Source organism: Oreochromis aureus, linkage group 7, assembly GCF_013358895.1.
Source record: "Oreochromis aureus strain Israel breed Guangdong linkage group 7, ZZ_aureus, whole genome shotgun sequence".
NCBI classification, from domain to species: domain Eukaryota; kingdom Metazoa; phylum Chordata; class Actinopteri; order Cichliformes; family Cichlidae; genus Oreochromis; species Oreochromis aureus.
This window is the reverse complement of record NC_052948.1, coordinates 40,969,605-41,214,553: the sequence shown is the minus strand read 5'-3', so window position 1 is coordinate 41,214,553 and position 244,949 is coordinate 40,969,605. Positions and strand designations below refer to the sequence as shown.

The 244,949-nt window shown below is 39.3% G+C and overlaps 1 protein-coding gene across 2 annotated transcripts; it reads left to right on the top strand.

Annotated features, from left to right (window-relative positions):
* Window positions 1-44,264: 44,264 nt before the first annotated feature.
* si:dkey-112m2.1 (transmembrane protein 132C) lies at window positions 44,265-213,987 on the top strand. Of its 2 annotated transcripts, none has more exons than XM_039614229.1 (10): window positions 44,265-44,666; window positions 45,118-45,309; window positions 98,082-99,003; window positions 141,534-141,677; window positions 178,276-178,321; window positions 193,565-193,708; window positions 199,445-199,653; window positions 203,978-204,287; window positions 210,870-211,061; window positions 211,703-213,987. In XM_039614229.1, the coding sequence occupies exons 2-10, from the start codon at window positions 45,261-45,263 to the stop codon at window positions 212,783-212,785; spliced, it is 3,099 nt and encodes a 1,032-aa protein (XP_039470163.1). In that variant the 5' UTR covers window positions 44,265-44,666; window positions 45,118-45,260; the 3' UTR covers window positions 212,786-213,987. The 2 variants fall into 2 exon arrangements, with proteins under 2 accessions (XP_039470163.1, XP_039470162.1); XM_039614228.1 differs by having other exon boundaries at window positions 178,276-178,465.
* Window positions 213,988-244,949: the final 30,962 nt, after the last annotated feature.

Below are 244,949 nucleotides of genomic sequence, written 5' to 3'. Positions count from 1 at the left end.
AAACTGCAGAAAACAAAAACACATCTAAATGTCCAACATTTAAAATAGGTAGGGCAGGGTCTAAATTAGATGTGTGCATCTTCCTATGTGATCATGATTGTGTTGGTTCATCCAAAGCACTGAAGTCAAGCTTGCACTAGCTAACTGGTTGTTCAGTTCGTGTTTTACATCCACAGTCTCATCCTGCAGCTGGTTAGCTATTTGCTGACTAGTATAGAATCATAACTGTGCAAATGTACAATGTGGTAACCCTAAACACACTAAAGCTGGCTTCAGGCTGTTACTGTCTATAGCAGAAAGCCAAACACTTAAACTTAAATTGCATTAGTCAGAGTGAGGAATGAAGTGGGATTTGGTTCTGGTCAGGTCTTCATTATAGCCAAATGTTTCCATTTAGTCTGTGTAATAGCTCCACGGCAGACCCGACCCGATTTTCATGCTTTTCCGCATACGTTATTATTACGTTTGCTGTTTTCATAATTGGCTGCAACTTTGCAGCTCCCAGCCAACCAACAACAACAAGAACGCTGCAGGACCTAGTTCAGCCTTTAAGCCAGCGAGGCATGATTGCGGAGAGTCCGCCTACCCTGCAGCGGCACCGCAGACCATGCCCTGCCACACACCCCCAGTAGTAAGGGTAAAAAAATGTAAAAAGAAATAAATAAATCAATAAAAATGTCTTTTTCACATGATTATATGCAAAAAAAATAAAGCAATAATCAATAATGTCTACTGTCACATAAAGGGCATTTGAAGAATGTATCCACACACAAATCAAGCATTGGTGGTAGAGGGAGGAAATCCGCAAATAAGTTTATCTTTAAGTAGCGATCTGGATGAAATGTCAGCATAGAATGTATGTTCATGTTTTTCCCGACTTTCAATGTTAACCATAGCATATGTGAGAGAAGTAGACATAGTAGCCTGTCTTTTAGGCTTAACACAAGGCAGCCAGTACCACTCATGCCATTGTTTGCTTATAATTCTTGTTTCTTTTTCTCCAAAAGACAGCAGTATTGTGCAGGAATCAATGTATAGTGTGTCAAATCAATACAAAAATTAAAAAAAAATGTTGCAGTCTTATGTGAGTGCGAGTGGTTGTGTCTCTCTGTGTTAGCCCTGCTACAGACTGGCGATCTGTCCAGGGTGTACCCCGCCTCTCACCCTATGGTAGCTGGAATAGGCTCCAGTCCCCCCACGACCCTGATGAGGATAAGTCAAAGAGAATGGATGGATGGATTGTAGTCTTAACCCAACATAATTTGTAATTTGTTATTTATTTAACTTAAATACAATTTGCATGTGCTGGTGTCAGCATCATAAAATACTCCCTTTCCGTTTAACAGTGCCTGGAATGTAAATGTAAGCTATGCTTTCTTTGAAGAATGATGCAATACTTTGATGGTTTTGGCCTGGTTGGCTATTAACTGTTATTTGCCTCTGACTGTGTGAAAAGAACCAAAGCCTTTACATTTTGCAACATTAGATGGTGCTGTAAGCAAAATGCAGATTGAAGCAATCAATTTCCAACACATTTATCTTTTACAGTGAAACAGTAAATAAAGACAAATGCACAAACAATGGGTCCAGGAGGGGCAATGTTGCAACATCCATTTTATAAGTGAATGTAATGGAGCTCTTGGGAGGTGTGATATTAACTCAGCACACTAAAAATAACAATAGTATTAAACAGAAGCTGTACTTATTGTATATATGCTGGTTTGATTAACGTTATGGTCCTATTAAATGCCATATCATTAGACTATGATATAGGATTATGATGGTAAAAATGCTGTATACATCAGCATCTGTGAAAGAGTGCACTGGGAGAAAAGACATAGAGCCTAGGACAGTGGTTATTAGAAAGTAATTTGTTGCATTGATTAGAGTTGTCTCAAAATCACAGTGGAGTTTGCTCTGAGAAGGCAAACTAGCTGCTGACCTATACCTCTTACTTGATAATTTACTTAGACCTCTGTAACAATGGTTGAAAAGTGCCCACTCCTTGTAATTCAGCTGTGGATGGCTGAAGCCTGGAAATCAGATATACCATACTCAATGTGTTTCACTGAAATGTCAGCATGTTCTGATGAGGAAAATGATGAAGTGGCAGGTTATGAGTACCTCAGAGAAATGATTTTAATTACTTGTGTTTGTGCTTGTCTGGTTTATTAGATCTTATCGGAGCACCTCTTAACAATAAAAGTTGTTTTTTCCTTAGAAGTGGTTTTAAGCATTTCAGTCAGGTACACTCCTATCTGGTGGTGTTAGACACATCACACAAACAACTTTGTCTTTATGGTCTCAGACTTTTGCTGTTTGTGTGATCTCTTTACCTTGCATGGCAAAGGCACTCTAAACATCTTTAAAGAGTTTTCTTTTTTTCCTCGTAGTCACGCAGTGTATCGCTCTCTGAACTCAGTAGGTAACATTGTATCTTTGAATGTTGAAAGGCAAGCACAAGTTTGAGCCTTAGGCACTCCTCCTTAAGAAAACAGTCCAACACTTGCTACTTCATGTGCTTCTCAACACAGATGGCAATGAGATTCCTGACAGTACTATCAAAGCTAAAGTAGACACCAAAGGTTGTGCACAGTGCTTCAGTGTTTCACACAGCGGTGTGGCCTGAATAGATCAGAAGTCTTAACGTTGAGTTAAACCATGTGCACTGTTGTTTTTTATGTGCTTTAAATGATAAAGTGTAACAGACGCTGTATACATGCTCTGCGATTACTACTAAACATCGTGTCTGTTCCATTATTTCACTATTCGCTGAAACAATTTGAAATGCACTGGTTCAGCAGACTGCTTTTTTATATATATATATATATAAAAATGTAATTACAAGTTAGTATAACTTTTCTTAATTCAGTTATGATTGTGGTCATGGAACCATTCACAGTTTTGGGGAATAAGGGCTAGATAAAACATGAAGAATATCTTTGACCTTTATGAAACTGCAGAACACTGTGATGGAAAGTCGCCATGCTGTTGCTGAAGCAATTAGCGAAAAGGTTGTTCCTAGTATTGCACTGCAGAGCTAGTGGGATTACTTACTCTCATGCGATTCAGATTGCTGTTAAAGGTTCACAATGATTCACTGCCTCGAACAAGTAGTGCCTGTGCCTATGGGTAGATTAAACTTCATACACCTTATTATTTAGGAAACCAAGTGAAAGCTCTGCAATTATACGCTTGCCTCCATATGTTTATTTTTATCAATGCGCAACACACATTTTGCCAAGAAGTTTGCAATGTACCTTCAGGCACTGAAAGAAAACAAATCTGACCTCTTGACCTTCCCTCTGAAAGTGATGGGCTCAGGATGAAGATTCTCACTTACTGGCTCAACTGTTTTAAGTAATAAGAACAGATTTGTTTCAATAGCTCTAATAAGTTAAATAAAACCACAATAAAAAGCTGATTAATCTGCACTAATTCAAGAAATATTAGTTCGGGTCCTGCCATAGCTCCTGGGTTTAGCAGGTGACCCATTTGCCAAAGTCTACTGGAGGCGCTGGGTTTGAATCTTCACCAGACCCCTTTCTGCATGTAGTTCCCACCAATTCTCTCTCTGCCTTCCTGTCTACTCTCTCTACTATCCTGTCAATAAAAGCTTAAAAAAGGGAGACATTAGTTGTATTCAGGACCGGAACAATCTGAAACGCTGTTCCGGCACCTTCAGTTAATGAGCAATTAAATCTGATAGGCAGGTTAATGCATATTACTGTCAAATTATTTAATTTTTTATGTGCTGTGGCCTGGCATTACTTCCAGTGACGGCATGAAGGTATTTGCACTTGCTCACTAATAAGAAAATAATTGCATCCTACCGCTCGCTTACACCTTCAACACATCCCTTTTTTTCCTTCCTTTTCCTGTGATGCTTTCATAAATCAGACGCAAATAAAGTTTTGGTTGTGCTACTCAGCGTCTAGCTAGCGCTACAGAAGAGGAGTGAGCATGAATGGAATAACCTTTTTAGAAAATGCAGTTTTTCAAACAGCTCAACAAATTTCACCAAACACACAACCAATTTCTGCACAGATTGTCCCAAAATGTGCCTGCCAGCTAAATGTACAGTCACTGTACCTATTTCCCATAGAGAGAAAGTTAATGTGCAGCACTCAGAGATGGAGAAGCGTGAGAAAGAGAAGACAGGAAAGGAAGATGAAAGACCATTTTCAAATGTAAGGACTCCTTAGCAAGAGAAATTTTATAAACTGGAAATGTAAATCTTAGATGTATTGTAATGGTCAAATTAAAAGCTTTTAAATCAGATACAGGATCTATACATGATTGATGAGTTATGTTTTTGTGAAAAATCTTACAAAAATAAATTGAAGTACGCCTATAACTATTCTGTTGTATGTTATATGAAAATACTATTCTAGGCAGTTTGATGCTGATTAGATTCACTCATCGAATTTCACCTTTATATTAGCTTTATAGTGTCTAGGGGTTGGAAGTCAGCCATATGGCTCATAAAACATCTGCTTACATCTTGTTGAATTACAGCAATGAATATGGGAGTAGCAGCACAAGTCAGCTGATGAGAGCCAATATATAAAGAAATCTTTACTAGAACTCACAGTACAAGATATTATGTGACTTATTTCTGAGTGATTCTTTTCCTCAAACTGCACTGCTGCACCTGATCTTATGGTTCCCACCCTGCCAAATCCCATTTTAACCCTTGTTGTATTCATCAAGGTGTAATGAGCCAATGATCTCCACTCAGAATACATATTTAATTGAAACATTAGCAATACTTTTATGCTGATAATGGCATAATTACAGAGGCAATGAAACACATTTACATGTATAAAATTGCTTTAGCACAAGTGCCACTGACACGCTCTTACTTTTTCTGATTACCCTTCGGTGATTGTTTGATTTTGAAGCGAGGTCATTTTATGAACCCTTGAACTTTTTGTACACCTGCATATAATCCTGATCAAGTTCTCTCTATTCTAACAATCTGTTCACATTTTAATCACTGTTTGAGTTTTGCAATGGCAATGCAGCACTAGTCTATGCCTGTGGTTTTTAGTTAAAGAATTTTTGTATTTATAATCACTGATTGGTTGCGATAATATTTCATTACTATGGAGAAGACGCTGGGGAAGGGCATTATAGAACCAACTGCTATCTTTGTTGAATGTTTCAGCACCACAGGAAGCTACAAAAAGAGAATATGGATTGAATATGTAAGCACCATAGAGATACACAGTTTTAAGCACTCATCTCATTTACATTATTATCTGCATAATAGACAATCATTCACTACATGCTGGTTTGTTTGCTTGTAACCACAATGTGTAGTATAACGCAACAGGAGTTTTATTCATCCAGAACAAAGCATTAAAGTTTAATTTAAAGCAGTGGTAGTTTACATGGCATTTAAAATTTACAAGTCATTCTTAATTACTTTTTTGAATGACACACAGCATTTTGGCTAACAACCTTCATTCTCACAAGACTGATACAATGAATTTTTGCACAGGCTAGTTTCTTTATCACAACCCACACACAGCCCCAGCAGCCATCAGTCAGCGAGAGCCACTTTCTGCTGGATTAAGTAAACATTATTTTCTTTTCGTTCTTTTTTAAAATATGACCATCTTTCCAGCAGCATCAAATCACATTGGCTTATTTGCTATTTGTAGATTCTAAAGTGGTTAATAGGAGAATTCGATTTCCCTGTTAGTGAAATTATACATTTACTGTATGATAAAATGTCAGTTGCATAGCTTACAAGCCCCTATCAGGGACAGTTTGTGTGCAACTGCTACAAAAGTGACTTTAAAATAACATTTCTAACAAAATGAATAATACTTTATCGTTTGGGTGTGAAAGAAGATTCATATTCATTTAAAAAAAAAGCTTTCCTAATTTGAAAAGGTCCACATGAGGCAAGGGTTGATGTCACCTTTCAGTAGATGGCAGTGTGAACCAAATTTTACATGGGAGGGTTTTGCTTCCTTAGATTTACAAATTTAAGACTGTACAGGTTGAAACTTACGTGATTTAAATGATTTGACAGCATTTCTATTTGTCTGGTATTTTCCATCAAGAGAGAGGTTGTTTAGTGTGCAACTTTCTGTACAATTTTGCTGGACAAACACACTAGAGAAAAGTCTACTGCAACCACCAGTGATTGCTGTAAATGTTATAGATAAGAACTTTGGACTCCTGCTGTGAGCTACAGTGTGAATCTTGCCATCCCAGAATAGATTTTCCTTTATGTTGTAAATATTTACCACAATCCAAGACGAGATATAGTGGAGCAAACTGAAAGAAAATAATAACAAAACACATTTTTAAAAAACTAAATGGATCTCAGTGTTTATTAGTATGCACTATGGTACTATGGCTAATATGGCCCCCCCTCCATTGATCATCAATAGGTGCACTTGCAATGAGAGCCCCCTCATTTCCATTAGAAAGCAGAAAGGCAGAAAGGAATGTAAAAAGAAAAGGTAGAAATAAATTAGTTTGGGCAAATAAATGTCTCCATGACATAATACATGAATAAATTGATACATGTAGTATATACTTAGAAGTAGTAAATCAGTAAATAGAATGCAACATTAACTTAGGACTCTGAAAAAAAGGTTTTAAAAAATGGGATGGCAGATTGGTTAACAGTGCCATTCAGTCCCATCCTACATCCTGCACGTACTCCCTGTGCCTGCGTTGGTTCTTTACAGGTACTCTGGCTTCTGCACACAGTCTGAAGAAATGTATGTTTGGTTGATGGTGGTGATCCTAAATTGGTGTGAATGGTTATCTGTCCCCCTCTGATAGACTGGCAACCTGTCCAGGGTGTACCCTGCCTTTCACCCTGTGAAAGCTGGAATAGGTTCCAGCCCTGAACAGGATAATCAGTTAAGAAAATGGATGGATGGATAAATAAATACAGAAGTAATTGGAAAACTGGCATTTTCAGATAGCTCAGACTGATTCCCACCAGATTAACAATATAGGGCAACTCCAGTCACAACAGCAGCACAGTTGTAGATTTGAGCATAGGGTGTTAATTTGGAAAAAGTGTGGATATGTTTTGTGCCTAAGCCGTTAAGACATCATTCAGAACGTGCGAGAAAAAAAGTGCGCTTTGAGGAAAAAGAAAACGAAAGGTTACAGCAAACAAATAGTTTTTGTGATAAAACTGTTGGGTTCAAATTTTATTCATGGAGAAATGTTCCAGCATAAAAGTCATGACAAAAGATTAAATATTCCAGTTAAAAACACTAATCTGATATGTTGTCAAATTACAAATGAGGTGGTTTTTGTTAGTCTGATGTTTGACAGCTCGGTGCAACCTTTGCCAGTTTTTTGTTTTATTTTCACAATGATGGGGCCTTGCTTTAAATAATGGAGTATTAAATCCCCCGGGGACAGCGCAAAACCCTGCATGGCTGATTACATCCTGCTTTGATTTAAATGCACTCATCCCTCACAAACATCCTCGGAGTCTACCCGTTCTGCCCGGAAATTAGTGAGCCAGTCAAAATGATTAATAAATGGCTGGTAAATAAATCTAATTTTGTCACTGTATAGGCGACACATCACACTGAGGTTTCCGTATTAGGGGTGCTTTACAAAAATGTGCATAATGAGTCACCAAAAAAAAAGATATCCAACCTGAATTCTTACTCTGCTGAGATAAAAAAAAATACAAGAGGAGGACAAAGAAAAACAAACACCTTTCTTACTTAAAAGATTTCTTGTGAAAAAAGACTTGCAAATAAATACAGCACTTCAGCTCTGTAAAAGTGCTTGACTTTTAAATCTAAGATAAATTATATATTAAATGCAAATACACACGATAACACCTCATACGCCCTAGACAGCAGACAGATTTCAGCTACCGTTATGCAAAACAGACTTCTAATGCGTTTTTTATTGCTTCCTGACATTCAGTACAGGACCTTTAGAACTGACATTGTAAATACTTACTGTCGAAAACCAGGGCAATACTCACTGCTTTGTGCTTATAAAAGCCAACTGCTCTATCGCTGAGCATTGTCTAGCAAAGTAATAGACAGAGGGCCCCCTCAGGCATGTGACCAGGAATAGCTGCTGTCCTGATTGTCCTCTCAGCTGGTGACCGTGAATGAGAGGCTTCATGTGTTCAATGTTCATCAGTGTTCCTATTTATTTACTTACACGAATACGCAACGAGCTATGACACAGGAGAAAGCTGAATTGATTAACACGATTACAGGATGAAAACAAAATTGGCTCGGATAATGCAACATCTAACGGAGATCATTCATGCACGCAAATGGCTTGGGCAGCAGCCGGGTTTAAAATTAGTTTAATATCCCACTGAAAGAGCGTTACACTTTGAAATATTAATCTACTTTTGGGAAAAAGTATGATTATGTCGTATTACGTCTAGTTGAAGAAGAAAGCCCTTGATTTAGGGTGCATAAGTACCATTGATTTTAAATGGAAGATTTCGCTTTTCCTATTTCTTCTTCTTCAAGTGTTTTACATTAGACCAGTGTTAATAGGGGAGATATTCTCACACTTTTGGATTTTTTTTTTGTAGACATTGGTTTTCGGTTGATGTTTTGAAAGCATTTTAATATATTGAATGGTTTTCTGTGTCATTCTCCGTGTGTCTGTAAAAAATAGGCTGAATGACCAATTCTTTAAAATTCATTTACCATCGATGTTTCAGAGTGCACATGGAGGAAATTCTCAAGCATAACGAGACTCAGGAGGCAGAAACAAGATTACTAATAATCTCTGTCTGAGAAGCTGAGTTTTGATGTATTACTCCACAACATGACTTTAATGAAGGCAGGTGGTGCAATCAGAACAATGGTTAGTGTAATTGCATTTTACATATTGCATCAATATGTCTGAATTTAAAGTATTCTCGAGGATTGTAAAAAATTGTCAAAAATCACATATTTTTATCTCACATCTTACAGAAGATCATGTCACTTCTCTCTTTTGGCTCCTCTTATGAATGGCAAACACACTATCGGGATAGTATCACCATAGTGTTTCATTCATCTATGTCTCGTTTCTCAAAGATGGATAATATACCTGATGCTTTCTGTCCAATGTATACTGAACTTATAGCAATGATAGCATTTAAAAATTCTTCAGATAAATGGATAAATAGCAAACTATTTTGGTAGCAAACTGGTAATAGATGCTGTGATCTATTGAAATATATAACAACACATATGGAAATAAAGTATTTCAGGTAAAACAGAAGTTGTACATTTGTAACAAGCTTGAAAGTCAATATTAAGCATGACCATCTTTCGTTTCCAGCACAGCCTGAACTCTTTCAAGCAAGTTTTCTTCTTCAAACAGTTTTAGACTTCCTGACCTCCTCCATACACATGAAGAGAATTTAAACCAAACATTTAGATGAATTACTCCATAAACCTGTTGGCACTGATTTTCAATTTGTGTAATTTGTTATACTTCAGCCTTTTCTCCCTGTTTCCTTTTCCTTAACTATGGCTACTTGTCAGCCACTCTTTCATTGAGACCATTTCTAATGAGGCTTTGGCAAACAGCAGATGGATCAACTGAAGAACCAGATGCATCTCTTCGGTCTTGTCTCAGGTCATTGCTTGATGTTTTCCTCTTTCTTAATCACATGAGGTTCAGATGCTTTTCTTTTGCTGTAGATAGTGTTTTTGAGGCCTCCTGCTTTTCTTTTGTCCTCCACTTGTCCAGTTTTGATATGTTTTTAGAGGACACACTGCACACCCTGCTAAGATATGCTGAGTTTTTGGATAATAGGTCTTTAAGAATCACCTTGTTGGTGCAAAAATGCTGTGTTTGTCAAACTGTGTTATCTTTGGCATCTTTTGTAGATTCAGATAAAGAAATGGGAGCAGATGATGTAGTAGTAAAAAAAAGTGTCCAAAGGCTGTTTTTTTTTTACACTTGAGTGATTCAACAGATCAACGTTAAGTGGCTTAACAAACAAAAAAACAAACAAAAATTCCTCTGAACATAGCCAGGCATGAGGAATAGACTACTACCTTTGTACAATACCGTAGTTAAAAGAATGAAATCAGTAGATGCGAACAGCGTTTCAGATGGTTAAATAGTGTATCCAATTTTTGTCACTCAGCTTATGGTACTATGAATTACCTGAGTCCATCCCCACACTGCTCAGGTTACCGACTGGAATTGTTGGAAATCGCTGACATAAAAGGACGAACTGGCTAAATAATCAGTTTCACACTAACAGCATTCAGAATGTGCAAACGTACAAGTCCTCAGTGTCCTGAAGCCAGCTCCTGGCAATCATAAACTCTTTTTGTCACTGTTGTTTTTTTTCTTGAATATTCAGCATTTCCACATGAGCCCTGTCACCCACACCAAGAGCGTATTTATTTTGCATCACATGCCCCTCTATGTGACATGGACTGAATAAAAACAGAAAAAAAACTTTAGAGACTCTCAAAAGCTCAATTTTTGGGTTTTTTTGTCTGATCTCATAGTGTGCACAGCATACTTAGATGAGGAATGACATTAAGGTGTCCTACCAGACTTCCTTGTCCTCAATTCTGCTAGTTAAAGAATATATAGTCCTAATTACTACAGATATGTTCTGGGAGTTAACAAAGAAGACCGTGCTCCCAAAGGCTTCTGGCAATTTTGGGTGCTTGACTCCTTCAAATTGAAAAGATGCATATACAGCCTCTGGATCATGGATATCTTTAGAGATTTCAATCAGTATGCTGCTGCTTTAGTGTAATTTGGAATCTAGGGAACTCGATCCAGGTACTTCAGCCGTAATGACAGGCATACCCTCTAGCTGACATCAATTCTGTAGATTTCTGATTGGCAACCAAAGTTTGACACATCTCCCTACTTAACAGTTATCCAGTGTAAGCTTAAGTCTAGAGGGAAGATTGACAGGAGGCTGAAGCGGATCCTTTGGCGCTATCTTATTTTACTACAGCTGAACCAGGCCTATCGATTGAGACATTTAATATTCCATGTATACCGCTGAGCAGCCTAGCCCCTTAAAGATGTTTTTATTGTCTTTTCTGCCATTCATGTAATAAAATCTGACTGTTGCTGTTTAAAGAAACATGATGCGCTTGTGATCAAAGCGAACCTCAGACTAGATCACAAGCAAACAGAGCAATATTCCATGAAGATTAATTTTTAGTGTGTCTGTTTTGCATTATCTGGTTCTTTCCCTTCATCCTTGTTTTTGCTATGGATTGAGGAGAGGACAAAATAAAGGCGACTGCTGCAATTTCATCCCTATTGGCCCAATGGCAAATTGGCCCTTTATCAAACAGGGACCTCATCTATCAAGCCAAAGATGGGTATTGAAATTGTTCTACTGGCTACAAATCAGGCCAACGGATCGCCCTTTATCTCAGACAAGGCCGTCATCACTCTGTAGTGGCTGGAAGGGGAGGAACCAGGCCACTTAAGAGTCTATCCTGCCTTCCTTTGCTGATGGATGTGGCCTACTTGACCTCTCCGTGACCAGGAGCAGCTGGACAAGGGCCAAACCTGTGATTAACCTGCATCACGATCGGGCTGCATGTTTTTTCTACTTTCACACTAAAACCCTGAGTTATTTTCTTGTTTTTCCTCGTCCTGACATGCTGTTGCTATCTATTTTTTCACCTTTCTTTTTCTTTATTACTGTTGGCTTGAGTTTTTCTACCCTTCTAATCTTGACACTATGTCTTTGTCTCTCTCTCTCCCCCCATCTCTACTTTGCACACAGTTCCTTTTCCTTTTCACTGTTTTGCTCAGTCTTCTCTCTCACTGCCAACATTCATTTTCTGTAGCCAATCAATGCAAATTGAGAAAGACCATAATGAAGGACAAGACAAATGGGTGCTGTGTTCTTAGCTGTGCCTCCCTAGTTTTAAATATTGTTCTGCTTGATATGATTGATGGAAGTCTGTACTCAGGTAATACCTCACTCTTGCCAGATTGCACACAAGCAGCTATCCATAATGGTTAGATATCTAAACTGCCCGGCTGGCATAATCCAACTTTGTGTTTCTGTCAATATGAATAACATAGATTTTACTGTATATCTCTACCTTTATATTGAAACTGATGAAATGGTTCCCTCTTCACTACTGATTCAAATTGACATCAACATCAATTTACCAATAGGTCAAAAGTTATGACAGCATTTCCAGCTGACATCTTTTGATAGCAGAAGTGCATACCATAATGATGCAGAGTGATCAGCCTGACTTGTGATCTATCATTCCCTGACATGCATGCTTGGCATCCGGTATCTTTGCTCATCTTTCCTAATCAATTTCATGACTTATGGGTTTAACTGAAAGCCCATCTACAACCAGATCCCCTTCTTAATTATGTTTTAACTGCTCTGCTTTCACTTGATTCGATTCAATCACAGTGCAATTAACCCCATCTGTTTTTATTCATACTCCGTCATAGACAGCGGTATTATCTTTACGTGCAGAGTCATTAACATAAAGCTGCTTTGTGTCATCGGGCTGATTGGAGACATTACCTGGGACATAGGACCAGCCTATACACATCATGGCACCAAGATGTGTATGTATGATTAACAGTAAGTTACTCTTTGTCATTATTACTTTTAAAGATGACTTTGGTTTACCTGATTATCGTGGGGTTTTTTTGCAGCACTTGATTCTTTTTTTGAAGAATTCTGAAATCTCAGAAATGAAAGTGGTTAGTATATTCTGATGTAATTATTCAACTCTAGCGATCCAGAATAGGATCATAAAGACAGCAGTTTACAATGATTTGTGACATGCAGCACACGTTGTTCACACTGTCCGATATTAGAGTAGTAATAGTCTCTTTAAACATTACAATGCACCCAGACTTGGTTGAAGAAAACCTGGTTGAAAAATCAGATTTCACAATGGCCCCACAACTCACAGGTCCCAAAGATCTGCTGCCAAAGTTGGTGGATTTAATGTTGTGGCTAGTTGTTATAGCCAAGCAGTCCAACTGATCCAATCCCTTGCCACTTCTTCTTGTTCCCCTCGGGGTAGTCCCAGAAAAGAGCAGAGCAGAGAACTTGGAGGCCATCGCCAGATCCTCCTGTTTCAGCAAAACCATGCCCATCACAGGTTACCTCGTGCACCACCTTTTTGACTTGCTGCCCTCTGGTCAGCGCCTCAGGTCAGTCAGGTCCCAAACCTCCAGACTCACAAACAGCTTCTTCCCCTGGGCCATTCAGGCTGTTAACGAACACTATCCCCCCCACACCCCACCCCTACACACTCACTCACACACAGACTCTACACACAGTCCTTTTGCACTGCTTCCAAACACTTTGCGCTACAATTTGTGCCATTCTCTTGTATTCCTGATCTCTTTACTATTTATATATTTTTTTACTCCTGCACAGTTGGCGTGGAGCACCCATAATTTCACTGTACATCTACAATGACAATAAAGGGCTATTCTATTCTATTCTATTCTATTCTATTCTATTCTATTCTATTCTATAATCTCTCCAGTGTAATCCAACCATGAGAGTTCACTAGGTGAGACACATTCTAGTTTCCTGCCTCAAGATGATGCTATTAAAGCCAACTCCGTTTGTTCCCATCAGTGTAGAAGAGCAGCATCTACTCTGAGCTCCCTTCTAATATCCGAGTTCCTCACTTCATCACTTAGCCCACCTATGGCAGTGGAGAGAGATAATTCTGGTCCTTATAAGAAATCTCATTCTTCCACTAGGCCTGAATGGTAAATTAAGAGTTTTTTGTGACTCAGCTCCATGGTGAAGACATATGTGTACCATTACAGACAGATGGGCTAGTTAATTGGGGTTATGGCCAAAAGGTACAAAAAAAAAGAGAAAAATTCTGGTTTTGGCCAAGAATAGATGACACAAAGGTTGGTAATCAGGGAATACTTTTTTTAAAATCAAGAATAAAAAAAAAGATAAAAGAGTCAAATTTACTAAAAACCTCCTCTCCTCTGTTATGGAGCAGTTGTACCTGTATAACTAAGAGCTCCTGGTAAGTTCTCTCCTGGTCCCAGGTTGAGAAGATGGACTGCCCCCCAGAGGTTGGGGCCATTTTTACTGCCAAAACTTCAAAAGACAAATCCAAATTATGACAAAGCAGAGCCAGCTACCATCCTGATACCCCTTCTATGACTCATTTATGACTCATTGTCACTAGCACTAAGCCACTGCCACCCTAAGCACTTTGAAATAAATGCAAAGTATTTTTGGCCAACATTACTTTTATGTGTGCCTCGCATGTGCGTAGCAGACTGCGTAATCCCACGCCTTGCCCTTGGTGCAGGGCAAGAAAATTGAGCACTATGAAATGCTAATCAAATTTAGGGAAAACCATTTCTGAATTCTGAGAGACTTATCCCATCCCATCCCCTTGACTCAGTATGTGTGAGGTGTTATCAGTCCCTTGGGGGAAGCAGGGGAACCTCGGCCTGCACAGTGTTAAGGAAAGGGAAAAAAACTGAAGTCTTCCGGGAGAAGAACACCCACACACATAATGGACACCTGCAGAAAGTAAAACAGGTCAGGACTCCAGTGGTCTGATAAGGCAGAGGACTCATGAATTAAAGAGTGGTGGGGGGAAATATGACATTTTTCTTTTCCATTCTGTCTATCAGGACTACACTCGCTTGCCAGTGAAATTACCTGGAGAGAAGCTGGTCCGATAATGGACTGGCAGAGGAGAGATTCACTATAGTAATTTCTCTCTCCTTGTAAAGGCAGATTGGCATTGAAATTTCAAAACACTTTCACTGTCTTTTGGGAAATCCGAGAGGCAGAGCGGTCACATTATCATAATAGATCATTTGTATCTGCTTAAATACCTATTTTTCTATTGTGTAATAGGAGCTGGTCTTCCACAAATCATATTGGGTGAATATTAGATTTACAAGACTCATTGTGCATAATTACAAGAACCAGTGTTCATCATTTCCAGAAGTTATATATTGTTCAAGTTATATATTAAGGTTTCATATTTTACAGCATTTTATAATCTGACCTTTGCTTTGACTTCACATTAGTTTGAGTTAACTTAGTCATGCAGACAAAGGTTTGCGTATTGTTGTTTTTTTGGGGGGGTAAATTGGAACCTTTGTTCTCTTTGTACGTCTCTTTGCAGATGATTAATATAGAAGTGGTAATGGAAGAGAAGGGCAGAGATGCAATGGCTCTTCTTTCTCTAATGATTGGTTTAAGTGACTGCTGTAATGGGCTGGGATGTCAGGGCCAGTGATTTACAGAATGTCGTGCCAGTGACGCTGCATGAAGGGGCAAACCAGAGATTTCAGCCTCTATGTTCATATATAATGCACTTTTTTTTCAGTCCTGGAAAGCCAAGTGTGGTTCTACATGCTGAATGCTGAATAAAGAGGAGAGGAGTGGCTGTGTGCCAAGCTAACCTTTCGCTGACTGCGTGGGTGATGCCATGGAGGTGCGTACTGGCAAAATGATGAATGGGGCTCACAGAGAGAAAAGCTGGATGCAGTTTCTTACCATAAGCCTTGAAGTTGAAACTTTATGAAGAACCTGCCTATAGTGGTATGCCGAACAGGAACTCTGGACTCTAGATTTATCAGATGCCTTTGGAGCAATATTCATGAAACAGTATTATTTCTCATTTTGAAAAAAAAGGTTATTTTGTCCTCTATGGGGTCTTTTAGTGGGCAAACAAAGTGAAGGGGAGCCTGAGGGGAGGAAAGGTGGGTAAATAGCTTCACTAATGGAGTCCTAATCTGCAGAGGCAATCTGCAGAGAGCTGCCCCCGGCTGTGCCAGTTGGGATGATGAGAGGTGAGGTGACAGCGTGGCAGTTATTATTAGTGGTATCATTGATCAGACGGCCGCACCGGCAGAGTTGGAGAAAGATGATGGATTCGGTGGCTCCAGCCCAGCTAAGACACGAAGGCTGTCAGGAGCCGGTCAGGGAGGGGCTCAACGCATCCATGAAGGGATAAAGTGAATGTGGGGTGTTTATGGTGTTGTTCTGCACGTTCATGTAAATCAGGTGGGGTCTTGGCCATAGTTCAGAGGGGGGTTGGCTCTTTTTGACAGAAGTCATCTATCTCAGGCAAGGACATGTTCCAGATGAAAGAGTTTGTGTTGTTAAGTTGGAAGTCTTACTACAAGGATTGTGAAGGGAAAAAAAACACTGATTACTATCTTTCCATTTCTCTGTGTGAAAGGCTTGTGTACTCTAATCCAAATAACTTTTTTCCTGACCTATCTTTGCCCTCTGTTGTTCATGATGAACAACTGTTGTGTAACTATATAGTAACTTGTGTAACTATAGGAAAAATTCCCATTATTGCCAAAGACATGGTATTTAACCTCTGAAGAGTTTGAGGAATTTTCACAGAAAGCTAACGACAGAAAGACCAACTAACTTTTCCATTCATGCTGATCACACTGCTAAAAGCAAAACCTACTGTCTGTTATGAAGATTATTAGAGCGTGGGATATAGTTATACATTTTTGCTATTGTTGTATGTTTACCAGTTTCTGCCTGGCACCAAGTCATCATGTCAGAAAAGCAGCTATTCAGCTTCAGACATTGTTGTTTCTGCTATCTTGCAGCATAATTCATGATGTCTTATTAGAGGTTTTTTAGAGAGCTTTTTCTGAAAGTCTTTTGATGCCCGAAGGTATGACGGCAGGTGATTCTCTTTGAAAGACTCAAATGCAATCCTCCCCAACTGAGACCAAAGACAGTGGGAAGAGAAGCAAAACAGAAAATGACAAAAGGTAATGATATTGATTGTTCTGCGTTTACATTCATATGCCTACATTTGGCAGTCATATTCAGTGGTTTCGTTTACTGAGTAATAACACAGCCTTTGAAAGAGATGTTATGGGGTCAAAGTGAATACACAATTTCATTTACATGCCTTTTCTTTGCTCCATTGTAATGTTATGTCTTTTTCATGTCTCAAATTCAGTCTTCTGCTCCATCTTGGGCACTTACAAATAATATAGCTGCAATGGTGAACTGACAAGTGGAATTCAGAGCCATAGATTCAGACTGTTGCCTCAGCTCAAGTGTAATAAACACATTGCTTCTTGGAGCTTTGGCATCTGTTTGAGTTTCATTTGAAACTGCTATTCTGCAAGGAAAGAAAAAAAAATGTGTAATGTAAGTGCACGGCTATTTGAATGATTACAACTGACAACTGAGTATGAAAGCGGTAAGCGACACACATAAACTCATTGCACTGCATCTATACTTGCTCTTAGGCTGCCTCAGGCCTGTCTGTTTATTAGACATCAGTCTGGAAAAAACCCATCCACATTTCCTCTGTTATTAGATTTTTCTGAATGATTTTTGATTGCTGACTGTAGTCTTGTATCTAACTATTAGGTGTGGAAAACTGAACAACAGCTGATGCGTTTAGAAACTTAATTTTTTCTCTTTTTCAGTAAATTGTACCACTATTCAAACATGCAAACAAACAGCAAGAAAGTAAAGTATTTGGTTTAGATGTTTCACAAAGTGTTTTGATGTAAAATATAAAGCGAAAACAGATGATTTATCCACATCTAGAGTTCTTTAAAGGGAAAATTCAATGAAAGCAGATATTCAATCAATCAATATAGTTTTTTTGTGCCAACTGGGGCAGCTGGTTATACTAGTGAGGGCGTCACACAATTAGCAAATGCAAATAAAAGGGCACATTGATGATGATGGATCAGTGATCAACATTAAAAAAACACACATGGGTGAGGAAATATTCTGAATGATAAATAATATGATGTACTAGAATATTTGCAATTTAATAAAACGGTTACTAAAAAAATAACTTTAAAAAAAAAAAAAAAAAAAAAAAAAAAAAAAGCAGATTTTCAACTATTTCAATTTTTTGACCAATGACCAAAACTTCTGAAGGGATAAGCTCATGCCTGCTTTGGTCAGATAGAGGGCAGAGTTGCTCTGGAGCTGACACTGGGCCAACTCAACCAACTCAAAATTCCCTATTGAGATGCGACACATCAGAGTCAGTCCTATTCATTTTGCTGGCTAAAGCCCAATAACTATAGGTCACTATGATGTGATTACTTTGTAATGTATTTTGTCACCACAGAGAGCAGGAGTAAAGAGAATGGAGCAGATCTTTGTTTTCTCTTTCTCTGCTGATCCCTCCAGTGATTTTTGTTGCACCAATCAGTCAAAGCAGGCTGAATCCAGCCTTGAAACACTGTCCTACTCTGATCACACTCTCTGAAACAGGGATGTCAAACTCAAACAGCCCAATTTGATCTTAAGTAGTTCTGAAACTACATGATAAATGTGTAAAATTACAAAAAGTTGTGATTGTTCAATGCACAGGCTGTCTGTAAGTATAAAACATCTAAGTTTTTGTTCATTTACTATAACATTTAATATAAACAGAGTGTCCTGTAATTACAAAAAAATAAGTTTTTGACCCATTAACAGCTGAAAAACAGGATCTTTCCTTTCATTTAACAGTTTATTTGTTACTTTGATGTAGAATGAAAAACAATAGGGGTTGACTGAGAACCTTCACAGACAATAGGGGTTGGTAGTTTTTATCATCAGGAAAACATGTCAAACTTATGAAAATACAGTTTAAAGTTCAAAATCTTCTCACTCCTTCACCTAAAGTTGTCCAATTTTGGTGGATTTGAGCCTTCACCGGCTTGATCGTGGCCCCTGGGCCTTATGTTTGAAACCTCTGCTCTAAACTGTCTCTGCTTCATGTTCAGTCATGCTGCGTTCCTTCTTCGGGATGCTTTAGTTATAAATTGCTTCCGCAAGAAGAGATACAGTGGAGACGGGACTAGAAATCACTTCCTAACCTACCCTATAAACTAGACATTTTGATAGTAATAACTATGATCTTTGTATTTCCTTTGTGTCGATTGAACATTTTGGAGTTGCCTTCACTCCTTTAGACCAGCATAATGGCAGATTGTCATATAATGCAAACCGATGGTGCGCATGACTACTGAGAATAGGAGCCAAATTGTTTTCGAAAAAGGAAGAAATTTCATTTTACAGTTCTTTAACACCTCTGTGCCCTCAATTAATCCTTTGTACCTCTTTCTCCTGCCAGATCTCCTAAAGCTGCTCCTTGTCACTCATGTTCTTCCCTGTCTTCCATTAAGACAGCTGGAAGTGTTCTGCATACTTGACTTAGCATTTGCTAAAGGCTTAAGTTGTAATCCCATCTCTGGGTCCGGTTTACATCATATATTCATAAAGTTTCTTTAGTAAAAAATGTGTACAGTTATGCAAATATTATGATTTAAACATAGATGCCCTGCTGGGTGGAAGGAGCAATGCCTTTTGTAGCCTTTACTCTGGCTTGAACCCATGTGGTGCTCTAATGATTGCTGCAGGGAAATTGTTCAGTCCGTCTTGATGCCTTTCTGCAGATGCTGCCCTTCTGTAGTGAACTCTGTTATTGTGATGCACATTTGAATATTTCCAAAATATGTTATGCCTTTACTCATTTTACTGTAAAGTCCAAAGCTCCTTGTAAGATGTTAGTGAGCCGGAGGCATTTGCAAACCCCACCACAGCGAGGCATTTATCTTTCCTTCACTCTGGCTGACTGAATGTGATGGCAAATCACATGTTTATATGTCATTATACTATCATAAACCCTCTAACATTACTTGATTACATGCTAGAGAGGCATTTCTGGGCAACACATATTTTCACTGGAACAATTTTTTGGCATCTAAAAAGTTTATAATTTTACTTTGCTGTTTAATTGCCACATGATTGCCTTAAACGGTGTACCTGTTATGCATTTTTGTTGATGGGGGTTGTTTTCTTTTGCAAGTTTATGTATTAAGGATAAATTCTGGATTTTGCAACTAAACATTTCTAATCTTCAGCATGTTGTGATCTTCTTCAACCAAGATATGAAGAGTATGCAAAAAATACACAGAGAAAAACTCAGCTAGGTTATTAGGTTGTGCTCTTGTTGTAGCCTCAACTGAAGGATGCATAACATTTACATATTGCTGTCTAGAATATACTCATACTTATTTATACAACAGCCAATTTTAAGTCAGTCACCCAAGGATGTTGTACAAATCACAATTAAAGGTCAACGCATGCGTACAAGTAGCAAAAAACATTGAGTAAAAGCATTCCTTTATTCAGTCAGGGATGGCCAGATGAATTTGTATGTATGCAGATTAAAAACCAGGCAAACAAACAAGCACGCACACACACACACCCAACACCACAAAACCAACAAAAAAAGAAAGAGATGTATACTGACACAAGAGCCAGAAGGAGAAACTGGAAAAACCACACGCAAATTTAGAACTTATGAATAACCTCGTACTCAGCCACAGAGTTGTCATACATTAAAAAATGTCTTTCAGGACCAAGTCTGGCAGAACAGATTCATGCAGCTAGTTTTAAGAGCACGTTTAGGATTAATTTTGTGGAAGAGTATATTTTAAACCAAACAATAGTCTGACCAAGTAATTTTTGGTCCTTTAAACCAGCCAATGTTTCCACCTGAAAGGTATCCCATGGTTTCCTGCTATGATGCTAACTGTGTGGCACAAACAAAAAAACAGGACTGCACAGGTGCCACTCACCCCGTTGGTGATACAACAAAATAAAGAGCAAGAAAGCAAGAGACACTGGCAGTTTTTTTCCCTCAGGATAAGGATTAAGAAAAAGCATCTGATTTCTGGGGTTTTTCTGTATTATTGTAGGGTCTTTACCTTACAATATAAATAAAATAAGTTTGACTTGAACTGAACCTAATAAAGCTTCAAGCAAAATGAAAAAGCAAGTGAAAATAAATTAAGTGACACCCACCACAGGCTTTTTCCTGACTTTCCCCATTCAACATCCCTTTAAAGAGAGAACCATTATTTATTGGTATCTAATAATACCCTCACTTTATCTCTGAGACATCAATGACATCTGTAAAAACAGCACTATTTGAAGCCCTGTGATTACAAAACATAATCAAAATGTCTTTAGTTTTTAGTCTTTGCCAATTTTGTCAAATGTATGAGCATAAATGGGTGTTTATATCATCCATATGATTGTTATTCCCATTTTAAACATTTCTAAACAATAAAAGCTACAACTCTTTCCCAGAAAATAGTTGGTGCAATAGGACATAAGTCATAATATGACTAACCTTCATCTTTGTTTCACTGTAATGAACGGCTGTATTAAGAATCTAATATTGTGTTTGAAAATATCTTCTTAAGCACACAGATAGATGAATCCATAAGTTAGTCCACGTAATAATAATTGAATGTAGGCAGTGAAAGGCCGAGTATTATCAGTGAAGATAATTGTATTGGATGGTGAATAAACTGATTAAAGCTTGCTTTTGTGCTTGTGTCAGTCTAAAGCAGCAGACCTGTTTCATCTTTTCCCACCAAGAGCCTCTGTTTACAATTCAGCATGATGCTCCTTGTAATGACTCTTAATTGCCCCGAATCCTCCAGAGCTAAATGAATCATAAAATACTTATGTGACTGTGTCACCACTGTGCCGACTAAACAATAGGCTAGGCTGGCCTGCATTCATGTCATGGTGACATAGTAAATAACCTGTTAGCTAATGAGCCGATGGTGCTTGTGGACTGCTGATCTGTGCATACATACCAAGTTTTCGATTATTTTACTTATAAAAATTTGACATGCTAGACTAATTTTATTTTTTCCTTTCTAATATATCCATTTTCTTCTCTTCATCCAATTTAGGGTTGCAGGGTATACCGTGGGCAAGTCGCAGGGCTAACACATAAAAACAGACAACCATTTATACTTATGGGCAAATTAGAAGCCAATTAACCTAACCCCATGCATGTCCTTGTACTGTGAGAGAAAGACAGAGTACCTGAAGAGAACATGCAAACTCCACACAGAGAGGACTTGTGGAGAACATCTTGATGATGTTTGTTATAGTGTCTTGTTGCATGCTCAATCATCCAAGTAAGGACATCCCAAAAAGTTGATCCTGTTCATCTGGACGCAGTGTTTTTACTGGGAGAAATGTTTCATCACTCATTTTCATCACTCATTCAAGTGACTTCAGTCTCAGCTGCAGGTTTCCCCAACCTTTTAAACAGTGCATTTGCATAATGATTGAAGCTAGTACCACTGGCAAACAATGAGCTGTGAGGTCAGTTTCTTCATCATTCTCCCAGTCAAAACGCTACGTCCAGAGGAACAGGGTCAACTTTTTGGGGTGTTTGTTATAGTCGTCAAGTGCAACAGCCAGTGTGTATACATATGTATCTATCTATCTATCTATCTATCTATCTATCTATCTATCTATCTATCTATCTATCTATCTACATCTATATCTGTCTATATCTATATATATGTATATATATATATATATATATATATATACATACATACACACACACACATATGTATATATATATGATTTTTATTTGTTTTTCGGACCATAAGGTGCACCGGATTATAAGGCGCATTAAGCGAAACAAAACAATCAGATAAGTCAAACTTTACTCAACTCATTCTTCTTGCTTCCTCCACTTCTGTACCAGTGATTCATTAATGTTTAATGCTCTCGCAGCTGCTCTATTCCCATGTTGTTACAGTATATTAATGACTAACCTCTTATTGTGGATGGATTATCTCAGTTGTTCTCGTGACTTAAGTTTGATCCGTTTACAGCATCCTGCGTTGCAACTGATTTGTTGTTAACCATCGGGAACCCTCCTGTTAACGAGTGGAAAAAAGCTAGCATTCATCCTCCAGCTTCACTGTTTATGTTATGCTAACATAGCTGTGTCGCTAGCGATCACGTAGCACATCATTATATACCTGCTACTCCAACTTCAGTAACCCTACAAAAGTTACTGCTGTTTAGTTTTCAGTCTTCATTTATGTTGGAAGTGATAGCAGAGCTGTACGTTTGAATTTTTTCAGAAATCTCTCAGTCAGAACATGCTATATCACAGGGGTGGGCAATTCCAGGCCCCGAGGGCCGGTGTCCCTGCAGGTTTTAGATCTCACCTTGGGTCAACACACCTGAATCACATGATTAGTTCGTTACCAGGCCTCTGGAGAACATCAGGACATGTTGAGGAGATAATTTAGCCATTTAAATCAGCTGTGTTGGTTCAAGGACACATGTAAAACCTGCAGGGACACCGGCCCTCGGTGCCCACCCCTGCTATATCATGTTTAGGTGGAAACTAGAGAGCTAACTTAGCCAACTCCATTAAATTTAATAAATTCTGTTTAAGTGAATACCTGGATGTTAAACTTAATTTTTACACCTGGTAAAGCAGCAACGCTGATTATTTTATTAAAGAAGAATATAGACAGGTTTTAACTCTCAGTGATGCCAGTGTTCGTTTGACTTTGGGACCTGAAGTGGGCGGAGTTTTGGACCCAGATTGCTCCTCGAGGCTCCTGAGTAGCTGTAATGCTCCGACAATCCATCAAGCAGTGTGGCTTCATAGCTTACCAAACACTAAAACATTTTTTGACAGATTTCTGAGCGCCGTGTAGCACATAAAATCGGTTCGAGGTCAGTAAGCACAACCAGGATTCATACGTAAGGCACACTGTCAATTTTTGATAAAATTAAAAGATTTTAAGTGTGCCTTATAGTGCAGAAAATATGGTGTGTGTATATATATATGTAAGAAATAGACTTATAACCTAATACTGCAATACCAAATCCATGTCCATCCTTCTTTTTGCCATGCCAGAAGACTCTCTCTCTCTCTCTCTTTTCGCTCTCATATATATACATATATATATATATATATATATATATATATATATATATATATATATATATATATATATAAAAAAAAAACACCCAGCACGCCCCTGCGGGCGGGTTTATCCTTCAAGCTCGGGTCCTCTACCAGAGGCCTGGGAGCTTGAGGGTCCCATGCAGTATCTTAGCTGTTCCCAGGACTGCGCTCTTCTGGACAGAGATCTCCGATGTTGTTCCCGGGATCTGCTGGAGCCACTCGCCTAGCTTGGGAGTCACCGCACCTAGTGCTCCGATTACCACGGGACCACCGTTACCTTCACCCTCCACATCCTCTCGAGCTCTTCTCTGAGCCCTTGGTATTTCTCCAGCTTCTCGTGTTCCTTCTTCCTGATATTGCTGTCATTCGGAACCGCTACATCGATCACTACAGCCGTCTTCTTCTGTTTGTCTACCACCACTATGTCCGGTTGGTTAGCCACCACCATTTTGTCCGTCTGCATCTGGAAGTCCCACAGGATCTTAGCTCGGTCATTCTCCATCACCCTTGGGGGCATCTCCCATTTTGACCTCGGGACTTCCAGGTTATACTCGGCACAGATGTTCCTGTACACTATGCCGGCCACTTGGTTATGGCGTTCCATGTATGCCTTGCCTGCTAGCATCTTGCACCCTGCTGTTATGTGCTGGATTGTCTCTGGGGCATCTTTACACAGCCTGCACCTGGGGTCTTGCCTGGTGTGATAGACCCCAGCCTCTATGGATCTTGTGCTCAGAGCTTGTTCTTGTGCTGCCATGATTAGTGCCTCTGTGCTGTCTTTCAGTCCAGCTTTGTCCAGCCACTGGTAGGATTTCTGGATATCAGCCACCTCCTCTATCTGCCGGTGGTACATACCGTGCAGGGGCCTGTCCTTCCATGATGGTTCCTCGCCTTCCTCCTCTTTCTTGGGTTTCTGCTGCCTGAGGTATTCACTGAGCACGCTGTCAGTTGGGGCCATCTTCCCAATGTATTCTTGGATGTTTCTTGTCTCATCCTGGACTGTGGTGCTGACACTCACCAGTCCCCGGCCCCTTCCTTCCGCTTAGCGTACAGCCTCAGGGTGCTGGACTTGGGGTGAAACCCTCCATGCATGGTAAGGAGCTTTCTTGTCTTTATGTCAGTGGCTTCTATCTCCTCCTTTGGCCAGCCTATTACCCCAGCAGGGTACCTGATCACGGGCAGGGCGAGGTGTTGATGGCCCGGATCTTGTTCTTACCGCTCAGCTGACTCCTCAGGACTTGCCTGACCCTCTGCAGGTACTTGGTGGTTGCAGCTTTCCTAGCGGTCTCTTCATGGTTTATATATATATATATATATATATATATATATATATATATATATATATATATATATATATATATATATATATATATATATATATATATATATATATATATATATTATTGGGGTAAACCTCAGTGATTGTACATGGTCATTGGCTGACAGATAGTGCACTCCTGGCGATTGTGATTAGCCGGGGGCTTTATTACCCTCTGTAAAACATTCCAGACTTTAATGTGCAATAGAGCTCTTTCTTTATACTGCTGCAGTGCACCCTGTTTTTCTCATTATAAACATGCTGCTCCTGCACTTGAACACCTTTTCAACTTTCTCGTGAATAGCCACACCACCTCCTTGGGTTTAACAGGGTTTAAGTACTTTCATATGTCACTTTGACACAAGCAGGGACTGCAGAGTAAACACTCTGTCAGGCATTTCTTCCACAGTTAGACATTTCATCTGATACAGTTTGATGTCATGATTAGTGAGGTGGACAGCAGGCATTGTATTAGCTTGTCTAGACATTGTGACACAAATCTAGACGACACAATTTTTTCCCAATAACATCTTCTTTTTAGAGTATTTGTTGCTCAGAACACATTTTGTGGCTTAAGGTTGATGCAACTGTCATCATGATGAGACAGCATAAAAAAAATTACATTTTTAGATCTGGTTGTTCTTTTGCTCCAAAGCACGTTTAGTAGACTAGCTTCAGAAACCATTAACATGGATCACATGTGACTGGATTGCAGTAACATGTGACCACATATAATAAAAAGCACCAAAAGTAGAAAATGTGACCCAGCTGCATTAACTACTATGTGATCAAGGACATAATGTGGCAACAATGAAACACTGTAAATGTGTCTCTGTTGTTATCTAAGAAGAAAATTAGAATGCCCACTGAGGGACAAATGTCCCCAAAAAGTCTTTGAATTAAATGATTATACATATAAGAGAAAAAATGCCTGCACAACTTGATTGATTGCATTGTCACCATTAACTTTCACTAGAGTTACAGACATATTAGGGGAGAATTTGAAGAGCTTAGCGTTATGCGGCTGTCCTTTGATCAAATCAGTGCAAACAATGGGGATGCATAATGATGCCAAGTTCAAAGAAAACACTCTGATTATGTGATGGAGTGATGGAGTCTTACACCCCACTTAATGACTTAAAGTGCTGTATTTAGATGAAGTGAAGTTCAAAAGAGTTTTAGCCAGTATTGACTGATATTAAATTTTGTCTCTAGTTGTCAGTTTATCTAGCCAAAATTAATTTGCAAGATACCAATTCAAGCAGTTATGCTTAAACAATGAAAGTTTGGCAAAACAGAATGCCAGAGTTACCAACATGGTGATTAAAATGCCATGAATAGATTCGGAAAATCTATGGAAAATGATCCATCTGCTCTCTTGATTTCCCTTGACCTCTTTATAACATTTAATACTTATTTTATTAAATAAGTATTAATAAAAAGAATTAGGCTAACTGGTAGGAGTAACATGATTTCTACACTACATAATATCACAAAAAATTCAATGAGTGGATAGAACACAAGGGACAAGGCTGAAAATCAGCATCGGAAATCTGTGATCTCAAGTCTGTATTAAAAAGATGCATGATTGAAATCACTGCATGGGCTCAGGAACACTTCCAAAACACCGCCTGTGAACACAGTACACTGTGGCGTCCCCAAATGGAGCTTAAGTCTCCAACATACAAAGAAGAAGCCATATGGAAACATGATCTGGGAATGCTGCTATCTTCGAATACGGAAGAAAGAGCAAAATAGATAACTGCCCTCTGGTTAGATAAACAGAAATTTGAAATTCTTTTTGAAAACTATCGATGCTGCATCATCCATACTATAGAGAAGAAGGACGTGCAGCTGGAAATGGAACTAGAATGGGTAATGTGTACATCTGGAAAGGCACCATCAGTGCTGAAAGTTTTTTGAGAGCAACAAATTCTCCCATCCAGACAATTTATTTGTCATAGAAGGCCTTGCATACTTTAGCAGCTATAGTGTCTTTAGATGCAAAACATTTAAGTACTATTTATGAAAGGGTGGATGCTACCCAGGAGTAAAAGTAAGCTAATATTTTTTCTTAAAATTGTTTATTTAATCAGTTTCACACACATTTGAGATGTTATATTGTGAATAAAATATGGGTCTGTAAGATTTACAAATCACTGCTTTCTGACATTATTTAACTTTCACACGGCATCCCAACTTTTTTTTAATTAGGTTTGTACTTAATACAACTTGGAACTTGTTTTGTAAATGATGGTCTTCATATAGTCAAATAGGAGGATAAGGTAAAAAAAAAAAAAAAAAAAAAGCAAGTTCCAGGGGCCTTAAACACCCACCATATAAATGTGAAGATTTGCCTTGATCGTTGTCTTCAAAGGTAAAAGTGTTATTCTCAGAGAGAATATAATTGTGTGGTATAGTTCAAAACACAAACAAAGCGACAGGCAGGTGAAACAAACTTTCATGAAAGTTACTGAAGAAGAAAGGCAAAAGATGCCTCAGGGTTCAGGCAGGAAAAGGATAATGAAGAACAATCCAGATCATGCTAAAAGAACAAACTCAGGAATAAAGACAGGGAAGGATGTTAGCAAGCAGACACCCTGACAACTAACAAAGGGAGGGATGGGATATAAATACACATAGATGCAGATAAGGAGGGATGAGCAAACAATCCAAAAATGAAGGGAAAAACACGACAGGAAGCAAAAGCATTAGAGACACAGAAAGTGATTACCAAAATAAAACACAATGATAAATGGAGTGGTACTTATATAGCACCTTTCTACTCAACTGAGCACTCAAAGTGCTTTCTGCAGCAGTCACTTTTTCTATGCCTAAGTGCTTTCTAACATTCACATACATGCTCACATTGGGGGGAAACTTGGGATTCATTATCTTACCCAGGGATACTTTGGATTGCAGCTGGAGGATTTGGGAATTGAACCATTTTACCACCTGAGCCAGAGCCTCCCCAGAAAGCACCAATACCAGATAGAGACATAAGATGAACACTGTTGGTGCTTTTCATTATGTTAAGCTTTTGTCTCCTCCTATGACCTGCAAAGTTTGCCCACTCTGCAATCATGGACAGTCTTCCAAAGTGCATCTAATATATAGGAGGACATAGTGGCACAAAGTAGCCAAAACCTTTTGGATGAATAAGAGTGATCAAAATCACTCAGTTTAATATCACGTTTCTTTGCATATAAATGCCAAACTTTCATACTCACTGTTTTCACAGGCCTCACGTTGCACTGCAAATGTAATACAATCACATTTATGTAAAGGAGATGCAACCATCACTTTGTATTTTATAAATCTAACACTTCATAATTGCATCATTTAATTGGCTGGTTGTGGCTGGGGTTGATATTATCAATATTATTAGCATTATCTTTGGAGCTCTTTGCAGACTCCTCACTTCACAGATATCACTGATGCTTTGAGATGGGTGTCTGTGATCCTCTGTGCAGTTTTAATCACTTGCTGCACAGCCTTCAGGTCATACCAGTTGGTGACATTTCCCGTTACGATGCTTTCTATTGCTTCTTTGTGAAAGTTAACTTCAGATGAAGAACTTGACTTCTGTTTAGCCCTTTCGAGTTTCTTTCAGAGGTACAGACATATAGCAGCCTCCTTCACCATGGTGAAGATGTGCTATGGCCATAGCAGGTTCTTTGTAATGTCTCAAAAACACTAAGGGATGGTTTTGCAGACATCAAGTCAAATCCTAGACTAAAATACCCATCTAAAAGTTTTCTCAATCATGCTTTGAAATTGTCCTAGACTACGCATAGTCCTGAATGAAATTAGCAATTTTCTGAAGGAAGATTAGTGCTTCTATAGGATTAAATTGAAGCTTAAACTAAACCTCCAGGGAGGCAGGTTTAACCTCAGATTAATGTTTGTCAAAGAAAACATATGGATTACTTGGACTGCATTAATTAAGATCAACAAGAATTTGATGAAAGGAGTTTTCAAGATCATTTTCAAATGCATAAAGGAAGTACAGCGGAAATTATTTCACTTTCATCTGTGACCCAAAGAGGACAGCCTGTACAGATTTGTCACCAGGTGCCTCTAAATTTAAGGTGTTTTGTGGTGGCACCAATGACTGATTGGTATGTGAAGTCATTCACAGTGTATGCAGTGCTACAAAAAGGACAAGCCATAGACTTCCTTGAGGCTAGCTAGAAATTAAAATGAATGTCCATGAACATGAGAGTTTCCCAGAAGTCATAGCCTCATAGAATTAAAAACAAACAAACAAAAAACAACAACAACAACAAAAAAAAACCATATGCACCCTTCAGTTATAGTTTTCCACTGTTAAAAGGTAAAGTGGACATTGTAATAGAGTACTGCTCAGTGACAGTGGGTGTGCTCAGACCAACATGCTTGCACCCCATGACAGTTGAGTAACGGCACTATAACCAGGCTCATGCACGCACTTCATTGCACTGACCTCCCCCCTCCATCCTTGGTTTAAAACAGCCTGATCCAGTCCAGATGTAGAATTAATTACCACAGAGAAACAGAAAAACCCCCCAGAAATCCAGCATCAGTAATGAAAACGTTTTTGAAATGAGAGGTGCATCTCTCGCCTTCATTTCCAGTTCTACTAGCAGTATCTGTATTTTTTCATTTCCTGCTCCTCCCTAAATTACCTTTATTTAAGTTCATGAAATTCAATAGCTGGGCTTTCGATGGATAGTAAATGACCAGCACTAACCTTGCTACCCTTGCCCCTGAGGATTTGAAGTTTAAACTGTTTTGCAACCCTTTAGTTTCCTCCATGTGATTTGTCACCTGGAAAATAGAATAATTCATACAAATTTCAAAGAAATGTAGATTAAATGAGAAGATGGGAACACACATAAACAACAGAAAATTTAAGAGGAAAAAAATGTGTGCAAACTATCTAGATGGACATCATCTGGTGTTGTCCAAAGGTTGCTGACAAACCAGTATTCCTGTCAGTAACTCATCCAAGTGGCCTTCATTTGCAGGTCCCCCACCAATCTGTAATGTCTCTATTGAGCCTTCAGCAGCAGATATCTTTAGATTAATGTTTATATTCTTCCCCAACAGCTGTGTAGCATAAGTATTATAATGTGAACATGTTTGTTTCACAGAAGAATAAGGAGATACTTGAAGTTGTTTAGCTGTTTGTTCTCAGTGAAGTCCTTACAAATAGACATCCTGGCTTTCATTTTCTTTGTTTCTACAGCTGATGTATGCAGTTTATCTTCCATAGACTGTGCAGTTTTGTTTTTTCAAATAGAATTCTTCACATTATGGTACAATTTTAGGCTTTTCTAAATTCATTCATTGTTTTATAAGAAACCTTGTTCCACTTCATTCAGATTAGCATAGGTGGTTTTAGTTAAGTCTTATTAAAATTCAGTACTCTACAGTCCAGAGCGGTGTAGCTTGAAGAAACTTAAACATGGCTAGACATTCTTTACTTTTGCTGGCTGGAAAAAAAACCCCCAAAACCTAAAATAATGGTATCACACTTGTGAGATATTTGCTGCTGCCTGTCTTAGCCAGGTCTCCCTTGAAAAGAGGTTTTTAATCTCTGTGGGATCTTCCTGGTTAAATAAAGGTTAAATAAAAATAATGGTGGTTACCAACTGTCTTTCTATACACAAGCTCTTTGCTTCAGGTTATGTGTGAGCTTACAAGAAGGGGGACTTGACTTTGACTCTTCTTTTGCACACAAGGGAACAGCAGAGCATCGTTCACTCGAATCGGGACATAATCAGATGATTGGGTGATAAAGATCAAAAACAGTCAAATGCAACACTGTTGCTGCAAATAAAGGATTAATGCTCAAAACGATTAATCTTGTGAGTTTAGGATCATCAGAAGCACGCTGAGTGGAAAACATATTATCTCGAGTTATATTTGCTTTACTGCTCAGTGCTGCTGTTTAACATGAGAGCGACATGTTAGAGTTTGACATTAAAGTCTTCATCGGGAGAAAACAGAGTCCAAGAACACACTAAATCTATTCTCATGCTGTTGCACCAGTAGCAGGTAACTGAAATTGATTTTATTGATAGTTAATCTGGGTGATAAATATCCTCCAAATGTACAAATGTGCTAACCCATTAATATTGCTTCATATTACACCACTCAGGAGTCAGTAGTCAGCAACTGTCTGTTTGATAAAGCTATTTTTATTTTAGCCTGGAATTAACAGTTTTTGATTAGGACCTGTTCCTGGCTTACTTCAAGTCCGCTCTGGAAAATTGCCCCAAAATTTTCATCTATTCCCTCTCAGCTCCACTGATGGCCTATCTACTACTTTGTAAAATAATAAAGTAAACTCCCTAGTTGTGTTTTTATGTTGTGCAGTAGGCTGTAGATACAGCTAACATAAGTTCAAACCGGGATGCAAATGCAGGTAAACAAACTTGGTGAATGAATCTAAAGTTTAGCTTTATTTACTGAATAAAAGGAAGGGGAAAAAAGCTAATAACCACAGTCACATAGGACATACTCACAGACCAGATGATCCTAAAATTAAAAAAAAGACAAGGATTAAATGTACTCACAGGGCTAATTCGGAAATGAGACACAGGTAGAAACAATTAAGGCATAGCAGACAATCAGGGAAGAAAGAAAAATAACAAAGGTAAGACCACAACGAAACATATAAGAAAAATAACAATCATCATCAGACCAAAAGGCATATAGCTAACAGTGAAAAATGAAAACAGACACAGAGGAACAAAGAAGAGCAGGAGGAAATGGAGATGCTAGTAGCAGAGAGAGGTTCAACAAACCCAACAGATAACAAGGACCTAGACCACAAAGGTCCTAGACTACTAGACCACAAAATAGCTACTTTGTGGTCTAGTATAGTCTAGACAGAAATGTTAACGTTTAACACTAATCCAAAATCAATAATCTAATCTAATCTAATCTAATCTAATCTAATCTAATCTGATAATCTATTTAAGACACTGCATGAATTTTAATCATAGCTGGCCTTGGAATCAAAGTATCCATTGTAAACATTGTTATTAATTATCACTGAAGCAGAAAAAGTATTTGATTACATTTAGAAAAGAGCGTTTGTGATTTGCACTCGAGGTTACAGGCAAAGTGTGTTACAGTTAGCCTCCTAAATGACTCTGAGTGGATAACTGAGGCCTTTATTACCGAAGGTAAATGGGCTGCAGGGCAATCTGTTGCTGTCGGTCCCATTTAGCCAAGCACTGCAATGGGGAGCTCATGTTTGGCGGCGCTACAAAACGTGAGATTACATAGGTGCTCAAGGGGCTTTAGGCACCTTGGCAAATACAGGGCTATTCTCCATATCACAAAGCTGAAAAGGTAAAGCTCCTCACTCTCAGATAAACCTTTTTTTTAAAAAAGCACCAACATTAGAAATGCTCTTTCTGATATATTTCCAGACATGTCTGGTATTTTCCTCCTATTTTCACATGCTGCATGATGAGAAAATAGTGTGTATTCCTTCTTTCAGTGGGACAGGCTCTTTCATGATAGTGTCAGGTTGTGGAAACACATTGTATATTCCCTGTAGCTCTTCACTTCTGTGCTTGTAGTAATAATTTCAGTGTATCTGACTTGTCTCGCATGCAAATCGAATACCAATGATCATCTCCTCCTGCCTGATGTTATAAAATATAAAGTTTTTTCTGACTACAAATGACTTTGTGACAATGACTCATCAAGTACTTTCTAATTGAAGTGTAAGTCTCTGTCTCAAGGTGTATGAAAATAGTGTGAAGGCATAATTTTTTACTGTCTGGAAGATTATAAGTTAATTCAAAGGTTGCGGGTGCTGTGTGCTCAAAAGTAATGCCCTTCCCACTGCAGTTAATGAAGCCAGGTTTTCTTTAGATGATTTCTTTTTAGATGATTTTTTTGTGTAAGTGACTGAAAGTGTATGCTGTTTATTATTATTTGCAAGTGAATTCTGTGTGATTTTGTGGAGTCTGTGGGTACACAGTGGCACGTTTCTCATAAATTCTTACACTTCCCATCCATCTTTCCAAGAGCAATCACTAAAAGTTAATGAAGCAACATTCACCTGAGAGCTTCCCATCAAATACAGCTTCACTTCAGATGTAAAATAGTTTATACAGCCAGAGGAGCATCAACATAAATTATACACTTTTAGCTCCGCTCGCCTACATCTTTTTCTTGTTTTTTTGTTGTTGTTTTTTTGTTGTTGTGTTAATCGATATGACAGTGTTTTACTCTTAGTTTCATTTACCCTCCACCGAAACCTGAACCTTATGAATGATTTTGCTAATTAGCATTCACGACAAATGGTCTGAACGACAGCAATTCAGGGTTCTTACAGTTTAGTGGTGTGACATGTCACACATTAAGTCTGAACCATGTAGTATGAAAAGGTTTCCTTTTGGGACTTAAATAAAGAGCAGAAGAAAACAAGACTGGAGAAAAAATTTAATTATTTTATATTTAGTATTTTGTAATATTGTATGTACTGGTTTCTTGTAGTTACAGCAATCTGGCAATAAAAAACCAGTTTGGAAAAAGAAGAACAGGAAAAAATGGGCCATTTGCTATAATTCTCCCTTTTTATTAACACCATTTTCTTAAATTAAAAATCAATTATGCACAAACTACACTCAAAGGTAGGTAGCAGTGCCCATAGAAGAAAAGCAGTGTGTCATGTTAGGTTTTTGCTCTTTTTTGTTTCTTAAGGACATGATTTTAAGATACCGTTTGTCTGCTGTAGACAGATTTTTTTAGGCCTACCGCTTTTTCTTTTGTCCTTCAATTATCCAGTTTTTTAGTTTATTTTAGTTTATCAGTTATCTTTGGCATTTTTCATAGATTCAGATAAATTGGAAGTAGACATTTTTGCAACAGGCTGCTTGTAACAAATCGCTTAAAGATACCATTTTAAATTTGTTCTTTGGTAAACTGCATGTTATGTGTAGACATAACAGACATTCAACAATACAACTTTTACTCTGAAAATGCTGAAGTCAAGGGCTGGACTGAAAATGAGTTGAAAAACAGTCAATGAAATGTCCAATAAAAAAGCTTTGAAGGACCTTGTGAAAGCTAACAATTGATTTACACAGCTTTAAAAAACTACAACAAAATCTGGCTGCTTGGAAACAAAGTATAAAAAAATGAGGGGTGGCTCAAGACTTTTACACAACAGTGTAGTTTTCTCTCGAATGCTCTGCTGTTACTCCACAGTACCTGGAGCTTTCCGTGTACGCTTGATATTAAACAGCATGTATATTTGAACAGTGAATAAACTGCAAAACAATGAATAACATTAAAAGGAGATATACATTTTAAAAATTAAGCAAACCGCAGCAGCGAGCCTCTCTCGCCAAAGGTCTCCAGTTATCAGGAGTTATAGCCACAGGCTAAAAATCTGAAAAGTCAACAAGAGCAAATCTGAGAAATCATAATGCTTGTATCTTCGTAATTTATATATTTATTAGTTTATTTAAGGTTTACTGACTCATCAAATTTTTATAAATATTCATCGATGTCAGAAAATGTGCTTTTTCTAAATTCATTAACAGATCCTCAGTGCAGACCGACATACGTCATGTTTATACTGTTTTTATCTGGAATGTAGCCCACTGCAGTGTCGCACAGAGCTAGCAAATCCAAATTAATCACCACAGTCATCTCTAATCTCGTTATTGCACTGTACACTCTGGTTTCTGCTGGAGTATAGATTCCTAGCTTTTTAGTAGGAGGCTCTTTTCTATATTATCCAGTTACAATCTTGCAACCAGTTGAAAGAGAGAGAAAAAAGGCTATTCGCTTCCCGTATTCAAAACAAAACTCAGATATAATGCAGATAACTGATAAGACTCTCTCATATATAATAATAAATTCATCCTCCTGTGAAAACCTGTCTGTCAGTACTTTATGGTAGCCAGCACAGCACCAGATGGGATCAACCTATTAACTGCACTCATAACAAGGTGAGTATAAAGTGAGGTATTTTCTTTTTATGCAGGGCTGGTAATGATAAGGCAGTTTTAATAATATTATATTTGAAATTTATCACTACTTGTATCAGTGCACATTAGATCTGATGGCTGTATTGCTGGTCATGAACTTTCCAAGTAGATCTCACCATATCAAATTGGCCAGTCACTCAGTATTAGCAGCTCTACAGAATATAATGGCAGCTAATGACAGTTCAGCCTTGATATGAGCTCTTTCCCTGACCGCCTGTTGTTAGTAATGGCAGAGGGAGTGGTGTAGTGGGCAAGTAAAGACCATGGCAGGTTAGACATCAATCTCCTCTTGTGGGGGAAAGGTCTCTCTTTGAGACTGATAAATGTTAATTACTCAATCCTGACATCAGTCAGAAAGCGCAGCCCAGGCAGCAAATTAAGGAGCTGGTGATGGAGAAAGGGGAATTACTTGTGAGTATGAGGCATTTTTTTCCGTATTAGTTTGTATTTTAAGTATTTATTTTTGTTATTACCTTTTTATAAATCTAATTAAAATCATATTCTGGGTCCAAAGGAACTGAATTAAAATGCTGGACGAGTGCAGTAAAATATTCACTTTGGTCTACTATCTATTTGGTTTATTATCTGACCAGATTTAACAACTCGTCTTTACCTCACAAAGTCCTGTCTGAGTTTTTAAAGGCCAGTCTTTAAAAAGCACTTTGCATTAGTTTCAGCAACCAAACTTAAGCCTTATTTTAACTGCCCACTCTGAACAATGCATGCTCATGTGGATGCTTGTGTGACTATAGGTCGAGCTGTGCGACTGACAGATTTAAATTACTGGTCACTTTGTTAGGTGACGCTTATCCAGCTGCTCATTAACACAAAGATCTAATAAGCCAATTACATGGCAGCAGCTCTTTGCATTTAGGGACGTAGACATGGTGAAGATGACCTGCTAAAGTTCAAACTGAACATCAATATGTTGAAGAAAGGTGATTTAAGTGACTCTGAATGTGGCTGGTCTGAGTGTTTCAGAAACTCCTGATCTGCAGTAACTTCCCCACTCAACCATCTCTAGGGTTTACAGAGAACAGACTAAAAAAGAGAAAATGCCCAGTGAGTCACAGTTCTCTGAGCAAAAACATTTTATTGATCCTAGAGGTCAGAGGAGAATGGCCAGACTGCTTCATGAAGCTAGGAAGGCAACATTAACTCAAACTTGTTACAACCAAGGTATACAGAAGAGCATCTCTGAATGCGCAACATTCTGAAGCTTGAAGCAGATGGGCTACAGCAATCAAGAACAGGAAACTCAGGCTACAATTCATATGGATTCTGGCCAGTAGATGAAAAATGTTACCTGGTCTGATGGATCTTAAATTTCTGCTGCAACATTCAGATGGTTGGGTCTAATTTTGGTGTACACAACATGAAAGCATGGATCCATCCTGCCCTGTATCACAATTAAGGACTGTGGTAGAGATGAAAAGGTGTGGAAAATATTTTCTTGGCATACTTTGGGCTCCTCAGCACCAAATCAAACATCGTTTCAGTGCCACAGCCAACCTGAGTATTGTTGCTGACCTTTTCGATATTTGCCCATGGCTGCTTCCAGCAGGATAATGCACCATGTCACAAAGCTCAAACTGGTTTTTTGAACATGACAGTGACTGCACTGTATTTAAATAAGTCAACGGATCTTATTAGAGCACCTTCGGGATGTGCTGGAACAAGAGATTCTCATCATGGATGTGCAACTGACAGATCTGCAGCAACTGTGTGATGTTATCATGTCAATATGGACCAAAATCTCTGAGGAATATTTCTGGTACCTTGCTGAATTTAAACTCCAGAGGTACATGTAATAAAGTGTCTTCTAATTGTGTATTCAATTACAAAAATTGTGCCCCAGGATTGCAAAAACAAGAGAAATACATTTATCAAGATAAAACATTTATTTCTTTTCATAATGGTGCTCTCATTTTTTATGTGTGTTATAAATCCAAGGCTCCCCTTTAAATTTATACACCTCTTTAAAAGGTAAAACTGACAGAGTGGCTATAGCAGGTTTTCAGCTAGAGCTTTTGAAACAAGAGTGTCAAAGGAACAACAAATATGAAAAGTATTAGGGCAGGAAGTTTGGCAAATGCGTGATGTTTTAGAAGTTGTGCTACTGTGTTAGTATAGTCATGATATTAAAACTGACAGAAATAGAAGATGTGAGGAATAAAAGCGAAAGAAAAGAAATTTTCACCAACATTAAAATATAAAAATAATAAAATCCATAGAGCTGTACTGTCAGCACTTGAACACACTGACTGTCAAGCAGTCTAAATTGAAAACAAACAACAAGAACTGGTTGACATCTACATCTACTACTTTCCATGGGTAGCCAGATCTTAATAAATCCATGCATATTGTCAGAGAGCAAGTGATAGATGTATCCTTTAAGGTTTTGAACAATGGTGGAGCTCTGTGACACAAACCACGCTTCTGAGAAATACATACAAAATCATCAAAAATGACCTTTCAGCATCCCAATAAATGATCATAAAACAAATTAATCAGGAGTAACTGTGATTTGAGGTTTATGCACCGGAATCACTTAAGTCAAAGGCATAAAAAAATGAATGAAGCAAGTATTAACCGGGGGAATTAAATAAGTATTTATTTGGTGCAGGGGCATATCGTCCATCCATTTGTCCTCATTAATCAATATAGCAGCTAACAGCCTTGCTCTGAGTCTGCCCAGTAGAAGTGGCAAGGATGTGATACAGCTAATCAATACTTCAGTGATTTTGCCTCGAAGAGAACACATGCTCTGTGAGTGAACCAGCTGATGAGTCCTCAAGAAATTCTAACACTAATCACAGGAAAAACTAGAACCGCTACAGGAGAAATCTTTTCTTCAAATTAACACACAACTTGATGCAGGCTCGACATTTTTGTGCATGTGAGCAAGAAAAAAAGAGACACAATTAGAGAGGAGTAGACAGTCACAAGGATAGACCACAATTAGAGCTTACTGTATGTATAGCAAAAATAGCATCAGGACTAAACTGATGTTAATGATATTGAGATAAGTGTGTGCTAATCAAGGTTTCTTTGCCAGTGTTTGTGCACATCGACCACATCTGTGCAAGCTGTTTAAATTGGTATCCTGTTATATGAAAACAGTGAATAAGGAAGGGTGCGTCTCTTATATTTTCTTTTATATGATGTTTTGCAGCCTGTGTTAATTCTCTTCTCCCATGGCAACACGCTACAGTCAAAAGGAGGTTCAGGCACCGATGCGGTTTAAATGTTGTCATCATTTGTTAAAAGTCTGTTCGTGGGAAGTTTCATCCTTGCTTAGGCCACTTTCTCTTTTTAGAGTTAGCGCTTTACTGTGCTCTGTGCACAAATACTTTTTGAAAAGAAAAGGCTTCATCGTGTCCGTGTAGGTTCTCAGTCATCCAGGTCATGTTAAGGAGCTTGGGAAGAATGGACAACTCCCACTAGGGATTAAATACCTGGGACTCGCCATCACTTGGTTTTAAAACTGAAGAATCTTCTTCAGGAAACTTAAAGAAGTCCAGCTGATTTCTTTCCAAGCTCCTTACACTAAAGGCTTCATCCTTTTTCTGAACAGACAAATGTGGGTGACTTTCACTTGGAGTATATCCAAATATTGTTTGCTTCAAGATGAGCAATGAAGCTGGAAATATTGGATGCACTTACAAAACTGTGCAAGCAGAAACCTGACGGAGGAGTCAAGATAGATTTCTAATCAGGCCATCAGTAGGAAAGACTCAGCAATCAAAGAATTATGGTTTGTAATTGAGAAATTTGCTTATTTGTATTCGTGCAACCTCACAATGACACCACACATAGCTAAAAAAAACACAAACAAAACACTGCTGTATGTGTCCCCACATTCAAATTATTCTTTTTTATTTTAGATATTTTTTTTCCCACTAAACAACTGAATGAGGCGCTCCTACAGAGATCACTGTGAACCAGGCTATTTATTTCTTCAGTTCTGTATACTGAAACAATACAGTAATTTGCAGGTATTGATCTCACCTAGCTTTACAAGACAGTGAGCAATCATTTTGCCTTTGAAACCTTTGGCTTTCAGGAGCACTCTGTTATTGTCAAAGTTCAAGCTGGCAGGAAGTTTCCAACATGCCGTTAACTTCCAGCTAAAAGACTGCTGGATTGCTTGGCAGTAACACTTTTTCTGAGAATGAGTCTGAAAAAATTTGACCCCATCCATTCGCACCATCGCATTATTTCATCAGGTTGGAGGTATTTTCCAACCTAGCACAGATTTAGGGGGAAAAAAATCCCTGTACTAGAAGTGGAAAGCATTGTGATGAGATAAATCAGCTTGACAATATGTTTCCTTCACTAATGGTTTTCCTCTAACTCTTTCTCTTTCTCAATGAGTTACACTGACACTCTGTCTCTGAACTCTTCGGTCCTTCATTTGCATCGAAGAATGCCTAAAAGGTGCATCTCAATGTGAAGGAAGACGTGTTTCGCAGCGGCATCTGATCTTTTATTCATAATGCATCGCCGTCATTGTGCGTCTGTCTTTCCACTCTCATTCATCAGCACATTATGATATTGTTTTGTTTGTGTTGCCCCTGCTGCGAGAAGGGCATAAAACAATTTTCTTTTTAAATCCCTAATCAGGTCAGCCTCTGGTAATGACCCTAAATTGTGTGTGCGTGTTTATGTATGTGCATGTATGAGAGAGATATTGGGGGGGATATTTAATCATATCACTGCTTACTGACTCACTCCTTTTGTCTCTCCTTTACTCTTTAAGTAGGAGGGTTCAGGTTTTACTGCATTATGAAGAAAATACATGAACTGCTGTATCTTTTGTTGTAAAACCTTAACAATGGAGCTGGGCTCACAGCTAACCAGCTCAATTTAACATTTATAGAGAAGGTGCAGTGCGATTAATACTCCACTCAGCCTTTACACTCACCGTTTAGGATTCTTTCGGCATCGCCACTTATGCTGCTCTGTTATGATGTATGGGTCACTAACAGAAGAGATGCTTTTCTTCATTCCACTGCTGCATAAGAAGCCAGATAGACTTACCTGAGAACGGAACTGAACCGCACCAAAGAAATACCACATTAGGTGTTTACCAATGGATCTCAGCTCACAGGAGCTTTAGTTGTAATGCCAGCAGTATAGCCAAACAGATCGAACACGGCGTATTATCCAAGGCTGGCAGAATGCTGTCAAATACATGACTGCATGCAAATTCGCACTGCAAGGTCTGTGCACTTTAACGGTGCCCATGCCAGACAGACGACCCTGTAAAAAAGAGATGAGACTCTGAGTCGTGTTTATCAGAGTTGACTTGAAAACTTGTAAGGACTGTTGTAAACCAGACACAAGCATCTTAAGTGTCTTGTAAAAATGATAATTTAAGACATTACATTACAATCTACAATCTACATTACATTACAATCCACAAACTTGTGGAGGGGGTCTTCCCCCCACCCCAGCAGCAAAACAAAGCTCTGCACAGTGTGGCTCCTGCACTTGCCTCCAAAATGTTGAGAATATCTGCAATTCTTTATGATTGTAAGCACAAAAAGAATCATTTATTCAATTATTTAATTTATAAAAGCCGATAAAATGCCACTCATACATACTCAGGCACGAGTGTTTCGTTTTTGCTTCATAACTGGATCTTTTTTAGGCAAGAAAAAAAATCTACATTAATATGAATTATGAACTCATACAATGACTCACTCCTTTGCAAAGGTAATTATCCCGCCAGACGCAAATGCTCTTCTCCTCTGATGCAGTGTGCATGCAGTCAGGTTGATAAGCATGGAGGAGCCTGAAGAGAAAAGGAGGTTGTTATATTAGGACATTATATGGATATTATTACTTGAGAAAAGTAAGAATTACAGAATGCTTACTGCTGACTTATGTGATATTCCATTACATTGTGAATTGCCACCTTCTGCTGTATTTTGTGTGTTCCATGAATTGACACATTCCCATAATATATTGATATGCACAAATTGCATAAATTTGTGCACATCAATATGTGATAGCAAAGTCTTACTGAGATTACCTCCATATATTTTATGCACAAATCGCATAAAAATTTGATGCACAAATTGTATAAAATTTTTATGCACCAATTTTAGGCACAAATTGGTGCATAAAAATGAGCCATAATGCAGTAACTGAAGGATATGATGCTTGAAATATCCACGAGGAGCCCCTCTGGATGCCAGTTTTATGCATCCATGCCAATGTTCCATTAAAACCTACACAAATGTGTACTGCTGACAGGACATAAAAAGTTCCTGAACTTAGTGGATAAGGTAGCATGGCAATCATACAGAGGTCATACATATATGTCTGGACAAAAGTGTTGAGCCACGCCTCTTAATTTTAATAACCACAGGGACTCAGCCACCAAGCAGCTTCGCCAAGCACTGAGGTGCATAGCAATGCTCCTGGTCTCCCAATGTTCTTCTTTTTTTCTCATCTCTTTCAGCTGCACCCTCCCACCCCCACCAGCCACAGTAGATGGCAGTGATCTCTTCCTGTTTAAAGGGAATTCTTCCTTTCCACTATTGCCACCTACTTGCTCACAAGGCAATCATCTGTTTATCTCAGATATTGCAGGGCCTTCACCTTGCAACATAAAGCACAGTGAAGGAACTGTTATTGCCTCGAGGTGAAGTATAAAAGGTAAAGTGTGAAGTATATAAATAAAACTGAGTTGAACTGAATGCTTAGAGTTCGTCCTTCTGGTCATGCCTGTTGCATGAGACAAACATCACAATTTTTGCTGCTCCTTAGAAGAAAGGGAAAAAAGAAAGAGAAATGCTAAGAAAGTCAACCCATTCAGTGAACCTCTCACCATTTTGCAAGCTGAGCTGATGCCTTGAAGCATGCAGCTGTAGCAACCAGTCCCAGAACAAAATCAGGAGACGCTCAGAGCAAACAAGTGTCATCTCATGGGACTCATGCTCACCAGGAGGAAAACAGCAGTCAAGCTTTCTCCTGGAGGCTGTGTGTCTGAGCAGGATCATGCCCAAACTCTTCTCTTGCCTTACACTGGCATCAGATAATCTGTTTTAAGTGTATTTTTGCCTCTTTGATCATTTCTTTATTAAACACTCACTGTGCAAACTGTTAGGTGAAACCGATGACTTTAGTTCTGTAAAATCCACAGTAGTTCAATTCTTCAATTCATGAACACCTTTGATATTTAGATAATATTTCTGATGCGTGTGAGTCGCACAGTTGCTCAAACCAGACGTTTAACATGTGATATGTTCTCATCAGGTGAACTTGCAATACAAGTGCAATAAACTTCTCACAAGCAGCCATAAATGATTAGTTTAGGTCACAGCCATGATGTTTCAGAATATGTCTGCGACCGTAAAGTGAACAAGAGAGACAGAGCTTTGTGAAGAGAAGCATAAGCAAAGAGGAAGGAAGTTAGACAGAGAGGCTTATGTAAGAAACAATTCAAGGATACTTCTTTTTAGCTGGTGACTTTGTTTTGATTGCTGCGGTTCTAACATGAATATTGGCAAACACCTTCCGCCACTTAGCGATCTGTAAAGCATTAATTTAACATCATTCAGGCATCCTTTTTTTTCTTTTTAGAGTAATAACATATTACAGGACACATAGTGGCTTCTGTAAATAGCGTGCAGGAAATGATAATTATATGTTTGGATTTGCCGCTTGAGTGAAGATGTGACACGCCAAGATCCTGAAAGCAGCTGAAGCCGTACATCGTCGTGGAAGTCAGTATAAAAAACCAGCAACAATAAAATGTGCCGTTCATATTTTATGTTAACCTCGAATCAGCTGTGTGTTATGGGAAGATCTCCTCTGGCGCTGTGCTTTGTGGGGAAAATGCATAATTTGTTTCTCTTTTGATATCTTATTCTACTTGAATGCTGCTATAGGAGCAGGGAGCAAGAAGCAGGAAAGGGGCTAAAGGAGGGAACTTTTCTCCTTCAAACCCACAGGGTCCCTCCATTGCTCTGCTGATGGTCTGTAATCGGTGTTTGGCACTGATGTGAAGAGGCTGGAGCTGCAGGGTCACCCTTTTGATACTTTTCAACGTGACTCTGGTTTGTGTGCCCCATAATGGCCTGTTCCCTTTTCTCTTAAAGAATAGTCAATGTGAACACTGACAGCTTGGCCACTGGGCTTTCACCCAGCAGGGAACGCTGACTTTAAAATCTTCACTAGCTAACCTTTTTACATACTAACGAGAGTACTGTGGCGAGATTTTGGGATAAACATTATTTTTCTTTATTGATCGGCTCTATCCACTGAAAAAGGCAGAATAGAAAAATACATTTAAATGCGCCACCTTCTAAATGTCACTGATTTCTTTAACCCAGAGCTCAAGCTCTGATAACAGTAGTATTTATGGTGTCGTTGTGCCATGTTAGGTTGGCCATCATGTTCAGCCTGCAGCTGATCTAAGAAACACTCATAATTATGCAGCACTCTCAAGGTCTGAGTCATGAAGCTGAGCCAGGGCAGCTGCTCGCAGTCAGAGGTGTCCCATAGAGGGCACTGTTGGTTCTCATGAACGACCTGTGGCACAACAGGTTGCAGTGCTCCACTCTCTCTTCGCCAAGTGTACATTCGCTGTCCAGCCAACTTGACAGGCAGGAGCGGAGAAATGTAAAATGATGCGGTCTGTTTTGCCATAATTAACCAGCTGAACCTGATTTTTTATTCTTAATAAAATGCTTTAAATCTAAACGCGTGCCTCAGATTTCTTTTCCTGCAAGGCAGTGCACATGACATTGAGCTTTTCATGTAAAAATCGGTTTATTCCAAACAGTGTTAAATAATTCTTATCTCCATTCCCTACTGGGACAACTGTAATTAGTGTCTATTCCGCCATGAGTCACGTGTATATGTTCATTTTCGCCCCCGAACCAACAGCGTAATTACCCTGCATCGTGAGGTGCCAAGCTCCTTTCTAATGTGCCAACTTTATTTATTATGATTACTATTATCTTTATTTCCAACGATGTGGGACAGAAAGCGCAGTCGTCTCGTGATCTGAGCTTTAGAAAACTGATGGGACTATACTTGCTGACGTGACGCCCGCAAACCCTCTAATTTGCCAATTCAGCCAGGAGTGCGCGTCCCATTCCACCTCCCTCCACCTCCACCCCCTCAGTTTCTGCACCAACACTCTCCGGTCCACAACTACAGGCTACAGAGCGGCAACAGGATCCGCTTCACCACCGCCTCTCTCCCGCGCTCGCTCTCATCTGTGCACGCGTCTCCGCCGTGCGGAAAGTTGCAGGACTATTTGTGAGATAATACAAGTCCTGTACGACACTTAGCCCTCCGCGTGAACTACAAAGGCGATCTGGACCGTTGTAAATCCACCACTATGTGAAATACAACAAGAAGAAAACAGAATGTCTTACAAAGTGTTTGGAATTTTTTTTCGAGGATTGTTTTTTTTGCTGACCTCGTTGATTTAGGGGAAAAAAAATTATATATATACAAATTGCAGCCTGATAAGGAAAAGCCGCTCTAATTTCAAACCACATGCCAACATTGGATGAGACCGCGGCGCCCGGATCTTGTGCAATAAGAGAAATGGTAAGAAGCCAAAGAGAAACACCGCATCACTTTCACACACTTGTTCTTATTTCCTTTGAATGACGTTTGCGTTGCTTTATTCGTTGCCTCCCACTCGACAGTTGTTGAAAAAAACATGTTTATTTTCTAGAAAGATAGTGAGACTCTAAGCTGTTAAAATTATGGCACAAATTCAGCAGAGGTCTGCCAAATATTGAGCATCCTTTGGGTGCTGGGTGTGATTTGTGACAGACGGTTTGTTTTCACACGTCCCAAAGCACCTGTTTTGTCCTGTGGGTGAAAAAAAAACCTTACGCTGAAAGAAAAAAGAAGTTGATTAATATAAATTCTCCATTTTGGGAGTGAAAACGAAAAATGCGGACTTTACTTCCCTGCTGTTTGCCCTCTGTCGAATCAAACATGCTCTGTGTTTCACTGGGGTGACGCTCTGTGTTCATGTCTGTGGTGGCAGGTGGTTTCGGACGGAATACAACAGTTTTGCTTTAAATGGAGAACTGCTCAGAGGGGATAAATTGTGTGCAAAGTTGTGCTGCTTTCTGCTGAGGGAGCTATCCATCCGGCTTCCACCGAATTACCACGAGTCCGAGGAGAGACATGGGGCCGCTCCGGTGGATGGGACTCACCGCTCTTCTCCTGTGCACAGGTACGACCCCCATGACAAACCACAGTGAGCACTTGTGTTCATACATCTGAACAAGATTCATGGGAATGAAAGTTAATGGTCATGAAATAAGAGACACTATAAATACATCAACCTTTGCTGAGTGATTTCATTCACCTAATGAAATGCAAATGATGTCCTTTCAGCCAACAGGACATATATAATTTATGAGACATATAATTAGCTGTAAGCTGTTGTGGCAGAATACAAAATGACGTGTAATATTAACATGAATGAACAATGACAGTTGCCTAGAGAGTGTGTGGGTTTGGTTGTTGGAGCAGGATGCAGTGTGTGAGCGTGGCACTGCAGAGCACCAGGAATAACAACAGGCTGCAGACACAACCCAGCAAAGCAGAAGGGATGCATCTTTTCATTAAGTTTGAGCTGATCTGCTCTTGGAAAAAATAATAGATGAGGGTGAATGTGTACTTGTGAGCGTGTGCCATTGTGTTTAGGATGCCTGAGTGTATGCATTTTACTGTGAGATGAAGCTTTCTGTGACTTTAAAAATTGCACAGGCTTGTGGAGAAATTCGATTTAAAATGCCAATCCAGGGAAAATCAGTTTAATCCAGAGTGTTTAAATGCTATTTGAAGCTCTATGTTGAACATCCTCTCTTACTTTGGTATAGGTAGAAATCATCTGTAGCCTCAAACACAAAACACTTACTCTGCTCTGAGTATTTACATGTAAATTTATGTGCAGAGTTTTGAACGCAGACAGCTTAAAGTTGGATTCATTAAAACACAAATTTAAAAATAATACACTATTAATTTAACCTCATTATCCAAAGCATTTATTTGCATAAATGACTATATGCAGGTAAATTAGGTTACGTTTACCTTTTAATAGTATGTAATGCTTAAAGAGTCACTTTAAGTTGTTGGACATAGCTAGGTTTTAGTAAAAGTTAAAGTAGGCTACAGTATTGGAGACAAAGTAGGCAAGGGTGAGATGGTCTGGACATGTGCAGAGGAGGGATAGTGGACATATTAGTGAAGAAGGCAGGTGGAAGAGAGGAAGACCACAGAGAGGAATGCACTGAAGGAGGACAAAGGGTTGATGTGACAGGGGAGGATGCAAGGGATGGAGTGAGATGGAGGAAGATAATCTACTGTGGCGACCCCTGAAGGCAGCAGCTGAAAGTAGACAGTAGGTTAAAACATGTTACTGAGTCTTCCTGGTTTTTTGTCACCTTCAGAACGAGTCAAATCTTTCTGTTTCCAGTTTTAATCCAAGGCAAATCACATCTTTCCTGGAATACAAAAGACATGAGCAGAAGCATTTATATTCTTTTAGGAGAAGAAATATAACTTAGAAGTGCAAATAGTGATAAATATTCATAATGTTACCTAAACTCTTGCTGTAAATATCTCTCAGATCTACTGTATCAAAGCTGCTTTTTTGCTGAACCTACCAGAGCTGTGCGTTTTGTGATGCTGGTTAAACAGTGAATTTGCTTTAACAAATCTCTGTGATCACGTAACGGCTTTCCTCATTTGCTCTAATGGACTCCTTTCTAGTGATGATGCCACACCTGTGAATACCTGAGTAGCAAAAAAAAAGTTTTTTGTTTTACTGAAAATTGTTTTGGGGAAAAAAAACATTTCTTGAGGGAAGTGATTCTCCTCACAAGCTGAAAGCCACTACAAAATATGAAGGTATCCAAAGATTGATCCATTTCTCATCAGTTTGGTCAGCCTCTTCAGGTGAAAGTGGAAAGGAAGAAGAAAAAACAGATCCTGTCCTGTCAGTCAGCCTCCTGCTGTTCACAGTCTCTGAGGATATTATGTCTCCAGCCACCTGATTGCTTTCACCCAGAGGTTGTCTCTGTGAGACGAGCACACTGACAGGCACATACTGTAGAGCATACCTACACACACGCACATACTGTCAGAGTAGCCATCAGGACATTTGGAAATATCTACAGCCTGGCATGCAGTAGGATGTGGTGCTGGCACTTTTTGCAGATTGGAGCTCTTTGTCAAACAGAAAAAAGTATCGGGGTGAAAAATTACCTTTACAGGGATGTTTTCTTCCCCTTCAATTTGTCATATGGCACTCTACCATTTAAATTGCCTTATTTGCACAATGTACAGTTTTTATTATCACTTACTCATCATAGCACTAAAAAGATACCTAAGTGCCTGGCATAAAGGGCACTATACTAAACGTGGGAGGATTCTCACTTGAAGTTTGCCTGCTCTTTGTATGTGTGTGGGCCTGGCCAGAGTCGACGGGGAAATTGGACAGTTGAAAAGTTACAAAACCAAAACTCATTCAGCATTAATTTAATAATAGCTCACTTGTGCTCTCACTTAAACACACACACACACACACACACACACACACACACACACACACACACACATACTTGCCTTTTATATCTTAGCGAGGACATCTATTTGACATAATGCTTTCCCTAGCTGCTTACCCTAACCCTAACCATCAGAAATGAATGCCTAACCCTAACCCTCCACATTTTGAGCCTCAAAAATGCCTTCGAACTTGTGAGGCCTGGAACTTGGGCCACATAAGGGGCTGTTGGTTCCCTCAAGTATTGTAACAGTCGAGATTTTGGTCCTCACAAAGATGTATAAACATGAGCACACACACAATATTGTCTTGAAACAATAACAGTAGAGTTGATTTACTCATATAACAGTACATAATGCCAGTGTAAACACAGTTTATTCACGTCTATTCCAGTCTATCATCAAACAATAATGTTAAAATTATATGATTCTGTAAAGATCATCATCTTTGAAAATGTCACATGCTTTCTTTCAGCATTATTTGTCCATGGCAACAAACAGAACAGTCAAAACACAACAGTCAACTTAGTCATAAGGATTAGAAATGTTTGGTTAAGGTAGGGACAGATAGCGCTTCCAGCTAATAAAAATAGAAGTGTTTCTTGCATCTCTGAGATGATACAGGGAAGCTTAGTCTGAATTGTTCAGAATTTAAAAAAATGACATAGAAATAGTTCACAAATTTAAGTGCAACAGTTCTCAATGTAAATAGAGCCTGTGGGGGGCTCTATAGTAGATAATGTTATTAAAATATTTGAGAAAAAATGTAGAAATCTCTGTGCACAAGGGACAAGGCTAAAAACCAATATTGAGTGGCCGTGATCTCTGGGCTCCGAAATCACTGAGTTGTCTCAAGATGTCTTTTAGTTTGTTGCTATGGGAATGCAAGTTAAATTATTACCGTACAAGAAAAAAATATGCAAAAAAAATCTTGGAATACCGCTAATGTTTCCTGACCTTTTTTATTTTTATGAGATTAATTAAGATGCACTTTCTGATTTCTTTCTGGAAATCGTGCACGACACGTTCTTTGAGCTGAAGAGGAGAACAATCATTGGCTTGTTCAACAATAATATGACGCTACGGGGGTGTATTAGTGGGTAACTTAGGGTCCATTAATGCTGAATGATATATAGATGTTTGTCCTTTTCAGGGGCGGTTTTGAAGACTTTATCAAGGGGACGAGTGCTAAATACCATAAATATAATCCACTGAAAACATTTAATCCATTGTGGAATGAAAAATTTGACAAAGAAAGCTAAAATTTTATAACGAGTAACAACAGGAAGCATTGGGTTCATTGGTTCTGCGGTTTTCAAGCAGAGCTGTGTTGGGACAAGTGCATCAGATTTAAAATGTATGTATCATATATTTTTCAAATAAAACACACACAAAAATGTTTTCAACACTTGATGTCTTTACCTGCTTTTATTTATATTTTACTCAGTATCCCAACTATTTGGAAAAAGTTGTTGTACATAAATATTACACTCACTCTTCTCTTTGTTAGGTACAGTTTGCCCTTTCTTTCAAAACCACCTTAATTCTTTATGGCATAGATTCAACAAGGTTGCTGAAAACATCCTTCAGACATTTTGGCACATATTGATGTGATAGCATCACACAGTTGCTGCAGATTTGTTTGCTTAACATCCATGATGACAATCTCCTGTTCCACCAAATCCCAATGGTGCTCTTTTGAGATCTGATTGTGCCCAGAAAATATCCCCCACACCACCACCGACCTGAAGCACTGATAAAAAGCACGATGGATAACTGCTTTCATGCTGTTTACACCAAACTACTACTCTCTGAATATTGCAGGAGAAATCGATGCTCATTAGACCAGGCAACATTTTTCCATCTTATATTGTTGAATTTGGTAAGTCCATAGCCTGAATTTCCTGTTATTAGCTGACAGAAGTGGCACCTGGTGTGGTTTTCTGTTGCTGTAGCCCATCTGCTTCAAGTTTTGCCGTGTTGTGCACTGAGAGATACTCTTCCGCAAACGTTGGTTGTAATGACTGGTTATTTAAGATACCGTATCCTTCCTATTGGCTTGAAGCAGACAGCGAAACAAGCAGAGAAGACTTCTCTGACCTCTGGCATCAATGAGGCATCTTTGCCTCAAAAACTGGAGCTTTTTCTTTTTGGATGATCTTCTGTAAATCCTGGAGATGGTTGTGTGGGGAAAATCCCAGGAAATAATCAGTTTCTGAAATATTCAGACCGGGCCATCTGGTGGCAATAACCATGCCACACCTTCTTCCACATTCTGATGCTCAGTTTGAACTTAAGCAGGTCCTCAAGGCAATGTTTACATGGCTGAAGTTGCTTTGAGTTGCAGCCATGTGATTGGCTAATTAGAAATTGGGGTTAACGAGATCCACTTTGATAAACAGGTGTTCCTAACAAAGTTCTGGTGACTTCATGTTCCTTTTTTTGCCTTCTAGTTTGGCAACAGGCCGGAACCCCTATAAAAGCTTAAAAATGGTTCTTGGGCAAACATAACCTCTGTACTCCTATAAAAGGTTATAAAAAGCGGAAGGTTTATGTTTGAAAGGTGATCCTCAGTATGTAAAGTTCAAAAGCCCCATTAAGAAACTCTGCATGTGCCCCCAGAGGCAAGAGATTATCTCCACATACTGTAGCTCAGTGAGTTTCGATGCTGTTGTCACAATATATTCCATCAGGAATTTTAGTCAGTTCAGCTTCATTGACAGTTGTTGTGATAGCATAATTAGAGTTTGGTGAAGTTCAAGCATCAGTTGCTGTTGCCTGCTACGTCAAATTTCACGGATGCGTTTTCGTTACCCTGATAAATTTTTATCTTCACGTCAGAGGTGATGCTTTTACAGCGCTCATGCCGACTTGCTCAGTCAATGTCTGTAGATTCTTTTTTCCTGTAACTTTTTCACGATTTTGAAATCGCAAATTAAAGCTCGTACTGACATCAGCTGATTTAAGCAAACAGTGTCTTCGCCACTTTTAGATGCCAAAGTGTATTTGACAGGGATTAAAGTCATTCTATGGGGTGTTTTTAGAAACAGGCCAAAAGCTGAGTTAAAACTGATTATCTCATGCCACTGTGAAAGAAAGTGAGAGCGGAAGAGCCCAAAGTGACCCTGCACACACATTAAGGCTGTGAAATCTAAACTGGCAACTACCTCCAGGATAGTAAAGTCTCATGGGATATTACTTGTTGGCTCTTAACATCTCCTGGATTAATTCTGGGAGGGAGTTGGCAGGGATGTGTGGTTCTGGGCAGTGATTTTACTTAAAGAAACAGCAGAGGCCTGTGGAATTAGCTGACTTTGTCGAAAAGTCTTATATAAAATAACCTCTCGTCTTTTCTTCTCCGTTTTCCCCTGTTTTCCCTCTAATGGGTTCTAAGTGCTATAATGGCGATAACCATAAAACAAAAACGTAGGTACTTTTTACTGAAGGGTTTGACCAGGAAGGAAAATATTGAGCGAGTCTTATTGAGGATCTTTCCTGGGGCAAAGTCAACATTTACCACACTGAAAAAAGACATACTGCATTGTTTCTAAAGCTATAAGTCAAAGGAGAAACACAGTTATTAATAATTTGATAAATCCATTGTAAAAAAAACCAAAAAAAGTACAGTGAATGAAATGTTGCATTGTAAGTTGATGGATGAAGCTTGGGTTATCCTGCGTGGCACTGTAGTTACACGAGGCTCCAGAGAGGAGCAGCAGGAAATGTTACACCAGGGAGCCATATGTCATTTTGTATGGATCATAACACAGAGACAAAAGTCATAAAATGAAAAGAGATGTAGAGTTATGTTGAGAACAAATTGTAAGACAAACCATCCAAATTTGTATGCTTCAAAAAGCTTCTGTGCACCATCGTCTCGAATAAAGCAAATTGAATTTTATACGAATCCTTCAGAGAGCAGCAGAAAGGAATGCTACAGGAGGGAGCCATAAGTCATGATATAAGTTTTATATGGATTACAGCACAGGGACGCTAGTCACAAGATGAGAAGTATTGTAAAGGCTTGTTGCATATTTTTATCATGAAAAGATGGACTTTTGTTTTGTGTTTTTTTTTTTTTTTTTTTTTAGCTCTAAACAGAACCGGTGCAGTAAAAAGGAAAAACACAATCAGTTTCTGACCACTCTTTGCTAAGGTATGCTTATGCACAATCTTTTTAAGGTACTTAGCAGGTAGGCTGTTCCCGACATCGTAGAGGACTTGTCACAGTTCGTCTGTGGATTTAGGCTGTCGCTCAGTTGCTTCCATGTCCTCATGTAAACCCAGACAGACTCAGTGATGTTGAGATCAGGGCTCTGTGGGGGCCACACCATCTGTTCCAGGACTTCTTGTTCTTCCTGCCGCTGAAAAATATTTTTTTATGACTTAGGCTGTATAATTGGGGTTGTTTTTCTGGTGTTGCAGAATGGGTGGGACCAAGTAAACATGTAAATGTGCGCCAGTCCTACTCTAATGGGAAAGTAGTAAATTATGATATAAGTGATTAACCATACTATAACACTTAAGCTGCATTGCTTTTGCTTTGCTTTCATCGACGTACATTTTGGGTCACGATGTTCAGATAAATGCAAGTCCTAAACTTCCTTTAGCTTTGTTTTAACCTCTGCCAGTTCTCAGGGAAACTTTTGAGTTTTTAAACTTAGTTTTTTTGTGTTTTTTTCCCTTTGTGTTTTCAGCCTGTCACATTGCACCATGGCACAATATACAAATATTTTTTCGAGGAAAATTATTCAAAAATATCACAAATGACAAGTCTGAATTCAGTTTGTGCTCTGTTTACTTTACCTTCGCTCACTGACTGGTTAGTTTTGGGTGCCAAAACTTCTTGGTTAGGTTTAGGAAAAGATGCACATTGAACAGTCACTCTTAAAGTACAGATATCCAGGAATACCTTGTGTATGTCCCTGCAGCAACTATGACAGATTGGCAGTATCTGATGCTCTAGAATAGGCTGACATTTTGTAAGAAACACAACTGAATATTCACTTGCAGTGATTTTTCCAGAATAGAAGGTCCTACGAGGGTTCACAGGGACATCCAAAGTGCAGGACTGAACAATCATCAGAGTCAAAACTTCAAATTCTGAAGTCTTGTGGTTTGGTTTAGGCAGCGAGCCAGGTCCTGGATTTGAATCCACCTGCTGGCCGGTGTCTTTCTGTGTGAGATTTTAAAGTTCTTCCTCTGCCTGTGTGGGCTCTCTTTAGGTCTCTGGATTCCTCCCACGGTCCAAAGAAATGCTTGTTAGGTCAACTGGTGATTCTAAATTGGCCGTAGGTGTGAATGTGTCTCCGTGATAGCCCTCTGACTGGCTGGTGACTTGTTTAGGGTGTACCCCACCTTTTGCCCTAAGACAGCTGAGAAAGGCTCCAGCCTAGAAGAAAATAGATGGTTCCTTTGCTTATGATAGTTTAAAAAATGTATTATGGTATCATAATAAAGTATGTACTGTTCTATCCAAAACCATAGTTACATTTTTCAATGTTAGAGCAAATCTCCCAAATCTAAAAAAGTGCATGTGGAAACATAATCATAAAAAAACACATCTACTCTTTAACTGTTAAAAGATTGTGTGGATCAAACAATGTTTCTATCCATTACAGGCAAATTATTGTTTACCATGTTCCCCAACATTTCCACACATTATTTTTATAGCTTATTTAGGCTGTTTTGATGGCCATCTCCTGACAGTTAAAACCATAGACACTTTAATGTTCTGTTTATCGAAATTCTTGTTTTTCCTTGTTTTCCTTACATCTTACATGCTAATTCACTTATTTCTATCAAAGTATATGCCTACTGTAGCCTAAATCCCTTGGCTTTTTTGAACTTTTCCTCCTCCTCCTCCTCCTCATAACACTCCTCTATAGAACTATCCTCACTTACTGGCTCCATCGCAGTGCTGCCTGAAAATGATTTCCTCCTTTTCATCACTGGAGTCTGTGTCTGAAGAGCATGTGGGGATTACTCTCATCCTTTCTTTTGTCGTATAATGTGCTAACAGTGATGGCCTGCAGGAAAATATATGGCGCTGTCATCGTTTGCACAGAGTACCTGGGCATGGTGTTAACATGTCTTTGACTTTTTATTGCTGAATAACACGTGCTGACCAAGAAGAAGAAGAAGAACGTGTTCAAACCAGAGTTTCATGAATTTAATTGCATTGCTTTAACCTTTATGGCTGGACTCAAACACAGGAGCTTATTGCTGTGAGGCGGCAGTGCTAAACACCGCCATACCTCCCCAGTTTACGTGTCCTGGTTTGTGCACTCTAGGTGACAGAATTTGACTCACCTGAGCTCTAATATTCTCTCATAGAAACTTACTAAAACTTGTCCCCAAACGTATTAAAAACAAAACTTCAGGGTTTAATGCAATGCTTGTATTTTTTCTTAGTTTTGAATTGAAGATATGTGTTACATAGACTGTAAGGTAAATATTAATCAGAACATAGATTAAATTACAACCTGTGAAAAAACCATTTTGACAGTTTTGACACCATCTATTAGGCAATGAATGACTTTTCATTTAGGGAGTTTTAGTAACTTTATGTTTAGGTTGTTCTTGTCCAACAGATTTACAGTTTTTGTCCATGTGGCACATGCTGTTTTGACACATATAGTAACTATAGCTGCTGCTTAAGAAAAGAAAGTTATAACACCATCAGGCTAAGGATGCTGTAATTGAAATTGATATTGACTTTTTTTTTCTTTACTTAGCTAAAGGCATTAGCTAATATCATTAGCTGTGCATGTTAAGTGATTGACAAGAATTGGCTTTGCTGTTGCATGGTGACTTTACAGTACAGTGACTTTCCATCACATTTCTCTGTGCTGAGAATTAAATCTACAGGAATATTGGTGACTCTTGTTTTTCCAGACTTGTGTCCACTGTAATTGCTCATTTAGTTGTACTTTCTTATTAGAACTTGTACAGTAATGACAGAGAATTGTGTTGTTCTCTTGACCTGGTGCTCAGTCTTGCCTGACTCTATCCTGCAACAACAGCAGAAATAGCAGAAAAGGTGTTTTCTTAAATAATATATTTTTGGAATTAGAAATAGGATTTGACAAAACAGATTTTTAAGGTTACATTGTAGGTGCTTTATAAGTTTTATAAATCATTTAGCTTAATTATTTGCAGATGGTAAATGGTAAACTATATTTTAGAATCTACTAATTAGAACTAACACATTACTTAATATTACATATAAATAATTTCATTATTGTAGAAGATCATTATGGAACTGTTAAAAAATGAATTTTGGATAATGTGTTGTTTTCGTTACGCCACAATAAAGAAGGAATGAAAAACCGAGGGCCCGCTGTTAAACAGATTGAACGGGTCATTGCCTACATTTTAAATTTGACCTCACAGTTGGCTAGAACAAAATAAAAAAAGAAATTTTAATGAATTAATTATTGTAATAGTAAAACAGTCAAAGTTTACCATCTTGCCCACGTCTGCCTCCACTTCTGCAGCCGCTCTCTCATCCACCGTGCACACTGCTCTGCCAGATGTTTAATTTATGCCACTGCGGTTGTGTCTGTTTGCAGAGGCATTTGCCTATTTCTCTCATGTAGTCCTCCAAAATCCCACCTATATGGTGCTCAGTGTGAATGATGCTGTGCGTTGGCCGAATGCTGATTTGTTTACAAGTGGGCTGGAATAGGGAGGGGAGCGACAGCAGAGTTCATCACAAACACAAAAAATGATCAAAGATCAGAAAATGTAATATGAAAAGTACAGACGATAGCTGCAGTGGACACTGCCTATTGTTTTCAACAATTAATTTCAGTTAAGGTCTTTGCATGTTATGAATTTTGCTCTTCTTTCCATGCTTGCTGATGGAACAATAAGCCCACACACTGATCGTCCCATATATTTTTGACACTTCACCTGCAGTCTCACCACTGCTGAACCCCATCAGTCTGATGCCCTTATCAGCTTTGTTCCTCAGGCTCTAAACTCTTCCAATTTGGCTGCCCTGCTCTAGGTTTCACTCTTACACTCGCACATGAGTTTTAGATCATCAAATAAGTTTAAACATTAAAGATGAAGATAACACAAACAAATACAAGATGCAGTTTCTAGATGATGATTTCATTCATTAAGGAAAAAAGCTATTTAAACCCACCTGGCCCTGTCTGAAAAGGTAATTACCCCCTAACCCTAATATTTGGTTGTGCTACCCTTGGCAATAAGAAATGCAATCAAGCTTTTGCAGTAATTGGCAATGAGTCTTTCACATCGCTGTGGAGGAATTTGCACAATTGTTGTAATTCAGCCACATTGGGGATGGGGGGAGGGGGGTGTTTGAGTATGAGCAGCGTGTTTAAGCTCATGCTAAAGCATCTCAATTTGATTTAAATCTGGACTTTGATTAAGTCACTGCAAAGCCTCCATTCTGTTTTTTTGTTTGTTTGTTTTTGTCTTGGATCATTGTTCTGCTGCATAAGCCAAGTGCACTTGAGCTTCAGGACACAAACTGGTGACATTCTCCTTCAGGATTTTCTAGTGGAGAGCAGAATTCATGGTTCCATCACCGTGGCAAGTTGTCCAGGTCCTTAAATAACAAAGCAATCCCAGGCCATCACACTACTGCCACCATGTTTGACTGCTGGTGTGATGTTCTTTGTATGAAATGCTGTGTTAGTTTTTCACCAGATGTAATAATGCAACAAGCGTGGCAGTAATCAGGCCTGGGTGTGGCACTTTCATTCAACTGAGCTTTCCAAAATTTGTGGTTAATCACAGTTAAATCATGATTTAATTACTTGTTGATATAGGGCCAGGTATTTTCACCCAAATACATGAAATCTTAATTTAAAACCTGTGTTACTCGGGTTATCTTTGTGTGATATGAAATCTTGGTAATCTGAAATCTGTGTGACAAATATGCAAAAGAAAAAGAAATCAGGAGGAAAAGTAGCTCTGACGTATGTCATAGCATATATCAAAATGTAAACAACAAGCATTGCTAGGCAACCAGGCATGCTGCAAATGTTGAGCGCAGCATTTTACATTGATGTGTATTGGATGGAATTGGCCATATATTTTATCCCATGCACCCCAAGAATAAAACAATTTAAGGAAAAGTCGAAGGGGTTTTAATTTTAACAAAGTCACATGATTAAAAAAAAAAAGTCTCTTTTGGCAGTTCTAAAAATTGAAGCCCCAGAAAACATGTCATAAAGGGATTTTACTCCTCTGTGATTAACTCCACTCATGCAGCATTGTCGTCTCCTTTTCCAGAATTCCACAGAAAGTTCAGAGAAGAAAAAAATGGATGTGAAAAAATTTCTCTCTTTTCCCACAGGTTTCTCTTTACTAATAGGATGAAACACAGCAAGGATGAAAGGGAGAATAATCGATATATGACAGTGTAATGATGAAATGCTTCCCCGTTTCCCCTCTTCACTCTTAGTGTTTGGAGGATTGGGATTACACCATGCCTAACCAAAGCATGAAGATCTGTGCTGATTCACCTCGACACACATAATCACACACAGACGCGTGTGCACAGAATCATTAAAGATTTTGTGGCACATTGTAGCTGTGCACTGTAAACACACACACACACACACACAGGCACACACAGCCTCATCTCCTTGGGCAAACAACTTCACAGCCATCCAACTAGGAAAAGATCACACTCTGCGGGAGGTCTAGAGACAATTAGCATAACTAACAGAACACTCGGCACACACGCAGCAAATCAGAAGGAAATGAGAATGAACCTACCCACTCGGAGCATTGAAAGAATTTTAACAGCATTTTTGGCACCTCCTGCAAGACAGATTGACAGCGAGAGATCACATATTTATCTCACTTCACCAGCTTTGGTCCCATAAGACAATGGAGGTACAGTACGTGCTTTCCTCTCTTGCAAGTCTGTCGCTTGGGTTTCATCCCCCCACTGAGATGTCCTCACACTGCATCACTTGCCAGAAGAGTAGTGCAATAAGTTGTCAGAGAAAGCCAATAAGCATTTTTTCTTTTCTTGTAGTCTTGAAGATGGTTATGTCATTTTTGCCAGTTTTTGTGTGTGTGAATGCGGCAAGTATGGAGGTAGAGGAAGAGGGGGTATTACCTGCCTAGGTCAGAAAAGGAAGCAATTCCCCGTGTTATTTTTCTTCTTCTTCTACTTCTATTAGTGCGGAAACAGTGCGGACGGGCGGCAACGTCAAAACATTTTTCCTCTTAAGTCCCAATGCAGTTCATCTTTCGAAGTCTCCTTTCTTCTTGTCTGTCTGCTGCCTGTTTTTATGCTCATTATTGGCTGCTTCACCTGAGTGTCAGTCTGCGGTGAAGAGCTGATCCTCATTATTTAATTTACCACCCAGTTCATTAAATGTTAAGAGACAGAAAAATAACCACTGGAAAAGTTCAGCCTCAGCACAAAAAATGCAAAATACAAAAGAAAGAAAGAAAGAAAGAGGAAGTGGAGGTAAGTTTTAATTTCCAACTTGATAGACACTACAGAATTGAAACCTAAGGGCAAACTATTCCACACCTTTAGGAATGTGGTTCCCAAACCGGGACTCAATTCCCTTACCAATTTTCAGCAACACTGCCTCAAGAGAGGTAAACATTACTGAGAGCCCCAGCCAATAAAAAAAAATGTATTAGCAATAGGACTTCCATCTTCCCAAACCTATATCTGTATAAGTGCTAATAGTTTGATCCAGTGAGCGAAGGGGAGCTCAGAACACTTCAACCATAGTGATGAATAGATTTAAATAGTCTGGCACTTTTCAGACTTAATAATTGGGTACTATTTGCTTTAGATTATCAGAAATGTGCACTAGTGCGTGTAACTTCTGATAGCCAGTGCCAACTCAAGCACAGATACGGTACATTTTATATGTTAATGTGGTAACTATGCACAGTTAGTTGTGTCAAGACGGTTCTTCGGTATTACTTTGTACGGGAACAGAGTATAAGGTCAGAAACAGTTTTATATAGTACCAAGGTTTGGATTTCAGTAGCTGCATCTATGTGTATCTGTGTTTCACTTGGCTGGCTGATACATTGGCCAGGAGAATGAGACACAGATATTGATCGATTTGTGGGCTTCGGGCCAGACTTGGGCTCAGAATTGTGAGCAGCCTTAAAAACTGTTATTGGTCAATTTCTTGTTAACATTAAATGTGCTGATGGCCAATTGGTAGGCCCTATTAGGTCAGAAAATTGCAGTCTGTGCAACAGTGGAGCAGATGCCATCATGAAATGAGAAAAATCTGTTTTTGAGCGGAACGGTGTGTGTGTGTGTGTGTGTGTGTGTGTGTGTGTGTGTGTGTGTGTAATAGCAACGCTGACATAGACATGTCTGCTTCCCAATTTCGGTGTAGCCTTCCAAAGAATGAATCTGATTTGCAATAATCAGAAATGTTGATAAGCACATATGGCACTTATTTATTTTATCCCCCCATGTATTCTCTTCCTCTCGTCCTCCTCATCCATCCTGTGCTCAAGCCTCCTTTCCCTGCTTACTAGATCTCCCCACCACCTCCACCTTCACATCTTACTCCTAGTCCTCTTATCTCCTGTGGCCTTTTCCCGCTTCATTGATGTTTTCTCTTTTCCTCACATGAAATAACATACGCAAATTAAAGTGAAAGATTAAACAGCAAGATTTGTGATTTTCCTCAATGCACTGGAATATTTAAGACTGTTAGGACTGCAACTGTAACATTTCAAGGAAAACATAATTAAAAGACCCCCCAAAAACAGGGGTAAAGACATTAAATGAAGTTCAACATTTTGGTAAATAACTCTAATTTTTACTCTGTTTACTGTGTGTCTATTGTATATAAGAAGCTCCAGCAAGCAGCTTGTTAAGGTAGGATCAGGACTGGAAACAGGAAAAATTGCACATCTTGAAGCCAGTTACTAGTGAGCCCCTTGCTGCCTTATTTGAAACAAATAACCCACTTTGGTGTTGCATGGGTTATATGTGCAGCCTTCATCACTGTGAGGTTGTTAAACCACCAGGACCCAGCAGGAATACAAGTTTAGTGTGCTAAAGGTTGCCTATTTCAGACAAAGACAGGCTAACCTCCTACCCCAACCTGGGCTCACGGCAGTTCCTGATATAGTAACAAGCTTTAATCTGTTTATTTGTGTTGCTAGACAGGAATTTTCTAACATTTTTTTGGTCCGCAACACAAATTTTCCAGCATTATTTTATTTTTTTGAACTCCAACTTTCATCAGTTCCTTTCATATGTACCGATCAAAAGGAAGAGAAAAAAAAGTAATCATGTAAGTCAGCATGGCTATCACACCAGAGACCCATGTTTGAGTCAGACACATTATTTTTGTTTAATATGTTATTATTTACAAATATGTTACTTGGTTAGGTGTATAATTGTACGAGGTTAGGCATTCAAACTGAAAAAAAAAATATGGTTTGGGTTCAAATTCAGCAGTTGGCTTTAAAAAACCCCTGAGCCACGGGTTGGGAAGCGCACCTGTAACCGGAAGGTCGCCGGTTCAATCCCCGGCCTTTCTGTCCTGGTCGTTGTGTCCTTGGGCAAGACACTTTACCCTACTGCCTGCTGGTGTTGGCCAGAGGGGCCGATGGCGCGATATAGCAGCCTCGCCTCTGTCAGTGTGCCCCAGGGCAGCTGTGGCTACAACCGTAGCTTGCCTCCACCAGTGTATGAATGTGAGCGTGAATGAATAATGGCATTGTAAAGCGCTTTGGGTGCCTTGAAAAACGCTATATAAATCCAATCCATTAAAATGTAGTTTTTCTGGTTGCCATGGCGATACCCCCCCCTACTATCGCCATAAAAAGTACGTACATAAAATATTTGCATTAATCACAATTGCTTTCATTAAAAATCACAGATTTTTTGTGACCATATCATGAGCTGCCATGAGACTGGGTTGTTCACCCTGAAGTCAGTCTTAATGCTAAGCAGAGACGACTGCCTGCTGACTACATCTTCAACTTTTTTAACATGATTCACAAGGATAATGTCAGTTCTGTCATTTAGCTCTGTGAATTAAAAGTAAATAATAATTTACACCAGATAAATACTAAACCACTGCATTAGCTTCTATGAAGAGATAAATAAAGAGTTATTGTCAGTGCACTGACACCTTAATATTCGACCTGTTTATTTATTCTTGCGTCATCTTTGGTACTGTAATATTAGAATATTATAACATAAACATTACAAAATTATCACAGATGTTTGCTGGGTTAGCGTGAGTCCTTGTCTTACAGGATCTGTAGACTTGTACATCTTGCTTTAGTACTGTAATCCATGCTGAGAACATTTACCCACGTTTTCACTTTGTCCATCGTGCATCCACCGGGCCGTCTCCATGAATTCATTGCCTTTACCAATTTACTCAATTTAGAATTTAATTACCAAAGGTAACCAGACCAACTAACTTGCATTCTCACCAGAATCAAAGAAGAATAGCCAATCCACCGCCTGCTCTGTATGGCTGCAATGGCTCCACTGACAAAGTGAAGAAGACAGAACTTGTTTCATTGATGTTGCAATTTCCTTCCTGTGTGCCTTCAGTGAAAATATACCAAGTTATCTCTTTCTGAGGCTTCTGGATGCTGTGCTAGCATTTGTCAACAAACAGATTTGAGGGCTTTGGCAAATTGGTTGATCAGATTAGCCTACATATCTGATCAGAGGCCATAATGTGCATTTCTATTGCTTTAATCTATGCTTAGCTTGTGCCTGCACCCTATCCGAGGCAGTAACACTGATTTAATGATGCCTCTTATTTAGTCGTCTTGTCCCCATTTTTCACAAGAGTGATACACAGTGCTGCTCTGAGCATGCCCAGGGCCAGATCTGGGCACAGTGCTTCAGTAATAGAGGATAAATCAATTCCTAAAATGTCCATACAGAGGGAGAAGAAAAGTATCCAAAGCTGAAGGATTTATTCAGAGACGTGAAATCCTCTTTGTTTCACTGTGGGTATGAAGCTGAGTGTCTGAGCCCTGTGTGGGCTCTTGGTACCAGTCTTGGATCTCTTTGGTGGCAGCATTTTCTAACAGGTAATCAGGAATCTTTGGGTCAGTGAGTGTAATCTCCATAAAAACAGTAAGGGCGCACTCCTCATTTTCCAAAGATGTGGAAGGACACGTGGCACTTTTATTTAAGGTAACGGATGAGGTAAATATCTGGAGTGACATGGTCCGCTCAAGTCTTAACACCGAGGGCCTGAGGTGCGATTTCTATCTGCACTTTAATTTTCTTTAGCTTCTCATCCTGTTTTAGTCCCCTGTGGTTTTCTTTGCTTGATGGTCTCCACGGAGATTCAGTGACTGATGTTGATTTTTGCTTTAAATAATTCCATATAAAATCGGTCGGGGGTGTCTCATCATCCTTTTATAATCTTTGTGGAAACCTTTGTGTTTTCTCGAATGCAACATTTTGCCAAGCCAAGATTCGACTGACAACTTGGCATCTGTCTAATTGCTTGTGTCATGAATGTTTTTGGGAAAAGCAGCATCCTCCGGAGCCAGAAAATGTTGAGAAATCCTAAAATACATTTACACTCAGTACTCAGCACAGAACGCAATACGATTGTTAGCCTGGCAGGAAGATGTTGTACACTAGGCGTGTATTGTGTAGGATCAGGATTTCCATGTAGTGACTGCCTGTCCTACACGGTTATCTGCAACAGCAGATGTGTAGCCTTTGTTTAAACAACCGTCTGTCAGTTTGCTTAAACAGTCTGTTCGAAAAGACAGACATCAGTGAAAAAGAAAGATATCAGTGAAACATACAGTATAGATCACATTGCAGAGGTTGTTTAAAGTGGAAGGGCTGTTATAAGTCGTCAAGTGTGGTTGCAGTGATTGTTTTCAGTATTGATTAGGTGTATTTTTAGAATCTCCTCCCCTCAAAGGTGTCTTATTGCAACCTGCAGTTATAAGGTTGAGCAAACTCTAGAGAGTACAGTACCGGTCAAAACTTCAAACGCACTCGCATATTGTGTCCAAACTTTTGACTGGAGTTATAAAGGCTTGTAAATTGCGTGCTGGAACGATCATCTTTAGACTGTTACTCAGGTTACCTGGGAAAAGGACGATTTCTCACAGACTATGTTGAATGTTATGAAAGGTTATATTCTTTTACTAAACTCTGATGTTAAGATCTTATTTAAGTAGTTCTGGTGTCTTAAATAAAAAGAGCTAAAAAGGAAATGAAGGTTAAGGTTAAGAATTGTCTCAGAGGACAGTTGAAGTGAAAAGTCGGGTGTGTTTGAGAAAGTAATGCTGTCAAGAGCTTGTGCCTTTTACACAGTTTATGATTCTGACCTCTTCTTTGTCATGTTGAAGGACAGGCAGTCAATGAATAAAACAGTCATGCAACAACGACTGAAGCTTGTTGAATGCGACCACTGAAAAAAAGGATTAATTAGAAAGCTGACTGGGTACAGTTTGTTCTTTAGCCTCTTGCCACACTAGCACACAGCTTATGATGTCCCGCCCCCTGGTTACTGTTACAAGGCTGTGGCAGGAAGTAGCGGCCTGCTTCGAAGATGGCATACCTTGTCCAGCAGCTCATTATGAAGGTTCATTGGTAGATCGTTTCTTTCCTTTAGCTCTATTTGGCAAAAGAAGGCACAAACAACAGTTCCTTCGACATCTGTGTGCCGTACAAATTAAAGAAAGCTGTGCTAAGTAACGAAGCATTGCTTATGATCTAAAACAGATGCTGCATGCCATTGTGGCAAACCCTTCTAGAGACAGGTATGTTGCCTCTATAAGGTAAAATAAAAGGTAGTGAAGCATAAAAAACAGGACCAAGTGAAGGAACTGAAGCATGAAAAACAGTAACAAGTAAAGATGTGAGAAGGTAAAAAAAAATAAACAATAAATGTTATCAGCCTGACAAAAACAAAATACGGATCACCTTTTCTGAAGAATTTTGGCACTGAAAAACTGCATTTTGATTACTTGAATTAAACACTTTTTTTTCATTAAACACTTCAAAACCCGTTTGCTGTTTCTTCGCTCTTCTAAAGTGTGTACTTGGATAACATGATGTAAACTTTTATCTTGAGATCCTTATGTTGGATTTCCTCCAGCCTATAAAACAAAATACCGCCACGTCCATCGTGATGCCGTACAGGCCGTACAGACGCTCTTTCATATGTAGATATGATTAAATTATGCCATGGTGAACTCACTGGATTGCATTTACATTTAGAAATGTTTTTGTGCTCCATCCCCCCCGAACCCACTTAAGGCGGGTACTACAATCACAGGATTGTGATGACCTAACATTTCCTGGCCGGTTTTCTACCAGCGCAGCACTGCATGCTTACAAAGTCTTGTCTGCTCATCAAAGCTAAGAAATGGCACCATGCTGCTTTTAAATTTATGGCTCACTTTGCTATATTAAACACTCTCATAGTTTTGTAATGGGTCTGGCTGGTTAATTAAGTGGGTCAGAAAGGAGATCAAAGAACTCTGGTAGACAGTCAGTATTTTGGACCATATCAGCTGTGTAGAGTCAGAATACCATTTTCTTAGGTGGGTCACTTCATTGATCTTTTCTTTTTGAGAAAATCAGAATGCTTTTTTATTTAGAAGCAATTAACTCATCCTCAAATTGATTGTTTTGAATTAAAATTTGATGAATGGGATTTAATTCTGAAATTAACATCTTCACAGGCAAAAACCTTTACTTTGTGGATTCAGAGCTATAGTCATTACATCACAGTTTCTATTTGTTGAAACTGTTTTGCTGAAAGGCTAGAGTCAAATTGCCTATGAATGGATCGACAGGGCGACTGACTGTTTTAGGTTAGCTTGTTTAAAGAATACAGTGGATCTAATCGTGAGAAAAAAAGATTAGAGAGGTAGCCATCAATCACGAGCCCCTGTTTTTCCTGCTGTCAAACTTCCTCTGCACCAACACCACCCCCGACTGCAATTTTATAGGGGGGGAAAAAAAGGAACACTTTATCTTTCCAGCTGTCAGAGGAATGATCGGCTAGCTGATTATGATGTTAGTGATGCAGTATGCAACACTAACATCATGCAGTATGAGGTAAGTTTAACTGTTAAACATTTACGGATGAATAAGCTGCCGCATTCCCTGCAGTGCTTCCAGCATCCAAAACATGCAGGATAAGGTGTGTACATGAATATTAGCATCACAAATTGACACTATTTCCATTTGCCTGAAGCTTTTCTTTTATAATGATTTTTTTTTTTTCAGTTTTATTTTCCTGATTTGATATTGCGCTGAAGAATAATAGTGGTAGAAATAAAAGGGAGGATTGAGGGCTTATCTAGCTCTGCAGGTGAGGTATTACAGGCTTCTCAATGGGAATCAGACTTATGGTGTGAAGTATAAGCTCCTGCACTGCGCACTGAATTCTGTACATAATCCCAATGCACTTTCCCATAACTGGGAGCAGGGACAAAAATGAAGGGCACACAGTTCTGTTGGTAGTATGACGCTGACAAGCAGACACTGAGAGGGGGCATAAGTGCTTGTCGAGCTTTGTGCGGCTGTGATGCTACTGTGGCGCAGCATAGCCAGGGATCTTCAAATCTTCAGTTGAACGTAAAGGATGTTTTTTTCCCCTTTTCTTCCTCATACAAAAGGAAACGCATACAAATGATGGGTTGATGATGTTATTAAAGGACAAAGGGCTTTGCAAGCCTAATTTTACTTTACGAAGAAATGAGTTTAATGCGGCTTAAACTACTAAATATAATGTAATCATCAAACAAGCTTATTATGTATTATTAGTGATATAATACTTTTGGATGGGTCATCCTTCAAAGCTATGTATGAAAGGAAAATTAATGTATTTTCATCTAATTTTCGTTATGTATACTGATCTATTTTGGTGCACCGCAGTGTTGTTTGGCTTGGCTAATCAAAAATCAGTCTCAAACTTGTGTTATGTACTCATCTATTTTCATGCACATTGTGATAAAATGAGACAGTGTATGTGGACCACTGAATATTCAGTGAGTCTTTGTAGACTAATTATAATGTGTGTCTTCATAAACTTGGGGACTGCATGCGGTGACTGAATAAGGCAGAGCAGAAAATAAATTGATTTCTTGCTTTGATGCAGCTGTGTTGTGTGCACAAGTGTCTGATGAGGGGCTGCGTGAAATAAGAGAATCTTATTCTATATTTCTTTTGTATGGTAATGTAGGTACAATGCATCGCATTGTGTCGAGTCCTTGCCTCAGCACAACGATTGCTGAGAATCTATTCTGGGCTGTGATCGAATTAATGGAACACTTTATTGGTGCAGGTCATGTTTGTGGTGTTGCAGAATTGTAATGAAGAAGGATGTTGTGGGATGCGGGAAGAGGAGGAACATTAAAATGCCCCCCCGGCAGGTTCTGAATGGGAAATGAGTCCATCACCGGACAAGGTCACACAAAAAGAAAAAGTGATGATCAATGTTTGGGTGTGTTTGTGCAAAGGGTTGTTCATTATGAGAAGCATATGGATACAAATATCAAAACATCAAGATTTATACAGTACAAATCAAAATGCCCACTAATATAAACAAATGTGATTAGTAGCTATTTAAGCATCCAGGCATTTTGCCTGGATTTATGCACACACTTACATATGATCACAGTCTAAAATGATAGCCACCAAGAATGTCTTCTTTATAGGAAAAATAAAACGTTTTTTTCCTATATTTTCACATTTCTCCCAAACATAAGTTGCATTTCTGCTACCTGTTCACACAGAAAGATAGTCTGATGGATAAAAATACACTTGGGGAACTGCTTGTGTATGTCAACCGATGTTAATGATCATCCATTTGTACTTAAATTGAAAAATAAATTTTTAAAAGTGCTGTAATTTAACATAAGCATATCAATTGGCACATTAATTTTGGGACATTGGTGTAAGTAATGCAAACAAATGAGACCATTAGATGTCAGTGAGTATTTGATTTGCATTTTAAAAAGTGACTAAAATTCAACGAAGAAGACGGTTTTGTCGCAAAAATCATAAGAAGGAACAAATACTTAAAAAACAAGTGTCAGCAAACAATAAAGTGATAAAATCAGTAGTAAAGAGACAACGTATAAGGTATTTAAATCCCTAATGGAGATGGGACCCTGCATCAGCACCATAACACTCGTGCAAGCCAACAACCCACAGTATGAACTTTTTTCTACCTTTTGTTGGTCCTTTTATATCAGAGAACTAGAGACAGTCAACTTCATCCAGGCATCTTACTGAGCCCTGGGGCTGCACAAAGAAGCCACACTGTTTGTGACAAGGCCTTAGGGAAAACTGTTTGAAAACTAAAGTCAAAGAACTATTCATGCAGCTGCTCCTCATTCAGTGACGACATGACCTTGGATGTCTTGCCTCAGCTTGTAGAGCGGACAAGAAGCAGTCCACAATCTGCATTGCATCAAGTTTCCCACCAGCCATCTCTCTGAAGAAGATACATAGTACATGTATCGTAAACAGTCCAATAAACACAGAGTAAATAACACCTGAAACAGGGGGATCAGGCCACTTTCCACCAATCTTTAACATACTTTAAACTCTTTGTGAACTTCTAAGACTAAATCTATGACTCTGGACAGAGTTAAGTCAAAGTAAAAATCAATTTCACTTGGCCAGTCATGCCACTGTCATCACTGCACAAAGTAAAGAACTAGGGCTGCACGATTTTGCATAAAATGAGAATCACGATTTTTTTGCTTAGAATTGAGATCACGATTCTCTCACGATTTTCTTTTCCAATATAAATATTTATTGCACTTATTAACTGCACATCAACTTCGTAACAGTTGAAACTGAACATAAAAACAATAAATAAACATAAAAACAATAAATGCCTCACATTTTGTGGTTGCCGCAAAATGTTGTACTGCTTGAAATTCCGTCTCCACCGTTGCTGGACACTGCGTGTATAGAGCAGGTAGTGCAACAATAGAAAAATAGTTGCGGGACGGCACTGTGTAGCGTTTGTCTAGGGTGTTGATCATTTTCCTAAATCCCTCGTTTTGCACAGTGTTGATATATCTTTGGTCAGGTGATAAGTAATAGCCTCCGTAATTTCTTTGTGCCTGCGGGAGTTCGACGTATATAGGGAAGCGCTGTATAAGGTTCCCGTTATTGATGTTTGGGTGGTTGACCGGGACGAATTTTCTCCTGTCACTTTCTCGTCATCCCTGACGTGTTCTCCGTTGTTTTTTCCCTGCCAATTTGAGCATCACGGCACAGCTTCTGTATCACGTGGTATAAGGCTCCGCCCTTGTCATTTGTTGAGCAGGAAGAGTGAGCGCTTGTTTTCATGCAGATTACGTCCCCGGATCAAAATGCGGTACAATCTTTTTTTTTTTTTTTTTTTATAAATCGTTGTCATTTGGAAATGAGATCGCACATAAGTATGAATCGAGATCGCGATTTTTTAACGATTAATCGTGCAGCCCTATAAAGAACGTTACAAATTTGAGTCTGAAACAAAACGCAATCTGTTCATGGGTTTTTTCATTATTAAAAAAAACCTAACTCACTAACCAATAAAAAATCAGTAGCAAGTTGTCTGTACAATACAGAACAATAGCTGAAGCTGGAGTTGGGCTTCCCAGCAGACTGTGGTTGCTGAGTCAGGTCAGTCTGTATTGCCAGAGGGCATCCCATCAGAATATGGAGGATGTTCCTGCGTTAATGAAGTTACTGTTCACCACTTTTTCTTAAAGAACTTCTTGTCACTGTGTCCGACAACACAGTACAGCTGTGACCTGAACTACTTCTACTGCTGCTTATGTATATATCTATATCTATATGTATATGTATATTTTATGTGTGTATATATAGAGATATCTCTCTCTCTCTCTCTCTCTCTCTCTCTCTCTCTCTCTCTCCATATATATATATATATATATATATATATATATATATATATATATATATATATATATGGTTAAAGCAGAAATTTCCTGTTTTCTTAAGGCAAGTAGTTAAAATATATATGTATATACTGCCAATTAGGAGATGAAGAAGTACTGAAGGTAGGGTACAAAGGTTTGAGTCATGATGACCTCATAGACCTGTTTATCTAACTAAGTGTATTTAGAACAAATATATGTGTTTTTCCCAGTTTTGTGCCATATGGAGCAATAACAGTGTTCTTGGCTGTGTGTTGTATTGAGCATGGTATATGACATAACTATGTTACAACGGCAACAACAAATCTATAGCAAACACTAAATTAAACCTGTACAGTCAGGTAGCTGTTAGGTGATTATCAGAAATGTATCCTGTTCTTGGACATCACATTAGGGTTTGTAGAGCCTTGCTTGCTTCAAGCTACTGTTTCTGTAGAAACTTGTCAACTAATGCTTCTGCCTACTAATCACTTCTATCACAGGTCACTGCTGTCACCAGCTGGGAAATAAATAAACAACATTTGGCCGCTAATTTTCCTCATTAAGTGTAAAAGATTACATCCTAACCTTTTAGTGTACGACGACAACAACAAGAGCTGACCCTGCGTGTTCAAATCAGTGTGTTTGAAATACACGCGCACGCTAACACATAATCGAGCATCCAGTTGCTGAACACTCACTGCAGCACTCGTCCCAGCTGATAGTAATTGAAATAGTTTGTAAATACCATCTGTGTCCAGGTGAGAAACCCTCGCCTTTACAGGTGTGTGTGTGTTGCAGGGAAATGACCAGCATGCTGCTAACAGACAACAGATTAATGCCAAGGAGCTGCTCAGTGACCCATGAAAAAATATGACAGTGTCATAACAGCCATCTGCTCTGCCTCTATTGGTTCTATGAATAAATCTCCTGACAAAGCAGAAGGGAAAGCCAGTGGGGCATACAGAGCAGTTTCATGTCAACATGTCAAAAAACACTCACTTAACTTTTTTCTTCCCAATGTCCTTTACCTCTCTGTCTCTCCCATCTCTCTCTCTCTCTCTCTCTCTCTCACACACACACACACACACACACACAGACAAACACACACACACAAAATTATTAAATTAAAAAAATTACAATGTCAAAAATGAATGAAAATGAATGATTAATTATTAATTATCGCTACTGTCTGTTATTTAATGGATTATCCACACGAAATTCAGAGGCCCATTTTCAATAACCTCCACTTCTATGTTCAAATGACACCCTATGTTACCTAAATCAAGTTCATTATGTTAAATGGTTAATTGGTCATTAGAAAAACTCTTTTACAGCTATGTCAGTGCAGTCGAAAACTGTTGCGCTCATTAAAGAAGCAGTAAATTTGGCTTTGTTGTGTGGAGCATCAGCCCTTGTGGGTTTGATTATACACTCAAAATGGTAACAAAAAGAACTTTCTTCTGAAACTCATTAGATTATTATTGGTTTTAGAAATGAAGGCTGTTATGTGTAGGAAAATGCCAAAAACACTGAAGGTTTTATTAAATTCTGTATGCTACTCACTTCACAGAACAGCTCAGACCAGCTTCTAACTACAAAACATGTAGAGATCAAAGTTTCAGATCACTGAGCAGTGCAAAACTAAGCAAGGGGACAACTACATCACTGTCTTGCAGTTTGAGAAACAAATGCCTCGGAGCCGTTCAAATGGTACCCGCAAAGCACCAGTTTTAATGGATACTGGCCTTCCAGGCAGTTGCAAATGAAGTCATCTGAGACTAGCCAGTAAGAAAAAAGGTCAAAATGGGTAAAATAATGCCCGCGCTGAACAGAGGAGGATTAGAAAAAAACACATGTACAGAGAAATCTTGTTAGTTGTAGTTTGGGTTATAACAGCCAAAAACAAGACATTTTTAAGACATTAAACATATCAAAAGTAGCATTCACCCAGTATTCGGTCAGTCACTGATTTCACAACTGTTAACCTGTTGTGGGAATAGCTTAACCATATGGCACCTGCAGGCCCCATCAAAAAACAGTACAACTAGTCGGAGGTCCTTTTTGGTGAGCATTTGGTAACCAAATGTCTTTAGATTACTTCTAGAAACTGACAATTACAATGCCAAAGATCTCCATTGCTATAAGTGGACAGCTCATTGGCACGTTCAAAATTTAAAGGATGAAATTGTCATTTCAGTTACTTACCAATCACTTTTGAAGTCATCTGATTAGTTACATCTTGCATAGACACTGCTATAGTTCATGGAGTTGAGCATGTGACCTATATGTCCTAACGCTATAGCAGAGGCTTGGGTTAAAATCTGCCCTGAGCTGTTTGGCTAAGACTAAAAAGTCCCCAAAATACTTTAAAAACAGGCATATTTAGCTTGATCCCAGATTTGTAATGAAGTTGTCTTTCCATCACTCTGGAAGCTATTACCACAGGTAACATAAAATTGACGACTGACACCAGCTGTCAGGTGTCCTTGCTAAGTTGGAACAGTGATTCAAAGAGGCACAAACAATAACTCAGGTCCCCAAGGTGACACCTGGAGTCAAAAAGTCCTTCTGAAATATTGAAATATGATTACAATTTTATTCAGATCTTTATATTTCATTCATTTTGGTGCTCCTTAGAAATAATAATAGCCATTAGCTCTATCAGCAATTACATTTACTGCATTGTTAGGCCAGCAACAGTTCAGTTACAGTTTATGGTCCGTATTTAAACTAATTCAAAAAGGGTTCTCATTAGTTTTGTTATTTTGCTTTGAGTCAAACTTTTATCTTGATGTATTGGCTTATAGGCCTGTCACTGGAGATTGATTTCAGCGGGAAAGCAGGGCAGGGTGAAAAGGATTGTAACAGAAACCAAAACAGAACTGTGTTTTTGGCACACCATAATTATATTTCAATCATGCAAATGAGCTTGGTTTTGGTAGTTAGAGGGCTGTTGGAGTGTGTAATTGAAAATGCAAAAGATTGTCTCGCATCAAAATGTCGAGGAATGCGCTGGCTGGCTGCTAATCAGAATGGCCCCCACGTGCCACGCGCGCTGAATCGCTGCCTCAATCTCTCTAGAATTGAATCGTTTTATCTTAATTAACTGCACAGAATCCATCCAGGTTTGTTTGAGTGCCAATTTCTTTCACCCTTCTCCCTCTCGCCTTTTCCAGCGTGCACATAGTAAATAAAAAATAAAAAATAAAAATCTGCTCTTCCCCCTTTAATAAATATTTCTGGGTCCGACTGTGATATTGACTAGGAGCAGTGATCGAAGGATGGGATGCTGTCAGTTTACTGTAGCCTCATAGACTGTATCTTAAACAGATTGTCTGCTCTCTGCTGTCAGTGGAGCTGCAGTAATTTTGCTCGGTGGTATGCTGTGCTACACCCCCGCTCAGTGTCTTTTTTCTTTTTTTTTTGCATTTTATTTTCTCCACCAGAAATTTCTTATGTGGGTGATTAAAAAAAAAAAGTTTTGACCTGTTTAGAAGCTGATGAAAAAAAAACTTTCTACAATTCACATCATTATTACATGTAAGCTCCATTTGTTTTTGCGTGTTCGTTTTACAACTTCACTTTGTCTTCTCTTTATTCTCTCTCGGTAGCAGCATCTTCCATTAATATCCCCATCAGTATGGTTTTAGAGCTGCAGGAATGTGCTAGATTTGTGTTTTCATTAGTGCGTTTGTATCCCTTTGAAAGCCCAAGTCTCCCACTGTGGAGTTCAGCAACTGTTTCAGGCAGCTACAATAAAACAATATTGGGAGATAAATAAGGGAAAGCGACATAAATGTAAAATGTTTGTTCTTCTGAGCTGATGTGAATAAAATTCTTCCCTTACTTCACATCGTTACTCATTGATAACCCCGAGATATTGCAGATAAGTTCCTTAATAATGAGCAGTTTAATTAAATCATGTTTCCAGTCTGATCCCACTGCCCAAAACTATTTGAACATGTAATTTCACAGCTTTAATTGCTTCCAGCAATTAAGGAGCCTCTGTTAATTGCTCCATTATTGAGACATTGAACATGAATAATGAGGAAATTAATTTAAATTCAGTTTTTACTTTGCCCATTAGATAAATTCATTGAGGTGATTTTGCTATAGCAAATTGGTCATTTTCCCCCAAGCATCTATAGACCTACTTCTAATGCCCACGGCACTTATCTCAATTAGAAAAAAAGTTAATTTGATATCGAAAAAGGGAAAACATTGGGTCTTTGTTGGTGTAGTGTTTGACAAAAAAAGAGACGGAGAGAGAAAAAAGGGAAAAAAAGGTGAAGGAAGCTGAAGCCCCTGCAATCTCAGCGTGATTATTACATACCAGAACCCTCCCATTTGTGCTCTGAGCCAAGGTCACACCAGATGGTTTTAACAGTAATTCTACACCTGACTTGACCATCCTGGCATCCTGTGCAGATTATTTTGTAGTGTGAACAGGCTCTGGAGAGCAAAGCAATGCACTGTGGGCTGACAAGATATTTTCAAAAGTGTGATTTTATCTGTTTCACGTAGAGTGAAGTGGTACAAGACTCACCAGGGCCAAAATTTGAGAGGGGGATTGACAAAAGATAATCAGAGTTTAGACGCAGGGACAAGAGATGAAAAGGAGAACGAACTGGAAATTGACAACAACACTGTTCACTCAAGCAGGCAATCACCAAGACTCCAAACTCTTTGTTCTACAGTCAACAGGTTGCAGATATGTTGTGCAACTGCAACAAAAGGGGAATTATATAATTCCAGGACCCTTGTGGTGTAAAACTACTACTGTCACGTTCAAAGACATTTTTAATGCATGTTGTGGCCCAGACCAGAGCTGATGTCATGTTAATCCACAGCTGTAAAGCTTTTTAACACCCTCCAGATCATTCTTTATGGCTCTGTCATACAAATAAATAGGACTGCAAACTCCTTGCCCAGTGACTGCACTGAAATTTTTTGCAACCGATTGCAGGTAGTTGTGGAGACTGAATGGTCACCAAGAGGTTTAGTGATGCCCTCAATCATTGCACTTTTCATAGTGATTGCATGGGTCACCTACTGGGAGGCAACTTGTCCTTAAATAATTGTCTACAGTCACGCTTGGACAGATTGGAGAAGGTCTGCAAGTAACTGCTAATTTATAAACACGGACAGATTGCTATCATGTTGCAGTCAGTCTGCACCAATCTGCAACTCATCTGCAATGCATCTCTTCGCAGTAGGTAACACAACTCAACTCAGTGTATTTATGTTGTATATAAAAGAGAGGGTTGCCAACAGCCTTTCTCTTCTTGCAGTTACAATCCTGTCCTGTGGATTTCTGTGTATTTAGCCAGCAGATTTCCAATTTTTTGTCAGTGTAACAGACTTCATCCTCACATTATCACAAACAGATGGCATGTAGTTGACAACTTGACCCCATTCAATCGAAAACTGATGGCAAACTAACTCATCTTTCTGCTTTTTATGCTGATGCACCAAAGTCACTTTGAAGATGGCCACAACAAGACCTGATCCCTGTCTTTGAAGTACACTAACTACTTCAAAGACAAGTTCATTGCACAAAGTCACAGTAATTTTGGTTTCCAACCACTGTTTTCCCTCATGTCACTGTAGCATTAGTTGTACACCCTGGATATTTATTTGTGTCATATGACTCACTTATGTAGGTGGTAATTTCCAGTGAAAACATTATTCAAGCTCCGGTACATGCGTAGCACCAAACAAAGAATGGTTGAACAGAAACACTTCACTGTGTCAAATGGGCAGCTGTTTTCTAACAAATTAGCCAAAATGTAGCCATATCGGTATGCGTTGGTGTGTTGGGGAATTACATAAACAACCAATGGAGTGCTTAAAAGAAATTAGCAAAATTGTCCATCCATCCATTCATCCTTACACCCATTTTTTCCCACTTATGTGGGTCGAGTCACAAGAGCAGCAGCCCTAGCCACCTCCTCCAGGTTCTCCAGGGGAACACTGAGGCGTTCCCAAGCCCAAGCCATGTTCCCAAGCCATGAGGAAAATAGTCAAGATAGTCAAGTGCTGTGAAACTTTCACCTATGTTTATTTTCTGCTTATTCGCAGAAACATCGAACAAAGCTTTGGCTGTCGTCACAGACTGACAACCAATTTACCAGATTTCCCTCACAAATTCAGACATGAAGAAAGGGCTAAAAAAGTTGTTGATGTTTGTTTCTTTTTTCTTTTTTCTTTTTCTTTCTTTTTTTTTTTTTCAGCTCGAGTTGTCGAGTGAAACTGAAAATGACGGCTGCTGCTTGCTTTTCTTTGATGGCTTTCCCACACTTCAAGCTTGGCTAAATGAAAGACAAATGTGTCTAATTAGCCAAGCAGCAGGTGCAGTAAAATGGTTGGTTTTAGCAACGGGGATCATCTCCACTGGCTGGCTGTAAATATTGACTGTTGTAGATTGGGTTTATAGTGAGCAGAGCACATTGAGAAAGGCTGACCGTGACAGTAGCTGTGACAGCCACTGTACACTTCCTCTCAGCGCGCCATACAAAGTCTGTTTTCGTGTGTGTTTGGGGATGGATCCACTCTCACTCAGCGTTGGTGTATGGATGAGTCTCTGTTTTGCTTTGTCTTTCTTTGTCGCTGTATGTATACAGAGTCAATTTATGATACTGCCCATAGCGTTTTGTTATAAATAGGGGGATCTATAACATTGTTTAGTGTTCTGTGTATACATGTTGCCTTTATATCCAGAGTCTATTCGTGTACACGCATGAAACTATGCACGCAATTTTGTGTGCTTTTGTATGCATGTGACTGACAGGGTGTCAGGCTATACTGCAGAGTCTTGTCACTACACAGTCTGTGTGAAGTGGTGCTGATAGGAACCTGGGGGAATATTTCTTCAGGGTTTAGCTATAGGCTGAAACCAAAAAGGGAAGAGGAGAAGAGAGACAAATAGAAGAAGTAAGGCTGAAAAAATTTGAATTCATAGGGGGCTTATGGAAAGAACACAGCAGAGAGATAAAAGGAGGAAAAAAACTGTTTTGATCAAAAATACTCATATTTACTGTGCATGAACTCCTAAAATGAACTTTATTCCATGATGAATAAAAACCAATGCACCTAAAAAAAATGAATTAAATGGATTTAATTAAGTGTCAGCTGGAAACTCGGTAGAGTGTAAAGATTTATACATTTGTTTAAAAGAGCAGCGCTGCTCAAGACTATGCTGGGTGCGAATGCCATACTTGAGGCCTATCGGTTTCTGTCTTCTTTAAACAAAAACAGTCACATGCAAATTGTCCTTGTATAATATACATGTCAAAAATCCATTGGAATATTAGCTCTTTGAATTCAACAAGGCACCCGAAAGACAGAGAAAATCATTCGCTTTTACTATAGCTGCCAGAGTGCTGCTGTAATCACTTCCAAAAAGACTCGGGTGCACGTTAATCTGATGTTGAGGTTATGTTTTCATTAATCCACTGCATTCGGTGTTGAATAGTGAAGGTTCTCTTGCATCACTCTTTGATGTCAGCAAACACTGGAGTTGTAAAAATTTGCTTTAGCGAGGAATAAAGACTGACATTTTGGCTTATAATTAGAGTAAAGGCTGTAATCTCAAGTAGAAGTAGTTTTTATACTTTCTTAGCCTGAATGTCACAGATGTACCAGTACTGAAAAGAATTGCTGATTAGTCATTCAGTCAGTCCAAATGTAATTAACAAATTAATTTACATTTGGGTTTTTATCTGCTTTTATATCGCTTCACATCTGTTTTATGGTCTAAAGAGTGTAGATTTTTAAACTGTTCATTCCAACCAGTAACCATCATCACACAGTGGTATCCTGTAACTCATTAGCTTCTCGCTAACCTCAGTGCCTTCTGTTCAAGCTATAACTGACTATATCGATCGCTATCTAGTCTTTATCACCAAAAGCAATGTTTCTTACATTGTTACATTGACTACAACAGCGCTCCAGTCTGTGCTACTAAAGCAGATAACAAAGGGCTGCAGGAGTCTTTAGTTCCCAGGTATTTGTCCCTTGAACCGAACACTCCAGGATCTCTGTGTGAAGACTTACTGCAGTTCAGTAAAATACTTCCAGTAACAGTCATATGCATTTTGGAAGGTAGTAACAAACGATGTCATTCTGACCTTATGTTTTCTATAATAGCTACAGACTTTATGCACTAGATGAAAAGGACAGTTCTCCAGAAGACAGTAAATGATGCATGAAGGGAAAAGAGAGAATTTGAATACGAATTTGAAAGAGAGATGGTGAATAATAGAAGGCAGCACTACAGGTTTGGGTAGTTTCTGGGAATAGCTTTGAATTGTTATATCGAGACAACTGAGAGTTTGTAAGCGAGAGTTGTAATCCAGAGATGCCCGCTGCTAATTTTGTGGCATCTGTAAGATCAAGAGAGACAATAGTGGAGTGACTTGGGACTGTGTGTTTCGAATTCTAAGACCGCCTTAAGCTGGCCAATATTCTTTTTCATATCCAAGTCACTGAACAGTGTGCGCTGTCAGCTCAGCTTCAGCGTGTGCTGGTAGGAACAGACACTCCTCTGCATGCCCCACTGATCTCTACAGGGGGCTGTATGAAGATCTGGAACACACACACATACATACACAAAAACCCCACTCAGATAGCAGGTCCGTGTTTTGTTCTGAGGTATTCATCTACAGCCGCATCTGCAAACACAGGTACAGGTACGTGATACACATTCAGTACACCCACTGACCTGTATACGTTTACGCACAAAACACTGGAGGCACGCGCACTCGCGATTTCTATTTGTGAGCCCAGCAGACCTCTCATACAGAAAACAGTGTGACCTTTGAAACCATCTCATCTCTGACCGAATGAGGGGCGCAAAGCATCCTGTGTGGCTTAGAAATGAGTTCACAGTGATGCTGAGTTGTGAATGAGAGCCCTGGAGACATTGCCCAGCTATGAACAGCATCCTTGTGGAGGTTTTGGGTTGCGTTCGGTAGCCATTAACGGACTGCAATGCGCTGAGGGAGACGAGCAGATCAGCTCATGTGCGTACTTTGAAAGCACTGGAGTGCTTTCAAAGCCAGTTTTGTAAAGCGTCTGTTTAACAAGCGCTTCTACTGTTTCTGTTTTTGATAGTGTGTTCTGTTCGGGGCTTTTCATCTCGTTGAAGACAAAATAATTTGTTAATTTAAATATTAAAATAACTGACTGTTAAAATTGACCAGATATGCAGCATTCACATAATTTATAATGCAGAAAGGTTTAAGATTTATCAAATGTGAAATGAGCTGATTATATATGTGTTTGGTGCTGTTAAGGTCAGGCAAAGCAGACAACTGTAAGATGCACATTTCTTAAAGACTTGGTAATGTTACTTTAAAAAAAAATACCTGTAGAAAATAATTTTCTTCTGCCTTGCTGACCAAGGTCAAGTCATTGTCATGTTTTTGTTGAAAGATGAGCAAAAATACTGCTTTTTAATTTTTTTTTGCAGTAGTAACGCAGTACCATGTAGTGCTGGGCAATATGACGATATATATCGTGTGGACGATAGAAAAGTTTCTATCGTGCCATTTGTGTTCTGTCATTTCTAACCCTAATTTTATAAATTATTACATAAAATATATCATTAACCCGTTACAACCGGTCAGAGCAGGCACACTCCGTTTTGCCTAACTATTTTTAAATCCCTGTAGAACTGGAACCACATAAGGTAGCGCAATAATTTTTTTTGCATATGAAACCGTAGGAGTTGTACTTACATGTTATTCCATTAGCTTGCCCTAGGTCACGGTTTCCTTCCACATATAGCTTTGCAAAAATTGCATAAAAAGCACTTCCAGCAACAAAAACACAATATTCCAGACTTGCAGCAACAAAAACAATATTCCAGAAACACGCTTTGCCGATCCGATCAGCTGTTCATAACACTTCCTATGTTGGAATATAAGTCAGCGCGAACTATCGCATGTCCGCCATTACCTGTCCGAAACCGGAAGTGGCGTCATTTTCGCGGAAAATGTAGTTTTTTTACTTTTTATAGCCTATGTTGGTGTTTTTAAAAGTCATGTTTGACTTTATGCTTTTCTGTATCGTTTCCGAGATGCTTAGAAGTCAAATGACACTGTTGGAAATAGTTTATTTTGATGCACATGCTGTTTTTTTGCAAATTTGCATTATATTTATTTTAATTTTTCCTGTAGTATATAAAAATTAGTGTATCTCAAAAATAAAACTATGAAGACACTCAAAATAAATTTCTCGTGGTTGGAAACTATTTTGTGCAACCTTCTTGTATTTACAGTTTTGAGGGATAAGCCTCTTAAATTTCTCTAACTAGAAATACATGTAAAAAAAAAAACAACAAAAAAAACGATTTTCAATTTTTTTGTAGTTTATTGCACTTTTTTTGCAATTTATGTAGTTACTATGGACTTAATGCATACATATCATTAAAATTTGGGCTATAACGGTTGTATTGATGTATAGCAACTTGAAATGCTCCCACAAATGGCACTACAGCATGTAAAATGTAAAGATAAGCTCTGGCGGACTTGGTCTCATGGTAGGTCTTAAAGGGTTAAATAGCCTGTGGCAAATATATTAGTGTTGTCTTCTCACTATACATACTCTTAACTTTATGCAAGAGAAAATAAAGTATAAAAAAATGATATTTTTCGCAAAGAAACTCTGTCTTGTGGTTTTGCGACATGGTGCTGCTTTACGTGCACCCGGATTTGCGACATGCTTTACGGTAACTCAAAACAAAGACTGCACCCACTCCACTCGCTGTTTACAGACTGCATACTTTCCAGATGACCACAGGTCAGGTGGTATATCGTGATATATATCGTTATCATGATATAAAATAATTCCTGTCGTGATAAATATTTTTTCCATATCGCCCAGCACTAGTACCATGCGTTACGGAGGGAAAGAGAATAGTCAGTTCTTGAAGCTGATGTATTGTAAGCAGGAAAAAAAAGTGATGATTTGAATGACTTTAACAAGGGTCACATTATGTTAGGTTGATGTCTGGGTCATAGCTTCTACAAAACGATAGGTCTTGTGGGGGTTCTCAGTCTTCAGTGCCTACCAGAAGTGGTCCAAGGAAGGGCAACCGGTGAACTGCCGACAGGGTCACGGGTGCCCGAGGGATCAGTGGACGAATGTGACCTGATGTGATGAATCACATTATCTTTAACATCTTGTGGACACCCGGTCGCATGTGTATAATTTTTCTGGGGAAGAAATGGCAATTGGGTGCACTATGGGGAAAAAGGCAAACAGGCAAAGTCATTGTGATGTACTTGACACTTCTCCATGGCATTGATATTATCTGATGGCGGTGTCCCCTTTCAGCAGGGCTGTGCACCCTGTCACGCTGCAAAAGCAGTTTAGAAATGGTTTGAAAAACATGAGAAAAAGTTCAAGGTGTTGACTTGGCCTTCAAATTCCTCAGATTTCAGTTTGATCAAGCATCTACCGAATATGCTGGAAAAAGCAGCTCGCAGCTTGCAAGACTTAAAGCATCTAGAACTCGTGTCTTGGTGCCCACCTTCAAAAGTGTTGTGAAGACTTTCAATCAGGGATGTTTTGGACCTACATATTACTTGATGATTTTAATGGATTTAGCTTATTTATGTATTTTTTATGTTTTCTCCAGTCAATTTGTTTGTATATTATATTTAAAGAGTATGCATAAGAGACACTGTAACAACCCTAATCTGTCCACTAATAGATAGTCTTATATGTTTTATTTGCCTGAATCTGTGCCACCGAATTTAAGTTCTGCTCAGGGAGTATTTTTTTCTCCACTACTAGATTGGTACTTCTAGCTTTTAAAATTTCATGACTGTTGTCTCTGTGTGACAAAGAGCAACTGTGCTTTTATCTTTGATGGCTCTTGCTGCTGAAGTGAGAATATAAAAAAACAACAAGAGCTTGCTGGTGGCCAGGGGAGCTATGCCAGACTGCCAAGTTGCAAGGCATGATGCCCAATATGATGCTCATGAACTGCTCAGCTGGGTTGTTAAAAAAACAACTACCCATTCAATGTGAAACTTAAGTTAACGATAGTGCGCGCAAAGTCATGAAAAAACAATACATCTTTCTTTTTTTTCTACAGTGGATTTCGGCTGTTGCTTGGCTTGCCACATGCTTGGAGGTACTGATCACAGTAAGAGTCAGAGATTGTTTTTAGTTTATCTGGACCGATATGATTACAAAGAACATGTTCAGGGCTGCACAATCTGTGTCAGATTGATCTAAGCTACATAAACAGGCCAGGTCTCTTGTGCTGATATTTAGGAAAGGTCATTAACTTGTGAAAATCATTTTTGGGTTCCCGGTTTGGTTGGAGATAATAATAGACAGCTTAGATATTGATCTGCTCTCATCAACAGAGTGGTTTTCTCTGAGAGCCTTCTTGGTTTTCTGGACTCCAGGACATGTGACTTGAATACCAATGCATGTAAGAACAAATGCCCTCATGCAAGCGCTAATAGAGTTAATTAAAAGAGGAACTATATAAGTGTAGTCATTATAGCCCTTGCTGAATCACAGGCCATTATGGCTGTGTGCCCATCTTCTTAATGCACCATTTTTTATCAGTATCAACAAAAGAGTCCAGTCAATTATCCCTTATGATAAACAGATTAATGTTAACATTAGGAAGTAAAGAGAGGGCAGGTTTTGACCTAGATGGCATTTGGATGATAAAAAGTATGAGAGCGATTCTGAGTGATTTCCAAGGACACCAATCAGTGTGGAAGTGCTAGGCTGTGGCATAAATGTCAGTGCGGCTGCATGTTACTGTATATGTCAGGACATGCGTGTAGTTGAGGAGGCTATGGAAAGAATGATGATGTAAGAAGAAAGATGAAGTGAACGTATGACAGCAAAGCTAAAAATAAATATTCAGTAGCTGTACACATTTGCACACATAGAATCAGCTTTCTGCTATAATGGTTGTGCTGACCTTTACTGGGTCTTTTTATCATACAGTACAATATATATACTTTACTGTATATAATGTAACTTTGTGCTTTTGCTTAAACTTTAAATCTTTTTCCTACTTTGTCACAGAAGAAAGACACTTACTTTATAATCTCAGACCAGTGTTTTATTGTGTTTTGTTTCTCACCCCCATATAGCAAAAAGGTCAAACATAACCATTTTAAGATTCAAATATTGTCTATAAAACAATATCACCTCATCAACTCACCAGTCAATACTTGTAAATGCTCAATTGGTGTCACAGAAAGAAAGAAAAACACAACCAAGAGCCCTATAAAACCCGACATCATTGTAATGATGAGGGGAGAAATGAGGACCCAAATGCAGAACATACGTAGCAGACAGCCAGGATGGAATGCAACTAAATAAATAGAGAAAGGAAAGAAATTTAACGTAATACAATTTACAGAATGTGATAACAAACGCTGAAAGAAGTAAACCATAACTAAAACTATATTGAAAGCTCACACAGTCCAAGCAAAGTCCAAAGAGAGACTGCAGACATGGAGTAAAGAGTTGCTGCATAACACAAGTGGGCGTTCTACCTCTAACCTTAACCAACCATGTATGTCTAGCTGTTGAGGAACACCCACTCCTGCTTGACAGTGGAGCGAATTTTTATAAGGTTGGTCAAGCTGAGACCATCGGGTGCCACAGAAACTGATATCTTGTTTATATATATATATATATATATATATATATATATATATATATATATATATATATATATATATATATATATATATATATATATGTCCATCTTCCTTCATTTATCCAATTCAGGGCTGCAGGAGCCTATCCTAGCTGTCATGGGGCAAGAGGCTGGACAGATCACCAGTCTGTCGCAGGGCTAATACAGAGAGAAAACAGAGGACGATTCACACTCTCATTAACACCTGCGGCCAATTTAGAATCAGCTATTACCACTAACATCATACCTTTGGACTGTGCTAGCCACTGCACCACCATACTGCCCTAGAAAGAAAAAAATATATCATAAAATAAACTTTTGTAATGTAACCCTCAACTGATAAAGAAAAAAATTGTATCGTACAAGTCCTTGTTGAAAAGTATACCACAAGAATGCAATACACAAATAAAGAGAGAAAAATGCACAGCAATTGAGGGAAAGGAAAGACATTGGAAGCACAAGGGAGAAAAGACATGACGGTCACCAATGGCACTTTTTTATTAGCAACTAATAGATTGATCCTAAGTTTAAACAGTCATTTCTAGTGTTTTTTGTTAATAATATATACTGTAAATCAATGCTTTCCCCTATATCCTGTATTCTACCATATATATGTGCATCATCTAAGCAGCTGACAATCAAAGCTCATGTGCAAATTGTTTGAAAATGAAAGCGATATTTATGGCTAAATTCTTTTGAAGAATTGTGTGTAGTCTCTCTGTCCTTGGGACAGACATAATGCTCATGCAAACAGTAAGGCTGTCAAAGGTTATCTTGCTAATGTACTGCATGATGATCAGGCTGATTTAGGAACTCCACTGACCCACAGGCATGATGAAACAAGTGAGATCTACTTTCATTATATAGTTTTAGTTGGAGTTATGGAGTCGATGGCTTGAGCATTGTGAAGAGTTTTAAAGTACTTTGATCCCTTTTTCTGAATTGAAGCTTCATATTTTTAAGCTTGCAATGAGACATTTCAAATGCATGTGTCGTGAGCAAGCTGGGATAGGCTCTAGCCTAGAATCGATGGACGGATGTCAATGGATGGATCAATGGATAATGTGAGCATAAGACCCTCATTCATTCATCATTTGCTCTTTGTCCTCAGCAGGGGGATAGATTTAAATGAAGGCGCAGCATGATAATTTACTGTTGTCCTCTCTATACCATGAGACTTTTCAACTTTGTCCAAAACAAATTCAAGTCAAGAGTGTTTGACTTTTTCTAACTGAAAATTCTCTCACCACATATGCCTCCTGTAGTTTCCCACAACCTGTTATTATGGAGGACCCACAGAGTTGTCCTTTTTGTGCGTGTGAAATGACTGCAGGGGGCAAATAAAATATAACTTTCTCATAGTTTTGCCATCTGGAAGAAGATGAAATAACAGATTTTCAATCACTTACTTTTGATTTATTTTACATTTATTCTGTGTGCCCATAGAGCGGGTGACCTTGGGCCTCTGTATTTCATCCATGAGTGCTACCAAAGAGAGACAGCTTTTTTTAAAGAGAACCACAGTGATGTAAAGACATTTTATGATGCGCAGATTTGTAGTTTTTACGACTCGCTATAAAAAAATGAAGAAACTTTCTGAAAAGCTTTTTCTCAGCAAAAACCTAAGGCAGTTGTGAGGTAATTATCTGACTAAACCTTTCAGCTTCTGTTAGTCACAAAATCTGGCAAGAGAAGGATGGAGCTGACAAATAAAACTAGGTCTGAGCATTGAGTGAAAATGATAGACAGCCTTTCTCTTGGCATCTTTATTTCCATTTTCTGCTTATTCCCTTAACCACTAAGCTCACTCAAAGACTCAAAATTCTCCGTGGCACTTTGGGGGAGGATATGGATAAAGAAATGCATGCCGTGAGCATTTCTTGCTGCAGGGAGAGACCTCTGAGTTCATCTCATTTCAGAATTTCTGAGCAGCCGCGAAATGACTGTCTGTTCTCTCCCTCGGCTCCTGCTGGAGCGTGCAGTGGACTTCCTCGGGGCCATGGGGTACCAGGCTCCTCTGTTCCACGCTGTTTACCACCTCACTGCTGTCAGAGGCACACAACTCTCATCCAGTGCCACTGATCAACACAGTCCACTGTATCTCTGCCAGAGGCACCGCACTACACACATTCCTTAACTCTCAAAAAATACATCTGGGGTAGACTTACAGATATTACAGTTAGGCCTTTAGAGGCTTACCTTCTGATCATCTGGAGTTTGACCAGTGGGGTGCATCCTGGCTCTAATTCTAAGTATCTGTTGACGCTGCTTGCCTGAGGCTATATGACAGTAAGGTAATCCAAGTGTGTTCATGGTCAGACAGTCGCACTCACTCACTCACTGGCGCACACACACAGGGATATAAACATGAACTCAGACACACAAAAACAGCAAAAAGCAGCACATTTACAGCACGAGCATGCATTTTATACTATGGATGCTGCCACACACACGAATACACACAGGTATTATATAGTCGTCAGACTCCCTGAACCCTGAATAGATCTTTCTATACTATTGTTTAAAATATCACAGTGTATTTGCATTATGTATATCTTTATTATTGCTACATAAATGCAATGAAATAGAATTGAATATAACTGAACTATCTTTTGAAGGATGCATCTCTGTACACGGTCTAATCGTAGGATATTACACTTTGAGCTACACAAATCTTCACACCAACTGTTACACAAAGAGCACCTCTGATATTGTAGCAAACAACTCCTAATAACCGTCCAAGTCATGTTTAAATCCCCCCTCCAAAAGGAAAGATCCTTGAGCTGTAAAATTGCTTCTGCAGTAGTTATATTATGAAATATGTTCCTTTTTTTTCTATTGTTGTTTTTATCTTTGCCTGAGATTCACTTTTTTAGAGTCACTTGATGGCCCACATTTCTTATACTTAATCACAAACACTCAATCAGAATATTTGTATATCTCAGCTCTTTTTACCTGAATTTCTGTAACCCGGTATCATGGAAGGCCAAGTGCAGTTGTCTTTCTGCTTGAGCGAGAACATGAAAACAGTGACACTTGTATTGAAGAAGACAAAATAACAGACTGCCATCCTCCACCATTCTACCTTTCTAAAGTATAAATAAAACTTGTCAGAGTATTTCTTGGAACAGACAGCTGTTCGGTGTTCAGGAGACATCTTTGTTTTCTTAGATTTAAGCACCAATGCTTTATCTTTACTCTCAGAATAGCACTCTTCAGTGAAAAAAGTGCTTTCTGGACATTGATCTTGCAAAGTTTTCCCACATCATTCGCTCATCAAACCAAAGGACCAATGACCTTATGCAGTGTTGAGATTAGTGAGATTAATTCATCCTGGATATGATCATTTGGGAGCCTCGTTTACTTCTCAATGGATTTCTCATTAGTTTCTGTACTATGACTGACCGATGACAAAGTATAACTTTATTTCTGTGCTTAAGACATTACAATAAGAGTTGCAGTGGTTTTATCTTTTTCTATCATCTAATAATAGTTTCACAGTACAAAAGACTACTGAAGCTGTGGTTTGGCTTTAATTGCTGACATCAATAAACACCTATCACATCCCAATCTTTAGTTCATAATAGTCACCTGGATGTTCTTATAATAATCTCTGCCCCAGTTATTCCTTTAAATGTATCGTAAGTCATAGCACATGAAGCATATTTAACAATGTATTGCAACTGATCTTCATTTAACTGATATGTAAGTAAAGTTTATTTTCATAGACAGCCAGTCACAAAGTGCTGTACACAAAAGGCTAAAATAAACAGAATGTTAGGTACCAAAATAGACAATATAGACAATACCAAAGGTTAAATAAAACACAGTAAGATTTTTTTCAGTTTATTCTGTAATGTAAAGCTGTTAAAATATCTATCTATATATATATATATATCTATATATATATACATATATATATATATATATATATATATATATATATATATATATATATATATATATATATATATATATATATATATATATATATATATATATATATATATATATATATATATATATATATATATATCTCCTAGTATAAGTAAAGTAAGTAAATGTTGAACTTGTGCCCATCCCTGTCCTAACCATAATTAATATTGTGGTTTACATTATTTGAGATCAGGGAGCAGCTGCAGTGCCTGATGTCCAAGGCCCATTGACTTTCTTACAGTATAACCCTGCTGGAAATGCCAGAACATTACTCACCCTGCTTGTTTTTGCCAACTCAATGCATTATTCTTACCCACTTAACTGCATCTGATTGTATATATTTGCAAAAAAGCACCCCTGGTGTATAATATGCAGTATACCTCAAATGGATTCACTTGAATATGAATACCTGAGTACTGAGATTCGTTGTTATTTATGACATGGGACCCCCTCCATCCAGGCACAATGCCGCATCATCTGTCACTGTCACTGCTTTTATTTGACTCACTTTCAAAGTGTGGTTACTTCAGATAGGGAGAGCGCTGGTCACATTCATAAGTGCACCGAGGCAATCTGTGAGCCTAAATGACAACAGCAGAGCACACATAGTTAAAGTTGAAGCCTTCGATTACCCCTGTGGGTGCCCTCGTAAGAAGGCTAACTGCTGCTCTGCTCTGCTCAGCACATTTCCCGTTCCTTCAAGAGCTCTCGTCTCTCGCTCATCTCATCTAAACAACCGGCGGCTCCTCAGTGACTCCCAGTGCCGCCATTCTCCTCCTCTCTTTCTGACACTGTACAATGCACAACACTTGGCCAAAAGGAAAATGGACAGAATTGAAGTGTCATAAAAAGCCCATTTATGTCCCAAATGTGTCTTCAAGGCAGAAAGCTTTGAGGTTTTTCTTTTTTTTTTATTTCTGCACAACTGGCAAAGGGATGTTGATTGCTATTTCTCAGTGCTTCCACCAGGGAGACGTGATGCCTTGCAAAATGACTGTGAAAAAAAAAGTTTTTTAAGCAGACAGAGAGATGTTTGGAAGCTGGTGAAATTTCTCCCCAGTCGGGCATAACTAATGCTCAAACAGGAACTTTGGCTTTTTTGTTTCAATTTTGTTAGGATTCCTGTGATGCAAATACATTATTCTCACGCAAGCAGAGGAGGAGGATGGGTTTTAAATGCCATTCTCTGTAGCAGTCACCTTTAGGATCTAATTGAGGCAGCTTGTGTTGCAACACATTCGTGGTTGAAGATATGGCAGCCTCATTTCCACGACTGCTTTGAGCCTGTTATATGGAATTACATTTTCGTAATTGGGCGACCAGTGAGCAACCTCCAGTTGCTACGGAAGAATGTCTTGTAACGACCCAAGGGGAGGGGTCACTAACCCAAAGACTCATGGGACTGTTCATGCTGGTGTTCATGTGTTATAACAGCTATTCCTGTCATTTTATGTTTATTTCTCATCGTTATTGCTGTGAATCGCAGCTGTAATTGTGCCCTAATAGGCTGGCCAGTGCTAGATCCTAGGAGAACTGGTCACAGAAACCTCCTTGTGATTACTTTGGTTGTTAGCGTATTGTCAGAGTTGCCTGTAGATTGCATGGATGACAGTGATTTGTCTGCAAAGTTGCTTGATAACTTACCACAGAGTGACAGGGAAACTTTACAAAAATGCAAATCAAAGTAGAAACGAAGACCACAAAGTCTGAAACCAACAAGTATCAAATGGCGCAAACTTTAGTTTGAAGGTTAATTATCTTCATTTACAGTTTGTATCGCTCTCTAAACACTTTCAGAACTTCTCAGCAAGTAGTTGATGAGTGTTTGAGGACAAGTTAGTGTCTTCCATGCAAACTACAGAAGGCTACAACCAAAGCAATCACAAGGAGGATTCTGGGCCAGGACCACATACCTCTTTGTGACCATATATAATTTTTGCCTAACAGCCGTTAGTTACTATGAGGTTACTCATCAGTTTTGTGAATGGGTCTTAGCAAATGATTTCACAGAAGCTGCCAGCAACCTCCAGCAACCATTCTCAACCAGTCGGGTAATACTCATATTCTCTAGTTGTGAGGTGGTTGCTAATCGGCCCCTAGTCTGTGCGAATATGCCCTGAGAGAAAATTTAAATATGTATTTTTAATATTTCAAAGCATATTTATTCCTTTATGATGGAGACTTGTTTAATGGCAAACAATTGGTATAGAATTGCTCTTAGTTTGTCTGGCTGTCTTTCTAAAAGTAAATATCTTTAAATCTGTTGATGCAGAGCAAAAGTCCTAAAAAAATACAGCAAAATATATCTGTTGATGTTTGATCTCATGTGTATGCTGTGTGCTGGAAAGGTGAGATGAGAAAGACAGTTTTTTTCAGACTCAGACTTTATCGACATAAATAACCAAAGGCCATTTTGGAACTAAAAAGTCTATATGATTTGTCAGAACCAAAAACAACTCAAGTCGCGAACAAACACAGGGCACAGACTTATCGCTGCTATCTGTAGGGTATGAAGCCATGCCCTATCCATCTCAGTCGGGTCACAATACTTCATTTTCCCTCATTTTTCTGAAAGGGGAAAATATGATTCCACCTATCGATTGCTGCGTAAATGTGTTGCCTAGTGATGAAAGATGAGGTGTGCTTTGCTTTTATGTGATCCAATTAACCTCCAGCTTGGAGTGGGCTTTCTGCTGTGCCCTGCTTCTCCTGCAGTGTCGGAGTGCATGTGATGGGCACTTGGAGTGATTAGTGTTCCTGTGTGTTTGGATTTTGTTGAGATATCATTAATGTCATTTCACTAACCAGGGGATTATATTGCTATGGAGCTTAGCTTTATATCTAGTAGCCAGCAGTGAATGGAAGATGGCAAACTTTTTTTTCTTTGTGGCTGTAAAGAAAATAGGCATTTGTAAATTAGGTGTTTGTTTTGAGCAATAAACAAATAAATTATGGAGTGATGATGAATTTATGTAGCTTTTTGATCAGTTGGGTGTTGTAAGACATAACACTCTGTTATAACAACTGAAATACCTTTCTCCAGTAACTTAGTGTTACTTAAGTGGTGTGCTGCTTAGTGGTTTTGGACACATTCAGCCTATTTCTCCCCTTTATGTGTTCATAAGGCTTTATCAGAAGCTGTCTTTGATAAGGTTTAAACTTCTTGACTTTGCCGGTGGCATTTTCTCTATCTGAGGAGCAGCTGACATTTATATCCAGCCCTCCATGAGCTCGAAAATACCTTTTTTTTTAAATTTCATTGTTCTGTGGCTGAGAATAAGAAAGTTACCTCTCATGCTGACCGACAGTAGGTCCATTGATGGTGACTTTGGGGTCCCTTAAGCAGTTTCTCTACAGTCGGAGCCTGCACATAGAGCAAATGTTTAACCAAAGGAAATGCCATGTAAAGATCACGTCCTAATGTTTTACCTTGTGGACTTATGAAAATTTGGGATTTCAAAAGCTTTTTAAATGTCAGTATTATAAGAGGAAAAACAAGATGTGCCATCTTCTTCAAAACACCATAATCAGTAAAGTAAAAATGTGGGCACCAACCGATGCAAAAGTGAGCAACACCATTAGCAACCATCAAAATAACATATTGTTGGTTTGTTATTTGTTTTTGTTTTTTTCAATGAATGCACTATTTTTTGTTTCTCAGAAATTATGAATAGGTGCTCAGATTTTCTTTTTGCATTTCTTGTAGAGTTCTCTGAAAAGCTCAACTGTGGTTTGTTTGACAGATTTGTTTAAAAGTGGACTTTGAAGATATATTTTTAACACTAAACATAACCACACCTAAATCATTTATTTATACATTTTGCAACAATGCTCAGTGAGTAGTTGAAATGCAATTATTTCCTATACAAATCTATACAGAGAAGACCGACATTGAAGTCGTAGCCCCATTGTCTAAATGCATCATCTGTTTTTCTTAGACTATTCATTGAAAAAATAAGAATGGAAAAATAAATGAGCATTTTTGCGTTGTTAGTCCTTACCTTTCCTTTCAATATATTAAAATAATACAATAAGGTTGGATTTAGTCTGAAAGCTTGAAAGTCAAGGCTGGGGTGACTCATATCTCCTCCATTAATATAAAAGGGAAAAATGTTATGGCATTATAGGCATTTGGATTCATATTTTCTGTTGAAGACTTTTCCAAGTAAGAAGACAGCTGACGAGCTTTGCATGGTCTAGTTTCTTGGCACATGTTTGCAAAATATCCTGTGAAATCAGTCTAACCTTAAAACAGTTGGGTTTGAATTGTCTCTCCTGGGCTTTCTTATTTGTCATCCTCAATACTGAGAGTTAGTGTGTGGAACCCATGGTAACGGCTGAAATCGCCTCTTACATCTGGCAGATTTTGGAAGTGCGTCTTAATGGCAATCACAAGTCTCTTCAGAGTCTCAGGAGAGGCTCCTGTGTCTCCTGTAGTTTACACCCTCTGAAATCTTCAGTCACTTTTCTGGTCAGGTTGCCAAGGAGGTCATCTTGTGCACCCCAGACTCATCAGACAAGACGAGCTCTTCACGCTTTTATAGGCAACTAGACCTCTTAAGGTGCCTCAGTAATTGAACAAGGTTGTCAGTGAAAAATTGAAGCTATTTATTTTCCCTGCTCTCTTAACAATAATGCTTACACCTTAAAACAAGCTGGCTAAAATATACCGTTGAGCCTTTGGGGTTGACTTGCAGCTCTGCATTTATATATTACAGTCAGAATTTTCTATTGTCTATTGTTTATGGCGATAAATGAACATGTGTTGTTTCAGTGTCTTTTTGTAACTACTGCCACTACTCCATTGATCTGTTATTTAGAAAAATGCATTGCCGGTCCTTTGTCACACAGTGACAACACAAAGTCTATGCAGCTCAGCAGGAACTTTATCCCATTTTACAATCCTTTATATACAGTCACAGGTCAGTGCCTTTCCAGCTATGGTGTTGCTTGTCCAGCGATCATCACTTTCATCAAAGTGATGGCAGATTTCCAGCGTCTTTGGCCCTCATGATGATTTCCTAAACCAGAAGGTTAAGAAAATAATGCTATAATGCTGTCTTAACAGGCAGCAGCTAAAACGCCATTAAAAGCTTTAAGATATTACAAGACAGTAGCAGTAGGGGTACATGGGCAAGTAGTAGTAATATTTTTTCTGTATATTTGGTATGATGACATGTAACCCTTAAATAGCGTCTTTTTAAATCCCTTATAACCTGCCTCGTTCTGACCTCCTGAGCGTCTCCTGTTTACTGGCTATCATCTTGACCTCCCTCTCCTTCTTCATTACAACATCACATAATTATAAAACTCGCCATCACCTATACCATCCTGCTTAATATTGAGGCTGCGCCACAGCTGCAGAAAATACAGGCAGCATTATTACTTGTAAATAGTTCAATAAAGTATTCATACATTTGAAGTAATACAATTACTGAGACTCTTGCAAGGATTTTAATATCCTTCAATTATCCTCAAGCAAGGCCTAATTTTAGCCAGTGTAAACATTAGCTTTTGTCACTTAATAAAATGTTATTCAGGAACTCTGAATGTACAATAGTGTAGCGTACTAACTAGTTAATTACCACCAGTAGTTAATTTAAATGCTTCACTTTAAGAGTGGCTGAAATCACATTACAAGAGTCTCCCAGGCTTAAGCACCTCTGAGCCCCCGTGTTGAATAAGCAGTTTAAAAAAGGAAATATTTGTTCATCAAGTGGAAGAGAAAACATTTGTGACTTTAGGATTGCACATGAGAAAAAATTAATTGATCATTATTCAGCTGAATACAGTTCATCCCAAGACATGTGGTGGGGTGTAGTTTTAGCCAGCTGGAGAGGGAAAGGTGGGGCACGGTGATTCAGGGACTAGTGCCAGGTGGAGTAATTTGCACACCTGCTGTGCACGTTCTAATCAACTTCCCTTCTTCTTCGGTAGTGCACTCGGACCTGAGAGACACACACACGCTGAAAAGCCACAGCTCCGGCTGCCTGCCACTTACAAGGAAGCAGAGGCTGGAGTTGTAGAGGGTGCACACGCGGTAACTCATAATTTTGAGTTATTCTGTGTGTACCTTGAAAAATAAACATGTGTGTCTTAAAAAAATACTTAAAAAGTCTGTCTGTAGACGTAGGGGTGTGACAACACAAATGTCTGAATGACACTTAATGAAAGTGTTTGCTGAGACATTTCAGTTATAGTGGCTAAACTGTTAGTGAGCTTCCTAAAGGTTCTTTGCTGTTTTATACAAACATAGAGTTTTTATTCATAGAGGATTCATCTAATGTTGATAGCCGCTACATGGGTGTGGCACACACCTTGATCATTTTTAAGTGTTGTTTAAACAGGACTTGAGCTTGATGTCATTAAAAAAAATACGTTGAAAAAAGACTGGCACTTGTGGTCTTTTGATGATAACATTGTCTTAGGACATTTTAGAACCCATCATGTACTAAAGCAGAACCGTTTGAGCTAAACAGGGAATTAGATCAGATTTAGGACTAGATTTACTAACCGTTTGTGCCATCGTGAAATCCTCTTTTGGCATTAAAAAGCTTCTGTAGGTATTTACTAAAGCAGGGGCAGTTTTCCAACTGATAGACGTGGATGCAGGTAGTCTTACTTACAATAAGTTTCCTTTTCAGAGTGCAAAACTCTGGGAGGAGAGTATGTAAATGAATCACACAAATATGATTTACAAAGGTTGCACCACTGTTTACTCCAAGTTGTCCTGAATGTAATGCCTGGAAAAAAAAAATCATGTATTATGTGCCCAGTGTAGCTGAGATATCTGCCAATAGGAGAATTCATTTATTTGGAATGAGAAGGGGAGAGTTTATCAGAAAGAGCGTATAATTGGCGCGAGTTGATGGCTCAGAGCTGTCCGTGCACTGTGAAAGCTTTGGCCGTGTCCTGTAACTCTTCACTGACTCCCCCACCCTGCATGTTTAAAGATGAATCCTACATGCTTCTGGTCCTCAGTAAAACTAGCATTTTGATAAAACAGAGCCTAACTTAACTGGACTGAGCTGAGCATCAGAGAGAAGAGGAGAATCCCATTACGAAATCCATAGAAGGTTGCTTCTTTTTTTATAGGCAGCCGGGTTTCTTTACAGAGACGAGGTTTGCAGTGTGCCAGGAATTTAGTCACATTTATACACAGAGAAAGCTCCTCAATGAAAACACATCTTTTCTGTGGTATAAGGTCTGTTATCAGATTAAAATATTGGTCAGAATGAAGCAATTAATGAGACTGAGGCAGACTTGTAATGTTAGATAAGTGTGTGAATGTTACAATATATTTTCTTGACTTTAATAAATGACTGCAGCCTCAGACTGCTGAAAAAAAATTAAAGAGGGGTGCGCTTGGCGCGGTAACGGTAACTTCATTAACACTGGTTTCTATATCTGATGCTGAATAATGTTTGTCACATGTCAGCAGTTATACACTGATTTCAGGTTTATATGGTGTAATAGACTGCAGTTTTCACGAGCAGTTTGTTTTACCAGAAGACTCTGCTTTTGTATCAGAAACACTGATTCTTCTTCAATTGTCTCTTATTGATGTTTTGTTAGCAGATATATTGCAGCCTCATCTCGTCCCATAATCATGGACCACTTAATTTGGGTTGCCCCTTTAAGAATGCTGCTCTTTATTGAAATGAGCTGGCTGTGTGTTTGTTTATAAATTAGAGCAGCGACAGGAGATCACCTACAGAACTTTCTGTCCCCATGGGCACAGTTTTGTGATTGTAGCCCTTAGATTTTACATGCCAGTTTTGTCAATGACCACTAATTGTTTTCTTTTCTGTGAAACAGAAGTCTGGGAGAGTAGCGTCAGCAGGTTGGGAGGCATTAAACTTTTGTAGGTGCTTCTAAAGGAGGTGAGAACAATGTTGTGCTAGATTTACAAAAAGCAAAATTGTAATCAGAGTACCATGATAAAGGCATGCAGCCCATCCTGTAATGTTCTTGCTGTAATTTTTTACTTTCCTTAACACAAACAGTGCACCATCACCACCCTCTTGCCCTGCCCCATTCCAATCTTTGTTGCTGTTCGGGTTTTCCTACCTCTTACCTCAGTCTCCATTTATAAATCTCATAAAAGAAAAGCCGTTTGATTAGTGACTTACTGAAGTTGGCCAGCCTAGTATGTTTGATCAGGGAGTGGTTGCAAGATGCACACATGGTGGAGGATAAAGATAGGATGAGAGGAGGAGGAGTAGGAGGGAGGCTGAAGGGAGATGAAGGGATTATATTTCTTGGGTGAAGTTCTACTTAGGTCGCCAGGGATAAAAACAGGTGATTATAAGAAACGGTTTGATTTGGAGCCACACGTCTGTCTTGGGGACACGAATGCGTCAATACCATTTTGGGGTTTATTTTAGAAGTTGCTTGCTGCATGGTGTGAAATGATATGGAAAAAAACATTTTAATCTCCATTCCCATTGCTGCCATAGGCCTTTTGCCTCATACTGCATGTATATAACATCAAGTCAGTAAATCCCAAGTTTCACATCTGTCTAATGATGAGGTCTGGTTCAGCTGTTTGTTTGATATGTGATCAGATTCCTCAGGCCACATCCTGAGGGTTTGGCAGTGCCTAAAATTACTCCTGTAGAGTTTACAGCCAGGATTTAGCACATGGAGTTAAGCTATCTACACAAATCATTCCCTTTTTCATTTGCAGAAACAGTCCTACAGACATGATTTACAAGTACAGTGCTGCTTACATGAAATCCAAGGGCAAGTCAAGGCTACAAATCACACCGACTTTGCCTCTCTGTTTACGATGTCCTGTTGGTGTCATAGAAAGGGACATATTCTAAATCTCAAGTTACAAATTACAGCATTTTTTTTTTCCTGTTGTAATGAGGTATTTAGTTTCATCTGTGTCATAGTAAGTGGAAACTAGGACAGTGTGTCACATCCCCCAGAGAAAAGGATAGACAGGAAAATCCTTTCACTCGGCTGTAAGCGTGATCCAGCACCGACTAAGCGCCGGCTCGCCCCTTGACCACGGTCTCAGTTTTGTTACTCGCAAACACCGTTCTCTCAGTAAAAGCTATGCAGGAGCAGTCACTCACTGTACGCTGTCTCGGCACACAGAGGGTGACTAATTTTAAGGTGTGATTAGCTTGAAGGTGTGCCACATGAATACAAACATGAAAGCGACTGCTTAGAAAACTAATTCATATTTATGATTCATTCTTATTCTTATTCTTTTTCATTTATCAGAGGCAGACATTTTACTATTAATGCATATGATTATAAAGAAGAAAGACGCCTGTAATTAGCTTCAGCTGTGTGGGTGTTTGTTATTTAGGCAGCAAACACAATTTTATTTAGCTGGGGTGGCGGCACAAGCAATATTTAGAACAATACTTAATTATTTCAGAATAAAATGGAAGCCGTGTGCTTGATTGCTGATTTTTTTTTTTTGCCATTGACTTTTCAGTCCAAATCCTGACCTGCATTTCAATAACACCACAACAGACCAAACTGTTGTGATTCCCAGTCCGAGGGTGTAAGTTCCCAGGGGGGTAGGCTAGATGGAACTAGTAGTTAACTAACAGCCAAAGGCAACAGATAAATGAATTATACAGATAAATAACAGTGAAATGCTTGATAAATAAAAATCCTTGACATATTGAAGAAACATTTGTAACTTTTCTCACAACATAATGCATGGCTTTTAAACAGATTAGTAGATATAGAGGTAGAAATGAGGCGATAGAGGGCCTCCTGGTTTATCCATAACCCTTAAACAGGCTCATAATCTTTTTGCTGTGTTATTTGAAACAACCTATGCAAGGTTAAATACAAGTGTGAAAGCTCGATTTTTCCTTGCCGTCCAATTTAAAGGTGCAAATACTATAAACACTTATTTGGCAGCTAGACGATGCCTACCTTTAGATTTTATCTACGGCTCATTAATGTAGCTTGCACAGCCTAGAAATTGGTAGTTTTTTAATGGGTCAGCTCTTGCATAAACAGTTGCTTAACTATAAGTTTTAAATGTGTAATCTGAAGGTATATGCTAAATTGTAGCTCAGGTGTAATGTGAAAGAAGTTCAAGACCGTGAATATTATAAATCATTCATTTATGGAATTGTTTAAAAAAGAACAATAGACATTTCACTGTGGGGGAAAAAAAGGATGGATGAATACAGCAGTCTACGTGAGAGCTGGGTGACCGCCAGGAAAGATGTTAGACACAGTGCTGCTTAGGAGGTTAACACCTGTGACACCTGCAGTGTCCACCTGCAGTACTGCATAGTCTGTGGCTAAGTTGGAAAAACAGAGCTGTGTAGCTGCAGCTCTCACTTCTCCAGACTCAAGATACACTGCTGCTGGTGCGAGAAGAGAGAAGCAACAGGGAACGATTCACAGTGGGGTACATTAGCTGAACAAATTCAGGTAAATTGTGTTTATTCACAACACTTGCCTGGTTTACTTTTATCTTTAAGGCTTATTTAAAATAAGAATTTCATTTTGCAGTGTAAAATGCTGTGTTTATTTTTACTGTGCATATGACAATAACATTTCTTCAAGGAAGAATAATCCCCCTACCCCCCCATCTCCCTCCCTCATCATTTCGTGTAAGGTTTTGGGAAGCTAGTTTAACCCTTTACCGCACTGTTTCTGAATGTTGTTGCTCTTCTGTCTGGTGCTGTTCGTCTGGCAAGCCTGTCATTGCTTTTTTGGCCATGGATTGTCACAAATCACCACCATGCCACATCTCCCACAGCATGCTGGGTCCAGGACAGAAAATCAATGGACTCTCATGGGCAACTCCATCAGTGCACTGATGGTGAAGAGAAGAGGGTGGGGGTCAGGTCTGCAGAATGAGGAGAGGGAGAGATTGAAGCAGGTTTTAGGGGCATGTGAGGCCCGATTTAAGAGCATGTTTAGCCAAGAAAAACCACGACAAAAAAGAGTAATACTGGAAGAGACGAACGCCTTTTTATCTTTTGAAATCGAAAGGGTTTTGTCACCAAAACCAAGCAGATACTGAGCACAAACGTATGACAGAGCCATGCTTTCCCAAAGATGTGAAATATTCTGTAGATATATGCAAAGTAGGGTTCATCCAAAAACCATACGTCACATAAGCTGACAAAGGCAAACAGCTGTTTTCATCTTTGGTTAACCCAGCTGTTCTCCAACGTTTCTCCAACACTATCCATTATCACAAAGTTGTTCACTCTTTGTTTTTCCAAGTTTATCTATGGCACATCTGCGTACCTATAAGCTCCTGTGGATTGTAGAGTATCAGTAAGTAGAGTCAGATCAAATATTTTCAGTTTGGAAGACTTCAACTTTCCATATCTGACATATGTGAAATATGAAAATGTTGGAATAACATCCAGGGGTGCAGGAAACAAGAAGATGACAATGTCTGAAAGTTAAAATAACAGGACGGAGAAATTGAAGGAGAGTGGGGGTGGGGTGGGAGATTGAGTTAGCGCACCACAATGAAAAGGATTTAAAGCAGGAGGGAACATGGACAAGCCTGATAAGCAAGTGACTGAGAAAGACGTAAGTGTTTTGGATTGTGTCGAACAAATTCTTTTAAATAAGAGCAGTGGCTCATGAAAGTGATATCATATGGAAATGTCTCCAACACACCATTTAACATTCACTGCTGGAACTGACTGTAGATATGATTGCCTCAGGTTGCAGGCAATGCATGCAAATGTTATGTAAAATATGAAGTGTTGGCTTCCCTTTTCTGAATTATTTCATTCAAATTTTCTCATTAAGGTTTAAGATTTCACACCTCAATCAGATTTTACTGACACAGTTTGCGAAATGAAGCTTACTTTCACAGCTACTATATCCCTGGTAGAGATTTTTTCCAATCTGTGAAATAAAGGCTAACAGGTTATCGTCATTTTATGTTTCTGTTTCAGTCGTGGACACCAAGGTGATCCTGGAGGGTTTGCAGAGGTTTGGCCCCACACCAATATATCTACCTGTCAGCTACCGGATCCTCAATGCGGAGTCAGCGTTCTTTTTACAGGAGGCAAACCAGGACTTAATGAGGAACTCCAGCCTCCAGGCTCGCACAGAGTCCTTTTTCATCCACCAGGCCCGGCAGATGCCCTATGTCAATGCTAGCTATGGACCACTGTCTGTCCAGCAGCCTGTCCCCTTGGAGCTGCTACAGACTTCGCCCGGGCCCTTTAGCACACCCTCTTTCACTTCATCCTCAACAACATCAGCGTTGGCATCGCCTCTCTTTACATTCAACTGGAAGGTGCACACTTACATTATCAGCGAGAGGATTCACCCCAGCTGGCCGAAAGTTCAAGTGCTGTTCTATATTGCAGGCAGGGACTGGGATGATTACAGCACCATCCACAAGCTACCCTGTATCAGGATGTTTGCCTTTCATGAGACTCAAGAGGTGCGTGGAACATGCAAGCTAAAAGGCGAGCTGGGGATATGTGTTGCCGAGCTGGAGCCCCTGGCCAGCTGGTTCAGCCCACCTACTGTCAGGCCTGGTAGGCAGAAGGTCTCCGAGGAAGCCCAAGGCACTCCTGTGGAGCTCTACTATATGGTTCAAACCACAGATAACGGAGACTGCACTTCAGAGGATTCAAGAAAGGGCAGCTCTGTCCTCACAGACCAGCCGAGGCCGTTAGGGTACTTTGCAGGGCATACCCCTATGCAGCGCATTGGAAGTGTCAGACTGTTTCAGCCACTGTCGGAGCTGAAGCTAGACAATAACTTTGTGGTGATGGCACCCTCCAAACCCATTCGGCAGCGAGAAACAGTCTCGACTTTTCTGGCTCTATCTGCTCTTTCTTCAGTACAAATTTTCACCCTCAGGTGAGTCAACCTCCTCCAGGGAGAACACAGTTTACTTTGCAGCTGTACTAATGTTTTCTCATTCTCCATTCTCCACTTCAAACAGAAATTGTTTGAAATGCACACAGTTGAAAAGAAGGGTTTCATTTGAATTTTAAAAAAAGAACAAATGATATATAAAACCCTTTGAGAACACTAAACATCCAACCCTTCGATAATATGCAACATTTACAATTTATCCATGTTTGAAATTGTGCTTAAGCTTATAAAACTTTTCTTAAGAAGTTCTTGGTCATTGTCACACTGTAAAAAGCATCAAACAGAGTAGAACTAATCTTGCAAAATAACAAAATATTATTGTTTCTAAAACAGTGTACTGTCTGAGTAGTTATATTACGCAGATAAATGTGCGCTCTTGATTATGAAATCATATTCTACAGGGACCTGCGCTTTACGCTTGATGACAAGTTTTGAGACCTCAGTATATATCAGTAAAAAAAAATGTAAAAAGTTAAACATAAATCAATAAATAAAAATAATAACTATTTTATGTAACACTTTTTGAAACAGAGTTACAAAGCACTTCACAGTTTGAATAAAAGCTACATATTGAAGATAGTGTACGCGTTCAAACATACAGACACATAATCAACCATATGGTCAGTCATTCATTCCAACACATACAAATAGTTACAAACTATGGCTGAAAGTAAAGGGGAAAAGATTAAGGGAAAGCTAACCTGTAAAAATGAGTTTTCATCAGAACAAATAACAGAGTCAGCTGACCTGATTGACTAAGGAAAGCTGTTCCACAGTGTAGGCGCAACAACTTCAAAAGTGCGATCCTCTCTGGTCTTAAAATCAGAGCGAGGGACAGTTAGGGGACCCTGGTTAGAGGATCAGAGATGCCGGGTGCTATGATAAGGTCTCAGAAGCGCTGCTATATAAGCAGGGCCCTGTCTATATAGAGCTGTATGTGCTAGTAACAGAATTTCAAAGTGGATTTGTAATTTCACTGGAAGCCAGTGAAGGGATGCAAGAACAGGTGTAATATGTGACCGCTGGCTAGTTTTTGTCAGCAGTCTTGCTGCTGCGTTCTGCACTAATTGGAAACTGGCTATGGAGGACTGAATGATGCACGTGCTGGGAATGACAATAATCAAGGTGGGAGAAAATTAAAGCGTGAACTAAAAATACCAGATGATTGAATGACAGCAAAGGTTTGATTTTTGCAATATTTCTTAGGTGAAGGAAACAAGATTGGATGAGCTTTGAGATGCGAGTTTCAAGATTGTGGGGGCTGATATACTGACTGACCCCCTTAGAAAAACTGTCTGGAATCTCAGTTTTACCAGAATTGAGATGAAGGAAGGCAAATGTGTTTTGACGACCATTTAAATAGGGATGAATAGGCAGAGACCACCCTAACTTCTTATGCAAACCCAGTGATTGTGTTCCATAAGCAGACCTGAAAAATGTCAGAAACTCATTGGTTCAGAAAAAGATTCAAGGGTTACTCCAAGTAGGAGTCAAAATCTGCATTTACCAACTGGGATTTAAAGACAATGCTGTCAGTACAGTACTGTCCAGCAGCAGTTTGGTGTTTTGGCTTGGACCCGAGTCATTTGTCTACTAAGCAGAAAATGATTATAGAAAGAGATAAAGCTAGTATCACAAACAAATAAAACTAAACAAGGCAGTGCCCTTATGTAATTTGATTCTGAACACAATATAAACCACACCCACAGGTCCTTAGATTGCACTGCTTCAGTGCAAATGCTACTTACTCAACAACAACTTGAAATCTCTGAAAAACACATTTATGTTAAAGTTTTCTATGTGTGTGTCTATGTGCGTGTGTGTGCGTGTGTGTGCGCGTGTGTGTGCGTGTGTGGGTGTTCAATCTTATTTCGATCATGTAAACAATATACAGGAGTTCATGTAGCAAAGAATTTACTTTACAAAATAAAGTAAATTACATTTCACCTGTTCTGATTTACTTACATGTCTAAAAGGAGTGGGAAGAAATGCACACTTATTTAATCCCACTCCTTTGCCATTATCAGTTAATATTTATTTAGCTTCCTTACTGATATAATCTGCAGTAATAACAATGAACATATTTCTAATATAATATATACACCACATAAAGTACAAATTATTATCATATCAATATGTTTTTGTAACTGCATAACTTTGCCTCCTCACAACAAAGCCAGTACCTCCAGTTCTGAAAAGTTAACTGTACAATCCAAAAAACAACTTTCTAAACAGAGACATTCACTGAAATTCATCATTTTCCATTTTTTTCTATCTCATGACGATCGTATCTTTATGACTCTTTTTGAACTGCTTTATGTTTGGACATTGCTCTGCACTCAAACTGTTCCACAGTTTGACTCCACGCACAGAAACACAAAAACCTTTCCTGGCAGTACGCACATTCACAGCTTCGAAGTGACAAAAAACCCTTAAATTATAACTTTCTTCTCTCAAAAAAAGCATCCTTTGAATATCACCTGGATTATTATTCGTTTTTCGCTCTGAACAGATTTTGTGCTTGATTTATTTTATTGATGCTCCAGAAAACTGAAAGAGCAAAGCATTTTACACTTACCTTCCAGCGAAGGAGACACTGTTTTCTTCTGACTGAACAGAACTCCTGAAAAACTATAAAACTATATTATTTTTTACAAAAACTGTGATGGATGTGTTTTATACAAACAGCTTGTTTGTCTTGTGTGCCTACAAACTTAAATTGAAGGATATTAGATTTCCCACAGAGCTTACGGCTCAAACTGCATGTATAGGAGTTTGTTTGCTGTGAAGTGGATAACACCTTAATTACACATTTGTGCTACTTATGAAGACTGTTTCATGTGTTCGCCCTCAAAATTATCATGATTCAAAAAAATTAATGAAAAAGTCTGAGTTGAATCTGCACAGTAGCAGCAAAATTGTACTTGATTCATTGAGCTTTGTCTCATACAAATGACTTTTCAAAGAGACTGTAATTGCTGCATGTTGCGTGATGCAAATTAAGGTGTAAGGAATATGCATTTCCATCAAGCTACTTTTATTCGAGATCTAAATCATGGCAGATGAAACGGTTAGTGGCCTCAAAGTGGAGCTGTGACAGAGAGCCTTGGCAATTTGTCAACCCTGGGTGAGCAGGAAATCTGCCAAAAAGCCTCATTGCTTTTTCTCTCACTCCAGTGATGATGAACTCCCATGAAGTATTAGCGCTCACAGTGTGTGTTTATCACATTTGTCAGCATGTGTGTAAATGGGAACTTTAAAGGCGGTATTTTTTCCTTTAGTGCCTCTTTTGCACCAGTGTTGCACCCCAACCGTTAAGAAGTTCATCTTTTTTATGTTTTTCCATAGGGATAGCAAAGACTTAAAATTCAGCCAAAATACCTAATTAGCAACCAAAAGATTAAGCCTCAAAGTGTTTAAAAAAATCACAGGCTACTTTAGAGTACTTGACTACCAGCATGTCAAGCTGAACATCCGTATGCTGATGAATAATCTCGCATTTGCTTTGTTGTGCGTTGCTTTTATCTTACAGGACAAAACCTGTGGCGCTATTCAGTGTGGTGTTCTCCCAGCTGCTGGATTTTCTGATAATACAAAACTTTCTTTAAATACCCTTTAAGGATTTGAAATGCCCATGGTGAAGGTGTGAATTCAAGTTCGGCGGCACCAGCGGGGGGTTGCTGGAGTTTGTATTGATCCTTATTTAAGATATTTTAAATTGCTATGTTGAACAAAGAGGTGTTTCTTCCCTCTCGCTCGATGCACTTGTATACTACCAGCAATGTTTGCCTATGCAGGCCGTGGGTGTTTATGAGAAGCGTACTTTACAAGTAGCTTTGGTGTGTTTCCCCCAGCCACTGATACATCATTAACTATTTATAGGGTTATTCCTTTCCTCTCCGCATTATCGCTTTCTCTCCATTTTAACCCCCTCCTCCTTTTCCTCCACCAGTTAACTTTTGACAAAAGAGTTGTGGGACTCTCCCAAGATAGCATTTATTTCTAAATGTACTGCTGTCAGCTGGAATCAGTTTTTATTTGCCTCCACATCAGTGACAGCTATGACAGGAGGCATTGTGTTTTCATGCTGTCCATCCCATTGTTGTGAAGGTGATTTTTGAAGGTATTTTTTTCAAAATTTGGTCCCAGCAAAGTCACAGTGACTTCAAATCCCCTCAAAAATGTATATTTTCTTTTTTATTGAGAGCACTGTAAACAATCAGCAGGCTTACATTTGATAAACAGGGGTTACTATTCTATCTTTTGGTTTATGAAGGGTCTTCACAATTGTCAGTAGGGTTGTCAAAAATGTAATAGTTGCTAATCAGTATCAAAATTGCTATTTGATTAGGCAATAAGCCCCTCCCCTCACTAGCAGCTAAGCACATGAACAGTAGTTGATAATCACAATGCTGAACAACACTTAATGAGGAATTTTATGGTTTTAGAGGGCTAAAGATCCCTTTTTAACAACAATAAAATATTAAACAGTTATAAATGTTAATCTGGCCAGAGCACATCTGATGCTGATCTGATGCCACATTATCACTAAGGTAGTGGCTATGGTTAATAACAGGATCATGCTAATGTTGGAGCTAGGCAGCAAAGTTATCAGTCCTTCCTGTAACTTTAATAGACAGTGTTAATTTGTCAGGATAACACAATTATTTGTGTCTAAAGGGTGGTGTGTTTCTCCTAAAGTCTCAGATTGAAGCTGAGAAAAGTATACAAAGAATCAACTGATTTCCAGTGTTCTCAGCCAATTAGCCTCACGCATGTTATGTGATGGTCCCTGTCATGTATGCGCAACAGCTCCAGGGTAATAGTTGTGAGCAGCTACAACATATTATTAGCGTGGAGGCTCTTTACCGTGAGTAAAGCAAATCTTTACTTTAAATCAAAATACAAGAGAAAGTTATGAAGTTTTATTCAAAAAACAAAACAACACAAGCTGTTGGCTATAAATTGCTAAAGCTACCCAGTCATATGCAGAGTGTTAAAGCCAATGTGTGAAAGCCAAGTAGGATCACAAATTAACCACCTCCTATTACTAGTTTTAATTTACTTTATATAAATAAATAAATTTAAATATGTAACTGTACATACACTGTATAACACTCTATAAAATTTCAACGGAATTTCTGATATTACTGTGGCCCACCTGCAGTACCTTTGCAACCCACCAGGGGGCCCTGTCCCAGATATTGGGATTTACTGCTCTAGAGTAAGTGTATGAGTATTGCGACAATTAATCTCCATAAAAGTGCGTAAAGCTTGGCATGTTGCTAACAGTCTAGTGTATTCTTACAGGCTGGTTTATTTCTCAAATGAAGTTTTTGTAATATCGAGATCGGTTATTCTTAAAGAACACTAATTTTCACTCCTTTAAAACTCTTATTTTGATTTTAATGCTTCGCATAAATCATAGAATCCCTTTTGGCGTCCTTGAGATATTTTTTTGCGTCTCAGTGTTACAGCTCTTAGAAAAAGTTTTTATCCTCTAAAGTAGCACAGTGATTGTAATTTGAACACATATATTGATGCCTGGCCTGTTACTTTAGCTCCACAACTAAATTGGCACACTTACCAAAGGCTATATTATGTGTGCATTTAACTCCCTCTGCTTTATTATATAATTGGCTATGTTTGATCTAATCTAAACTAATCTAATGTCATTATTTTGAATGTAATTATAGGCTTTTAATCCAAGCAGCTAAAAAAAAAAGAAAGGAAAAAACAACACCGGCATGAATTTTCACATCTACACTCCTATTTGCAGACAAATACGTGCACACATGTATAGTGACACCCACACACATACATATGTGGACCTTCTCTCTGCCAGCTGTAAAGTCATGGTGTGTTTGTCATGCTGAATGTTCCCGGTGGAATCAGTAATTCACTGCTCCCTGCCTCATTAGCCATGGAGAGAGTGGTGTAACAGGTTGGTAAAGGGTTCTCCAGCTACTCCTTATTCAACATGCAAATGAAAACACTATTTCCTCCTGAACAAATTAACAGGCTTTTCAAAAGATAAATTGCCCCAGCTGTATTGTAATTTTGACTAAACAATTCAACATATTTCCACAGATCCCCTCGGGGGCGGTGTTGCTGATGAATGCAAATGAATTTCTAATATCTGAGAGTGTGAAGGTATAAGTACGAGATTCTTCAAACTGCTGTGCCAGCCAAACAGCCAACATGAGCGGTTTTGTTTTTCGAAGACTTAGGAGGTGAGAGAGGGCAGGTTCATCGCTGCCCTGTGAATGAAGCAGCTGATTTAGCTAAGGCCAGTTTGTTGTTGCTCAGACGTTACGCAGAAATGATTCAGTGCTGTGTGTCAGCTGATTCTGATCTTTAATACAGTTCAGGTTTACAGGTCTTGTGCTTTGGCTGTTTGTTTTTGGCAATTGTTTGCTGAAATATCAGCAGGAGAAAAGGCAGGAATAAAGATGTCCTCCTCAGTGTATTCAGCTTATCTTGACTGCTTTCCACCGTGATTCAGTTCCTGGTAAAGGTCACCCAAGATAGGTATGTCTCGTTTCCATTTTCATTTCTATACTTATCTGTACTCTTTCTTGTATTTTATCTGCTGCTCTGTCTTGGTTTCCCTCTCTTCTTTGTATTGTTTAACCTTTCTCTCCTGGTACACATTCTCTTCTTTTCTTGCTTTCCCCGAATTTGACATGTTTCTCTTCTTTGAGCTGCTCTGTGCTGAAACACTGGGAGAAAACCCCAGAATTCTGTCTGAGACAGACACGACTTGAAATTTCAGAAATTTGAATAAAAAACTAAATGTATTTAAAGTTGTCTGGTCTTCTTTACCTAGCTCCTTTCTGACATTTAGCTCCGTTGGCCTGCACAAAGTTATTTACTTTGACAGCACCTCATCTACTCATTAATAAGTTATACAGCATTAGAAATCCAGCGAGATTCACTATGGAGATCTTACTCTGTATAGGGTGCTGCAATACAAAGCTATCGCCATTATCAAATAGCAATCTATTGAAGTCATTATATTTCTAACATAATGACTTTCTGTCATTGGTCTTTTCTTGAATTTATGTCTTCTTTGTTTTTGCCTACTTCTTTACCCCCACCCTCGTTTCTTTTGAAAGGTAGTATGTTTCCAAGGAATGGATTTCTGTGAGAGCCATACTGATCTGCTGTAACATTGAGCGCGACACATGCTTGAAAATGGCCTCATAACCCTTCTCAGATTGATGAGCAGCAACGACTGTTTCTCTGCAGTCATTGCTGTTGTCTTTCCTCCTTGGAGTTGTGTAAAGGTTTGCTGCAGATCAACAAACTAAAACTCCTGCCTTTATAACCGTTGCTGATAATGAGTTAATAAAGTGCAATTAAGTAGAAGCGTTTGGCTAATATTTATACTCCACATTTCTGGAGAAGTTGTCAAGGCCCGACCAATATATGATTTCTTTTGTGTGTGTTTTTAAGACCGACACTAATATTGATATTTGATGATTTAAGGATCTAATATAACAGTCAATATATTTTCCTTTTCAGACACACAAAACCTAAGCAGATTATCTCAACATTTACTATGTGTAGGGGAGACCGGGGATAGTTGTAACGTGGGTCAGTTGTAACACTTCCAATTTCTCCAATCAGGGCTAAGTTTCAAATGATGTGATTCATCCTGTGCATGCCCAATTCAGTTCTGCTGTCACATGTGAAAAATCAGCACATTTTGTCAAACACAGACAATTTAACACGAACAAAAGTAATTTGTATGCCAAAAAGTAAGTTTTTCTACTTTATTTCAGTTTCTAATAGCATTATCTGCTTTGCAGTTAAACTCATCAAACTTAAATTATGTTATTTGTATGTCTATGGGGATATATTCTGTGTAGGTCTTTAGTGCTAATGTTTTAGCCGTTGGCTGTAATGTTAGCTAGTTCATGGCTATAGGAGTCTGGGTCAGTTGTAACAGCAACATTCTGGGTTAGTTGTAACAATAATGCAGATGTTACAACTTACCACACTATTACTTTAACTTATATTAAACAAGTTGGGGCAACGACATCAGCAGAGAGAGGTTCACTGGTCGCCTTTGTATATGAGGTTAATGCCATTGGCAACACAATTCCTCCACTGTTTGTGTTCCCACACATACATTATGCAGACCACTGTGTCAGAGATGGACCAGTAGGAAGTATTGGTAGTGGAAATAAATCAGGATGGGTGCAAGAAACAGATTTCCTCATCTTTCTGAAGCACTTTGCAAACCACACCAAGGTAAGCCATGATAAAAAGTAATGGAATTGCGATGCTGGTGCACAGCTACATTTTTTAGCTTCATTGTTATGTTCAAAAGTTGGTGCAAGAGTTGTAGGTTATAATGCCCACTGAGCCAATGAGGCCAAACTCAAGGAAGACCAACCAAAATTAATCAAATATTTAGTTCCAGAAAATTCCATAATTTGTCTTTTTTTGGGGGGTTGGAATATGTTCAAAAGCTGGATTTCTGCATTCTGTCACACACACACAGCTACATAAATGGCTCTAAGTGCATTCATGTGTTGAATAAAAAAGATTACATGTTAATGTTTTGTCAGTACCCTTATTTCATTGTGTTACATTTCACCCCAGGATATGTTTCAACTAACCCAGACTATGGGGTTAATTGTAACATTTCACTCTTTATGTTTGAGACCATACCATGCAATGGGTAATTGTGCTGCAGAGAAAATAGCTGCACTATTTAATAGCAGAGACATGTAAATACTTTGCATTACAGTTTGAATCCACTACCTTAAAAGAGCTCCAATTTACAGACAGAAATGTCAAAAATGTTACAACTATCCCCGGTCTCCCCTATTTATTAATGTCCTCATTTTTAATGCTCTACTTGATCTGCCGGGCAACTTATACAAGGTCAGTGCTCATAAAATAGTTGAAGGGTGTTTCTCTTGTCTTTTATTTACTTTGATTTCAATTTAACAGCTGCTATAAATGCAGATACCAGCAAATAAATAACATTGGCAAATAATAATGGCCTGATGATAAACTCATAAGTTGTGCATTAGACAATCTTCACACCTAGGCTTTTGTCCTTACTACAGTTATAATTGAATGGTATTTAAAAGTTAAAAAACAACATATAAACTAATATTAGGGTGGGTCATGAAGTAAACAATAGAAAGATAATATACTTACACTGCAGTAAAATTGATATTTTTTCATTATACATTTTTAAAATGTCAGCTTCATATTTTGTGGAAATATTTGATTTTGGTTTAAGATGAACAGTTTTTCATGTCTCTGCAAGGCCTCCATCAGAAAGTATGTCTTAAAAAAGAGAAGTAAAAGAAAAACAAAACAATAATTGGTAGAGTGTCTCACATTCAACTGTTACTAAAAACTTTTTTTCCCTAATTGATTCACACTATCCACAAATAAAATATTAAAAATCCCTTGTAGTGAGAATGAGAGTTAGCTTCACATTGTTCACCAAGTTTCAGTATTACTTTTTGGAGTTCAAAAGTGAAATACAGTATGTGAGCACAGAGCGAAGGAGGCAACCCAATGTACAGGGAATGCAAATATGATGCATCGATCTTGTGTGTTAATTGGCGCTAATTACTGGAGTACGTGAGATCATAAAATAAAACAGAAAAATACTTAATAGAAGATAAAGTCACCTTAGATGACTTCAGCAACTTTCTGTTAAATGTTGGATAAACTTTTGCAAAATGGGGGAAAACAGTAGACTTTGAAATACATATGGGAATCCTGACTCAGTCTGCTTTATTAAAAAAACTTTAGAACTGAAAATTTAGAAGATGCTTAAACATATGTGATGTATTGCTATTCACCCCAAAATAATATAGAGCTGAATATATCTCTGAACAATATTGCCAGCATCTTTCTCCAGCCATGATGCTAGTTTTTTTGTCATCAGTCAACTGAAGCATGGTTGACAGATAACATTTGAATGCTATAGAATTATTTAGACTGTATTCATTAACAGTGAGTAATAATGTATTAATCCAGAAACAGCTCATGCGATTAAAACCCAAATATTCAGAATTCCCAGGGGGACCACAAATACACTTTTCTTGATTTAGCTGTCATTGTTGCAGTTATGTTCTGTGTGTGCTGTGCAATACAGAACGAGCCTTGGCAACTAAAATCTCAGTCAAATCAAATCTGGATGGCGTCTGGATGAATTTTCTTACACTGTGTTTAATCCAACGGGAACGTAGCTCAACACATTTGATTATAAATATGTTGTAACAAAAAAATGTCCCTGCAAAGAAGCAGCCGAGGTTGTCATAAAGGATTACTCTTTTCTTTAGTTTCTTTTTTTTATCTGCTGCTGCAATGCCTTTACTTATCCTGCAGTTGCTAACATCTTCAGGCAATATTTTTTGCTACAACTTCTACAACTCCAGTTTTTGCAATCTGAGTTGAAGATGATATATATAGGACTAGAGGGGATGACAAACAGTGTGAGATTAGGTAGTGAGGCAGTACAGGCAGAATAAGCTCTGCCAGCTAACTGTGAGGGGATGTGTCTCTCTTTTTCTGTCTCTCTCAGACAATCATAAGCTTGGCCTTTTAATCACTTGTTTATCCTTGATGTTTTTTTGCAGGAATTTACGTTGGAAGTTTGATTCCACATACTTGACAGCTGTAACACAAACTCAAAATCAGAGAAATTTTAATGTGGACTTGTGGGAAAAGAATAAAGACAGAGATTATGAGTTGGCTGTCATAACTGCAGTCTTTTTTTAGAGGCTGATGGCTAACAACTAAAAACATAGAAAATGCACTTATCCTAGCTATATGCAAAATATCTTCATGCACTGTGGGGTGAGAGATGATTCTCAAAGACTGAAATTTTGTCAAAGAATATACTGGGAATGAGAGAAACTAGACAGCAAAGTCATTGGTAAGCAACCAAGAGGATTTTTGTCACTAGTAAAAGGAAAAAATTAAAATTAAATAGGTCTGAGTATGACTTATTTGCCATGGCTTTTTGCTTTCTTTACAAAATTTCAAATTCGAATCATTAAGGCTCTCTCTCTTCTGTGGAAACCAGAAAGATGAGCTTTCATTTGAAATGCAAGCCCTCGCCAAGGTGACACAACTTAAACTTCAGTCGATGCCTTGCTTTGGCTGAAAAAAGAGGAAATCAAAAAAGCTATGTCCAAATTAGCGAGAATCAGTTTGTACATGTAAGGACAGAGCTCACCAGGAGAAACTGCAGCAGCTGACCTGGTGTTATCGTTGGCAGCCTTCCACATTAGGACTTTTTCCTGCTGCATGTTCTGTTGCTTTTTTTCTATTTTACAGCATTGCCTTTCACCTGCCTATAACAAAAAAAAACAAACATCTGTTTTCTTCTCTTCTTTAATAAGTCATAAAATGACACAAGCATTCACATGGAAGAGTGAGTTCTTTTTAAAGAAAGGTTTGTAATAGTTCATTCAGTTGTCCATGAACACTACTTTGCCTGTGTGTTGAGCTTTGGGTCATGCACGTTATGTTGAAAGGTGGATCCAAATGGATTTCAGACTGAAGTAAAAAGCTTTTTTTTAATATAGTTTATATACAGTCCAGAAAGGGCAACACAAAAGGTAACACGAGTAAAAAATTGCAGAAAAATAACAAACATGGAAACTAGGAATATATAAAACTCACACAACAGACAATATGAAACATACAAAGTACAATGTGCAAAACTCTCGGGACACCCCACATTCCTTTATGTTTTACTTTCAAGGAACCCGACTTTCTTGTAATTTTAAAGTGGTTTAAAGCAACAATTCTTTAACTGTTCAAGTGGTTTCAAGCAATAGTTCTCCAATAGTTGAATAATAGTTCGCTTGCTATCTGAAGGTCTTTTAAAGCTTTTTGCTTTTTTTAAAGCCACATAATTCAAAGAATAAACTATTGTTCTGTCTACACAAAACAGACAACTCAGCAAAGAACTGATTCTAAATTATGTTTTTAGCCACAGTTACTGGAAGTCTGTCTCAAAAACACGTAATTTGTCCTTTAGCTGAATCTATGAAAAATCCCGAAGACGTTTTACAGGCATAACATAGTATTTTTGCACCAACAAGGTGATTCCCAAAGAGCCATTAGCTGAAAATCAGTAACAACATATATAATAGATTGATGATCCAAATCTTTGTTTAAAATCAGAGGGGATCACAAAAGATGTAAAATAGTGAGTGTCTACAGCCATCTATAAAACACAGTGGAGGAGAATGTCCTTCAAGCAGCCTTCCTGAAGAGTAATGAAAAGAAATGGTGAGAAAGTCTGCCCAAGAATGTTCAGGCTATACTAAACTAGAGATGGACCGATCCGATATTACGTATTGGTATCGGTCCGATACTGATGTAAATTACTGGATCGGATATCGGAGAGAAATAAAAAATGTAATCCAAGCACCTCACAAAACTTGCGACACGGCCTAACTCGGCTCATAACCGTAGCACGTCGGAGCAGTGTGCTCACGTGATAGAGCGGCTGTGTGTACTTGTAGCCTCGCTAGCAATCCAGCATTTCATCTCCGAGGAAGTTATCCCAGAGAGAAGTAAAGCAAGTGTGTAAGTTCATCTCTGAATGTTTGTAAAGCATACCCACGTTAAGCTTAACAACCGATATATGGAGCGACTGCCTCTCTCTCCCTCTCCCTCTCTTGTTGCTACTTCAATCATGAAACTGATCAATGATCAGCTGATCGGCTTTTCTGTGGCGAGTCCGTCTCTCTTCTTTGTTTTTGGCCCACTTTGCACCAGAAAGAGGAAACCAGCGGCTGAACAACAGCAGCACGTTTAAGCTTGATAAGCTGTTGTTAGAATTTATTTAATATTACTTTCTACACCAGGATCCTTTTCTACGTAGCTGACGGCTGGTAACTGTGCAGGGGCGGATCTAGCAAAGTTTAGCCAGGGGGGCCGATAGGGCATTAACAGGGAAAAGGGGGCACAAAGACATACTTTTCTTTCTTATTCTCATTTAAAATGTCTAGCTTTTAATAAATAATTATCTGAATCTTACACCCAAAGTTTTAATCTGATGTAAAATGTATAGAAGTCCATTACTGTATATAGTAACTGTTAAGTCTAATATACCCTAGTAAGCTATAGTACTTTTTCCTTTGAGAAGGTACCATCTGTGCAGTCTGCAATTCTGTTGAAGAAAGATGTTGAATCTATTTAATTATTCTTGAAAAATAATTTATTTCTGTGCATTTTTTTTTCACCCTGCATCAAATTAAAGTTGATTACGTCGATTAAGCATCGTGAGGTGGTGGGTGGGGGGTGGTTCCCTATTTTTTTTTTGCTGGGAGTTTGCAACCATATTAGTTAGGTTGCTTAATATTTCTGCTAAGTACTCTTTAAAATACCAGAATAGGGAGGATGGAGTAGGTTTAGGTTTATTAGATTGATCAGTGTTGCTGAACTATGAAATATTTTGGGTGCAGTGTATTTTTTACATACAGGTATAACAGAATAGCTTTAGTGTTGTTGTTTATTTAAACTTGAGTATGAACTTATACAAAATGCAGCAAGATATTAAAAGAACAGTTTTATTGATTAAAAAACACACTATATATATATTCATATCGGTATCTGCAGATATCCAAATTTATGATATCGGTATCGGACATAAAAAAGTGGTATCGTGCCATCTCTATACTAAACAATACAGGCGTTCACGAAGTACTTAATTTCAAGCTTGTTGTAATTGTGCAAACTCTTTTTTTCACATTAAATACTAAATTTCCATTTATGTTTGGAGCATTTTCAATAAGTTGCTAAACATGGTTCCCTTTTCCCAGCAAAATACAAAAATTAGGAGGAACAAGGCACAGTCGAGCATAATCGAGATGATCAAGGAAGTACAACCCAGATATAAGAGAAAAGTAGTTAACAGAAGAAAATGGGAAGCAAACTACTATAACTGAAAGAAACAGCCCCCACCCCCCACCCCACCCCCCCACCCCCCCGCCTCACCCAAAAAAACAAGAATAAACTAATTGAGGGGGTAATTCAGATGAAAAGACAAACTACAAAATACAAAAAGATCTAGTGCTCAAGATAACTGAAATTAAAACGAGGAATGAAAATTTCTGACTAAACATAATCAAAAGACAAGACATATTAGACAAAGGATGAACTCAAACAGAAAACATTTAATAATAAACAGCACAAGAAGCTGGCTGGGGTCTTTCTGTGTGGACTTTGCACTGTGCTTGTGCTGGTTCTCTCCAGGTACTCTGGCTTCCTCAATGCTCTATGCATGTCAAAAGACATACATGAAGCTATGATTAAGTGGTGAGTCTAAATTTACCATAGTTGAGAATGTGAGTGAGAGGGTGTCTATTGCTCTCTATTAGGCCTACAATAGACTGTCAGCCTGTCCAGGTGTACCTTGCCTTTTGTCCCATGACAGCTGGATGAAAAAACAAGAATCCAAAAACTCCAAAGCATCTGGTTCATTTCATGTCAAATCATTGTTGGTTTGTAGTCGACTGTCGCTGACTTCCATAAAAATTTCTGGTCCAAAGTTTGGACAGATGTAATGATTACTGTGAAGTTTTAGCTTCATATGTCAAATGCTTCCATTCAATGCAATGATGTTTGTTTTTTTAAACATTCACATTTAAACACATTCACATTGCAAAGGGCAACGAGTGGCAATTTCTGAAAGTTATATAGTTATAGAATTTCACAATAACGCACAATAACGTTTGCTGTTCATTTATTTTCATGCTATATTAAGCAAATATTTTACCACAAAAACAAAAAATATCAGTAGGTAATCTAATCAAAATAAAACCCTTAAGTTTTTACATATTTTTCCATTTTTGAGACCTAGTCTACCCAACACTGTAAGACGTAGTGCTCTGGAGGAGTCTAGAGGAGTGTGATTCAACTTCAGTTATTTTATATGGCCAAAGTGAAAATACTTGCATATAGGTATGGAAAACATAAAGCAACAGCAACAATGATCATTCAAAAAAAGCATCCTGCATATACTGTAACATTATATGTCCAAATTATCAACAAAAGAAAAAGTCAGGCATCCAAAAACAGATGGGTAAAATGGTCTTTGACATTAAATGTAATTTCTATTTGAATCATGAGTGTGTTATTTTGTTTGTTTGTTTGTTTATATATTATTCACTGCAGAACTAAAATGCTAATGGTTATTCATCAGTTTTGTTTAGCCTCCTGCAATTCAAACACAGATCTGTGCCAAGAGCTGGACTGACTGAAAAGGGGGATATGAGGTGCCAAATTCCATCAATTTCTAGCCTGACAACGGAGCAGACTTGGGCTAGATAGTCTGGTAGGCCTGGAATCACTTTCCCTAATAGATTTAGAGAAAATTACAGTTGTCTCAATGCTGCAAATGAAATTTGAAAGTGTCTGAAATGGCAAAGTATGTTAATCCCTAAAATACTGCAGTCTCCTGCGGAAACATCCCCACTAGCCAGTATTAAAAGTTAAATCACTGTTTTTTCATGGAGCAGTAGTAACAGAAGCTGCTGATAAACACACCGAAAAAAACACAACTGATTAATCTAAAAAATCTAGAAAAAAAACTTGATAAAAGCCTTTCCATTTATTTATTGAATCTGCATGTCGCTGTTATTCAGAACATGTATTTTGACTTGTACCTAATCTGATCACCTCTGTCTTTTCTTTGAACTATATTTTGTAGCTAGTTAGATTTAAAACTGTATATGCTGTTTGTACTTGCTGACCAACAGCACTGCCTTTGGCTGTGAAGGTTTGAGGCATCTTACTGTTTGTAGGGGTGCCAGTTATCATTCCTGCTTTCATACTTTTAAAATCATTTTCCTGGAGCTGGCTATGATAGTTGCATTACTGAATGGTAAAATTCACCTTCTGCTCCCCCAGAAGTATTGCTTTTATGTTTTTTGCTTTTACTCCCAGAACAGGTTGCCTTTCCCTCACAGACACAGGCAAAAAATACAGAGTTTGTGGCAGTGACAACAACAACAAAAACAAAAAAAGCAGTGACAATGACCTAGAGAAAGAGGGAGAAAAAAAAAAGAACTGACAAGCTGACAGAGTTTGGGCTTCTGGGGTGAATCATTAGACTGATATAACATTCAGCATGCAGCTTGGAGCAGTGCCTTTGGCTGGGCTTTAAGCTACGTAGTGTTGGTCAGTCTGGCTGTAGCTGGTTGGGAGGTCAGCCATTGATCTGAAGATATAAGCTGGTACTTTGGATCCAAGCCTTCATGATCCTGCAGGGCTACCACTGTGTGTGGATAAGCCTTGATCTGCTCAGGGGTTTCAATCTGTGTGTGTGCCAGTGTGGCTGCGCTCTGTTTGTGTGTGTATACTGATGCATGTGATCTGTACAATTCTTGTTTTGTCAGTCGCAGTCCTGCAGGAGAATATACAGTGAATATAGAGACAAGTGATAGGTAAGATAGAAGTAAGGTGGGCAGCACCCATGAATACAGTTATTGTAAAATTAATTATTATCTTACAAAGCATTACATTAAATAACTTCTGGGTGACCAGTGGCAGCATGAATCGCTATAGATAGAATTAAAAAACCTCATGAGTGGTCGCACTGATTGGCACGCTGCACTTTAATTTTACCCCAGGTGACAGCTTCTGTATCTGACAGTCAAAAGCTGAAATCTGAAATATTTCAACATGAATTTCTGTGCAGCAATTTGAACAACCTGAGTGTTGTTCACGTCTATTGTTTCTGAAAAGTGACATCAAGTTTTTCTGCTGCCCGGCCATTCAGCTGTGTGAGTTATGTGAGAAATGTGAGTTAGTGACGTTAAAAATGAGCAGCCTTGTCATCATTTTGCTCATTCCACCTTATACTTGAAAACCTGTCACATGAAACAGTTGCAGTGTAGATTTTCAAGTACTTGTTGAAATAGAAAGTGAGGCAGGTTTTATCTTATAAGGAACAAAAAAATTACAGATCCTGAGTAAGACGAAGGCACCTCGTGGAGTAAACAAAGAAATACAGATAGTTTTTCTATGCAGTTTTATCATTGGAACGTAACCAAATGCATCTTCTTCACTTAAAAAAGGCAGATTCTTGTTTCGACTGTATTCATTGTTTACTTCTGCATTTTCTGGCTCTGTCTGTCTGGTTTTTTACCTTGTTTTGCTGGCACATTGCCACAAAGAGCAAAGTTTATTGGCACATTATACACACCCCCAATCAGTTAACGCCACACTGAAAAGGAACGTGTATCTCACTGCATGCTGTTGCATGTGTATCCTTCCTGTACAAGTGTGTATGCAGACTCATAAAAGCATTGCTCTATAGCACTGCTACTTGTTACAAACACCACAGGGCTGTCAGCACTGCCATAACAATTGACTAATCTGACAGATTTGTGGTCTGTGTAACTGAATGTGAGGAAAATGACTGGGCAATGGCATGTGTGGAATATAAAAGAAATGCAATGTTGATATTAAAACTTTAAAAGTTTTCATTTTTTCAGAAAAACTAAAGCACTGATTTTTGTCTATTTACTACAAAAGGATAAATCAGTTGTCGTTATATTAGTCGGGACTCGGAAACACCAGGATTTTTTACCCCCCCAATCTCCACCCTGGTTTAGTTGCAGAGTAAAATTTAAAGTGGATTCTCATTAACAATGCATGGAATATGATGCAACAATCCCTTGTGCTAAAAGATTAAAGATCTCGAGTATTTCAAAGTTGGGTACTAATTTAACAACTTTAAGATTTCTTAGAATCACTCTGGTAAGGCACCCTTGTTTGCTCAAGATAAACTAATGTCAGTACGTCATTCTGCTAAATTTCTCATTATTGAATCAGAAACTTCCCTTTCAGGAGGTGGATCAAACTAATTTTGTTCATGAAATGTCACGGGGCTGATAGTATAATTAATCTTTATAAAAACAAATAGTAAGCCTGCAAACAAATTGAATTATTAATGCTTATTTTTTATTTACTTAAACTCTTAACAGATTAGAGATTGAATGCTAAACTGTCACAGTTTCCGTGCTGGTTGATTAAGGTAAAGCTGTAGAAGAATGCAAGAAAATATTCATCTGCTACAGCTATAAATGACTAAGTCTGGGGTAATAGTCTAAATCATTTTTAAAAAGGGTTTTGTTTTGTTTTGATTCCTGGTGTTACAAACTGTTATTCTCTATGTGCGTACAGGGTGCACAAGACAGCACCTCCTCAATTTTCAGTATAATCTAAGAGAAAAGGGTGCCTTCACTCTAGGGTGAAACGCCCTTTGTGTTTTGCAAAGCAGCCTTCACTGTCATCTGCGCCTGGCGCTTGTGATTCAAATGCTGCTGCGGAAACCCTGCAGCGAGAATTCACAATGCCGATGTATGTTTGCTTTCTGCTCTCCTGTCGTTTTGCCAATTATGTAAAGGCCTGTAAAGTCCTGGATGATCATTTCACTTGGTTCACTCGCTAGTCGGCTGTATTCGAGCCCATAGTAATGGTGACTGGAGGAGATCTGGCAGCGTCATTCCACTTCTCTCAGCACAGATGAGCTGTGTTATGGCCCAGAGGACTCACTCTGATTCTCTTTGTTTCATTTTTGTGACACGCAAGCCGACACAAACGCACCAAGCAGTATACTGACACAAATGTCAGATATCTTTCTCTGCTATTCCTATTCCTTTAGTAGCTGCTAAGTATATTTGTGAGCATCGTGAAATGTGCTCCAGTCCATTTACAAACCCTCTTCCATACAAGGTCACATTTCCATGTCCATACTGGCATGAGGATTCATGTTGCACATCCTAATAGCTCTGTGAGAAAAAAACCACTCAGTGGAACAGTTGTTGTCATTTTTTATTCATGTATCAACTACAATAGTTTTGTACATTTGGGGGTCACAACTGTGCAGGTTGGGCTCAGGTTGCTCCAGTCTGAGTTAGTCTGTCCTGACAGACATGCGATAAAAGCGCATTGCTTGTCATCTTTCTGATCTAGCTGTTGCCTATTGTTGTCGTAAGGACATTTTTTCTGACTAAGGACAGATTTGTTCATGGCCAATATCAATAGTGATACTGCCAATTGCAGCAAACACTTAGACGATGGTTTGTGCCATGAGCATTACATTGTTATTAGGCCTGAAAGAGATGTTAAGTGATGAGCAGCAGGAAGCAAAATGAATTAAATGCAGTCTGCTCAGCTGAGGCTTCAGTCTGTTGTTTGAATTGCTTTGATTTGATTGATTGGCTCAGTGAAAGATTTTTCCAAGCAAAAAAAAAAACAACAAGAAAAAAAAAAGAAAAGAATAGTTTAAATTTTGACTGCAGTCTGTTGACTGCTTTCTCACTGCTTAGCCAAATGCTACTGAGTGCTACTTAACAGACTGAAGAGCATGTGTCAGTGTTTATAACTGAAACTATCTCCCTCAAAATATGATTATAAAGGTGAGCGTAGCTGTGGTACAAGATTAATTAGGATTAATTTTCACTTTTGTGGAAAGTTGGCCAAGGTAAAGAAAAAAAGCGAAAGAAAAGAAGACAGCGTTTCCTTTTTCTCCTGTTTCCTCAACTGCCATTGAGTATTATTAGCAGTACTTAGACCAAAATAGTATAATCAAATTCTAGTAACAGCAGCATTTACACCTTATATATAGTCATATTTATCTCCTTTGATTTTTTATTTAAATATGAAAACATATTAATATTCTAAATCTGAGAAGAAATATTTGCACTGCAGTATTTAAAAGCGTGCAGCTGCTATATTTTGTTTTTCGCTTTATATGTCAAGGTAGTTTAATCAAATGACCTGTTGTCCTTGTTCGTTCTTTCATCACTCGTCCTTTGGCACGCAGGGCTTGACTGTGGTCCGGAGGAACAGACCCAGCATTGTCACTCCACAAAGCTGAATGCAGACACACTGTGTTGTGGCCCAAGGGAGTCGTGCAGACACACACAGACACACAAACAGAGAGAGCAGCCCAAGGGAGTCCTCTATGAAGGGATCAGTGTAAACATCCAGTGGCAGTTGAGGTGTTGGTGGCCCTGTGAAGTAGAAGCAGTGCTCAGGGCATGGTGCTTGGTGATAAGCTCCACTAACATGCAGTAAAGAAGTGAGTTGGTCATACCTGTTAAAACACCGCCAGCCAGCCATTCCCCTGCCACCATATTACTGCTGATAAACACTAAGGGGAAGCTCAAACTCCTGCAGGGGAAGTAAAGTGGGGCGGAAGGGCATGACGTGTTCTGCACCTAAGGTACAAGACTGTGTGTTTTCAGGTGTACATATAGGGCCAATCAAATCAATTATACAGTATCATAAGCTGAAAGGTATACTTAAGGTGGGCAGGTCAATTATAAGAAGTTGAAGCACAAGAGCAGCAGAATTATTAACATAATAAAAATACTGGAGAGATGTTAGGGAGAGATCCTATTTAATACCAACAGCCACTGCTGTGTTACTTATGCTGCAACTGCATTTCTTTTCAAGACATATTGTAAACCTTTGTAACAGGGCGGCCTTTTGCGGCTGGATTTACAGTGAGGAAGATGAAGACACAGACCACATATCTTGATGAATAATAATAATAATAATGAAGTGCAAGGGTGCTCCTAAAGTGCTGTACAAATTATAATACAAATAATACTAGTAAGGGAGTCCTCTTCCTTATACCCTTACATACTGTTAATATTTCATGCCTTCACAGTATGGCATTGATTAGTTTTAACTTGAACTGCAGATATATTTAGAAAGTATAAATAGCCTATCTAACATTAATAAATGGATAATCCATCCTTAATTCATGTTTGAGATAGTAGGCAGAGTTTATTTTTTAAGGTTTTTCAACACTCATTTTTGGAGAAAAACCTCTACTCTCACACAATTTACCTAAGACATGAAGACATGAAGGCATGATAATTAAAATATATCTTATTGAAAGCAAAAACAGATGGAATAATCTGGAACTACTGGGATTCAATATATAACCATGCACCAAACCGGGACTCTTTCATTTATTAGTTAAGTATGTGTCACGATCCTGGGTCTTTTGACCCAGCGTCTTGGAGTTTTAGGTTATATTCATGTTTATGTTTAAGCCCTCTAGGTTTTCAGTTCATTTTTCATCATGCCTAGGTTGTTATAGTTCTTTGTTATTAGATTCCCCTTGTGTCTTCCAACCCCTGTTTAGTCTCCCTTGCCCTTTATGTGTTTCCCTGTGTGTTAGTTATCCATGTCCCAGATTAGTTTAGTTTTGTTATGGTTTTCATGCCACTCTGCAATAAAGCAGCTTTTGAGTTTAATTCCTGCGTGGTGAGTTTTGCGTTTGGGTCCTTCTCCTGCCTGCACACAGCCGAAACATGACAGTACGTATGTAAAACCACTGCACTGTGGAGCCACTGCTTACATATTATAACATTAATTAACATTTAGAACACAAAGCATTCAAAAAATTGCTCATTGCAAACTTGTCTATGCCTTCAAAGCAGTGCTAGGAAGCTTTGTTTCTATTGCACATGTGTTTCCCACACTCGCCGAAATGGCACCTCAGGTGCCTTTATGATTTTATCCTATGCTGTTTTACTATTTCACTATTTCAAAGACCGGCAAGTTCCTGTTTCTGTGAGAACCTATGCAAATGTAAAACTAGAAAATACACACAAATGTGGCATGCAGGTTCACAGTTTCAAGATTTCTTAAAAGCACCACTTACCTTGATTTGATCCATACTCGCAGATGTGAAATCCTTCTGAATAAATACAAGACGAAGTTGACCCCGAACATCCTCAGTGTGCAAAATTTTGTAGCGTGTCTTAAACAGTATAAATTTTTTTAAATAGATTATTTTTTGTGTATTTTGTGCCATTTTAGGAAAGTGGTCAAATTTCAGGCTCAATAATTGACATTTAGTTTATTTTTTTCATCTCTCAAATATCAACTTCACATCAAATTTGAACCAAATAGTGTGTAAGGGTTAATTATTTTTAATAAAATATTATATCCAGTCCATAATCATAAAGGACGAAGTTTGTAAAACACTATTTAACATTTTAAATAGTACTGATAAACAATGTTTAGGACATAGACAGATTGGATCAGAAAACAGTCATATGTGTAACTTTCAATGGATATGAGAAAATTATTTTTTTCCTTGTCACAAAACAGTATGATTTGTGACACCAAAATTGTGTCCCTGTGGCTGGCAGGGGCTCAGTGTGTAAACCCATTTTTCATAAGTGTCCTTGAGCAAGATAAAGTGGAAGTGGATCTCTTTTCAAGGCATTATGGCAGCCTAGGCCTAGCCTATGACCAAAGAAAACAGAAGGATTTGAAAGTGGAAATAGTGAATTTTGCACAAAAGAGGGCATACTTGGCATTAAATAATTTACTAAGAAAATCTACTTGAAGCCTGGAAATGTACAAACCAGCTGTGAAAAGATCATCATCTGTGAGATCATGTTGTATGACTCTTATCTTTCTCATCTTTCTCATCTTTTCTACATGCGTCTTGGCACAAAGCTTAATTCCATAATCCATGAATACAGTCACATTATCAGCACATACTGTGAGATCCTGGGATGGAAATTAAAGCTTGGGTACTCTGCCAGAAGCCTGGGAGTTTGAGGGCCCTGTGCAGTATCTTTGTTGTTCCCTGGACTGCACGGATATTGTTCCTGGGATCTGCTGGAGCCACTTACCCAGGTTAGGGGTCACTTCACCGAGTGCTCTGATAACCACTGGGAGCACTGTTTCCTTCACCCTCCACATCTTCTGAAGCACTTCTCTCAGCCCTCTCTCACTATGTCTGTCTTCCACTGCTTGTCCACCACTACTATGACCGGTTGGTTGCCATCACCAGTTTGTCTGTCTCTTTTGACCTCGGGACTTCCAGGCCATATTTGACACAGATGTTTCCATATACTATGGCAGCCACTTGGTTATGGCATTCCATGTATGCCCTGCCTGCTATCAGCTTGCACCCTGCTGTTATGTGCTGGATTGTCTCAGGGGCATCTTTGCACAGACTGGGCCTCGGGTCTTGCCTGGTGCGATAGACCCCAGCCTCTATGCATCTTGTGTTCAGGGCTTGTTCCTGTACTTCCATGATTAGTGCCTCTGTGCTGTTTTTCAGTCCAGCTTTGTCCAGTCACTGGTATGATTTCTGGATGTCAGGCACTTCTACTGTCTGCTGGTGGTGCAGGGCCCATTAGCCTTCTATGATGGTGTTTCTCCTTGGTCCTCTTCTTGCTTGGGTTACTATTAGGGATGGGTATCGTTTAGGTTTTATCTGATACCAGTACCAAACCGGTACTTTTGAAACGGTGCCGGTGCTTAAACGGTGCTCGAACCGGTGCTCGAACCGGTGTTTAAAGAATGGAGAACACAAACTTTGTCCAAAAACCTCTCGTTTAGCTGTTTTTTTGTAAAAAGATAACAATGTTAGCTTTTTCTGCAGCTATAGGGGATTTATGGTATCACTCTTGGCTGGAAGCAGTGCTTAATCAATGGAAAAAACACAAACTTTGTCCAAAAACCTCTCGTTTAGCTGTTTTCCACTTTTTCTTTGGTCATTTTAGCCTTTTTGGCCAGGGTGAAGGGAGTATCTGCCATCAAACAAGAAGACAGCCGCTTGTAACTACGATGGTGTTTGCTAGTTCACCTTACGTGCATTAATTTAATAACGTGGTTAGCCTACTCAACTTAAATTACACATGAACAACATTAAGCTACTCACGCAGAGAAGAATGGCTGCTGCTGCCATCATCATCCGTCATCATTTCTGCTACGCTGACAGGGCTAGGGGCCAGGACTCTACTCTTCGGGTTTGTGGGGGATGTTGCTAACTCCGGGTCCCATAAAAGGGCAACCCACCCGCAGTAGATGTGCACAGTGTGAGGTCTCGCAGCAAGCTATCAAATACGGCGCATTTCTCGGCTTTTAACAAAATGCTATACATCGCTAGGTGTTTCATCAGATTTGAGGTGTTACCTCCTTTGCACAGAATCAGCTTAAAGCACTTGTTGCAGGCTGCTGAGTTTGCATCTTTTGCTGTGAAGTACAGCCAGACTTTGACCGCTTCGCCTTGGGCGTTTTTAATCTGTAGCTCTGCTCTAAAAGAACGTACGTACCTGGGCCGCCTATTACCCTTGCAAAGGTAAAATGATTGGCTAGAATCCAAAGTGTATGACATCTCAGGAAAGCACCGAAATAAAGCACCGAAATGTGCGCTGCTTTTCGGTCTGGTTACTACCGTTTATGTCAGATGGCACCGGACACCGGTACCCATCCCTAGTTACTACTGCCTGAGGTATTGACTAAGTACATGGTCAATTGTTGCCATCTACCTGATGGATGGATGTTTCTTGTCTCATCCTGGATGGTGGTTCTGACACTTACTAGTCCTCTTTCCACTTAGGATACAGTCTCAGGGTGCTGGATTTGGGGTGAAATCCTCCATGCATGGTAAGGAGCTTCCTTGTCTTGATGTCAGTGGCTTCTATCTATCAGCATTCAGCGGGCTCGTCAGGACTTACCTTACTCTGCAGGTATTTGGCAGTTGTGGCTTTCCTAGCGGGCTCTTCATATTTCCTGTTTGCCGCCAGGATCCCCAGGTACTTGTAGCTGTCCTCCATGTCTGCAATGTTACCTTCTGGATTTGCTATCTCCTCAGTTCTGGCTACTTTCCCTCTTTTCATTACCATGTGACTACACTTCTCCAGTCCAAATGACATTCCGATTTCATTGCCGTATATCCTAGTGGTATGGATCAGTGAACTGATGTCTCATTCACTCCTGGCATACAGCTTGATGTCATCCTGCCTTATTTGTCCTGATGATCTTGTATAGTTCTAGACCTTTCAGGATTCATGTGTGGGGCACTGAATCATAGGCTTTCTTATGGTCAATCCAGGTGGTGCACAGGTTGGTGAGCCTGGTCTTGCAGTGTAAAGCGACTGCTCTGTCAGCTACCAGTAGCTGATATTTTGCCCCTCTGTTGTTCCTGCTTTTCTGTGCCCTGCTTATGTATTGAGCCATGTGCCTGTTCATCTTAGCTGCTATGATGCCTGACAGGAGCTGCCATGCAGTACTGAGGCAGGTTATTGGCTGGTAGTTGGATGGGACCGGTCTCTTTTGGGGATCCTTGGGGATCCGAACTGTCCTGCCTTCAGTTAGCCATTACGAGTGTGTCTCCTCTACTAACAGCTGGTTCATTTGTGCTGCCAGATGTTCATGGTGTACAGTCAGCTTCTTCAGCCAGTAGGTGTGAATCGTGTCAGGTCCTGGTGCTATCTAACTTTTCATACTGGAGACTCTTTCTTGGATATCTGCCACTGATAAATAATATATGTGTATATATACATATATTTATATATATATATATTTTCTCATCCCATAAAAAGAGTAAGTGTAATGTTTGTTTTTCTGTGCAAGTAAGCGGTTGCCTTGCATGTAAGCCTTAAATTTCATTTAAATTTCACCCTTCCTTCTTCCTTGAAGATGTGAGGCATGGACTTTCCAGCGGGTACAAAATATGCTACTCCGGCGTCTCTGAAATGCACACCATGAGCACTGCATGATGAAATCATTTTGTAAGGATAATGTTCCCTTGCAAGGTTGTTAACAGTAAAAAATATGTCATTAAGTTTACTTTATTTGGGTTTAACACCTGCTACGCAATGGAATGAAAGTATCTGTCAACACATTTGAGAAGGTTTTAAATTCTTAGTATCTAAAATGTCCTGCACTATACAAATGGCTGTTAGAAGTCCAAATGAAGACAACAAAGGTACCAGTAAATGCCTGTTTTCATGTGGGCAATTTGAAAAAAAAGATTTTTTTAGTATCACCAGTATTACAATGTAACACTTTCCACTTCTTATAAATCACCTATAAATTCTTCACTGACACAAATATGCGATGCAGTCTGAGTATCCCTTGCTCCCAAAGAAACAAAAAAAAAAAGCTACTTACTTTCACACAGACAGAGTGATGAGGAGACTTTGTTTTCCTTTGTCTCAGATCTATTATCAGGGCCCTGAGAGGGAAAAATAACAAGTTTGAGAGGATGATGAGGGGAAGAGTGCCTACAATTGGGAGAAACACTAGTTTTGAGAAGTTTATTATTCGTGATGCTAATGATAACACAGCACCATGTTTGACAAATACTTCTAAATAATACAAAAATCAAAGGAAAATATATGTCTGTATATTCCTGTAAGGTTTTGTTTTGATTTCCTTTTAAGGAGAGCTGTAGTGTAGCTTCGCTGAAAAACGAACACTGCAGCAGAAACATCTTCAGTGTTCTACTTTGTCTATACTTTTGTGACAAAAGCAAAACAACAAATGCATCAGCAGGGGTTATGAATTGTTTTTTTCTTCCCAAGCCTTCATCAAAGTCAGTTATTCAACCCCTAAATCAACAATCCATCTTCTCTTTGATTGCCTTTCTTTCTCTCTGTCGCATCACATCCTTCACCACCCTCATTTTCAGCCACACAATATAACGTATGTCTTTGGAGTGACTTGGGCTTCTTTCCCGTCTCCTGTATGTAGTGCTGCTTGCTGATGTTGACTGTCCACTGGTGCATATAACGAAGTAAAAATTTGACTAATGGGCTGGCTGACATACTAGCTTTTTCAGCCCCGAATCAATTCATCTGCAATTTTATTTCTGAATTTTTGCAAAGTGCTGAGAAGAATTTGTGGTAATTTCAGACATATGCCTCTTTTTTTGTCCCTGGAGGAAGTCTGAAACGGTGAATGAAACCAAGGTGAAGTTTATATTTTCTCAGCAAGAGCCAATTCTCTCAGATTTTGTGACACTATTATGACAGACTGTACATGGACATCATCTGAAATGTTGTCTTAGTATGGTAGCTGTCATCTACCTTGTCACATTGCCACTCCAGCACTTACGATACCTCCTTCCCACTGCTCCACAGAAATGTCACAGTACTGACAAGTACAACAACATATGACATTTAGACCAAGAATGTGTCTACTTTTGGCAGGGCTCTCACATTTCACTCACACCAGCAGGTAGCATTTAATCAATTACATCTGGAATATTGATTCTCTTTAACCTCAGGGCAGCTAAATGACTTACTGACGCGTCTGACACCGATCACCTGATCACACATCTGCAAGCTCAAACCTTCAGTGAGTCAGTCAATAAATTACTCATAGATGAAGTCAGGAGGGAACAGGCATTTAGTCCCAGCTCAGCAACCCTAGTTCCCAGTGCCATTTATGCAGCACACTTCATTAGTCCTAGCTGGCTTTTGTGTTTGTCCCCCGTGTGTCACATCCTTCAAAACCTCCCACAACAATGTGCTCATACAATTTATGATCTAATTAGAGGGCATAATGAATAGTCAACCATTTGTAACGATCGTGATTAAAATGTTTTAGTGATTGCCAAAGATTAATTGTTTCAGTAATCGCTTCAGATTGATGTAATTTGCATACATATGGCAATTATGATTTTTCTGCTCTTCATCTGCTTGATTTGCAAAAACTGTTTCTGACACTTCTGTCTAGAAATAACTTTCTGCCAAAGCATATAGAAAATATCGCATCTAAAACATAGTTCAATTTTAGGAAAGTTCTTTATATACATAGTCCGATCTGTGTTTATAGGGAGTATGACTCAAGATAACATTCTCACAAGGACACTGACATGATATATTTTTACCCTCTTACAATGAAAACAAATGTTGTAGACATGAACAAATTTCACTGAAAATGTGAAAACTAGAGATAATTTCTCCTGTATCCATCCTTTATCATCTGTATCCATTTCCATCAAATTCCATCCAGATGTTGTCATGAAATTTCTGCATTTAACTTCATACAGGCAAAACAAACCTCTGTGCTTTAAGCAATTTGAAGACCATTTATGAGAGCTTTATACTGTAAACCAGTAGGTGGTATGTAGGTGTGATGGTTGGCACTGTTGCCTCACACTCAACGGCTGGCTTCAGTTTATGTATAGTATGTTTTCCCAGTGCCTGTGTGGATATCCCACAGTCCAAAGACATGCATGTTGGGTTGATTGGGGATTCTGAATGGGGTGGTTATCTGTCTCTCTGTGTTAGCCCTATGATAGACTGGTGTATCCCACGTCTTGCCCCATGACATCTGGGATAACCCCCAGCAACCCCATGGCGCCAAAGTGTGGAAGATGAAAATGGATAGATGGATGTAGGCCAGTAATATGGCTTACAGCCATACCACCCTGAGCATGTCTGATCCCGGAAGCTAAGCGGGGTCGAGCCTGGTTAGTATTTGGATGTCAGACCTCTTGGTAATGCCAGGTGCTGTATGCTTGTGTGCGAATGTTAGAAAGTGCTTAAACATACATAAAAGTACTGTGTGAATGGGTTAATGAGACTTGTAGTAGAAAGTGCTTTGAGTGCTCATCTGAGTAGTAGTGCTATACAAGCACTAGTCCATATAATATTTATCCTCTCTATATAGTAATCCATCCTTTTTACTGTGGAGCAAAGTATTAAATCAGCTGAAACATACAGTGAAAAAACTAAAGCATGCCTAAAGAGCGAATGTGAGTGGGTTAATAATTCTAGCCTTAAAATGTGCACTATCAGTGATTAAAATATTTAAGTTTAATACCATCTTTCATCACCCTGTTAATGATAAGTGGAAGAGAATAGATGGATGGACAGACACCATCCTTCATCCTTCATCGATGAGGGACTTTTCTTTATTGAACCACCAGTCTAAGGATAGAAGACATCATTTGGTCATTAAACTGTGCAGTCATTTGATGCTTTGATTTGTGATTTTTGACAAAAAAACCCAATAGACTACTCATTGCACTGCATTTATATGTGCCCAATTCTTGCAGCAATGATAGCACCAGTGTTAAGCAGTGTAACCCTTTCTGCATCAGGTCCACCAGTCTGCCATAATCTGACCTACTATATCGTGAGATTATACTGTGCACCAATCCAAATACTGGATCAGTCCTGGATCATCCGTCGAACCCAACGGAGGAAAACGCAAAGTCTAATTTTTATCCCGTGAACGCAACCTTATGTCAGATAGGTTTTACTGGAAGCAGTGTTTGCATGTGTTTGTATCCCCTATTTCCTACCCTATTTAACTGGCTAGGCTTCTTTTCAAATGGCAGCCATAGGGATCAAGCTTCTGTCTGCTACAACATGACCTCATTCCTTCAGCTATAATCTACAGCAGCAGTGTAGTAAGTTCCTGAAATCCAGCATTAAAGCAAATTGAAAATTGGAAGTTTTTAGTACCCTGCATTGCGTACATTGGCGCAAACATGAAATATGAAAAGGAAAACCCTCGTGACACATATTTCAAATTTGTGTGTCTGAAATCCTGTGCTTGCTTCACAATCCCATGACTCAAGTAAGGATCAAAATATCCTACATGTAGGGCACCAGATTGGTAATGTTCCTGAATTTTACATTTCAAGCCTTGCATGGTGATGAGAACCAAGCTGTGATATACTGGAGGTGATTTGCTTTTGGCCACAGTGGGTGTTGCACTGTCACGCCCCTTGGTGTCATCATCCCATTGGCCCGCTTTCATGTACACAGTCGCTGCACACACAAGGATCTCCTTGTCATTTCAGTCAATACCCACCCACATATAGCCTTTTTTCTTTATTTAGAATAACATATTCTTTGTTACATTAAAAATAATGTGACTTAGGGAGATAATGAGAGCTTGGGGGAGATTAAAGAAAATCATTGATTGCTCTAAGCTGTAAGCGTTTGTGAATTTTATTTTTAATGAGCTACAATTTCTACATTTCCTACATTTTTAAAAGAAATAATGCATTAATTACATCTCCTTTCCTCACTTTTATAGTATGGCTTCTCTATGGATTGCACTGTGGGCCAAAACAGCAGTCCTTTATTGTACAAAAATTGGAACATTAGTGCTATCTCATCATATTACAGTCATAGCACTCTTGAGGCCTCTGCTCAAAGAGTCATGTTTTTAGAACCCAATTTGTCTCATTTGTTTAAGTATGTGGCTGGTTGAATTTGCTCTTTGCCCATCACATTGGGGATTTTCCTTTTTTCATTGGCTCAGTTATAGAAGCCATGTGCATTTTGTTCACTGTTCAGATGCTGTTTAAATGGTGCTGTTTGACAAGTGAAAAGTATACTTGAGAATGATAGGACTGCTCATTGTGAGTGTAAATTATATTGATTCATCTGTTCAAGGATCAAAGGCCATCATGACCTTGGGACCTTTGCTATTTGCTGCAGGAAAATAATGATTTTCTTAGTACTAAGATGTCCTATATTTAAGATTTGCTGTATGTATTAAACCTGGGTTTTTAAATTAAATGTTCCTTTCCCCGGACGAGCTCAGGGGCTTCTCTGAATTTCACTCAAATTCATTTCTCAGTGCTCCTGCCCATGTGATTTCTCTTGATCTGTCATGGATTCTTTCGTGTCATGAGGGTATGGCCAGCTCACATTTCTAACCTCTTCTCATTTGAAGTCAGCCACACTTCTCTGACAGTTATTTCATCATGTTCTCTTTTAAAGGCGAGAGTTTGTTCCCAGAGCTCAGGTCCAAGCTTCATATGTCAGTCATCTGCCTGCTTTTCCCTTTAATTAAAAAAAGACTGAAAGAGATGTTAGATGTTACTGCATATGAGGCATAACCACACTCTGTGTGTTATTCGGGGATGAGCTATGGATGAAGAAAGATTTTGGCTAAAGGCAATCTTGTGCTCTTCTCTCCTCTACAAGTGAAAACGGATTTTCTTGGGCAGTGCAGACCTTGTATAGCCACATGCACAAATGTGGGTAGTGTTTAGTGACAGTCAGCATCTACTCAATTAAGTAGCACTCAATACAATCCACCACAGTTTGAAATTACTGAGTGGCACTTTAAGTATTACTTCTGATCATCCTTGTCCCTTGATAGATTGGTAGCTTTTAACCCTCGCACCTAACACGTCCTTAAAACTAATAAATATGCTGTCTAGTTTAGGATCTTATTCTATAAAGAACAAGGTGATCAATGCATATGGAAAAAGAAGTTAAAAAGTTAAAAACACATTTTATATGTATTGTAGGATTCATTACTTTTACATATCTTTGATAGTGTGATTTACATATGAGAGTCCACCTTTGCATTTTTCTCATGCAACATAATTGTTGTAAATGGCTTGGCATGTATTTAGCACTTCTCTACATTTTTTTATACACTACTCCACTTGACAGTAGAAGCCAGCTTCACAGAGTTTTATAGTTTATGCAAACAGTACGTGTGGCCTCAAGTGGAATTTATACTTCAGCGAGGGTAGCACGTTTGCAGTCCACTGGCAGTCTGGGGATGAGCTCTGTTGTCAGATGGCAGCAGTGCATGTGGTACACCTGATCTGTGGGCCACTCTTATTTGTGTTGTTGTTGGTCTATCAGAAAAAAAGCGGAGTTATAACATACAAAGAGCTGAAGTGAAACAAGGGTTAAAAACAGTGAAAAATGTCGACTGCAGCCACTGTCTGTGAATTTTGTGTGGTAATTTTTGATCTTTTTTCACAGTTCTACTGTACCATTCCCTTTGAACTCTGCTGTCACTCCTTTCCCTTTTCTCATCAAACCAATGTCAGCCAATTATCAGTTAGCATTTTAGAGGACTGCACGGGAGCATGTGTGTGATTGGTCAAAACTCTTCTTCTTGCTGTCTGAACAGAAATGTATACGCAGATGGACACATTTGCACAACCCCAGTTTATGCCTAGAGACTGGTCGGTGACTTCCTGGCTGCCTTTAGGTGAAAAAGGTTTTGGCCAAATGATTTGCGGTTGTTTGCTGGCTGTCACAAGGTGAAATTGGTCACACAGAGGTGACAGCAGAGGTGCTGCATGAAAAACGTTGTTGTGATTGCTTTAGTTGCTAGAAGATTGCCGAAGTTGACAATTTGCTAGCAAGATGCCAACAAGTTGGAAGAAACCCCAACTTCTCTTTTTTTTTTTTTTTTTTTCCCCCCCCTGTCCCGTTTGGATCTTTAGCCATCAGAATTGTTGTCTTAAGGCCAAGAGAGATGCCAAGCGGATTTACTTTACCAACTGGATCATCATGGCCTTGCCATATTGGTCCATTTGATTGACCTTTATTATAATTATGTATTTATTTTATTTTCAGTTGTTACAGTCGGGACAGACATGACTGGGAGATAGGACAGGGAGAAAGAATGAAAGAAAGAGGGAGAGAAAGAAAAATTGAGGGGAGAAGAGATGGCGAGAAAGGGGAGAAGAAAGAAAGAAAACAAACAAAACACCTGGATCACCTGTATGGAGAGAAAAAACAGAAGAGACAACAAACAAAAAAAAAAAAAAACAGCTACATAATAAATACAGCACCATCACAATAAACTAGCTAGCAGTAGATAACAGCAGATACTAAATATTAAATGTTGTTGTGCAGCACGCAAGATAGATAGCGCACAATGTGCTTTGAGGTAGCAGCCAAGAAAGGTGTAGTTTGTGTCAGTGAACACCCGTGTATACACCTGTGTGGATAAGTATGCTTGTATTCCAAAGGTTTCTCCATGTAACGATCTGCTAGGGAGTGTGGGGAGCCATAGCCCCGTCCCCCAGGGCATGAAGCAGCTATGGAGGAGATCCAGGCCCCAGACATCCAGAGGCCCCAGAGTATGAGGACCCAAGGAGGACCACCAAAGGGGGGGAACCGTGCCACCCTCCTTGGAAGAGCTGAGTAGACCCCCAAACGAGATGTCACCCAGCAGCCACAGAGCAGAGGCCGGAGGGGGTTGCAGTGGCGTGCCCGCGGGCTCCGCCGGCAGCCGGCTGCGCCAGAGAGGACCGAGCTTCAGGCCCAGAGGCCAGAGGCCTGAGGGCACCCCACCCCCCGGAAGGGGCCCAGCCGGGCCACAGGTGCCAGGCCCCGCCAATCGGCCACCAGGAGTGAGCCGGTACATACATGAGTGCCCAGCCCCAGTTGACAAGAACCACCAGCACACCAACGTCTGAGGGCATCAGCCACCGGCAGGGAGTGTGGTGAGGGGAGATAGGCCTCCGTACTTTGGAGGGCCTGAGATGTTCCCAGAGAGGTAGAGTCTAAGGCCCAACCTGACATATAGACACAGACAAACAGACGCACACAGACTCAAACGTGCATTCCCACCCCTATATACACAACCAAATACTCGGCACTTACCCAACATGTAGACAGACACAAATAGACACTGCACAATCACACTCCCCAAACATACTCTGTATCCCAGGTCCAGGTACCCCCGCCCCCAGAGGGGCAAGCCGCACCTAGACCCAGGAGGTGTAACCCTTCTCTCTGGGGTGGAGGCAAGCGGACCGCCCCCCCCCCCATCTGCAGTAGCAGGGAGGCCCCGCATCTCAGACCCCAATCTGACGGCCAGCACCTCCTCCCAGCCCCCCAGCCCTGACGGCTAACAGAACCGGGGTGAGTGAAGACCCCAAACCTCCCTCCGCCCGCTCATATGTAGTGTTGCTGTGTGCTGTTCTAAAGTGCATTTAAAACACAGGAGGGCATGGTGCTTCCTGCCAGAGAGCAGCACGGCTCCTCCCGAAAACCCTCAGTGTCTATATGCATTAAAATTGAGGGTAGGGCACCAGCGCCAGAGGTGGGTTGAATACACCGACCATCCTCTGGATGCTGTAAACGTGCCCACCTCCAAGGCCCTATATGTATGTGTTATGTGAGAGTGTGAGTAATGTGGATGTCTAGGTTGCAGAATAAAATTGAGGCACAGGTGGCCAGAAGGGGACAGGGGGGGCCTGCCTCCCCTGCACCCTGGTGACATATCTGCACCCCAAGCCCTGTGTGTGTGGGTGGGTGTGGTAGAGCGGGAAGAGGGAGGTAGCTGAGGATGGGAGGGAAGAAAAGGAGGGGCAAGTGGCCTCCTGGGGCCAACTCCCCCTGGGGCCAGCTCCCCGCTGACCCCAGTAAGCACCCCAACTCTGGAACCCACCAGGGGCAGGGGCCCAGGCCCAGCCGGATCGGGGCCCACAGCAGCAGCACCGCCCAGCCCTGCAGAGTCCAGGGCAGCCCACCCGACTCCACCGCAGAGAAAACTGCACCCACCCCATCATCCAATCATCTTCCAAACTACACAAGACAATAGACACCCAGGTTGAGTTCATTCTCTACCTCTCCTATATCTCTCCCCCACCTGCAAAGTGAGCTCCTGTAGAGAGGAGACCACCTGCAAAGATGTAACAGCCTCCCCACCAGTTAGAGAGTCCCCCAGTTGGGCTGATGCACCAGAGGTCCCCTGCACTGGGGCTGAGCCCCCCTGCACCCACCCGCCCACAGCTCCGGCGACACAACAGCCAGGACCCAAGCCCCCAAGGCCCTGCCAGCACCCCAGACCGGGGGCGGAGCACCCCCAGACCCCCAAGCCTCCACGCCCGTCCCGGACCCACCCGGGGGCAACCAGGCCACCAGGCCAGTAACCAACGTCCGCCAGTACAGACCCTCCCCCATCTCCGCTGTACGCAGCCATAAGGATAACACCATCTAGGAGCCATCAGAGCCCCTAACCAGGTCGTGGCCACATCCACAACCCCAACTTCTCTGCAAACAGTCACCAACTATTCGTTGTGCAGTAGTGTAACTGAAAAGGTGTAATGGAGAACATTTGCTTTCAAAGTAAGAGTTGTGTCTAACCATTACTGCTAACATATAACAATAACATAACTTATACTTTATGGTCTCTGTTTCTAGTTTCTTGCACTTTTCACAGTTTCAAAACTTCTCAGGAAGTATTAGGCAAGTGTTTGTAGACAGGTTGGTGTCTTCCATGTAACTACGACCAACTGTGGCAATCTACTATTTTTTGTCATCAATTTTACCTAACACTTGCAACAACCATTCATAAACCATTTGGGAAATACACATTTTTATTCCTAGCAGACGTAGGTTACTAGAGGGTGGCCAACTGGTTTCTAGACCTGTTTAACTGGGGCTTTATCTAAAACGGACACTCATATTCCTTGAGAACATTTTGGCATTCAGACCAGGGGAGTCACTAGCCTTCCAGCTGAGGGCTACCTGATCTCGTGAGCTGTAGCTGTTCCCCAAAGAACTAAAAAAATTAGTGTAAATCATGAAAACGTTTTACTGTTTGAGACTGGAAATTAGTTTTTTTTCCCTGTATCTTTTGCACATGGAATGGTAGAAAGAAGTGAAAATAAGAAAGGTAAAGTTAGAGGCCATTTAAGCCTTTAGTTTCAGCACTTTTCAGTTTTCAGATAGAACTAATGGATGCAGATGATTAGGTGAGCGATTGATCACTTGAACAGATAAAGATGTCAATCATTCATTTCTGAGTTGTTTTAAAATCCAAAACAAATATTTATTTTTTGAACCAACAGACGTATTTGGTACGTCTTTTGGTCCCAAAATGTAAAGGTTATGGATTTGATCACCGACTTATTTTATGCTCAATGATTACAAGAGACAGCAGAAACAAACCTGTGTCGGTTTTTAATACTTACCACAAAGAAAGCAAAAACAGTGCTGACAAATTGAAATTTAACCTACTGTAGTAATGGCAGAAGATGTAAACTAAGGCCACATGACAAACATGACCAGTTGCTTAATCAATTCAAAGGCTGAGACATTGCTACTGCTTGTGGCATATTTCTCATCAAAGCTTTTAAAAGTTGGACCACAGTGGTAGAAAGACTACCTCTGAACACTTTCAGCAGCGTTCTCATACCCAATGAAGTATTACTTACTGGTGTACTGGACCAAAACACTGCAAACTAGGAAGGAGTTCCTGCAAACTGTCGGCTATTTGTACACGCTTTTCTTAATTAACATGTTTCAGTCATTAGTGCTTCAAATTGCCTGATGAAAATTTATCAACCAAGATAAGGTCATTACATAAAACTAATAAGCATGACCGATTCAAAGATCTGTGATTCTTTTTTTTTTTAATGAATAAGTGCAGAGCACCAAAGACAGATGGAGAACTCTAGAGGTATGGAGTTGAGGTGAGGGAGGTTTGGGTGTGTAGATGCAGTGAGAAGGAGCATAATGTTTCAAAGGAAAAAGATAAAGACAGACAAAAGCAGATGGGAAAAGAGATGTGCTGAGAAAGACACAAAGGGTTGAGATGGAGAGAAACGCAGCGGCATGCATGGCTGGAGATGAGCATTGTCTGGTGTGCACTCTTTATCTGGATAGTGGTAATCTTGTCCTCAGTTCTCAACATTGCTATGCACCAGCACTTTTAACTAGCTTTGATAATGGGAGGAACAGCATCAAACTCGTTAATTGAATTAGCTCTCTCTTTATCTCCACATCTGCCTGTGTCCACTCGCCCCGAAAAACACTCCGCCAACAACTACTCCTCAGCTAATTGACTCAGAGCTCCTGTGCAGCCCTGTTTCACTCTCCTAATTTATTGGTCCAGGTCCCAGCCTGGTTGTGCTGTCAGGGGCTACTTTCTAATTCAATTTTACCCCGTGCTGGTGAAGATTATTTCGTTTTTGAGGACAGGGATATAGAGCAACAGAGAAAAGCATAAAGAAAATCTAGGCTGTTATACCCAACAGCTTGCCTGTTTATATTTCATAACAGGATTTAGCTGCAGGTGTTTGAGAATTAAGGAACACAGGCTGACTAAATAACCTAAATGCAATTTGGCCAATTTTACCCTTCTGTTGGTAGATTAAATTCAGCTAAACTACCTCTTTAAAATCAATTTGGAATATGCTTAACAATGAGTTTACCAACCAGAGCAATTTGCAATCTATTTTTTTTCCTTTCATTGGTTTCAAGTATATATAAGTGCTGTGACCCTACATCACCTAACACCCCTTTGCAAGAGGTGTTAGGTGATGTAGGAACCAAAGGTACTTTTTGTGACACAGCTCAAATCAAAACTGTTGTGCTCATGTTAATTTATATTCACTAAAAGTTTTCTTTTGATGCCGACTTCCCCTAATGTGTTCATTCTTAGAACAAAAATCAAAACCCTTACCTGTTCTGCGATGAAACAATTATATTATTATTAACCTCTGGCTCTCTTCCAGAGCATGATTTTGTCCTCTCTTGCTCCCCTCACCCCAACAGGTCGTGGCAGATGTCCACCCCCCCCCGAGCCTAGTTCTGCTGAAGGTTTCTTCCTGTTAAAAGGGAGTTTTTCCTTCCCACTGTGGCCATAGCACTTGCTGTGTTTTCTTTGTGTTATTGTAGGTTCTTTACCTTACAATATAAAGTGCGTTGAGGCAACTGTTGTGTTGATGTGGTCATAAGAGAACTTCCAGGGAGCGATCTACAAATACAAACATCATCTGTGTTTGAAGTCATCTGGACTTGCCCTAGAAGATGATCTTAGAAAAAAAACCTATTTGATATCATCTCTATCTGTGTGTGTTTACAGGTACTGGGTTCCCCCTCTATTGTTTCTCCATTTTTCCCAGAGTACTGATGTTTACAGGTACTGGGTTACCCCTGGGTTTCCCGGAGTACAGATCTGATAACTCCTTAAGGGTAATACAAGGGATCATTTCTCTCCTTTTTCTTCTCATTTAAACTAAAATTATTATAACTTAGAGCTCAAAACCTTTCAGGTAGCCTCTTGATAATGGCACTGACATAAACTTCTGTCTCTTTTGGTTGAAAATGTATAATCAGAACAGACAGCAAATGCCATTGCTATATATATAATATTCCAGTTTCTTATCCATTATCTCTCACTTTAGCTTCTTTCCACTGCTGGATGTTTTCCCCATACTCTGGCCTTTTTCACCCACCCTGACAAAACACCCTTCTTTTCTAATCCTTAAAGCTAATCTGTTTTTCTGCTCACATAGCTTTAACACGAAGATCTCCCTCAGCTCACCACTAAGACCTTTACGCTCTCAACATCAGCCCCACCACCTACCTAACCTATTCTCCTCCATCATTATCACTTATTGTCATGGAAACCAAAAGGCCATTTACACATCACGTAAGAAAGAATGCTTTTGAGTGACAGCAGGATATAATACCTGAAAGTGTAATCATCTGCTAAATGCCGTCTAGTCGTTATTATCTTGAAGTGAACTTTTCCTTTCAAGGTAATATGCTGTTCCTCATTTTCTGGGTCCTGGGTTTTTTGTTTATTTCAAACCTGTCCTGCCTCAGTTTTAACTGAGTATGTGTGTACTCTATTAAAGGTCATTAAAGGCAATTATTCCTGCATTTTTAATTTTTTCCTGTCTCGAATCCTGTGACTCTCTATCCTGTCACAGTGATTAAAATCAACCTAGTATCCAAAGCAAGCTTTTGTTTTGAAATCTTCCCTGCTACTGTCACTGGAGGATGTTATATTACTACTGGGATCCGTGTCTTTCATTAACGGTCTTTTTTTCTTCCTTTTTATATGTTTTTAAAATTCATGAATAAAAATAGCTCATCAACTGTGTATTACCAGGGTGTGTGCTTAGGGAGAAAGGGATTTCCCGCCCTCTGCTTGATTATTTTTTATCTCTCGTGGGGATAAATATTCAACCCCCTCCCTCTGATTTTTAGCTCTTGAAACAGTCAACAGCACAAACATCAGTCAAATCAGAAACTGACTTTTAGCACTTGCAATCTGTAAGAGCAGAGATGACGCTGTTTGGGGAGATCATCCAGATCTCGTTCTGCTCCACCTTTTCATGAACTCACTAAGCACCGCTGTTTCAGAGTCAAAACTATCGTTAACTAAGTAAAAGAGAAATGAAATGTATTCAGAGTGGCAGGAGGCTCACCAAAAATCCTAGAAGTATTCCTGCTGTGTGTCAAACAGTTGCCTGATCGTTGACATCCGAATTCGTGACAAAGTTTAGTTATGCAGCTTCTTTCAAATTGTTAACTTCCAGCACCGAAGCTGCTAACTGCAACATCCTGCAGTTCTGGAAGAAAATACATTCAGTTTGTTGGCTTTGTGTGATGGTGCAGCTGCTGTGAAGGGCTGAAAGAGATTAGCAGCCACACTCCTGTGTTTAAAAAAAAAAAAAAGAATAGAAAAAAAATAATCATTCACAAGTTTGAGTCTGCGGTTAGTGAACACATAGTTATGCCATTTTCACAAATATATTAAGTCACAAACTCTAAAGTCCTGCTCCTGATATTAGCAAATGGATGTTTCCTTCTTCCCTGTATGGAGATCTTCAAATGAGGGTAAAAAGGGGCACTTTGTAGGAAAGCCAAAGGCTACTGTAGAGGAATATTTATTATTTTTTAAACAGCAGCACATTTTATTTTGACAATTTGCTTCTCATGTTATTTTCACACATTTTCACACATTTCACACAGGCCCCTCCCTGGGCCTGCTTTTTAACAAGGTTTTACCTTGTTAAAAGGGAGTTTTTCCTTCCCACTGTCGCCAAGTTTTTGCTTGAAGGGGGTTTTCTTATTGTTGGGGTTTCTCTCTGTTATTGTAGAGTCTTTACTTTACAATATAAAATGCTTTGAGGTGACTACTGTTGTAAGGTGGCACTTTAGAATTAAAATTGAATTGAATAGGTATTGTATTGTTTTACTTCTCCTTGTCACAGTACCTTGACTGTTTGCACATGTGTGTTTTCCCCAGCTGTGTCCACTTCCCCTAATTAGCCCTGTGTGTATAAATAGCTTCCACCTTTCTTGTCAGCGTGTCCGTGATCCTTTAGTTTTGCCTTGCCTTTTGGGCTTTGTATTTCATGGACTTTGCAAACAGCTTCAATAAACAGGTTTGCTTTATGCTTAATCCAGTCTGTCTCCTGAGGCCTTTACCTGTATGTCAATTATGGTATGTTAAACTGTTTGCACTGTTATGTTTCTCTGGATCCCCTGTGTCTTGAGAGGAAATCGTGAATAGTACTCATAATAGTATTTATTTATTTTTTTAAAAAGGTAATAGCACCCCTTTGTTTGTTTTTTTTACACTTTTTTTTATATTGCACTGAGCCAAAACCTGTATAATTCCTTACAATAAACTGGAAGTTGGAGTTAATGAAAAACGATATACAATTTTGTTGCGGGCTCTATAGTGAGTAGAAAGTGGTCCTAAAAGTGTATGAAGGTGATTCAGCCTTTACTGGTGGGGCTGCTAAGCTGGAACTACTGGCATCTGAAAACATATATACATGCATGTATATTCTATTCAGTGTTGGTTTGCCTGTCTGTCACCCAGTTTGGTCCAGCAGAGTGAAAAATCTCAACTGTAGGCTGGATTGTCATGACATTTGGTGCAGTTGAGCTCAAAGGAGAATTCTTAATGACTTTCTGCAGCACCGCTATTAGATTTCTGGTTTTGAGTGAAATATTAGATGAATTCCAATAATATTTGAAACAGGCATACTTCCCCAAGCCCCAAAGCCACAATAGTTATCCACAATAGCTGGTAATGCCTTACCTAATCATCCAGGGCAATTACCAGATTGAAATGCGTAACGTACAACACCTGATCTTACAGGATGTTTGCAATGTGTTTTTGTATTCTGTTCAATTTCCTGCTGTGTAAAGTGTATTAATGTTAATGCACATAGGTATTTCCTTCAGTATGCAAGAGGGATGTAAGAGTGGAAGGTGTGCTGACATGTTATTTGGACTATGGCCATTCTGGTGTGTCATTTCTGAGCCTCAATCGGGTGGAGTTGAAACCTGTCTTTTCTGACAACCTCATCTCGTCTGTAAATACTCATCCCACTGATGCACAGTTTCATGGAATTAATGAGGCAGCTTCATGTGCTGATGCATGTGAAAGGAGAGCTCCCTTCAAATTGCTTTCCTTTATTGCCTCCCCCCCTGTTTGTCCTCCCTCCCCCAGAAATCACATTAGCCAAACCAATCTCATTTACAACATGCCATTTGTTAATTCAGCCCCCTGCTCCGACCCTATAGGAGATGCTTTGTTTTTTACGTCAAAGAGTGGATGAATTTCAGGAAAAAATAGAATATTATAGTAAGAAAGAAAGAACACAGAGAGCACATCGACACTGTAGTGGAGTGTAATTCATCAACTACAACGTATTGATTAACTGATCATTTACTCTGAAATGCAGAGCATATTGTAAAACTTAAGTTTGGCCAACCACCCCCCTGTAAATGCAGGTATCAGCATAAACAGACAAATCAACTTGTTGTTCAAGTTCATTTTGCACCAGCTATAAACTGATGTGGAAAAGAAGGAAAATGCAGTGCATTTATTCTGTGAAATTGGAGTTTGAGATGTGATCAATGCAGCATACAGAATGCTGCATGAAATTAGTTGATTATTGGTCCTTTTGTAGTTCTCTGTCAGTGCTACATCTGCTTGCGAGTTTGTGGTAATTGCCGTGCTGTGGCTAAGGTGACGACTTGGAAACAGGGGGGCAGACAGCAATCAGCTGTCTCCTCCTAGTTATTGCCTGCGCCTTCCACACCAGCGGCCTTTATCTTTGCTCGTCAGAGGCAGCGACCAACACAAGGCCAGTTATTACCACAGCAGCGACCATGATAAGATCAAAGGAGACTGGTTGAACATGGAAGATGTAATGACTGTTCTCTTCTAAGCACTGCTTCACAGAATGTCATGTCATCACCCCCCCGTTAACGTTCATGTTTTTTTCTTCCTTTACAAGTCTTTCAAAGATGCAGAATGAGGACAGTCTTCAATTATTTTGATGTAGGGGGAAAATTACCCAGCGCTCAAATTTTAGTGAATAAAAATGTTCTTTTCACCTCACTTTTTTTTTCTTTTTGTTCTCTGGTGTTTGACTTAGATGGCATGTGAAAGCTGCTCTAATCTTCCTCTTTTGCTTCCCATTCTACTTAATACATACGGCTACATTTGTGCCAAAGGTTTGAAAAAGAGTGACTTGGCATGTTGAAAAAGAGCTGGAAGTAACTTCATGTGACAGACGAGAATGCAGAAAGCAGCTGCTGACATACTGGAAGAAGGGGAGGTCATGGTTTCTCACTATCTCAGTATGCTCCCACAGACTGTGACCATGAGTAATGGAAGCGATTGCAGGGGAAAAAAGGGTGGGACGCAGGTAGAAGTGGCATGGAAGCTGTAGATACTGGAGAGGGAAAAAATGGCCACAATTTGTCTGAAATGGTGCTTGGTGCCAAGCTGTTGCCCTTATTTTTGTTTGCAAAACAAGACTTGCCATACAAGACACTACAGTGTGTTTGCTAATTCTGTTTAACTTTTGCAGAATTTAATTTAAACTCACTAACCCTGACTCCTTAGTTCAGCTAGCATGCCATCTGTCATCCTGGTGTTACGACTGCTAATAGAATAAATCTGACTTGTAAACTTTTTCAAGCATAGACCATCCAGCAGCGTTCGACGCCTCTTAAGTGTTGTGCTTAAACTTTTCAGTCTCTAATGTTTCAGCCGCTGATTCTTCTCATTTTTTTCCGTTTTCCTTCTTCCTAATTGACTGTTAGCTGGAGTTGCCACGTTTTCTTCCATATACACACACACCACCATTGTGGGATAGGCTCCATCCATTCCTTGTCATGCTCATGGATTGATGGACTTTTGACCAGTATATTTCTGTGTTTCAGGGTCAAGCTGAAAGATGGAGTGGCGTTCTTGGGAGCTAGAGCCAGTAACCCAGTTATGTGGACGGTGAGTCAGGATGTCAGAAGTGAAGGTCACAGAGTTGTCACCCTGCACTGCCACAGGAAGGAGAACAGCTTCAGTCAAAGGTCCGTCTGACTCCCTCCTTCTACTGAATTAATGAGTGTGTGACTGAAATAATAACCTTACATCCCTGCTGAACAACCAAACAGCAGCACCCCGCTTGGTTTCTCAGGTGCTGAAAGAGTGATTGCAAAAAAAATGAGTATGAAGGAGAACATGATTCAGCATGGGAAATATTAATCTTTGGCACTGCCATTCATGCAGGTTCTCAGCTAGTCCCAAGTGTAGTCAATGAAATGAATTGTTAGAGGAACATAAAGTCTAATGTAGGCTTGGACTTAAAGGATAATTTTGGTAATATCTGATTTTTCTTTCTGTCTACATACCATCAGATACTTAAAAGGATATCTGAACATGTAGCATTGTAACTGCACATTAAAGTCATTCACCAAAATACATATACTTTGCCTGCAAATGCAACAAAAGCAAATGTTGCACTTAAGTTCATCTTCAGCACGTTTTGCATAGGTATAGTTTTTTTTAGAGGGGTTCAGGTACTGAGCACTTCCAAAAACCTCAGGTGACCCTCAATTCAGTATTGCACTTAAACACACATACATAGTCACACCGAGCATCTCAGCACACTACGCCTTCTGTGTACGCACAGCTTATTGAAATCCACTGTTACATAATGCAGGATGCGTTAAGTATCAGTCAAACATGAACAGTCCTGCTATGGGAAACCAAATGCACAACTGAAAACGGTGAACAACAAATATGGTTTTCCAGTTAACATCTTGTACTATAGCAAACTTTCAAGTCTTATAAAATTAATTGAATGTCAAGTATACATACATTACATTAAGCACAAGTTATTTAGACTTTGTTTTACTGCAGAGACCTCTCAAGATTTCACGTTGTTGCAGTTTGGTACTGATACTTGATCCTTTGCAGCTTCTATCCAAATGTCTATGTCTATGGTGTGATACTCTAATAACAAGCAGAGGAAACTAGTGTTACATTTAAAGAGGATTCAATAAATATTAAAGAGCTGTTAGCATAAAAATCAGATTTCCAAGACAATAAGATAAACTGACACAGATGTGTAAGTATTATTGGACGTGTTAAAAACATTTCTAGATTGTGAAACCTTCATGTGCTGGTAACTAGTAATTATGCTACACTTTGAAAGTGGTTATCAGGTAAAGTGTATATAAATGTTATACAGTTTATATGCTGAAATCTTGCAAACCTCTAATTTACAACTGTACAATGCAATTACTTAAAAGTATTTACAAGAACAAACTTAGTTAAAGTCATTATGTGTCAAAAGGATTTAAAGCACTGCGTGTAGGTGATTGTTGCTCAGAGGTCGCTGTTTTCAATCAGTGAGTGATAACTGTGTGCGTGTCTCTGTGCGTGGCAGTCTACAGTACTTGACATTCACTTCTGCAGCTAAATGGCTTTAGGAAAAGACAAAGTAGCTCCACACAGGAAGTGACACACCCCACTGGCTGGGTTGTTATTTCCTCCTGGGTGTCAAGGTGACGGCAGTGATGAAAGACAAGTCATCTATCATTTACACGTTTCTCTTTCACAGCCCTGCTGAGGGGAAGATACAGTGAATTATACAGGACCGCTCAAATCAAGGTCATACATGTTGACTACGTACTGTACCTTGCAATTCACCACTCAGAAAAGACTGCCTTGAAGTATTGAAATGACCACGACACTGGGCTTTCAAGTTTTTTGGGTTATTCATCAAATTGAGTAATGTGGAAAATCAGTAACTTATTTAGTGTTCTGTTATTTACTACACATGTGCATGAAATGACCATAACTGTAATTAAGAAAATCTCCTCGAGGGTTGTAAACTGGTAGACGAAGCTGTCATGGGGTTTTTTTTCTATTTTATTGAAAAGGTAAAAATATGTGGAATACATAAAAAATAAAGATGTGTAAATAACATAAAATACACAAATCACAGTATGTTTCGTCTCCTGAGCAGGGGGATCCTATTGTCCACTGTCTCCCAGAGGTTTTTCAAATAAACGTCACTGGTCACAATCCCAGCTTGCGGCCTGGGACTCTATAACAAAAGAAAAAAATATAGAATAATTTTCACTTAAATACTTATCTAATCATTTAACTCTCGTACTTGCTTTTGACATACTTTTTCGTACTCATCAGTAATAGTCAGGGAGGTGGAAGGCTCCTACTGAGGAGGCATAGTCAGGGAGATATTTTATTTGACTGCATTGACTAAAAGATATGGGCCAGATGTCCGTCAGCCTACTTTGCTGAGCATTAAAACAGAATCAGTAGGAGAGCTTCAAAGATATATACCCCGAGCATGATGGTGGGGCAGTTCGATCTCAGTAGAGAGTTTGTGTGTTTTGGTCACTTCATCTGCCCACTTTCATTGGAGGTCACGAAGCAACACCACCTCCGGCAGTGTTCCCTGTCTTTTCTTTTACACATTTAGCTTTATTCTTTCCAGCTGTTACAATCTGTGTCATTGCATACTACTGTCAAGTAAAAGTTTTAAACATTTGGTGCCTAATGGAGCAACTTTAATCCACCAGTTGATTAAAGTTGGAAAGTGTATGCAGATCTTCCCACAATATTTATTTTGTGCCAAAGCCAATGAAATACCAATGTCAGTGCACAGGGGAGGTGAGTCCAAGCAACGGTCAGTGCACAAGAGGGGTGAAGAAGAGAGTGCAGGCAGGGTGGGGTGGGTGGAGACGAGTGTCAGGGGGGATTTGTGACAGAAGGATGGCAGTGAAAGGAAATGTTTACAAGATGGCTGTAAGACCTACTATGATGTATAGTTTGGAGGCAGTGGCACTAAAAAAAAGACATGAGGCTGAGCTGGAAGTGGCAGTTAAAGATTTTCACTGGGAGTGACCAAGATGGACAGGATTAGAAATGAGTATATCAGAGGGACAAATCAGGTTGAGCAGTTTGGAGGCAAAGTTAGAGAGGCAAAGCTGAGATGGTCTGAAAACATGCGGAGGTGAAATAGTGGATATGCTACACAAAGGATGTTATGTAGCTTCCAGGTAGGAGGAAAGACCACAGAGAAGACTCATGGATGTAGTGAAGGAGGACATGCAGAGGGCAGGTGTGACAGAAGAGGATGTGATAGGGTGAGATGGAGGCAGACCCCTAAAGAGAACAGCGGAAACAAGAATTAAGAGATTTAATGTAGTATAAAACCTTACAAAAGTTATAATAGCGAACATAGATTTTAGGGAATTTAGATGAAAGCATTTTTCCCTCTTAGGTAATGAAAACTGACAGCGTGGCCACAAAAGAGGAAGAGAGAGATCTCTGCAGCGCCATGATCGATTAAAGTCAAAGGTGGACTTGGAAGCCGTTTGGAGAAGGAACAGATAGTCGTGATCAATAGAGATTACAGAAATAAGCAGTAACTGTTAATGTGTTTACCCTAAACAAGTAGGGTAGTATCATGAGGTCTCAGGTCCAGTACATTTCAACTTACCATGACAAAATAACTGATATACATCAGATCTTAAATCAGTTTAAAAACATTTCTTTTTCTTTAGAAGCACATAAAGTTGGCATCAAAGCATTCAAACAGTAAGCAATGTGCTTATGTGCAAACCACTTCAGACTAAAAGTCACATTATAATCACACGTTCATACATTACTTTGTTCAATATATGTTTATCCTTAGGTTTATCCAAATGAGACCAAATCATCATGACCTGAGCGAAATCCTTATGCATTATGCACATCAGTAAGGACTAAAGTAAAATATCACAGCGTTATAGTCACAGGGGGACTGTATGGAAAAAGTTTACAGATCAAGTTTTAAAAAAGTACATCAAAACATAACTTCACCCATTTGTTTAAAACCAATAAATTGCATAGCTATAGGAAATGTTCCTCTCACTGTGTTCTATTCAAGCCTTGTCTTCATTTCTGTTGATCAATGTAACTCATTCATTAAGGTTCTTCTTTTTTGGTGAAAAAAAAAAGAGTCGGTCTTGATAAGTGTTAAACTTCTATCTGCTCCTGTCTGGATAAAGTACGTACAGGTGTAAAATTTAAGACAATAACCTTCTTCATGTGAGTTGGCAGTACTAACCATTGCCGTGCTGCCCAAAGCAGGTTGATGTGTTAGAAAGTGTTTCTTGTTTTGATTTTAAGAAAAAAAAAAAAGAGTATCGATTCAGTTTCTCTTCTTAAGGTAAGAAAAAAAGAGCAGCTGTGGAGCAAATAGAAAACCCTTTAAAAATATCATGTTTTTTAAAAGAATTTCAACTTGAAGTGACGCTACTTGATGTACATAAGCTATCATACTTCACTAATGCCATAAATTGATCTTTTTTTCTGATAAGAACTAAACTGTACTTGTCAATCTGTGCAATAATCTGTGTGATAAATCAATTTTTTAGTTTATAGGTTTGTATGTTTTTGTAAATCATCACTCAGCTGCAGCAGTAATCTTCATACTTCAGTTCACCTCATGTTCCCAGCTTTTTGAATGTAAATCCCAAGTGTAAAACCTATGGACATCACTGCTTTGTAACTAGGTCTTACTCTCCACAGCAGGGCTCTCTATCTCCAATCACTGAGCGGGAACAGTGCCACTCTGTTCATGAAATGAGGAAAAAGTGCCTCTAATTTACCTCTGAGTGAATATCTTTGTCATGATCCTGAGTCCACGACTCAGTGATTTTGTGTTTGTGTATTTATTGTTATTATTTTCATTATTATTTGTGGGCTGTTTTGGGATGGTTTGTGTTTTGGGTTTTTAGATACTGGGTTTGTGCTCCCTCTGTTGGTCCCTGGTGTTAGTGTTCCCCTGTCTCGTCAGGTTAATCAGGTCCAGCTGTGTCTCCCACCTGTGTGTGATTTCCCAGTGTCCCTCTGTGTATTTATAGTATGTGTTTCCCTCAGTTCCTCGTTTGCGTCGCCTGTGTTCATTCCCTATGTTTCTCACGTCTCCCTGTTCTGCTGTCCTCATCTGCCATCCCTGAGTTTCTCCCGCTGACCTTATGTTCCAGGTTTGTTCGTTAGTTTCACCCAGTTTAGGTTTATGTTCAGTCCTGCCCTCACTTCTGTTATCTTCACTGTAAATAAACCTCCACTCGCATCTCCATCACCGTCTGCATCTTGGGTCCTCATTTATTCATCACACAACTGCTGCCCCAGTCGTCACAGTACGACGCAACCACAAGATGGACCCAGCAGCACTTAACCCGTCTAAGGAGCTACGGAGAATCTCATCGATGCCACACAAGAACTTATCGACCTGTGGCTGGAAAACCCGGATGTCAAGTCCCAACGCGCTATAGAGAGACGGCTACAGCGTCTGGTGACCGGTCTCCCATGGCTTCTGGGCTCACTATATCCGTGGGAGCAGGAATTTCTCCTTTTGGATTTAGGACTTCATCCCCCGTCTGCATTCACGTTTGAGCAACCAGAGGCGGTGAGTGAGCGGGATACTTTGGCTTCCCCAGATTCCGGGACTTTGTTTTCTGGGGCTATTCAGAGTGGAATGAGAGACAGTCTGTGTAGATTACCTACCTTTGTGGTAACGGACCCTTCTCAAGTGGGTGTCTATAAACCTTCTGTTAAACCTAAAGACTGTGTCTCTGCCGCTCCATCCGAGCCTGGACTTTATTGCCACTCTCCAGCTCAGTTTTGTGTTCAGCCGTTAGCTCCCCAGTCAGTAGCACAGCCATTTGCTTCCCATTCTGTAGCTCAACCGTTAGCCTCCCAAGGAGCACAATTACCTGTTCTGCCAGCCACTCAGCCACCTTCTTCACCACTAGCATCACTACAACCCACATTTCAGTCCATGGCTCAGTCACGATCTTCACTCGCCCCTCTACAGGAAGCTATGCCCGTGCACCCCTTAAAGGACTGTTTTTCCACCGCTGTTTCTGAGCAGGGAGACAAACTGTTTCAAAATGGACCTGTTCCTCTAAAGCTGACAACATTAGAGACTGTTACTCGCTCCAGGGCTTCCCCAGAGGCTGGGTTACAACCCTCAGCTAACTCTGGACCCCTGGAGGCCAAGTTGCCAGCTGTGGACTGTACCCGGCTGTCACTGCCTGAGCAGGGTCAGGGTTCTGTGCAGCTACAGCCCTCCTCGTGTGTGCCAGAGGCCCACGTGCCTACTGGTTTTGTTTCACGTGTACCAGAGGCCCGCGAGCCTGCTGGTTTTGTTTTGTGTATGCCAGGGGCTTCTATGCCCACTGGTTTTGAGCCTGTTTTCGCTGGGGGACCGAGAGCCCATCCAGCCTTCGCCATCATCATCAGCTTCCGCTGAGGGGTCTCGGGACCACTTCAGCCTGCTGCTTTCGCTGGGGGGACAGAGGAGCCCATCCAGCCTTCGCCATCATCATCAGCTTCCGCTGAGGGGTCTCAGGCACCGCTTCAGCCTGCTGCTTTCGCTGGGGGGACCGAGGAGCCCATCCAGCCTTCGCCATCATCATCAGCTTCCGCTGAGGGGTCTCAGGCACCGCTTCAGCCTGCTGCTTTCGCTGGGGACCGAGAGCCCATCCAGCTTCGCCATCATCATCAGCTTCCGCTGAGGGGTCTCAGGCACCGCTTCAGCCTGCTGCTTTCGCTGGGGGGACCGAGGAGCCCATCCAGCTATCGCCATTGCCTGCAGCGCCACCGTCTCCGGCTCCCACGCCGCCGCCTGCAGCGCCTCCATCTCCGGCCTCCACGCCGTCACCTGCAGCGCCACCGTCTCCGGCTCTCAAGCCGCCGCCTGTAGCGCCTCCGTCTTCGGCTTCCACGCCGCCACCGCCTGCACCGCCTCCGTCTCCGGCTCTCACGCCGCCACCGCCTGCAGCGCCACCGTCTCCGGCTTTCACGCCGCCGCCGCCTGCAGCGCCACCGTCTCCGGCTTTCACGCCGCCGCCTGCAGCGCCTTCGTCTCCGGCTTTCACGCCGCCGTCAGCAGCGCCTTCGTCTCCGGCTTTCACGCCGCCGTCAGCAGCGCCTTCGTCTGCAGCGCCTTCGTCTCCGGCTTTCACGCCGCCGCCTGCAGCGCCTTCGTCTGCAGCGCCTTCGTCTCCGGCTTTCACGCCGCCGCCTGCAGCGCCTTCGTCTCCGGCTTTCACGCCGCCATCTGCAGCGCCTTCGTCTGCAGCGCATTCACCTACGGCTTCCACGCCTCCGCCTGCAGCGCCATCGTCTCAGGCATCCTCACTAGCTGCAGCCTCTTCGTCTTCACCAGCAGCTGCAGCGGCTCCATCACCGCCTGCAGCAGCGGCTCCATCACCGCCTGCAGCAGCGGCTCCATCACCGCCTGCAGCAGCGGCTCCATCACCGCCTGCAGCAGCGGCTCCATCACCGCCTGCAGCAGCGGCTCCATCACCGCCTGCACCAGCGGCTCCATCACCGCCTGCACCAGCGGCTCCATCACCGCCTGCACCAGCGGCTCCATCACCGCCTGCACCAGCATCCGCGGCTCCTACGCCGTCGCCTGCAGCGCCACCGCCTGCGGCTCCTACGCCGTCGCCTGCAGCGCCACCAGCTGCAGCCTCTTCGTCTTCGCCAGCTGCAGCCTCTTCGCCAGCTGCAGCCTCTTCGCCAGCTGCAGCCTCTTCGCCAGCTGCAGCCTCTTCGCCAGCTGCAGCCTCTTCGCCAGCTGCAGTTTTTGCTTCTGCCTCCGTGCCTTCGCCTGGGCCAGCTTCAGAGCCTTCAGCATCACCTGCTTCAGCTTCAGCCTCACCTTCGTCCTCGTCTGGCCCGGCCTCCGTGTCTGCATCCTCGTCTGGCCCGGCCTCCGTGTCTGCATCCTCGTCTGGCCCGGCCTCCGTGTCTGCATCCTCGTCTGGCCCGGCCTCCGTGTCTGCATCCTCGTCTGGCCCGGCCTCCGTGTCTGCATCCTCGTCTGATCCGGCCGCCGGCAGCAGCAGCTTCAGCATCCTCGCCGCCGGCGGCAGCAGCAGCTTCAGCATCCTCGCCGCCGGCGGCAGCAGCAGCTTCCTCACCCACGCCTGCAGCGTCAACATCATCATCAGCCTCATCCACGCCTGGTCCAGCTCCGGCTCCATCCTCGCCTGGTCCGGCCTCTGCTTCAGCTCCGGCCCCGCCTGGTTTGGCTTCAGCGGCTGTTTCTGCCTCATCCTCCTCCTCATCCTTGCCTGGTTCCGCTGTTGGCACGCCGCCATCCGGTCCACGTCTGGACCGGATGGCATCTTCACTGGCCGTTTTCTAGGCCGCTGTCTGGTCGTCGTCGCCGTCGTGGACGGCCTCCTGAACTGTTTGCGCGCCGCCACCGCCTTCCACGTGGCCGGCCTCCGGACTTCTGCGTGGACGGCCTCCTGAACTTTTTGCGCGCCGCCACGACCTTCTTCGTGGACGGCCTCCTGAACTTTTTGCGCGCCGCCATGGCCTTCTTCATGGCCGGCCTCCTGAACTGCCCCATCCTGGCCTTCTGTGGTATCGGGCCCCAGGCCGGCCACCTGAACTATGTTTCAGACTCTGCTCCCCTGTGAGTTTTGTGAACGTTTTGTTTGGGACTCTAGGGCCTCCATTTTGGTCATGGTCCGGTCCCTCCGTCCTGGACCCGCTACCGCCCACCCGAGTCTGGTGGTGGGTTTCTGCGGCTGTCGGGAGCCAGCCCTTGAGGGGGGGGTACTGTCATGATCCTGAGTCCACGACTCAGTGATTTTGTGTTTGTGTATTTATTGTTATTATTTTCATTATTATTTGTGGGCTGTTTTGGGATGGTTTGTGTTTTGGGTTTTTAGATACTGGGTTTGTGCTCCCTCTGTTGGTCCCTGGTGTTAGTGTTCCCCTGTCTCGTCAGGTTAATCAGGTCCAGCTGTGTCTCCCACCTGTGTGTGATTTCCCAGTGTCCCTCTGTGTATTTATAGTGTGTGTTTCCCTCAGTTCCTCGTTGCGTCGTCTGTGTTCATTCCCTATGTTTCTCTACGTCTCCCTGTTCTGCTGTCCTCATCTGCCATCCCTGAGTTTCTCCCGCTGACCTTATGTTCCAGGTTTGTTCGTTAGTTTCACCCAGTTTAGGTTTATGTTCAGTCCTGCCCTCACTTCTGTTATCTTCACTGTAAATAAACCTCCACTCGCATCTCCATCACCGTCTGCATCTTGGGTCCTCATTTATTCATCACACGACTGCTGCCCCAGTCGTGACAATCTTATTTGTAAATGTAACTCACAGAACGGTTTTTATCTGTATTTCTTGTATGCTCACTTTATCACGGATATAAAACTACATATGATTTCTAGTTTATTTATACTTTTTTGTTGTTGTTGTTTTGTTTAAATTGACCTGTTGGCTATCTCAGACTATGTATTGTTTTACTACCACAAATTTGTCCCCATTACTAGGAAATGCAATTTAAAAATAAAAAAATCCCTTTTTTGTAGCTCTTCTCCATGTATTAATATATTGTGTATTGATATTGTTGCAGACTCTGTACTGTATGAGTGAAAGAAATCCTACAGAGAACTGTACCTGAGTTAACTGTACCTGAGTTAAGCTCAGTCAGCAACAGTTTCCTATACAGTTCTACATTTTTCTTTAGAAATACAAACAGCATCAAGTACATCCAGCATATACAATGCTTTCTTTTGCTGTGTTTTAACAAGTGTACAAAATGACTTAGGTACTGTATATTAAGATTAAAACTTAATATCATATCTGCACTAATTGATATGACATCATTTGTGAACAACTAAACACAAAAAACCTCCACGTTATCTAGTTTTTGTGCCTCATTTAATTTAAGAGACTCTGTTGGCAAGATTTAACTATGAATAGATTGAATTGAGTGTTCAATCAGTGACCATAAAATATACTACCTGATCTAATCACTAAGAGATAAATGCTGTGTCATCTGCCAGTTCTTTATTCGTGTGTTTTTACTGATAAATTGGATAATAGCTATTTTTTTGGCTAAATTTATGCGTGTTGTTTTTCTCAGTAGCCATTCTATCTGGAAATGTAGTGCCAAGTTTGAAGGAGTTTGGATGAGCAGTGTTTAAAGTAACAAACAGAGAGAAATTAAATGTCACTCAGTGTCTAGGTTAGAGCGAGGACAATGACAACGTCCTCCACATAATCAACGTCAGAGATTACAATATTGCTTCGCAAAGATGGATGCACACTGTCAAAGAACAAACTGAACAAGCTTCAGATAAAAACCTTGTTCATGATCTTCTGGTATGGGAGCATTTTACAAGGTGGGTTCCTTTAGTATGTTTTTACCCCTCAGTGTAAAAGTCTGATGTTGTCACTCTGCTGGTTGGACTGGTGGGGCTGGCAGGCTAGCGGGTGGCGTGGACACCCAACTTTGTGAACAACTCGAGAATGAAGCATTGTAGGAAATTGATACCACAGGTACATCTACTAAAAATCTCAGACGAGTTCGAATCTCTCTGACCTTCAACTCAAGATCAAGATCAGAGGTCAATTTTTCTGCTTTCCAGAAAAGTTGAAGTTGCTTTCCAAATATAAGAACCAAAGAATTAATTGGACTTAACCGCTATACATCAGGCACTGATTGTAAATGCCAATAGGACATGACACACAAAAAAAAGACTGATCCCTGTTTGAGGGATACACAACTATACGCTGTTTAAGTAATAGTGGATATTTTCATACAAGGTGCACAAGGGTGGAAACGACATCTTCAGTGTTAGGCTCTCACATCTTTGGTTTATCCTGTGTGGCATGAGAGAGCATATGAGAGCTGCTTCTCTAATTAGTTACTTATTAAGTCTTTAGTTTAGGGCCGCGGGTTAAAACTCATTGCACTCCTTGGGGTGTAGAACTAGGCTGCTTGACGTTTCCCAGGCTGTGTGGATGGATGTGTGTGTTTGTGGAGAGAGAGAATTCGGGAAAATGGGCTGCCACAGGAGGGTGAATCCAAAACTGTTTGTCTTTAGAATAGAGGCACTGATGTTGTTGGAGCAGGCGGGATTACATTCATCGAAGTGTTGAAAGACATTGGCAGTCTGACCCTCTGAGACTTCCACTCTATCTTAAGCCCACTGTTTTTAGACTCCAGCACCTCAGCATCTTTCTGGGTTTTCTATGGTTTCAAACCTGGAGATTTAAAAAAAAAAAAAAGTGTATTTCGTTATGAATGACTTGTGCCTCATACTTGATTTACCTGTTTTCATGGTCTTCAAATTTCTGGAGGTTACCAGCCTTGAATGTCTCCTTAAACAATTCTTCAAGTTGCATTTGTTGAGGTTTCTCAGAAGAATGGTACAGGCATCAGGGCAATTCTATTTTAGACTGTTAACACATTCTGCTATTAAAGCAGAGGAATGCTGTACTGTGTAGTTTAGGGGGTATAAACAAAACAACACAACTGAATCAGATTATCTGGACAGATGAAATGGTCTTACTTAGAGATTTGAACTTAGAGACATCTATTTCTTGCTTACTGTTTTATTTTTAAGCTTGTACGGGTGACACCCCCACCCATTTATATCACCAGAAATGTACTCTCGTCATCTGTTTCTTAGTTTTGTTTTAGTCTGAGGGCATAAATGAACGTCAATTTATTTCACAGAGTGAGTCAAGAGCAGCAGCATGTAACCACTGCTCGGTACGGCAAAGAAAAACAGCTTCAAATGAATGCATTGCACAGACTCTTATCAAATCAATTGTGTTGGTGAAGTGTATATATACAGTGTATACACACACACACACACACACACACACACACACACACACACACACACACACACACACACACAGATTTTGTATTGTATAAAGAAAATGGGGGGATTTCTTCGTCAGTGATTTCCATGACAGAATCATAGCTGTTTTTAATGCAGTGCCCCCTGGGGGCACAACCATCACGGGCATCTGGTATTAATTTTCAGCTTTGTTTGTTGCACACAAAGATTTTTCTTGATTCTCTTTGGAATCTTACTATGATATTATGTGCTATAGATGATATTTAAAGTCATCATAATTTTACATTGCAGAACAATTTCAGAATAACGCTCTTCAAAGACTGAGTATGATACCTGCTCTTATTGGTCTGTTTATCTAGTGTCAGGCAAAAATTAAATGCAGAAAGTGAAACAAGCACAGAGAATATCACATACAAAAACAAAGTATTCTGTTTTTAAAAAATGTCAAAGCCCTAAGCAAGACTGTTCCCCTCTTAATGGATTTTTGATTAACTCTGAGGAGAAATATTGTTTTTCCCTACTATGTTATGTTTTCAGTAGCGCTGAAGTGTTCAGCTTATGCAGGTTTGTAAAGATGGTGATCCTACCAGTGTTCGCCAATCCACATGGAGATTTAAGCATATACAAGGTTTTGACAGTAGAACACAAAATTACCTTTTTTATGTTGGCTTTCTTTCCCATTTAGGGGGTGGATGGATTCGTTTTATATGTGAAATGGCATCATTGCCAGTGACCACAACAGAATGAGTAAATGTGAGTGTGATGGAGTGGGAAGATGTGCCAGCCAACATGTTACGTAGGTCAGGAGGTCTTTTGTGCACCACATGAGGGTGCAGAGAAAAACACTGCTTAAGTGCTGGATCTGTATCAAGAATGTGTCAGCTTTTTTTATTACATTTTCTGAAGCTTTTGAAACCGCTGAATATTGAAAAGACAAACAAATAATTCTAAGTTCAGTTCCTTTTCAGTGGGTAGCAGCAAGGCTTTCAGTTTGTGACAGGTAGGGAAAAGAAGTAATGATGCATGTTTTTATTCAAGCCTGTGTATGTTCTTTTTGTCTGACGTGATTTTCCACAAACAGTGCTACAGAGCAATATACATAACATATCAAAAACTATAATTGTAAAATTAAAACAGTGACATTTTATCAACTTGTCCACCTCTGCCTCCTCTTCACCGGGCCTGCAGCCTAGTCATTCTCTCTTATCCACCGTCCACACTGCTCCGCCTCAGTCTGCAGCCCTTCAGCTCCTCAGCTCTGCTCCTCAGGCCTCAAATCTGTCCGACTCGGTTGCTCTAGTTTGGATTTTAGTTTTTATTTCCTTAGACTAGTACTCAACACTCTGGTTTTCACACTGTTCTGCACAGCCAGCAACCTGCCAGGCTCTCTGCTCTACCCTGACTTATGACCTGTTCGGTCCTACCCTTTAATTATTCATGTTTTAGTCAACTGCCTATTTCTTTATCAGTCGCATCTAGCTACCTCTGGCTCCTGTCATATCAGCCTTCATATCAAAAAGCATGTCAACAATATGAATGTTGACTGCAGCATTTTACATTGATTTCTATGGAGGTCAAACTGACATCCTTGATGGTGCTCAGTTTTTCTTTTTCCCTTTATCCCACACACCCCAAAATTCACTGCGTAATAAACTCATTTCAGGAAAAGTCATGAAACATGAGATTATTGGATGTTATTGTAATAGAGTTACTTAATTCTAAAATGAAAAGGGGTCAAAATGACCCCCTTGGTGGTTCTACTATTATGGAATACCTGCAACATAGCCTATGATCTTTTCCAAATAAAGTAAACATTATTTTGATGTCTGTCATTTGAGGTGCAGCAGACAAATTCACTGGTCTGGTGACTGAAAATCAGTTCTTATTAAAAGAAAAATCTCCAATTTTATCTTCCTTCAAAGGAAAAAAGATGACACACAGGTTATTCAGAGTGCTGATGAATGAAGGTCCATGGTCATATTAGATAGGATATCATATGATTGGGAGATGAAAGCATCTCACTAATGCTGCCTTCTACAGATAGTTGGACTACAGACCAACTTCACAAGTCCGTGCTTTCACAGCAGGGTTAAAACCTTATTTGAATGAGGTTATTAATCTGAACATGCACACATGAAATGGAGTTCCTGACTAGTTTCATTTTTTTTTTTTTTTTTTTACAGAAAATTTTATTAATTTTTATAACCACTGGTTAAAACTGTACCATTGAACACTTCATCAGAGTCATGAAGTTAGCACAGGAAGCTGAAACCACACAGCACTATTCAATGGATGTTGAATCCCTATATATATTCAGGCAGGCACCCCTTTGAAGGGTGCCTGCTAGCTGCCATATTCTCTTTAAATTAGACTTCAATGCTACAGTACACAGTTTTGGATGTGTAATCACTTCTATTTTCTATTATTATTTATGGGAATACATTTTTTACCCAGTACGCGTTAAACTGCTGAAGGCCTTTTACTTATTTTATACAGGATCAGATGCTTTGTTACAGGAATTCCATAATCTTATGAACTAGGAAAACATGTTTGGTTCACTGTTTCAACATTAATTTCATAGATGTACAGCTAATTAAAGAAAAAACTAAGGCCATTCTTTATAGTGCGAGCTCACAGAAACTTTATTATTCACAGTGAATGATATTGTCCAACTTTGCTTAATAAATATTGTGTGTCCTATTTTAATTGAATTAAGTAGCTACGCAGTTCCAGTGATTACTCTTGTATCCAAACTGAGGCCCTGGAATTTTGCTATAGACAAAACAGAGAGCGATAGATACATAGAGAGAGAGAGAAAGAGTTAATAAAATCATTTTTAAGAAATGGATAATTCAATATCAATCTGAATGCCTTGCTAAAACCCACTCAAAAGAATCTCACATTCTTGATATGTATCTAGTAAATAAGAAGTGTTTTTCTCAGCCTTCTTCTGCTTTTCTAAAAGGCCGTCTAACCTATTTAAGATGCTGTCTTCCCTCTCTATCGCCCTCACATTTCCTTCATTATGTTCAGCTCTGTTCCCTCTGAAAATTACTCTTGTGGTCTCGTGTGTCAATTCACCCGCCCTCTTATGGGAAAAATACAACATTAAAAGGGTAATTTCATGTTCTACTGCCAGTGTCATAGGCGTGCTTAAATGTCCACGTGGATTGGTATACATTGGTTAGACGAGGAGATCTTGAAAATCTCATATAGCTGAACACTGCAGCACAATCAGAGACAACCTTAAATCTAGCCCTGTGGCTATAAATGTATTTCAAGGCATTATTTCTACTCTCGGATATGTGGTGGAGGATGTTAGCAAGAAGGTCCTGGGTTTAAATGTCCAGGGTCCCTCTGTATTGAGTTTGCATGGGTTCTCTTTGGGTTCTCCAGCTTTCTCCCACAGTCCAAAGACATGCATAGGGTTAGGTTAGTTGGTGATATTAGATTGGCAACAGGTATGAATGTGAACACGATTGATTGTCTGTCTATATGTGTTAATCGTGCGACAGATTAGCAACCTGTCTAGGATGTAAACTGCCTTTCATCCTATTACTTGGGAAGGCTCCAGCTCCCCCAACAACCCTTGTAGGTGTGGCTAGTTTTATACGTTATTTACAAAAGTTTCATTATTTTCTAAACACAGCTACGGACATTTTTAGTGGTTGATATCGAAATGAACTAAGACATGCTTTTTTGGCGCATTAAATATCGGTGCACTTAGCAATAAATTGCATGTTGCAAATGATAATAAATCATTTTGCGTGCATTTTTAAAATATTCTGTATATTTTGCATGGTGCAAAATGTCTCTTTTTGTGCAACATAATCAGTCCCACCTCATACATGCAATCTTGTCACTGCACTTTCTCTGTAAATACCAGCAGCACTGGGTTTTCACCAACACCTGTTAGCAAGTCGTAAACTTAACAAACAATACACACACAGAGCAAATAACCTGTTTGTTGTGCAGATCAATATGTTCTCATAAACACATTTTGAATGAAAAAACTGACACTTAAGCAAAGTCATGCATTTTTGTTTATTGACCAGTAATACGCACACAATCCACATGCTATGCATTCCTAGGAAAGTAAATTAATTGATAGAGAGTTACATTAAAAGTAATTTACAATGGCGTTGTTCATTGGTAGTTATGTGATTACTGCGCCTACACTGCAAAACCAGTGTAATCTATTTAGTTAAGTTGAACGTCTCCTCGTACGTGACATTTGTTCATTGTTCATGGTTTAGTAACGGTGAAGATGCAGTCTTTTTATACCGGCAGACCAGTTTGTTTTGGATCCTTCTCCTTTTATCTCATCATGTACTGCTTTAAATTATTATGTTTAAATTCAGACTTGTAGTCTGTGTTGTAATATAAATAGTCTCCCGGTATAACATACGATGTGACTTTTGCATAAAAAGTGTGTCAGGTCTTTATTCAGGCTTGACAGATGTAAAATTAGAAGCTCTCTTTATCTTAACTAGTACATCTCTAAATGAGGTTATGTGCTTTGATATATGCAAAACTACACGGTGCTGTCTTAATGTAAATATTTACAGAGTCCCGCCTGTACTGTATGTGTACAACAACGGGCACTATCTGAAACACATACCCAAACAAACATCACAGAAGAAACAGAACCCTCCAGCATTTTTTCACCTTCAAAGTCTATGGGATCATGACACATGCCACCACATTCAATTTGTCTATTGTTGCTAGAGAGAACCCCTGCTGTAAGTGTGGAGGAGTAAGGTTTAACCTAAAAGATTGACAAGACAGCCTTACAACACCTACACAATGATGCAAGCCTGCAAACCAAAGTTCTTAGGGCCGCTATCTACAAACAACACGTCTCGAGTGAGAAAGCAACTAGACACCGGGATAAATGGAATTAAATTCGAGCCAACAGTGTGTGTGTGTGTGTGTGTGTGTGTGTGTGTGTGTGTGTGTGTGTGTGTGTGTGTGTGTGTGTGTGTGTGTGTGTGTGTGTGTGTGTGTGTGTGTGTGTGTGTGTGTGTGTGTGTGTGTGTGTGTGTGTGTGTGTGTGTGTGTGTTTCATCATGTTTGCACTTGTTTCAGCCATTTAATGGAACTTATTTTAGGGGTAAGATTACAGGGAAGTTGCACAAAGAGTCTCAGTGTACTGCTGAGCCTTTGATGACTCCGCTCAGTGTGCAAACTCCAGTGTGAAAATAGGTTAAAGATTCAAATTGTTTTCCGACAGTTGATGAAATCATGTTTTAAGCATTGCTGAAATCGAGGCTTGTCATTCTGTGTTTGCCCCAGCCATCTGCTGGGGAATGTGACATGTGCCTCTAAGGGTCTTTATGTGAAACAGAGGAAGCAAGCATCGTTGAGGCGAATGGCAGACTTGTTTTAGACTGAAATGATTAGCATACTCGGTTCCCAGGAAGGAGAAAATCACAATTCCCGTATTAAAAAGTCCATAAAGGTTTGAGATAAAATAAGATTGCCTCTGCTAGGCATTCCTTTATCGCTATTCAAGACGTCACGTGAGTCCTGTGAATCACATATGGTGTATTATTACGCTGGGATGTATGGATAGTTGTGGACCTTAGGGACAGTAATTGTATATCGACTTTCCACTGAAACATATAATGACAGGATCTCATCATGTTATGTTGTTGATGTGGTAATGATGAATTTGACTGTGTGAACGTTCTTTGTGCCTCAGCAGTGTTATGGCTCCTTTGATGGTAGCATTTCCTTATGGGTTGTAATATTTGAAAAATTATTGGATGAAATCCCCTGATGGCTATTTTCTCTTATATAAAAACAATCATATTCTAACATATGATTCACACATATCATATTTTATAGAGGACACTCCCAGCAGCAACACCATGTTGAAAGAATATGAACAGATAAATATTTAGACATCCATCTGTCTAAGATGACTCTAATGCCTAAAATAGATAATAGTTTATCTATCTTATCTCGATAGATGAACATCTATCTCAATAGAGAGGAAACTATGCTATAAAATCTCAATAAAAGTCTCTCATCTATCAATCTAATTTAAATAGGTAAGAAGATAATCATAGACGACAAGGATCGAAAAAATACACGGAAGGTTAAATGATCCTTGTATTGCATGCAGTCTTCAATCACACATAGGTTACTTGGGGCCAGGGTTTTGAGCAGCCCTCTCTGTTCCCCTTATATGAAAGCTGCGCTGTATATATAATATTGTTACGCAAGCCTAAGTGACCCTGAAACTGCGTGTACATTTTAACACAATTTGAATGATTGTTCTCATGATACGGTAATAATAGCCTAAAGCCTTGTCAGGAAGGAGATGATTGCGCCTTCTCCTGCTCATCACTTCTTCTCTCCATCCCGATGACAGATTCGCTCACTTTCTCTGCGCCTGATATGAAATGCAAGCCACTTATTGTGTGACTTCCCTTATGTAAATCCTGTCATTAGAAAATAGTAGACATTTGTCATTGGCATACGCCATTTTTTATTTTGAGCAATATTGTCATCCCACACTGGATATAATGATAATATTCCTTACGTACAATTTTAGAATTTGTGTATGCAAAATAAGGCTGCAGAGTTTCAGTTTGGGAATATATACATATACAAAAGCAAGAGTTTGCATAAAGAACAGTGTGTTTATTCACCAGTGACATTTGACTGGACCTCTGCCTATGTAAATTCACATTGTTTGGGTAAGAGAGTGTGTGTCTATAAGCCAGCTCCACTCCATGCCAGCGAGTTGTTAGTAGCTGGTGTAATTGACAGAACAATGATGAGTGAAGATTGAGCGAGAAAGGAGTTCAATATTCAGTTCTCCTGCTTTCACGAGAAGAGGTCAGAGGGCCTCGTGCTGTTCTTTCTGATTGCACTGAGCTTAGCTCACATGGCGAATGAACAAATACAATCAATGGCCAGACCAAGCAGGAGCGGTGGGACTGCATTTACAACTGGAGTTAAATCAAAGGTCCCTTCAGTGCAATCTGACTCCAATGAAGGAACTCTCAATGCATCAGCAAGTCGCGTGGATCTTAATGACCTTCCTGCAAAGGGTCTATCGTAAGCCACGTAGACACTTATTTGTGTGTTTTTGATTAAGTGGGAAATTTAAGGATTGGATACCATTACAAAGAGCCTTGGAGGAGTGTGGCAGTTTTCACTATTTTGTAATGTACCCAGTTAACAGTGGTTAAAACGGTATCCTCTACTGTAAAAGGCACTGCGGAAAGATTTAAGGAGCTTGTGTAGTGCGAGACAGATGAAAAATCCAGTGTAAGGAGGAGATAAGATGCATTTATGTGTGTAGGTGTGTGTTTGTGCATGTGTTTTCTTCCATGTCCTTGGATATGCGAAGGGTCTTCAAAGTGCAATGTTATAGTTGATGGATAGGGGAGACGAAGCAATTACCCTCCCAGGTGGTCTAATTTGTATGTTTGTGAACCACTGTTTTCTTCAGCAGGCTTATCGCAGGTACAGGTAGCTTACAATTTAGTGTGAAAAATATATGAATACGTGCCACGATCCTTTTAAGCAATCATTCGGATATCGTTTTGTACCTGCCTTTGCCCATAGGGTCACTAATGCATTGATAAAAACAGGCTACCTCTCTTACATTAACAAGATCCCTGCAGTGGCCCAAGCCAGACTGTCTGTGAGATTGTTAGCTGTATCTGTAATATTGACTGTTTAGAATTTAATTTACATGAGTGGCAGATGAGTCCTATGTGTTGCTGGGCTTTCTCATGCTTTAATCATTAAGACTCCCTCCTGAGTCTAATGGGATAAAAATAAAAACACAAGTCCTATTTATTCTCTCCAATCTGCCATCATTAATGGAAATCAACATGACAAATGCCACTAATGAAATATAATTAATTAAATCTCAGGGGAATGATTTATGCCCCATCCTCGTAGAAGCACTCTGCCTTCTCCTCCATCTAACCTTCTCCATTAACCACTTAAGACATGAATTTAGATGTTTGCTGTGGATTTTCTCATACCCTTGAACTACACTATATCAGTGAACTACTGCATCTGCCTGTGTGAAGTAAATCCTCTGTGATTGAGCCTTCAGAGGCTTTGAATGTGGCCTTGACTATGCACCAAAAAACACTGATTCAGAGAATCTGCAGGGGAAGAGGAAGGAGGATAACTTCTTCTATTATCTGTCTCTACTGTGCTCCTTTATCATTTGTTTGGCGCTTGCATCAATTTCAGTCTTGTCAAGTTAACACTGGAGTGCGTGACTTTTACTTTTATGTCGGCTACATTCAAGCCCTTGCTAAACAAGTTGCACACAGTGCAAATTATTCAAGCCTTTTTCTCCCACAGAAAATGACTCCATAGCTTATTTCTGCAAACTGTTCCCATGAACTGTACTTGTGTTTCTGAAGTTAAGAAACCCATAGCTAGGGCTGGGCCATATTATACCATTCATGGCATACCGGTATAATGTTAGGCAATGATAAGAAAATGAAATATTGCGATAGATATGGGTAAAACGTGCATGTGCAGTGCCGTTTTCATACGCACATGGCGGAAAAAGCATGGCGGCGATGGAGAATGAGAAGGGCGAAAGCGGATCGTTGAATGAAACAGATGAACCAGAATTGGTTTGTAAAAATGGTGCAACTTCAGTGGTGTGGAACTGGTTTGGCTTTCGTTCGTCAGATACACACCAAAACACTTTTTTTTTTTTTTTGTAGAACATGCAAGCAGGCCGTCGTTATTACCGTATTTTTTGGACTTTAAAGTGCTTTTAAAAGGCTTTAATTTTCTCAAAAATCGACAGTGCACCTTATAATCCGGTGCACCTTATGAATTCTGATTGTGTTTACTGACTTCAAACCGATTTTAGGTGGTACACGGCGCTCAAAAATCTGTTAAATGTTTTAGTGCGACTTTGGTAAGCTACGAAGGTGCACCGCTTGATGGATTGTCGGAGCATTACGGCTACCATAGTCAGGAGCCTTGCAGAGTAACGTACTGTGCTTCAACATAATATTACCGTATTGTGTGTATAAGGACCCCAAAATGGCACCTGTTAAGAGACATGCATATGAAGCGCACTTTAAACTAAAGGCTTATTCAATTTTCAAATATATATATTGTGATAAATATTTTTGGCCATATTGCCCTGCCCTACCCATAGCACACCCATAGTTTCATCAGCTTGTCCACCGTAGCAGTGCTGTTTCTCTCATTTTTGTGCCTAAACTTAACCAAACAGAAAGTAAAAATCAAACGAGTGAAAGTTTGGTCCTGGATAAGACTGAAACTTCAGACTTCTGCCCCAAAATCAGCAGTGGTTTCAGCAGGCTGTGGTTTGCGTGTGCTGAAAATGGAAGCAATCATAGAGACAGAGCAGGATAAAGCAACGCCTATAGAAAAACCTGGATGCATTCAAGCAAAGTTTCTAAGGCTCCAGATAAACTCAGCGTTCAGAAGGATTATAGTCTCAGAAAGAAAACTGTTGTTGGCAAGGACACGGATTACTCTCAGTAGAGCTTTTCGTCATTGGAGAGCCCTGTGAGAAGAGAAGTGACTATGAACAACACAGATATCACCTTAAGGCTCTTTAACAGGTTGGTGTTTGTGAAATATTTGGGGCGGGATCCGCCTACATAAATTATTATTGTCCAAACAACTGTGGAAAATTTCACTGTATATCTCATAAGCCCACATGTTAATGTTATTGCTTTCACTACCAATCATAAGCCCTACACTGCAGGTTTTATCAGAAACCCCAAATCAGATCAGGCATGCTCCTTTAACTCTTCCTGGAGTGTTAAAATTCAAGTTAATAGAAAACTTGTGTAAAGATCTTCATAACATAACCTCTTCCTGATAGTTTAAGAGCATATTTATTTAGGAATGAAGAATATACCTCATTCTGAGGTCTCCTCTTCTCTCCTAACGAAGCTTTGTAGTTCCTCAATCTGACTTATCAGCAACCAAAGCCAGGGCTGGTGGGGTGTTGCCCACAGACAAGCTGGAGATTGGCCATGGAGCCTGGTGGTGTTTGATAAGGCAGGCCTATTGGCATTGGGACCCTAGGCTTAGACCCTCTGATCCACTTCATCTTCTAATAAATCATCCTCTGAAACCTTGGCCTCTGTTAATGCTTTAGAGTTCTCTTTGAGGTGGTGCAGGAAGATGTCAAGGGATTTCCAGCACACAGCCCTACTCCAACTTAAACATAGTGTATGGAGTGAAGTTAGCAGACCTCGTCCTTTTTCCACTTATCATAAGGGTACTCAAATTGCCATGTATCACCAGAATTCCCAAAATGTCATTTAAAATTCATTGGGATGTGATGAAAGAGTGAGAAAAATTTAGACAAGCTTGAAAAGTTGTTTCCCGTGAACTACAACCTTTAAAAAAGCAGAATGTACAGGATGGGGGGAGGAAAAAAAACCCCTTTATATCTCGTTCTCCCATCAAATGCTTCTCTTATCCAGAGGCAAGGGTTCTGTTTACTTGACAGATTAATGAGGCAGGGGAGAAGAAGTAAGGGACCAGATCAGAAAGGGGTCATTGTGGGGGTCAGCATTCTTATTAACCCTGGCCAGATACACCGATTCAGTTAAACTCATCCAGGGAGCTGTCTGCCTGTTTGTTTATGTTTGTGTCAGGCGTGAACATTCATGTGCGTCTGTTGCCAGTGTTTACATTTGTTTGTACTTCAGAGAGCGTGTATGAAAGAGAGACAGAGTGGGAGATTTGTGGCCAGAAATCACGCAGGTGGTTCAAGGTAGCATAAAATATTAAAGCCTGCCTTTGAAAGCATGCACTGCATACAAGTCGATGATGCATGTAAAACCCTCAAGATATAAACAAGATTTCCACTTTGGTATATTTTAATGAGAGAGCAATACAAACCAAGATGTCAGATACGTGGCTTACTGCCACTGACAGTTTGTTCAACCATTTCTCTGGCATGTACCGAGGCAAAAAATGAAGAAAACAGAACAAAAATGCACAATTTCCGTCAAGAGCAATTAATGCTGTGTTCATATTGATTTCCTGTGTCAGATGCAGCCAAACAAGTACAAAAAAAAAAACCCAAAAACAGTCTAATGATGACCCATGAGTATAATAAAATAACCCACAATGGCACTAATACTACTTTGAATGAAACATGGACTTCATTAGAATTTACAAGTAAACAAGGCTAGGACAAAGGGCTCCCAAAAAAGTCTACAGCACTACACCAGCGGCACAGTGCTGCCACCACAGACTATACATTTAAACACAAATGACTCAATTTCCACAAGTTTTTTTTTCTTTTTTTAAAAACCACTTTAGGGGGGGTATTTATTTTTTGGTGGGTGTTTATTTATAAGGTGTAGATGTGATGAGCAAAAGTAAGAAAAGAAAAAGTGAGGGTTGCATGGCCTTTTATTCACTACTTTGTCGTGTGTGTGTGTGTGTGTGTGTGTGTGTGTGTGTGTGTGTGTGTGTGTGTGTGTGTGTGTGTGTGTGTGTGTGTGTGTGTGTGTGTGTGTGTGTGTGTGTGTTTGGTTAGCATACAACCCGAATTCCTCAAAAGTTGACATTCTGTGAACAATGCATGTAAAACAATGCAGTGATTTGCAAATCTCACAAGTCTTTATTCTAAACACATCAAACGTTTAAATGCCTTTATGCACCATTTTAAGAAAGCAAGAAATCATCAGAATCATTTTGAATTTGATGGAAGCAACATCTCTCAAGATAGTTGGGACAGAGCCATGTTTATAGTACTACTGTGTAGCATCCCCTCTTCTTTTAACAAGAGAGGAGAGCAAAATGACCTTTGCCCCAGAGATGATGGCAGTATTTCTGGAGCTTGTTCATATATGGGTTCTTTTATGCATGGTAGAGCTTTAACCTGGATTTGTGGGTGGCATGACAGTGATTTTTTTTTTTTGAACTGTTCCTGAGCCCATGCAGTGATTTCCATGACAGAATCATGCCTGTGGTTAATGTGGCCCCGCAAGAGGACCCGAAGATCACAGACATCCAATATTGATTTTCATCCTTGTCCCTTGCGCACAGAGATTTCTCCAGATGCTCAGAATCTTTTGATGACATTATCTGTGCCGCAGATGATACTATGTTCAAAGTCTTCACAACTGTGGAGCACTATTCTGAAATTATTCCACAATTTGTAGCTGCAGTTTTCTGCTGATTGGTAAACTTCTGCCCATCTTTACTTCTGAGCAAGTCTGCCTCTTGAAGATGCTCTTTTTATATCACCTGTTGCCAATTGATCTAATTGGTTGCAAAGCGATTCCCCAGCTGTATCGTGTTTGTAATACTTACTTGCCCAGCTTTTTGTTATTCTCATGCCAACGTTTTTGTGATGTGTTGTTGCCAACAAATTTGAACAAACCTGATAATTTTTCATAAAAAATCTGAAAAATTAATGAGTTTAAATATTTGATTTCTATGTTCTATTGAGAATAAAATATGAGTTTATGAAATTTGCAGATCATTGCATTCTATTTTTTTCTGTTTTATACAACATCCCAACTTCTTAGCAATTGTGGTTGTAAGTTCAAGTACCACAAAATATACATTAGGCTAAAAAAGCAGTTTGCACTGGAAACCCTACAAGAGCTGAGACAAGTACAAGTATCATAAATATTCATAATTTTAAGCAGTATTTTTTACAGATTTTACTACACCCTCAGTGTATTCATGATAAAATTTTAATACTTGCAAGCTATGAGGATATACATTTTATTGGCTCCGTTATGTATCCCCTTGTATTCACTCCTTCTCTCCATTTTTGGTGTCTTGTTTTTTTTTTTTTTTTTTCAGTTTTAGCTTTTCTCATTCTCAGCTTTGTCAGGAGGGAGTAATTGATTGTTTGCCCCTGTTTAAAAGAGGCTAGCATTAGCAAAAGCATCTCTTGGTCCCACAGACCAAGCTTCTCTGCAGCACCATCAGTTCCCTGTCGCTTTGTGGATTTTTTATTTTTTCTTTCTGGATGGAAACTCTGGCAATCTTTTTTTTTTTTTCTTTCTTTCTTGTGCATTCACTATTTAATTAACTTAGGGTGATAAGCCACCATAGCCTATTGTGAGGCTGTCCAAACCTGCTGCCACCTTTTTGTGTTTTTGGCCAGGCCTCTGACCTTTATTTATCTCCAGGTTCAGATTGGTTTATTTGTAGAAAGATTTGGTCTGCAGCAGTTGGGTCATTTATCATCAAATGCACAGTCTGAGAAAAAAAATGCCTTAGTCCAAAAGAAAGAAACTGAAACTCAATATGCAGAGGATGCAAGTTGTCATTTAAAATCAAACCAGCCACCCACTGTAACTTTCTGCTACATGGGAATTTGGGGTTCCTTTTGCAGCTCACCAATTAGCCTGTTAGACCGTTGATTGAATGATATCAAGGAGAAGAACAAAACATGGCATGTTCTTTATATGTTGAGACTATTTTCTCTCTGTGGTCCAAACGGCTCTAACATTGAGCAGTATTTGTTGCCCATATCGGCCTGTATTTGCCATATTGAATTCAAACTTGGTTGTCTTTTTTTAGCCATCCGACCTTTGTTTAAAAATCCTGTATTACACATGCAAAGCAAATACAGAGAGGTAAAACCCTCCACAAGTAACCATTGTCATTTTCAATTTAAAACTTTATAAAGTCAGAAGGTGTATTGACTTTCTAAACTACAGAAATATAAAGGAAGGTGCAGGACTCTGACAGAAACATGTTAGCAAAAGTCTTTACTTTAGCATCTTTGTAACACATTTCCATCTGTTAATAGAAAGTCAAAAGTCACGACGTCATTTCTGAAGCTTTTCGCCTTTTGAAAACACCAATTCTGCTCATATACACAAACCAGTAAACCTACAGGGCAATGATATAAACTGGAGATTGTTCAAGTTGAGTCACAAGGCAGAAAGTGATGCATGCAGCCTGCAGTTATTGCTGATTTCTGAACATAAAAACTTAAAAATATTATTTAACAGAACTGCAAATGTTTAAAAACTCAAATCTAAGTTTAAACATGAACTGTCACATTTTTGGCATCGTGATCACAACTTTGGAAAACACATCTGTGCAAATTACACACTCATTACTCACATTAATGACCACTCATAGACACCTGCAGTATTACAGTTATACTTTCAGCGTTATGTGATGCAGTAAATTGCCTGCCGCAAACTTTGGCGAACCGTTTTTGCACTGTAGTAAACTCTAAAGTTAGAGGAGGTTTTTCAGCATTAAATGCTCCATTTGATTATATATAAATATTACAGCCAAATATAACTACTAAAGTTCTGAGATCAGAAGAGGAAAGAGAAGTGAAATGGGAGGAAACTTGTGATTACATGCTAGATTCCCTCTCTTCTCACATCGTTATGGCCCACTGAGAGATAAAGTGACTCAAAACAGGGAAAAAAAAAGAAGAGAGGCAATGTACGAAGTGGCTGAAGCAGTAAGCCAAAATCAAAAAAGCAAGATGAAAAGACAAAAGTACACAAGAACACTCTTTAAATGTGATGCCTTTCAGGCCACAGTGCACAAAGCTTTAAATCATGCTTCTCACAAGCCTTAACAGTAGGAAGGACCAACTCAGGGGCAAATAATGAAAAGGACAAGTTAATCTAATTCTTGTCATCTGTGTGTGTATATGTGTGAGTAACAAGGAAAAGGGGAAGTGCCATTTCTGGTGGAGAGTTTAAGCTCCAAGGGGGAGATTAGGCAGTCACACTGAGTTGATCTCATTGTCCAGGATAAGAGGATGAGCACCATGGCCCTCTGGAGATTTTTACCAACACTGCTACAGCTTTCTGAAATCAATAAAGGGAGAGAAGTTGGTGTTTATACACTGATTGATTGCGTTGTATCATTTTCACTGTGTTCAGCATGGCTTACAACCACCAGCTGGTCCTAGAGAGCAGTTTAGTGGCCAATAGTTACAAGACGATGATAGCTGGTGTCTTTCAGTCTGGCACTGTGTGGCCTTTGATAATCTGATAAACTGAATAAAAATGAATTTGATAAAAAATCTGCTGTACTTCATCAATATGCTACTTCCCCCAGCTTTCACAAATTTCTTTAATCTTGTATGCTACACTTGTAGGTGTCTCAAAGGACAGTGTTAAAAGCTTTACAGAAACTGCATTTATTTGTTGAAGAACAATTTAAGTTGTAAAGAGTTTGCTAAAATATGTAAATGGGATTTGCTGGATGGTTAGGTGAACAAATCTTTCATCTATACCCCGCGTGTATTCTACTAAACCAGTTAGTTATGATTAAGATAGGAGTATTGTTTTGGATAAATACTTAAAAATCAATATGTTTCATCTTTTGCTTCTGATCTGAAAAACTGTACCTAGAAACAGTGTTGCTTTTGAAAGACAAATGTTAACATCAACAGGCTGTGTGCTGACAATGGCACATCTAACATTCAGTTGAGACAGGGTCGATCAGGGCAGTTTAATGCATTAACTTGCATTTGCTAATTAGCTCTAAACACAAGGTACAGGGTAATGGGTGTGTCGTTAGTCCGGCCATGTAAATTAAAACAAAAAAGCAGAACCTGCTAATGGTAGTAAAACAAGAACTAGAAGATCAAAAGTCTTGAGTCACCTCTCATTCCTTTATAATTTGCTACAAAAACATTATTTCTCAATAGAACCTTAAGAAAGCTTTCTTATCATTTATTTAAGTAGTCCTCAAGAATAATTGTCCAGGCTTATTGAAGAACATTCAGAGCTCTTCTTTGGATGACGAATGTCTTTTGTTCCATTTAAGATGATCCCTCACTGCTTCAATATTTTTGAGGTCCGGACTCTGGGGAGGCCAATCCATGACTGGTAGTGCTCTATTGTGTGTTTCTATCCAGCTATGTTTTTACTGCATTGTCATGCATATAAATTCTTTCGAGATGGCATTGTACATTGGATGAAAATCTGCCATCACTTTCTACAAGATTCCCAACACCACTGGCTGAGATGCATTACCAAATCATGACAGAACCTCCACAAGACACGCACTGTTGCACCTCTATCCTGACCTCTTTGGTGCATACCCATGACAATTTAAATCAAAAATTTCACATTTTGATTTGTCACTTTGTAAGATTTGTTTCCCAGTTCTTGTGTACTTGGTATACCTCAGCCTTTTTTCACTGTTTACCATTCTTAAGAATGGCTTCCTGACCACCACCCTCCCACCACCCTCCCACTCCCAGATCATTTCTGATGAGGCTTGGGTGAACAGTAGATTGACATTATCAACATCATCATCTGTTCATCTAGTTTTGTCTTTCACATGTCTGGCTTCCTTGTGTTTTTTAAAGACACACTGCACCAGCATGTTGCCAACTTTTCAGCTAATAGTTTGTTAGGTGCAGAAATAGTGTGCAATGCCGGTGATACTGGTTAACCTTTAAGCATTTTTCATGGATTTCACTAAATAAATGGAAACATGGTTTTGAAACACAGTGCTGTTGACACAGTGTCTAAAGATTCAATTTAAGAGTTCTTTGCTAAGTTGTCCATTATGTGTACACAGAGTACTGTTTCATCTCTTGAGTTAAGTCCATAGGTCAGTGTTAAATAGCATAGCAAACAAAAATATCATTTTTATAAAATTCAAAGGAAGCAAAATATACAGAAATGTCAGGTGGCTCAAGATCTTTTACACATATCACAAATGCTTGTGCAAAATTTCATGGCCATCCATTCAGTGGATGTTGACGTATTTTTCTTTAGTTCCAACTGATGAAACAAAATGGGAAATAAACTGTGTTATAAGTTATTAGAAGGATGTATTGCAGGAAAAACATCAATTAGAGATTTTTTTTTTTTCAGAAAAAAAACAATAAAGGCTGTGGTTCTAAAAAAGACCCCACGTTTAGTTAATATTACAATTACTTTGCAAAGGCATCAATATAAAGGAGCATTACGTTTTCTGTTTGATGTTTAGATTTTAATGAAAGAGTTCAAAATATGTTTCCCTTTAAATGTAGGCACCATCATTGTTGTGTAATCAGGAAGTCAATGCAGAACATTTCTCTTATTTTTTTTTTTAGAAAAAATTCAACTCATGAGTGGAATTTTAAACACTACAACACTGAATACCATCAATAGTATCTTATTGTAATGCACCAACTTTCTGTCTGTCTGCTTATCCTCAAATTCCTCCTACATAATCCCGAGTTGAGCAACCAAATTTGACACCGGTACATCTTATGCTCCTTAAGGTTCTCATCATCATGTTGCCTAGCAGCCTTCTTCAAATGGGCTAAAATTACCCATTTTTAGCATGTATGTGCCTGTAAAACTTATAAGAGCATTGTATCAATTAATTTCACACCAATAACATTAAATTTATATCAACAAACTGTAATATAAAGATATATATATTTAATATTATCATGCAGTCACATTGCCTGGTGACCACCTAACAGACTAAAATCACATTTATATAGTAGAGAAGGACATGGCTGTGGGTACGCACAAGTTTAAAAACGTTAAGGCTTTCTGGTTATCGGGTTCATATTAAATTCTTAGAAGATGAGCTTGAGGGTTTTTTTGTTTTTTTTTACACTACGTTAATATTTTCAATTTTCCAAGACACGTCTCCGTTTCCCCAACTGCGTTTTTAGGGTCTGATTGCCTTTTGTTACAATATGGTGTAGAGTGGCAACAGTGCCTTTTGATTGGCTGATGCGTGGAGCCACATCTGTTTCATTTCACACAACATTTGGAAAAAAAAATATATGAAGAAATGCAACATAGAGAAGGAGAGAGTTGAGACAGCAAAGATGAGCTAGAGAGGGGAAAAAAAGAGAGGATGAAAAGGAAGAACAGAGGTCAGAGAAGGAATAGGCATGCGAGGCAACAAAAGACCAAAACAGAGGGGGGTTATTTCAGAAAATATTGAAGAAGAGACAAAGCAAAAAGGCAATTTTGGAGAGGGACTCCAATATTTCTCTTTCAGTTTTTCTTCTGTTTTTTTCCCCCCTCTAGTCCCCACCCAATCCACAGTCTGCAGTCCTACTGTGAGAGCAAACTAATCTGTACTGACAAGGACAGGGCTGACGTGGAGTGTTTGATAGATCCTGAGGGAAATCTCCCACATACATAAATTGGTTATTCTACGTTTCATCTGCCTCTTGACATGGTTTCATTTTATGATCTCTTTCATTATCTGTCTGTCATATGCCAGTCTTTATCACTCTTTAAACTTGATGAGTTTAAGTGATACCAGATGAAACAGACATCACTGTATGGGAAGCCACTAGTTCCCCAGACACCACGAGTTTGGGATTATAGAGTGGATTTTCTGTGAGCTCCATACATTTATTATTGGCTGTGACCTGGCTCAGTGAGCTGTCGTCTATTAAGAATGCTGGCCCTTTTTTAAGGCAGTTAATAATGCCATTTCCAAATTTGAGCTATATTTTGACACTTAAACCCGGTTTACACTCCCGTGTCCTTTCTAAATAACTCAGCAGTTCTCCAAACAGTGACCTACTGTTGCCTTTCAGTCTTTACAGAAGGCATGTTGTTGGCAAGTTAACATTTCAATAAGATAATCAGAGTGAAAAGGCAAATATTAGAAGTGAAACTCATTAGAGAGGAGCTTGAACCCCCCTAGGAAGCACACACGCCATCAGCACACAAAAATCTGGTATCTCCTCCACCAGATCCTGAGTTATTAATCCCAATAGTCTAATGACGCCCAAATACATCAGGCTAAATGACCTCATTACACACACATTTAGGTTAGCTTCAGGTGAACTAGTAGAGTCAGAGGTAGTCTCTACTATTAATATGCTACGGCCTTTATAGCTGCGTCACAGTAAGAAGCAGATGGAGCTCCTGTTGAAACCAGCTTTTATTCATTGGAGCTATTATCTGATTTCCCTTGAGGTCTTCAAACCAATTAGAATCAAAATGTATTTCAGTTTGAGAGACATCTAGACTCTGACACAGAGAACAGTCAGCCACACAGCTGGAGAGTAATTGAACTACAAATAATTAAAACAGCTGCAAAAGTAAATCGTTCATGTCAGTGCACCAGGACATTTAGATAGCAAGGAGGGATACAATTCTTAGCATGATAAGGACTGCATTAATGGAATAATACAACACTGTTTGGCGCTCCACTTAATGCCCTCTCCATCTGAACAGCAAACATGAGCCTTGTGGCTCTTGTTTAGCTCACTATTGACGCTCATTTATCTAATCTGTGTCGGAAAAGAGAGATTAAAAATATTTGTTACCTACACATTATTTCTCACTTGCTGCTGCCACTTCCTGGACTTTGTCACAGTGGGGCAACCAGCAAATTACAGGAAGTCACGGCACCCTACTGGCCGTTACCAAGAAATAGTTCCAGTACGTGACTCCTCATAAAATATGCCTCTGTCACATTTTGTTTGGTTACACATTGTTCCCATAATGCCAAATTATTCATTTAATGTTGCTTTATATTGAATAATAAAACCTTGTCGCTGTAACTTTTATCCACCTTGTGCCTGTGAGGTCCATGTGACCCAACTAACACACTCCAGTAACCAGGAGAAACTAGCATTTAGTTTTCCATTTCCACACCACAAAGCCTTCATGACAGGCGCAGAGGACATTTCGAAAAATCTCCAGAAGGTATTTTCAAGAAATAAAGCTAGTGACTGAGTTGAATGAAGTGCCTTCTCTGAATTTAGACCTTACTTTTAATTTATTACTGAAAATTCGACTACTAACAGAGAGAAATCCAAACAAGATTCATGTAAGAATAGATGGACAGCTGGGGGGTTTTCATCCTACCCATCATCACATTTTTAAATTAACGCTGGTCTCACAAGTCAGGATTCAGTTATGGCCAAGACAACTGTGCCCACTGTTCTCCATACAATTCCTCCATCTGGTCATTTTTTCCTACTGCCAAAAGGTCTATCATATCCATCTTGGAATGCATTTTCATGCAGATGTCCCATTCTTTTGTTAGTATGACCCAGTAGACAAACACACAGGAAATCATGTGTGCTGGGTCACAAAAACAAGCGCCCTATCTACAACACATCAAACAAACAAAACCAAGTTTGAAAGGAAATCTATCATTGAAATCTGACTACACAAAAAGTGCCACAGCCATAGCAGAGCATATCTCCACACCGGCTGCAAAAGTCCTGCTTTCTTTTTGCTCACATAGTGAGTAAAAAAAAAAAAAAAAAATTCACATTTACCTGAAAGAAGGTGTTTTACATAACAATCTAATATATAAAGACACACACAATCTCTCCTTCTATTGCTGGACTCACTGTCAGTTCGCGGTGTTGAAACAGATTCGGGTCTTTGATGTATCATTGTTGTCAGTGCTAACCAAATCACTGCTGTGCATGAAACGAACCCCCTCAGGTCTCCAGAAGAGACAGCAGACTTTTCTTTCACTACTTTTTTTTTTTTTTCCAAGACAGATATCCACAGAGGTTTTAAGAGTGAAAAGAGGAAAACATGACTGTATGGTTAACAGGGCTTTTGTGCTCCTTAGCTCCACTTTTATTTTCCTATTTACGAACAAAAGGAATTTCATTCTTGTCATTTTTTCCCCAGTTATACTTTTTTTTTTTTGAAAGAGTCCTTTTGTTGCTACAGGGATGTGTTTGAAATGTATCTTACAGAATTGAAAGTGTGAGCTTCTTTTTTTCCCATCTGAGTGGATTCCTTTACCTTGTTCTGTTTGTGCTTTTACATCCAACAATAGGACTGACAAATGGAGATACCTCAAAAGCCTTCTCAAATTGACATGAACGATTTTCTACCTCATTTTGCCACAACAAACCCACTATGATATCAGGGCATTGTCACTACTCGCTTTTATAGTGGCATAGCCAGTTTTGTGATCCTTGTAGACATTTTGCTTTTATCTGAGCCCTTCTAACCCTGTTTCTGCTCTGTGTTCTTTTGTTTCTATCTCCGTGTCCACCTCTTGCTCTCATCCGCATGCACAACTCAGGGCAAGAGCAGTGATAGTTGCCAGTGAGTGTATGAGTGTATTAAATTGTATGGTAATCGCAGTGAGAAAAGGGCACACGGTGCAGTTATGTTTCTAATGAGACACAGAGAAGCGGCCTGACCTCTCCAGCTGGTGCGCTGCAGACATTCATCATCCCAAACACATGCTGGATGGAGGGGTGAGGGGGGGAGAGAGAGAGCACTGCCCTCTATTGAGAGTAACACAACACTGCGGGTCAGCGAGAGGAATAAATTAAAGATGAGGAAGGGATGATAAGAAGAATATTAGGGGGAAAAAAACCCACCTTGTAGAACCAACACAAAGAGGAACAGGCTGGAGAAACGGGGGTGTAGTTTGTGTTCAGCACTGAAGCTCTGACTGCTTGCAGCTACATTGTAAAGCAAAACTGTCTGTTACCGATAATTGATTTGGCTGTAATTATACACCATAAAGCGCAAATCACATAATCACTACAGTCACTACCGCTGAGCCCAGGATGTTGCCAGGCAGTAGAGGATACTGTGGCTTTGTAGCACTCCAAATTTTTGTCTCTAAAAGAAACTGAAAAGAAAAAGAGTAATGGATGGGCTTGAATAAGCTCCAACAAATGACTGATACTCTGTCCGCAGACAGAAGTGAGGATTTTCGACAAATCTGTTAATACGGCTAACCAAATAGAACTAAAATCTACAGCATGGCGTTATGTGGGATGTTTGTGCTCATCGGTCCTTCTCTTCTGCTGTTGATCTTTTTACTTTAAAAGGGAAATCAAAGAGTAAAAAATGGTCAAGAAATTGCTCAAGTGTGCCCTTAATGAAAGCATGGTTTCAAAAGCGCAATACCATAACTAACATCTGTTTGAGTTATTTTTTGATTCATATAGTATCAACACAACTAATTTATTCTAATGTAATATTTTTTGATTATATTATTTTTTATTAATCCCTCATTTTAGTTTTTAGAGTTTTCCCAGTGGCACAGATCCAACTTCAAAAATGCTGATTGAACTGTTTAGAATTTCAACACCGAGAGTAATGAAAGTAGAAAGATGTGACGGGGTAATTAATTCAAGGAGGAATGTTTTCCTTCTCCCCATCTTTTGTACAAAGCGGGGTACATTGACCTTACTTTACACTGAATACATTACAGAATTGAATGACAATATTTTCCAACTGTCCTCAAATCCTATTCCGTGGAAGACCAAAACAGATGAGTGTTAGTTCATCTTTCCAACTTGCCACAACTTGCAAAGGAGCAGCACTGAGATCAAATGTGTGAGTTAATAACTACATGGCATAAATTTGAGTTATTTTCTACACTATTTTTAATGGAAAAACTGGGTGTGTCTGATGAGTTGTGGATTGTACCCTGTTACATTTTATTATTTATGCACACCTGGTTTAAACGTTTCATTTGATCAGTTCTTTACTTAACATAGAATTTGTTTGCCATACAGACTTTGAACCAATATAAGCTAATACAATATAAGATAGTATGCACAACTTACCTAAATAACTTATAGACTTAAAAGGCATCGCTGCATTTAAAAGGGATTCTTTCTGCCTGGCTCACCAAAAAATGTGAAAAGTGATGGTTATATTTAACAGATGTGGCCACAAAAAGAATACTATCAGACTCCACAAAAGGTTGTCATTTTGCATCAACAGATAGTTCAACATGATTTAGTTAGTTTGGTGTCTTTTTGCCTTGCTTGGGCCATTTACGCAGCTCTGTCAGGTACAAAACGTGGTTTGTGATGGTTGCATCTTGCACAGAAACATCGACAAATATCAATTTTTCTGCCATCTGCATCCTGACTTTTTTATTTATTTTTTTCATAAAGCAAAACACTTTTATTCTGCATTCAGACAAAACAGCCCAGCATGCCAGGCATTGTGCATGCTCCATCTTTTGTGTCTAACCCTGTTCCATGTTATTGCTATTAATACATTTCGGGGTGAACCTGTTTTAGGATCTTTGCCATCAAAGCTGCTCTCTGGCTAGAGTGAGCACTACTGAGAGAGTGGGGATAGTATGCTAATAGCAGATCTTACCTACGTTTGCTTTCAAATTTATCAGCATTTCCCATGATCTTGGGCATCACAGCAGATGCTTCATAAATTGCATACTGCTTTCAAATGTACCAAATTGCAGCTATCCACCCATCAGTAGACTGGAGCCTATTCAAGCTGATACTGGACAAAAGAAGGGTTACACAAAAGCAGGTTGCCAGTCTATCACAAGATTAACAATGCATTCAGATCTTATCCGTTTTTCTTCAGTTGATATGTATTTTTATTGTGCAATTTCAAAACAACTTTATACGAGTTTGGAAGCTTGTAAACTTGTGTAAAGGCGAGTAGAAAACAATAGGCAGGGGACCGACAGACAGTAAAAGGCCTGAGGGCAGATTCAAACCCAGGTCTCTGCAGTAGCCTTACAGCATGGATTAACCTGGTGAACCATACTGGCACCAAAGTGTGGCACATTTTTGACACATTTTTCCCTTTGAATTTCAAAACTTTTATTTAAATGGGTGTACAAAATAGAGCAATGCAGCAAAAAAGGATTTGTTTTGTTTTTTTAAATTTGGAATAAAAGAAGGGAAGAAAGATCGTTTGTGTAAAAATTCTCATGACTTTTAGCTTTCTGAATGTTAGTACAAAGAACCACCGCTACCTTTGGCACAATGCTACTCACCCGTAAAACTCTGCTCAAACGGAACTGCACCTTAATATTTCTCATGGTGGGGTCAGATTCACAGCAGTGTTCCTCTGTGATCATCCCGAGCCAAAGCTTCTCAGTGGTTATTTGAAAGCATGTTTTTGTATAATTCAGAACATTACCCACTGAAACTGAGAGGCTTTTCTGCCTGACCTAGAATTGCTATTTAAGCAGTTTTCATCCACACTGATTTCAGTTTTCAAAACTGTCCTCCCTTGCATTTCTTTTTTTTTTTTATATAACCGGAGTGGATTCTTAAATCTGCACTTTGAAATGGGGCTAGCATCTGAACTGTGAACATAAGGGAGAGTTGGGAGATATTTAACTGCAGACTTGGCCAAAATATGTTCAAGAAAAACCTTGGATCTTATCCCTCAAAACCTCCCTCCTGAACCTCAGTTTGGACTCTCTCCAGCCTTGTATTGATTGCGACACGGAAAAAGCAAGCCTACTCTTTAGGCCAGAGATATAATTAGGATAGTACTCATTATAAACAGATGCAATGCTAACAACATCTTGAGTTTTCATGCTTATTATCTCTTCTTTTTTTTTTAAATTGTAGGAAGCATCTGAGTTGTTTTTAGCTTTTGTTGTTTAAAGTAGCAGACTCTCACAACCTCAGCACTTACCTCTGTGAGTCACTTCCAGACTTCCAATCTGGTAAACTGTATTATTCAAGACAGTGCGTACTCTGTATATCGGTCTCAGGTTGTTCAGAAAATGGTGCGGCATTGATTTTTAACTGCGACAAACAGAGGTGAAAGGCAGCAGCTTGATCAAGGCAAGCATTCAGCAAATCAAATAAGTTTGATGGGTGTTCTTTGACATTCATTGTTTTTCTGCTTTGTTTGCATCTACATCAGATGCTGGAAAATAATTTGCATGGCCCTGGCAATCTGCAAGACAGGCTTCATATTGCAACAATTTATTTATTTATTTTTTGCACACATCGTGGTTCATGGAATTTTAATGGTTTAATGGTACCATCAAAGTGTTTGTGTTATATAACTTTTTAAATAGGTGATTAAAATGTAAAGTGTAATTCTTCTTTTTTGGTAGTTTTCCCTGAATGGGCTGACCGATGTTTTATTTCCCCTCCTGTTAATCCTTCCATCATTCCTGTGTGTTATTTCTAGTTCTTGTGTTTGCTTCTTTTTTCCTTGCTTTGCCTTATTTTCCCTGCTACCTTCTTATCCCTTTTGACTTCAACCTTTTATCTAACCTTTTATCAAAATCCACTCCTGACATACAAACTTTTATCCTCTCTCTCTGCAGAATGGAGGCAGTGGGCTACCAGCGAGTGCTGCAAGTAGACTTGGAGGTAAATGGGCTGATGGTAACTCAGGGGAGCAGGGAGGTGGCATGGCAGGTCGAGTATCCGCTCACGCGCACTCTGACCAGTGAAGTGCAGACCCTCATCCGTCTGGCACCACAGGACCTGGGTGGCATCGTGCCACTGGCCATGGTGAGGAGTGACTGGTTGGAAATTGGAAGCATGTGTGCATAAGGGAATATGGTCTAAGTTCAGTGTTAGGCTAACTTAAAATAACCCATCAACACTACGTGTATTTGTTTGTTGAGTGTGTTATCACAGATAGTTAGAGCCACAGTAAGTTTGTAAAGTTGTTAGTTTTAACTTCCAATATTATAAATCATTTTACTACTTTGGGGGAGTATTGTCATAGAAATTATTGTGTCTGATGCTTTACCCCAAACCAGTCATCAGCAACCTTCAACATCAAAACAGCAATTTTAGTTGCTCCTACCAAACAACGAGAGAAAAAAAGCAGCAGACGTGGGTCATTTGGGGTTGACAGGGGACAGATGAAACTGACTGATGAAATTATAAAAGGATAAATAACACATATATTATATGTATATGTACCACTTATGTAAGTATAAGGGTTGTGGCATCCTCGTGATGCTTTTTATACTACTCGTCTGTGCATTCAACTTCCAGTGCAGAAGTTTACATGAGACTAAAATGCCTAAAAAAAAAAAAGGAGCATAGTGACTCAAACTGATGTGATTGACCTGATTTGAGCCAACACCGAAAATGTTGTACTGGAGTGTATGGCACAGCGAGATCTTTTTTTATGACACAGCACATCAACAGATTCGGTCAGACCAACTTTAGCTGTTGGACACTGACACATAAGCCTTTGGTGTGCAGAAATACAGAGAAGAAAAAAACAAGATTTATCGAGACACATAAGATAAACAGAATCTGGGGCAGACCTTACCTGGTAGAAACAGAACACACTTTGGCATGTGAAGAGCTCAAACAAGGGTAGCACGTGATATATAATCATACACAATGGTGGAAACTTGAGCTAAATGTGACCCATGCAGCAGAGCATGTGTCTTAAACAGATGAGACCACATTTTAAAAAAAAAATGCATCAATGAAGTGCTGTTGACAGGTTGAAACAAGGTGACCTATATCCAACAAAGCCTGTTTTGCAGTTGCAGACTAAAAGCATGACTAAGAAGGATGATCAAGAAGGTCTTGAGTTAGAATCTAGGGTGGGGTACTCCTAGGTTTACTGCTGAATCTAAATCTAAGTGTGAAAGGTTACCTGTCTCAATGTGTTAGTCCTGTGACAGACTGGTGGAGTGCCTGTGAAATCAGGGATAGGTTCCCCCTACTTCTACCCCACAGCCTTAAATTGGTTAAGTGGTAGTCTGAAAGCAAAAGCAAGAGATTATATTAGATGTCTAGTAGCTTTTGAACTTATTTCCACCCAAAAAGTAATATTATATTAATAACATAACTCTCTATAATGTAGTGGTTTATGCATTCAATTAACAAGATCCCCAGTTTCATCCTGAAAAGAGAAACAATCCCTTTGGGGTTGTATCAGGAAGGGCATCTGGTGTAAAACTCTGCCAAATCAATGCGGAGCTACCCACTGTGGCAACCCCTTGTGAATGGGAGCAGGGAGCAGCTCAAAGTAGCTATTAATAAGATAAACTTTCAACTTGGTGGCCATTGCATTGAGCCTGGTGTTAATTCAGGCAGGCCAGAATATCAGCTGTTGGCTCAGCTGATTCCTTTCTACAAATCTAACTGGCAAATCTCATATAGCCAGTGCTTTTTTAGTTTAGTTACTGCTGCCCTTTTACAAGCTGCTTTCCACTGACGTCTCCTCTGTTCTGCACAGGAGTGTTGCTCTTCTGGTTTTCCATATAACATAACAGAACCATATCAACAAATTAAACTAATTTTGAGTTTGACATCATAAAACCCATCATAAAATCCAACACAACGCAAAATGTCTCAGCATCTTAATAATGCTGAGATGTGGATGCACTGGAAAGTTAAAGAGCAAAAAGAGAGCTGTAATGAAGAAAACCTCACAAACGCTGTTAGATTTGTGAGATCAACTTAAAAGCTAAACATAGTACAAGATGAACACCCACATTCAATCATGCTTTGTAAGAAGATAGTTTTGGCAGTTACTTGGCAACTGCTTCTTTTACTTGTTTACTGTGACATTCAAGGTCCAGGGAAAATACTTTAAAAAAAACATGTTTCTATTTAAAGATTATAATTTACGGCTCTTCTCAGTAAAAGCATTTTTATAATGTATAAATCATAAAAGGGATAAGAGCAGCATATCCTGTTCAGTGAACGACAAGGTATTGTCTAATTAGGAGGGACTTTGTATTTCATTCATTTTCATTTTCCATTTTAAGTCCAAATGTCTAGAAGTGCATTTGTGTGATTCTGACTTAAAAAAAAAAAAGTATTTAGCGTCTTTATAAAGAATAATAATTTGCCATATGAGAAAATATGGCAAAGCAATCATCATTTATTAGTCCTGAAAAAAAAAAAAAATCCCAGACCCAATAAATTATTTTTAAAACAAAGCTTGGACTTGCTTCTAATCGTCATGAAGCTTTTAAACGCCGCACTCAATTTGCAGAATGAGAAGTTAAATTGAGTTGGATTTTAACAATCCAAATGTGGATGAATTGGCAAGTGGCTTATGATTGCTAACTGTATTATGATAATGACTGTGTAAACATAATGAATTGTTCTTAATTGTTTTTGAGGAAAATTGTTCTGTATGCTGAAGAGAGATTAGGGCAGTTTTAATTTTTGTCATTGATTATGTCCATGTACAAATCAAATGCTTTCAAGCACTTCATAAAGTTTTATCATACTCATTTTGTGAGGCAGCGGTGCACTGCTGATTTATGGTTTGTGGCGAGTAGAGTAGCTTTAAGGCTTTGGCTACATTTCTCCACTTTTAGTGGCTTAATAAAAGAGAATGCACACTCTAATTATATTGTATTAAATAATAGTAATTCTAAAAAGTTTAATGGACAGCTAATTGAAAGAGATATGAAGAAAATGCAAAGATGTATTGTAATAAAGATTTCAGAAGGTACTGACAGCGTGCAAACTTTGATTTAAGAAGAAAATGTGTCTTATTAAAGATTCAATAATTTGTCAATAGGTTTAATTAGTTAGCTGTTATTAAATTAATAGTGGTAGACATAATAAACATTTTCTGTTCAAGTCTTATTTAAACATTATTTAAATGCCAATTAATGTTAAAGTAAGCATGGGGTGGCACAGGGGCAACAGCAGGAATCTCAGGAATGCAGGCGACGGAAACAGGAAGGAAAAAAATGATCTGTCAAAAAAAATAATAGATATGCACAGAGGGCTGGCTGGGAAATGAGACAAAGGCATGCTCAGGCGAGGCGGGAATATAATCAAGAAAGTGAGGAGAAGAAACAAAGGCAGGAAGACACAGGAAAATAACCTTCAAAGTAAAACAGGAAGTTACACCAAAGCTCAAGACCTAAAATGAACTGAGAGCCCACGCAACAAGAAAATGAATTTTATGGATCGTGTAAAAGTGCACTGCAATAATTAAGGTAAATCCCCATTTAAGCAATACAAGAGAAGATCGTGTGAATTACTCTTAGCCAGTTTTCAAAACGTTTTGCTCACTCCTCGTATGTAGGACACTGTCTTGGTGCAGTCTTCAAGACGTTAGTTGTCTCTCTGACTTCTGAAAACAAATTCTGTTCTCCAAAGGGCACCCATGCTTTGACACCACATATTGCTTGTTAAGCGCCAGCTAATAAATTAAAGGTAGAAGAGTCGCTGTCTGAGCAAACTGCGCCTTAGATGGCCATGTCCAGGGTATACCCCGCCTCCCGGAGCAATAACAGCCCGGATAGGCTCCAGCCTCCTCCAAAACACTGAACCTGATAGGATGTGTAAAAAATAGATGCATGGATGAACGGATGGGTGGATATATGACATCAGCCATCACCTTTGCGGCAGTATGTGTAGGTAGACACCAATCATTCCTGGCACTTAGCAGTACTTGTCTGGGTACAGAAAGCCAGACACCCCTGTTCAAGAGAACTCTCATCTCTCTGTGATTGCTTCTGGCCTTAACTCCCACAGAGAAGCACACACATACCCAGTACCTGCTGGCTGCCAAACATGAAGTGCAGAACTTGTTTGTTTTTTTTTCCTTTTTTTTTTTTTGTTCTTACAGGGGGTTTTTTGAACAGCTGAAAAATGCCTAGAATTGCTTTTTAAATTTGTCATTTGTGTGTATACACAAAAATGTAAAGAAAAAACGAGTACGAACAACAAGTGGAGAAGAAGGCGCATGTTTAAACAGAAGAAAAGATGGGTGAGATCAGCTTACGCATACCCTGACATTTTCAATTTTCTATCATTTTCACTGAAGATACATTTCTGTGAATTCTATGGGTATAAGCTTTCTGCAGTCAGTGTTTAAGAGAGCGAGAGAGATCAGTATTGGATATTCATCCCGCAGCAATGGACAAAGCTCATAATTTCAGAGGAGATGCGTTTTCCAGGAAAATTGAACAGAGCAATTTGTAGTTCAACCGATGACTCGCAATTTTGTGCCTTTTATGGCAGGACAGGATATTATAGAATGCTAGATGAATACTGAAGACAATGAAGATTTTGTGTGTGTGCGCTAAGCAAGTAATTTAGCATTCAAAGCGTGTTTTTTTTCTGGAAATGAAAGGAGAATTCTGACGTGAGGATGAAATAATAGACTTGTAGCTATATGTAATCTACCCTTAAGAAAGACAAAATCATAGAGAGACAGCATTGCTAATATTAAGTGGCAGTTATTATTGGAAAATTTGTGAGTTTAGTATTACTGAAAACTGCTTTCACGAGAGTGCAGTTTTTAGGAGTTAATACTAGATTGTATGGCTTGTTTAGATGAGCAGTTTTGTCTCGAATTAGAAACCCTCAGTGGGTCTCGTCTTCAGTTTGTAACGCACTCCTGTTTGAAATCTCATAAATCAATACATTTAATAGAGGACAAGCGCAGAGGAAGTTGTCTGCACTTAAGACACTGCTGTTTTCCTCTTACTGCGTGAGAATTCTTGTGCATTACTGAGATACTGAACTAAACTCTGGACCTGTGAATGCCAGCTCAACGCCACCAAGACAAATGCCGCTACATTGTTTGTGTTAAGTGATATTGGCTATTCTGATTTTAAAGGGACAATCAAAGAAAACTGCAGGGCTGAACACAATCTGGACCGGGAACAGACATGAAAAGAGAGACGGTGGTGGTGTTTCATTAATAAGCTTGAAAGACGGTACATGCAGAGAACATGCCAGCTGAGTGTGCACTACTTTTACTGCATCCTCCCATGAATTTTTGATCCCTCTCTTGCTGCTCCCTGCCTCTCTGTTCTCTCATTAGAAGAGACAGCCAGTTGGCCCCCATAGCTCTTTACAGTACATCCCAAATGTAATCATTAGCATTTTATTCATAGCTTCTGAAACTCACTCTATTTCAAACTCAATAACATTCGCTTTGTGCTTACAGTCCCATAACATTATAATCAGCACCATTAGCAGGAAGCTCTGCATTAACTGTTTTTGTGGTCGTGGTTAAGCACCTTTGTCTAGAATTATAATCACCAGGGCAAATTCAGATTTATTCATTTTGGCTCCATTCAGTGGTTTAAAGTGACTTTTTTTTTTTTTTAAGAGGGTTTTCCTTTTTTTAAATGATTTATAGTCCTACATTTAAGCAGTGTGTAAAGTTACAAAGCCCAAAGTCAGCACCAGAGAGAATATTTCTCTGCTACAGAACTGAGAAACTTTCTTTGTAGTCAAGGCTTCTCATCTGTTAGCCTACCTGTCTTTGTCACTATGTAGGAAAAAAAAAATGTAAAATACCCGCATAGCGGCTACTTTGGCACACTCTCAAGGAACGATGCAGTCTGCCATTATTTACTTTGAACAGCCGCTTCTGCTTTCAGAAAGTCTCATCTACGATCAAAGCACAGCAAATGTTCTTTTGTTCACTTCAATGGCGAACACAAGAGTCTTCATGCTGTCCAAGCTCTTGAAGAATGCAAGTTAACCAGCAGCTCGGAGAGTGCTCTTCCCATACTCACAGAAAACGCATTACTTTTGCAGACCAGGTGAGCAATCAGGGTATAGTCGTCTTTTTTTAAGGGTGGAGGGTTAACAGGGGATGGAGGTACCCCAATGGTCTTTCATTAATACATAATGATACTCTGAGCCAGCAAGACAACTCCCTCAGTGAGGGGTGCCTATTCCTAGAACAAATTTCATGTCAATACATGAAACAGTTTGTGAGAAATGTAACTTTCGGTTTGTCAGATTGGTCAAAATTCGGAGTGGTGTTTTAAAAAATCTGAAATTCCTCAGATAACATTGGTGAAGCTTGGCGGGAAGTTTATCTGTGCCAATAATGGTGAAGATTGAAAGAAAAAAAGAAAGTGTTTTCAATAAACCAATTAAGCTGCCATGACTAGCTGCCATCTATCAGCCTTCAGGCCTCCTGAGGTATTACAAGTCGACAAAATAATTTTTTGGTTAAAGCAAATACTGTAATTCAGCAGCTGAAATACTACTTGGGTTACAGGTGAATGCATCGAAGTTTATAGTGCTTTTGAATAACGGGGTCCTGAATCCATATACCAAGTTTGGTTTTCTCATTTCCTATACTTGCAATTTTAAGTTGGCAATCAACTTTGATGGACGAATGCTTTCGAGAATCAAAAGAACAAAAGAAGAAGACAAAGCTGTACAAGAGAAAGCAGAAACCCTGTGGGTTCCTGTGCTGCTTGGCTGCTGCTTGGCTGCTTAAACCAAGTCCAAAATAAAGGGTCGTATATCTATAATTTATACAAAGTGCTATCACTGCATCAGAACTCGCCAGCAATTTTCAAGCAAGATGCTATCAGTCATACTGTTTCACTGTCAGTAACAGTATTTGGAAATGGCATGACAGAGCACTAATCGGTGAGCAGTGAGGCTATCCATTGGCATGCTAAGTGCCCTCAGGGCAACATTAGCCATCTGCATGCAACTATAATGCCCCTTATAGCTTAATTAAGTCCTCTTGTGTATATATGGGCCTCTAATTTTCTGCCTTATCTTTATGCTGTGCTTTTTGACTAAATGAATAAATTCTCTTTATCACTTTCGCTCTGGGAAAAATGCTCCTTATGCATCAGGCTTGTTTGTCATTGTTGATCCTGATCATCCTACAGCAAGCAGGAGAGGGAGATGAGACAGCAGACAGACAGGGAGATCAAAATTAGCAAACTCTATTCAAATAACAATGTTTCTGTTATTTATTTAGTTGTTTAGGACTGTAATTTCTCTGCTTCTTTTTTCCTTCCTTCCCCCCTTCTGTGTTATGCACATGCCTGCATTAAAGCCCAGCTGACACCGAAGCTGAGACTCTAAGCAAACACTTTATAAAGATCCTGTGGGGGAAAAAAAAAACTGAGTAATGTCATACCAGTTTCGAAATCCTGAGAACGTCTTTTCTGTATAGTAATTTCTGCATATACATGCTTCAATAAATCACTGAATCTATATTCCATGCAAGAACGAAATGAAGGGTGGCTCAAAACCCTTGCACAGTAGTGTAAAATAGCAGTGTGTCAGCAAGTGGCTTCATATTATTGACACGCAACTTTTAAATCTAAAGAATGTGAATGATCACATTGGTTGGACTCAAACTTTTTTTTTCGGGGTGGGTTGTGTAACAGTGAGCATGAAGCAGAGAATGAGGATGACATGTGTGCATATCCTCTGTACTCACACACAAACTATTTCACTTCTGCCGCCCAACATGTCTCTCTTGCCTCTCTCGGGGCCCAAGATATGTATGTCAGTCAGGCTTTACTTTGAAGTTAAGCCTGTCCGTTCTGTCATTTGTTGTGGTTTGTTTACGTTTTTGCTGGCTTGCCTTTCTTACCCTTTCCCTCATTCTGTCAGGCTGGGTTGAGGGTCTTTTATTTGGCCAGCATGGGCCATGGTCCAGTATAGTGCTCCCTGGTTTATTCTAATCAAATGGCCTCAGCCAGAGACAGGAGAAAGGTCCTCAGAATATGGACAGGCTTTATCAGGGACAGCCAATTTATCACTGCTGACTTTGGCATTTCCTCTCCTAATGTTAAAGTGAGGAAGTATGAGGCAGGAAAAAACAACAGAGGCTTAATATTTAATCTTACTAAAAGTATTTAGAGCTCACAGTACACAATAACAAACCCAACCCATTGCCAGGACAAGAAGTTATAAATCAATATCTAATTAATGAGGAGAGTATAAATCACTGTAGGCCCCAATTTAATAATCAATAGTGGTATTTCTTACTCATGGTCAATGCAGAATGGCCCCAAACTGCCTTCAACTCTTTATTTGCTAATACTGCAATTATAGCTCCTATGCCAATTGAGGTAAATCAGCGGAGACGCAGAAGCTGATTATTCAGCTTATTTCATCCTCACAAAAAACTCTAGATTCAATTGACTTTCAGTGTTTTTCATCAAATACCTAGCGTACTAGTAAAATGTAGGATTTCTGCATACTGCTGTAAGTACTATGGAGTATTTTTGTTCACTCCCTAAAATGAAAACTCCAAACCTTGACGATTTGCTAAGTTTCAGCAGCTGCACGTAAAATGACTGTCATCTTCCAAACTTTGGGAGCAAAATAGTAATTTCCCTCTTTTGCTCGCTCCATCACATCACTCATCACTTCAGTTATCAGCACCTTGCTCCGGTTTTTCTCCGACTATAGTATTGCAGTGCAGAACACCTTGGCTGCTGTGCTTTTTTTCCCAAGTCATAACCGTAAAAGGATTACATTGTATGAACACCGGTCTCTCCTTCTGCTGTATCACCATTTCTAAAAAATAAAAAATAGTGGGGAAAAAAGAAATAAAATCCTTAGAGGCATTGATTCCCCTGCCTTTGCTTTCATTTTATCTCCTACTATACACTTTGAGATGTTCCAAAGTTTTTGAGTGGCAGGGGGAGACTATATAGGTGCTAGAGGGAATAGACTTTTTATTGATAATTGATATGAACTGAATGGATGGAGTGCTGCAGTGGCAATATAAACCCTACTGTACTGTTGGCCAACACAGAACGGGACCTGTGAGCCTGCTGCCAATCTCAGCTGCTTAGAAAACAGTTGAGCTGTGGTTTTCTGTGGGTCAGAGGCATCTGTTCAGTACTGAATAATAAACAGCTAGCCAGGGTTAAGTAGTGTTCTGGGCCCACATCTAAGGCCAGCATATCTTAGATGTGTCCCTACCTTGCTCGTTTAAACCCTTTGAATAAGTCTATATGGATTAGTAGTCACTTATCATTGTGCTGTAATTTCTTTTAACTCCATCTTTAGACCTCTTGTGCTTAGAAGGCGTATCATAGCAAGAGACTACACAAAAAAACAGAATTTTATGATTTTATTAGCAGTAGTTTTTGTATATTGTTTTTTTGTCATAATAATAGTATTTTACTATTAATACTACCCTATTTCCTAGCGTTTGCTCTAGTATCCAAATACTGTTACTGACGGTGAGCAAGTTAGCAAAAAAATGTAAGGAAAATAATACGTTACGTTGTATGAATGAGCAAAGAAGCTGCAGTCGTAAGATGAAACAATCTGATAGGGGTATAAATATTAGTCATTGTTCACACAAGCCTCCCATACAGAAGAGGGACTCCACTGCAGCGACGGGGAGGTTATCCAAAAGTGCAAGAACTTTAGGGGTTTGTTGTGCGCAGTCATTATGTGTAGAAAGAGCCATCAGTTCCTAATTTTTCATTGGACTTGTCTGATCTGTGCAGGTCTTGAAACCAAAGTAGCAGAATAATAATGCCCTCTTGCAATAAAGCATATATATTAAATCTATATTGCTTAAAGTTGGGTAACAACAGCAGATTTTGTCCTTGAGCGTTTACACATTTACATACAGTAACTATTCTCCAAGCAGGACTTTTGTAGTTTGTCTGCTACCTTACACATCATTCATCCGCAACCATATCAGCCCCCACACACTCGATGCTTCTACCCCCTGCTGCTCAGAAATATAATGGCCTTTTATCGATTCTCCCTTCTCTCGCCTTCTTTCTTCTCTTTTCTTGCCCTGCTCTCTGCACTGCAATGAGAGGTTGTTAAGATAAGCTGCAGCATGAGAAGGGGGGAGACATGCCTCTTTTTCTTTTTTCTTTTTTTTGAGCTAGGCAAAAAAAAGAAAGGTGTCTTTGTGTTTGCAAGTGTGTGTCTAAGTTAATATGTTTGCATATCTATACTGATATGTGGGTTGCTATGCAATATATGTAGCACTTTTATGTGCATGCGGAGGTGTCTGTGTTTAGCTGTTTACGTGTATGTGTGCGCATTAGTCTATAATATAGTCATTTTCAGTCATGAATGTTTATCTGCTGGTGTGTACAAGTAGACCTCGTCAATGAGGAATACACACCAGACCCTCTCATCCACGGGGGGGATATTGAACAGCCAGGCGGTGGCTGATGAGACGTAGGTGGGTTTTACAGATGAAGACGCTGCCTTTGCTGCCTCGTGCATCATTAATGCTGTCTTATTAAATTTCACTTTTTTTGTCATTATGTGGATTACATTTGATCTTGTTCACTACTCAGTTCTTTATGAGGATGGACAGTCTCCGCAATACATGCTGAAGATCATTAAGACCTCATTTTTATCATGCTGTTCCAGTTGTAATGGCTCACTCAGGAAAAAAAAAAAAAGGTACTTCCATTACATGTAGAAGTAGTGATCACACAGAGAAGACTTTTTATAGGTGCTTATTATCATCAGCACCATACAGTTAGCAGCAAATATATTCATCATTCACTGAGGAACAAGGATGAGTTTATATGGATGTCTCACTTGTTGAGTGTTGGCTTTACTGGAATGCTGGAGATTTAAATATGCTTGAATATCATTTGAATCTGTGAGAAACGAGCCACACTTTCAAATCCATTTCAGGAACTGAATTGTGCACTGTATATCCCATGCTTAACCATCAATATACTATAAATGATCTGAAACTCAAACAACACAGACTTGCAAGTTTGTTTGTCTTTGTGAAACTTGAAATGTACAAGTGGCCTAACAATTGTGCTTGTAAAGGATGGCACTAAATTGCTCACTTGCAGGAATTTGCCCTCTGTTCATTCTAACTTTCGGGTTTGTTTCCCTTGTGGCAGGCCAAACACATCCCTTGAGAAAGATCTATCAGCCAAGCAAGAAATATTTAAACAGAACAGCATGAAATCACCGCCACACATTTCACCAAGGTTAAAAAGCAGTTCCTCTGTGTGTATGTCTGCAGATACGGGGGATAGTTAATGACAAAGAAAAACAAAAAGGCAACCGTTTTAATGAACAAATAGATGCCTTTGGCATTCACAGGCTCTTAGTAGTCTTATTTAAACTGAGCAGTGATGAGAATGATCTACTGTTATAGCAAATCTTCTATACGACCAACACACTGAGAGCTCAAGGATTACCAGGCATTGTCTTAATTGATCTCATTATCTTCTTCCTGCTCTTCTGTAAGGCCTGTCATTCTCAAGTGAATCTGGCTATAGCTTTGGAATGACTGCAATTTGGTGTGAAGCATTATTGTCATTGTTTTGTATTTTTTCTTTTAATTCAGATTGGTTCTGGGGAATAATGGTGAATAGCTGGGGAAGACTCGAATAACTGTCATACTGTGACCTCACTGCAATGTAAACTAGTAAAGAGGGAACAATATTAGGCATCTGTTTACTGAGCTGAAGAATTACCACTGTATATGTGATGTAAAGCTCTGCGTGGTTCAAGAGGGGCTGTTCAAAATCGATTTAAACTAATAAGTGATGTCTCTCGGGGCGGTATCGGCTGAGCTAAAGAGTAGACATTCAAATTAAAAAAAATCAAGGGGAGAATTAGAAGTGAGCTTACAACATTTCTGTAGCCCAGAGCTGTGTTAGCTGCTTCTAATCTTCGATTGAACCATCACACCCATCATTGAATATTGTATTGTGGGGATGTAGGTATCAGACTTTAAGAAGGTGGAAAAAAATGCACGGAATAAAAATTTATATATATTTTCTTACATAGAAATGTTGCATTTTTGATCGTTCAGAGATTTGAGAATCTTGTAATCACTCGAGTTATTTAAAAAATGCCACACTTAGTTATTTCAGGATTGTTAAATGTGAAGACTTGCTGCTTCATACATTCTATGCAATGTAAACAAAATGAAAAAAGCATGCTTATTAATTGGCTGATGCAAAAGTCAATTTAAAAAATCTTTACTATTTGCTGTCAAAGATCTTTAAGTGTATATATATATATATATATATATATGATTGTTTATATAATGGTAATTATATTTTATGTAAAAAAGGAGGGGGAGAGGAAGGAGGGGGAAGGGAAGGAGAGGGAGGGAGAGGGAGGAAGGAAAAAAAAAAAAAAAAGATCTTTAAGTGAACAGTCACACAGCCTCACTTGTGCTTTGCAGGATCTCTGTAGCAGTAAATAGCACTTCTCACAGCTGCTGCTCATCCTTACTGTATGATGGGCTACTTGAACGCTGAGGTAAAAAGCCTTTTGCGATAACTACAGTCTATAGTTGCGTGAGATTTGACCTTCGGATAATAAATAGTATTTGAAACTAGGTTCACAGTATATAGAAGACACATTAGGGATATCACTATAAATATAAAACGTATATTTTTTTTCTACAATACAGGTTTTTCATGTATGCAAACATACATGAAGTGTTGTTTGGTCTAGCTAGAAAACAAAAGACTGAGCATTAAAGGCTTTTGCCTAAATATTATGACCCCCAACCCCCATCCCACAGGCCAAAAGCTTGCCTATACACGCGTTTCTAATAACCCTTGCCCTGCACTAGTGTGCAGAGAGCGTTCAGGTCACTTTGAAACACACTGGTATTCCTGTTATGTATTTGTATTCTTTTTTATTTTAGCCAATTGTTGTGCTGTTTATGTTTATGTATATAACTTGGAAAGCTGGCAATAAGTAAATCATGTTTTTCCAAGTCTACACATAAATATATCATCTTACATTTAATTTGCCTGCAGTATTTGAGTGTTAGCGTTACATTTATCGCTGATTTTGTTGGAAATGTTCTGCTCTTTGATGGAGCTCACAAAAAATATTCATAGCAACGAGGATGATGGTCGAGAATAGAACTTTCTCTAAACACAAAATGATTCTGTGTATTTGTAAAATCAACAACACCAAAAGTCTGGCAAATAAGAAGGATGAAGGTGTCAGTAGAAAGTAACAGTCAAACGCTGTCAGATCATCGGTTTCATGCTGGTTCAGTATTCCAGCATGAAAGCGATGTTATCATAGAGTCGATTATTAAATATGGATGTAACTGCTGTTGGTTTTTAGAGCCATTTTTTGAAGTCTTGGTTGCATTATTGCATTGTTGCCATTGGCATCTGTAACCAGAAGTGATAAGAGGATGGAGTGCCAGAAGTTATCAGATACAGTAATGCTATAGCAAAATTGGTTAGTAAATTGTATCCATGGACTTGAGGGGTGCATCCCATGGAGACAGAGACCTGAGGGGGTATATTATAAAGAACGTTCACTAGTGTTTCTTTGCATTAGCTAGCTAGACAAAATGTGAAACCGCAGTCAGAGGTGACGAGTGTCATGATGGTGGTTATCAGATTTCTCTGTTAAACCAGACTTTCTGCATTAGGCTCGCTGCATGCTTCCATTGAGGATCACCTACTCCAATCAGAGACATCATCACACTAATGAATAATAAAGATCTATGAACATTATAAAGAGATATAGTGAGCAGTAAAATGCTAAACTGGTGCTGAAAATAAGACAAAAAAGTCATGCTGCAGATGATCATTAATCTGATTCTACAATCATCACAAACACGCTGAGCAGAAGGAAAACAAACATTATTGACTTATGTTTATTTTACCACTCTGTGCACACTCGCTGCTGCTGGGTTTTTTTTCCTAACAGGAAAGCTGCACAATAGAGCTCCGAAAATTGTGATACATTTAAGGATTAAATGTTAGTCGGTGTGTGCAGGTCTCTCAGTCTCCCACAGCCTAATAAAGGAGATGTGGAAATCCCTTTAGTTTATCAATGCAAAATTAATTTTCATGATTGAAAATTACTGGTGATAAAAAACCTACAAATGTAACTAATCATTTTTCTAATCAGAGCTCCAACAGCTGCAGTTTATGCAGTTTATGCATCTATAACATGCATTCCAGAAAATTCCTGATCACCCAGCCCCCTTAAAACCAAAATACTAAACACCGTCTGCTGAGAACCAGTTTATGTGTTGAGCACATACTACCATGGTGATTATCAAGGTAAAAAGAGTGACACTTTTGTGAAAACTCCGACCTTAAGCTCAACAGTCCTGGCTAACCTAACCTCCATTCATAGTACACCTCTCTGCTGATTCGTACAAAATAAAAAAATAAATTAAAAAAAAGCACCAAAAGTGAAGCACAGACTTTTTGGTCCAGCTTTCATTATAATGAAGACACAGCACAAGCCTTGTTATTTGTCAGATATTATATTGTCAGATAATAATAAGGCTTGCTGGCACCAAGGCACCGACACCACAAACACTATCAACACGCTGTCACCAGTTAGCTGAGGTGAAGGCTAGCAGATTTAGAGTGGCCTAATCAACACCCACCTATCCCTCAAAACAGCCACACGCCAAAAGGGCTAAAGCAAATTAAATTAAATCCTTAGTAAAATTTAAACAGATGAGTTATAAAAAAACAAACAAACAAAAAAATCATCCGTTATTGTCAAGGGGGGAAATCAACTCAAGCAATGAAAATTGTTTGGTGGCAGGTTGTAAAAGCATATTTTAGCTGTATTTTAACATTGGAATCTACAGGGACTGATCCGCTTTCCAGCCTCAAGTGGCCTTTCAAGAACATACATGCTTTTCACACTTTCATGTTGGCTTGATTTTTTTTTTACTCCCAGAGATTGCTCTTTAAATGTTATTGGTCATCTTGTAGAGAAGCTGTAGCCAAGTTTTTCATTGCTGCTTCATCATCAACTTTCAGCCCATCAGCTGCTTTATCTAGTAGAAAATCAGCCAATGGATTCTTAACTAGGGTTAAAGCAGGAATGAGGCAGCAGCAAAATAGTTTATAATAATAGTAATATTAAGAGTATGTGTATGTTTCTTTCTTTTTCACCTTACAGGACACTGAAATTCTCAACACGGCTGTGCTCACTGGGCGTACTGTCGCTGTTCCGGTAAAGGTCGTCACTGTAGGGACGGATGGTGCGGTCTCTGATGTTACAGAGTCAGTGGAGTGCAAGTCAACGGATGAACAGGTTATCAAGGTTCGTGCAACATGTATTCTTTTTTTTTTCCAGTTTATCTTATCCTTAATGCTCAGCTTTCTAGTGGCATGCAGGTACGTTAGCAGGAAGAATACAACTTTTGTTCGTGGGCTTCAAGAGTTTTTCGCACAGTGAAATGAAAATGAAGGTGCTCGTTTTCTTCTAGCAAAACATGTACTAAAATACATTTGTTTAATGGCAAGAGAAAAATAGAAAGCTGTTTGAGAAAGTCAGATTTAAATCACAGAAACCCTAGAAAGGAGGGAGGGGGGGATTAAATTGGTTTATCCTTTTCTCATGCTCCAATTCGCCACCATGAAGTGCAGCTCGGCAGTTTTTTTGTGTAATCTTGCTGAGAAACAGACAAAAAAAAAATACTGATTACATACTCTATACTCGGCTCTTGTTTTAGAGGAGGAATAATTAACAATCATCATGCTGAAAGAGAGTCTGTATCCGTACCACTTATATATTACATAACACCATCAAACTGTCAAGGTGACAAACTGCTCACCATGACTGAATATAGCAAGTTTTAAATCTCTGTAAGTTGATTTTCATTGGCTTTTAGAGGGCTTACATAATTAATCTAAAACCTTACTGAATTTTTGGGAAGTGCTGCAAAGGATTTATTGTTAACATAAAATAAGGAAATAATTGTGAGCTGTTTACCGCCACAGCAGATTTATTATCCGTCTCTGCGGCGTTATGTGAAAGGAGAAGCAAGAAAAATATAACTGGGGAAAAATAAGAAAAATAAAAGTGTTTATTCTTGATTGTGAGTATGCGTGATAAAAAAAGAACAGTGCTACAAGTGTGTTGTGTTTACTATACATGCATATCAGATAGAAGAAAAGAGGGAGATCTCTCAAAGGGTTTAATTATCAACTGAAGTAGTACCACATATTGTGACGCTGACCTCAGTAGTCTACTCCCCTCGTCGGGTTTGAGAACAGTAAGCAGTACCCATCTTTTCTTCAAACTATTTTCAAAGGAATCTCGAGATAAAACAGCTTTATTTTTCCCAACTTCACTGTTTTTTTGAGACTTTGAAGGTTAAATCCTTCTTTTCTTTATGTTATATGTAGACAAAAAGGAGGACCCGAATGCAGACACAATCTAACAAAAGATGAGCTTTATTTCACTAAGCTGATACTTCAAAAATAAAGCCCAAATGGTGATAAGTAATCCAGATACAATACACAGGGTAAATGATCTAAAGTTAAATGCAGCAAAGTGATGAGCAAAAAAGGGAAGCAGAGGAAGGCACAAGGTGCTATACAAGGAGAGCACAGGTGAAACATGAGCAAAGGACACTTCTCTGACAAAGATAAGTGGAAGAACAAGGCAATGAGGAACTGATGAACACAATAAGGGCAGAGCAGATAATTACAAGGGACAGAGAGAGGGAGTAAAACAACAAAAGAAGCCCAAGGAAATGTAGTCACCAAATGAAACCCAAAGTGACAACAGTGACACAAACATGAAGTCATTAAAGACAGGAAACTGGTAAACACAGGGAAACATAAGAGAGTTATATAAGTGTAGTGATCAAAAACACACACGGTGAGCACTGAGGCCTTGATCCTGCTCTTACAAACTTCCGGTCAGGAGATCATGCAGGGACGAGTCCAGAATAAATGGGACAAGCGGTCAATATCAGCCAAAATGTATACAATTTTATTATTTCAAGGGGTTTGCAATAAAATTATACTATCATAATAAAAGACCACTAATGATCCACAATGTACCTTTAATGGTGCAACCCATCAGCAATTTAGCAATCACCTGATAACTCGCTTTCACCAACAGGAAACTTACAGGTGCTTTTTTTTTTTTTAACCAAATCGACCCCAAATAACTACGATCCCACAGGGGCACTTATTACGTGCACTAAGTGTACCCCTAAGAAATAATTGGCACCACTGCAAACAAGTTATAATAGACACAGCAAATCAGTTTGCCATAAACACCTATGCAAGGCCTGATTCCTGTGAGGTGTTAGCCCCAACTCAGGTACTGCATAATGCCTGACTAATATTGCGCCTGGCCCAGTTAACATAAAAACAAACCCAAGTAAAAAAGAAGTTTTAAAATACATCAAACTAGGGAGAAAAAAATGGAGTGACACAATCAGATGTGCAGCCCGTCCTGCAAGACACGAAAAAGTGTAAGTAACCTGTCAGTGCATAAATAAAACATTATATTCAAATACAATACCTTCAATAGCCTGCTGTGCTTACTGCACTACATGATTAATGCCATGTTAATCATTACTAAAAAACAAAATGCAATAATCAGAGCATTCAGTCTATAGTTTGAATCTCTACTGAAGGGCAGTATGATCACAATATGCTTAAATGGCAACTAGATCTTCTAGTGGGAAGAAATTTTATACCAACTGACTTCTGCAGCGGTGGCACTTTAATTCAGTGAGCGCTTTCTTTACAGATGCTTGCAGAGCAGACTGCATGGTTAGGAGCTTGATTTTACCTGTGAAAATAGGACTGAAAACAACCGAAGTTTAAAATGGACCAATACCTTTGTCTATATAGTGTAACTTCCAGCCTCAATCACAGCAAGTACTCTTCTTTACACTTCACATATAATAATACTGTATTGAAGTTCACCCAGTCATCTGGCTTGCTCTTGACATTTAGAGCGTGTTGTATTTAAGAGTGTTTCAATAGCAATCCAGAAAAAAACTGCCATTGAACCCAATTCAAAATTCTCATTGTTTCCAAAACCTGTGAGCCCCCTCATATAAGTCACAGCTTTAGAATGGGGGAAAAAAAAGACAATAGATCCATCATTGATGTACTACGCTGCAAGTTTATTTATTTTCTGATGATTATTTTCTGATTGAAAGTGTTGTGCTACAGTTTCTCCTTTTATCCCAATAATGTAGAACACTTGACGGATCCAGTAAACCACTGAGCTTTAACTCTTTAGGGTTTAGAAGAGCAAATGCTCACAGCAGAAATTTTGCGACCCCCAAAACATAGTACTTCATACATGTTAAATACAGTGCTCTCTCATGAGTCGGTTTTAGTCAGGTTAGTCAGTCAGAATTATTTCAGTCAGTAACTCTCATATGTACCCTCTAAGTTTATGAAGTGCCTTTATCTGTGATTGCATTATCAGTAACAAAGTGACAAAGTAATTTCTGTCTGTTTTCAAGACAAACAGATGAGTCTTAATTTCATCTTCAAGCTAAGTTTATCATTAATGGTTATCATGAACTATACTTTATGTAAGTATAGACATATATGGAGCTCAAGTGTTAGAGTGGAACTAGTTTGAAAACACTGCAGTAAAAAAGAGAGCGAGGGAATAAACATGGAATCAGTTATTAAACTTGGTCACCATCCGTACTCTGCTGTAACAGTAAGAAAACAGTTGTTTTTACCTTTTTTTTTTCAGAACATTATGATGTCACAGTGAAGTTAACCTGTAAAAGGTTATTAGATCCTGTTAGTATGATGCAGTGATTTGTGTGCCTAATTAAAACACAATGGAAATAACAAAAAATGCTACCAAAGCAAACAAAGAATAGTTTTTCTCCCTTAAAACACCGATGCAATCCATGGCATGTTTTGGTTTCTGTCACCTTTGGATCTGTCCCGTCATATTTTGTTCAATATCTAGTGTGTTTTATGTACTTTTGTAGTGGATGTTAGACATTTGTATGAGGTTTGTCATAATTTTGCAAGTGAATTATTCGGTTAATGCCAAAAAAGTGCTGTGTAAGGTCACAGTGACCTTGGCCTTTTGACACTAAGTTTAATCAGATCATTCTTGAGAACTTTGCAGTCTTTAAGTTATGTTTAAGTATTCTTTAAGAAATACCACGTTTGTTAGAATTAGACAGACAGATGGATGGACAGATGGGCAATCTGAAAACATTATGTCTTCGGCATTGAGGCATAATAAAAGAGCAAAAAAAAAGTGTGACTGAAAAATGCAGAAGTAGATAGATTTAGCTTACTCTCTGGATGGTTGCCTTCTATACTTTAAAATCACAAGAACAAAGAAATTATCCTCATGTGGGTTTTGTGACTGTATGCAATCCAGTATCAGCCTTGCATTGCTTGGTTTGCACTCGTTAAGACAAATAGCTAGAAAACTTTAAATGAAAATGAATTGAATTCATACTGCTTTACATTTCCATTTAGCATACATCGAGGTGAAACCCTAAACTTTCCCTCGCTTTGATTGGAATCTAAGAATCCTTTCAGAGTTGCAACCTGTTCTCATTACAAGAAGACGAAATATGTAGGAGGTGCAGTAATGCTGGAGAAGGCTGAGGGTGAGAGCGAAGGAGTGGGAGAGAAAGAGAAAAGGGAAATAAAAGGGAGGAGGAGGAGAAAACTGACAGACAGCAAGCTGTCACTTTTGTTCCTCAGAGAGAGGGCTTGGTTTGACATCATTCGAGAGTAAAGCTGCCAAGTTATATGCAAAGAAGTGGCGACAGATGACAGTCTTCTTGTGACTGGTTTGTTATAAAGAAGCAATTGTCAGTATTGAGGACATGTGCTGAAATTACCAGTTGTGCCAATCAAGCTTATATGGTATTTGAGAGTGAAAAGAAATGAAATGCAAGTGATTACAAACAAAATTCGATGACGGACTGTTAAATACATTTGTTCCTCAAGGGGAAAATGTTTGATAAGGAGTTTCTGGGGCTTTGGAGATAATGACAGATACTTCTGATGTTCATGCTGCATCAGTTCTTTATGTTGGAGATGTATCAGAGTAACTTTGGCAAATGACTGGTGGTGTACTCTATCCAGCCACTTCATAATTTGTTTTGAGCAAGTGTTTTTCTCTCTGGGTAGATGAAATAGGTTTGTGTCATTTCGTAGCTCCATCTGTTAAGTTGGACCAAAGTCACATAATTTGTGCACATACTATGCTTCACACACAAGCATGCATTAAGAATAGAGCGGTTCTGAACACAAACACACACTGAAAAGAAACCGAAAGACATTGAGTGATCCAAGCACTTAATCTTTTTCAAAGCAGCCTAAATGATCAAATTTACTTACTATGTAAGAAAAAAAGGTGAAAAACTTTACTTCTACAGTGGATTTTTGTATCTCCAGATATTAGGTCGAAAGTAGGTTTGCTTATTTATTCTTATTTTTTCCTGGTTAGATTGTTTTGGCAATCAGATTCTAGAGTACTTTGCAATCTTTAAGTCATCTTTAAGTATTCTTTAAGAAATACCATGTTTCTTAGAGTTGGACAGACAGATGGATGGACAGATGGGCAATATGAAAACATTATGTCTAATTATGCTTTATTATTTATTCCTATTTTATTTTATTATTTTGTTGTAGTTTTTTGGCAGTGAGATTGTTCTTGAGTACTTTGCAATCTTTAAGTCATGTAAATTGTTTTGGCAATGGCAAACTCAATGTGCTTGACACAGAAGAACATAAAAACCTGTGTAGGTTTACAATGCCAAAGGCAGTGAAAACATGTGCTGAGTGTAGGCCCGTGTTAATAAAAAGGTTTCTAGTCTGTTTTTAATGTATGCACAGATGTAATTGATTTCAGATCAGCAGGTTGCTTGTTCCGAAGAACAGGACCGCAATAACTGAAAGCACCTTCATCACACTTAGATCTAATTACAGGAACCATTTAAAGATCTGCCCTGATGACCTGAGAGATCTGACTGAACTGTAAACAGTGTTTTTGCATCTTATTTTCCATTTTTCCTTTATTCTTTAGGTTTCAGAGCGCTGTGACTATGTGTATGTCAATGGAAAGGAGACAAGGGGAAAGAACAGGGTGATGCTTAACTTCACCTATAGTTTTCTGAATGCACAACTCGAGATGAGCGTATGGATGCCCCGCCTACCCTTGCTAATTGATGTGGCTGACCCTGAGCTCAGCCAGATTAAGGGTTGGAGGGTCCCTGTTAGTATGAACAATAGGAGGTAAGTCATGACTGTCTGTTGTGTCTGTGTTGTTGCATGTTGTAATAAAAAAGCCACATCATCACTTTCATCACTTCAGAAACTGACTCTGGTGGGCTGAGGGGGCTTTATCCCGTATCTGTATATCACAAGAAACGTTGGCAACTTAAAAAAGATGCAGCACAAAAATCAAAATTTCACTATGTAGGTCATAAACCTGAGAAGTTCTTAATAATCCCTTTATGACAATCATATTTTTCATTTGGTTAAAAAAATAAATAAATAAAAAAGGAGGCCACATGAAATTGGCTCAGTAATGATGGTGCAGACATATGAAGCAAAATGCAAGTGCAGCTGCATAATAAGTGTCTAATAATTCACTGAACTGGTCTACGGGGGGGGGAAAAAAGTACTTATACTGAATAAGGAATGACTAATAATTTTGAGCATTACAGAGCTTGAGCATATTCCTGAGGGTGTAAAGAGATATAGTGTACAATGATCTGTGCAGTGCAGCGTGAGTTGTACAAGATGATCCTAATAAAAATATTTAAATTAATGATCTTTCTGCTAATATGATTTCTGCTGATGAAAATAAAACTAACCCTTTTCAATATCAAAGATCAGTGAAGCACAGTGACTAATTTACATTTAATAATAGCTTTTATAATTATGATTTACTGTGATCATATTTATAGTGACTACGTTGAAGAAACAATAGAGCACTGTTGTGTTTATAAGTGAAAATGATTTAGATTGTTCCCTGCGCCCCAGTGTTTACCGCCTTTGTCTTTGAGCCAAGATATATATTCATGAATTATAGTGTGGAATGAAAGGAGCAGTTACATGAGGTAGCAGATGACATAAACGTCATGATTTGTAGCAGTGAGTAATGAGTGAGAGAATCAGTTGTCACAGTTAGAACCCCAGTTTGCTGTGAATGAAGACGCTGCTTTCAGAATAGGTAAGGTAAGTTTTAAGGATTATATGGATGTCGGTATTGTCACCTTGGATGGAAGGGTCAGCCCAAATCAGTCCTGTGTGGTTTGATATGATGCAGGTCATATGGCATGGCATCATAGGCACCAACTCAACCATCAGAACACTCATGGAAGTTTTTGGACCAATGTGAAAAAAACCATGCTGGACATCTATATTGATATGGACTTGGTCATGTGTTAGGAATGAAGGGTGCCACATCATTTGATGGAAATGATAAGGATCAATCAGCAGAGGGCTGAATTCAAATACTCCCTGAAAATTAAAGTGAAAAAATGATTGTGCAAGATATAAGTTTAATGGGAGACACTTAAAATACTTACTCAGTACTCAGTAGTAGTCCTGACAAAATCGGAGCATGCTCCTAATGAGACGACAGATGTGTCCTTGGGGATCCCCCCCCCCAAAGTCCGCTTGGACTAGGACATCGCTGAGTTCCTGAACATTCTGAGGTGCAAACTGGTGACGTTGACATTGGACAGACTGAAACACAATATCCCAGAGCCAGAGCCAGTCGGTGTTATCAATCCTTCATCAAGTCTGACGATGGGTCCAAAGATCTCATCTTAAAACCTAATGACAGTCGGGTTCCTGTTGCTAGCGTCTGTGTGTCCCTCCATGGATATACCTCCCCAGACCATCACTGACCGACTACCAAACTCGTCATGCCTAGTTACAGGTAGCATAACATTCACGCCTGTCACGTGTCTCAGTGGTGGACCTGCCAATTCTGGTATTCTATGGCATACCTCATGAAGTTTGTTCCTGTGATCCTGGCCAAATGCAAAACCAGTGAAAAAACAATTAGAAAAGATGTTTGTGCTTCTTCCCTAAAATGAAATTCCAGAGACTAAGAAAAAAAGCCAACTTCTTATGAAGATACTGTTTTTTAAAATTTCTTCTTTTTTCAGTAATAGTGATGCTGCTTTCAAAATGGCCATGTTTACTATTTCTGAACTGGAACAGATGTTATGTAGTATGTAATGATGAAATATGTCAAAATAATGTCATTCATTATTGCAGCAGGGGTAGCTGTGGTGTATATATCATGTGTACAAACACTTTTTACATTATTTTTATGTTTTCAATTAAAGAAAGCAGTGTAAATGCTAACTAAGGAGTCTTAAAGATTATTTCAACTCAGAAATACCTCACGTTACCAATTAGCGTACCACCCACAGGGTGGCACTCTAACACAAATGCCCCCTGGTACCTAAGCAGGATCACATCAATCATTTCTTTCAAGCGCATCACTGTGTGAAGAACGTGTATTATATGTAGTTTAACAGGGGTGGCACTGGTTTATTAATGGTTTATAAATGCTTTCACGGGTCAGTGTGCTTATGTGTACATTAACGAAAGTGCTATGGCTGACCTCTCACTTCCTGCTACAAACATGCCCTGACCTCCTGTTTCTGATGCCAGCAAACAGTGTCACCTTGGTTTAAAGTGCCGTCCTTTTACTGATGTGGAATAAGAACCAGGGAGGGGATGGGGAAGGCAGGTTATAACTAAGCCAAGCCATTGGGCCACATCATGTTAAACTGTCAGCCCGTTTTCCTGCCAGACCGGCCATACCTCATTAAACCTAATGGGAACTGTCACTGTCACTCCCCCACAGCCACCTGACCGGTAAAGAGAGGCAGGCAGAGCTTGAAAGAATAAGACAATATGAGGTGAGAGCAAGGAGAAGAGGGAGAGAAAAGCATAGGAAGAAAGTTGGAAAAATAGATTACAAGGAAGTCCAATAACAAGTTTATGTTGAGAATATAGAATGAGGCAGACACACAGTGTGAGAGCGATGATGATGACATAGCACAGGACGAAAAAAGAGAGAAGAAAAACAGATTTATAGGCGAGTGATATATACTAATGGAATATAAAGTGGAGATGGATGAGAATAATGTGTGTGTCTTATGCCTTAACAGGAATAGTACGACATACTACTAAGAAAGTACAGCACAGACAGGCCAGTGGGATATTTACAGTGTTTTAGAAGTGTACATTTTTATTATTACAACACCATTTCCAGTTGGTGTGTAAAAAAATCCTTGATTTAAACACTGCATTTAAGTACAGAAGACAAGTAGCAAAAAGACACTTTTTAAAAAGTTCAAATACGGGCATGTTTACCACTGTGTTGCATCGCATTTTTGAAAATACTGTAAGCATTTGGGTCCATTTTTGTTTCATATGTGATAAAAGCTCAAGAGAGCTCATATTTCTCATTCCACTTATTATAAATGGGTGACAGGTCTAGACAGCAGGCCAGTTTAATATCCAAACACTTTTAATTAAGGTTGGTGTAATAACAGCAGAATGTGATTTGCCATCGACCTGCTTAAATTAGCAAGCCCTTTACTGAAGAAAGATCCTCTGAATGACAGGAAATGTTGCTCCAAATGTGCAGGTTACTCATGGCATGTGCACTGATGCATGCTGGTACCATAAGGGATGCTTGACTTTGAACTGTGTGTTGATAACAGGTAAGGCGGTCCCTCTCGTCTTTAGCCCGGAATGAAAAAAAGAATTTCAGGAAATGAAAATCTTTGACCCAAAAAATTGTCCGTTAGTAAACTAGTCAAGGAGGAGCTTCAGCTCTCTGCCAAACCTTTTTTCTTTAAGCCTCTTTTATAGGCCAAATATTACTGATTAAGACAATTATTTGTGAGGTCTGGCAAGTATTGCAAATACTTGTATTTTACTGCCATCTTGGGTCTGGGCTAAGTTTGCACCTATTAGCACACAAATGAAAACCGGATTTGTGTAGTTGCTACCATTAAAGGATTAGATTTATCTGTGGGGGGATTGGTTGGCTTCTTTTTTTAGATGAATAAAAATAAAGGGCTGTATAAACTCCACTTAAATAGGAGCAAAAGTTTAGAACAAATGCTTTACAAATATCCAGCTGTGAGTTTAAATACATTGATTTTTTTAGGAAGCATATTTTTTGAGATGCCAAAATTGCAGAGTGTTTTCTGTGAACCAAATAAATAGCAGGTACACAGAAAAATATCAGTTGCTCTTTCAAAGAAAATGAGAACGCAAGCCGGGTGGCAGTTTCTCTCTGCAAGCTGTTTTTAAGGGATTTTTGAAAATAATGGGAGGCTATTACTTTTGGAAAGTCAGGCGAACCTGCAACAAAGCACACAGCAGATGATTTGACAGCAGTAAATACTTTACATCAGAGAGTTTCTACTTCATGGACACTAATGGTGACACAGAGTCCACAGAGAGCTCTCAGTGCTTTTTGCCTGAAACACAGTCTGACATGGGTTTATGATATCCCTGCTCTTCAGCCTTACCAGCAGTTGATCAGTGTTTTCCTCTTTTCATTCTTCATTAGGTACGAGAGGGTCACAGATGATAAGGATGGTGTCGATCCAGCAGAGGGGAGGACAGAGACTGCTTGTGTTGCCCAGTACCAAAGCACCACTCTGCGCATCCTCACCCACTTTGTGGCTGACATCAGTGAAAGGAGAGGAGCCATGGAGGAAGATGTACTGGGCCAGCAGACCTTCCTGCTGGGCACTGACTGGCAGGTGGATGTGACACAGTTGGTGAAGGAGTCTCTGAGGGTGGAGGACCCAAAGGTTGCCCAGCTTCTGTACGACCAAGTCGTAATCGGGCTGAGCACTGGAAACACCAAACTACAGGTTGTATTTATGTATATTTTATTACAGTTTCTAAAGCAGAAGTTGTACTGCATGTCTCTGAAGCGTGGCTGTCAGGATTATTTTACCATGACTGATCAGTGGGGATTTACACGTTCATCTCATAGACCTAAATTGTAGCTGTCACGGAAGCTGCAGTAACTAATGCTTGAATCAGCCACCAGAATACAGTCTTTGTTGTTACTAAGGAAACATGCAGCTTTACTCGATTAAATGACCTGACTGGCTTGGTTGTTTTTGCAGCCAAACAAAAGGTCACAAGTGAGCACAGTATCAGACGTATTTGAACTGATAAACTGACATAGACGCAGCAGTAAAGTAACCTGGCAAGTGGATTAGGAAAATTACAATGAGAAGTCTAAAAGCAATAAAGCAAATCCAGTCATCTAGACTGTTTTAATGCAAAGTATTTTGATTTGGTTGACATTGAAGTATTAGAAATGTATGAAATTAAGCAATGCACAAGCACGATGGACCAAAACGACTGAATAGAAAAAGTCGGACCACTGTTGACTCTGGTCTTATCCATCTTATTGTCACAGTCATTATTACCCAACAGGGTTTCAAGTTTTTTCAAGCTGAAAAGCTGCAAACTGTGCTCAGCCGCTTTGCTTTTTCAATGTGGAGCAGAATGTGGCTTTCTAGTTTGTTTATAAATGCAGGGACAAGACACACATAGAAAGCATAACTTTAATTCTCCACTAAAGATACCATTAGTCTACTACGTTTTTAAAAAGTTAATGGTCATTTGCTCCAATATTAATGTTCAAAATGTTATTAGAACTTGTAAGCCACAGATAAATAATCATCATATTATCAAATTTAAGAGGCTAAGTTATTCAATTCCGTGTCATGATAGATATAAAGATAGATATCAATCAGATGGATGGATAGAAGGTTAACAATAAGCTGATGAACATATGGTGAAACAGTTATGGACTGAAAGAGTCTGTGCAGAGTATGGTAGAATGGGTTTTTGCAGTCTAAACGGAATAAGATACAAAAACAACTATATTGATTGCAGCATGGCACAAACACTTAAGCCTATCATGAGCTGACAAAGAAACATGCCTTCATGGCACGTCTTGTAAAAGCTTGCACCTGTGCAGCCTCTCATTCTGTGACCCTTTCACCGTGTATCTCCGAATACTATTTATCCAATAATCCAATAAGGCGTTTCTCAGTATAGCACATGTTCTCACACAATAAATGAACATCAGTTGCTGAAGCAGTTGAATGGCGTTGTGAACGCTTCCATTTTCTTGTTGAATTCAAGGTTATGTTCAATCAGCTATACTACAGTATTACTCTAAATCCACATGACTATATTTCATGGGTTACTATTGTGCCACCACAACAGATCTGACCTTATTCATTTCACTTGTTAGTATTGTTGCTGCTAGTTATATGTGAATGTGTGAGACAAGAACAAGTGCTTTTTTTCACCGCTGGTCACAGCAAATTTTAAATTACAGATAAAACGGCAAAGCGATATATGAAAGAAGCTTGTGTTAGTTAAATCAAAATGCAGAGAAAGTTTAAATAGTCTGCAGCTATCCAGCTGTCCATTTTAATTCAAAGTTGTTGCCCATGTGCTATCAGTTTATGTATTTTTAGTGTAGTGCTTGGCATGCCATGCTGGTCAGGTCAAAGTTTATGGGCTTCCCCAAGTGAAATCATGTTAAAACTTAGTGTAGTTAGTAGATGGACAAACGACAGAACCAGCTCCATAAGCAACTTGTGCTTCTCAGTTATAAGGCCCATAATTTGCTTGACAAAGAAACAATTTTTCTCGTTTTATTACAGTGGATTTTAAATCAAACAATCAATTGAAGTGCACTTCCAGATTTAATTCAAGTTTTTTTTTTCCCCACTGTGGAGATATTTTTATCCATGGTCTCCCATTTTCAGGGGCTCGGACATACAAACATAATTTCAAAATATGAGGATTATTTTTAATACTTGGATGAAAATCCTTTGTAGTCAATGACTGTCTGAAGTGTAGAACTCACGGACATCACCAAATACTGTGTTTACTCCCTTGAAATTTTCTGCTAAGTCTTTACTGCAGCCACTTTCACTTCTCTCTCTCTCTGCCTTCAGTTTTGTCTTTGCCTTGATTAACCCTTGGGTTGCATTTGGCTGAATCCTAGAAGATTATAATCTTGTAAATTTCCTTCTACATCTATCAGCAGTCACATCAATGCTATTGAGTCTTACATGTCCATCCCATAACATTGTCTCCACCATGTTAGACAGGTAATGAGGCGTACTTAAGTTGCTCTTTTCCTTTTCCATACTTTTTCCTTCCTTGACATTATTCTGGCACAACTTAATCTTCATTTCATCTGTACAATGTTGTGTTTTGTTGGGAAACCGGTGGTTTGCACCTTGCTCTGGATTTCCATTTATTAAGGTTTCTCTTGACTGCAGACATTGCAAATGAATTCCTACCTCCTCTCCAGTATTCTTCACTTGGTTAGACTTGGTTAGATCTCATGAAGTTGTTTTTCTTAACCATGGAAATAAGTCTGTTGTAAATAATAACTTAGTTGTCTTCTGTACTCTTTGAGGCCTTTTGGTGTTTATAAGCTAGTCAGTGCATTCATTCTTTTCAAGAATGTACCAAATTGTTTTGTTGGACACTAAAGTTTTTTGCTAAACCTCTGATTTATTTATTTTGTCATGTTTTTTTTTTTTTCAACCTAGTAACGGCCTCCCCTACTTGCACTCACATCTGTTAGGCTTTCATATTTAAAATTACATTGAAAAGCAATAAAATACAAATTCAACATTCTGAGTCGACTTTAGATATGCCTAGTTAATTTGTCATGTCTCACCTGACCATGAAACCGCTTTTCAGTCGACCGTCCAATTAATTCTGAGCTTCTGTGTATACTGTATGTGTATATGTGTAATTCCTAAAGTGTTAATGGAAATTTTTTGTGAAACCCTTTGAATTAAAACTAAAAGTCTGCACTACAATCACAAATTGATTGTTTGATTTAAAATCCACTGTGGCAGTGTACAGAGGCAGAACTACAATTTTTGGTTTGTTATATTGGTTCATTCCCAACATCTTAAATGCAATTTTAAAAACAGTATTTATACAGGTGGACATAGTGTAGTATTACACTAATAACCCGCAAGTGCAGCTTATTAGAGGAATGTGCGAGAGGAACATATACTCGTTATTTTCAAATATTTTGTCTGTTTTGTTCTTCTACTGTAGATTTTATTCAGATATGTAAAAAAAAGAAGTTTGAAAAGCAAAGGTTGCAATGTTTTTTTTTCTCCTGAAATACACGAGCCATGGACCCTGAATAGGATGAGTAGTTACTCACAAATGGAAGCCCATTAAAAAATATACCCAAGGTCTTGTTAGACTTAGAAAGTAGCATTTACAGTTTTACATCTGACAGTTGTGTAGGTTGTTAAATCAGCCAATAGTCTGAATTAATTTAGGCCCATTCCACATAATAAAGTGCTGTGAATATAACCTTTTATCTTTTCCAGTGCTACCATATCATAAAGTGGTAATACGGTTTCATTTAGATTCAGCTTTGAAGTATTATAATGGAAAACTTTGATTATGTGTAACTAAAGGCAAAGATTTCAAAAGGTCATTGATGTATTAGAAGATTCTATATCAGGTAGGGAATTGGAAATGTGATCGCTGATATACACTGTGCTGCAAGTTTGATAGTGTGGCAAAAGAAAGTAACAAATCCATTTAAGCACTGCCTTTCTCACATGTTATGGATAGAGTGCTTACATGCAAAACACATTAAGCTATTAACCTTTGCAAATGTGTTAGTTTGTAAGTCTGAGACTCATTGTGTGAGCCTCAGTGGATTTTATATATTAGTATTGGTTGCACCAGACTAGTTCCAGGTGCACATGGGATTTCAGGTTCATACAAGACAAGGCAGGTCTGACAGCTGTGAATAGATAGTGGTAAACCTGAAAGGAGTATTTAATTGCTCTCTCGAGGTAGAATGAAGGAATCTGTAAACTCTAGAGCCAGAGTAAGGAAGGGACTTGACATCACTGGAAGTCTTCTGGGAGACTCTCACGAATATGGATGTAGGCCAAAAGCAGTGTTTGCGGTTTCTCTAATGGTGTGAAGCAGAGACAGAACATTTCTAAAAAATGGACAAAGGAGACTGATGAAGGGGTTAGAAGAAGGGATCTGACTTCCATCACAGAACTGGGGAAAAGAATCTTGACATCCCAAGATGAGAGCAGTAGAAAGTGTGGGCATTGTTAGTATGGAGTTGGGGTTTGGTGGAGAGGAGTATTGTTCCTTTTTGAGCGATGCTAAAATCACTTCTGACATCTTGTGGACAGCTCTATAGTAGGTTTATAGATTATACCTTTAGAGGAGAATGATACAGGTCATTCTTATCCTTCTCCAAAATGGACTTCTTCTTAACTTCTCAAACTTTGCCTTATATACCCATTTCCTTGCTTCTATTTTAATATCTTAAGTTCCTAGCAAGTATGCGTCATCTCCGAATCCGTTTTTATTTAATTTTATTGTAAACTGGAATGATATGGATCTAAGCATCCAATGTTGGAGGAAAAGAAAAGATAATGATGGTGGATTTACTTGAAGAATAAATGGCTGCTGCAAACTCTAAAATAATATAACAAGCCAGCAGCTGTATTTTTTTTTGCTCATTTTGCTTTCCTTTTTGTCTGTAAAAAAGAAAGAAAAACCCAGATTTCGCATCAATTAGTGTGTGTCTTTATTTTTATTATTCTTTATTTTTGAAAATATTCAGTAATCTTCATATTTACCAGCTGTCTGGTTCTTTAATGTTTGCCTTTACATCAAAGATCAGGTTAAAGCCTGTTTTGAGAACATGCTCATTTATGCTGTTTAACATTCAGATATCAGTTTCATTGTGTGAGTAGCGATGCAAAGAAAAAATGCAAAGAGCTAAACCAAAGAGAAGAAAACATGGAATCGGTCTGTACAAATGAGGCAGTGATCTGTGCTGACAGTTCATTATGGCTGGTAAATGCAGCCATGTGGGGGCGGCAGGAGGAGAGACGGGAGCCCTAATTGGAGCGGATGGGAGGGATTCTCATATCATAACAATATCACAACTATTTACATGCTTACACCTCTGGCAACTCGGAGACTTAGAGAGTGTGTTATTAGGGAGGAGATCGTTTTTGCCATGTGAGTTTAGGAGCACTTCATGTGTTAGTATGTGCCTGTTTTTATAATCACAGAATAATAAATTATAAAATATAAAAGTTTAGGCTAAAGAATACAGAAGAATAGTACTTTTTTTCCTCTACCAATCAAAAGCATACGTTTACTACATTTGCTGTTCCAGGGCTGAAAAAGTATGATTTTTTTTATGTGTTCAAGAAACTAAATTTGCTTTGACCACAATCATTCTAAAGTCATAATGGCTACCATGAAGCGCTTTTAGACCGTAGGAAGTTCTTATAATTGTGGAAGGAAGAACCGCCTTTCTTCGTGTCTGCACTGCAGGATCTAAGAAACATCAAAGGCCTTAGAAGTCAGTTCTCAGGCTTTTTCTGAGCTCCTAGCTCCCGGTACGTATTCTCCTGGCACACCAGGGACCTTTGATTGACACAGCATCAGACTGACACCGGCTCTTGCTATGATAAAAAAAGAAGAAAAAAAACAAACATTGGTAAAACATTGGACTGACAGTGAAGCCAAGGCTTTAATAAGGCTATATGTTGTGGAGGAAATACATCCCAACTGTGACACATACCAAATGCCAGACGGCTGTTACATAATTTCAAAGTTTCTACTGGTGATGTGAATGCAAACAGAAAAATAACCCTTGAAGTTATGTAGTTCTTGGGGCGCTACCCTTAGGGCATAGTTCTCAAAGTTTTGATGACTTAGTGCCAATTTAGGAAGCCAACGTGTGCTTGAGGGCTTCACAGGGAAGATAAATCATTAAAACTTTTTTTTTCTTTTGGTGTTTATAATGTGTCTGTTCATAGGATGGTGTTTTATGTTTGTAACTGTGGTTTTTGCGCTAGTTTATAATTTCCTAAGCATTAGTAAGGTCAGTTTTCCTATTCCTTTAGTAAGGAGTCAATTATATTCATTTATTCCAAAGTCAGGAATGTTTAGTGTGAGCTGTGGCTACAGTTGAAATCAACGATAAAATCTCCCTTAGTTTTGTACTCCTTTTTTTTCTAAAACAAAAACATGGACAAACAATGTCTTCCTGGCGACCAGGTTGTCACAAAACACTTTTATTCTGTGTCATTTGGTAGAGCAGTTTAAAACCATGCATTTCCTCTATGTGGTGATTGCACATATATTGTACAGACTTAAATTTGATAACAGTTGGTGTACTCTGTAAATATGTATTCTGAGAAGGAACTACCTTTGCCAAGACTCCATTTAAATTCCAGGATTTAGCAGAAGGGCTGTGGGAAAAGACATCTGATCCTTTACGTTGACACCACTATAAACAACAAAATCCTAATTCCTAATGGACTACCATTAGTAGCAAAGCAATAAGGTTTTTTTTGTTTTGTTTTTTTTATGTGTTCCAGGTGCTGTCCCCTCTGACATCATCAGTCCTGGCTGAGAGGAGCATCAGAGTGGTGGATGATAAAGTGAGCGTGACAGAGCTAGGGGTGCAGTTGGTGTCTGGATTAACTCTGTCCCTGCAGCTCAGCCCAGGCAGCAACAGGGCTATTGTTGCCACTGCAACAACACAGGAAGTTATTGAATCTCTCAAGCAGGTATGACTTCTATAATAATATATAATATAGGTAATATAGACATATAAATATTTTACATGGCAATTTGACTAATAACTGCTTATCCAACAGTAAGACAAGCGAGTGGACGTGTTGATGCAAAATTAGCATTATTCTGTGAGCCTGATTTGGCTTCATATTTGGCTTTATGCTTGGCCCAGTCATAATAGCTTGCAAGTTTAGAAATGGATTAGGTTTATTACGAAGTCTATGGTATTCATTGTGATTTAGAATTAATTCACTTTTCATATACAAAGCTTTCTCTTTGATTTGCATCTCTAACCATGGAACAGCTCTGTTATTCCTATAATTATAATTTCAAATGAAGGAAGGCTACAGTCTCTTTCCCTAGAGAGGATATTTAGCTTTCAGGAGAATAGTTTTGTATCCATTCTATCCAATTGTTTCAATGAACCTTTGTGTTATAATTAACACTGACTTTTGTGTCCTCCTTGTTCCTCTACTTTATTTTTTAGTGTCTGTTTTTAGTTTATGGTCCTTATGTATTAATAAGAATTGTGAAGAATATTGCTGAGTTGTTTTAAGGATTATTTTTAGTATTATTTTCACTGTGTAACATTGGGGTTTTTTTGGTTGTTTGTTTTTTTGTTTTGATTTCTTAGGAGTCCCTCATCAGTGCTTGGCTTCATTTCAGCGACGGATCCATGACTCCTCTAGATAACTACAACCCTGCCCATTTTACCCTGACAGCCACCTCATTGGATGAACAAGCTGTGGTGGTGCAGCAAAGTCCAGCATGGAAGTGGCCTGTCATTGTTGCCAAAGGAGAAGGTCAAGGTTTGCTTGTACGTGTTGAAATGAGCCCATCAGAAATGTGCCAGAAGGGAAAACGGCATACTGTTTTAGCCACAGGAATGGCGAGCACACATGTAAGACTTGGTCAAACAGAGGAACAATTCAGACAACCAGGTGGCCGACGTACACGTCCCGACCCGCCATATTATGGCGGATCTATCTCTGACATGGAAACTGGGTTAAATAACCGTGGAGCCACTACCATCAGGGGCCATGTTCCAGTAAGGCCAAGTGGGGGCCGTCTTTCAGCAGAAGTTGGAGCAAGGGCTCCAAATGAATTCTCTGAATATCCCGATCAGGCCGAGCTGCCTCGGAGCCGCAGCACCGATGAGGACTTGTTGACCTCCCGACGAGGCCTGACGGACTTGGAGATCGGTATGTATGCCCTGCTGGGAGTTTTCTGTCTGGCCATCTTGGTTTTTCTCATTAACTGCATCTCTTATGCATACAAGTACCGTAGCAAGCACCTCTCCTTGGAGGCTCCAGAGGCAATGCCTCATGCACATGACTGGGTTTGGCTTGGCCAAGAGGAGGGGTTATGTCTCCAACAACAGCAGCAGGACGAACTGGGCGGTACCCTAGAAGAAGGTAGTCAGCTATTAAATGGAGGCCTCCAGCGAGGTAATACTGGTGGAGCAGGATGTAGCTCAAGTGGGAGGGATCACAGGAATGAGTCACTTAACTCACCCACCACCAAGAGAAAGAGGGTGAAGTTCACCACTTTTTCAAGTGTCAAGTCCAGTAATGGGTGTCCTGCCCTCAGCCCCTTAGCACTAGTGCAGACCAGTGAGATAAAATGGGTATGTCCAGACATCGAGCTCGGAGACTCAAAGGATCTTAGGAACTACATGGAAAAGCTTAATGAGAACGCAATTAAGAACATTGCATAGGGGGTACTGGGTGTTTTCATTGAACTAAAGAGAAACTCACCTGAATGCCTTCAGACTAACAAGGGAAGGAGGATTACAAAGGAAAAGAAGGAGAGGTGAAGAAGAGACTGAAGCCGCTGAAAAACTGTACACCTTACCATAGCAAGAGGATAGTGCATTCAGCCTCTATTTTTTTCATGACAGTACTCAGAAAAGGTCAAGCTATGGACTACAAAAAGATACCACAACACCACAGCATCAAGAGGAAAATGTGAAATTAGTATTGTTGCTTAAATTAAATGTATGTTCTTTGTTTCTAGTTTTCTTTCCTACGCACCATCGACACCGCTTTGTTTTGTGTTTTGTTTTTTCAAATCGCCATGTTTTAATGTCATGTTTGTTGTAATTTATGCGACTTTCTGTTATTTTTCTAGAGGCTTCTTTCCCTGTCAGAAGTTATTGAATCTAGTTGAGTAAGGTTAAAAGACATTTTGTATTGTAAATAAAAGCAGAGTTTAATTTGGAGGGACTGTATGTATAGCAACATTTTGTAAAGTGATGTATGGTTTTGTTTTGCTTTTGTTTCTTTTCAGTTAGTTTTGTCTCCAGAAAGCAGATCCATGCATGATGTTATTTAAAAGGAGGCATGTGAGTCTGATCTGGTATGCAAACTGAAAATTTGTAGATAACTAATACCAGTACCGCTGGAGACATGTCATTCACTGTGGGTGAGTTTAGCTTTGGATTCAATATGTTGATGTTGGTTTAAGAGAGTTATCGGGCCCTACGTTTTCCCTCCTTATATAGGTTTATGTAACCTCCTGTTGCATAGTTCACATAAAACTGACTTTTTTAGGATTCAAAAGGACAAATTTAGATTAAATCAGAATGGTCAATATAAATATACTGACACAACCAAAAGTATCAAAGACAATCACATTAAAAAAAAAAAAAAAAAAAAAATTCTTCATTTTAATTTTCCCATAAAACTTGTCCAGGTTTCAAGTTGTGTGGCCCAAATTAGGTGGGCGTCAGAAAACACATTTACAGTCATTTTTCAAATTGCTGTATGACATTTTGAATCCCTGTAAACTGTAGAAGAAAGCCCAAATCTGACCCGTTCGCTTTTTGTCATAAGCAGTATTAGTCAAGTCCAACATTTTCTACTGTATGTCTGTTTTAAAATTGGCTGCTGGACTAATTAAACCTGAAGTTGACTCTTCCTTTTTCTTGTGGCTGTGTGATTTATTGGCCTAGCCATTGTTTTCCAATCTCAGTCCATCAAATACTGCTCTCACGAATAACCACAGAGACAGTGGCTTCATCAAATATCAAAATGATGATTGGTGCAGCTTTTGGAGTTCTTCACATTTCTCTTCAAAAGGCAAAAGTAAAAGATGTTTTGTTTTTGTTTGTTTTTCATTTGTTTCACAAGTGAATACTGTTAAGATAATATTATATATTGGTTTTACGCCGCACCATGATATGAAATAGACAAACAGAAAAAAATACAAGCACAAGAATGTTTTTAGCATCATAATGTCAGCCACACGTTTTGATTCCATAATGTCTGTTTGTTTGCTTTGGAAGCATGGTCTTTGGAAGTAACCAAAGTTGGATGAGTTAGATGAGAGGGTAGAGTGTGCCAAGTTAACAGCCAAAATTTGCAGAACTGGTCAGCCCTTTAAGCCCCAGGTGGGGTTTTTTTAATTTACATTTTCATATTGAAATTTTTTTTTTTTTTTAAATCAGTGAGGAACAGTGTGAGGAAAACTGTAAGACCAGATGGCTCAAATGCACCTCCTTATCATTATTACCAGTCAAAACCAGGGTTTAAAAGCAATTTTCCTTTTCCCTAAGCAAAACTGCAAATTAGAGACTAAATGCAGGCCCTATGCTATTGAGCCAATGATACCCATGTAGTTGTACCTGTTTAAAAAATGTTCACCTCCAGTCAAAGTTTTAGACTTTGCGACCTTCACATCACTGCGCTGGATCAATTTTTACCACAAACGATTAGCAAGCTGCATCCACAGACACTATGGGTTCATCACACAAATACCTCCTAATTAGTGCCTAGCAACCTACAAATAAAATAATTGAATTTCACTTATCAAACATGGAGTTCAGACTTCTTTGGATGGCCTGCTAGTAGAATTACCCACACAGCACGCTCTGTTATTTGTCATATAAAAAAAGCTCCGACGGGCACCAACACCACAAATACAGTTAGAAGGTCCACTCCTGTGACTCCAATTTGAAGATATGGAGCCTGGCAGACAGCTGCTGGCTACAGCTGCTTGTGTTGGCATCCACCTGTCAGTCAAACCTTTAAGCCTAAATAAAGTTAGCTCCATCCATCCATTTTCTTAAGCTCTTATATAGCTTAGGGCCACAGATGGGGCTGGAGCCCATCACAGCTTTCATTGGGCAAAATGCAGGGTACACCCTTGACAGGTCATCAGTCCATCACAGGACCAATACAGAGAGACAAATAACCACACGCTCTCACATCCATGCCTATGGCAAATTTAGACTCATTAATTAACCAACTTCATATGTCTTACAACTGTGAGAGGAAGCCAGAATACCAAAGGAAAACCCATACAGCCAAGGAAAACCCACACAGAAAGATCAAACCCATCCAGGAGGGTTGAACCGTGATCCGGGCAAAGCAGCAGCACACTGGGCTATTACCTTTAAAGACCAAAACCATTCTTTGTACCAGCAGTACATACTCCTTTCTCTGCTATGATGCTGGGCATTTGAGTATGATTGTCTTTGGGGATGTATTTGGTTTTTGGAGCCAGCCTAAACGGACCATTCTTTACATGTAATAATACCCATGGGCATCATTTGTGTATAACAATTTCCTGATAAAAAAGGTTATAGGCTAAGTGCATATGAGCCCCAAATCACTTGTAGCATACTCAGAAAATTGGTCTTTTTCCACAGGATCACAGACATGCTCCCCTTTCTAAAAGGGCAACCTAATTAGGGATTACTTAGTTCAGTCTTATTACATGTTAATGTGGCATTTCCTATGCAATTTGTCTTGCCCACTTACTGTACCTACTCTGATATAATTTGCACCCTAATTAAAATAAACCCAGAGGACCTGTGCATATCAGGAAAGGATATAAACATTTTAATTTAAAGACTTCATGAATGATGTGCTTTTAGATTAATTCAATACATTGTAGCAGATGTACAAAATTGGGGGTATCATGCGCTTATTTTGCTTTTTATATTTACCACTTTCTGGTTCTTTTACCTATCTGTAGACACTCTTCCATCTTCACAAAGAGTTAACGTCTCTCTACCACATCAGAGGATACTGTTATCACACTGGACCACAAACAGCCTGCACTGCCACGCATCTACCTGAACTTCAACTTCTGTATTCACTTTAGTCTGAGACTTATACTTCTGCCTTTGTCCTTTGTATGCTGAAGTGCCAGGTACTCTTCTTGCTGACACAGGAATCTCAGGGTCTCTGCTCTAGCTAACTAAATAACTAGGAGCACCTGTCAGGTATAATGGAATAGAACCTTTTCACTATCACGAACCATCTCCACTGACATTCATTTTGCAGATACATCACTTGTTATCCCATTTCATTTTCCCCACCGTTGCTATGCCAACAATCCTCAACACGACCCTCTCTTCTTCCCTTCTCCTTACCGTTTTGTTTCTTTGACATGTAGGCTGGCTAGCTGGTATAAGCAGTTGCACAGATGAAAACTGCTCCAATACAAAGTCTGTAATATGAAGTAAGGTCTATGTTTGTCCATGCATGGCCTTGATTCCTATCCTAAATATATAAAATATTCCTGCTGACCAGTCGTTTTGACTGCAAAAGGATTGACTATAACAAAGCAAGTCTATGATAAGAGTCAACAGAAGCTGCAATGCTAACATTCACATGTTGAGTGGGTGTAATGTAGCCCATTACAGCTGAGGATGATGGGATTTGTATGATTAGGTTTAGGTATTTTGTAATAAAGTACGTTTAAACTGATGGTAAAAAGTCAGGGGATTAGCAAATAAATAAACACTTTATTCTGAAAGGGGTCTGATAACTGTGTGCATCCATTTTCATGATAATCTGTCCACCAGTTGTTTTATTTGAAACCCAAGATACCAAGTTCAGTGTGGTGTAAGTTCAGGGTCTAACCATGAATGGCTACACTGAAATTTGCTGTAATCCATTGTCAAAGAGCAGCTGTTAACCCACTGGAAACATGAGTCTTTGCACACATATGAGTGCTGTCTGCCTTTTTGGATGTATGACAATCACTGTGACAAGGTAGTGCAAGCAGGTAAGGGCATAAGTCACACAGGATTGGTCTGCAACCATCTAGCAAACAACAGTTGTGAGGAAAAAACTGTTTTCCCCAACTGGTTGATGAGTGGTTGCTCGAGGTTCTTGGTAGCTGCTGGGAAATCAGTTGCTAAAGCCTAAGTCACACAAGCCAAAAGACTGTTCACATACATCACCAGACAACTACTGACTGCCACAGTCAAACCCATTGTTTGCATGGTAGACAGCAAGTCATTACTCACAAACTATTAGCCAAAAAGTAGTAAAAACTGAAAGTGTTTTTCAAACTGGAAACAGAGAGCGTTGCCTTCTAAATTAAAAGGTGCACATTTAAAAACATGTTGGCTACAGAAAGAGGCCAACATGTTTCTAGAAACCAAAGGAGATTTTTGGTGCAGCACCCTCTTTGTGACCAGTTTCACCTACTGACAGCCAGAAACCTACAGGCACTAATCACCAACCATTAGGGAATATACATTTCCCCTCGCAACAGGTGGCGGTATCTCATCCAATATAGGGGACAACTCTCCAGCAATGCGCACATGATGTCATGGGACAAACTTCTATAAGTCAGGTAAGTGATACTCATAGTGAGTAGGTTTCATTCTAGACCATTATTGACATGCCTAAAGTCATTTAGGGTTAGGTAATTAAAATGTAAAGGTGGTGATCTAGTCAGCATACTAAAAAAATGTAACGATGGCATGCAATTTTACCAGACATATAATTTATATAAAAACATATTCAAAAATACCCTCCTTTAATGTATTTATTTACTTGACTGTATGTTTGAACACCTAAGTAAGCCTGTTGTTACTCTTTTCATTAATTTAAGCCAAAATTCTGCATCTATCTTTAAGCCAGAAGAGGCACTATGGTTTAAGAAACTTCTGAAGTACTATTGTTTGTGTGTACGCTGGCCAGTGTGCATTTCTAATGGCACTGTATAATGTATGCTTGCCTGTCGTTGGGCGAGTGTAGATAAAAAAAAGAAGAATTTTCCACTGTGTGTGTATAAGTGTGTGTGTGTTCCTACATGTGTCCATGCATCAGTGTGATTTATGGGTTGCAATGCTGCAATTAGGACAGGTTTGATTGTGGCATTGTTTTCTTTATTCTGCTGACAATGAAACAAAAGAAGTCTTTGACCCAACTCTGTCTGCAGTTGTAAACAACAAAGCCTTAGGGGATGTTGCCATAAGTGACCTGGCGTAGCCCTGAAAAACAAACGAATTGTTCATTAAGACAAAATGAATCATAGCATTTGTAGCAATGTGAAGCTGATCATTGCAAATCCCTGTGGTAACGGCCTTGTTGAGCTCCGCAAAGAGACAGGGCTGTGGTTTTTATACACGTCTTCCGCTGAAAAAACACTTCTACTCTGCTCTGGAATATATGTTTGCCATTTTTTTTAAATCCCTAATGATATTTTTGTTTTTACGTCTGTGTTTTTCAGCATCCTAGGGGAATGTGTATTCTGGGTCCCTGAAGTGATAATGATGGCTTGCTAGCTGGTCTCTTTGTTCTGCAGCACAATGCCATACTGACAGGCTAAGAAAATTGCTGTTGGAAACAGTTTTTGTGGAGGGTGTTCAGAAATTCAGGGAAAAAAGTCACTGTTTGCTTAACAGGATTCTTGAGTGGAGGACCAGAGTGTAGTGGTTTACACATTCGCATAAAAAGCAAAAGATCTCCAGTTTAACCCCCAGGAGGAGACACAAGCCTTTGGGGTTGCATCAGGAGGGGCATCCAGTGTACAATTCTGGCAACTTAACACATGTGGAGCTATCTACTGTGGTGACCCCTAGTGAATAAGGGAGCAGCTGTATTTCTGAGTGGAGGAGATTGTAGTTAAAGTGTCAAGTATTTATATGGTTTAATAGCTCCTGTGTTAGTTTCATTGAAAAAAAATGTATTTAATTTTTTGTTCATTCCAATCTAAACATCTTTACATTTAAAAATTCATCTGTGCTTATGAGTTGCATGAATCACTTTGACTGTGAACTGTTTGATAAACTGTCTGCACACAGTCTCTTCAATAACTTAGCCTTAAATGGGATGGCTGATGTGAACCCCTCAGTGACAAGAGCAGACAATATTAGTTTTAAAATGCTCTCTAGGCTCACAGTATCTCAGTGTGATGTGGAAGATGAATCATCTGACGATGACTGATTCCTTCTATAACAGACTGATGAGTCAGATGTGAACAGACACCTTATTACATTTGAAAGGGTGAGCTAATTAAAGCCTCCTGAAGCTCTGGAGCTCTGCGTTCATACACAGAGCTTCAGAGACAAGCTCGGGGACCAGCTCAAGTCTTTACTCTCTACCCTGGAAATTCAGTAGTGATAACTTGTGTGCCAGAGTCCAAATGAAACCTAAGTAGTTGAAACTTGCTTTGTCTGATTTCAAAACACGGTTACACTGCCTTCCAAAAGGCAAAACATTCACCAGCAGTGTGGTGATGAGATATTGTGTCTCTAAAAGAGATTAAACTAGACTCCTGGGAAGGTAGAGTAATTGCAGCTGATGGGCAAGGGGAGCATTGTACTAATTTTGACAGTCACCGCTCTACCAATTTGCTTCAGTTTGTCCTGCAGCCACCATTTTTCCGAAATGCTCAGTAAATCACTAAAGACACAACATGACTCCTGATAAGCAGTAGTAAACAGATGGATGGATGGAACGTTTAGACTGAGACATTTTGCTGTTTCATGAAAAAAAAAATCTTAGTTTGAATTTAATGGTATCAACACATCTAAAACAACAAGTTGTGATGTGAAGCACAGCAAGATAGGAACAAGGCTGTAACTAATTCAGTATAGGTCAGTAACATGATTGGTTATAAAAAGAGTTTCTCAGAAGTGAAGTTTGGTGGCTGTTTACCAACGTAACATCATCGAAAGATTCAGACAGTTTGGAGAAATCTCTGTGTGCAAAAGACGAGACTGAAAATCACTGTTTAGACGCCTGTGATTAGTGGCCACTGTACAGCACTGCAATAAAAGCAAGCATGATTCTGTCATGGAAATGACCTCACAGACTCAGGAACCCTTCCTTCCACAAATCCAGGCTGAAGCTGTATCATGCAAAGAAACGATATGTAAACATGATCCAGACACATCGCCATCTAGTGAGGCAAAGTGGGAAACTGTTTTGTAAAACTAAGGAGGGGTGTGTGTGTACATGTTTAAACATCTCTGTGAGGACAGAAAATTGACATGCCACTATACTTGTGGGGACCAACAGTAACTTATGAGAACAAAATGCCTGTCCCACAAGTTTGAAGGAATTTTTGAGACTCAAAATGTGGTTTTAGGGTCAGGGTTACAATTAGGTTATGGTTAGGTTTAGGCATTTATTTTTGATGGTTAGGGTTAGGGCAAGTAGCTAGGGAAAGCATTATGGTAATTAGATGTCCTCACTAAGATATGAATATAAGTGTATGTGTGTGTGTGTGAGACAGAGAGAGAGAGAGAGTGAGAAGGAGACTGAGAAATCCGTTGTTGCTTTGCGTCAGATTAAATGGCCCTGCACTGGGTTGCCAATTCTGCATTTGCCATGTTGGTGCAATGGTTAGTATTGTTGCCTCACAGGAAGAGGATTCCTGGTTCACAGTCCAGAGACATGCATGTTGGGTTAACTGGTGATTCTTATTGGGCCACTTGTGTGACTGAGAGTATAAATGACAGTCCGTCTGCCTCTCTGTGTTGGCCCTGGAGTAGTGCAGGATGTACTGTGCCTTTTGGCCAGTGACAGCTGGGATAGACTCCAACCCCCCTGTGGCACTGAATTGGATAAGCGGTTAAGAAAATGGATGGATGATTTTCTCTATGGCCCTTAAACTTCAACTCTTTTTATCTTTGCTCTCTCCCATGCCTCTTTCTCTCTCTCTCTGACTCTCAAGCACATTCTCTCACACTTTCTGACACTGTAGTCATTTATTTGTACAGAAAGTGAAGGTTCTTAAGTACACCAAGTGGTTCAGGGTAATTTATTTAATACTGCAAAATTATTGTTTTGGTTTTTAAATGGCTTCACAGCCTTCTAGCCTCTGAACTTGTAGTGTCATTGCACTTGTCACCTGCTGACAAATATTGTTCATGCTAATGTTCCCTGCCCCCCTTTAGCATATACTATGTCATCCTAAATTACATTAATAAAGGCTACTTTCCATTACCTGTCAAACATCTGTTAAATTAAAAAGAAAAGATTTGCCTGGAAGCTTCTTACCCTGTCAGTGTTTAATGGGTCTGATACTTACAAAAAACATCACCTGAGGTGTGAAAAAAGTGCTGTAGACTGCATCTCAGTATTTGCCTTGTAAGTGTGGACACACAAAACGTATTTCTAAATCTGCTTCAATTGCAACTACAATAAAAAAATAAAATAAATAAATTATACACAGCAAATTTAGTCAGCATTCCTTGGATAGATTAGGGTTAAAACAGTCCAACAAAATTGCACGCAGCTAGTTTTCTTCTGTCTGCTATTGTTCACGTGCTAAGTAGGCATAGTTGTAACCCAAGTGTGTGTTTGTTTTGTGTAGAGTCAGATGAAAAAATGTTGGCCAACGCTTTCCCAGTCGAAGAGCTTCAAAATAAACAATGCCAGCAGGAGGAAACAGAAAACACACAAACAGTTTTAGAGTTTGTTATCAGCACTCTTGGGTAGAGCATATATTTCTATCACAAGCCTTCAGTGGCAAATATATTTCCCCTAACTGCATTACGTTATGTGAACAGTAAAATGTAAATATGCTGGCTTTAGATGTGAATATATTTATGCAGGTAATGAATTTTTCCCAAAGCACAATGTCCACTAGAACAATCTAGTTTTCTTACAGTTTCTATATGTTCCACAATAGTAATAAGCAGGACTCAGAGTCTATTTAAATGTATGTATCACCAACAGCATACGGTATGTTGTGTTAAAGCTAAGCAAGACTATATTAAAAGAACACTGCCAGTCGGTAATTAAATGGCATATTTTAAAAGTGAAAGATATCCAGCTGTTAAAATGCATGAAGTCCCTCTGATATTGCTTTTGTGTATGCAAACGAGCATACTATTGTCCCTGCCATAGTCCGCTTACAGTGACAACCGGAAGACACAACTGTTACTGGAAAACCTGTACAGTATAATGCACTAGTTTCCAACACTTAAATCTTTTAACCATTTTTGAATAATATTTTCTTTTGCTTTTATTCTTGATAACATTCAGAGAAATGTTCACTCACACAGTGGTAGGAGTTTTAACTTGACTGCAATGTTTAACAGTCTTACAGCTCCAACTAGCAATCATTTCACTTGTTTTTAAAGGGAGATTAAACAAAACAGGAAAAGAAAAACTTCGATAAGCATCTACTGGCTTATGTATCTCTGTATCGCTCTTCCAGGCCTGGCAAACATGCAGTATAGATCTATTGGCCACAATATAAAAAACAGTGACAAGTGAAGTAGAACAAGACTGGCACCTGTCAAGAGATAGGATATACCAAGCTACAGATGAACAGTCAGTTCTTGAAGTTGATGTTTTGAAAGCAAGAAAAATGGACAAGTGCAAGGAGGAACTTTGACAAGGGTCAAAGTCTAATAGGGGTGTGAGTGGGTCGGTGCAGCGGTGTTAGTCCCTATCAAAAGTAGTCCAAAAAAGGAAAACTAGTGATCTGGCAGCAGCGTTTTGGGTCTCCACAGCTGAATGGTGGGGAGAAAAGACTAGCTCATGTTTTGATCCTAAAGAAGAGCAAATGAAGAACAAATTGCTGAAAATTTCTAATCTGGTTGTGTTTGGACATCTGTGAAAGGACATGCAAGTATTAGAACTTGCCCATGGAGGAAGGTGGGCTGAATGAATGCAGGTGGGAAAATGGTTGCAATAGGTATACTGATGGTGTTGCCAGTGTTCTTCTGTGGAGCCATGGATCTTGGGATTTGTGTGGATCAGAGGTATCATGTGGACTCCAACTAGGAACCAACATTTCTGGTTCCTAGATGAACAACTTTGAGCAATCTCCAACCTTTCTTTTTTACCACCTTATTTACATCCTGTTTCATTTTTTGGGTGGCCTGGCTCTTTCCCTCTCTTTTTCTCTGTCGCTCTCTGTCTTTCTCTCCTCTGTCCCTGCTTCATGTGGATGGTACCTACCTGCCTACAAGGTCTTCCTAGAAGAGGGTCCTACCTGCTGGCTGAAACACTGGCTGATGCTCCTGCTTCCCATCTTAGGACCACATCTTGCAAACAAAAGGCCTGGATCAACACCCACTCACATCAGTTTGTTACAGAAACTTTAGTGGGATCTAGTTTGGCTCAGTTTAGCTTTTTCATATATTTTTTCCCCTTAACTTACCTTGGTCTTCTATCTTCCTGCTTCAGGTTCCAAGTGTATCAGCCACCAATCCGAATCTCACTCCTCATCATCTGGAAATAATCATGTCTTCCCGCTCTCCACACATCAGGACACACACACACTCTTAATTGCCCCTTGGGGATCAATAAAGTCTTTCTGATTCTGATTCTGATCATATTTCTGCATCCATCCAGAGAAGAAGGCTGCTAATTGAACAGGTTTGGTGTCAAGAAGGTCCAGAAAGATGCAAAAAGGCAGTTATACAATCCAATTAGGCCCAGGAGACAAAGTGGGAAAACCTGGAACATCGAAACTTCACCTAGAAGGATTTCTGGGAGTCACAATGAACCAGAATCAGCTTTATAATCAGAGCCACCAATGATGTCCTTCCTACACCCCAGAAAAGATCCTACATGTGGTTTGTGCCAAACTCCAGCAAATCTAAGGCAGATCCTTACTGACCGACTGTCCCAAGGCCACCATACCTGGAGAACTACCAGGTTTTGAGACAACTGCCATGTATCAAAAGGAAGAAGATCTGCCACTAGTGCCCTCCAATGCCTGGACTACCCATTACCACTGCCTTTGTGTGAGCAGGAGAATGCCTAGTGAAACTATCAGTACGACAAAGCATGACCCTCCTTAACTGGAAGTTGCAGGTCAACCTCGATGACAAACTAGTGTTTCAAACAGAGACAATAAAAATTAATCTCAGGTCAGACCTTATTTTGTGGTCATCTTCTTAAATAATATTATACAGCTTGGAACTAACTCTACCTTGGGAAGCTGCAGATGAAGAGGAATGAAAAAGCTTAAAGCTGAGCGAAGCAGCAGCTGGTTGTGGGTCAAGAGAAAGGATTACAAGTGGGCAGTGTGATGACCACTGAGGGGCAATAGCATAGGGGGGCACATCTGGGACACCAGGTGTTGCTGTTGGGCCCTCAGAAGGTGTTGTGGGCATAACATCAACAAAACACTGAGGACGCAGGGTGTCCACCTAATGACCCTAATGAATCGGTTTACCCTTTCCCATTCAAGACACCAGGCAGGAATCAGTGCTGATTACTCAAGGGATTGTACAGTGAAGTCTATTAAAGTCTAATAGAATTAAGTACACTTAATAAAGTCTACTATGTGCACAGGTGTACATAATGCTGTACACCTGTGCAGTTAATTCCCTGTGTTAATATTCTTAACAACTTTTGTTAATAAACCTGTTTATTAACTGTGACTGTGATTGACTGTGTGTATGCTTTTGGGCTCACTGGTTACGTTAAACTACAAAAAATGAATAAATGGCCATTAAGAACATATTCACATACCTTTCAGGATGAATATCCTTAACTTTTGTGATCTAATTATTTTAATCAGGGTTACAGTTTGTCCACAGATTTTATGTCAAAGTACAAAAATCAACTAAAACTAATGCTTGGATTTATTGGCGTTGTTGGATTCTGTGTATTTAGGAACTGTTTAAAGAGTTGAAACTCAAAATTGCAGAGTTTTCATTTTTGCACGTTTGATGTACAAAGTAAAGAAAAACAAAAGAAATGACTGCCTCAGGGGTTGCTTTGTTTCTTTTTTTAATGAACAACAACATTTTTTTAGCAGACATGTATGTATGGCTACCTGAAAAAGTGCTAAAAGGTGCAAAAGGTATCTTTTATATATTTCATTGAATCAAGAGCATCAAATGAAAGATTTGAAATTCACTCAAAAGCTGATAAAGAAACCTTATCTAGTTTTCTCTAATCAGAGAATAAGTTGCCACTGAATCCTTCACCTAAATGTTAGCGTGCTATGACATTAAACTATAATGGAGGACAGCAAATCATACATCAACAGCTTTAGATTTGATTAATAACATTGCTCTTTAACAGTCACTTATTTTATCCAGATAATATGATCCGTGTGCATTTCTCATTGCAAACACATTCATTGTCATCCTTTCTGGTACTTTTTTCTGGGATCATGCTCTAATAAAAATAAAACTCTGATGATGTGTTTCACAAGGTTTGAAGGTGATGGATCGCTTTTCTCAATTGTTTCAAGGCCAATTTAAACTGTTTCCAAAGGTCTGCACTTTTCCTATCATTCTGTTGAGACAGCCATGGCCCCTTGCTTTTTAATCCTACTCTTTTCCCCGCAACACAAATTGTTATTATGTCTTAGAGCATGAAGCCATGGAAGAAAGAGGCTCTATTCTATATTTAATGTGCTGTAAAAAAGGATCAGATGATCGGTGTCAGAGGGTGGGAGGCCTCTGCGCTGTCAAGCCCATTTTCACTTCATCTCAGCCCAGCAATTTATCAAATTACAGGCTGGTTGTACAGTTGACAGGGGAGACTACCAGTACACAAAAAAGGAGAGCTGGTTTTCAAGTGGAGCCCTATGCCTTAGCCACTAATCAATGAAGCATTCTCTACTCACACCTATCCAACCTCATGTTTTCTCTCTTTCCGTCTTTATCTCAGCTATCCATTTCTTAAAGAGCTCAGCAGGAACCTCAAGAATGCATGTGACACTTCTGTTGTATGTGCTGTGTATGGGACCATGTCAGCATGTGTAAGTGGATGTGTTTTCTTGTGATTGTGTTTTGGTGAGGTGAGATGTAATGTAGGAGAGGCTCTGGCAGCTCCATTATCTGGGAGGTGTCAGCTTGTCTGGCTGTGCATGCTTCCTTTCTTTGGGCCCACTTTCCCATTCAAACATTTATTTGCTGCCCTGACATAACCTGTCAAGCCTCTTCAGCCTCTCTGTCAGTGAGCTCAGGCTTACTGTACTGATAACTCAGCAGCTTTAAGGTTGCCAACCCCATCCGGTGTTGCCTCACAAACCTTTGGCTGTCCTTGCAAACACAGATACATGAATAAAACCAAGCTTCTACGGCAGATGAGGGGCATGGCAGATCAATTAAAAGTGTTAAATGTGGAAAGAATTCTAGGTGCAATTTTACCAACCACCAGGGAGGATGCAGCAGCACAGAAATGTCATTTACTTATTCAGTAAATGGGAGCACGATTAATTGACTCTGGAGACTGAAGCAACCTGCTGTGTGGCTTGCTAAATGAGCCAGAAGATAGTCTTCAGTAGTAGCTTTTTCAACTTGGCAACAGTTGGTACTTTTCACTTGAATCTGTAATTGATGGCTGGCTTTTAATGTCAGGAAAGGTCAAAGTCTTAGATTTCTTTACAGGCATTTGCTGTACTTATAAATAAAAAGGTCATATATACTGTAAGTCACTGTGTTTGAAGGTACTAAAACCCCTAGTATATGATCTCAGTACCTCAAATTGAGCCTTTAATTAAATGCCCGTCTATCTAGTAAAAAAAAAAAAATGTTGGTGCAATGTGAACGAGTCCTAAACTATTCTGGAAACCCTATAAATGAATTCAATTTAATTTTTGTTTAACATCCACCTCATTTGCGGCATAGGAACAGTGTTAAGTATTAGTACATCGACCAGAAACAGTAAAATGTTTCACTGATGGAATATCATGCCATTTAAAAGGATAAATCTTAGAGGGATGACCAATACATTCATAGCAGACTGACTTGGGCTTTAACCGTGCTACGCTAAATTTCTAAGGTATTTGTTATCATCTGTCTCGTCATTCAGCACCCCGATGCACACATTGCATTCATTTATCCAACGGGCTCCTGGCAAAAGAGACAATCAGCAGTCCTCAGTTCTAAAATATTATATATTGTTTGGTGCAAATGTCCTTACAAAGGTAAAGATATTAATGGTCCTGTATGGATGACTCTAAACATCTAGCTGACTTGCTTACATGTTTGATGGTAATTAGAAAATGTTAGCAGAATAACATGCAAAAATAAAACCACAATTCCAAAAATGCAACGGTTTGCAAATCACAAAAATGCATTTCTTATTCACAGTCAAACACAGACAACAAGTTAAATGGTTAAACTCAGAAGATGGACCATTTTAGGAAAAAAGTGGCTCATTTGAATTTAATGACAGTAATGCATTTCAAAAAAGTCCCAAAGAGTTGGGACAGGGCCATATTTACCACTGTGTGGCATACCCTCTTCTTCTGTTGCTGGACTTTTGGGAGAGATGTGTTTTTCCATTGCCCGGCATGGGATTGTAGCTGCTCATGATAAACCAAAGGTCTTCAGCAGCATTGATGGTGCCTTTCCACATGTGCAAGATGCCAGTTCCACAGGTGCTGATGCACCCCAGTACCATCAGAGATGCAAAAGTTTGAACTATGAGCTGATAGCAAGCTAATATTTTTGATCAAATAGCTAAATATTTCATTTTAAACATTTTATATGTTTTCTGTTTTATATGTTGAATAAAATATGGGATTATCTGACTTGCAATACACTGCATTCTGTTTTTTATTTATATTTTACACAGCATCTCCATGTTTTTTGGAATTGGAGTTGTAAAATGCAAGCATGTTAAAGCTCACCTAACATTAGCTTATTGGGAATTTTGTTGCAAGACTTCCAATAATTGTTAATACTACTGATAAAAAAAAATAGTTTATTATTCTCATTGAAAATCCCCAGAAGTGATTTTTTTTTAATCATCCTGTCTGAAAAGCACAAGATGTTTTTAAATCAAAGGATTTTCAAAGACTAGGTCTGGACTCACAAAGTAATCTCTTCACTTCGATTTCTCTCCCACTGTCCTCCTACTTTTTCCATTCATTTCCTGCTACCTCCCTCTGTGTCCCTCCTGGCTCCAAAAGAAATCTGCTTCAAACCATCTGTCTCTCAGTGCAGCACATGCCTCCTCTAGTCACCAGAGAGAAGGAAAAGGACATGTGGGGACACAACAGAACCATTACAGGAGCAAATTCTCTCCATTCAGACTTCTCCTCCTTCCTTCATCCGTCCAGATGCCGGAGCTCTACAAGTTACTATCAATACATAGCTGTATTGAGAAATAAAAGCAACCAGCAAATGGCCACTGAATAGATGCAATCTTTCGTGGTACACAGGGACATTGAAAAGTACAGCGCTGATATGAAATCCAAGCACTGATAGTAATTTAACGTAAGTGATGTAATAAAAGCCTATTTACTGCATATCGCTATGTACCATAGCTCTGTACATTTTTTATTGTTTGTTAATTGTATGTCATGTTTTCATCACAATATTTTACAATGTTTTTACAGCTTTTCTAAATAATGTGCACACAGAAAAATTCATTAATTAACAATCAAATATTCTTAAGACTGGGAATAGCAGTTTTTACCCTGATACCCACAGTTAGAAGAATTACTCTACTTCTTCTGCAGTAGTGTTTGTGTATGCTATTGTATGTGTTCCTTAATTTCTTATTTCAGGCATGTTTATTTTTTCACTTTGACGTGGCTAAAGGAAGTCAAAGCCCCTGACAAACAAGTCAGAGAGCCCAGCGGGACGTTGGAGGCTCAGCAAGGTGATGGAGGATGAAGCCTGCGTGGCACAAACCATGGTGTTTGAATTAATACACATTCGACAGACACATGGGTGTGTTTTCGTTTCTGTTTGTTCTTGGGGCAGTGGGAGTGGGGGTAAGGAAATCTTGTGGGAAATAAAATAAGAAAGGAATGAAAAAAAATTCTGGAAAAATGTCTTTCTGAGTCATATACTTTTGATATGTGGCTGATTTGTGTTGTAATACACATACAATCACACTGAAGTCAACATTTTTTTCAATCTCATTATCATACATACACAACAGGACAGTATCATCATGGAGTGATACCAAATGGTTAGTGTTCTTTTTAGATGAGACTTTTGCCATGAGACATTTTTTCAAGTGCCAGAAAATAGTCTCTGTCTCTGAGTGTAGAGTTTATTTTTCTGCAGAATAGTTATCCTGATGCAGAATCAGAAAATACTGACTGACAGCAGTCATGAGGATAGAGTCAGTGCAGAATCGCATTAAATAAAAGATGTCAAACCACTGTGGAACCTTCAATGATTTAAAAAAATATTTAAACAAAAAGCACAAAAGGAAAATGTTAAAATCAGTCGTTATCAATAAATATAGTCGATGTATAGAAGGTCGTCTTCACAGGGCGATTTAACGTTATCGCACCATTTTAAAAATACCAAGAAGGATGGCATTGATCAAAGCAAAAGATCAAGTACCTCACTGAAGAATAGCAGCAACTTATGAGGAGAGTGTGAAAATTACAAGGAAAGCGTTAAGTGGAGTTAGCTGATTTATGCAAAAGGGCAACATGATTTCTTCACATTGCTGCAGTAAATACATTAATCACAATCACACCTGCTGGATACCATTTTTTTCCACTTGAGGAGGTTATGTTTTTTGTAGCATTTACAGGTCAATCTATCTGTAAACAAGCTAGCTCAGAAAGTTTTGAATGAACTCTGAAATTTTTTTTTAGGGGAGTAGAGTTTGGGTTAATATAAATGTAGCCGGTCTGGCCTTAAACTCCGTTTGCCGTTAGTTCTCTGCGTTGTGTTGTGTAAATAACCAGAGGATTCAGCTCTCTCTTTGCCAGCTGGGGCAGATTTATTCTCCCAGAACTGTTTAAAATAAAAATAAAACAGTACAGCGACTTCACTTTACTGGACTTCTGCATGAACACCTCTCCTCAGCGGGACCTCTAGGCGACTGAGGTGCAACATCACAATAAAATCTAATTAACAAATAATACTGCTAAAATGTATTTATAATCATATATAACAAATGAAAACGCACTGCATCGTGACCATATAGTGACAATTACCTCAACAACAAAATTATAGTTTAGGGAGACTTCATTTACCAGTGGCAATTTTACATATTTTTTTAGTTACATATATCTAACAGTAAGTTGAAACAGTGAACATGAATCACAAACAAAAAATATAACCAGTACACATGACACAAAAATAAAAGAGGGAGCTCACATACCTGTTTAAAATAAAAATAAAACAGTACAGCGACTTCACTTTACTGGACTTCTGCATGAACACCTTCAAGGGAGAGAGAAGGATAGCGGCCCACATGAGAAGTCACCTGCATGCTCCTATGCTCTCATCTGAGGATGGCTAACTAGCATGTTACAATAAAGTGCTGTACTCGACAGAAAAACAATAATTCACACCGAAACATCTAACAAAACTGTGAGACAAAATGTACAAAGGGAACAAGCAGCGTTTGAATTACTTTTAGTTACTTTAACTGTGTTTATTCACTCTGTAACTGAGAACACTAGCGTACGCTCACCTCTCCTCAGCGGGACCTCTAGGCCAGCGGTCCCCAACCCCCGGGCCTCGGACCGGTACCGGTCCGTGAGTCGTTTGGTACCGGGCCGCGAGAGTTGAGGCTCAGGTGTGAAATGTATGGTTTTCAGGGTTTTTATCAGTTTTCAGCGTTATTTTGTTATCGTTTTTATCGTTAACTCGGTTTTCCTGGGTCTTTTCACGTGTGTTATGAATAAATCTTCTTTTTTTCGGTACCGGCACTAGTTTTATTTTGTTGTATTTATCCGCGACACCTTATTGCCGGTCCGTGAAAATATTGTCGGGCATAAACCGGTCCGTGGCGCAAAAAGGGTTGGGGACCGCTGCTCTAGGCGACTGAGGAAAATAGCGCGCAGCTACAGGAAGTGACTTCGTGGGAAGTCAAAGGTCACACAAACAAAATAAAAGCTCCCAAAATATAAATACAGAAAATAAACATATATATAAATAAACACATATACATAACCAATACTGACAATCCAAAATAACACTGCAGGATGGATCTTTGGTGAAATATAAATTATTTTTTAATACACCCGTTACATAAAGAAACCATTAAAATTTGGCTTACCAAGGTCTCCAAGTTCAAATTAGTGAGTTATTGGTTGAAAATTAAATATGATTCCTACTTTGTCAGTGTATAGAAAGTATAGAAAGTACCACATAAAGTTTTAAATATGATGTCACATTTGACTTCTGACCTCTCCTTTAAGTCCAATAGATTGAGCTGTAGGTCAAAGAGGTAAAAACACTATATAGAGCTATTTAAAAGGACAAAGGACAAACTGACATGAACATGCTGGCATGAAATACTTTTAAGTATAGCTGAAAAATTTTGTTATGACTGGTGATAGGCAGACTGGAGCCAATCCCAGCTGTGAAAAATTTAGAATCACCAACTAATCACCATGTGTGTCTTTGGACTGCAGGAGGAAGGTGTATAAAGAGAGCATCTGTAAACTCCAGACAGAAGGGCGCCATCTGGATGGTGGAGGGCGCGCTTGCTGTGGGGCTACAGTGTTAACCACAGGACTATGGTGCTTCTCCCAAATGTACTCATCTCATTTAAGTGCAAGGCATTTAGAAAACAGTGTGAAAGAAAAGAGAAACACCTTCACATAAAAGCCAAAGATTGTGTCCAAATTTAAAGCTACTTATTTCTTGGTACTACTCAAGTCTACCAGTTTTGCCTTCAGCACTCAAAAGGACAAGCTGTTCAGTGCACTGTGAGCTTTAGCTGCCACACTGATGTCTATCTAGCAACAAAAACACCACCAAAGTTCCCAATTCTTCTTATAAAACAAAGAAAAGCAGCTCATGGAAACAGACTTTGGTCCCGTAGATAAATACACGTTTGTGCCAACTGATAAAAAGCCTGTGTTTCCACGAAGTAACATTTTTTCTTAGAAAAACAACTAAATGGAAACTAATGAAAACTTTCAACTGAGCTCAAATGGATTTTCCTTTAGAAAGACACGGGTTAAATGATTTCCTGGAAGGTTGTTAAGTTTTTTCAGGAAGCAGCAGAAAATTGCAATTACCGTGTTTATTGCTAGTGTAAGCACAGATCATCGCACAAAATAAACAAACATTAGTGTGAAATGACTTTGCATTTTTAAGAAGTTTTTCACATGTCTATAATATATGGTAGTTAAAAGCCCCGCACATACAGATGTGTTCAGTTATTCTCTTTAGAGCTTTGCTCACGTTAAAATAAAATGTGATGGAAACTAGGTGGAAAGAAGTAAGAGGCATGTTAATCAAGCAGCATTTGACCCTACATACCCACACACTCTTGAGAAGGTTCAACATGTCCAAAATAATATAAACCAACTTTTGTCTGTTTTCATGCTGGATGTATAACAGAAAACTGAAAAAACTAACAGCTCGGGTCAGCACAAGACCATTTGAACTGAACAGGCAACCGGCTTTGACAGCGTGGCATTTGACTCAAGCAACTTTGCTATTCAAAAAAACAAAAAAAACAGAAAAAAGAGAATGTACTCACACATGCTACACTAGAAGCTATAAAATAAAATGCACAGCAATACCCATTAAATGTACATTTTTAAAGAATACTATAAGAGTTAGTCCTGTATGATTACTCGACCTCAACATTTACAGGCTACACAATATATTTAAGGATAAACATGTTACTTTAAACCACAACGTTTCAGTATGCATAATTATAACCATACACACATAGTATGGTCGTAGAGAAATGCATGCACAGTTTAAAAAATGCAGAAACATCTATAGTGGACTGCAGTGGCGAAACAGGAGAGCCATTTTCTCTAGGTGCAGAAATGGATCTGTGAACTCACCACACACTACGAGCGCAAAATATCCTCAATACATTTAAATTTGTTTTGCAGTTTTCAAGTAAGATTGTGCTTAAAACTAGCTGCACAAGCTGATGAATGACCCCGTTTTAGTTTCAAAGAGACAAGAGTCTTACTTCCCAGAGTCTGACCGGCTTAGGCCCATCCATGCAGTGTCCTCTTCTGTCGTTCTATCACGTTTGCTGCAGAACCAAATAATTAAATTGAGCTTCCACTGCAATAGCTTATCGGCCATATGGGTGTTTATGTCTTTCACCGACAAACTGTATGAATTAATGTAACTCACAGTTGAAATATCTCAGCAGAATTCAGCTGGGGGAGCATAGAGACTTTATTGGATGGGCCTGGACCCCCAAGGCTCACCCATAATGGCAGCACTGCTAACTATATACCAGCGATATTTACAGTATTTTGGATGTGGTTTAGTTTTCCACTTTGAATAAATACATAAGATATGTCCCATTGGATGGGTTACAATAGCACACAGTGTTAAAGTAATGGAGAAATCTCATTTTGAGAATCTGCATATTTGAACTGAATGAGCCCCTAGCAAACAATGAAGTCTGAAAATACAATAAAGGAGCTTCACCAAACTCAACCCACTAAAAACCATTTCATCTGAGATGAACGTGGTTAAAAGCATCTTCATCTAATGACATAAAGGGACAAATTAAGCCTTTTTTACCCCCAATGACTATGTTCACTTAGTCAGATAATTAATAATTAATTTTAAGAATTCAGACAAATGTGCACGTTTAATCTATGACAGATTAATAATAATTATTAATAATGAGACTTCAACTTGGCTGAACTTGAGAATGTTGCATATTTATGTTTCCTGCACTTTTTAGAAAGCGAGACAGTTAAAGGTCATGGTGTCCTGTCAGTGGTACACGGCTGTACTTGTGCAGCCATGCAACATTGCCAGCATTACTCTTACTGGATTCCAGTAAGATGAATATATTCATCTTAAAAGCACTTTAGAAAATGATTCAGAACACAAACAAAAATAAAAAATATTTTAAACCAGCGTGTTTCACACGATGAACAGTGTCCTTTCACACAAATACAGACTGAAAATTGGACAGAATATGGAAAGAAATGTCACCATCATTTCCAGAATCTGCATATTTTATGCATTTGCTATCTGTTTATATGCCTTTTAACCTTTTACCTGCTGTAACAAAGAATTTCCCAGCTTTGGGATAAATAATGTATAACGACTCTTATCTTATATTTTAATGAAGATAACATAGCCTATTGAGCCTATTAATATTACCAATAGGTCTTTTGGCACATGTGACTACTCTGCAACAGGACTTTAAATTTGCATTTTCATTGTAATAATATGTTATTTCATTGCATCATAGTACCAAACCAATTAATCCTATTAGCATATATAAGTCCATTTTGAAACAAAGTAGCTGTAAAGCTGTGGAGGTGACTTTGAATATTGCCTCTGTCTGTGCAAATAAATAGATATTTTAATTTAGTTACTTTGATAATAAATAGCATTTATGCCTTAAAAAATAGTAAATATCACAAAAAGTCCAGTTTCATTGTTTCCATCCATTTTTTTCTGTTTATTCAAGCCAGGGTCACAGGGTTGTAAGGCTGGATTCTATCCCAGCTGTCACAGGGCAAAGGGCAGGGTGCACTCTGGACAAGTTGTCAGTTTGTTGGAGGCCAAACACAGAGACAACTTTTTACACTTACAGCCAATTGAATATCACTAATTAACCTAACATGAATGTTCCTGGACTTTGGGAAGAAGATCAAATACCCAGAGAGACCCCTACCAGACACTGGATTCAAACCTAGGACCTTCTTGCGATGAGACGACAGCACAAACCGTCAAACTACTGTGCTGTCAAGTTTCTTTTAATTTGAATTAAAGACCAGCTGCAGATCAAGCATAATGGTGAAAGCAAAGACGTCTGTCCAGCTTTTAATGTTCTGTTTTCATCCTCCTGTTTTATTTATTTATTCACTTTTATTAGGAGGAGACATTTATGTGTGCACATCTGTCTCAATGACTGCTATTGAGGTGCAGCAAATTTAAGAGGATATAGGAAACTGCAGGAAGCCAATGGGGATGGATAAAATCACCGCAGGTTTGAAACCCCTGCCTTAGAAAAATGAAAGGAAGTGCCAGTTCCACAAAAAAGCACAGTGTGAAATCAAGACTGCTAGTCGAATACATGAAACCCATCTCATCCTCTGAAAGCAGCATCCAGGTTAGATTCAGCTTAGCTAAATTATCACAATGATATGGTGAATTAAAAGGAATCTGTGCAGCAGAGAAACTGTTAAGATTTGAAAGAGCTGCAACTGGCATTTTCTGTGTCCTTGACTGTTTGATCTTGTTATGTGAACCTCCTGTTTTCAAAAAAAGAAGGGGAAAAGCCAGTGTTGCCCACTAAAACAGACAGAGCAGTTATATAAATAAAGTTAGTATGATTTCTGAGGCTTCTATAAAAGAAAAACTGCTTCAGCTTGTCATGTTTCATTATGATTCCTCGATGATTAAACAACTCACTAACACATCAAGTGGGCTTCTTAACTTCTGAAGTGACTCACAGGAAAACTACCTGAATGCCACGGATACAATTTCTTTGTTCAAAACAAGATCTGCTGCTGAATTTAACAAACTAATATAAAAAATACACTGTGTGCAGTGTACTAGATGTAAGTACATGTAGTTAAATACAGAAAGTTCGGGAAATAATAGAACAGAAGCAATGCCTAAATTTAGTTAAGTAGCTCTTCATGATTAAAATGCTTAAGCACCCACACACCTTTTTTTCCTCTGTGCCCATGATTTGTAAAAATAATAACGTTTTTATTTGTCAGACGAGCCGGGGCACATAGACGGCTTTGATTTTGTTTTTTTCTTTGCAAGTCCAGACTGTTGGTCCTCAGCTCAGGACTGCATTTGTGGATAGAGCATTAAACTGTGCTCTGGGATACTGGTTTACAGAAAAGTCTACATGGTCATTTCCGGTACAGAGTATGAAAGCAGAGTGGTAAAGCAACAGGAACACATATGGGGATGGATGGAGGGAGGGAGAGAGAGAGATGACACAATGGGAACCCTAGAAAACGTGAAGATGATATTAAATATCTCATGCACTTGGTAATTTGGTTACCTAGGTAACCCCGGTTCTCTGGCAAATGAGTGACCATAGGAAGTATTCCTGGGCATAACCATTGTTGCGGCCGAAGGCCACACCAGGAAAACTGACTTAATTGCAGATACAGACAGAGGCACTGGTAAACGTGGTAACAAAGCTTTATTTAAAATCTGAGAAATACAACTGTGAAGCAACCATGAACTGTGAACTATGATGTTTACATGAGCTATGAAATGTACGTAAAATTCTATGAAGTAATGTAGCAAACGTGAACTGTGCAATAAATGTGAAACTCTAGGAAACAATATAGACATGAACTGAAAAGAAGAAATCAGGCTGGGGAATGGAACCAGGAGTCTTTAAGTCACTGTAACCAGTGTTCCGGTGCAGTTCAGGTAAGACCAAAACGTGGTCATGAACTGTCTTACTTGTTGCAGGTGGAGGTCTGGCATGGAAGGGGTAAGTGGTCTGAGTGAGACAGAGATGATTCCAGACGGGGGTGATCCGAGGTATCCAGTAGCTGAGGCAGGGAGGCAGGCACGGGAAAGAAGTGAGCATGAGCTGTGACTGAAAAAACTGCTGAGAAGACCAGTGTCCAAATAAAGGTTAGTTAGTTGTTGAAGAGTAGTTGCGAGCGCTGGTCTTAAGTACCGGCAGCATAATTGCCAACAGGTGTGGACTGCACGCTGGAATGCGGCGACTCCGCCCAGAGATTGAACCACCGGCTAACCCTGCACTCACCCAGATCATGACATTGATATACAGTGTGAAGAAAAAAAAAAAAAAAAAGAAAAAAAAAAAGATGTGCTCAGATAGGGACCTCCAGTCCAACAATAAAGCAACTTTTAAAAAAAAAAAAAAAAAAAAAAAAAAAAGATATACAGTGTGAAGTCCTTGACCCAACACCCGAAATTCTCATATTCTTACCTGTGAAGATCACTAGAGCACCTGGACCAAGATGATCCATTGAACTCCTCACAGATGCAACCACCAAGGTAATCACTGAATACATGTTTTGCAGCATTAATGTTTTGGGGTTTTTTGTCACTGTAATTCTACTTTTATTAGGATAATAGTTTTTCGTAAGAGGTTCTCAAATTGTTTCAGACCCTGCACATCTTTTGCATTTGTGATGACAGTTCAATTTTATAGTTGGAAGAACTATTGTGATGTAGCAGATTTATTTAATTGGCAGCATGTTTTATTCCAAAATAGATTACATGCATTTTTCATTTTAACATTCTGCATGCAATACCCATACATTTGCAAGAATTAAGAAGAAAAATTAATTCAATCGATTTTGAAATAAAGCAGTAAAATAACATAAGTGAAGTGCTGTGAATACTTTCTGGATGCACTGTTTGTATTATTCTGAGAAAATTCATGTAAGACTTACTTTAATTTAGACTTATTTGACTTGTTCTTTCATACTGACAGCATGCGATGCTGTCAAGTGGTGCCCTTGGCTTGTACGATGTTGTTGCTGAGCTTGTGTGATACTGTCAGTCCGCAGTATATAAGCATGGTTTTCCAAAACAACTGTTCCAAACATTTTTTTTTCAACTAATGGTTCTTAAGTTTCCATTTGGCTGAGCAGCTGAGTAGTGGTCAGTAATCCAGCCTATGGTGGAAGAGCGACAAAAGACAAGGGACAGTTAAAGTAAGAAGAAAGAGCAAATTAAAGTGACAACTATATCCTCTGCACCCAAATAAACCAGAAACAATGGTGAATAAAAGAAATTATTCAGGAACTATACAAGCCTAAGGCAAGAATAACAAACAACTTAGCCAGCCAGCAAGCATTAGATATGTAGACTCATGAATAAATGATTCTCAGATCTCCAATTTGACTTCAAAAAGATACACACTGAGCTCACCATCAAAGGCCCTCCATCTCTGCCAGTGAGTTGTCACTGTAAAGGTAATAACTTTCTATTTCTCCCTCCTACCACCATCCCAACTCCCAACTCCCCCACCCCCAGCCCCCTACACACACCCGTCATTTTCATTTCATTTTTCATGCAACACAATGTAATTACATCTCTCTGCCACTGAATCCAAGGTAGCGACGTTTGATAGTGACACATCCAGCCCACAGACATCCTGTGGGTGTTAAGACATCAGATCACTGTGGAAGTCAACCACCTGCTGGGTGCACCCCCGCACATTGCCGCGTGATCAGCAAAACCAATCCAGCACGATTACAGGCATGTAGTAATGCTGACAATCAAAGTCCCATGCCTCAAAATGACAAGTCGTCTTTGTGATCTAAAAGCTTTCGTGGACAGCATACTCATCAGATCTGGTGACAAGTGCAGTGATGCAGATACTGCCAGATGGAAGCCTGAGGTGAACATGTGGGCCTTTAAACAAACTCTTCTATGATGACTCTTTGCTTGTTTTTACCAGTGCCATTGCATTTTTACAGCTTTGTTACAAAGTCATGTTAAAACAAATGTTAAAACCCTTCAAAAAAAGGATGAACTTTTGTTCTAGTTTTCTCCATTTAGGTTAATATTTAATGAATTCTTCCATCCACATGCCATTTCAATCATGCTTGTCACTACCCTTTGTCATATGTAATATTGCCTGAGTTATTTGAGCTTCCTGAAATAAAACTTGATCTCATCAACTAATTAATTGCAGGACCTTTTAGTGGTGAAAATAAGATTAAACTAACGGAGTCTTAGTAACAAAATGACATAATTTACTAGGCTACCAAACTGTTGCTTGAGAGGTCATGATGTAATGCTATATTATTACAGTATAATTATTTTTGAATGTGACTGCTATCATTTAATTTTCATATAACAACATGTTAGCCAGCTGAGACCTTTTTTGTGTGCAGTTTTGATGTTCTCCATGGGTTCTCTCTTGGTACTACTTTCTCCCACACTCCAAAGACATGCTCGTTAGGTTAACAGGTGATTCTAAATGGACCCTAGGTGTGAATTTGAGCGTGAATGTGTCTTCGTGTTAACCCTGCAATGGAGAGGTGACCTGAATGGGGCGTAATCTTTCTTACAGGGTGCACCCTGTGATGGCTGGGATAGGATATTTGAAGACAAACTCTGTAAACTGTGAATTTCTCTTTGTGTTCTTAGGTAAGCTATCTTATGAAACCCTGCCTATAGGGATAACACTGATAAGATGCTTCCAAAGTAGTAGATCAAAAATGTCAAAGATCTGATTTATAAAGAAAAAGTTCAGAGCAGGGATTCTCAACTTGATTTTCTCTAGAGGCACTCTTGCACTATGACAGGAGGCCAGGGGCTAGTTAAAGACAAGCAATAATATTTATCAGATAAAAATGAAATGGAAGTGACAGAAAAGTAAAGTTGTTGTTTTTTTCAAACAAACTTACTTTTTAAAAACAAGATGCCTTGCACATGTTAAATATCAAACTCCCTCACCATGATGGATGGATGGATGGAGTGTTAATTTTGCTGACTAATCATTTTCATCAACAACCTTTTATTCCCGGACAAAGGCTTCTTGAATTTTGTAATTAAAGAAATGTACTGATGTCCTGAGAATAGGATTTTAAAGCTACAAAATACATCTACAATAAATTGATATAATTTTCAGTAACGTAGATAAAATGATCACAGTATAAAATTTTGACATTTATAACAATCACAGGACAATGTACATGTTTACACTGGTCTAGTGGTATACTAGTCTGGTTTGGTTACACCAGAATGTCTTCGTCTGTTATCATATGTAATTTAGATGAGACATCCATACAGTACATGTCACCCAAAACAGGATTGATCTATGTGTTCTCAAAATGACAAAAAAAGTTATTAATATCACATCAGATTCTTTCACTCTCCAGACAGCAAATATTCATGAACTGAGCTGGTGCTGCTTCATACCACAGTTATGTTCTTGCACCTGCCCCAGTGGAGCTGTACTTCCAACCCCAGTGCAGGAGAAAAATGAATCAAGACATCTGGTGAGGTAAAAAAGATTACTGATGAATTAGTACAAAAAAAGAATTACCTTTTCTTCTTGGCCTGGATAAGACAAGTTTAGTGTCATGGCACAATTAAAATAGTGGCCTCGAGCTGAATGTGAGAGAAAGTAAAATACAGCGATATGGAAGAAGTGAAAGAAAGACACAAATCAAAAAGGTTGTTACGCATTCATGCCCTCTGGATAGTAGTGCACAACAAGAATGGATGCATGATGCTTAAATATGAATAAAAAAGATTCCCTTCCCTTGATTCTTATTTACTAGAACAGATGTATTCTGTAGAAAAAAACACAGTGAGTAGCCTATATTTATTTTCTAATCTCATCACCACCTACAAGCTCAGGATAATAGTAGAATTTTTCACCTAACCCAACACATTTGTTACAGCGCTTAACACAATCTCTCATAAAGGGAGTTTGAGGAAAACTGCTGTGTGGCTACTCACCTTCGAGGTGGTGTATAAAAAATGCAAACAACAGCTATATCCTAATTCAGAAACATGTTACAATTGCTATAAATACTCCAGGAATATGGCATTATTTTTGTGCCTCCACTCTGAGCGCACGTAAAAAAAAATTTGCAAGCTTAAATGTTGCATTTTGAGGAGAAAATGATTTTGAGCGAAGAAAAGTTTAATTTGAGCAAACAAAATTCATTGCCTCGTGCCAGAAATGTATTTCAGTGTTTGCTATTATCCAACACACACAATAACAGCCCCTCTCGCTCAGTGTGCTGACAGACATGTGCGGACCTGCTCTCAGTGTGTCGTTTGCGCTCACAACATCTCTGCTCCATGCGTGCGCAACTCTCTGTACACCGTTATAAGTATGGCACAAAACCAACCAATCACAGACTTATATGCAAAAATTCTGATTGGCTAAATCCAGTGGAGTGGTTTGGTTTAAACTAGATTAAAATCAACAATGGTCTTAAAAAATTATATATTTTAAAATAAAATAATTAAACATACTAACCGAAAATGGATTTAACTACATTCTCAACCGTGTTTCTGGAACGGTGTAGCTAGTGAGCTGATTGGAGACCGTAACAGCTTGAATGGACTGCTGCAACAGACAAGTAACAGACTCTCTGCTCTGTTAGACAGCCTGTGGGGTACAGTAAACTCACTGTCATGTTCAAGAAACCAGTTTGAGATTATTTGAGCTTTATGACATTGTGTGACCAGGTAATGGTCATGATATGCTGTGTTGCGATTGAGAAGATGGTACACTGTGGTTATGAAGGGATGGACATGGTCAGCAACACTACTCAGGTAGGCTCTGGTATTTAAACAATGCTCAGCTCGTGATGAGGGGGCAAAATGTGCCATTACACCATAGGCCTGAACTGTTGATACAAGGCAGGATGGATCCATGCTTTCATGTTGTTTACACCGAATTCTCCCCCTACCATGTGAATGTTGCAGCAGAAATCAAGACTGATCAGACCTGGCAATGTTTCACCAGGCTTGAGTTGTCCAATTTTGGGGAGCCTTTGCAGATTGTACTCTCACTTTCCTATTCTTAGCTGACAGGAGTGGCATCCAGTCTTCTCTTTTGTTGCTGTATCTCATCTGCTTCAAGGTTCAACATGTTGTGTGACCAGAGATGCTCTTCTGTATACCTTGGCTGTAACAAGTGGTTATTTGAGTGATTGTTGCTTTCCTGTCAGCTTCAAGCAGTCTGGCCATTCTCTTCTCTTCTCTTCTTCTCTTCTCTTCTCTTCTCTTCTCTTCTCTTCTCTTCTCTTCTCTTCTCTTCTCTTCTCTTCTCTTCTCTTCTCTTCTCTTCTCTGTCTTTTTCAATCATTTCATTTTAATGTAATTTAATTAGTTGCATACATTGAAAAAATATGTGATACCAATATTTTTGACCTATAAGGGCAGCTTATGTAGAGGAAAGCAATGTGATAAGATGAGATGAATCATGATCAGTTTAGTTCTGAACACATTTCAATGACCACTAAATCACTGTAACTTTCAATTTCCACTATACATACCTAACACAACAAAACACATCTTTCAGCTTTCCTTGCAATATAAAACTGTGGGGTTTTTTTTGGAGACCTGGAATATAAATGTGCATGCGTCTAAAGCACTGTTCAAATGTGATATATTGTCATATTGTATGTTTGGGGTTGATCCAATACCAGATAGATAGATAAATAGACACTTACGATCACTTATATGCTGTTTTACTATTACACTGTTTGAAGATTCCCCCAAAGACCTTCAAAGGCAAGCAGCTGCCAGTCTCTGCAGAAACCTGGGCTAATCCCCTTTGAATTCTGTCCCCATTCACACAGATATAGCATGTACACGTTCACAGTTTCAAGAGTCCCCTAAGACCATATTAGACCCACACTAGTTGCAAAATCCATCACAATGTGGGTTAAATCTGGCAGCATTGTGTGTACAAAAATGATGTAGCACCTGCACAATAGTGTAAAAAATACATATAAATACAAAAGAAATAAAGATAAAAATATTCAGTGTTTGTATATTGGGTAACTTTAGGAAAGGTAGTTGCTGTCTTTGCTACTGTTAAGTGTTAGTTTTTCTCAGTTGCTTTGGTGCTTTTCTCAGATCCAAATGAAAATTCTTAAAGCCATTAGTGCAACTTCCACAACATTTAGTCATTTGTGCACATCATAGTAGCAATTTCTCCTTCCTCTGAACAAATTGCAAATGCTCTTGGACATGTATCAGTTGCTTTCATACAATTCTCTGCCGTTTTATAACATTATCATTGCTTATGTCATGTTAGTCAAAATGAACTATACTTTTGGATGCTGAATAGTTGTTCCCAATAAAACTAATAGTCTTCATTTCATTGCTTGAGTCATTACATACAAAATTGTTGAATTAGTTATCAAATTCTGTCAAGCAAATTTTATACCTTTTGTTATTATTTTTTCCTGGAAATGTCTCCTAAATTGAACAATTTCTCTCAGGGGAACTTCAGCTTTCACTGACGAGGAGGTGTATGAAGTATGTGAACCAATGACCTACTCCCCATTCCTTAATCCGATAGAGGAGTTCTTCTCTGCCTGGAGGTGGAAGGTTTATGACCGGCAGTCACATGCGCAAATGGCCCAGCATGGGACGACATTACAGCAGAGTCATGCAAAGGGTGGATTCGCCACTCGAGGAGATACTTTCCTCCCTGCATGGCAAGGGATGATATCTATTGTGATGTAGATGAAAATATGTGGAGACAGACAGGAACGTATGGATGTGCCAGAATGATTTACGTATGTTCAGTTACAATATGTACTGTTACAGTTTTTCTCAGTTGCTTTGGTGCATTTCTCACAACAGAATTAAACTTTGCACAATAGTTAGTTCAACCTCCACAACATGTAGTCGTTTTGGCACAACCTTGTGGCGGTTTCATGTTCATTTCGTCCAAAGGCAAATGCCTTTGGACATGAAGCAGTTGAGTAAGTACAAATATCTAAAGAATGGTCACTTTTGACTTGCTATTCATCACTATCTCCTTGCTTTTATCATGAATGTCACAATTATTTATACTTGTACTGGCTGAATAGTCATTGTCCATACAACTAATAGTCTTCATTTCATTGCTTGTGTCAGTGCACTCAAAATTGTTGAACATCTTGTCAAACAATTTGTACACCCATTTTGAAAACCCTATTTTTAAGGAGTTTCCATGAAAATCTCCATAAATTACTTTTCTCAGGTGAACCTTATCTCACACTAATGAAAATTGGTGTGTGTTACTCTTACTTGCAACCAATGAAAAGCCTCTTCTACCCAGTCATAGGTGAATCGCGTTACAGTATCCCCTACTCTACAAGTATATATATAATGTAAACCAACAGACAGGATTGGCATGAGGTGCATACTGAATCTACAAAAGCTTGTGATGACATCACAGCAGAGTCCTGCAGAGGGTGGATTCGCCACTCCAGGAGATACTTTCCTCGCTGCATTGCGAGGGATAACATCTGTTGAGATGTAGATGAAAATATGTGGCCAGACAGACAGGAACGTCTGGATGTGTCAGAATGATTTACTGTACTGTTACATGTGCTGTTTATTGTTCACATTAGTGCACAGCTCTACCAAATGGGTGATTTTATGTTTACATGTATTCTACAGTGAACAAGTGACTGTAGCATATTTTTCTTTTGCACAATTCTGTAGGATTACAAACACTTCTACACAATGGAAATGTGAAACGTACGTATTCAGTGTCTCAGTTACTCCCAAGACTCCCATAACATCTACAGTGACTTCACTGCACATTTCAGATGGCTGTACAGGTAGGCCATAGTGCTGTCGTCAGCATTTTCAGGTGTGACCAATTGTTTTTGCAATGGGAAACACTGAAATTATAAACTGTCATAGTGGAAACATGACAATGCCATTTGACTATCTTGTTCATACAGATGGTGTCAAGACTTTTCATTTTGATGGCACTGGCAGTTTCATTGACATGGATACTTGCTTTTGCGGTATGGATAATCAATTCTGTGCATGTGACGTGCTTTTGCAGGATATCCACTAGGTTTTGCAGTTTGCACTAATTGTTTTGGGAAATGCACTAACTGCTGTGCAAATGTTGATGGTGTTCTGAGAAACGCACCAAAGCGACTGAGAAAAACTGTAATGTAAACCAACAGACAGGATTGGCATGAGGTGCATACTGAATCTACAAAAGCTTGTGATGACATCACAGCAGAGTCCTGCAGAGGGTGGATTCGACACTCCAGAAGATACTTTCCCCGATGCAACGATAGAGCTGACATTCGCTGTGATGTTGATGCAAATATGTGGGCAGACAGATGGGAGCGTCTAGATATCAATGACT

Excerpts from the sequence above, each read along its gene's own strand:
- si:dkey-112m2.1 (XM_039614228.1), top strand. The coding sequence starts at position 45,261 with ATGGGGCCGCTCCGGTGGATGGGACTCACCGCTCTTCTCCTGTGCACA. Across the intron at positions 178,466-193,564 it reads GCATCGTGCCACTGGCCATG|GACACTGAAATTCTCAACAC; the intron begins GTGAGGAGTGAC and ends TTCACCTTACAG. Across the intron at positions 199,654-203,977 it reads GTTAGTATGAACAATAGGAG|GTACGAGAGGGTCACAGATG; the intron begins GTAAGTCATGAC and ends ATTCTTCATTAG.